This window comes from Salmo salar, chromosome ssa10 (assembly GCF_905237065.1).
Source record: "Salmo salar chromosome ssa10, Ssal_v3.1, whole genome shotgun sequence".
NCBI classification, from domain to species: domain Eukaryota; kingdom Metazoa; phylum Chordata; class Actinopteri; order Salmoniformes; family Salmonidae; genus Salmo; species Salmo salar.
Genome location: NC_059451.1, coordinates 111,804,421 through 112,092,778, shown reverse-complemented (window position 1 = coordinate 112,092,778; position 288,358 = coordinate 111,804,421). Strand labels below are relative to the sequence as shown.

The window sequence follows — 288,358 nt, the reverse complement described above, 5'->3', positions numbered from 1 at the left end:
TCACTCACAAAGATATGATCTTTGTTCAACTTTATTTAAACAGTACCTAAACACTGCAGGAAGCTTACCTGCACTCAAGCAAGCAACACTTTGCAGTCACACACCTGGCTAAGGGCCAGTCAATAAAGAGAAAGGGGGGATAGATGGAGAGGGGAGTTGGGTTGATAAAGTAGATGATGTAACCAGAGCGTTCCTTAATCAAACAGGACATAACCACACTCCATTACAGCCCACTGTTACTGTTATGTTTCACCCTAACCCAACTGGTTCTGAGCTCCAAGCCTGTAATTGCAGCCTAACCACACATGATGAATGTTACTCCAGGTGTACACTACACTGTATCTGTGTGTAGGAGTGTGTGTGTGTGTGTATGCGTCTATGTGTGCCTGCCTGCCTGCCTGGCTGCCAGTGTGCCTGCCTGCCAGCTTGTGTGCCTGCCTGCCTGCGTGTGTGCCTGCCTGCGTGTGTGCCTGCCTGCCTGCCTGGCTGCCAGTGTGCCTACCTGCCTGCCTGCCTGGCTGCCAGTGTGCCTACCTGCCTGCCTGCGTGCCTGCCTGCCTGCGTGTGTGCCTGCCTGCCTGCCTGCCTGCCTGCGTGTGTGCCTGCCTGCCTGCCTGCCTGCCTGCGTGTGTGCCTGCCTGCCTGCCTGCCTGCCTGCCTGCCTGAGTGTGTGCCTGCCTGCCTGCCTGTCTACCTGGCTGCCAGTGTGCCTGCCTGCCTGCCTGCCTGCCTGCCTGCCTGCCTGCCTGCCTGCCTGCCTACCTGGCTGCCAGTGTGCCTGCCTGCCTGCCTGCCTGCCTGCCTGCCTGCCTGCCTGCCTAACTGACTGTGTTTGTAGATTAGTAAGACGTCTGAAACACCTCCCGACATGTCCAGGTATACAGTGCTCTTGTGCTGTTCTCTCTGCCTGCAGGCGATGTCTTTTGTCCCTCCGTCTCCCTGTAGCTCCCTCCACCTCCACCTCCATGGTGGTTAGCTCTAATCTGCCAATCTGTCATCTCACCCTCAATACAGCAGCATTAGTTATTACCCTGCACACAGTAGCAGGAGTGGCCCAACGGGCCCATACAATGCCAATGGAAAAAAACTCCCAAAAGCTCTCATTTTCAGCTGTGCCCAATAGAGGCGTTACTTTACTTTACAAGTCAAATGTAATTCAGTGTTACTGTGTTATTAGCCCCTTCTCTGTAACGACAAGATACCTTGGTCAACACCACAATATACCCTGGTCAACCCCACAATATACCCTGGTCAACAGCACAATATACCCTGGTCAACACCACAATATACCCCGGTCAACACCACGATATACCCTGGTCAACACCACAATATACCCCGGTCAACACCACGATATACCCTGGTCAACACCACAATATACCTTGGTCAACACCACAATATACCCTGGTCAACACCACAATATACCCTGGTCAACCCCACAATATACCCTGGTCAACAGCACAATATACCCTGGTCAACACCACAATATACCCCGGTCAACACCACGATATACCCTGGTCAACACCACAATATACCCCGGTCAACACCACGATATACCCTGGTCAACACCACAATATACCCCGGTCAACACCACAATATACCCTGGTCAACACCACAATATACCCTGGTCAACCCCACAATATACCCTGGTCAACAGCACAATATACCCTGGTCAACACCACGATATACCTTGGTCAACACCACAATATACCCCGGTCAACACCACGATATACCCTGGTCAACACCACAATATACCCCGGTCAACACCACGATATACCCCGGTCAACACCACAATATACCCTGGTCAACACCACAATATACCCTGGTCAACCCCACAATATACCCTGGTCAACACCACAATATACCCTGGTCAACACCACAATATACCCCAGTCAACACCACGATATACCCCGGTCAACACCACAATATACCCTGGTCAACCCCACATTATACCCTGGTAAACACCACAATATACCCTGGTCAACACCACAATATACCCTGGTCAACACCACAATATACCCCGGTCAACACCACGATATACCTTGGTCAACACCACAATATACCCTGGTAAACAGCACAATATACCCTGGTCAACACCACAATATACCCCGGTCAACACCACGATACACCCTGGTCAACACCACAATATACCCCGGTCAACACCACAATATACCCTGGTCAACACCACGATATACCCTGGTCAACCCCACAATATACCCTGGTCAACAGCACAATATACCCTGGTCAACACCACAATATACCCCGGTCAACACCACGATATACCCTGGTCAACACCACAATATACCCCGGTCAACACCACGATATACCCCGGTCAACACCACAATATACCCCGGTCAACACCACAATATACCCCGGTCAACACCACGATATACCCTGGTCAACCCCACAATATACCCTGGTCAACACCACAATATACCCTGGTCAACACCACAATATACCCCGGTCAACACCACAATATACCCTGGTCAACACCACAATATACCCTGGTCAACACCACAATATACCCCGGTCAACACCACAATATACCCCGGTCAACACCACAATATACCCCGGTCAACACCACGATATACCCTGGTCAACATCACAAGATTCCATGATGTTACCCCTTTCTATTCTATTGCAACTTTCAATCTTGTACAGCATATTAGAAGAAACGACAGCAGATTTGCTCAGCACTAAAGAGTCCTATCAAATCCCCATGCCCTGTTCACATTGACTGAAAACACCAGCAACAACAATAAAGAAACAGTGAATTCAAATACCATGCCAAGTACAGTACCTCACAGTGCATTTCTACATCATTACATTGACCCATTATTAATAACGTGAGGTACGTGTGGCATCTCCGGTAGACAGGGCTGTTTTTCACATTAGATGGTGTAACTTCGCATTTTACTGACCTGGCCTGGCCTCTGTCTTCCCCAGGTGGTAGTTTCCCGTTCCAAACGCAGCACGCCCCACGTGGACTTCCGCCTGGACCCCTCACGCTGTGTTTCCCCCGAGGTGGCACTCCTGTTCCCACAGGGCCACACTGGCTCTCCACAGCGCAGCCAGGATGGCTCCCTATTGTTGGTGACAGGAAATAAGGTGAATAGAGAGCAGACTCACACACACACACGCATGCATACACATACTCTATGGAGACACACACACACTAACACTAAGACACGTAGTGTATAATGACACACTCAAAGACACACACACACACACACTGTATTATAATCAGAACTCAGGCATTCTTCACATTACTGGTGTGATGGAAACAACAGCCCCCTGGCACCGAGACACGGTGTTCAACATGTACCAGAGCCAACAGATGATTGGAAACAATGTCCTGAGAGCTTGACGTCAATGTCCTACAAATGCCCAGCCAACAGTTCAAAGTGAATGTTTTCCCGTATGCCTATTGATCAGAGAGAAAACCCCAGCATGTATGACAGAGGTATATCACAGTATGTGGTTTATTTAGCAAATGCTTTTATCCAAAGTGACTTACAGTTAGTTATGTGATCAATGCTGGAATCAAACCTGTTTAGCGCTGTGTTGTGTCTGTATTCTGATTGGTTGTCCTGTGTGCCCCCAGATCACCAAGGTGCCTCTGACTGGTCCAGGCTGTGAGCAGCAGTGGACGTGTAGTTCCTGCCTGCTGGCGCCAGGGTTTATGGGATGTGGCTGGTGTGACGGCCGTTGCACCAGGTTGGCCCAGTGTCACCCAACCTCCCTCTGGACCCAGGACTCCTGCCCTCCCATCATCACCATGGTAACTAGCCAGTTCAAGTTCAAAAAGCTTTGTATTGGCCTTTATTGTGACAGTCCATACTGTGAGAACACTGGAATTGTTGGGTTTTTCTGTCTTTATTGTGACAGTCCATACTGTGAGAACACTGGAATTGTTGGGTTTTTCTGTCTTTATTGTGACAGTCCATACTGTGAGAACACTGGAATTGTTGGGTTTTTCTGTCTTTATTGTGACAGTCCATACTGTGAGAACACTGGAATTGTTGGGTTTTTCTGTCTTTATTGTGACAGTCCATACTGTGAGAACACTGGAATTGTTGGGTTTTTTAGTCTTTATTGTGACAGTCCATACTGTGAGAACACTGGAATTGTTGGGTTTTTCTGTCTTTATTGTGACAGTCCATACTGTGAGAACACTGGAATTGTTGGGTTTTTTAGTCTTTATTGTGACAGTCCATACTGTGAGAACACTGGAATTGTTGGGTTTTTCTGTCTTTATTGTGACAGTCCATACTGTGAGAACACTGGAATTGTTGGGTTTTTTAGTCTTTATTGTGACAGTCCATACTGTGAGAACACTGGAATTGTTGGGTTTTTTTGTCTTTATTGTGACAGTCCATACTGTGAGAACACTGGAATTGTTGGGTTTTTCTGTCTTTATTGTGACAGTCCATACTGTGAGAACACTGGAATTGTTGGGTTTTTCTGTCTTTATTGTGACAGTCCATACTGTGAGAACACTGGAATTGTTGGGTTTTTCTGTCTTTATTGTGACAGTCCATACTGTGAGAACACTGGAATTGTTGGGTTTTTCTGTCTTTATTGTGACAGTCCATACTGTGAGAACACTGGAATTGTTGGGTTTTTTTGTCTTTATTGTGACAGTCCATACTGTGAGAACACTGGAATTGTTGGGTTTTTCTGTCTTTATTGTGACAGTCCATACTGTGAGATCACTGGAATTGTTGGGTTTTTTTGTCTTTATTGTGACAGTCCATACTGTGAGAACACTGGAATTGTTGGGGTTTTTTGTCTTTATTGTGACAGTCCATACTGTGAGAACACTGGAATTGTTGGGTTTTTCTGTCTTTATTGTGACAGTCCATACTGTGACAGTGTCTACATGGACCAAGACAAGCAGACAGTGACTGGTGTCATCTGAGGATATGTCTTATTGAATGTGTCATATACCCTTTAGACAAGTACAAAGCTCCCACGAGTAACCTGCAAACATGGCAAACACTCAGCAGGGTTTGGCTGTGAAAAAGACAGTCACGCCTTTACTGGAGAGTTTGTAAGAGACTCCTTCCTCTATTGTTGTTTGAAGGATAGTTTGAAGTTTGTTTGTCTGGTCGCCTGTCTTTTCTAGTGTCAGTTTTTTACACTTGTTGTTTAATACCAGCACCTGGATCTAGACAGGGTTTTCTCTTTCTGTGTTGTTTGAAGGTTTTTTGAGGGATGTCTGAGTGTTGTTGTTCTTTTTGGATAGATCTCCCCAGCCAACGGCCCCCTGGGAGGAGACACCAAGGTGACGGTGTGTGGGAGGAACTTTGGCTTCAACAAGACAGAGAGGTTTGACCATACACTTATCAGCCTGGACCTGGCCGGAGCACCATGTAAACTTCTGAAACGAGAGAGCAACAGTTACAGGTGAGAGAGGATGCACAGGGAGGGCGTGTGTGTGTGCACATGCATGAGTGTGCGTGTGCATGTGTGTGTGCGTGTGTGTGTGAGCGCGTGCATAGATGGGAGTACTTTTATTTTTATTTTATTTTATTTCACCTTTATTTAACCAGGTAGGCTTGTTGAGAACAAGTTCTCATTTGCAACTGCGACCTGGCCAAGATAAAGCATAGCAATTCGACACATACAACAACACAAAGTTACACATGGAATAAACAAAACAAAAAACAAAAGAAAACAAAAAGTCTATATACAGTGAGTGCAAATTAGGTAAGATAAGGGAGTTAAGGCAATAAATAGGCCATGGTGGCAAAGTAATTACAATATAGCAATTAAACACTGGAATGGTAGATGTGCAGAAGATGAATGTGCAAGTAGAGATACTGGGATGCAAAGGAGCAAGATAAATAAATACAGTATGGGGATGAGGTAGATAGATGGGCTGTTTACAGATGGGCTATGTACAGGTGCAGTGATCTGTGAGCTGCTCTGACAGCTGGTGCTTAAAGCTACTGTATGTTCATGTGTTAGGATAAGGGTTAGAGGGTTAAACAGTTGAATGAAGAATGTTAAGGAAAGGGCGCCATGGAATGAGAACTCCAAGCGCCAAGGCGTTCCAGCATTCCTGACTCGCTTTCTGCTCATGACTTCAGTAAGTGTTAAATTAGTGGGAGAATGGCTGTATTCAGAATTTCACTCTTCCTAGTCCAAGAGGCCATGCCAGATAGCAGCGTTTAACTCAAAGACACTTGTGCCCAAACATCCCCCATGTCATAGTCAACTCATTGTATAGAAGATTGAAAAACACCCCCCTGAAAGATGGCTTCATTGTGTTTTATTGCTGCGTAGTAGGGATATCATCAAATTAGGTTAAACTCTTGCTTACTCCAGCCAGAGTGAGCACACAAGTTTTGTTTTTAGCCTTCTTGGTCCTCTTTTGTGGGATAAATAATTTTTTGTTGAATTGTGTGTATGTTTGTTTGTGTACACGTCTCTGTGTGTGTGTGTGTGTGTGTGTGTGTGTGTGTGTGTGTGTGTGTGTGTGTGTGTGTGTGTGTGTGTGTGTGTGTGTGTGTGTGTGTGTGTGTGTGTGTGTGTGTGTGTGTGTGTGTGTGTGTGTGTGTGTGTAGGTTGGTGTGTGCTCCAGTGTCTCCTGTGAACTCGTCTCACGCCAGCAATGTGGTGAAGGTCCACAGTGGAAAGGAGATGGCCCAACAACAGGGATTCACCTTCGTGGTAAGCACTAAATACTGTCTCCACTCACAATCACAATATGAACTCAGTGACAGTAGTCTTAACCCTGGTCCTGGAGAGCTACAATGTGTGCAGGCTTTGGTTCTCTCTCTGTATCTCTCCAACTACAGTTGGTGATCACTGTCACAGACGGATTGATTTACAGTAGTCTTTTCCTGCAGTCAAATTACCAAATTGCCCTTTGCTGCTATTAGTATATTAGTATTATTATAATATTTTTTTTTACTTTTACACCTTTTCCCCCCCAATTCTGTCGTATCCAATTGGTAGTGACAGTCTTGTCTCATCGCTGCAACTCCCGTACGGACACGGACACGGAAGAGGAGAAGGTCGAGAGCCGTGCGTCCTCCAAAACACAACCCAACCAAGCCGCACTGCTTCTTGACACGAAGCCAGCCACACCAATGTGATGGAGGAAACACCGTACACCTGGCGACCGTGTCAGTGTGCATGCACCCGGCCCGCCACAGGAGTCGCTAGAGCGCGATGAACCAATTGTGTCTGGACTGTGTCGAACCAAGATCTCTAGCGGCACAGCTAGCAAATGTGATGCAGTGCCTTAGACCACTGCGCCACTCGGGAGGACCCCCCTTTGCTGCCATAACAGCCTCCACTCTTCTGGGAAGACTTTCCACTAGATGTTGGAACATTGCTGAGGGGATTTACTCCATTCAGCCACAAGAGCATTAGTGAGTTTGGGCACTGATGTTGAGCGATTAGGCCTGGCTCGATGTCGGTGTTCCAATTCATCCCAAAGGGGTTGAGGTCAGGACTCTGTATGGACCTCGCTTTGTGCACGGGGGCATTGTCATGCTGAAACAAGAAAGGGCCTTCCCCAAACTGTTACCACACAGTTGGAAGCACAGCATCGTCTAGAATGTCATTGTATGCTGTAGCTTTAAGATTTCCCTTCACTGGAGCTAAGGGGCCCGAACCATGAAAAACAGCCCCAGACCATTATTCCTCCTTTACCAAACTTAGTGTTCTCCTGGCATCTGCCAAACCCAGATTTGCCCATGGGACTGCCAGATGGTAAAACATGATTCATCACTCCAGAGAACACGTTTGGCGGCGAGCTTTATAACACTGCAGCTGACGCTTGGCATTGCGCATAGGGCTTGGCAGTATATGGTATTTTACGATATACCGGTATTGATGCACGGACCGGTTTGGGTTTTTACTTTACCTTCTATAACGGTATTTGAATGTTTGGTTTGTTAAATGGGATACGCTGTGTGTAACGTCTATTTTTGTAGTTTACTTCGCTACTTGAGTCAGCTCTCCCCCGCTCTCTCTCTATGCCAGTTTCCACACATACCTAGCCCCGCACCCTCTCACTCAATTTGTTGTTCCTCGACCAGGAAGCACTTGTGTTCAGTCTGCATGGTCAATGCAGCACACGCAACAATGTTGATGACAACGATGCTGTTTTCACTTTGCTTCTTAATATAAATCCACAAGCATTCTATGATTACACTATTAGTTTGTTTATTACATCTGCAAACAGCTATTTAGTATTTTCTTAGCAAGTTGGGCCTAAATCTTGTTCGCCACTAATGCTAATTTCTAATGCTAATTGCTAATAGCTAATAGCTAATCACTAGCTAGCTAATAAATATACTGAGTCAGAGCAAACATAATTAGCTATCCAACCATTTAACAAACACTATTAAATTCTAACTATAGAATTAGAATAATCATTATATTTCCACGATTCCAACAGTTCACCCAAGTGTTTTGCTCTAAATCGCAAGTCAAATCGCAATTGCAACATTTGATTAAAAATAAGGCCTAGATTGTTTGCCCATATCGTGCAGCTCTACGTGGCAGTGTGGGAATTATCTCCAATGAGTGCAGGAAATGCAGAAATTATTTTGGGTTGAAGTTGAATTGAACAGTATAAAACAGCCAGATTGGAGAAAGACCCATTGAAATCACTTGGAATGTATGTGTAGCCACTCTAGGGCCACGCACTTTTATTATTCAAAAACATAAAATACCATCAAATATCGTCATACCATCCATTTTTTTTTAAATACAGTGATATGATATTTTGCCCTTATCGCCCAGCCCTAATTGCACGTGGTGATCTTAGGCTTGTGTGCGGCTATTCGGCCATGGAAACCCATTTCATAAAGCTCCTGACGAACAGTTCTTATGCTGACATTGCTTCCAGAGGCAGTTTGGAACTTGGTAGTGAGTGTTGCAACCGAGGACAGATGATTTTTACACGCTACACGATTCAGCACTCGGTGGTCCCGTTCTGTGAGCTTGTGTGGCCTACCACGTCGCAGCTGAGCCGTTGTTGCTCCTAGACGTTTCCACTTCACAATAACAGCACTTACAGTTGACCGGGCAGACGGAGCCACATTGAAAATCATTGAACCCTTCAGTAAGGCCATTCTACTGCCAATGTTTGTCTATGGAGATTACATGGATGTGTGCTTGATTTTATACACCTGTCTGCAACGGGTGTGGCTGAAATAGCCCTAGTGTATATAAAGTGTAATATTGGGACACAAACTCAAAATTGATTACATTTCAACTCTATATCTGACATGGTACAGGTGTCTTCTTTTTTAAAGCCCATAACCATGTGTGTGAGGTGTATACTTTTGTTTCAAAGTAGATTTGTTTAAGACTACCAAGTATCACTGTGTGTGACCCTGATTTAGCCCACTGCAGTAAAGGTTATTAACTGACTGATTTGCAAACAAACTGTAGTTGTGGTTGTTGTTGTGGTTGTTGTTGATGTTGTTGTTGTGGTTGTTGTGGTTGTTGTTGTTGTGGTTGTTGTTGTTGATGTTGTTGTTGATGTTGTTGTTGTGGTTGTTGTGGTGGTTGTTGTTGTGGTTGTTGTTTTGGTTGTTCTTATGGTTGTTGTTGTGGTTGTTGTTGTTGTTGTTGTTGTTGTTGTTGTTGTAGTTGTAGTTGTAGTTGTTGTTGTGGTTGTTGTTGTTGTTGTTGTTGTGGTTGTGGTTGTAGTTGTGGTTGTAGTTGTTGTTGTTGTAGTTGTGGTTGTTGTTGTGGTTGTTGTTGTGGTTGTTGTTGTGGTTGTAGTTGTGGTTGTTGTTGTTGTGGTTGTTGTTGTGGTTGTGGTTGTTGTTGTGGTTGTTGTTGTGGTTGTTGTTGTTGTTGTTGTTGTTGTTGTTGTGGTTGTTGTTGTTCTGGTTGTAGTTGTTGTTGTGGTTGTTGTTGTGGTTGTAGTTGTTGTGGTTGTTGTTGTGGTTGTTGTTGTGGTTGTTGTTGTTGTGGTTGTTGTTGTGGTTGTAGTTGTGGTTGTTGTTGTGGTTGTTGTTGTTGTTGTGGTTGTAGTTGTGGTTGTTGTTGTTGTTGTTGTTGTGGTTGTTGTGGTTGTTGTGGTTGTAGTTGTGGTTATAGTTGTTGTTGTTGTAGTTGTGGTTGTTGTTGTGGTTGTTGTTGTGGTTGTTGTTGTGGTTGTAGTTGTGGTTGTTGTTGTTGTAGTTGTGGTTGTTGTTGTGGTTGTGGTTGTTGTTGTGGTTGTTGTTGTGGTTGTTGTTGTTGTTGTTGTTGTTGTTGTTGTGGTTGTTGTTGTTCTGGTTGTAGTTGTTGTTGTGGTTGTTGTTGTGGTTGTAGTTGTTGTGGTTGTTGTTGTGGTTGTTGTTGTGGTTGTTGTTGTTGTTGTGGTTGTAGTTGTGGTTGTTGTTGTGGTTGTTGTTGTGGTTGTTGTGGTTGTTGTTGTGGTTGTTGTTGTGGTTGTTGTGGTTGTTGTTGTGGTAGTTGTTGTGGTTGTTGTTGTGGTTGTTGTAGTTGTTGTTGTGGTTGTTGTGGTTGTTGTTGTTGTTGTTGTGGTTGTTGTTGTGGTAGTTGTTGTGGTTGTTGTTGTTGTGGTTGTTGTTGTGGTTGTTGTTGTTGTTGTGGTTGTTGTTGTTGTTGTTGTTGTGGTTGTTGTTGTTGTTGTAGTTGTTGTTGTGGTTGTTGTTGTGGTTGTAGTTGTTGTTGTGGTTGTTGTTGTTGTTGTAGTTGTTGTTGTGGTTGTAGTTGTTGTTGTGGTTGTTGTTGTTGTGGTTGTTGTTGTGGTTGTTGTTGTGGTTGTTGTTGTTGTTGTGGTTGTTGTTGTGGTTGTTGTTGTGGTTGTTGTTGTTGTTGTTGTAGTTGTTGTTGTGGTTGTTGTTGTGGTTGTTGTTGTGGTGGTTGTTGTTGTGGTTGTTGTTGTTGTAGTTGTTGTTGTGGTTGTAGTTGTGGTTGTTGTTGTGGTTGTTGTTGTTGTAGTTGTAGTTGTGGTTGTAGTTGTGGTTGTAGTTGTGGTTGTGGTTGTTGTTGTGGTTGTAGTTGTGGTTGTTGTTGTGGTTGTTGTTGTGGTTGTAGTTGTTGTTGTGGTTGTTGTTGTGGTTGTTGTTGTTGTTGAGGTTGTTGTTGTGGTTGTTGTTGTGGTTGTTGTTGTTGTTGTGGTTGTTGTTGTGGTTGTTGTTGTGGTTGTTGTTGTGGTGGTTGTTGTTGTGGTTGTTGTTGTTGTAGTTGTTGTTGTGGTTGTTGTTGTTGTGGTTGTTGGGTTTGAAGTAATTCATCTCCCTTCCTCTCTCCCTCTAGAACCCAGTGATCAGAGAGATCTTCCCTGTGTTTGGTCCTAAGTTAGGAGGAACCATGCTCACCATCAGAGGCTCTTTCTTAGACAGCGGAAACACCAGACAGGTCACTGTGGGAAACGCCACCTGTGAAATCCTGAGGTGAATACCTACTGTTTCTGCTTCGAGTAAAAATGCTTGTGTGTATATGTACAATATACTGTACACTGGGTTTAATAGGTTTGGGTTTTGAGGTTAACATTAGCATCGAGTCTAGAGCTGATGTGGACATTATCTATATGTGATGAATTGTGTTGATGTGTGTGTGTTCTCCAATATGCTGATGTGTATTCTGCCTCTTTCTCCAGAGTATCAGGTACTATGCTGATGTGCAGAACCCCTCCCCAGTCGGCCCCGTCCCTCCAGGCGGTGTATATGAGGGTGGACTCTGTGGTCCGGGAGGCTCCTGTACTCTTCACCTACAACGAAGACCCTCTCATCTCCTCCATCCAGCCCACACGATCCTTTATCAGGTCTGTTCCCCTATCCAATACTACCCCAATACTAACCTTAACCCTCTCATCTCCTCCATCCAGCCCACACGATCCTTTATCAGGTCTGTTCCCCTATCCAATACTACCCCAATACTAACCTTAACCCTCTCATCTCCTCCATCCAGCCCACACGATCCTTTATCAGGTCTGTTCCCCTATCCAATACTACCCCAATACTAACCTTAACCCTCTCATCCCCTCCATCCAGCCCAAACGATCCTTCATCAGGTCTGTTCCCCTATCCAATACTACCCCAATACTAACATTAACCCTCTCATCCCCTCCATCCAGCCCACACGATCCTTCATCAGGTACTTTATATGAGTCAGTCAGCCAGTCAGTTAGTTAGTTAGTCTGTAAATGGTGATGAATTCTAACTTCCACACCACATGAGGAAGGCAGGGAAAGAGATGAACCGTTATTATCCATAGGAAGAGGTTCCATACTGTATAGGATACAGGTGTCAGAGAAGGAATGATGGAGAGCAGGGGGGAGTTTATGGAAACAGACAAGTCACAGGCAGAAATAACAGGAAGCAGTGTGTGGAGTGTATAAAGGAGAAGAGAAAGTGAGAAAGATATTCACAGAGGATAAGTGGGCGAAGAGGGACACATTAGCGCTAGGCTTTATGGTTGGAAGTAGCATGAGGGAGGTGATGACATGGGGTGCTAGTGATGGATAACGTTTATGGCCAGGACAGCCAGTTTCCCCGTTAAAATCACAATGCATCTTTATGCATTGCGCTTATAGGCAGCTAGTGTCTAATCACCAACAGCCGTTTTACCCCATAGAGATCCCATTGTATCATTATTCATGGCTACAATCTCTGTCCCCAATAGTGGAGGGAGCACGGTGGTGGCCCAGGGCTTCTACCTTCACTCTACTCTCCAGCCTCAGATGGTGCTCATCCCCACAGCCCAGGAAGGCAAGGTCTTCACTGTGGTGAGTGTCTTATTTAACCTTTATTAAACTAGGATTGAGGTTTAGCAAGACCTCTTTCCCGTTGAGTGTCTGTCTGTCTGTGGAGACGACCAACTGGAGATCTGCCTGCCTGCGCAAAAACAAAATACCTCCGGGCCCTGTCACACACACTATGTGGCTGGTATTGTCGTTAAGGCCCCTGAAAAGAGGAGAAAATAAGTTCAATAATACGGCGAACAGAGATAGATAGATTTGTATAAATTGAGGGGAAAGGAAATGGAAAACCCACGCTTCAAATGTGATGGAGTCATCACTTCTGAGTCACACAGTAACGTTACAGTAGCTGACCTGGAGTATAATCTGGCTTCAATCTGGGTGATTCTCTTCGTCTGCATGGATTCCAAATGGCACCTTAATAGGCCCTGTTCAAAAGTAGTGCACTACGTAGGGAATAGGGTTCAATAGGGCCTTGGTCAAAAGTAGTGCACTACGTAGGGAATAGGGTTCAATAGGGCCCTGGTTAAAAGTAGTGCACTACGTAGGGAATAGGGTTCAATAGGGCCCTGGTTAAAAGTAGTGCACTACGTAGGGAATAGTTTGGCATTTGAGACACAGACATGGTTTATTATATTGCTTCAATCTCTTCAATCTGGGTTGATTCTCCTTATTCTAGGAAAGCTATGGTACGTACACGTGTATTTGGGTGATGCCATGGTTACCATGGTTACCATGGCACTAAAGAACACCTGACCTGACTCTAAGTTCGTTCCACTTTTATAAGGAACCCTGATAACTATCTGGAAGCTCAGGTTTCATTGCAGTTGTTTTTGAAATGTTAGCCCCTGCTTTGAAAAAAGAGAAGAAAGATTAAGGACTGGTACACCTTAGTTTTGGGGGTTGATGGTGTGTCGGGGGTTGGTAATGTGTTGGGGGTGGGGTCGGATTTGGACCACATTGTAACGTGTTGTTCACTGAACCACAGCAAATATTCATTTACAGAGGGGAGGGGAACAGGACAGGTAATGCTTTGTTGTCTTGCAACGTGAGGCATACTCTGGCAGGTTTAGCCACGACCCCGTAAGGCGTCAGTTTGGAACAGTTCGTTCATACAGTATATTATGATGACGTTTTGTGACGTTTTTGTTCCTTTTAGACTTCGGCTGTTTGGGCACACTACATTTTTTCTCGAGGCAAGTCGAAGTCAGTAGCCGAAGTCTCCGCCCCATCGTCGTTGATGAAGTGTATACTGGCTACGACGTCTCAAAATGGACAAACAGTACTATTGCTGTTTGTTTCTCAATTTTCAAGCGAAGGTCTTTTAGAGGAGTATGGGAGCACACTCGTTCAGCCGAACTGAAGCATGCTGATGCCTTTAGGAGACAATTACACAAACCCTGTTCTAGTACTGGATCTCAAATCTCAGCCAAACAAAACCCTTACCTCCAACTACCCTGAGCTGTATCAGCTACAACCAACCCCCACTCCAACCCCCACTCCTGACAGACACACACGCACACAACAGCTCGCCTTTCAGTTTCCCTTTCACTGACCCCCTCCTGGTGTGACCTGTGATTAGGTTAGAAAGTGCTCTATACGGCCCCAGGGAGGGACGGAATCAGCACTGAAAGACAACAGTAGAGAAAGGATGAGTGGGGGATGAGGGATGAGCAAGGGAGGAGGGTTATATTCCTGTTACGATTATGATTTGAAAGTTGAATCCATGAAGATTTGGAATGTATAATGATTAGAATTTCAGCCCATTTTCCAAATAGACTTGAATAAAAATGGGATGCGTTGCCACTTGCTATAGACCACCTTCTGGTCCCAGCTGTGCCCTGGACACCATATGTGAATTGATTGCCCCCCATCTATCTTCAGAGCTCGTGCTGTTAGGTGACCTAAACTGGGAGATGCTTAACACCCCGGCCATCCTACAATCTAAGCTTGATGCCCTCAATCTCACACAAATTATCAATGAACCTACCAGGTACAACCCCGAATCCGTAAACAAGGGCACCCTAATAGATATCATACTAACCAACCCTGCCCTCCAAATACACCTCTGCTGTCTTCAACCAGGATCACTGCCTCATTGCCTGCGTCCGTAATGGGTCTGCTGTCAAGCGACCACCCCTCATCACTGTCAAACGCTCCTTAAAACACTTCAGCGAGCAGGCCTTTCTAATCGACCTGGCCCGGGCATCCTGGAAGAATATTGACCTCATCCCGTCAGTAGAGGATGCCTGGTTATTCTTTAAAAGTGCTTTCCTCACCATCTTAAATAAGAATGCCCCATTCAAATAATTTAGAACCAGGAACAGGTATAGCCCTTGGTTCACTCCAGACCTGACTGCCCTTGGACAGCACAAAAACATCCTGTGGCGTACTGCATTAGCATCGAATAGCCCCCACGATATGCAACTTTTCAGGGAACTTAGGAACCAATATACACAGGCAGTTAGGAAAGCAAATGCTAGCTTTTTCAAACAGAAATGTGCATCCTGTAGCCAAACTTGTCTGGTTGTCTGGTTGTCTTTGTTTTGTTTAATTAGCTTTGCTGGTTTTGTTGTTTTGTTTATTGTTTATTTCACTTGCTTTGGCAATGTAAACATGTTTCCCATGCCAATAAGGCCCCTTTGAATTGAATTGAATTGAAAGAGAGAGGGAGAGAAAGGGAGAGGGAGAGAAAGAGAAGGATCCCTCTATTTCCAAAGAGGACACTCCTGGATATATGAATGGCAGAGCAGTAATCTGAGCAGAGTCTGTCATCATCCTCCACCACATCAGCCCTGTGTTTGTTCAGTAGTAAAGAAAGGGAAAGAAAACTGGTCTGGGTTCAGTTTCATCTCCTGATGGTGGGAAGCCTGACTGACTGCACAGACCACTGGCTGACATTTAACATCAGTAAAGTAATGTGGTTGGAATAGGAATCAATCCGCATATACAGTATGTACATACTGTACACTGAGTGCACAAAACATTAAGAACACCTTCCTCATATAATTTGTCGGGCTTGGACTCTACAAGGTGTCTAAAGTGTTCCACAGGGATGCTGGTCCATGTTGACTCCAATGCTTCCTACAGTTGTGTCAAGTTGGCTGGATGTCCTTTGGTTGGTGGACCATTCTTGATACACACGGGAAACTGTTAAGTGTGAAAAACCCAGCAGCGTTGCAGTTCCAAGGCACTTCAATCCTTTGTCTTGCCCATTCACCCTATGAATGGCACACATACACAATCCATGTCTCAATTGTCTCAAGGCTTAAAAATCCTTCTTTAACCTGTCTCCTCCCCTTCATCTAAACCGATTGAAGTGGATTTAACAGGTGACATCAATAAGGGATCATAGCTTTCACCTGGATTCACCTGGTCAGTCTATGTCATGGAAAGCAGTTGTTCCTAATGTTTTGCTAACTCACTGTATGCATGGAGGATGTCAAGCACACACACATATGCACACAGTAGCTTGCACGGATGCACACACACTCACATGCATACACACACACACACACTCTTTTTCTTAAGCCTCTTCCCATTGACTTCATACCAACCAGGTCTAGAAGAGAAGAAACACAACCCTTCCATAGAACAACAGTGAGACTTGAGGGAAAGAGGTCAGAGGAGAAGAAAAAAACTTCCAGCATTGACTTGATATGCGATTCTCAGATCTGAAGTAAAGCCGAGGCTCAAGCAATCTCAGCTTTCACACAAACATGAAAGGAAGGTTTTATTTAATTTTATGATCCGCAGGGAAAAGCTGGCATGGTCAAAAGCCAAAGGGGACCACGGAAAAAGAGGGATAGAACCATAGATCAGAGTTAGTGTGAATTTTCACATTAGTACAGCCGGGGGCCAACCACACGCAGTACAGGAGGGCCAGGGAGCCAAGTGAGATGCCAGGGGGTTGCGTGTGGAGTGCTTGATAGGACAGTGGCGGTTGCGGTCTGTCAGAGATTTTGTTTTACTAGAGGATTCACTAGACTAGCCAAACACCTGTTTTAAGGATTCATAGATGAAGTTGGTCCATGTCAAGACCTCAGAGACCTAGGTCTGGTCTGGTCTGGTCTGGTCTGCCTTTCCCATCTCTTACCCTCTCAGCAGCATGTCCAATGCCCAGCCTGAGGGAAGGCCTGAGGGGTCATGTGCGAGGCCTCTTTCCCTTCCCCTTCATGGCCCCATGGATACAGTCATCTGTGTTAGCTATCTGACTGTCTAAGCCAGGTTGCTATGGGGGTCACCAACTGTCACCATACATTAGCATAGCATACACTTTCATTCTTAGTACCAGTCCTTAGCCTGTACAGTTGGTATCTTAGAAGGCAGCTTTGTTTGACTCTCTCTGGGACTGTGGATAGAGGCTCCACCATCTCCATGGTCTCCATCTTGAGAGTACTGGGTTGCCGGTTCACACATAATCACAGCCAACTACTCACCTCGGCTCTTTCGCAACAATATCTACCACCAATTATTCACAGCCGCTCTGCTCCCAACCCACGGTCATTCAGACAGTCTACCCACACTGTTCAAACGAGAAGAGACATTTATGAAACAATGAATCTTTGCCATATAGTGAGTTGTGACTGACAGAGGTTTCCCATAATTCACAGGATATGTGTCTAACCTCTCCACGGTACCATTTTACCCTCTAGTAGCCTGTTTAGTTGCTCCCTCTAGTAGCCTGTTTAGTTGCTCCCTCTAGTAGCCTGTTTAGTTGCTCCCTCTAGTAGCCTGTTTAGTTGCTCCCTCTAGTAGCCTGTTTAGTTGCTCCCTCTAGTAGGCCTGTTTAGTTGCTCCCTCTAGTAGACCTGTTTAGTTGCTCCCTCTAGTAGACCTGTTTAGTTGCTCCCTCTAGTAGGCCTGTTTAGTTGCTCCCTCTAGTAGGCCTGTTTAGTTGCTCCCTCTAGTAGACCTGTTTAGTTACTCCCTCTAGTAGGCCTGTTTAGTTGCTCCCTCTAGTAGGCCTGTTTAGTTGCTCCCTCTAGTAGCCTGTTTAGTTGCTCCCTCTAGTAGACCTGTTTAGTTACTCCCTCTAGTAGGCCTGTTTAGTTGCTCCCTCTAGTAGGCCTGTTTAGTTGCTCCCTCTAGTAGGCCTGTTTAGTTGCTCCCTCTAGTAGACCTGTTTAGTTGCTCCCTCTAGTAGGCCTGTTTAGTTGCTCCCTCTAGTAGACCTGTTTAGTTGCTCCCTCTAGTAGGCCTGTTTAGTTGCTCCCTCTAGTAGCCTGTTTAGTTGCTCCCTCTAGTAGACCTGTTTAGTTACTCCCTCTAGTAGGCCTGTTTAGTTGCTCCCTCTAGTAGGCCTGTTTAGTTGCTCCCTCTAGTAGACCTGTTTAGTTACTCCCTCTAGTAGGACTGTTTAGTTGCTCCCTCTAGTAGACCTGTTTAGTTGCTCCCTCTAGTTGCCTGTTTAGTTGCTCCCTCTAGTAGCCTGTTTAGTTGCTCCCTGTAGTAGACATGTTTAGTTGCTCCCTCTAGTAGGCCTGTTTAGTTGCTCCCTCTAGTAGCCTGTTTAGTTGCTCCCTCTAGTAGCAAGTTTAGTTGCTCCCTCTAGTAGACCTGTTTAGTTACTCCCTCTAGTAGCCTGTTTAGTTACTCCCTCTAGTAGCCTGTTTAGTTGCTCCCTCTAGTAGCCTGTTTAGTTGCTCCCTCTAGTAGGCCTGTTTAGTTGCTCCCTCTAGTAGCCTGTGCGGTTACTCCCTCTAGTAGACCTGTTTAGTTTCTCCCTCTAGCAGCATGTTCAGTTGCTCCCTCTAGTAGGCCTGTTTAGTTGCTCCCTCTAGTAGACCTGTTTAGTTACTCCCTCCAGTAGCCTGTTTAGTTGCTCCTTCTAGTTGACATGTTTAGTTGCTCCCTCTAGTAGCCTGTTTAGTTTCTCCCTCTAGTAGGCCTGTTTAGTTACTCCCTCTAGTAGCCTGTTTAGTTGCTCCCTGTAGTAGACATGTTTAGTTGCTCCCTCTAGTAGGCCTGTTTAGTTGCTCCCTCTAGTATCCTGTTTAGTTGCTCCATCTAGTAGCCTGTTCAGTTTCTCCCTCTAGTGGGCCTGTTTAGTTTCTCCCTCTAGTAGGCCTGTTTAGTTGCTCCCCCTAGTAGACCTGTTAAGTTACACCCTCTAGTAGCCTGTTCAGTTGCTCCCTTTAGTAGCCTGTTAAGTTGCTCCCTCTAGTAGGCCTGTTTCGTTGCTCCCTGTAGTAGACATGTTTAGTTGCTCCCTCTAGTAGGCCTGTTTAGTTGCTCCCTCTAGTAGCCTGTACAGTTGCTCCCTCTAGTAGGCCTGTTAAGTAGGCCTGTTTCGTTGCTCCCTGTAGTAGACATGTTTAGTTGCTCCCTCTAGTAGGCCTGTTTAGTTGCTCCCTCTAGTAGCCTGTTTAGTTACTCCCTCTAGTAGCCTGCTCCCTGTAGTAGACATGTTTAGTTGCTCCCTCTAGTAGCCTGTTTAGTTGCTCCCCCTAGTAGACCTGTTAAATTACACCCTCTAGTAGCCTGTTCAGTTGCTCCCTCTAGTAGCCTGTCTAGTAGGCCTGTTTCGTTGCTCCCTGTAGTAGACATGTTTAGTTACACCCTCTAGTAGCCTGTTCAGTTGCTCCCTTTAGTAGCCTGTTAAGTTGCTCCCTCTAGTAGGCCTGTTTCGTTGCTCCCTGTAGTAGACATGTTTAGTTCCTCCCTCTAGTAGGCCTGTTTAGTTGCTCCCTCTAGTAGCCTGTACAGTTGCTCCCTCTAGTAGGCCTGTTAAGTAGGCCTGTTTCGTTGCTCCCTGTAGTAGACATGTTTAGTTGCTCCCTCTAGTAGGCCTGTTTAGTTGCTCCCTCTAGTAGCCTGTTTAGTTACTCCCTCTAGTAGCCTGCTCCCTGTAGTAGACATGTTTAGTTGCTCCCTCTAGTAGCCTGTTTAGTTGCTCCCCCTAGTAGACCTGTTAAATTACACCCTCTAGTAGCCTGTTCAGTTGCTCCCTCTAGTAGCCTGTCTAGTAGGCCTGTTTCGTTGCTCCCTGTAGTAGACATGTTTAGTTGCTCCCTCTAGTAGGCCTGTTTAGTTGCTCCCTCTAGTAGCCTGTTTAGTTGCTCCCTCTAGTAGCCTGTTTAGTTACTCCCTCTAGTAGCCTGTACAGTTGCTCCCTCTAGTAGCCTGTTTAGTTGCTCCCCCTAGTAGACCTGTTAAATTACACCCTCTAGTAGCCTGTTCAGTTGCTCCCTCTAGTAGCCTGTTAAGTTGCTCCCTCTAGTAGGCCTGTTTAGTTGCTCCCACTAGTAGGCCTGTTTAGTTGCTCCCTGTCGGCCTGTTTAGTTTCTCCCTGTAGGACTGTTTAGTTCTCATTCTAGTAGGCCTGTTTAGTTGCTCCCTCTAGTAGCCTGTTTAGTTGCTCCCTCTAGTAGACCTGTTTAGTTACTCCCTCTAGTAGGCCTGTTTAGTTGCTCCCTCTAGTAGACCTGTTTAGTTGCTCCTTCTAGTAGCCTGTTTAGTTGCTCCCTCTAGTAGACCTGTTTAGTTACTCCCTCTAGTAGGCCTGTTTAGTTGCTCCCTCTAGTAGACCTGTTTAGTTGCTCCCTCTAGTAGGCCTGTTTAGTTGCTCCCTCTAGTATACCTGTTTAGTTACTCCCTCTAGTAGGCCTGTTTAGTTGCTCCCTCTAGTAGACCTGTTTAGTTGCTCCCTCTAGTAGGCCTGTTTAGTTGCTCCCTCTAGTAGACCTGTTTAGTTGCTCCCTCTAGTTGCCTGTTTAGTTGCTCCCTCTAGTAGGCCTGTTTAGTTGCTCCCTCTAGTAGACCTGTATAGTTGCTCCCTGTAGTAGACATGTTTAGTTGCTCCCTCTAGTAGGCCTGTTTAGTTGCTCCCTCTAGTAGCCTGTTTAGTTGCTCCCTCTAGTAGACCTGTTTAGTTACTCCCTCTAGTAGCCTGTTTAGTTACTCCCTCTAGTAGCCTGTTTAGTTTCTCCCTCTAGTAGCCTGTTTAGTTGCTCCCTCTAGTCGGCCTGTTTAGTTGCTCCCTCTAGTAGCCTGTGCGGTTACTCCCTCTAGTAGACCTGTTTAGTTTCTCCCTCTAGCAGCATGTTCAGTTGCTCCCTCTAGTAGGCCTGTTTAGTTGCTCCCTCTAGTAGACCTGTTTAGTTACTCCCTCCAGTAGCCTGTTTAGTTGCTCCTTCTAGTTGACATGTTTAGTTGCTCCCTCTAGTAGCCTGTTTAGTTTCTCCCTCTAGTAGGCCTGTTTAGTTACTCCCTCTAGTAGCCTGTTTAGTTGCTCCCTCTAGTAGACATGTTTAGTTGCTCCCTCTAGTAGGCCTGTTTAGTTGCTCCCTCTAGTATCCTGTTTAGTTGCTCCATCTAGTAGCCTGTTCAGTTTCTCCCTCTAGTGGGCCTGTTTAGTTTCTCCCTCTAGTAGGCCTGTTTAGTTGCTCCCCCTAGTAGACCTGTTAAGTTACACCCTCTAGTAGCCTGTTCAGTTGCTCCCTTTAGTAGCCTGTTAAGTTGCTCCCTCTAGTAGGCCTGTTTCGTTGCTCCCTGTAGTAGACATGTTTAGTTGCTCCTTCTAGTAGGCCTGTTTAGTTGCTCCCTCTAGTAGCCTGTACAGTTGCTCCCTCTAGTAGCCTGTTAAGTAGGCCTGTTTCGTTGCTCCCTGTAGTAGACATGTTTAGTTGCTCCCTCTAGTAGGCCTGTTTAGTTGCTCCCTCTAGTAGCCTGTTTAGTTACTCCCTCTAGTAGCCTGCTCCCTGTAGTAGACATGTTTAGTTGCTCCCTCTAGTAGCCTGTTTAGTTGCTCCCCCTAGTAGACCTGTTAAATTACACCCTCTAGTAGCCTGTTCAGTTGCTCCCTCTAGTAGCCTGTCTAGTAGGCCTGTTTCGTTGCTCCCTGTAGTAGACATGTTTAGTTGCTCCCTCTAGTAGGCCTGTTTAGTTGCTCCCTCTAGTAGCCTGTTTAGTTACTCCCTCTAGTAGCCTGTACAGTTGCTCCCTCTAGTAGGCCTGTTTAGTTGCTCCCTCTAGTAGCCTGTTAAGTTGCTCCCTCTAGTAGGCCTGTTTAGTTGCTCCCACTAGTAGGCCTGTTTAGTTGCTCCCTGTCGGCATGTTTAGTTTCTCCCTGTAGGACTGTTTAGTTCTCCTTCTAGTAGGCCTGTTTAGTTGCTCCCTCTAGTAGACCTGTTTAGTTACTCCCTCTAGTAGGCCTGTTTAGTTGCTCCCTCTAGTAGACCTGTTTAGTTGCTCCCTCTAGTAGCCTGTTTAGTTGCTCCCTCTAGTAGACCTGTTTAGTTACTCCCTCTAGTAGGCCTGTTTAGTTGCTCCCTCTAGTAGACCTGTTTAGTTGCTCCCTCTAGTAGGCCTGTTTAGTTGCTCCCTCTAGTAGACCTGTTTAGTTACTCCCTCTAGTAGGCCTGTTTAGTTGCTCCCTCTAGTAGACCTGTTTAGTTGCTCCCTCTAGTAGCCTGTTTAGTTGCTCCCTCTAGTAGACCTGTTTAGTTACTCCTTCTAGTAGGCCTGTTTAGTTGCTCCCTCTAGTAGACCTGTTTAGTTGCTCCCTCTAGTAGGCCTGTTTAGTTGCTCCCTCTAGTAGACCAGTTTAGTTACTCCCTCTAGTAGGCCTGTTTAGTTGCTCCCTCTAGTAGACCTGTTTAGTTGCTCCCTCTAGTAGCCTGTTTAGTTGCTCCCTCTAGTAGACCTGTTTAGTTACTCCCTCTAGTAGGCCTATTTAGTTGCTCCCTCTAGTAGACCTGTTTAGTTGCTCCCTCTAGTTGCCTGTTTAGTTGCTCCCTCTAGTAGACCTGTATAGTTGCTCCCTGTAGTAGACCTGTTTAGTTGCTCCCTCTAGTAGGCCTGTTTAGTTGCTCCCTCTAGTAGCCTGTTTAGTTGCTCCCTCTAGTAGACCTGTTTAGTTACTCCCTCTAGTAGCCTGTTTAGTTACTCCTTCTAGTAGCCTGTTTAGTTGCTCCCTCTAGTAGGCCTGTTTAGTTGCTCCCTCTAGTAGCCTGTGCGGTTACTCCCTCTAGTAGACCTGTTTAGTTTCTCCCTCTAGCAGCATGTTCAGTTGCTCCCTCTAGTAGGCCTGTTTAGTTGCTCCCTCTAGTAGACCTGTTTAGTTACTCCCTCCAGTAGCCTGTTTAGTTGCTCCTTCTAGTTGACATGTTTGTTGCTCCCTCTAGTAGCCTGTTTAGTTTCTCCCTCTAGTAGGCCTGTTTAGTTACTCCCTCTAGTAGCCTGTTTAGTTGCTCCCTGTAGTAGACATGTTTAGTTGCTCCCTCTAGTAGGCCTGTTTAGTTGCTCCCTCTAGTATCTTGTTTAGTTGCTCCATCTAGTAGCCTGTTCAGTTTCTCCCTCTAGTGGGCCTGTTTAGTTTCTCCCTCTAGTAGGCCTGTTTAGTTGCTCCCCCTAGTAGACCTGTTAAGTTACACCCTCTAGTAGCCTGTTCAGTTGCTCCCTTTAGTAGCCTGTTAAGTTGCTCCCTCTAGTAGGCCTGTTTCGTTGCTCCCTGTAGTAGACATGTTTAGTTGCTCCCTCTAGTAGGCCTGTTTAGTTGCTCCCTCTAGTAGCCTGTACAGTTGCTCCCTCTAGTAGCCTGTTAAGTAGGCCTGTTTCGTTGCTCCCTGTAGTAGACATGTTTAGTTGCTCCCTCTAGTAGGCCTGTTTAGTTGCTCCCTCTAGTAGCCTGTTTAGTTACTCCCTCTAGTAGCCTGCTCCCTGTAGTAGACATGTTTAGTTGCTCCCTCTAGTAGCCTGTTTAGTTGCTCCCCCTAGTAGACCTGTTAAATTACACCCTCTAGTAGCCTGTTCAGTTGCTCCCTCTAGTAGCCTGTCTAGTAGGCCTGTTTCGTTGCTCCCTGTAGTAGACATGTTTAGTTGCTCCCTCTAGTAGGCCTGTTTAGTTGCTCCCTCTAGTAGCCTGTTTAGTTACTCCCTCTAGTAGCCTGTACAGTTGCTCCCTCTAGTAGCCTGTTTAGTTGCTCCCCCTAGTAGACCTGTTAAATTACACCCTCTAGTAGCCTGTTCAGTTGCTCCCTCTAGTAGCCTGTTAAGTTGCTCCCTCTAGTAGGCCTGTTTAGTTGATCCCACTAGTAGGCCTGTTTAGTTGCTCCCTGTCGGCCTGTTTAGATTCTCCCTGTAGGACTGTTTAGTTCTCCTTCTAGTAGGACTGTTTAGTTGCTCCCTCTAGTAGCCTGTTTAGTTGCTCCCTCTAGTAGACCTGTTTAGTTACTCCCTCTAGTAGGCCTGTTTAGTTGCTCCCTCTAGTAGACCTGTTTAGTTGCTCCCTCTAGTAGCCTGTTTAGTTGCTCCCTCTAGTAGACCTGTTTAGTTACTGGCTCTAGTAGGCCTGTTTAGTTGCTCCCTCTAGTAGACCTGTTTAGTTGCTCCCTCTAGTAGGCCTGTTTAGTTGCTCCCTCTAGTAGACCTGTTTAGTTACTCCCTCTAGTAGGCCTGTTTAGTTGCTCCCTCTAGTAGACCTGTTTAGTTGCTCCCTCTAGTAGCCTGTTTAGTTGCTCCCTCTAGTAGACCTGTTTAGTTACTCCCTCTAGTAGGCCTGTTTAGTTGCTCCCTCTAGTAGACCTGTTTAGTTGCTCCCTCTAGTAGGCCTGTTTAGTTGCTCCCTCTAGTAGACCTGTTTAGTTACTCCCTCTAGTAGGCCTGTTTAGTTGCTCCCTCTAGTAGACCTGTTTAGTTGCTCCCTCTAGTAGCCTGTTTAGTTGCTCCCTCTAGTACACCTGTTTAGTTACTCCCTCTAGTAGGCCTGTTTAGTTGCTCCCTCTAGTAGACCTGTTTAGTTACTCCCTCCAGTAGCCTGTTTAGTTGCTCCTTCTAGTTGACATGATTAGTTGCTCCCTCTAGTAGCCTGTTTAGTTTCTCCCTCTAGTAGGCCTGTTTAGTTACTCCCTCTAGTAGCCTGTTTAGTTGCTCCCTGTAGTAGACATGTTTAGTTGCTCCCTCTAGTAGGCCTGTTTAGTTGCTCCCTCTAGTATCCTGTTTAGTTGCTCCATCTAGTAGCCTGTTCAGTTTCTCCCTCTAGTGGGCCTGTTTAGTTTCTCCCTCTAGTAGGCCTGTTTAGTTGCTCCCCCTAGTAGACCTGTTAAGTTACACCCTCTAGTAGCCTGTTCAGTTGCTCCCTTTAGTAGCCTGTTAAGTTGCTCCCTCTAGTAGGCCTGTTTCGTTGCTCCCTGTAGTATACATGTTTAGTTGCTCCCTCTAGTAGGCCTGTTTAGTTGCTCCCTCTAGTAGCCTGTACAGTTGCTCCCTCTAGTAGCCTGTTAAGTAGGCCTGTTTCGTTGCTCCCTGTAGTAGACATGTTTAGTTGCTCCCTCTAGTAGGCCTGTTTAATTGCTCCCTCTAGTAGCCTGTTTAGTTACTCCCTCTAGTAGCCTGCTCCCTGTAGTAGACATGTTTAGTTGCTCCCTCTAGTAGCCTGTTTAGTTGCTCCCCCTAGTAGACCTGTTAAATTACACCCTCTAGTAGCCTGTTCAGTTGCTCCCTCTAGTAGCCTGTCTAGTAGGCCTGTTTCGTTGCTCCCTGTAGTAGACATGTTTAGTTGCTCCCTCTAGTAGGCCTGTTTAGTTGCTCCCTCTAGTAGCCTGTTTAGTTACTCCCTCTAGTAGCCTATACAGTTGCTCCCTCTAGTAGCCTGTTTAGTTGCTCCCCCTAGTAGACCTGTTAAATTACACCCTCTAGTAGCCTGTTCAGTTGCTCCCTCTAGTAGCCTGTTAAGTTGCTCCCTCTAGTAGGCCTGTTTAGTTGCTCCCACTAGTAGGCCTGTTTAGTTGCTCCCTGTCGGCCTGTTTAGTTTCTCCCTGTAGGACTGTTTAGTTCTCCTTCTAGTAGGACTGTTTAGTTGCTCCCTCTAATAGCCTGTTTAGTTGCTCCCTCTAGTAGACCTGTTTAGTTACTCCCTCTAGTAGGCCTGTTTAGTTGCTCCCTCTAGTAGACCTGTTTAGTTGCTCCCTCTAGTAGCCTGTTTAGTTGCTCCCTCTAGTAGACCTGTTTAGTTACTGGCTCTAGTAGGCCTGTTTAGTTGCTCCCTCTAGTATACCTGTTTAGTTGCTCCCTCTAGTATCCTGTTTAGTTGCTCCATCTAGTAGCCTGTTCAGTTTCTCCCTCTAGTGGGCCTGTTTAGTTTCTCCCTCTAGTAGGCCTGTTTAGTTGCTCCCCCTAGTAGACCTGTTAAGTTACACCCTCTAGTAGCCTGTTCAGTTGCTCCCTTTAGTAGCCTGTTAAGTTGCTCACTCTAGTAGGCCTGTTTCGTTGCTCCCTGTAGTATACATGTTTAGTTGCTCCCTCTAGTAGGCCTGTTTAGTTGCTCCCTCTAGTAGCCTGTACAGTTGCTCCCTCTAGTAGCCTGTTAAGTAGGCCTGTTTCGTTGCTCCCTGTAGTAGACATGTTTAGTTGCTCCCTCTAGTAGGCCTGTTTAGTTGCTCCCTCTAGTAGCCTGTTTAGTTACTCCCTCTAGTAGCCTGCTCCCTGTAGTAGACATGTTTAGTTGCTCCCTCTAGTAGCCTGTTTAGTTGCTCCCCCTAGTAGACCTGTTAAATTACACCCTCTAGTAGCCTGTTCAGTTGCTCCCTCTAGTAGCCTGTCTAGTAGGCCTGTTTCGTTGCTCCCTGTAGTAGACATGTTTAGTTGCTCCCTCTAGTAGGCCTGTTTAGTTGCTCCCTCTAGTAGCCTGTTTAGTTACTCCCTCTAGTAGCCTGTACAGTTGCTCCCTCTAGTAGCCTGTTTAGTTGCTCCCCCTAGTAGACCTGTTAAATTACACCCTCTAGTAGCCTGTTCAGTTGCTCCCTCTAGTAGCCTGTTAAGTTGCTCCCTCTAGTAGGCCTGTTTAGTTGCTCCCACTAGTAGGCCTGTTTAGTTGCTCCCTGTCGGCCTGTTTAGTTTCTCCCTGTAGGACTGTTTAGTTCTCCTTCTAGTAGGACTGTTTAGTTGCTCCCTCTAATAGCCTGTTTAGTTGCTCCCTCTAGTAGACCTGTTTAGTTACTCCCTCTAGTAGGCCTGTTTAGTTGCTCCCTCTAGTAGACCTGTTTAGTTGCTCCCTCTAGTAGCCTGTTTAGTTGCTCCCTCTAGTAGACCTGTTTAGTTACTGGCTCTAGTAGGCCTGTTTAGTTGCTCCCTCTAGTAGACCTGTTTAGTTGCTCCCTCTAGTAGACCTGTTTAGTTGCTCCCTCTAGTAGACCTGTTTAGTTACTCCCTCTAGTAGGCCTGTTTAGTTGCTCCCTCTAGTAGACCTGTTTAGTTGCTCCCTCTAGTAGCCTGTTTAGTTGCTCCCTCTAGTAGACCTGTTTAGTTACTCCCTCTAGTAGGCCTGTTTAGTTGCTCCCTCTAGTAGACCTGTTTAGTTGCTCCCTCTAGTAGGCCTGTTTAGTTGCTCCCCTCTAGTAGACCTGTTTAGTTACTCCCTCTAGTAGGCCTGTTTAGTTGCTCCCTCTAGTAGACCTGTTTAGTTGCTCCCTCTAGTAGCCTGTTTAGTTGCTCCCTCTAGTACACCTGTTTAGTTACTCCCTCTAGTAGGCCTGTTTAGTTGCTCCCTCTAGTAGACCTGTTTAGTTGCTCCCTCTAGTTGCCTGTTTAGTTGCTCCCTCTAGTAGACCTGTATAGTTACTCCCTCTAGTAGCCTGTTTAGTTACTCCCTCTAGTAGGCTGTTTAGTTGCTCCCTCTAGTAGCCTGTTTAGTTGCTCCCTCTAGTAGGCCTGTTTAGTTGCTCCCTCTAGTAGCCTGTGCGGTTACTCCCTCTAGTAGACCTGTTTAGTTTCTCCCTCTAGCAGCATGTTCAGTTGCTCCCTCTAGTAGGCCTGTTTAGTTGCTCCCTCTAGTAGACCTGTTTAGTTGCTCCCTCTAGTAGCCTGTTTAGTTGCTCCCTCTAGTAGACCTGTTTAGTTACTGGCTCTAGTAGGCCTGTTTAGTTGCTCCCTCTAGTAGACCTGTTTAGTTGCTCCCTCTAGTAGGCCTGTTTAGTTGCTCCCTCAAGTAGACCTGTTTAGTTACTCCCTCTAGTAGGCCTGTTTAGTTGCTCCCTCTAGTAGACCTGTTTAGTTGCTCCCTCTATTAGACTGTTTAGTTGCTCCCTCTAGTAGACCTGTTTAGTTACTCCCTCTAGTAGGCCTGTTTAGTTGCTCCCTCTAGTAGACCTGTTTAGTTGCTCCCTCTAGTAGGCCTGTTTAGTTGCTCCCTCTAGTAGACCTGTTTAGTTACTCCCTCTAGTAGGCCTGTTTAGTTGCTCCCTCTAGTAGACCTGTTTAGTTGCTCCCTCTAGTAGCCTGTTTAGTTGCTCCCTCTAGTACACCTGTTTAGTTACTCCCTCTAGTAGGCCTGTTTAGTTGCTCCCTCTAGTAGACCTGTTTAGTTGCTCCCTCTAGTTGCCTGTTTAGTTGCTCCCTCTAGTAGACCTGTATAGTTACTCCCTCTAGTAGCCTGTTTAGTTACTCCCTCTAGTAGCCTGTTTAGTTGCTCCCTCTAGTAGCCTGTTTAGTTGCTCCCTCTAGTAGGCCTGTTTAGTTGCTCCCTCTAGTAGCCTGTGCGGTTACTCCCTCTAGTAGACCTGTTTAGTTTCTCCCTCTAGCAGCATGTTCAGTTGCTCCCTCTAGTAGGCCTGTTTAGTTGCTCCCTCTAGTAGACCTGTTTAGTTACTCCCTCCAGTAGCCTGTTTAGTTGCTCCTTCTAGTTGACATGTTTAGTTGCTCCCTCTAGTAGCCTGTTTAGTTTCTCCCTCTAGTAGGCCTGTTTAGTTACTCCCTCTAGTAGCCTGTTTAGTTGCTCCCTGTAGTAGACATGTTTAGTTGCTCCCTCTAGTAGGCCTGTTTAGTTGCTCCCCTTGTAGACCTGTTAAGTTACACCCTCTAGTAGCCTGTTCAGTTGCTCCCTTTAGTAGCCTGTTAAGTTGCTCCCTCTAGTAGGCCTGTTTTGTTGCTCCCTGTAGTAGACATGTTTAGTTGCTCCCTCTAGTAGGCCTGTTTAGTTGCTCCCTCTAGTAGCCTGTACAGTTGCTCCCTCTAGTAGCCTGTTAAGTAGGCCTGTTTCGTTGCTCCCTGTAGTAGACATGTTTAGTTGCTCCCTCTAGTAGGCCTGTTTAGTTGCTCCCTCTAGTAGCCTGTTTAGTTACTCCCTCTAGTAGCCTGCTCCCTGTAGTAGACATGTTTAGTTGCTCCCTCTAGTAGGCCTGTTTAGTTGCTCCCTCTAGTAGCCTGTTTAGTTACTCCCTCTAGTAGCCTGTACAGTTGCTCCCTCTAGTAGCCTGTTTAGTTGCTCCCCCTAGTAGACCTGTTAAATTACACCCTCTAGTAGCCTGTTCAGTTGCTCCCTCTAGTAGCCTGTCTAGTAGGCCTGTTTCGTTGCTAACTGTAGTAGACATGTTTAGTTGCTCCCTCTAGTAGGCCTGTTTAGCTGCTCCCTCTAGTAGCCTGTTTAGTTACTCCCTCTAGTAGCCTGTACAGTTGCTCCCTCTAGTAGCCTGTTTAGTTGCTCCCCCTAGTAGACCTGTTAAATTACACCCTCTAGTAGCCTGTTCAGTTGCTCCCTCTAGTAGCCTGTTAAGTTGCTCCCTCTAGTAGGCCTGTTTAGTTGCTCCCACTAGTAGGCCTGTTTAGTTGCTCCCTGTCGGCCTGTTTAGTTTCTCCCTGTAGGACTGTTTAGTTCTCCTTCTAGTAGGCCTGTTTAGTTGCTCCCTCTAGTAGCCTGTTTTGTTGCTCCCTCTAGTAGCCTGTTCAGTTGCTCCCTCTAGTGGGCCTGTTTAGTTGCTCCCTCTAGTAGTCCTGTTTAGTTGCTCCCTGTAGTAGGCCTGTTTAGTTGCTCCCTGTAGGCCTGTTTAGTTGCTCCCTGTAGGCCGGTTTAGTTGCTCCCTCTAGTAGTCCTGTTCAGTTGCTCCTTGTAGGACCTGTTTAGTTGCTCCTTGTTGGCCTGTTCAGTTGCTCCCTCTAGTAGGCCTGATTAGTTGCTCTCTCTTGTAGCCTGTTTAGTTGCTCCCTGTAGTAGGACTGTTTAGTTGCTCCTTCTACTAGGCCTGTTTAGTTGCTCCCTCTAGTAGCCTGTTTAGTTGCTCCCTGTAGTAGACATGTTTAGTTGCTACCTGTAGTAGGCCTGTTTAGTTGATCCCTGTAGACCTTTTTAGTTTCTCCCTGTAGTCGGCCTGTTTAGTTGCCGCCTGTAGGCCTGTTTAGTTGCTCCCTGTAGGCCTGTTTAGTTGCTACCTGTAGGCCTGTTTAGTTGCTACCTGTAGTAGGCTTGTTTAGTTGCTACCTGTAGTAGACCTGTTTAGTTGCTCCCTCTAGTAGTCCTGTTTAGTTGCTCCCTGTAGGACCTGTTTAGTTGCTCCTTGTTGGCCTGTTTAGTTGCTCCATCTAGTAGGCCTGTTTAGTTGCTCCCTCTAGTAACCTGTTTAGTTGCTCCCTGTAGTAGGACTTAGTTGCTCCTTCTAGTAGGCCTGTTTAGTTGTTACCTGTAGAAGGCCTGTTTAGTTGCTCCCTCTAGTAGCCAGTTCAGTTGCTCCCTGTAGGCCTGTTTAGTTGCTCCCTGTAGTAGGCCTGTTTAGGTCCACCCTGTTGCCTGTTTAGCTGCTACCTGTAGTAGGCCTGTTTAGTTGCTCCCTCTAGTAGCCTGTTTAGTTGCTCCCTGTAGTAGACATGTTTAGTTGCTACCTGTAATAGGCCTGTTTAGTTGATCCCTGTAGACCTTTTTAGTTTCTCCCTGAAGTCGGCCTGTTTAGTTGCCGCCTGTAGGCCTGTTTAGTTGCTACCTGTAGTAGGCTTGTTTAGTTGCTACCTGTAGTAGGCCTGTTTAGTTGCTCCCTCTAGTAGTCCTGTTTAGTTGCTCCCTGTAGGACCTGTTTAGTTGCTCCTTGTTGGCCTGTTTAGTTGCTCCATCTAGTAGGCCTGTTTAGTTGCTCCCTCTAGTAGGCCTGATTAGTTGCTCCCTCTAGTAACCTGTTTAGTTGCTCCCTGTAGTAGGACTGTTTAGTTGCTCCTTCTAGTAGGCCTGTTTAGTTGTTACCTGTAGAAGGCCTGTTTAGTTGCTCCCTCTAGTAGCCAGTTTAGTTGCTCCCTGTAGTAGACATGTTTAGTTGCTCCCTGTAGGCCTGTTTAGTTGCTCCCTGTAGTAGGCCTGTTTAGGTCCACCCTGTAGCCTGTTTAGTTGCTACCTGTAGTAGGCCTGTTTAGTTGCTCCCTCTAGTAGCCTGTTTAGTTGCTCCCTGTAGTAGACATGTTTAGTTGCTACCTGTAGTAGGCCTGTTTAGTTGATCCCTGTAGACCTTTTTAGTTTCTCCCTGTAGTCGGCCTGTTTAGTTGCTACTTGTAGGCCTGTTTAGTTGCTCCCTGTAGGCCTGTTTAGTTGCTACCTGTAGGCCTGTTTAGTTGCTCCCTGTAGTAGGCTTGTTTAGTTGCTACCTGTAGTAGGCCTGTATAGTTGCTCCCACTAGTAGTCCTGTTTAGTTGCTCCCTGTAGGACCTGTTTAGTTGCTCCTTGTTGGCCTGTTTACTTGCTCCATCTAGTAGGCCTGTTTAGTTGCTCCCTCTAGTAGGCCTGATTAGTTGCTCCCTCTAGTAACCTGTTTAGTTGCTCCCTGTAGTAGGACTGTTTAGTTGCTCCTTCTACTAGGCCTGTTTAGTTGCTACCTGTAGTACGCCTGTTTAGTTGCTCCCTCTAGTAGCCTGTTTAGTTGCTCCCTGTAGTAGACATGTTTAGTTGCTACCTGTAGTAGGCCTGTTTAGTTGATCCCTGTAGACCTTTTTAGTTTCTCCCTGTAGTCGGCCTGTTTAGTTGCCGCCTGTAGGCCTGTTTAGTTGCTACCTTTAGGCCTGTTTAATTGCTACCTGTAGTAGGCCGGTTTAGTTGCTCCCTCTAGTAGTCCTGTTTAGTTGCTCCCTCTAGTAGTCCTGTTTAGTTGCTCCCTGTAGGACCTGTTTAGTTGCTCCTTGTTGGCCTGTTTAGTTGCTCCATCTAGTAGGCCTGTTTAGTTGCTCCCTCTAGTAGGCCTGATTAGTTGCTCCCTCTAGTAACCTGTTTAGTTGCTCCCTGTAGTAGGACTGTTTAGTTGCTCCTTCTAGTAGGCCAGTTTAGTTGCTCCCTGTAGTAGACATGTTTAGTTGCTCCCTGTAGGCCTGTTTAGTTGCTCCCTCTAGTAGGCCTGTTTAGTTGCTCCCTCTAGTAGGACTGTTTAGTTGCTCCCTATAGTAGGCCTGTTTAGTGTCTCCCTGTAGACCTGTTCAGTTGTTCCCTGTAGGCCTGTTTAGTTGCTCCATCCAGTAGACCTGTTTAGTTGCTCCCTCTAGTTGCATGTTTATTTGCTCCCTCTAGTAGGCCTGTTTAGTTGCTCCCTCTAGTAAGCCTGTTTAGTTGCTCCCTCTAGTAGGCCTGTTTAGTTGCTCCCTCTAGTAGCCTGTTTAGTTGCTCCCTCTTGTAGGCCTGTTTAGTTGCTCCATCTATTAGGCCTGATTAGTTGCTCCCTCTAGTGGCCTGTTTAGTTGCCCCCTGTAGTAGACATGTTTAATTGCTCCTTCTAGTAGGCCTGTTTAGTTGCTTCCTGTAGTATGCCTGTTTAGTTGCTCCCTCTAGTAGTCTGTTTAGTTGCTCCCTCTAGTAGTCTGTTTAGTTGCTCCCTGTAGTAGACATGTTTAGTTGCTCCCTGTAGACCTATTTAGTCGCTCCCTGTAGTAGGCCTGTTTCGTTGCTACCTGTAGGCCTGTTTATTTGCTCCCTGTTGTAGGCCTGTTTAGTTGCTCCCTGTAGTAGGCCTGTTTAGTTGCTCCCTGTAGACCTGTTTAGTTGCTCCCTCTAGTAGACCTGTTTAGTTGCTCCCTTTAGTAGGCCTGTTTAGTTGCTCCCTGTTGGACCTGTTTAGTTGCTCCTTGTAGGCCTGTTTAGTTGCTCTCTCTAGCAGCCCTGTTTAGTTGCTCCCTCTAGTAGACCTGTTTAGTTGCTCCCTCTAGTAGACCTGTTTAGTTGCTCCCTCTAGTAGCCTGTTTAGTTGCTCCCTATAGTAGGCCTGTTTAGTTGCTCCCTGTAGACCTGTTTAGTTGTTCCCTGTAGGCCTGTTTAGTTGCTCCATCCAGTAGGCCTGTTTAGTTGCTCCCTGTAGTTGGCCTGTTTAGTTGCTACCTGTAGTAGGCCTGTTTTGTTGCTCCCTGTAGGCCTATTTAGTTGCTCTTTGTAGTAGGCCTGTTTCGTTGCTACCTGTAGGCCTGTTTATTTGCTCCCTGTTGTAGGCCTGTTTAGTTGCTCCCTGTAGTAGGCCTGTTTAGTTGCTCCCTGTAGGCCTGTTTAGTTGCTCCCTCTATTAGACCTGTTTAGTTGCTCCCTTTAGTAGGCCTGTTTAGTTGCTCCCTCTATTAGACCTGTTTAGTTGCTCCCTTTAGTAGACCTGTATAGTTGCTCCCTGTTGGACCTGTTTAGTTGCTCCTTGTAGGCCTGTTTAGTTGCTCCATCCAGTAGGCCTGTTTAGTTGCTCCTTCTAGTAGACCTGTTTAGTTGCTCCCTCTTGTTGCCTGTTTAGTTGCTCCCTCTAGTTGCCTGTTTACTTGCTCCTTCTAGTAGGCCTGTTTAGTTGCTCCCTGTAGTTGCCTGTTTTGTTGCTCCCTCTAATAGCCTGTTTAGTTGCTCCCTCTTGTAGGCCTGTTTAGTTGCTCCCTCTAGTTTGCCTGTTTAGTTGCTCCCTCTTGTTGCCTGTTTAGTTGCTCCCTCTAGTTGCCTGTTTACTTGCTCCCTCTAGTAGGCCTGTTTAGTTGCTCCCTGTAGTTGCCTGTTTTGTTGCTCCCTCTAATAGCCTGTTTAGTTGCTCCCTCTTGTAGGCCTGTTTAGTTGCTCCCTCTAGTTTGCCTGTTTAGTTGCTCCCTGTATGCCTGTTTAGTTGCTCCCTTTAGGACTGTTTAGTTGCTCCCTGTAGTAGGCCTGTTTAGTTGCTCCCTCCAGTTTGCCTGTTTAGTTGCTCCCTGTCGAAAGCACACACACTCACCAGACTAATGTGATTTCTTGCTTTTGTTCGATCCTCTAGTGCAGGCTATGTGTGAGTGAATGGGGCCTGCGAGGTTAGTGTGTGTGTGTGTGTGTGTGTGTGTCTGTCCGTCTGTGTGTGTGTGTGCATGTGAGTAAACGAGGGCTGCAGGGCCAGTGTGTGTATGTGTGTGTGTTTGTTTTTACACTCCATCTGGGATATTGCTCAATAGCAACCCGGGTTTGGAAGTCTGTCCAGGGGAGCTGAACTGCTAACAGGAAGGTTCTGCAACACTTAAAACCAGCCCTGCTTCTCCATCCGTGGCAACTGTGGTTAGAGGAAACAATGCTCATGGGAATTTGAGTTCAATAATTTTGTTAGAGCCAACGTATTGACGAGTCAGCGAAAGGTTTATTATAACACTTCCAGGTTCTGGAAACGTTGGTCTCTAGTGAGGAGTATAGCCAAATACAGGCTGGGTTAGAGTAAATGCACATTGTGACAACTGCTGATGTAAAAAAGGCTTTATGAATACATTTGATTGATTGATTGATTGATTGATTGATTGATTGATTGATTGATTGATTGATTGATTGATTCATTGATTCATTGATTCATTGATTGATTGATTCATTGATTGAACGATTGATTGATTGATTGATTGATTGATTGATTGATTGATTGATTGATTGATTGATTGATTGATTGATAGATTGATTGATTGATTCAGTGATAGATATTCCACTCCGGCAGTGAAATGTAAAAACCTGCCACCTAATAAAATGTTTTAGCAGAAAGGATATGTACTGTGGTGCAGAACGACTACTAGGAACATGTGTTTGGGGTCATTTCTGGGGCCATGTGGTACTTTGGGCTTGATGTCTGTCTGTAGGATATCTCTACTCAAGGACAGGTTGGCTTTCTTTTTAAAATACTTAGATTTTGTTTGTCTTTTTCAGAACAATATAGCAAAAACAATAAAGATGAACAACAGGAACAATGAAATTAAAGCAAACAGAAGATGCCATCCAGTAGGTACAGCTACTCTTTCTGGGGTCCAGCAAAATGAAGGCAGTTATATCATTTAAAAACATTACAAAACATTCAGAACAGATTTCACAACACATTAAGTGTGTGCCCTCAGGCACCCACTCCACTACAACATACAGTTGAAGTTGGAAGTTTACATACACCTTAGCCAAATACATTTAAACTCAGTTTTTCACAATTCTTGACATTTAATCCTAGTAAAAATTCCCTGTCTGTAACGTTCGTCGTCGGGTGATGAGGAAGAGGACCAAAGCGCAGCTGGGAGCGAACACATGTTTATTCTTAACACTGAAATAAACACGTACACAAAACCAAGAAAATGCCGATACGTTAACTGCTCAAAACAAAGAGGCAACACCCCACAAACAGCGTGGGGGAAAAAGGAACTAAATGTGATCCCAATCAGAGACAACTAGCGACAGCTCTCTCTGATTGGGAATCGACAGAACCCAACATAGAAATAACCCACATAGAGCTAACACAAGGCTATAACGCAAACATAGAAAATAAACCAAGGAAAAATACCCAACATGACACACCTTGACCAAAATACCTGGTCAGGGCGTGACACTGTCTTAGGTCAGTTAGGATCACCACTTCATTTTAAGAGTGTGAAATGTCAGAATAATAGTAGAGAGAATGATTTATTTCAGCTTTTATTTCTTTCATCACAATCCCAGTGGGTCAGAAGTTTACATGCACTCAATTAGTATTTGGTAGCATTGCCTTTAAATTGTTTAACTTGGGTCAAACGTTTCGGGTAGCCTTCCACAAGCTTTCCACAACACGTTGGGTGAATTTTAGCCCATTCCTCCTGACAGAGCTGGTGTAACTGAGTCAGGTTTGTAGGCCTCCTTGCTCGCACACGCTTTTTCAGTTCTGCCCACAAATCTTCTATAGGATTGAGGTCATTGCTTTGTGATGGCCACTCCAATACCTTGACTTTGTTGTCCTTAAACCATTTTGCCACAACTTTGTAAGTATGCTTGGGGTCATTGTCCATTTGGAAGATCCATTTGCGGCCAAGCTTTAACTTCCTGACTGATGTCTTGGGATGTTACTTCAATATATCCACATCATTTCCCTTCATGATGCCATCTATTTTGTGAAGTGCACCTGTCCCTCCTGCAGCAAAGCACCCATACAACATGCTGCTGCCACCCCCGTGCTTCACGGGTGGGTTGGTGTTCTTCGGCTTTCAAGCCTCCCCCTTTTTCCTCCAAACATAACGATGGTCATTATGGCCAAACAGTTCTTTTTTTGTTTCATCAGACCAGAGGACATTTCTCCAGAAAGTACGATCTTTGTCCCCATGTGCAGTTGCAAACCGTAGTCTGGCTTTTTTTTATGGCAGTTTTGGAGCAGTGTCGATATAGGACTCGTTTTACTGTGGATATAGATACTTTTGTACATGTTTCCTCCGGCACCTTCACAAGGTCCTTTGCTGTTGTTCTGGGATTGATTTTCACTTTTCGCACCAAAGTACGTACATCTCTAGGAGGTGTTTATACTTGCGTACTATTGTTTGTACAGATGAACGTGGTACCTTCAGGCATTGGAAATTGCTCCCAAGGATGATCCAGACTTGTGGAGGTCTACAATTTTATTTCTGAGGTATTGGCTGATTTCTTTTGATTTTCCCATGATGTCAAGCAAAGAGGCACTGAGTTTGAAGGTAGGCCTTGAAATACATCCACAAGTACACCTCTAATTGACTCAAATTATGTCAATTAGCCTATCAGAAGCTTCTAAAGCCATGACATTTTCCAAGCTGTTTAAAGGCACAATCAACTTAGTGTATGTAAACTTCTGACCCACTGGAATTGTGATACAGTGAATTATAAGTGAAATAATCTGTCTGTTAACAATTGTTGGAAAAATGGCTTGTGTCATGCACAAAGTAGGTGTCCTAACCGACTTGCCAAAACTGTAGTTTGTTTACAAGAAATTCATGGAGTGGTTGAAAAACAACTTTTAATGACTCCAACCTAAGTGTATGTAAACTTCTGAATTCAGCTGTATATACAACACAGAATCCATGTGTATGTATGTGTATAGTGCGTACATTATCGTGTGTGTATGCATATGTCTGTGCCAATTTTTTTGTTGCTTCACAGTCCCCGCTGTTCCATAAGGTGTATTTGTATCTGTTTTTTAAATCAAATTTTACTGCTTGCATCAGTTACTTGATGTGGAATAGAGTTCCACGTAGTCATGGCTCTATGTGGTACTGTCCGCATCCCATAGTCTGTTCTGGACTTGGGGACTGTGAAGAGACCTCTGGTGACATGTCTTGTGAGGGTATGCATGGGTGTCCGAGCTGTGTGCCAGTTGTTCAAACAGACAGCTCGGTGCATTCAACATGTCAATACCTCTCACAAATATAAGTAGTGATGAAGTCAATCTCTCCTCCACTTTGAGCCCGGAGAAATTGACATGCATTCCATTAGCGTTGGCTCTCTGTGTACATCCAAGGGCCAGCCGTGCTGCCCTGCTCTGAGCCAATTGCAATTTTTCGAAGTCCCTTTTTATGGCACCTGACAACACGACTGAACAGTAGTCCAGGTGCAACAAAACTAAAGCCTGTAGGACCGATCTTATTGATAGTGCTGTTAAGAAGGTAGAACAGCGCTTTATTATGGACAGACTTCTTCCCATCTTAGCTAATATTGTATCAATATGTTTTGACCATGATAGTTTACAATCCAGGGTTACTCCAAGCAGTTTAGTCACCTCAATTTGCTCCATTTACACATTATTAATAACAAGATTTAGTTCAGGTTTAGGGTTTAGTGAATGATTTGTCCCAAATACAATGCTTTTGGTTTTAGAAATATTTATGACTAATTTAGTCCTTGCCACCCATTCTGAAACTAACTGTAGCTCTTTGTTAAGTTTTGCAGTGATTCAGTTGATCTAGTAGCTGACGTGTATAATGTTGAGTCATCCGCATACATAGACACACTGGCTTTACTTATGTTGTTAGTAAAGATTGAAAAAAGTAAGGGGCCTAGACAGCTGCCCTGGGGAATTCCTGATTCTACCTGGATTATGTTGTAGAGGCTTCCATTGAAGAACACCCTCTATGTTCTGTTAGACAGGTAACTCTTTATCCACAATATGGCACAATATGAAATTTTTCCAGCTGCGGACTATAATCGGTAATGTCAAAAGCCGCACTGAAGTCTAACAAAACAGCCCTCCCAATATTTTTTGCATCAATTTCTCTCAGCCATTTGTGTAAGTGCTGTGCTTGTTGATTGTCTTTCCCTATAAGAGTGCTGAAAGTCTGTTGAAAATTTGTTTACTGTAAAATAGCATTGTATCTGGTCAAACACCATTTTTTCCAAAAGTTTACTAAGGGTTGATAACAGGCTGATTGGTCGGCTATTTGAGCCAGTAAAGGGGGCTTTCCTATTTATTACTATTAGGTAGCGGAATGACTTTTGCTTCCCTTCAGGCCTGAGGTCACACACTTTCTAGTAGGCTTAAATTGAAGATGTGGCAAATAGGAGTGGCAATATCGTAATTTATTATCCTCAGTAATTTTCCATCCAAGTTGTCAGACCCCAGTGGCTTGTCATTGTTGATAGACAACAATTTTCTTTCTTCCCATCTTCCACACTCACTTTACAGAATTCAAAATTACAATGCTTGTCTTTCATAATTTGGTCAGATATACTTGGATGTGTAGTGTCAGCATTTTTTGCTGGCATGTCATGCCTAAATTTGCTAATCTTGCCAATGAAAAAATCATTAAAGTAGTTAGCAATATCAGATGTCATTTATCTTTGTTTCATATTGTATTGTTAACAAGCTATTATTAGTTAATCAGGTCTTCCTGGTTTGTGAATGATATCCATTAGTCCCAGTTACTTTCGAATACAGGTTTTTGGATATTAAGACATATGTCAGGCTTTCCATATTAAAGATTTATTCCATTATACTAGGACATGTTTGCTTTAGTGGGCCATCTAGGTAAATATACAATATCAATGGCCCCTAACCACACTACAAACATTTACACTTGGCTGTCCACTCTGGGCAGAGTGGAAGTGGTCTTCCCTGTGGCTCAGTTGGTAGAGCATGGTGTGTGCAGTGCCAGGGTTGTGGGTTTGATTCCCATGGGGGGCCAGTACAAAAAAAAATCTATGAAACGTATTCATTCACTACTGTAAGTCGCTCTGCATAAGAGTGTCTGCTAAATGACTAAAATGTAAAAAATGTTTTGTCCATCCCACAGCTGTGTGGACTGGAGGCTACGGTGAATCCGCTGCCAGTGCACTTTCAGGAGTCCTTTATTAAAAACACACACAGTTCCACAAGGAACACCAGATTGCTGTATATAGGAAGCATGGTGACCCACGACTCCAGAATCTAGAACCCATCCTCACCTCCTCCGGGCTACTAACCACATTCAGCACCACTTCCTCTATCTCCAGTTAGATGTGAGCAGCCAGAAATGACAAGCGTAGCAGAAATCTGAGCCAGTGACACTCCACGCTAGTTGTGTTAGAGGAAAGAAAAGCCATGGCCAGCCACATGTGATAGGCAGGAGAAACGTGTCAAACTAGAAAAAAGAGGGAGGTCACATGACCGGGAAAGTCATTCACTGTGTTTGTGTGCTGTGCCATTTGTGTGCTGAAGCCCTTTCCTGCAGTCAAATGACCTGGTGGCCTTATGGGCGGAATGTTATTATTCAGAGGGGTTGGGTTAAGTGCAGAAGACACATTTCAGTTGAATGCATTCAGTTGTACAACTGACTAGGTACCCCCCTTTCCCTATACAACTGACTAGGTATCCCCCTTTCCCTATACAACTGACTAGGTATCCCCCTTTCCCTATACAACTGACTAGGTACCCCCCTTTCCCTATACAACTGACTAGGTATCCCCCTTTCCCTATACAACTGACTAGGTACCCCCCTTTCCCTATACAACTGACTAGGTATCCCCCTTTCCCTATACAACTGACTAGGTACCCCCTTTTCCCTATACAACTGACTAGGTATCCCCCTTTCCCTATACAACTGACTAGGTATCCCCCTTTCCCTATACAACTGACTAGGTTTCCCCCTTTCCCTATCCAACTGACTAGGTATCCCCTTTCCCTATACAACTGACTAGGTATCCCCCCTTTCCCTATACAACTGACTAGGTATCCCCCTTTCCCTATACAACTGACTAGGTATCCCCCTTTCCCTATACAACTGACTAGGTTTCCCCCTTTCCCTATACAACTGACTAGGTATCCCCCTTTCCCTATACAACTGACTAGGTATCCCCTTTTCCCTATACAACTGACTAGGTATCCCCCTTTCCCTATACAACTGACTAGGTATCCCCCTTTCCCTATACAACTGACTAGGTATCCCCCTTTCCCTATACAACTGACTAGGTATCCCCCTTTCCCTATACAACTGACTAGGTATCCCCCTTTCCCTATACAACTGACTAGGTATCCCCCTTTCCCTATACAACTGACTAGGTTTCCCCCTTTCCCTATACAACTGACTAGGTATCCCCCTTTCCCTATACAACTGACTAGGTACCCCCTTTCCCTATACAACTGACTAGGTATCCCCCTTTCCCTATACAACTGACTAGGTTTCCCCCTTTCCCTATACAACTGACTAGGTACCCCTTTCCCTATACAACTGACTAGGTATCCCCCTTTCCCTATACAACTGACTAGGTATCCCCCTTTCCCTATACAACTGACTAGGTATCCCCCTTTCCCTATACAACTGACTAGGTTTCCCCCTTTCCCTATACAACTGACTAGGTATCCCCCTTTCCCTATACAACTGACTAGGTTTCCCCCTTTCCCTATACAACTGACTAGGTATCCCCCTTTCCCTATACAACTGACTAGGTATCCCCTTTTCCCTATACAACTGACTAGGTATCCCCTTTCCCTTTATTCATATTTTTCATAATTTCATAATTAATAAACTTTTTTTTTTTTTTAAACACAGCACATCTGTTGTTTCTATGTCAAACGGTTTTGTTATATTTCAGTCTTCTGTGATGTATATAAAGTGTAATATTGGGATACAAACTCAAAATTGATTACATTTCAACTCTATATCTGATATGGTACAGGTGTCTTCTTTTTTAAAGCCCATAACCATGTGTGTGAGGTGTATACTTTTGTTTCATAGTAGACTTGTTTAAGACTACCAAGAAACACTCTGTGTGATGCTGATTTATCTCAGTGCAGTAAAATTAACACACAAATGGAGAAATTACAGGGGCAAAAGGTACAGGAATGTTGGACCTGATCCGGCCTTTTCAAAATCACACACTGGTTGAACTCTCATGAGTAGGCTGGCCAAGATTCACCCTCACAGTTAGAAATGGAGTGAAAATGTCTCTACACTACACTGAGTATTCACAGCTGGGTTGGATGTGCTAGGTTGAATTACACTGCATTCGGAAAGTATTCAGACCCCTTGACTTTTTCCACATTTTGTTACGTTACAATTACATTTGTTTTTTCCCTCATCAATCTACACAAAATACCCCATAATGACAAAGCAAAAACAGATTTATTGAAAATGTAGCAAACGTATTAAAAATAAAAACTGAAATACCTTAGTTACATAAGTATTCAGACCCTTTGCTATGAGACTCAAAATTGAGCTCAGGTGCTTCCTGTTTCCATTGATCATCCTTGAGATGTTTCTACAATTTGATTGGAGTCCACCTGTGGTAATTAAATTGATTGGACATGATTTAGAAACGCACACACCTCTACAGTGAGGGAAAAAAGTATTTGATCCCCTGCTGATTTTGTACATTTGCCCACTGACAAAGAAATGATCAGTCTATAATTTTAATGGTAGATTTATTTGAACAGTGAGAGACAGAATAACAACAAAAAATCCAGAAAAACGCATGTCAAAAATGTTATAAATTGATTAGCATTTTAATGAGGGAAATAAGTATTTGACCCCCTCTCAATCAGAAAGATTTCTGGCTCCCAGGTGTCTTTTATACAGGTAACGAGCTGAGATTAGGAGCACACTCTTAAAGGGAGTGCTCCTAATCTCAGCTTGTTACCTGTATAAAAGACACCTGTCCACAGAAGCAATCAATCAATCAGATTCCAAACTCTCCACCATGGCCAAGACCAAAGAGCTCTCCAAGGATGTCAGGGACAACATTGTAGACCTACACAAGGCTGGAATGGGCTACAAGACCATCGCCAAGCAGCTTGGTGTGAAGGTGACAACAGTTGGTGTGATTATTCGCAAATGGAAGAAACACAAAAGAACTGTCAATCTCCCTCGGCCTGGGGCGCCATGCAAGATCTCACCTCGTGGAGTTGCAATGATCATGAGAACGGTGAGGAATCAGCCCAGAACTACACGGGAGGATCTTGTCAATGATCTCAAGGCAGCTGGGACCATAGTCACCAAGAAAACAATTGGTAACACACTACGCCGTGAAAGACTGAAATCCTGCAGCGCCCGCAAGGTCCCCCTGCTCAAGAAAGCACATACACATGCCCGTCTGAAGTTTGCCAATGAACATCTGAATGATTCAGAGGACAACTGGGTGAAAGTGTTGTGGTCAGATGAGACCAAAATGGAGCTCTTTGGCATCAACTCAACTCGCCGTGTTTGGAGGAGGAGGAATGCTGCCTATGACCCCAAGAACACCATCCCCACCGCCAAACATGGAGGTGTTTTTCTGCTAAGGGGACAGGACAACTTCACAGCATCAAAGTGACGATGGACGGGGCCATGTACCGTCAAATCTTGGGTGAGAACCTCCTTCCCTCAGCCAGGGCATTGAAAATGGGTCGTGGATGGGTATTCCAGCATGACAATGACCCAAAACACACGGCCAAGGCAACAAAAGAGTGGCTCAAGAAGAAGCACATTAAGGTCCTGGAGTGGCCTAGCCAGTCTCCAGACCTTAATCCCATAGAAAATCTGTGGAGGGAGCTGAAGGTTCGAGTTGCCAAACGTCAGCCTCGAAACTTTAATGACTTGGAGAAGATCTGCAAAGAGGAGTGGGACAAAATCCCTCCTGAGATGTGTGCAAACCTGGTGGCCAACTACAAGAAACGTCTGATGTCTGTGATTGCCAACAAGGGTTTTGCCAACCAAGTACTAAGTCATGTTTTGCAGAGGGGTCAAATACTTATTTCCCTCATTAAAATGCAAATCATTTTATAACATTTTTGACATCTGGATTTTTTTTTGTTATTCTGTCTCTCACTGTTCAAATAAACCTACTATTAAAATTATAGACTGATCATTTCTTTGTAAGTGGGCAAACATACAAAATCAGTAGGGGATCAAATACTTTTTTCCCCCACTGTAAGGTCCCACAGTTGACAGTGCGTGTCAGAGCAAAAACCAAGCCATGAGGTCAAATGAATCTTCCGTAGAGCTCCGAGACAGGATTGTGTCGAGGCACAGATCTAGGGAAGGGTACCAACAACACAGTGGCCTCCATCATTCTTAAATGGTAGAAGTTTGGAACCACCATGACTCTTCCTAGAGCTAGCCCAATGGTCACTCTGACAGAGCTCCTCAGTTCCTCTGTGGAGATGGGATAGCCTGCCAGAAGGACAACCATCTCTGCAGCACTCCACCAATCAGGCCTTTATGGTAGAGTGGCCAGATGGAAGCCAGTCACGTCTGGAGGAAACCTGGCACCATCCCTACAGTGAAGCATGGTGGTGGCAGTATTGTGCTGTGGGGATGTTTTTCAGAGGCAGGAACTTGGAAACTAGTCAGGATCGAGGGAAAAATGAACAGAGCAAAGTACAGAGAGATCCTTGGTGAAAACCTGCTCCAGAGTGCTCAGGACCTCAGACTGATGCAAAGGTTCACCTTCCAATAGGACGACGACCCTAAGCACACAGCCAAGAAAAGGCAAGAGTTGCTTCACGAGTCTCTGAATGTCCTTGAGTGGCCCAGACAGATTCCGGACTTCTCTGGAGAGACTTGAAAAACGTTTTGCAGCGATGCTTCCCATCCAACCTGACAAAGCTTGAGAGGATAGAGAAGAATGGGAGAAACTCCCCAAATACAAGTGTGCCAAGCTTGTAGCGTCATACCCAAGAAGACTCTAAGCTGTAATCGCTGCCAAAGGTGCTTCAACAAAGTACTGAGGAAAGGGTCTGAATACTTATGTGAATGTGATATTTCCGTTTTTTGTTTTTAATACATTTGCAAGAAATTCTAAAAACTTGCTTTTGCTTTGCCATTATGGAGTATTGTGTGTAGATTGTTGAGGGGGAAAAAACAATTGAATCCATTTTAGAATAAGGCTGTAACGTAACAAAATGTGGAAAAAGTCAAGGGGTCTGAATACTTTCTGAATGCACTGTATATACAGTGTTTGACTGTCTACCATAACTTTTGGGGCTTTATTATGACCTCCTGGAACTCTGATGTGCAGTATTGAAAGGAATGTTCCACCTTGTGCTTTCAGATGGCCTGATGCACTATCCATATTTAGAAATAATGATATTGTAGAGATGTGGAAATAGAACAACATACCTGCAGCATGAGTGTAGTAATAGGAACTGGACCAGATTCATGGTCTTTGAGCATTTCAAATGGAAACAACTATCTGACAGAATGACATGTCAACACAGCTTTCATCGCTCTTCACAAATCCTCGTCCCCTTATTGATTGTAAGCCGTGTAAACAGAGTAACAGAGCAACTTTCAAACACACTTGGTGTCAATGCGTCTGTTGAGAATCGTAAGCCAGAGGGTGGAATAATTTGAATAGTGCACCATCACAACCTTTATGTAGAGGAATATAAGGTGGCTTTCTCTTATGTGTAAGAAAATATTACATACACACATCCATTGTCTCTGAGCAGGTGCGGATATCATTTAAAAAAAATAAAAGGTGAAAAGAGGCTCTTTCTCTCATGTGGCTCTCACTTGGGCGATTAATGTGATGGGAGGCTTTTTGGTTTTAGTCCAGGGTGGTATAAACACACTGCTGTTGTGCCCTGGAGCAAGGCACTTAAACCCCACAGCAGCTGTAGATATGGAGCTGTAATGGATAGTTTGTACAACTACAAAGCGTGTAATATACCCTGGGATGAAAGCATCTGCCATGTGAAGGATTAGTAAGTGTACTTGTTATGTGACAGCAGGGTAAACGCTATAGGCTTTTTTAAGAGTGTTTCTCTTAACTTGTGGTGTGTGTATGTGTATGTGTGTTTATGTGTGTGTGTGTGTGTGTGTGTGTGTGTGTGTGTGTGTGTGTGTGTGTGTGTGTGTGTGTGTGTGTGTGTGTGTGTGTGTGTGTGTGTGTGTGTGTGTGTGTGTGTGTGTGTGTACGCGTGCATGTTACTTATGCTGTGTGAGTGTTCTTCCTCCAGAACTGCACCAAAGGTGAGGACAGGCTGGCCATCCTGTGTACCACCCCGTCCCTGAAGGACCTGGGTCTGCAGACTCCTGTGGTCACCAAGGTGGCGTTCGTCCTGGATGGTTTTTCCACGCCCCAGTTTGACCTGCTGTATGTAGAGGACCCTCGCTTCGAGGACTTTCAGAGACCCACCGTCACATCAAAGGGCAACAAGAGCATTCTGGAGATTAAGGTTAGACATGTCAGATCATTGAAATAAATGTCACTTTTCTGTGCTCTAACTGGGTCTCAACTGACCTCCTGAATTGGCTGAATATAACTGGAATTTACTGATAATATTAAGGTGAGACATTCCCCCTCGCCCCTCCACCACCTCTTCATTGTAGTGATGACTAGGGTTGGGGTCACTTCAGTTACCATCCATTCAGAAACTGAACTGAATTTTGATTCATGCATTGGAAAAATCCTAATTTTAAACAAATGGCACTTAGAGTTTCTATTCTGGAACAGAGTGTCTGTTGATCTCCTGAATTGGCTAAATTCAAATGGGATTGAACCCTGATTGGAGTTAACGACACCTTGCTCTCCGGCTCACCTCGAGACCGTGAGCTGACTCATCCTCGCCGTCTGAGGTTTGAAGGAAACAATACTGAAACAAAACAGGAAAAGGAGTCCGTTTCCCTTCGCCCATCCTCCACAATTCTCTCCGTCACTCCTCTGGCCCCTCTCCACTTCTCCAAGTATTCTCTCCAACTCACCACATTGTTCCAAGTTCCCGAGGTCAAAGCCCTTGACATATTAATGGCCGGTTTTGAACGTGCAACCCCATTTCTCTGGGTAGAAAAACGTTTTTTCAAACAATGAAAAAAAAGGAGGCACTATGGTTAGTGGCAGCTGTGTGGAGCGAGTCGCACAGGATCCTTGGTCGGCTTTTTTTCCCAGGCATGACCTTGGCCCAATAGTCTAATCCTCCCCCTTCCTCCCCTCTCTCAGTTACCTCCCACCCCCCACCAATCACCTTCCTCATCCCAGACAAGCCCCCATGAGCCCCCATTACCCAGGGGACACACATCGCCCTGGGTTACACTGTTACAGGCTAAAAAAGGCCGCTGGTCAGGCTCCTGATAACGTTATTAGTCTTGGCTGGTGTATCTCTGCAGATCGCTTCATGAGAGTTTAACAAGCGTCTCAACCCAGATTAGCACCACACAGACTGTTCGTTTGGATAGGAATGGCAGAACTTTTAATAGTTATTCTCTATGGGACATGGTACTTTCAATGTTCCATACCCAAGCATTAAATATGTTACAACCTCAGGGTACAGACATCAGATGACAGATTTGTATTGTACGTATTATTCAGTATGCTTTGTATGTGTTCAAATTCTGTAGACATTTAAGTTTGTTCTTGTCTTAGTGTGACTGGTATGTCTGTATGCGTGTGTGTGTATGTGTGTTCACATGCACTGTATTAGTTGACGTGTACTGTAGGGTGGTTTAGGAACAGGTGTGGCCCTGTGTCAAATCTGAAAATCCCAGGATGTCACGCGAGGAATGATCCTTCTCTTTATGGCCTTCTGCTACGCTCATACAGCACAGCCAGGCAGAGTGAGAGGCAACCGAGCTGTGTGTGGTGGTGGGGGTGTGGTGGTGGGGGTGTGGTGGTGGGGGGGTGTGTACGTGCATGTGTGTCAACCAAACAATTTGAGGAGAGTAGCCAAGGCAGTCTGTGTGAAAGTGAGATTAATTCTCTATAAATCCTCTCTTCCTGTCAAGAAGAGCCCTCATGGACAAAGGGTTAGTTAGTGTGTATGTAGATGCACAGAGGCATCTCTGTCCAGGGCGGTGGGCTCACAAGAACCGTAATGGCACCCCAACCAATGCCTCAGTCACTTCCACTCCCAGCTTGCATGTCTCTGAGTGGATACTGAAGGACTCACTGAGGATGATGTAGTATTGCATGTGCATATGATCCCTCTCCCTATCTCCCTATCTCCCTATCTCTCCCTCTCTCCCTCTCTCCATATCTCTCCATATCTCTCCCCATCTCTCCCCATCTCTCCCCATCTCTCCCCATCTCTCTCTATCTCTCCCTATCTCTCCCTTTCTCTCCCTCTATCTCTCCATATCTCTCCATATCTCTCTATATCTCTCCCTATCTCTCCCTCTCTCCCTCTCTCCCTCTCTCCCTCTCTCCATCTCTCCCTCTCTCCCTCTCTCCATATCTCCCTCTCTCCATATCTCCCTCTCTCCATATCTCCCTCTCTCCATATCTCCCTCTCTCCCTCTCCCTCTCCAGGTGCCAGGCCGTGTGGATGTGGAGGCGATGAAGGGGGAGGTGCTGAAGGTGTCTAACAGGACTTGTGAGAGCGTGACTGTGGTGGGGAACACTCTGGAGTGTACTGTCCCCATGGAGCTACGGGACGCAACCAACGAATTGGAGGTGGAGGTGAGGACACAGACAGAGAGAGAGAGAGAGAGAGAGAGAGAGAGAGAGAGAGAGAGAGAGAGAGAGAAAACACACAGACACTGACACAAAAACACACTCCCTTCCAACCAAACTTTCAATCAACACTTCGAAACTAGCTCCATGAACTTCCCACTGAGTCCCCTCATCACCCCTAGTTAGACATGGATGAGACCACCCTACCTTCCCTTGGCTTTCTGAGCTCTCCACTTCACTTGAGACAGCCCCTTGTCTACAGAGACCACTACAGACAGCTATAGACCCCCCAGTCTAGCAGCCCCACTCCACAGCTCAATGAAGGCCTTGTTGGGCTGCCACTGCATCCATACAGAGGGCTCTGTGTGTGTGTGTGTGTGTGTGTGTGTGTGTGTGTGTGTGTGTGTGTGTGTGTGTGTGTGTGTGTGTGTGTGTGTGTGTGTGTGTGTGTGTGTGTGTGTGTGTGTGTGTGTGTGTGTGTGTGCGTGCGTGTGTGTGTATCCTAAGTGTGCCTATTTACCGATTGACTAATGTCAGAACACCAGTGTGCAGTTCGTGCTTTGATAGATCATACAGTAGTTTACATCGTTCTGTTGTCTGACATTTTATTACCACAGTCACTAGCCAGGAAAATGTACAGAAAACACCATATTCCTCCTGGCATTTCATGATCACCCCTGAACGTTACCGGAATGTTCAACTCAGACTTCCAATATCTCACACACAGTAGTTTCTCTCAACCAAATAGTATGTCATTGACTTAAAACTGCTTAGAAATGTCATAACAATACATTGTTAACCATAAACATTTGACTTTCCACATTGTCTTTAATGGACGTGATTCAACCCCAGAACGTTAAAGCAACATGGAGCAGAAGACAGGGCTATTTCATAATGATATAATTCAGGCCGGTAAAGGCAGAGCAACATGGAGCAGAAGGCAGGGCTGTTTCATAATGATATAATTCAGGCCGGTAAAGGCAGAGCAACATGGAGCAGAAGGCAGGGCTATTTCATAATGATATAATTCAGGCCGGTAAAGGCAGAGCAACATGGAGCAGAAGGCAGGGCTGTTTCATAATGATATAATTCAGGCCGGTAAAGGCAGAGCAACATGGAGCAGAAGACAGGGCTATTTCATAATGATATAATTCAGGCCGGTAAAGGCAGAGCAACATGGAGCAGAAGACAGGGCTGTTTCATAATGATATAATTCAGGCCGGTAAAGGCAGAGCAACATGGAGCAGAAGGCAGGGCTATTTCATAATGATATAATTCAGGCCGGTAAAGGCAGAGCAACATGGAGCAGAAGGCAGGGCTGTTTCATAATGATATAATTCAGGCCGGTAAAGGCAGAGCAACATGGAGCAGAAGGCAGGGCTATTTCATAATGATATAATTCAGGCCGGTAAAGGCAGAGCAACATGGAGCAGAAGACAGGGCTGTTTCATAATGATATAATTCATGCCGGTAAAGGCAGAGCAACATGGAGCAGAAGACAGGGCTGTTTCATAATGATATAATTCAGGCCGGTAAAGGCAGAGCAACATGGAGCTTTGGGCACAATCAGCTGCAGAGTTGAGGGTATTGGAACTCACCATTAGTGTGATCTCTAGAGAGGGGTCAGGCAATATCCCTAGACCCCCTAGCCTCTGTCCCTGGCTGTCCACACTGACACACCAGTAGGCCACACCCGGGCAGCCCCAGACCGAGCCAGACAGCCATAGACAGAGCCAGACAGACCCAGACAGAGCCAGGCAGCCCCAGACAGAGCCAGACAGACCCAGGCAGCCCCAGACAGAGCCAGACAGAGCCAGACCGATCCAGACAGACCTAGGCAGCCCCAGACAGAGCCAGACAGAGCCAGGCAGCCCCAGACAGAGCCAGGCAGCCCCAGACAGAGCCAGGCAGCCCCAGACAGAGCCAGGCAGCCCCAGACAGACCCAGGCAGAGCCAGACAGACCCAGACAGAGCCAGGCAGCCCCAGACAGAGCCAGACAGACCCAGGCAGCCCCAGACAGAGCCAGACAGAGCCAGACCGATCCAGACAGACCTAGGCAGCCCCAGACAGAGCCAGACAGAGCCAGGCAGCCCCAGACAGAGCCAGGCAGCCCCAGACAGAGCCAGGCAGCCCCAGACAGAGCCAGGCAGCCCCAGACAGACCCAGGCAGCCCCAGACAGAGCCAGACAGAGCCAGACAAGCCCCAGACAGAGCCAGGTAGCCCCAGACAGAGCCAGACAGACCCAGGCAGCCCCAGACAGAGCCAGGCAGCCCCCGACAGAGCCAGGTAGCCCCAGACAGAGCCAGACAGACCCAGGCAGCCCCAGACAGAGCCAGACAGACCCAGGCAGCCCCAGACAGAGCCAGGCAGCCCCAGACAGAGCCAGGCAGCCCCAGACAGAGCCAGACAGACCCAGGCAGCCCCAGACAGAGCCAGACAGAGCCAGGCAGCCCCAGACAGAGCCAGGCAGCCCCAGGCAGCCCCAGACAGAGCCAGACAGACCCAGGCAGCCCCAGACAGAGCCAGGTAGCCCCAGACAGAGCCAGACAGACCCAGGCAGCCCCAGACAGAGCCAGGCAGCCCCAGACAGAGCCAGGCAGCCCCAGACAGAGCCAGGCAGCCCCAGACAGAGCCAGACAGACCCAGGCAGCCCCAGACAGAGCCAGACAGAGCCAGACAAGCCCCCTGACACACACACCGTTTCCAGCTCATTTCTCCCAAACCTAATAATGGTAAAAGCAATATCTATGATCCAATCTGCACTCCGTCTGTGGCTCACGCCACTCCACATGTAAGAGAGAGAGAGAGAGAGTGTGTGTGTGTGTGTGTGTGTGTGTGTGTGTGTGTGTGTGTGTGTGTGTGTGTGTGTGTGTGTGTGTGTGTGTGTGTGTGTGTGTGTGTGTGTGTGTGTGTGTGTGTGTGTGTGTGTGTGTGTGTGTGTGTGTGTGTTCATCAGTTTTTCCCCTAGAATGGAATTGGAGTTTTCCAACACACACCATAAAAAATGTATTATCTAGAACATAGTTGTACATCACTCACTCACTGTTCTCCTGTCCTCTGTCTGTCTGTCTGTCTGTCTGTCTGTCTGTCTGTCTGTCTGTCTGTCTGTCTGTCTGTCTGTCTGTCTGTCTGTCTGTCTGTCTGTCTGTCTGTCTGTCTGTCTGTCTGTCTGTCTGTCTGTCTGTCTGTCTGTCTGTCTGTCTGTCTGTCTGTCTGTCTGTCTGTCTGTCTGTCTGTCTGTGTGTGTGTGTGTGTATTATGTGTGTAGTGGCGTCAGGCGTCGTCCTCAGTGAGCCTGGGCAGGGTGATGTTGGCCCATGAGCAGGACTACAGAGGGCTGCTAGCTGGCTGTGTGTGTGTCAGTCTGCTGCTGCTGATGTTGCTCACTCTGTTCCTCTGGAAAAGGAGGAACAAACACATTGACGGTATGTCAGTTTGTGTATTTTGTGATATATTTTCAATTGTGTGTGTGTCTGTGCGTGTGCATGTGTGTGTGCATGTTTGCCCGCCTCTTACTGGCTGTGGGATTGTGAGGTGTTGAGCTGATGGGAGCACTGGTGGAGCTCTATCCTTCTCCTTCAATGACTGTGTTCTCTCTCTCGCTCTCCCTCTGCTACTGCCTCCCTCCTCCTCTCCCTTTCTCTGTCCCCTCCCTCCCCCTGTACCCCATCTCTCTATCTCTCTCCCCCCTCTCTGCCACCCCACTCTCTTCCCTACATCCAATCCTCTCCTTCTCTCTATCTCTCCCTCCTACTACCTCTCCTCCTCTCTCTCCTCTCCCTCCTCCTCTTCCTGCTCCTCTCCCTCCTCTCTCTCGCTCCCTCCTCCTCTCTCTCCCTCCTCCTCTCTCTCTCTCTCATCCTCTCTCCTTTTCTCTCTCTTCCTCCTCCTCTCTCTCCCTCCTCCTCTCTCTCTCTCTCTCTCATCCACTCTCCTTCTCTCTCTCCCTCCTCCTCTCCCTCTTTCTCTCTCCTCCTCTCTCTCTCCTCCTCTCTCTCTCCCTCCTCCCCTCTCTCCTCCCCTTTCTCCTCATCTCTCTCTCTCCCTCCTCCTCTCTCTCCTCCTCTCCCTCCTCTTCTCTCTCTCTCCCTCCTCTTCTCTCTCTCCTCCTCTCCCTCCTCCTCTCCCTCCTCCTCTCCCTCCTCCTCTCTATCTCTGGTCTCCAGATCTGGCTGAGGGTAAGGTTTGGTATGACGGCAGGGCTCACATTCAGCACTTGGATATGTTGGCTAACGCCCGGAGCATCAGCCCCACTAACGAAATGGTGTCCCACGAGTCTTTGGACTATAGAACCACCCTGCTGGAGGGTACGTTTCCTGACACTACACCTCTGGGGCGGTTACTCTGACCCTAAAAACCAACAGTAACCCTGTACTAACAACACCTGCCTTTCTTAACCTTAACCTCGAACCTCTAAAGAGATGGCCATCTAACTCTGTGTTGACAGTTTTTTTATTCTTTGCTTCATACCTGATGCCTATTCAGACCTGGGAAACCAATGACATTAATGTATCGATGGAGGTGAAAACCAGAAGGCACTCCAACGTCCAACAACTAGAGTTGCCCATCCCTGCCTGCTCCTCTTTCAAAATAACCCTCACGTTTTCACTCATGCAAACTCATTTTCCCTCCCCTGCTTCCCTTATCCCCCCAATGACATAAACAACGAAGGAGAAAAAAAGAGAAAGAGAAACTACCTTTCTCAATTTCCTCTTCCTGTAATGTGCAGGTCTCAGGTTCCCCCTCTTCCTTTCTGTAACCATGACTCTCTCTTTCTCCGACCTTTCTCTTTAGCATCACTCTGTGATCATGTGACCTATGTTGACCTCTAACCCTGACCCCTGTAGTAATTGACCTTTGGCTATATTGTTTCAGACCAGGGTGTGGAGAGGCCAGAGTTGTGCAGGGGCGCTCCCCCTATCTACGGGAGCCATGGGGAGCTGCTGTCCCCCAGATTGGGGCTCGGAGGCATGGGTCTGGGGGCAGAGGGGGAGCTGGTGTCCCCTCTCCTGTCGGCCCCGGTCCACATCGACCCGTCCCAGCTGCACCCGGACCTCCTGAAGGAGGTTCAACATGTGGTCATCGCCAGAGAACATCTGCTGTTACATTTTAACCAGGTCATCGGCAGAGGTCAGTGGGATGATCATACACGTGTATATACTGTACACACTTCTGATACATGAACACATACACAGGTACAGTGCACGCCAAGACGCCCACATCCATGAACACACATGCACACACACAGCCACACACACACACACACACACACACACACACACACACACACACACACACACACACACACACACACACACACACACACACACACACACACACACACACACACACACACATGCACACCTATACCTACACACACACAGACACACACACACCTAAACACACATTACCCTAACACAGACTCAGACACACTTATAAAGCCTTTAGGGAACCTGTAGGTCTCTCAATCATATCAGAATCCATCTCCATAGGGGATACACATAAATACACTTTAGAATCACCTTGTAAGAGCTTAATGACCAACATTATCAAACCACCAGGTTGGACATCCAGACATAAACAATCACCAGACATTATATTGTGGTCACCAAGTGGGGTGTTCACTACTTCACTATATCACTATATTAGTTTAAAGGAGAAAGGCCTTTCTCTGTTATTAACATCCCCACAATGTTCGGGGACAATGCTCCCAAAATCTGCCTCCTCCCCCTTAGCTCAACCCTCGGGGAAGCCTGGGGATTCCGAAAGCAGAATTATGGGGTGGGGTGATTTGTACCCGGGTAGCATTGCAAGCTCCATTGTTGATCCGTGTGGTGTAAGCTGAGCAGTCTTTGCATCTGCAGGGATTGTGATGGGAGAACGCCTCAGAGAGTTCTCTACGCTCTTCTAGCTTTAATACCCCAACACCCCTGCAAAGCTGCACTGAACCCTCTCGACCACATATAATTCAATAAGGGCCACAGTAACTCAGAGCTCAGATAGGGGGAGATATAGCCTCCCACTGCTATGGCTACTACTGTAGGGTGCTGTATGAATGGCCCTCCAGTAAAGGGTTATAGAAGTCACCTAGGCTTCAACCAGTGGTGGGGAAAGTATACAATTGTCATACTCATCATACACAATTGCCAGTAAAATACTACTTGAGTAAAAGTCTAAAAGTATTTGTTTTTAAATATACTTAAGTATCAAAAGTAAAAGTATAAATCATGTAAAATTCCAGACGGCACAATTTTTTTGCTTTTCTAATTTACAGATGGCCAGGGGCACACTCCAACTCAGACATAACTTACAAATGAAGCATTTGTGTTTAGTGAGTCCACCAGATCAGAAGCAGTAGGGATGGCCAGATAAGTGTGTGAATTGGACAATTTTCCTCTGTTGCTAAGCATTCAAAATGTAACGAGTACTTTTGGGTGTCAGCAAAAAAATGTATGGAGTAAAAAGTACATTATTTTCTTTAAGAATGTAGTGGAATAAAAGTAAATGTTGTCAAAAATGTAAATAGTAAAGTACAGATACCCAAAAAAAAACGACTTAAGTTGTACTTTAAATTAATTTGACTTTACACCACTGGCTTCAACAAAGGGAAATCTTGCTTTTCTGAGTGACTGACTGCTCCATTGACATGCCTCCAAATGACTTAATGGGCTAGAGAATCGGGTGCTTAATCCTCGTGAGCATAGTTCAGAAACAAACAAATCGTTTTGGTATCAAGGATTCCTCAGTGTAAAGTGTGTATTGTCTAACATCAAGCACTCAGGTTGTTGCTTATTTGACATCATCTTTATTCTTCTTCATACAGGGCACTTTGGCTGTGTGTTCCACGGTACCCTGTTGGAGGCTGACGGACAGAAGCAGCACTGTGCCATCAAGTCTCTCAACCGTGAGTACTGCATGACCACAAAGGCACAGTTCACCCCGTCAGTGTTCAAATCTCATTGCTCTGATATGTCACCACACAACGCAACGCCACAACAACTTTAGAGATCTCTTGAACGTGCTACGGCGGTGTGTCCTGTGGAAGGATGATTGAGATGGATTGGCTCCTGGTGGTGAGGATGACATTAGGGTCCCCCTCGCTCTAATTGTGTAACCTGTCACTTTACCCTGAGAGCTGAATGTCCTAGATACGTCTTCCACAAGGCTTCGGGAAGCTCTGCCGCTGGGCTGGTGGTAACCCATGGCGATAGAGGGTTACCACTGCCTTGTTCTCTGAGCCTTGGCCTTCTCATTGAGTTTACAGTGACCTAAAGTTCCCCAGGGAGCTTTAAAGAAAATAAAGAAGTTCCCCAGGGAACTTGTCACTGTCATGGAAAAGGCACATGGTTTGGAGAATATTGTAGGTGATGTCACCATGTTGTTTCTGCAGTAGGCAGATAGTTCTTAACATCCAGCTTAACAGCCTCGTTTTCTTAGATATTCTTTGATCTTTCTTTTACTCAGCACTAAATGGCGAGTTGTCCTTCTTTGCTTCTGTGTGTGTCGTCATCTGGTAGTTACAGTGAAAGGGCAATCAGACGTTTTATCTTAGCTAAATGAGATTCTGTTTCCAACGAGATTAGAAGAGAAGGGGAGGGGGAAAGACCAGTGACACCAGGAGCACTGATTCGATTGGATAATGGGAGTGTTGTGTAGCAGTAACCTATAGGTTTGGGGTAGGGTCACAGTCCCTATGCTCAGACAGCCTGGAGACTGGCTCCTCATGGGCTCCTAACAGTGGTATATAACTAAGGTTTAGATGGCACAACGGTAAAGAGATAGAGGTTTATGACTTGATGGCCTGTTTTTGTTTGCGTTTTTGTTGGTGGTCCATCTAACAGCACATGATTAAACTTTAATGTCAGGTTGTTGTAAAACAGAATGTGTTCTCTTCTCAACAACTTGGTTAAATAAAGGCAATAAATAAATAAACAATCCTGTAATATCTTGCTGTGTTTCAGGGATTACTGACCTGGAGGAGGTGTCTCAGTTCCTGAAGGAGGGGATCATCATGAAGGACTTCAGCCACCCCAACGTGTTGTCTCTCCTGGGGATCTGTCTGCCCCCTGAGGGCTCTCCTCTGGTGGTGCTGCCATACATGAAGCACGGAGACCTCAGGAACTTTATCAGGGACGAGACACACGTAAGATGCACACACACATACACAAACTCTAGGCATACAATCACCTTTATAAGTCATAGTGTTTTGGCTGGAATAATGGCTGATTTAGGCCATTGCAGCTGAAACATTGTATATTTAAGTACAGGAATAAAGCATGGGAGCAGCATATATTGTAGAGATGTAGGGTCTTCATTTGATCACCCTGTTGTTGCAGGAAATGTCATGCACAGCAGACATGCAAACTTGTAGTGTATTCAAGGTTTAAAAGGCTTCTAAAGTTAAATTTCCACTTAAAATGTTCAAACTTGATTTGCCCTAACAAAAAATGAATCCACCCCTACAAAAAGTACAATTCATTATAATCCACACAATACTTCACATTTACTGTTGCTGTAGGATTATTTTCCTGCTGTGAGAAACTGGTCAAATTAAAATCCTACATCTGTATCGCGTGCAGGCTATTCAGTCTTTTTTGGCCTAGCAACAGTGCATATCACCTAAACACACCCTTCCTTGTTTCCCCAGAACCCAACAGTGAAGGACCTGATGGGCTTTGGTGTGCAGGTGGCCAGGGGCATGGAGTATCTGGCCAGCAAGAAGTTCGTCCACAGAGACCTAGCTGCCAGGAACTGCATGTAAGATCTGGATCCAACTGTCAAATGCACTCTCAGACAGTCAGTGTGTGGAAGTGTAGTCACCATTATAGTGAGAGCTAACGCATTGTCATGCCATACAGTCATGCATACTTTGAGATGTTTTATTTTAATGGGTGCCATTTTGCTCCAACCATTACAGGTTAATAACACTCTAGTAAGAATGTTTGAATCCAACATGGCTGCCAGTTTCCCCTAGCTCTGTAAATCTCCAGTAAGGCTGTGGTTGAAGCCGTCCCTCTCTCCTCTGCTAGGCTGGATGAGAGCTACACAGTGAAGGTGGCAGACTTTGGCCTGGCCAGGGATGTGTATGAAAAGGAGTACTACAGCATCCATAGCAAGAGTGGAGTCAAACTACCAGTCAAGTGGATGGCCCTGGAGAGCCTGCAGACACACAAGTTCACCCCCAAGTCAGATGTGGTAAGAGCCTACACACACACACACACACACACATGCATGTACACACACCATTATCCACTTATTAATTCACTTACAGTTAAGTGATAATGCTCGAGAAGCCAGTGTTTGGAGGATATATTGTCTTGGACTGGCAAACCGTGCCAATATATCCTCAAACACCGGCTTATAGGGCATTATCACTTTTATACAACGCGTTACCAACATATTCAAATAATGATTGACATATATTCATATTTTCATTTATTTTCATGAATTTATACATACCATTTCATCCTTCCATGCGATATAGTCCTAACACAAATCAAGGGTTGCTACCCAAGCCAGCTGGTCGTTCGTTCTATCGGTTAGGTTGCCAGAGACGCAAACCGGTCGTGAAGTCTTTTGGTTCTATATCATTGGACGCGACCCAGTCGTTTGTTCTAAATGTTCCCTCTTGCTTGCTAGCTAGCCAACTATGGATAACACAGTCACTTCAAACAATGAAGAAAAAATAACAGCAAAGTAGCTGCATTTGCATTTGTTTAAGATGTTTTCTAGTGACATTTATTTGGATACATCCACCAAAATGAGCTGATGATGCACGATTTTGCCTGCCATCGGAAATGTGCTCTCTCATCAGGACACTGTTCAGAGGAGCTAGCCAACTACACAGCTAACACAATCACTTCAAACTGAAACTGGAAAGACAGCAAACTAGCTACATTTAGTTTCGTTTGACCTGTTTTTCTAGTCTAACCAAATGCTAGTCTAAAAGAAATGAGAAATGGTATCTCGATGCCTTTTTCCAGTGTAGATCAAGTGTATAAATTGCCTGGCTGGGCTGATGAGACAGTGAATTGCGCCCTGAGACGGAACAGTGAATAGGCATTTCAACGTCATAGCTTTAGCTGGTGGTTACTTGTGGAGTTGACACCGCCTGGAATGCGGTTTTAACCAATCAGCATCCAAGATTAGAACCACCCGTTGTATAGTATTACATAACCATTCTCTCATCTATTCAAACTCACTCACTCACACACACCAACACACACACACACACACACACACACACACACACACACACACACACACACACACACACACACACACACACACACACACACACACACACACACACACACACACACACACACACACACACAGAAACGCGTACAATATCGATCAGAACCTATACTCAGCATCAGCCTTAATCTGGCCTGCTACCCTCTCAGCCCCACTCCTTCTTAACAAATCACCACTCTTACTGTTCATTCTCTGGTTAATGTACAGGGTTCACTTGTCTCCGCTACAGTTTCCGTTTATAGGGTTAGCTTGTCTCTGTTACAGTTTCTGTTTATAGGGTTAGCTTGTCTCTGTTACAGTTTCTGTTTACAGGGTTAGCTTGTCTATGCTACAGTTTCTGTTTATAGGGTTAGCTTGTCTCTGTTACAGTTTCTGTTTACAGGGTTAGCTTGTCTATGCTACAGTTTCTGTTTATAGGGTTAGCTTGTCTCTGTTACAGTTTCTGTTTATAGGGTTAGCTTGTCTCTGTTACAGTTTCTGTTTATAGGATTAGCTTGTCTATGCTACAGTTTCTGTTTATAGGGTTAGCTTGTCTATGCTACAGTTTCTGTTTACAGGGTTAGCTTGTCTCTGTTACAGTTTCTACCTCTATAACTCTATTATTTCACAAACCTTAGCTGCATTTAACACTCCTCCTGTCTGTCTGCTCTCTTCAATGAAGGCTGGAAATATGGAAAAACTGGGGTTGTGTCCAGAAGTGCACCCTCTACCCTATATAGTGTGCCACTTTTGATCAGGGCTCATAGGGCTCATAGGACTCATAGGGATCATACGGCCCATAGGGCTCATAGGGCTCATAGGACTCATAGGGCCCATAGGGCCCATAGGGATCATAGGGCTCATAGGACTCATAGGGATCATACGGCCCATAGGGCTCATAGGGCTCATAGGACTCATAGGGCCCATAGGGCCCATAGGGATCATAGGGCTCATAGGGCCCATAGGGATCATAGGGCTAATAGGGCCCATAGGGATCATAGGGCCCATAGGGCTCATAGGACTCATAGGGCTCATAGGGATCATAGGAGTTATAGGGATCATAGGACTCATAGGGCTCATAGGGACCATAGGACTCATAGGGCTCATAGGGATCATAGGACTCATAGGGATCATAGGGCTCATAGGGCTCATAGGACTCATAGGGCTCATAGGGCTCATAGGACTCATAGGACTCATAGGGCTCATAGGGATAATAGGACTCATAGGGATCATAGGACTCATAGGGCTCATAGGGATCATAGGGCTCATAGGGCTCATAGGGATCATAGGGATCATAGGACTCATAGGGCTCATAGGGATCATAGGACTCATAGGGATCATAGGGCTCATAGGGCTCATAGGACTCATAGGGCTCATAGGGCTCATAGGACTCATAGGACTCATAGGGCTCATAGGACTCATAGGGCTCATAGGGCTCATAGGACTCATAGGGATCATAGGGATCATAGGACTCATAGGGATCATAGGACTCATAGGGATCATAGGGCTCATAGGGCTCATAGGGATCATAGTGCTCATAGGGCTCATAGGGCTCATAGGGATCATAGGGCTCATAGGAGTCATAGGGATCATAGGACTTATAGAGCTCATAGGGCTCTGGTCAAAAGTAGCTCATTTTATAGGAAATAGGGTGCCAATTCAGACACAGCCTGTAAAGTACTGTGATGTGATCTGATGTGTTATTGGTCCATTTGGTGTTCTGTGTTTCAGTGGTCGTTTGGCGTGTTGCTATGGGAACTGATGACCCGGGGAGCCCCGCCCTACTCGGACGTCAACTCTTTCGACATCACAGTGTTCCTACTGCAGGGGAGACGGCTGCTGCAGCCAGAGTTCTGCCCCGACGCCCTGTGAGTAGTGCAAACACATGACACACTCAGACACACAGACAGACAGTACACACACAATCTTGTACACACACAAACATACATACATGTACACTCTTCAAGCTTATTCCCAATCACTCCCAGATATAAGACAGATGATTTTATTAATAAAAGTGCACACACACACACACACATACACTCCCCTGTCCTTCACCTTGACCAATGTACATAGAGGCATGGCTCAGTGCTTCTCATTGGCAGAGACATTGAGATGAACAGAGGCCCATTGTTAACTTAGGTACAGCATGGAGAGAAGGACAGATATGCAGACAGGGAGAGAGAGAGAGAGCGAGAGAGACAGACCGGAAGAGGGAGGGAGGGAGGGAGGGAGGGGAGGGAGGGAGGGAGGGAGGGAGGGAGGGAGGGAGGGAGGGAGGGAGGAGGGAGGGAGGGAGGGAGGGAGGGAGGGACAGTGGACAGGGGAGAGACCAACAGAGGGAATAGAGAGAGTTAGAGAGAGACACCGACAGGGAGAGATGGGCAGATATACAGACAGAGGAAGGGGGAGAGACAGACAGAGAGGAAAAAGAGAGAAAGAGAATATATATATATATATATATATATATATATATATATATATATATATATATATATACAGAGAGAGAGAGAGTGAGAGGAAATAGAAAGAGAGAGGGAGAGATGGGGAGATAGGGAGAGAGATAGAGAGAGGGAATAGGGAGAGAGAGAGAGATAGATAGAGAGAGAGAGCTATGTAAACTATAAAGCATGTAGAACTACTGAAGCTGAATGTTTAGAAAGGGCACGATAGAGTGAAATCCTCCCTATCTTACCCAGTCTTTGGACAACATTAGGTTTTTAATGGAGGATGTAGATCATAATGCAGATTCAACCAAGCGAAGCACGAAACAGAACAATCCATAACTATTCAGGACTCTATTCATGAACATTGACTGACATAGAGTATTTCCAGAATGAATGGGGCCCTGTAACAAAACTGTCAAACTTAATATGGCTAGTGGCTACTAAACACCTAAGTAAGCAAAATATATATACAGTGAGGGAAAAAAGTATTTGATCCCCTGCTGATTTTGTACGTTTGCCCACTGACAAAGAAATTATCAGTCTATAATTTTAATGGTAGGTTTATTTGAACAGTGAGAATAACAACAAAAAACAACAGAATAACAACAACAAAAAATCCAGAAAAACGCATGTCAAAAATGTTATAAATTGATTTGCATTTTAATGAGGGAAAGAAAGATCTTTCAATCAGAAAGATTTCTGGCTCCCAGGTGTCTTTTATACAGGTAACGAGCTGAGATTAGGAGCACACTCTTAAAGGGAGTGCTCCTAATCTCAGCTTGTTACCTTTATAAAAGACACCTGTCCACAGAAGCAATCAATCAATCAGATTCCAAACTCTCCACCATGGCCGAGACCAAAGAGCTCTCCAAGGATGTCAGGGACAACATTGTAGACCTACACAAGGCTGGAATGGGCTACAAGACCATCGCCAAACAGCTTGGTGAGAAGGTGACAATAGTTGGTGCGATTATTCGCAAATGGAAGAAACACAAAAGAACTGTCAATCTCCCTCGGCCTGGGGCTCCATGCAAGATCTCACCTCGTGGAGTTGCAATGATCATGAGAACGGTGAGGAATCAGCCCAGAACTACATGGGAGGATCTTGTCAATGATCTCAAGGCAGCTGGGACCATAGTCACCAAGAAAACAATTGGTAACACACTACGCCGTGAAAGACTGAAATCATGCAGCGCCCGCAAGGTCCCCCTGCTCAAGAAAGCACATATACATGTCCGTCTGAAGTTTGCCAATGAACATCTGAATGATTCAGACACAACTGGGTGAAAGTGTTGTGGTCAGATGAGACCAAAATGGAGCTCTTTGGCATCAACTCAACTCGCCGTGTTTGGAGGAGGAATGCTGCCTATGACCCCAAGAACAGCATCCCCACCGTCAAACATGGAGGTGGAAACATTATGCTTTGGGGGTGTTTTTCTGCTAAGGGGACAGGACAACTTCACAGCATCAAAGGGACGATGGACGGGGCCATGTACCGTCAAATCTTGGGTGAGAACCTCCTTCCCTCAGCCAGGGCATTGAAAATGAGTCGTGGATGGGTATTCCAGCATGACAATGACCCAAAACACACGGCCAAGGTAACAAAGGAGTGGCTCAAGAAGAAGCACATTAAGGTCCTGGAGTGGCCTAGCCAGTCTCCAGACCTTAATCCCATAGAAAATCTGTGGAGGGAGCTGAAGGTTCGAATTGCCAAACGTCAGCCTCGAAACCTTAATGACTTGGAGAAGATCTGCAAAGAGGAGTGGGATAAAATCCCTCCTGAGATGTGTGCAAACCTGGTGGCCAACTACAAGAAACGTCTGACCTCTGATTGCCAACAAGGGTTTTACCACCAAGTACTAAGTCATGTTTTGCAGAGGGGTCAAATACTTATTTCCCTCATTAAAATGCAAATCATTTTATAACATTTTTGACATGCGTTTTTCTGGATTTTTTTGTTGTTATTCTGTCTCTCACTGTTCAAAGAAACCTACCATTAAAATTATAGACTGATCATTTCTTTGTCAGTGGGCAAACGTACAAAATCAGCAGGGGATCAAATACTTTTTTCCCTCACTGTACCTAAAAACGATATTTCATGTGCATTTAATCTTAACCCCCTCCTCTAAATCCCACCCCCCAGGTATAACGTGATGGTTGAGTGCTGGCACCCTAAACCGGAGCGGAGGCCTACCTTCTCAGAGCTGGTGTCCCGTATCAAGTCCATCTTCTCCAGCTTCAGTGGAGAGCACTACATACTTCTCAACACCACCTATGTCAACATCGACAAGATGACCCCCTATCCCTCACTCATTTCCTACTCCTCATCCTCGTCCTCTTCCTCCACCCGTCAGGGCCACCCCCTGGAGCGAGACTGCTGCACCTGATGGGGGGTGGGGGTGGGGGTGAAGAGAGAGAGAGAGAGAGAGAGAGAAGAAAAGAGTGATGGAAGAAAGGAGAGGAAAAAGAATGAGCTTGACAGAGAGAAAGAAAGAGGGAGTAAATAGTGGGCCTGAGGTGGTGGAGACTTTGGGTCGCTGGAGAACTAGTGTATGTGACTGACAGACAGACACTGGACAAACTCGTTGACTGAGAAAAGACAGTTTGAGGATACTGACCTGTGCCGTGCGTTCAGTACATGTGTGTAATGTGTATATATACTGACCGATGAGTGACGACCAACCTAACAGGCATCACTGTACGCCTGAGGCCTGTATGAACTGTAAGGATGACCTTGGTCTGCCTCTGCTCGACAACCTAGAAATTGCTCTAGAATCTCCAATGACCTTTGACCCTGGTATGACCCTGGAGCCTGAGTTCAGGAGGTCAGGCCTCTTGTCTCTATCACAGACAATTTGGAGACATGGGAGAACCTTTTCAAAGAACAAAGCCTATAGAAGCACATTGTGTGTATGAAGTACAAGTGAAGCGCCATGATTTGAACGATTCCCTTCCCTAAAGAGGGGACCGGAGGATTTTGGAGACATTTCTGCTTGTTACTGGGTGGCATGTGCTTAGAGATTTGGCGAAGTGCCAGGCTCCAGCTGTTCTTTTTCTCTATGTCAATGAAAGGTGGTGTATTGTAAAGAAACATGTTACACCTTCATCCTCCGCACTATCACTGAATGCCCCTCTCCTCCCACTTCTCCTCGCATTCCTCCCTCCAAGCTCCCTGCGCACCGGGACTGAAGGAAGACAAAAGATGCCTGCTTTGTCATTACAATGTGTGCTCCAGCCTCCAGGTGATATTCTCACTAACCGAGGTGGTGCAGAGTAGCTGGCAAGAGGACCAATCTGCTACCCGGCCCGTGAGGTGTGTAGCAGCTACACTGGATACTTCTTATGAGTGTAATAATCTTTGATGATTCCCTTTTGATGTGCTTCATTTTAAATGTCTCACTGCTTTGTTGCCGTGAGTGACTCACCTATTTGTAATCTGCAGATGTTTCCCAGTTGAAAAGTGGTTTTTTTTGTATTTTGGTAGGTAACACTTTGACTTGAAACGGCCTGTCATAATGTCTACATAGCATGTGTCATAACGGTTTGTAAAAGCTCAGCCTGAAACTGGACATAATCATTTTGACTTCAGAGAGTGAAATGGGGGAAATTGGAGACACGTTTGAACGTTTTATGGTTTTGGGCATCATAATAATAGTGTTACGTCAGTTGAGAAAAGTACTTTTACTGTCAATCATGATAGTATTCGTACAATAGCTATGTCAGCATTTTGAAAGACCACTTCAATGTTAAAATGTTACCATTTTGCCTTTCCTTTGTGAAGTGTTTGGCTTTTTACTATGACTGCTGTGATGTAATTAATGATCAGGCCAGCAATGGACAGATATGAATGTTTGTTCAAATAAATGTTAAAAATGCTGTACTATATTTTTTAGAATGCCTTTATAATGAAAATGATCCTCAATCAATATTGGTCCAATGGAATGCCATAACTGAGCAGTGGTGCCACAACAATGAACAAATCCACTAAACTAAACTTTAATGAACCACTGCCTTTTGTACAAAATTATATTAAAGGGATAGCACCTTTGTGGATGTGTCTTCTATATGTAGGATTTAACTGGTAAACGTGTGTGTATATACTTTATGACAGGTGACTGTTGTAGGTACAGCACAGTACAAACAAACTAAAGATACTGTACAGTCATTGAACAACTGGAGCTAGCAGGCTCACTTCCTTCACTATAGACTTCTACGTTTTCTATTGGTAACTAAATGGCTTAGAAATCCATGAATTGGTCCATGTTTCTCACTGTCTGTGCAGTGTGAGTGTCTGTATGAGCACTGTTACGGGTTCGTCTATGAAAATAATGATGGTACATATGTTGTTACGTCGTTATGCCGTCTGACAGTCTCAGTGTAATAAAGCTATATTATCAGTGTGAAATATCTTATCATTGTCTGTATGTACATCCTTTAGTTTACCAGGCAAAGTAAATCTCTATTTACAAGGGTGACCTGACGGTGAGATAGTAACAGAATGGTGTCATTATAATGACTACCTTACATCATCTACCTATAGGGTGCATTTCGTAATATCTGTCAACTAAGCAGTCAAGGGGTTTCAGTTTCATTTATTAAACTTTTGCAACAAAAAAAGACCATTATTTAAGCAGGGAGTCATGCTGAGACCAGGGTCTCTTTTGCAGATGAGCCCTGCATGAACACATCAAACCAGGGCATCTCTTGAGGTTGAGAACCGAGATAGCAAGAACCCCCAGGTTTTTCTCTAAGAGCTGGAGAAAAAAAATGTTTTATACGTGCCCAGAATCCTGAACGTTTTGTTGGGTTGAATGACCCTGCGTTAGCTAAGTGTTTAAAAAAAGTTACATTTGTATGGTAGTGGACTGGGCATTGAGGTTCACTGATTGGAAGTCCTGTTTGGATAACATACAGGAAGTACAACAGCCTTATAGGCTGTACATTTTGTGTCTACCCTATTTATGTGACGTGAGGTGACCCAGGAGCAGAGAAGAGAACCAGACGAGGAACCAGTGGTTTAGAATAAACTGAAATACTTTCCTGGGAAAAAGTTCAACAGTAGGTACAAAGTAAAACTTGGGAAAACAACAAACACTATGACTTGATAACTCAGTCAGGAGACAGACGCACACAGCAAAAAAATCTAGCTTCTGCAAAGGGTAAAGAAAATCATAATTAGTAACTGAAAACACCTGTGTCATTATTATCTCTAGGACGGTCTCTGCCGCCCTCTGGTGATAGGTGGAAACATGACAATTTCACTCCTTTAGCCTTCTCTGCTGTCACTGGCTTGTTGTAACCTCTGACCTCTCACCTTTCTTTACCCTCTCCTCTTTGTATTGTTGTCTAGGCGAGCCTGACATCTTCCTCTGTCGAGCCTGGCCGGTGACCGAAGCGTTCATTGCAAGTCTTCCTCTCAGTTACTTGGAGACCTAGGGTCGTGTTCATTAGGGACGCCATAGCAATTGAAAACAAATCTGAATTCTTTCGTTTCATGCCTACTAAAAATGACCCTGAGCAATATATCTTTAATCTGTATCTGTCTATACAGTAGTGACCCACTTGTCTTAGCCAAAATGTCATCATATGGAGATAGATAGAGGAGGGAGCCTCTCAGTGCTAAAGCTCTTCAGCTATGTACTTATCAGTTACTCTGGAATGACTGGAGCCTGCACAATGTTTCCCTCACCCTCTCACTTATTCATTATCTCCCTCCCTCTCTCTCTGTCTCAGTCTCTGTGTTTCTTCCTCGTTCTCATTTCCCCTCTATTTGACACACAAACGCTAAAAGAAAGAACAGGTGGGCATAGCTCAGGTATGTGAATGTGTGTCATTGGATTAGTCAGTCCCTTTGGAATGCAAGTCGACTTGACTGGTGCTAGACACACTACACCTTTCTCCCCCTCTACTGCCCCATGCCAACTGATAATGAACCTATTCCACCCTCTCAGCACACATTCTGACCTGAGTCAACACACACACTCATTAATCCACTAACGAGCTTTGGCAATATGCATTGGCAAGAGAGTGAGTTGGGACAACTCCTCATTCCTATTCTTTATCAAACAAACTCTCATAGTTTGAATATGTTGTTTTTCTTTTAGAGGAATATACATTATTCTGATCATTGAATCTGTTCAATCAGAAAAGCACTGTGTCCTCAAGCTGTGTTTTCTGAGGGGTGTGTATGCCCCCTATTGGTACTCTGCAGCTCTTGCAGCTAAAGTACAATCTAATGTTTCGTCTGATTTGCCAACTTAGTATACATTACAGTAAACAACACATACGACCATTTCACACAGAGAGAAAGGCCTCCTCTAGTCTATATAACAATTACAATTCTGCCTAAATATTTCACAATTCCTAGGTTCTACATTTGGATGAGATTAGGTACTTCAGAACCTTTATCTATCCATAATTCAGAATTTGGCCGTAGATCTTTAGATGAACACATCTCACATACCTACAAGCGGTTGGATCTTGGCCTGAATCACACATTCCTCCCTACCTACACTCTGCTCCAAGCCAAGGTCATCCAACACAACCACTGACATGAGCTGAATATTATGTCATTGTTGTCTGCCATGGCTGCAGGATTCTGGCTGCCATTTTAGATAATCAGTTAGGATGCGTCCCAAATGGCAGCCTATTCTCTTTATAGTGCACTACTTTTGACCAAGACCCATTGGGCTCTGGTCTAAAAGTAGTACACTTTATAGGGAATAGGGTGCCATTTGGGGCGCAACTTTAGACTGCCCCTGGTAGAAAGTGAAGAAGACTGCCGGGTTGGGGTTGCAGTTCTGGATATATCACTCTTGGTACCCATGTTAGATGGAATATTCCAGGCTTCGATCTGCCAGACTTATGGATGTCAACAATTTTAATTATATGATATATTGCCACCACTCCTAAAAAAAATTACATATTTTGTAATGTAAAATCATTTTTAAAAAACCAATGAAAAAGATACATGTAAAATGAAACGGAATGCCCAGGGAGTATTGGCACAAGGCACATCCAGACTGTTCCACTGCCTCCTCCCTCTACCAGCTTTCAACACAAAGGATATCATCTGGGCCGGCAAGACTAGAGGTCTAGAGGTGTGGACACATAATCTCAGTTACCCTGATGGCACTGTCTCTAACTACGCTTTGATGCCGGGCCAAAAACACTGTTCTCACAGTGATACTCAGAAAGGAGGAGCAACAAATAAGCACACAATTGTTAAGAATTGTAATATTGCAATGATACTGTATCCAAAAGTTCAGCAACTCCTGTCAACTCATCCTGATACTGCCTACCTCTTTAATATCTTCACTGATTAACCATCTGTTGAGTTTCTCCACTGATGATTATCTAAAGCAGGGTGGTTGTAATGGGTATCTGGAGTGACTAATGAGTGACTTGAGGGTGAGTCACAGAGGCATGGTTGACAACTCCATTGTGTCCTCCTCCCAGAGTGCTAAGAACCTTGGCGTGACCCTGGACAACACCCTGTCGTTCTCCACTAACATCAAGGTGGTGACCCGATCCTGTAGGTTCATGCTCTAAAACATTCGCAGAGTACGACCCTGCCTCACACAGGAAGCGGCGCAGGTCCTAATCCAGGCACTTGTCATCTCCCGTCTGGATTACTGCAACTCGCTGTTGGCTGGGCTCCCTGCCTGTGCCATTAAACCCTACAACTCATCCAGAACGCCGCAGCCCGTCTGGTGTTTAACCTTCCCAAGTTCTCTCACGTCACCCCGCTCCTCCACTCTCTCCACTGGCTTCCAGTTGAAGCTCGCATCCGCTACAAGACCATGGTGCTTGCCTACGGAGCTGTGAGGGGAACGGCACCTCCGTACCTTCAGGCTCTGATCAGGCCCTACACCCAAACAAGGGCACTGCGTTCATCCACCTCTGGCCTGCTCGCCTCCCTACCTCTGAGGAAGCACAGTTCCCGCTCAGCCCAGTCAAAACTGTTCGCTGCTCTGGCACCCCAATGGTGGAACAAGCTCCCTCACGACGCCAGGACAGCGGAGTCAATCACCACCTTCCGGAGACACCTGAAACCCCACCTCTTTAAGGAATACCTAGGATAGGATAAAGTAATCCTTCTAACCCCCCCCCCCTTAAAAGATTTAGATGCACTATTGTAAAGTGGTTGTTCCACTGGATATCTTAAGGTGAATGCACCAATTTGTAAGTCTTTCTGGATAAGATCGTCTGCTAAATGACTTAAATGTAAATGTAAATGTAAATGAAACACATGGTACTGTAGAAAGACTACAACACGGTACTGTAGAAAGACTACAACACGGTACTGTAGAAAGACTACAACACGGTACTGTAGAAAGAATACAACATGGTACTGTAGAAAGACTACAACATGGTACTATAGAAAGTCTACAACACGGTACTGTAGAAAGACTACAACACGGTACTGTAGAAAGAATACAACACAGTACTGTAGAAAGAATACAACATGGTACTGTAGAAAGAATACAACACGGTACTGTAGAAAGAATACAACACGGTACTGCAGAAAGAATACAACATGGTACTGTAGAAAGACTACAACATGGTACTGTAGAAAGACTACAACACGGTACTGTAGAAAGAATACAACACGGTACTGCAGAAAGAATACAACATGGTACTGTAGAAAGACTACAACACGGTACTGTAGAAAGAATACAACACGGTACTGTAGAAAGAATACAACACGGTACTGCAGAAAGAATACAACATGGTACTGTAGAAAGACTACAACACGGTACTGTAGAAAGAATACAACACGGTACTGTAGAAAGACTACAACATGGTACTGTAGAAAGAATACAACACGGTACTGTAGAAAGAATACAACATGGTACTGTAGAAAGACTACAACACGGTACTGTAGAAAGACTACAGCATGGTACTGCAGAAAGACTACAACACGGTACTGTAGAAAGAATACAACACGGTACTGTAGAAAGAATACAACATGGTACTGTAGAAAGACTACAACACGGTACTGTAGAAAGACTACAACATGGTACTGTAGAAAGACTACAACACGGTAATGTAGAAAGAATACAACACGGTACTGTAGAAAGAATACAACACGGTACTGTAGAAAGACTACAACATGGTACTATAGAAAGACTACAACACGGTACTGTAGAAAGAATACAACACGGTACTGTAGAAAGAATACAACACGGTACTGTAGAAAGAATACAACACGGTACTGTAGAAAGACTACAACACGGTACTATAGAAAGACTACAACACGGTACTGTAGAAAGAATACAACACGGTACCTTAGAAAGACTACAACACGGTACTATAGAAAGACTACAACACGGTACTATAGAAAGACTACAACACGGTAATGTAGAAAGAATACAACACGGTACTATAGAAAGACTACAACACGGTAATGTAGAAAGACTACAACATGGTACTGTAGAAAGAATACAACATGGTAATGTAGAAAGACTACAACATGGTACTGTAGAAAGAATACAACACGGTACTGTAGAAAGAATACAACACGGTACTGTAGAAAGACTACAACATGGTACTGTAGAAAGACTAGAGAATCATAAGACTATTATCATTATCGCCCCTTTCACTGTCAGCAGCTCAGTAATCAGAGATTAGTAGTAACACTGCCTCTCAAAGTGCACATGAACAAATATACAGGAGTTTTAGTGTCGGCTCCTTCCTTCACACGAGCTGGCTGCACTCTGAGTCACTTTAAAGAAAGGAATAAATGACAATCTATGAGAGAGACTGAAAGGGTTAGGGTCTTTTTCTTTTTTTTACAAAAACAACTTAAGTTAGAAGGAGTGTTCTCCTTGCGTGGTATTAATTCCAAGGTGTGTGTGTGTGTGTGTGTGTGTGTGTGTGTGTGTGTGTGTGTGTGTGTGTGTGTGTGTGTGTGTGTGTGTGTGTGTGTGTGTGTGTGTGTGAGTGTGTCTGTGTGTATGTGGGTGTTCTAGACAATCTGATAAGTCCATGTTCCCAAACTTTAACAGCAGATGACTGCAAATTGACACTAGAAAATGCAGAAGTTCCCACATGGAAAAAGTATATTCCCTAGTTAACGCTGGGTGTTCATATTCATTTTTCAGTTCCGCAGGCTGTGTCGCAACACATAATGACATGCAAGTGCATTGTAATAGTCTAAGGTTTTTAGTTGACACTAAAAGGTTGTCTTCAATAACCATTTCAATAGAAAATCTTACTTTGTTTGATAAGATTACAGATTTTGTCAAGGGACCCCATTTCAGCTGACCACACATGGGGTCCCGACCCCAAATTTGGGAACTGCATATTCACTATTGGTGCATACTGTATACCCTACTCAATAAATGTCAAATCTATAATTTTACCCATTTGGCCCTTTGGTCTAGCACTGTGTGAAGCATTTATATGGGTCTTGTGTGGAGATATGAGTGGAGGCACATTATGGAGTCCTACGTACTTTACAGGGTTGGGTAGGTTACTTTCTAAATGTAATCCGTTACAGTTATTAGTTACCCGTCCAAAATTGTAATCAGTAACGTAACTTTTGGATTACCCAAACGTAGTAACATATTGGATGACAACTCGTTTTTAACCAGGACAGAATCATTTATAACTGACTTTTTCCAACGTGATATAGGCACAGCAGATCCCCTTATTGTATGTGACACGTTTAAATGTGCCTCTAGAGGCTATGCAATTCAATACTCTTCCTTAAAACAAAAGATATGTAGGACAAAATAATTAATATTAACAAAGGACATAGAGGGACTAACTGTACAGATAGATAGTAATAAAAACTGTACTATAGAGGCGCATAATACGTTAGAGGAAAAATAAAAAGTAAGGGAGTAACTTATTCAAGAAAGATCAAGTGTAAAATATTCTAAAAACAAAGCAAACTGGATGGAATATGGGGGAAAATGCACCAAATCATTTTTTAATCTTCAACATACAAAAGCTTCCAAAATGAATTTACTGAAACTTGTTACAGATGGAGTCACCCATGATTCACCAAACAGTATTTTGAAAGAGGAAGCAAAGCACTTTAAGCATATGTTTTCGTTTCAGTCTCCTCCAACTCTCCTTAACCAAAGTTAATTCGAATCCCACCGTACCTTCTCCGCTGTGCAATCCGGTTTCCAAGCCGGTCATGGGTGCACCTCAGCCACGCTCAAGGTACTAAACGATATCATAACCGCTATCGATAAAAGACAGTATTGTGCAGACATCTTCATCGACCTGGCCAAGGCTTTCGACTCTGTCAATCACCGTATTCTTATCGGCAGACTCAATAACCTTGGTTTCTCAAATGACTGCCTCGCCTGGTTCACCAACTACTTCGCTGACAGAGTTCAGTGTGTCAAATCGGAGGGCATGTTGTTCTCTGTATATATCAACGATGTTGCTCTTGCTGCGGGTGATTCCCTGATCCACCTCTATGCAGATGACACCATTCTGTATGCATCTGACCCTTCTTTGGACACTGTGTTAACTAACCTCCAAACGAGCTTCAATGCCATATAACACTCCTTCCATGGCCTCCAACTGCTCTTAAACGCTAGTAAAACCAAATGCATGCTTTTCAACCTTTCGCTGCCCGCACCCGCCCGCCCGACCAGCATCACTACTCTGGACGGTTCTGATCTAGAATATGTGGACAACTACAAATATCTAGGTGTCTGGCTAGACTGTAAACTCTCTTTCCAGACTCATATCAAACATCTCCAATCCAAAATCAAATCTAGAATCGGCTTTCTATTTCGCAACAAAGCCTCCTTCACTCACGCCGCCAAACTTACCCTAGTAAAACTGACTATCCTACCGATCCTCGACTTCGGCGATGTCACCTATAAAATAGCTTCCAATACTCTACTCAGCAAACTGGATGCAGTCTATCACAGTGCCATCCGTTTTGTTACCAAAGGCCCTTATACCACCCACCATTACAACCCATATGCTCTAGTCGGCTGGCCCTCGCTACATATTCGTCGCCAGACCCACTGGCTCCAGGTCATCTATAAGTCTATGCTAGGTAAAGCTCCGCCTTACCTCAGCTCACTGGTCACGATAACAACACCCACCCGTAGCACGCGCTCCAGCAGGTATCTCTCACTGGTCATCCCCAAAGCCAGCACCTCTTTTGTCCGCCTTTCCTTCCAGTTCTCTGCTACCAGTGACTGGAACGAATTACAAAAATTGCTGAAGCTGGAGACTTACATTTCCCTCACTAACTTTAAACATCAGCTATCTGAGCAGCTAACCGATCGCTGCAGCTGTACATAGTCCATCTGTAAATAGCCAACCCAATCTACCTACCTCATCCTCATATTGTTTTTATTTACTTTTCTGCTCTTTTGCACACCAGTATCACTACTTGCCCATCATCATCTGCTGCACTATCACTCCAGTGTTAATCTGCTGAATTGTAATTACTTCGCTACTATGGCCTATTTATTGCCTTACCTCCTCACGCCATTTGTACACACTGTATATAGACTTTCTTTTTTTTCTATTGTGTTATTAACTGTACGCTTGTTATTTCCATGTGTAACTCTGTGTTGTTGTTTGTCGCACTGCATTGCTTTATCTTGGCCAGGTCACAGTTTTAAATGAGAACTTGTTCTCAACTAGCTTACCTGGTTAAATAAAGGTGAAATATAAAAAAATTAAATAATAAAAGAAATTGTAAATATTTCTTTCTATTAATAATGGAAAATGAATAGCTGTACAGCAAGACTCATGTGAAGGCCGAATTAAAGAGGAGGAAGTTTTTGATGCAATTAAAGCCTTTAAGCCTGGGAAAACCGCAGGGCTGGATGACATACCAGTATACCAAACCTTTTATGATATACTCAGAGGACCGTTATTAGCATCTTTTAACCACACCTATAAAAATGGTAGATTATCAGATACTCAACAAGAAGGTCTGCTTTCTGTATTGCTGAAACAGGACCCAAGTGGTATATACACTGCTCAAAAAAATAAAGGGAACACTTAAACAACACATCCTAGATTTGAATGAAATAAATAATCTTATGAAATACTTTTTTCTTTACATAGTTGACTGTGCTGACAACAAAATCACACAAAAAGAATCAATGGAAATCCAATTTATCAACCAATGGATGTCTGGATTTGGAGTCACACTCAAAATTAAAGTGGAAAACCACACTACAGGCTGATCCAACTTTGATGTAATGTCCTTAAAACAGGGCGCCAGTGGCGAATTTGCCAATCTTGGTGTTCTCTGTCAAATGCCAAACGTCCTGCACGGTGTTGGGCTGTAAGCACAACCCCCACCTGTGGACGTCGGGCCCTCATACCACCCTCATGGAGTCTGTTTCTGACCGTTTGAGCAGACACATGCACATTTGTGGCCTGCTGGAGGTCATTTTGCAGGGCTCTGGCAGTGCTCCTCCTTGCACAAAGGCAGATGTAGCGGTCCTGCTGCTGGGTTGTTGCCCTCCTACGGCCTCCTCCACGTCTCCTGATGTACTGGCCTGTCTCCTGGTAGCGCCTCCATGCTCTGGACACTACGCTGACAGACACAGCAAACCTTCTTGCCACAGCTCGCATTGATGTGCCATCCTGGATGAGCTGCACTACCTGAGCCACTTGTGTGGGTTGTAGACTCCGTCTCATGCTACCACTAGAGTGAAAGCACCGCCAGCATTCAAAAGTGACCAAAACATCAGCCAGGAAGCATAGGAACTGAGAAGTGGTCTGTGGTCCCCACCTGCAGAACCACTCCTTTATTGGGGGTGTCTTGCTAATTGCCTATAATTTCCACCTGTTGTCTATTCCTTTTGCACAACAGCATGTGAAATTTATTGTCAATCAGTGTTGCTTCCTAAGTGGACAGTTTGATTTCACAGAAGTGTGATTGACTTGGAGTTACATTGTGTTGTTTAAGTGTTCCCTTTATTTTTTTGAGCAGTATATATATATATATATATATATATATATATATATATATATATATATATATATATATATTGTATGGAAGTATAGATTAGCCAAATTATTTCACCTGAGCATAACCCAAAACTAAGGACTTATTAGCCTACTCTGTTGTTCAGGATTTTGTTGTCATGGAGTACTGATTGGGCTCATTGCTTCGAATTGAAAAATAAATGCTGCTCTCATGGAATTTCATGCTTTGAGTACTACCTAAAAGTGCTATTTGCTTGTGAAAAATGTATGCAATATGATGCATTTGCTATAGGCCTATTGTTAAAGTTTTTGTTGGTGACACTTTGATATCTTGATAATTTGCAGCTGTTTAAAGGGCGAATCCACAGTTGAAACAATAATAAAGCAGAAACCATGCCTCTGTTTTGGTAAAAAGCTGAGGGATGGGCCTGGAGAAATGCAACCGATCAGATTAATAGACAGAGCTATGGATGTAAGGAATTACCATCCATAGCTAAGGTATGGTTTTAACCATGTTTGGAGGCTATACAGTGTTTGTTTACATTTACAATATTTACACTCGTTTTGCCCATTCTAACGTTCAATCGAACAGTAACTGAATGTCTCGATGCCTGTCTGCCTGCTTTATGTAGCAGGCCACGTGACTCACTGTCTGTAGGAGCGAACCATTTTTGTGAACAGGGTGAAGTAATAAACTGACCACTGAGTGTACATTTGTGAACAGTCATCCACAACAACCACAATCCGTAGATGCAAACAGCTGAATGAGAGAGCAGCAGTGTGATTCACATCAATAGGCTATGTAGATATCAATAATAAGTGATATCCATATCGCTTATTGGAGAGTAGGAGTACTCAAAACATTGTTATTAGATGTGGAATTAATGTAAATTCTGTAGCACAATGCTGAAGTGTGACACTGACTCTCTGTACTGTATGTCTGCACCCACAGAACACAATGGGAGTTACATCCATCTACCATCAGGAAGGGGCCCTAGTTGTGCACTCCATCCTCCCCTGGATGACTGTGTGCCCTGTCCCCTGCTCTCCGCCTGAGCTGTAAGTGTTCTTAAGTATGTCGTGACTTTGGGACTATAAGGTTAGAACTAAGGTTCTTTCTAGTCAAAGCAGAGTTCTGAGATATTGAGAATTAAAGTTTTCACATTCCAGATCTCAGAACTGTTTTGTAGTTCCTAACCCATTAAGGTCCTATAGTTCAGAGTCTCAACATCCTGAGACATTTGTAAATCCATTTTTTTTAGGGGGGGTGCAAACGCAGATTGAACCTTATGGTTATGAAATGCCAATCTGGGTTCAGCCATGAGGGCTTCCAAGTGGTGCAGTGGTCTAAGGCACTGCATCTCAGTACAAGAGGTGACACTACAGTCCCTGGTTTAAATCCAGGCTGAATCACATCAGCTATGATTGGGAGCTCCATAGGGCGGCGCACAATTGGCCCAGCGTCGTCTGGGTTTGGCCGGGGAAGGCCGTCATTTTAAATAAGAAATTGTTCTTAACTAGCTTGCCTAGTTAAATAAAGGTAAAAAAAAGAAAGAAAAAAAAAGGTTCTATCTGGCACAGAATGTTACATTTATTTCAATAGAAAAGTACAGACGTTTAATGAAGAAAACACCCTTCCTTCTTTCTAATCACATCATCAAATATATTAACTAATGTTCATCACACATTTGTTAAAGCAATAGCTCACTAAAATAACAAATACACTATATCCTATGGAGAACTAGCAACATTGCTAAAGCTTAGCTCTGGATGAGTAAACTGATATATACTGAACAAAAATATAAACGCAACATGCAACAATTTCAAAGACTTTACTGAGTTACAGTTCATATAAGGAAATCAATCAATTGAAATAAATTCATTAGGCCCTCGTCTATGGATTTCACATGACTGGGTAGTGGTGCAGCCATGGGTGGGCCTTGGAGAACATATGCCCACCCACTTGGCAGCCAGGTCCACCCACTGGGGAGCCAGGCCCAGCCAATCAGAATTAGTTTTTCCCCACAAAAGGGCTTCATTACAGACAGAAATACTCCTCAGCGCCCCCTTAAACATGCTTTACGGCACATGTATGTATGTTTTTTTAGAATAAAGATTGATGGCCATTCTGATAAACTGGTGAAAAAAATCAAACTAATTGCAAAAGAGGACCAGAACCTACGATATGATTAATCAAGGACTTTGGGAGTATAAGGTTCTATACACAAAATGTATGGTTTGGATCTCAGAACTGTTTTGTGATGTCTTCCTCTCATGACTCAACAAGTACATCACCTTACATACAATAATGTTTTATTGACAACCCAGCATTGTGTGATTGGATTGCAGATACAACCTTACAGCATCAAGTTTAAAGGTGTTAGCACAGATAAATCGTAAATTTAGTTTTTCCCTAATCTGAAATATCTCTTATGTGAAAGACCTATGTGAATAACTCATTTTTGACCAAAATGTCAGATAGAACCTGTGTCTCCATGTGTCTAGTATGTGTTGAAATGTAACGTTATTGTCTGGTAGGAAGCCTGACGACGTCTCATTAATTCAGTTGTTAATATTAGACCTGATCTTAATCCTTAATCCCTCTGTCTTCTCTTCAGGTTGCCTCTGGGAACAGTGGTTGACCAACTTGCCAGATCAGGACTGAAGGGCATCTTTGGTGGCCTCAGGGTGATAGAGAGCTTCGAGGTTCTCATGACATAACTTCAGGTGGTTCTCTGTTATCCTGCCCACTAGAGGAAAGCCCTCTTATTCCTCGAGCCCCTGATGAAGATCTACAGCTTGTCCAGCGTGGCCCTCAGGTCAGCCCAGGGAGCCGGGGATGGTTCCATCATCAGCGCCATGGCCACTATCAGGGCTCTAAGAGGTCTGAGTCTGTGCTGCTCCTATAACACCCAGCACCTGATCGTGAGATTCCACTCCCTGGGTAAACCAGTGTATGGTCCAGCTGTCCTGTGGAAGAGGAGAGCATCGGTCCCACGTAAGCGCTGCCAAAGGAGGCTTTCTACCACCAGGCCTTCTGGTTGCTTGCCCCATGAGACCAGCCCTGTCATCTAGTGGAAAAGTGTCCCGACTGAAAGGTAAGGGGAGTGACAAGTCACAGCCATATGTCTACTACCCATTCAAATCAAATCCAATTTTATTGGTCACATACACATGGTTAGCAGATGTTAATGCTAGTGTAGCGAAATGCTTGTGCTTCTAGTTCCGACCATGCAGTAATATCTAACAAGTAATCTAACAATACCAGTGTTATGTAGTGTAGTCAGTAACCATAGATTGCAGCAGAGAGAAAGACACAGAGGGATCATTTGTTTTGTGTGGAGGTTTCTGGCGAGGGAAGTCAGAACACTCAGGGAGCCTTCCATAGTCATGGTAAGAGAGACACAGGACAGAACAGTGTTGTGTGTATTCAGAACAGTGCTGTATGTATTCAGAACAGTGCTTTGTGTAGTAAGGCAGGAGACTTTTGCCAACTGAGACAGAGTAAATACTGTACATTGTTAGTAGATATAATGCTGATTCTTTACCACTATAATGCCACAGTGCTGATGTGTGACACACTGACTCTCTGTACTGTATTTTCTCTTATGCACACAGACCCCACATAACACACTGGGAGTCACATCTGTCCTCCCCTAGAAGACCATGTGCCATATCCCCTGGTCTGCACCTGATCTGGAAGTGTTATTTGGTATGTGTTGTATGGTAACGTTATGTCAGAGGTCCCACTGTTGTGTTCATATGTGTTGGGTTGATGCTATTAGGCCTGACTGTTAACCCTTGACCCCTGTCTGTGTGTCTCCAGGTTGCCTGTAGGAGCAGTTGTTGACCAACTCACCAGATATCGTCTGAAGGGCCAGGCTGTCTTTGGTGGTCTCAGGGTGATAGAGAACAATGAGGTTGTCATTACACAACTTCAGGTGGTCCTCTGTCATCCTGCCCACCAGGGTGGCTCTAAGGTCGGCCCAGGGAGCCGGGGACGTCTCCATCACCAGCACCGTGGCCACAATCAGAGCTCTGAGAGCAGCACATCCCTGACTTTGGAAGCATGGGTCTGTGCTGCTCTTATAACACCCAGCACCTGATCGTAAGCTTCCTCTTACTGGGTAGACCTATGCAAGGACCAGCTGCCCACCCGAAGGAGACGAGAGGCTTGAGGAATTTCAGCAGGAGGACCTCCACAACGGCAAATAACATCTCATACCTGCTTCGCAAACTCCCAAGCCTTGCAATCTCCTCACCACCACTACCCCAAAGCGAAATTGCCCTACGTCGCCCATCACCATCACCAAGCCAGCTCCTGCTGAAGCCCAGCAAGCCCTCTGAGCTGTGGAGGCCTAAGGGGAGTCGGTCCACTAGCCCCACTGCTCTCCTGGACACCATCACACCCCCTTCAAACTGTGGGGCCAGAGCCCATGACCATGGCCTCACCATCCCTCCCTATCTGCCAATGACTGGAATGAACTACAAAAATCTCTAAAACTGGAAACACTTATCTCTCTCACTAGCTTTAAGCACCAGCTGTCAGAGCAGCTCACAAATTACTGCACCTGTACATAGCCCATCTATAATTTAGCCCAAACAACTACCTCTTCCCCTACTGTATTTATTTATTTTGCTCCTTTGCACCCCATTATTTCTATTTCTACTTTGCACTTTCTTCCACTGTAAATCTACCATTCCAGTGTTTTACTTGCTATATTGTATTTACTTCGCCACCATGGCCTTTTTTGCCTTTACCTCCCTTATCTCACCTAATTTGCTCACTTTGTATATAGATTTATTTTTCTACTATATTATTGACTGTAGGTTTGTTTTACTCCATGTGTAACTCTGTGTTGTTGTGTGTCAAACTGCTTTGCTTTATCTTGGCCAGGTCGCAATTGTAAATCAGAACATGTTTTCAACTTGCCTACCTGGTTAAATGAAGGTGAAATTAAAAAAAATAAAAAATAAATCTCAGGGGTGGCAATTGACCCAGAGGAGGAGAAGCAAATCTCAGATGGTGAGTTTCAATGTTTTTTTGCACTACTATTTAGAAAGTTATAGAGGAGAAAGCTTGGGGCTGTAGTGAACGGATGTACAGTATTTAAAGTGGGAATGGTGAACTGCATTGTATTTATCCAATGTGTTGTACACCTGTCAGAAGTTGACTATATTCTCTAGTCTTGCTTGCCAGACTCATGGCGCTCCACACCCCAGTTGTGTGGGAGATACACTGGGTGTTTCGAGAGACTAGGATTCTCTAACTATAGGATTGTGTGCTGTGTACTGTTTTTACTCCTGACAGAGGCCAAGCAGATGAAGAAGAACAAGAAGAAGAAGATTTACGGAGTTTCTTCTCAAGGGTTTGGAAGACCCTTACATCTTGCGTCCCCTCATGCCACATCAGGGACTGAATCTAATCAAATTAAATAAAAATTAAATAAAATGTTATTGGTCACATACTCATGGTTAGCAGATATTAATGCAAGTGTAGCGAAATGCTTGTGCTTCTAGTTCTGACAGCGCAGTAAAATCTAACAAGTAATCGAACAATTCCCCAACAACTACCTATACACACAAATCTGAAGGGATGGAATAAGAATATGTACATATAAATATATGGATGAGCGCTGGCCAAGCGGCATAGGCAAGGTGCAATAGATGGTATAAGGTACAGTATATACATTTAAGATGAGTAATGTAAGATATGTAAACATTATTATTAAAGTGGTATTGTATAAAGTGTCTAGTGATCCATTTATTATAGTGGCCAGTGATTGGGTCTCAATGTAGGCAGCAGCCTCTCTGAGTTTGTAATTGCTGTTTAGCAGTCTGATGGCCTTGAGATAGAAGCTGTTTTTCATTCTCTCGGTCCCAGCTTTGATGCACCTGTACTGACCTCACCTTCTGGATGATAGCGGGGTGAACAGGCAGTAGCTCGGGTGGTTGTTGTCCTTGATGATCCTTTTGGCCTTCCTGTGACATCGGATGCTGTAGGTATCTTGGAGGGCAGGTAGTTTGCCCCTGGAGATGCGTTGTGCAGACCTCACCACCCTCTGGAGAGCCTTGCGGTTGAGGGTTGTGCATTTGCCGTACCAGGTGGTGATACAGCCCGACAGGATGCTCTCAATTGTACATCTGTAAAAGTTTGTCAGGGTTTTGGGTGACAAGCCAAATTTCTTCAGTGTCCTGAGGTTGAAGAGGCGGTGTTGTACCTTCTTCACCACACTGTCTGTGTGGGTGGACCATTTCAGTTTGTCTGTGATGTGTATGCCGAGGAACTTAACTTTCCACCTTCTCCACTACTGTCCCTTCGATGTGATCCCTCAGCTGTTTCCTGAAGTCCACGATCAGCTCCTTTGTTTTGTTGACTTCAACTCATTCCAATAGAGTGGGCTCACATCAGGGTGTCATCAGGCCAGGGTGTCCTCAAGCCAGGCACATCAGGTAAAGCTTGTGGTGCTGGGCCAAAATCCAAGCAGAGATGTCTGCCAGACACAGAAATAACAATAAGCATAACAGTGATGACAGACCAGGTGAGGATGTGACAGAATCAAGTCATTTTGTGTACAGAGAGAACCAAAGGGGACCTGGCACTTAGGCCTGTTAACTTGGACACCAGTAGTGAGGAGGTAAGGTGCAGATACTGACCCGTTCCATGTCACCTGGTAGGAGGCAGCTACATGTCAGGTGCAGACCCTGAGTATACATTAATATAAATATACAGGTAGAATGTCTGTAAATCAGCATGAGTTGCAGCAGGAGTAGTCTCTGCATCGTAACACCATCAGTAAGGCTCTGAACTTCACATAAACTTGACAAACCGCCATGCAACATGGCAAACGTTGAAGCCAACTGAACACACTGCTAGTGTACATCATTGGCATCAGCTGATGGAGGCTGGAGCCTGGAGACAAAAAAGTGCATTCATTTTGATCGACTATTTGGACAAAATACTTAGTCAGCAATTTGAGTGTGTATTTTCACAGAGTAGGCTAATAGTTTGACTATCAGGGATTTCAGTTCTTGCCACTGTGGGCCTTTCTCACGTAAGATTCACAGGTAAAATGAGCATGGGTGATGAAGATTTATGCTTTTTACAGCTAATTCACAATGCAAGATGACAGTACCATCTAGTGGGAAGAATTAAAGCATGCATGGTGCTGTAGGAACTATACCATATACTGCATATGTGGTCAAATATAGGATTAATATACTCAGTGGCGATTTTAGCATGTAAATGTTGGTGGGGCAAACTCAATTTTTTTTTTTGTTGATGCATGCCAGCAAAGCCACTATACAAAACACTAAACATTACATTAATTCCACTATAACAGTGACAAACACTGCCAACAAACTGTTAGTGCCCACATAAAGCTGTCATAATGGCAGAGCTTTCTTTTCAGCACCATGGAGTGAATCCTTACCACCGCTACACCTGCCTATCAGCAGAGCCTTGTCTGGCAGCGAAACAGTTAATTCAGCCTCATTTACTGCCTTTTTTTTTTTTTTTAAACATAGCTGATATGGCTGACTTGCTTAAACAAATGTGGTTTGTACTGACAATTGAAATGTACAAACTATGGCATAAGGGAACGATGAGCAGATAATTAATCTGTAATTTCAATTAAGACATTAATGAGTGAGCTAAGATGGATATAGTCAATATAACTATTTGTTCAGAACTTTTGAAATGTACAGCGACAGAATTCAGAACATTGGCCGTTCTTACAGTATTCTCCCTGTACACCAAGTAAGAACCGTAGGATAAATAAAGGGGGCATATAAGCAGACAATGAAAGCTCTTACAATATGTGATGATGATATTTCTCGAAAACAGGCTATGTACACCACCAAGTCAGAACAGTAGGCTAAGTTATGAGGGAAAGGGACCAATTATTAGGGTGAGGCTCATGGGCTTCTAACGACACAGCATACACTTAGTATTACTTTCTTAGCTACAGTATACATGTCTCCATGGCATATTACATCATTTATGGACTCACTTGAAAAGGAAGGTGACGCAGCAGTCCTTCTTGTGGGCATAAATGTTTTACATTCTCTGGATTTATGGTGCTTTCAAGACAACTGGAAAATCTGAAAAAAACAAGATTTAATCATGATGTCAGTGATCTTCAGGTCGGAGCTCTAGAAAGATGCCTGAGTTCCCGACATGGAATTCCGAGTTGGATGACCTTTCAAAACATATTTTCCCAGTCGGAGCTAGTTTTTTTCCCGAGTTCCCAGTTGTCTTGAACTCACTGAAGTCTGAGATTTCCCAGTTCTGAGTTTCCAGGTGTTTTGAACGTGGCAGCAGTCATGCTGGATTGACAGCATTGCCAATGTGTTCAACCTTTTCTGGCCCATGGTGTTGCATTTGAATGTTTATTTTTTAAGCTTGGAAAAGAGACCCTTAAACCAAGACTTGGACCACACACCCTCTCCACTGAAAATCAGGCTATTGATTGCTTTGTAACGCTTGCATTTAGCCACTGATTCCTTCCAAATCACTCATGGTTGAATTTGCGATTCCCAAATTGTTGTGTATTGTTTATGAGCACCGATACGTTTGATCTATATTTTCTCTTCATATGACAAGGATTAAAAAGGATTTGTCAGTAGATTGTCGACTTGATTCATGATGACTGCTAGCTAAGATTTTGAAAGTATCCAGTCAAAGCTACTGTAGATATAACGTGATTTGACGTAATTTGATCTGTGGCCAATGACCTTGAGCCTTCTTGGATTGACACTTCTAATGTAAATCAATCGCAGCACCCAAGGGGCTTGAATTTTCAAGTTCTCCCTGTAGATTTTGCGGTGATGTAGTGTCCCCATGAGTGACAGAACACTGAGCCAATCACGTCGCAACTAGAGAACATTACCAACCCCTACGCTCTGTATTTTCCGCTTGCTGCCCCAGCACCACAGAAAGCGCTGATCTAGGCCGATACACCTGCATTTTGGAGGCTTCTTACTCAAGAAAGTAAAAAGGAAACAATGTTTGTATGTGGCTTTATTAACAAAACTTTCTTTTTTAATTACATTGTTTGCAAACTGATATGTGACACTCATTAATGCCAAAATATCTAGATTTTTTTTGTATATATTTTTTTGCTAAACAGGTGGGGCTCAAAATAAAGGGTCACCACTGAATATACTGAACAAAAATATAAATGCAAAATGTAAAGTGTTGGTCCCATGTTTCATGAGCTGAAATAAAAGATCCCAGGAATGTTCCATATGCACAAAAAGCAGATTTCTCTCATATTTTGTGCACAAATTTGTTTACATCCCTGTTAGTGAGCATTTCTCCTTTGCCAAGATAATCCACCCACCAGACAGGTGTGGCATATCAAGAAGCAGATTAAACAGCACGATCATTACACAAATGCACCTTGCGTTGGGGACAATAAAAGGCCACTAAAATAACCGACTTCAAAGGGCAAATGCTCACGTTCGATGGCCACTGGCACGCTGGAGAAGTGTGCTCTTGGGATGCGTTGAATCAACGTGTAAAACAGCTCCTCCAGTTCCCGCCAATATCCAGAAACATCGCACAGCCATTGAAGAGGAGTGGGACAACATTCCACAGGCCACAATCAACAGCCTGATCAACTCCATGCGAAGGAGATGTGTCGTGATGCATGAGGTTTTCTGATCCACTCCCCTACTTTAAAAAAAAAATGTTTTTAAAGGTGTCTGTGACCAACAGTATCTGTATTACCAATCATGTGAAATCCATAATTTATGGTCTAAGGCGTTTATTTAAATTGACTGATTTCCTTATAAGAACTGTACACTTAACAAAAGAGGACTGCACTGCTTATGAATAACAATGAATCCCTGATTGGTGAAGTGACATACAGTTTTTAATAGGCCTGCACACCAATCAAAAGCAACTAATATTGTCGCGTCCATTTACTAGTCGGAATTAGGAAACTCTGATATTTCCGACTTGCTAAATGGTTGTAGATTTACACGTGCCGCGTTCAAAAATCCATCAGTCGGAAATGTCCGAGTTTCCTAGTTCTGACTAGGATATGAATGCGGCATTTGTTGCCGAAATTGTGGGAATCCTCCCATTTGATGACGTCAGATGTGTCTCCTACAAGCTGGTGGTGCCGGAAGAAAAGATGGCGGATCATGAAGAGCAGTTATCTGATGAGGAGAAGGTAAGATGTCATTTTTAGCATCTCTTGATTTGATGACATGATATAATGTAGGTATGTGTATGCGTTTATTAAAAATATGAATCTACTGTGCATAAACGCTGTATAAACAGACCGCGATTTCTCGCTCTACTAGTCTATATTTTTAGCTCGGCAGCCTCTGCCCAACTTCCGCTCCTTTGCGAATCTCAAATGGAGACTCCTTGTACGGTCCTATCTCTGAAATAGGAACCATGCAGCGTATAACAAATAAACCAACGCTAACATCTCACCCTCCTAATCGTGAATCTTGTAACCAACGCCGTGCTGTAATTTGTTTCTTTATCGCTTTGTGTGATCATGTCTTCAACTTCTCACGATTGAGCAGATAACGTTTAAGCAAGTCTCCACCTCGATCTCTACACGCCCTGTTAGTGTTCTGTATTGTTGCAAGATATACTGATCATGTGCAATTTACTGCTGTTTGTGTGTGACGGATATGACCAGTGTTGAATCTCGGATTCAAATATTGCTAAACCAAGCTGGCTAGCATGATATCATTGTCACTAGAAAGCTAGCTAAACTGAGATGACAACAGTATCGCGGGTTGGCTGTACATTCTCATTTCCTTAAAAGGAATAGCAGTAAATTAACCACCACACTGCATAAGAAATGACTTCAGATCAATGTTCAACATTATTCATCTTCAACTAGTTTGTCCACCACATCTTAACGTCAGAAGTTTATTAGGATTTTGACAGGGCATCGTCCAATGGGTGTGGCTCCCTCTTCCCCATCAGTCACAGACATTAGCTAATCATGCTAGCACGTTAATTATTGTTGGTTGAGTGTAAGGACTGAGCCACCATATGTCGCCGAGATGTAACTTAACATTTCCAGTACTGTCAGCCCCCCCCCCCCACACACACACACACACACACGACCCAGTAAACCACATCTTCAAGTCTAGCTGGCTTCACTCATGATATCCCCACACATATTTGATCTAGCTAACGTTAGCTACAGTGCATCACTGTTGTCAGGTAGTAGGAATACAACGTAAGTAATGCTATTTAGGCCATTTATTTTGCATTCAAGTCTTCTCATGTTAGGGAAACTCTTTCAGCAGCCAACCAGCTGTTCTAGTGTCTCAAATGAATTTATCTAAAGACTCAAAGTATTCATACCGCTTGACATATTCCACATTTTGTTGTTACAGCCTGAATTCAAAATGAGTTAAATAGATGTTCTTTCACCCTTCTACACACAATACCCCATAATGACAAAGTTGAAACATGTAGTTCATTTTCCATATATTTCAAAAAACATTTATCTAATTTACTTATGTATTCACACCCCTGAGTCAATTTTTGTAGAAGGACGTTTTGCAGCAATTACAGCTGTGAGTCTTTCTTTAAACGCTGTCAAATTGGTTGTTGATCATTGCTTGATTGCTTTTTTCAAGTAGGTTTAAGTCAACTGTAACTCGGCCACTCAGGAACATTCACTGTCTTCTTGATAAGCGACTTCAGTGTAGACTTCCAGTGTAGGGCGGCAGGTAGCCTAGTGGGCCATTAACCGAAAGGTTGCTGAATCGAATCCCCAAGCTGACAAGGTAAAAATATGTTACTCTGCCCCTGAACAAGGCAGTTAACCCACTGTTCCCCGGTAGGCTTTCATTGTAAATAAGAATTTGTTCTTAACTGACTTGTCTAATAAAAGTTACATAAAAAATGTGGCCTTAGGTTATTTTCCTGCTCAGTGTCTTTCTTTTTTTAATCCTGAAAACTCCCCAGTCCTTAATGATTTATAAGCATACCTATAACATGACACTACTATGCTTGAAAATATGGAGAGTGATACTCAGCGGTGTATTGGATTTGCCACAAACATAACACTTTGTATTTTAGAACAAGAATACCACATTTTTTGCAGTATTTTGAGCCTTGTTGCTAACAGGATGCATGTTTTGGAATATTTGTATTCTGTACAAGCATTCTGTCAATTATGTTAGTATTGTGGAGTAACTACAATGTTGTTGATCCATCCTCAGTTTTCTCCTATCACAGCCATTGAACTCTGTAACTGTTTTAAAGTCACCATTGGCCTCTTAGTGAAATCCCTGAGGGGTTTTCACACTCTCCGGCAACTGAGTTAGGAAGGACACCTGTATCTTTGTAATGACTGGGTGTATTGATACACCATCCAAAGTGTAATTAATAATGTCGCCATGGTCTAAGGGATATTCAATATCAGCTTTATTGTTTTACTTATCTACCAATAGGTGCCCTTCTTTGCGAGGCATTGTAAAACCTCCCTGGTATTTGTGGTTGAATCTGTGTTTTAAATTCGCTGTTCTACTGAGGGACCTTACAGATAATTGGGTGTTTGGCGTACAGATAATTGGGTGTTTGGCGTACAGAGATGAGGTAGTCATTCATGTTAAACCCTATTGCACACAGGGTCCATGCAACTTATGTGATTTGTTAAGCAAATTTATTTTATTTTATTTAGGCTTGCCATAAAAGGGGATGAATACTTATTGTCTCAAGACAATTCAGTGTTTTTTGGGGGGGTTTTTTACTTCAAAAAATCTAGTTCTACTTTGACATTATGTGGTATTGTGTATAGACCAGTGACAAATCTAAATAAATCCATTTAAATTCAGGCTGTAATGCAACAAAATGTGGAAATAGTCAAGGTGTGTGAATACTTTCTAAAGGTACTGTGTCTGAGGAGCTAATGATGCATTAATGTGATGCATTAATGTGTGTGTTGACATTTGCCTTGTCTCGTTATCTCACATCCCTTGACAGCCAGTTAGCTGTCAGGAAACAGCTGCCATGGGTGTAGATGCAAAAGTCATAAACAAGTCCCTTTTTTTCTTTTTTTTTTCAATAACCAAATTGACAAACAAGTTATTTGTGAGACCTTATATTTGCTGCTAGGGACTGATTTATATCTCTTGAGGTGGAATACTTTTTCAGATTTGGCTTTCCTAACCATTAACATTACTGTGATATTTAGGGAAGACGGAGTTACCCCTCTGGGTTTTAGTGAACATTTGAACAAACAAAGTCTACGTTTTTTAAATGATTTAAGGAAGGAACAGTCAACGCCATAGTCGTCAAGCCATTTTTACTTCAAGTGCCCTTACGGTGCAGGCCTGCCAGCTTCCTTGTTACGGCAGAGATGAGCATCAGAGGAGATTGGCATTAGTCTGTTTGCGCTCCACTTAAGAGATGCTGCTGAACGTATCGTATCCTACCGCTGTTTCTTAGCACTGCCAGATGTGAACCTGCGTACATGTCATCTTTTAAAATGCGTGTTGATATACCCAAGTGAGGGTTGAACTTGTTCAAAGTGCCAGAGCGTACCATGGAAAAGCCTTAGCTAGAGACAATGCAGTGGTTTGTCTTTCAGAGCCCAGCAATTGCAACAATGTGGCCTAATGGCATAGAAGGCTTTCCGGCGTAGCCTACTGAATGTAGTAGGCCTATGTACGCCTAGCTCATTGAGTGGGCTCGAAGATTGCCTATAGATGGGTTCATATGGGAAGGTTAAGTGCAGCCTCACAGAGCCAGTAGGAATCGAGCTTGCAAACTACAGATATAACTGCCCAGCCCCAGGGCTGTCTCTCTGGTGTCGCCCTCATATACCTACTTGACCACTGTATCACTGTCCGCAAGTGTCTGCTCCACCCTGACTTTTAGTGACTATTTTAAACCTCAGCCATTTTAACATGGCTTACTTTGAAACTGAGAACAATGTTTGGGTGTTTGTCATTTAGCCTAAGTAATCTGAGACTTTTTACAGGAGATTGTTGTCAAGTAGACTACTCTAATATACAAACCATGGTTATCATGGCTGGACTTACAGCCACACAGTAAACATCATGATTTCTGTAGGATTGGCCTACTTCTCCTGTGTGTGTGTTTGTGAAGAATGCAGGGCCTAAGGAACACTTCTTCTCTTGTCTGTACGTGTCTTCCCTGCTGTGATAGATTTGGATGTGCAGGAGAAACAACCCTGGTGGTGCTATTCAGTCTGTAAACAGCTCCACATATAGCCTGGGCCTGCTACAGTATGACTCTGGGGTGGAAATACAGAATATCTGTTCCTTTTTAAGTGTTCACAATCTATTTGCTGTGTTACTTCTGGATTTCTTATCTTGGCAGCAGGGTGCTTTAGCCCCCCCAGCCCAAAGAAACATTCAGGCCTGCAGCGCAAACAGTAGGGCCCTATAAAATCTGCATTGCGGTTGGAATCACGGAATCCAGACATTAAAACCGAATTCAACAATATTCAAAAATGTGAACTTTGTATGAAATCAACTAAATGTATTGAACTTTTTCGAAAATCCATTAATTTGCCCAAGTTAATCATAAGACATGAACAAAATGAACCAGTGATTTGTATTTTGCTGCAACTTTCTGAAAGAGCACAGGAATGCGCATGTCTAGTCTACACTTTGTGTAGCCATTAACGACAATGCTAATGATAACTGTCTGCTGGTACATGGAAAGGCTTCCTAAAAACCTTCTCAATTTAAATGTTAACTACAATGTAGCCTAGACCTACCTGGCAGAATATCATTTGCCTCAATCTAGTGGCCATTTATTTAGAAAACTCTGCAATCACTTGAGTGCTATAGAAACACCACTAACCAAACAATACAACCTCATTCCAAAATGTCTTCGATTTTTCCCAGACCTCAAGTGGTCTCCTGATGTGGTTTAAGCATTATTGTGGACTTAGAACATTACATTTTGTTGTTTTTCTATTAAACGTGTGATAAAAAAATAAACCTGGAAAAACACAATGGAATCAGGCAAAAAAATCTAACATTTTATAGGGCCCTAAAACAGCAATATCATTCAGTTGAAACAAGAATGAACTAGCCTAATTCTGAGTTTGTTTAGGTGTCGGGCAGTAGTATTGGTAAGGGAAACACGATCTGCATTTGTTAAACTAACCATAACAAGACCAAGGGCTAGAATGTCACTGGTCTCAAGTTGTTCAAAGATGAAGATTTGTGGAAGAGCGACTATAAACAGCTCAATGGTAGACGTGTGTTTGTCCTTTGCCCCATTTTATTTTAGAGGTTCTGGTCCAGTTACTTCCAGGGGGATGATTATCTTCTTTATTTGTGGCTATTCTTCTCATCGCCTCAATGGTTGTGGCAGGACAGAGGACCCTATGCTTGCTACCCATGTATTGTTTTTCTAGTTGTACTGTGCTCAAGGTGCCTATTCATATATCACAAATATGGGGATGGATGAGAGGTGCCAGGATGGAGGATTTAGCCCCCTGGAGTATATATCTATAGGATGCCTGCAGGCCAGATACACCCCTTCCTCCTCCCTCATGGTTTAGGGTTCTGGAGTGTCCTGATAAGAAGTGTGATTCTGGGATTAGGGATGGTGCTCTAGAGCTGTGTTTTTTGGAATAACAAATGCACCTGGGAGTGTGAATGTGGTGAACCCGAAACACAACATCACTGGAGGACAGAGAGAACAGCTGGTGACTGTCTGCCCAGGAGCTTACAAACACTAGGCTCCTGCAGGGGGTCTCTCTCTGTGTGTGTGTGTGTACGCATGCATGGCTTTGTGAATGTGTTAGGCTATCGTCTAGGCCAAAATGTGTTTTAGAAGATTATAGCGAGTAGGGTGGGTGTCTAATTCCATGGCCAAATTTGAAACAAGATGATTTTAAGTCCTTTGTTGGGAGTTGATGGAAGTGTCAAAAACAAAATCCTCCTCGGAGCCGGTCTGTTCTCAGTGTTCCTGTGAAATGACCTCATTCTGTGTGCCCGCCCGCCTGGGAGTGGGTGTGATCCAAACCTAGCATCACAAGATCAAGTATTTAATTCTGTGGACACGACAGCTCCAGCTCTCTCACACCAAACAGCCAGTTAGTCAGAGACACAGCAGCATCTCTAATAAAGGACATGGTAAACATCTATAAAGGTTGCTACCATCAGTGTTTGTCTAAATACAATCCGTTGGGTGCCGTAATAGTGTAGTTATTCAGATAATCTTGATGAATTATTTTTGTCTCTGACGCTAAGTGATTTCAGTTTAAATGTCGACTACTAGATTGTCATGCTGCAGCCATATGAGGCAGTAGGCCTTTACTAAACATACTAAGTATTCAAGTAATGGTTGGCCCTTTCCTCACTTCTCGTTTCTACTGATGTTACTGCAGGGTAGACAGTAGCACTCGATGAAACACGACCACTTCACTTACCCTTTTAGCTTTGAATGGTATGATCATTAGCTGTCAGATTTAAAGTGAGGGTCACAAGTTTGTCAATTTCCTTCAGAGGTTTTGCCTCAGGCTAGCCCTACTGAGGTGACACCAGTGCCCCCCTTGTCCCAGGCTGTCACTGTCAGGTCAGCTGGCTAACTTCTAGCCTTCCTCTCCAGTCTCACCTAGTCCGACTCCTTGATCTTCACTATGGTGGGGTGCAAAAAGACCCTCAAAGCAACCTGGTGGCGATCACAGCATGCCTCTTACCACTTCCAGCAGGAATATCTCACTGATCATCCCTAAAGACAACACCTCATTTGGCCGCCTTTCCTTCCAGTTCTCTGCTACCAGTGACTGGAACGAATTGCAAAAATCGCTGAAGTTGGAGACTTTTATTTCCCTCACCAACTTTAAACATCAGCTACCTGAGCTGCTAACAGATCACTGCAGATGTACATAGTCCATCTGTAAATTACCCACCCAATCTACCTACCTCATCCCCATACTGTTTTTATTTACTTTTCTGCTCTTTTGCACACCAGTATTTCTACTTGCACATCATCTTATGCTCATTTATCACTCCAGTGTTAATCTGCTAAATTGTAATGATTCGCTCCTATGGCCTATTTATTGCCTACCTCATGCCTTTTGCACACACTGTATATAGACTTTCTTTTTTTCCTACTGTGTCATTGACTTGTTTGTTATTGGCTTGTTTATTGTTTACTCCATGTGTAACTCTGTCTGTCACACTGCTTTGCTTTATCTTGGCCAGGTCGCAGTTGTAAATGAGAACTTGTTCTCAACTAGCCTACCTGGTTAAATAAATTAAAACAACTTCTCACTTCAGTAAATCAGTTTCAATTCGATAAAGTTGTGATTGAATGTGGAAGAACAGTTAGTGTGTTTGCTCTGTCTGAAATACCTGCATTGTCTCCTGTTATGACACACACACTCTGTTAAAGAATAAAGATGGCCAAGTGATTATGATATTATTATTGTGGGCCAGTGAATTACACTGAATTGATAGTCATTTATTGAGCCCATTTCTTTTTAACTGGTGAAACAGATGCATCATGGACCATGGTTTAGTAACTAACTACTTACATGGTTTAAATTGGTTTCATGAGAATCACCCCAATAGAGTCCTAATTTAAGTGCATCATGCCTTTTATTCACGCCCAACAGACGTCGTGTTAGTGTCGCTACATCAATGTTAACAAAGTGCATTGGTAGGGTAACGCTATAATGGGGTCGAATAAGGGTAGGCCTAACGTTTTTTTTTAAAGACGAAGTTCTCTTACAATATAGACCTGACTAAGAGTAGCAGTGAAATAAAAAGGCACAGCATCTCACGATGCTAGGCTATAAGAAATACTTTGCCAAGATCAATTGCAGACTACTTGTCTCCAAAAGGCAGTACTGGTGAGTTTCAGATCTTGACAACTGATGAAACAACACCTTCAGGCTCTGATCAGGGCCTACACCCAAACAAGGGCACTGCGTTCATCCACCTCTGGCCTGCTGGCCCCCCTACCTCTGAGGAAGCACAGTTCCCGCTCAGCCCAGTCAAAACTGTTCGCTGCTCTGGCACCCCAATGGTGGAACAAGCTCCCTCACGACGCCAGGACAGCGGAGTCAATCACCACCTTCCGGAGACACCTGAAACCCCACCTCTTTAAGGAATACCTAGGATAGGATAAAGTAATCCTTCTAACCCCCCCCTTAAAAGATTTAGATGCACTATTGTAAAGTGGTTGTTCCACTGGATATCATAAGGTGAATGCACCAATTTGTAAGTCGCTCTGGATAAGAGCGTCTGCTAAATGACGTAAATGTGAATAAGAGCAGAGTTGAGTACATGTAGCTGAGGAACGAACGCTCAACTCTGTTATATCGAGGCACAGTTGAGTATGGATAAATGGGCGAGTGATTTGCTAGCGACAACTTATTTTTTACCTTTTGACTAGCCAAGTCAGTTAAGAACATTTCTTATTTACAATGATGGCCTAGGACCAGTGGGTTAACTGCCTTGTTCAGGGGCAGAACGATAGGTAAATGTAAGCATTTTAACATTTAAAAATCTGTTTGTCCTGTACAACTACGGTTCTTCCGCAGGGTGCTGAAATTCATACTATTAATAAACCTTTGAATACAACCACCGACTACTTCCTAATTTGTGCCAATTGAATCTGTCAAGGCAGCGAAGTTACGTCTCCAGTTGAGCAACACCAATTAGGAAAAAGTCAGTTGTATTCTAAGTTTTATTTGAAAGTATGAATTTCAGCACCCTGCGGAATGACCACAGTTGTAAAGGTAAAGCATTTCCAGATTTAAATGTTACCAGTATTGACTGATGGTGACTCTGTTGTAAGCAAATCGCGTTATCAGCTCTGCCTCGATATAAGAGAATGGAGTTGAGCGGTCCTCGGCTGGTTTAAACCGAGCACAGCAGATAACACTGCAGCGCCACTACGGGGCTTTCAATGAACGTGTGTTTACATTACTCTGAAGCATAATAAGGGAGGCCTGATCCAAATGGCTCCATTTTAGCAATGAACACTTATTTTACGAAGACAACGAAGACACAAGAATCCCAGAGCACCTCTCTTGCTTTCACCCTATCATCACTCATTAGTGAGAATCAATCTGCAGCCGCGCTGGGATCCAAAGCTCTCATGCAGACCACTAATAAGGGCCCCAGGGAGAGGCACACTTTCCCAGCCTGTCAGTCCAGGGGAGGTGGGGAACAGGGAAGATAGACTAGCCAAGCCCTACCCCTCGCAGAGAGAGGGAGGGGTGCACTTCACTACTAGGCTCCTCGGCACATTTTCATGCCCTTATATGGTCATGAGCCACCAGGGGAGGGAGGGGCTGCCTGCCCCGCGCTGTCAGTTTCACATGTGACCTCCAAACAGGAAATGTTGTGGTGTAGCAGGGGACAGACACAGTTATGTTATGAAAAGTGGACAACTCTCTGGGTGCATGGTGGCTGAGAAGTGAGAATTGTGGTTGTAAACCCACTGTATTTATCCATGCTTTGGGCTTAGCAACAGAAAATACAGTTCTCATTAGATGGGATTTCTTGTGTGTTTCACACTTCCCCTTATTGACAAGGTTTTTAATAACTAACGTAATCATGATAAGAGGGGATCCTCCCTCTACTGAAACCAAGTGAAACCAAAGCCAAATGACCATAAATGGATGAAAACACATCTACCTGATATATCTATCGTTGTGACATTACAAATAAATTACTTTAAACAACAAACAGATTTTAATTATTTTACCTTGGAAATCATTGCACACGCTATAGAACAGCAGAGTATGCATAACATTTTTGTATGTTTATTTGATGAGTGTGCTGAAATAGCAGTGGGCTGGATTCTAACCAGGCACTTTTTCTCTTACCATGATGCTCCTCTGTTTCATAAACAAAACAATAACAAATAAGCCGGTAATGCGGATGTCAGCTTTAAAGTGTCTGTCTTGCTGTTTTGTAGGTACGCATAGCAGCAAACTTTGTCATCCACGCCCCACCGGGAGAGTTCAACGAAGTTTTCAATGGTGAGAGTTTGTCTGTGTGTGGGGGAGTTTATGTGTGTGTGTCTGTCTATCGCCCAAAGTCAGGATACTGGTCTGAGCGCCACAACTCACAATTTACCTGCTGTAACGCCACAGTTGTAACTGGAAGAGCATCCAGTCACAGCATCATGATGAGCGTGTCACTTGAGATGATATGACACAGATAACCCTTCATCTCGAAACCACACACTGCAGAACAGACTTCTCTCTCAGTATCTCAATATTTCTGTCTCACACCCACATGCACTGTCTAGTTTTCTACTAGCCTGTTGCGGAGCATTTCTGAGAGGGAGAGACTGAGTTGCTGGCCCATAATCCCCATCAGACCATGCACTATGCTCCTAACATAAAGAATGAATGACAGAGAGTCATCACAAAGGCCAGACTGAGGATGTTTCTCAATATGCATACTACCATATTCCACACTCATGCTCCGAGTGCATTCTCCCAGGACGTTCTCTGGAGTACGTTCTTGTGAGGACGAGAGTGTGGAGAACACATAAAACATTACATTTGAGAAAGCACTCCCCCTACTGTATTACCTCATGCTGCACCTCTCCATTCACTGACCCTTCTTCCAGCCAGGACAATGGCAACAATCGACGAAACCAGATATACACAATGCAAACGTTTTACAACATAATTATTAGTTAGATATCTGAGTATCGTAATAATCTAGTCAGTGAGTTATACAGGCAAAAATAACCTAAAACTAATGTTATGCAAGGTAGATGTACATTTTTCGTTTGTAGTTACCAATTCTTCGTGGCGATCTAGCTACCTAACAGTAGTATCTAGCCAGTAAGCCCTATTGATTTATGGGTTTGCGATCAGGTAAACATGCCAAAATTAACACCATATAGCTATTAACGTACCAAGATAAAATATTGTAGTCTTGCAACATATGAGATGTGAATAGGCAACATTTCATTCTGAAGTCGGAGGGTATTTTCACTTTGCTTCAGCTCAAATTTCAATACATTTAGCGTAATATTTATTAGCATACTTTCAGATGTATCCTTCAATATGTACAAACGGGAGTACGCATTCAAAGTGCCCTCCATGCTTCGCATACTTTGATATGGACAATTTGTGTGCTTGGAGCATGGTAGTATGCATTTTGAGAAACATCCCGACTCTCTGGGTCAGTAGGGCAGCCTTGCCTTGAGGCCTCAGCCCAGTGCGTATGAACACACGGGCCGACCGGAGAGGGACAAAACCAGGGACTATTTAGCACATTGGCACACAGTAAAACACTGCCTCCCAGTTAGTGGTCACACAACAAACTACCTTCCAGTTAAAGTGGGGACTTACAAGTGGGGGCTTGAAGAGACTATTTAGAGGGGGCATTCCGAGGGCTGTGTGCGTGTATACTCCTGCCCCCGTCCATGATTAGCTTTGTCACCTCGGAGTGCCTCCTTTTCACAGCCCAACACACACACACACACACACACAGTGTCAACACTTCCCCTTTCATCTCTTTGACTTCACAGCCCTTTACAGTGTGTGAACTTGTCATGGCTGGTTTAGCTTCATCCTAGGGCTCTCAATTTGAATTGAACCTTTACTGGATCAGTGTCCCTAAACCGGGATGGTTGTTGCTCAATATGCGATCATTTGACTAGAAAACGTTGTATACAACAGCCAACTTTTCAGGACATAGACATGTCTTTATATGGGCAGAAAGCTCAGATTAACAAGAATTTAACTGCAGTGTCCAATTTACAGTAGCTATTACAGCAAAAAAATACCATGCTGTTTGAGGATTGTGCACAACAACAAAATGCATCACGGCAATGCTATTACCGTAGCATTTTTGTATCTACTCTATAGTTATGTACTTAAATGTATAAATTGAACAATTTGGCACATTTGGGCAAACTCCTGGCAGACTTGATGCAAAATTTTGTGTAGTGAGGTAATTCTTCACTGGATCAGTCTGAAACTTTGCACACACGCTGCTATCTTGTGGACAAAATCTAAGTTACACCTAGGCTCCTATCTTAATGTGTATGGCCTTTGTCTTACATTTCAAAGATGATGGTGGAAAAAAATATATAAAAAGGAAAAAAAAACATGCATTTTCTTTTACCAGATCTAATGTGTTATTCTCCTACATTCACATTTCCACAAACTTCAAAGTGTTTCCTTTGAAATGGTATCAAGAATATGCATATCCTTGCTTCAGGTCCTGAGCTACAGGCAGTTAGATTTGGGTATGTCATTTCAGGTGACAATTGGGAAAAAAAGGGTCCGATCCTTAAGGGGCATTTTTGGCATGGGGAAACATGTTTACATTGCCAAAGCAAGTGAAATGGATAATAAACAAAAGTGAAATAAAAAATTAACAGGAAACATTACTTACGAAAGTATCAAAAGAATGAAGACATTTCGTGTGTGTGTGTATAGATAGATATATCACAGTGTTGTAACGATGTACAAAAGGGAAAATAAATATGGATTGTGTTTATTCTTCACTGGTTACCCTTTTCTTGTGGCAACAGGTCACAAATCTTGCTGCTGTGATTGCACACTGTGGTATTTCACCCAATAGATATGGGAGTTTATCAAAATTGGATTCGTTTTCAAATTCTTTGTGGGTCTGTGTAATCTGAGGGAAATATGTGTCTCTGTGGTTGTACATTTGGCAGAAGGTTAGGAAGTGCAGCTCATTTTGTGGGCAGTGTGCACATAGCAAGACCTGGCTCTCGAGAAGACAGGCTGTCGGTCTCTCGCTCTTTTGGTCTCTCTCTATTCAATATAAAGGGCCTTATTGACATGGGAAACGTATGTTTACATTGCCAAAGAAAATGGAATAGACAATTAACAAAAGGGAAACATTAGTAAACATTCTCTCTCTCATGGGCTTTGTCATGGGAAACATGTTTACATTTGCCAAAGCAAGTGAAATAAACAGTCAAAGTGAACAGTAAACATTTCACTCAACCTAAAAAAAAAATATAGACATTTCAAATGGTATTATTGGCTATGTACAGTGTTGTCGTAATGTGCAAATAGTTGATGTATGAAAGGGAAAGTAAATAAATAGATTGTATTTACAATGGTGTTTTTGCTCCACTGGTTGCCCTTCTGTCTGTGAGTTTTATCCCCATGCTAGCTCTGTGACTGGAATGTTTATGTATGATAGAGAGGGATGTGATTTGATGTGAATCCTTCTGTGTGCTGTAGGTTTCTGAACTCTGACGTGTGGTTCTGTACTTCCCACAGATGTACGATTGCTGCTCAACAATGACAATCTGCTCAGGGAAGGTGCAGCACAGTAAGTGATGAAATATAGACCCGTAGTCTGCTCACGTCATAAACGATCAACAGAATGAGTATATTATTAACCAACTAGAAAGATGACCTCTTTGTTTTTCCAGAAAGTAATTCATTATTGGCACTGATTAACCTTGTACCTCTTCTGTCTGTTTCATTAGTGCTTTTGCACAGTACAACGTGGACCAGTTTACCCCGGTGAAAATAGAGAGATATGAAGAACAGGTAGGACTACAGTGAAACAAGACTTGCATGTTTTTCATCAGATTTCACAATGCACAGCCTTTATCGACTCAAAGCCTATAGATGCTAGTGACTCCAGACCTGGTATCATTAGAAACAAAGCACAATGGGGATTAACAGCTCTAGTCATGGGTTCTGAGAATAACTACATAAAGGAATAAAGCCTAGTGCCTTCAGACTTACCTTAGGGATCATGTATTATTCAATGGACTGGATATTAGCCTTGTTGCATATTGATTGTATTATGTTTTAGACACAAACAATAATTCCTCTTCTAGTACTATGGTGGTACTATTCCAGATCGTTGTGATGTTGCCTAGGTAACACAATGATATATCAATAAATGTTCTGGTTAGCACACTAGAATGAGTATCAGGAATACAGTGCATTCGGATAGTATTCAGACCCCTTGACTTGTTCAACATTTTGATACGTTAGCCTTATTCTAAAATGAATTAAATTGTTTTTTTTCACTCATTTATTACAAATAAAACAAATCACATTTACAGAAGTATTCAGACCCTTTACTCAGTACTTTGCCACAGCGATTACAGCTTCGAGTCTTCTTGGGTATGAGCCTGGCACACCTGTATTTTGGCAGTTTCTCCCATTCTTCTCTGCAGATCCTCTCAAGCTCTGTTAGGTTGGATGGGGAGCGTCGCTGCACAGCTATTTTCAGGTCTCTCCAGAGATGTTCGGTTGGGCTTTGGCTGGTCCACTCAAAGACATTCAGAGACTTGTCCCAAAGCCACTACTGTGTTGTCTTGGCTGTGTGCTGTCTTAACGCTCCTGTGAAGATCTGAAGGATCAGGTTACAGTGTGTCCGCTCTACAGCGTGCTCTCTCTCGTAGAGCGGGAAGTCGGCTGTTTTATGGTCGGTCATAAAATACACAGCCTCTATGCTCTGTAGTGTTCCAGATTGGAATGGAAACTGTGGAACACGGAGAAACACTTGGACATCAAAAGTTTGGATAATTAAACAATATTTATATTTTCGAGAATGTGCGAGTGGTCCGTGGACATTTTAAGGGACAGGCATGACGAGTGTGTTTCATTTGGTGATCTCATGAAGGACAGGAAACACTCATTACTGTCTCTTTGGGTTGTCTTTGTGATTAAACAAGCTATTTGTGAAAAGATGTGACGTTAACCCATATTTTCTCATTTAGAAGGTTTTCATATAGTTAACAAAATCAGCGCCCACGTGAGCACAGACATTACATCAGCGTCATGGAACACCCCTTTTCCCAGAAGTGCATAAAACCAACTTCCGCCAAAATTTACATTAGACCAGAAAGCATGGAGCTGTGGCTACATGTTGAAATGGTTAAGAACTACAACTTTATAGGCCACGGAGACCATACAGCATGTAGCGTTGGCTACTCGGCTGGAAATGGTTAAACTCAGACTATCAATCGCTACAGAATAAGAGCAAATCCTAGACTTAGAATTACTGGTCTGCAGCTGGAAATTACGTAAGTCTAGTACGAGAATACCGACAACCGCGGAAGCATCTATTCTATGTAACGACCATCTGTACGCCTGATGACTCCATTACAACAGACACTATCCAGAGCCTCTGAGAAAGCGACAACTACGAAAGACATTGTGACTTCTGGGGAAGTTAACCAGAGACTCTATGATGAACTGACTCTCCTAGAAAGCCAGCATCCCAGAGTCTCTGATTCACAGTTGATGTTGAGACTGGTGTTTTTGTGGGTACTATTTAAAGAAGCTGCCAGTTGAGGACTGTGAGGAATCTGTTTCTCAAACTAGACACTATTGTACTTGTCCTTTTGCTCAGTTGTGCACCGGGGCCTCCCACTCTTTCTATTCTGGTTCGAGCCAGTTTGCACTGTTCTGTGAAGGGAGTAGTACACAGCATTGTACAAGATCTTCAGGTTCTTGGCAATTTCTTGCATGGAATAGCCTTCATTTCTCAGAACAAAAATAGACTGACGAGTTTCAAAGAAAGGTCTTTGTTTCTGGCCATTTTGAGCCTGTAATCGAACCCACAAATGCTCATACTCAACTAGTCTAAAGAAGGCCCAGTTGTATTGCTTCTTTAATCAGAACAACAGTTTTCACCTGTGGTAACATAATTGCAAAAGGGTTTTCTAATGATCAATTAGCCTTTTAAAATTATTAACTTGGATTAGCTAACACAACGTGCCATTGGAACACAGGAGTGATGGTTGCTGATAATGGGCCTCTGTACGCCTATGTAGATATTCCATAAAAAATCTGCCGTTTCCAGCTACAATAGTCATTTATAACAATGTCTAAACTGTATTTCTGATCAATTTTATATATTAATGGACAGAAAGTGATTTTCTTTCAAAAACAAGGACATTTCTAATTGACCCCAAACTTTTGAACAGTGGTGTGTATGTATATTTTTATTGGGGGGGTTAAAAATTGAGACCTGCTTTGTCATTATGTGGTATTGAGGGAGGAAAAAAATGATTTAATCTATTTTAGAATTAGGCTGTAACATAATGTGGAGAAAGTCAAGGTGTCTGAATACTTTCCGAATGCGCTGTAGATCAGGAAAAAAGAGGCAGAGAGAGAAAGGAGAGCATAACTCTTTCCTTCCCTTTCTCCCCTTTTTATCTCCCTCTTCTTGCCTTCCTACGGATCTCCCCTCTCAATCTCTCTCCAGGTCTTAATCACAGAGCATGGAGACCTGGGCAATGGGCGGGTTCTTGACCCTAAAAACAAGATCTCTTTTAAGTTTGACCACCTGAGGAAGGAGGCCAGTGACCCGCGGCCCCACGATGTGGATGGCGCCATGGAGGGCTGGAGGAGTGCTGTGGATGGTGCTGTCCGGGCCTACGTCAAGGAGCACTACCCCAGCGGAGTCTGCACTGTACGTCTGGGCTGCATAACACCCATCTTCTTGATCCTGCGCTGTTAAATTTGTCATTTTATCATGTAATGTGAATTAACTGAGTACACTGAAAATGTGTCAAATCTCCCCTTAGATTTACGGCAAAACCATAGACGGACATCAAACCATCATCGTGTGTATCGAGTGCCATCAGTTTCAACCAAAAAACTTCTGGTATGTATGGACTTAAGAATTTAAAGATGCGAGATGAAGTATGTTTGTGATTTTAGTTTTCTAGTCATGTAAATGGCTTCAAACTCCCTTCAGGCAGAATCCAAAAATATTTAGCCTGTAAACCTTCTATTGTCTGGTTTACACGCTAATCACTGTTCAAACACCATCTTAGCTTGCTTTTTTTTGCTACTTGGCTAACCAGTGCCTGTTGGTTTAGAGATTGTTGGCCTCCCATTACCTTGTTGAGCCAGCCCTGATCAGGCTAATATAATTGAATAAGGACCGTGCCAATCCTCTTTGCGGTGGGTTTTACTGAGCCTAAGGCTCCCTGAGTATAATGATCTTACAGCTTCTGTACAAGATCTGATACCTCTTAGGAAAGACTGCTATGTAGTTGATAGAGGGGGAGTGAGAGAACACTCAACACACACTTTGAGAGCTTGTAGACGTACTAAATACTTAATTTCTTCTCTCTTTGTAAAGGAACGGACGTTGGAGGTCTGAGTGGAAATTCACAATTGGCTCCTCCACCACTCAAGTGGCCGGCATCATGAAAATCCAGGTGTGTGTGTGGGCGCATGGTTGCGTGTAAGGTAATTGAGTTCCAGACCATTGCACACTAATCACACACTACTCTCGGTCTGGTTGTAGGTTCATTACTATGAAGACGGCAACGTTCAGCTGGTCAGCCACAAAGAGGTCCAAGAGTCGATGTCCATTTCTGTGAGTACATCACTAAATGGAATACGTGTGGAAAAACACGTCAAAACATGTACATGCGCGTTAGTATGTATGTTTGACAATCTATTATTTGAACCTCTTGATTCACTTCCTGATTTCCACTTGGTTCCTCTTCACTAGAACGAAGCTGCAACTGCAAAGGAGTTCATTAAGATCATTGAGGCTGCAGAGAACGACTACCAGGTGTGTGGGATTGGGAAAGCTTTGACATGGACACGTGTGACTATAAAGTAGTTGCTGTAATATTTATAACACAAGATACTGAAGCATCATATTTTGTGACAAGTAATGTTGATGACAAGTGTTGTTCATATTCTTTTGTAATGTCAATACACTGTCTCTGGAAACCATCACCGTGTGACAATTCCTGTCAATTGTGTTTTTTATTGTGACACCCCAAAGCCCAAATGAATTTCCCTCCCCTCTCTTACCCCGTCAGACTGCCATCAACGAGAATTACCAGACCATGTCGGACACCACTTTCAAAGCCTTGCGCCGCCAGCTTCCCGTGACGCGCACCAAGATCGACTGGAACAAGATCCTGAGCTACAAGATCGGCAAGGAGATGCAGAACGCTTAAAACAAACAAAACGGAAAACCCCAACATTGCATGACTGGATTGTTGTATCGTCTTTGTACAAATTAGATTAATGGGGGGCAAAAAAAGGTTTGGTCTCACAGAAAAAAGTCTACTTTTATGAATGCTTTTATACAGACACTGTTAAAAACATAATCTGTATAATACATAGATGATAATCATGATATTATTATTGGCAAAATAGGATGTGGAGGACGACGTAGTACATAAAGGAGAGGGTGGAGCATAATACGTCTCAATGTATGTGTGCAATATTTATTAATATGGTGGTGAGCCCACACCTTTTCTTTGACCCAAAGAAAAACAATTCCAATTGTAATGATGAAACGATTATTTTTTGAGGAGTATCACTGTAAAATATATTTAGAATAGGACTTTATTGGCAAATACAGGATAAGAGAATCCTCTACTGTACAACACGGTTACTGTCTCATACTGTTAAGAGTCCCTCAGTTGTGTTCAATTGCTCGTACTTTTATGACATCATAATGACATCTTTTGCACAAGCGGTTAGTCACCTTTGCCAATGTTGACCACTCAAAGGTTCTTGTTACACTTCATATTGGTACTCTCCCCACGGTTTGCCTCATACGTGAACATCTCAAGCTTGCGACCCTCCTGGCTAAACTGCAGTTTAACTCCCTGACTTCTGAACTGAATGTTCATTTAGCAAAAAAAGGAGAAAACTTGACAAGCTTAATTAACAAGTCTTTAATTGCTACTAAATGTTGAATTTAAATTTACAATAAAAGGTAAAAGTATCACTTTCTCCCCAGTGCTTATTTTTTATTAAAACAGATCTGACTTATAACATGGCACATTGTAATATATACCTGTATTAAACATCCTTGTCTGACGGTTTGGTAATTTATTTCCTTGATTAATTGTGATCAGTAATGACTATGTTGCATTAAATGATATTTTCTATTTACTTACTAACTCCTACTTTGTACCAGTTTTTCACTCTCTTTAATGGAGTTTGAGAATGGCCACGTTCCAGGCTACCTACAATGCAGATGTGTTGCATAGATTATCAGATTCCTGCAATGAACATTGCTCATCCGCCTGCAACTAGCAGACTTGTAATTATGTGTGCAGGGCTAGTTGAACGCATGGCTAGTTGAACTCTTCATTGAGACAATGCTGAAACATCAATCCATGGGTGAATCAGTGCCACATTTTTAATTTGTGCCGAAATCACAATGGAAGAAAAAATATTACAAATTCAACAGGCCATGGTGTGAAATAGGCTTTTAGAAGTACCTCAATGGCAAATAGAAGTCCTAAAATAATTGCCTCCACGTTTTTATGATTGGTGCTTTAATGAACCCAAAAAATTGTTATTTCTGGTTTGTTTATCAAAGTCAGCTGGCTAACTCATTGAACCTGCTTTGTAGTATACCCCTCTATAGATGTATTTAGTTCCACATGTGGCAGAAGTGTTTACCATTGTACTGTAAAATCCCTATCAATATGACTTGATCATCTGCTCAATGTGACCGCAGAGGATTCTGAACAAAAATATAAATGCAACAATTTTCACAGATGGTACTGAGTTAAAGTTCATATGAGGAAATCAGTCAATTGAAATGAATGCATTAGGCCCTAAACAATGTATTTCACATGACTGGGAATACAGATATGCATCTGTTGGTCACAGATACCTTAAAAAAAATGGGCCTCACAATGGACCTCAGGATCTCGTCACAGTATTTCTGTGCATTCAAATTGCCATAGATAAAATGTAATTGTGTTCGTTGTCCGTAGCTTATGCTTGCCCATATCATAACCCCAACGCCACCGTGGAGCACTCTTCACAATGTTGACATCAGTAAATTGCTCGCCATACACGTACGTGGTCTGCAGTTGTGAGGCCGGTTGAAAGTACTGCCTGATTCTCTAAAATGACGGAGGCGGCTTATGATAGAGAAATGAACATTACATTCTCTGGCAACAGTTCTTGTGGATATTCCTGCAGTCAGCATGCCAATTGCACGCTCCCTCAAAACTTGAGACATTTGTGTTGTGTGACAAAACTGCACATTTTAGAGTGGCCTTTTATTGTCCACAGCACAAGATGCACCTTTGTAATGATGTTTAATCAGCTTCTTGAGTGTGGATTATCTTGACAAAGGAGAAAAGCTCACAATAACATGGATGTAAAAAAAATTGTGCACAAAATTTGAGAGAAATAAGCTTTTTGTGCATGTGGAACATTCATGGGATATTTTATTTCAGCTCATGAAATATGGGACCAACACTTTACATGTTGCATTTATATTTGTGTTCAGTGTAGGTAGCCTGGAATGTGGCCTCTGTGTAGGTTTTTCACTTTACACTTTAATTCAAATCCCTCATATCTAAGTTACATAAATGTGCACATGTTAACCACATGACAGAGTAGAATAAAAACTTTAGTAAATCAGTTTATGTGATGCTAAAAATGACAACAGATGAATTTATAGATAGAGGCTCTAGGGCAAACATACAATGTAGTATATGACTACCTTTTTGAGTACAATCCTCAAAGCAGCTGGATTCAAGATACACTACATCTGAAACATAACTTGGCTGACTGGCACGTATTCCCCCATATTGATGAGGGGGAGAAGCCCTGACTTCATTATATAAGTGTATTTACTCTGAATGCAGTCTGATTCAATTTTCATTAAAAAGGTGAAAGATTATGTCAGGTAATCAGCCAGTGGTGTGCATAAAATATGCATAAACACTGTATGGTTTGTTGACTAAGTGTAATACATTTAAAAAAATATGTTTTTGTGTTATCAAATAAATCATGTTTTAATATTTTCAAAGTATTGAACAATAGCTATACACATGATCATACAGTAAAAACAGGGCATGGTATTATAGTCCCAGAATACACTGAGAATTTTACAGGTACTAGTACACAAAAAGAGAGAGCCCAGAGTATCATGGTTGAAGATGGGACAGGTTTAGTGTAGCAACTCAAGTCCACTATCGCCTGGTCTTGGACTTACTTCTGGACAGTCTGGTTCTTTGTGATGCTTATTTGGTTTACATTTTAAGAGTGCCATTGAGATACAGCGACAATCTGACCAAAGGTGAGATTATTCTTGCATGAACGTGCTATTTTAATGACTTTAAAGTTGTATGTAACGTTACTTGCTTGTTAACTAGTTTGTGCATGCTAGCAGACTGGCAGACACGTCTGCAGTCTCGCTAGACAGACATGGCTATATCACAGAACAAGGAGAAAATTAAATATATTTGGCTATATATGTACATTTCTTCTCTAGCTTGTTAGGCTAGCTAGTTTTAATAATTTAGTAAGAAAGTGCAACTAATAGTGTTTTAACTGGCTTTCAAATAACACATGTCAAGGTAAGGCAATTCAACCTGTTCGTTTTTTTGTATATTGACTGAGTGTGGACACTAACCACACTTTCAAAGTTTCCATATTGTGGTGTTAACTTTGCTAGCTAGTCAGCTAGTTTAGCTAACTAGCAAAGCCATGTTCCAAATGCAATGGTCTTTCTTTACTAAGTTCGCTAACTAGCTTCTACATTTATGGAGACAGATTGTATGGTAATTCATTGTTGCTTTGTAATTTTCCTAAACCCAGTTAGTAAAGCCACTAGTACAGGACTAAACAGAGAAGTAATATCTCATATTTGGAACAGTAACTGTGTTTTTATATAGTGTTTGTAGCTAGCTGTCCTAAAGTAATAAAATAAGGGCATACAATTGAAAGATGTCTGAGTGTGGGTAGCTGGCTCGTTATATGATTATGAAATGCTTAGTGTTTACTCACATATGTAACTGGTGACATGGCTAATGTATTTTTTTGGATGCCATTTATGATTTCAGTAAAGACTCAACAACCACTTGGTAGAAGGTCAGAATAAGTCATTGTTGGTTTGAGTGATAGCCATCTTAGTCATATGATTTCAATTGTTAATGTCAACGTTGGCATTTGATTGTGGTTCCTTGGGAACAGCTGCTTGTCTCTCTTCTGTGGGAGTGTGGTGAGGAATAGATGGAAGAATGCTCTTTCAGTAGGCCAGCTGGCTGGCTGAGGAGTGGAGATTATTAGTCACATGTACAGGGACGAATATGTAATTGCAGGGTACAGTGAACATCTTATGCTCTGGGATCCAACAGTGCAGGGCAAATGAAAAAGTAATAGATAAAAGAAGTGAATGCGTTTATTATAATAAACGGTGGGGGAGAAGGGAATGAAAGAAGTAAAAAAAGAGAAGTGAAATCTACACCTACCCGGGACACCGGCTATGTAAAATTAACTTCCCCAATGCGTGACGTATTTAAAGGGCAACTGGTCGTTCAGAACCGTACTGTTTCCGTTCAATTGCATTGGTTTTTTTTCCGTACGGAACGCAGCCCAGTTGTTAGCCAATGTCATCAAACGGTTCTCATGAGCTGTGACAGGCTGCTATATAGCCGTAAGCAGCACATTTTCGACCAACCTTTACATGGAGGTGCTTTAGTAGTTCTCGATTTGGAAGTCCTCGAGTCGTCTAAGCTCTGATGGCTAGTTGCAGGGGGAATGTTTGAATTTAGAAAATACTCTAGAAAAAAAAAAATTGCTCTATGAAGTAATCTAACATCATAGAGTATCTTTGTCTTCTCTCATTAATCAAGACAGGTGACGCTTGGTTTGAGTCATGCACATGACATGCAGCACTTTGGGGTGGACAACCACCTGTTTCGATCGATGAGATGCCAGAATCTCACAGTATCCCTTTAAAGCAAGTGTGTGTCAGTCATTCCATGGAGGGCTGGGTTTCTGCGGGGTTTCGCTCCTCTCTTGTACTTGATGAATTAAGGTCACTAATTAGTAAATAATTCCCCTCAACTTGTCTAGGACTTAATTGAATGGAAAAACCCAAAAACCTGCAGACACTAGGCCCTCCGTGGAATGAGTTTGACTACCCTGCTTTAAAGGGACTAGGGCCGAGCTGAGGGTGTGTTAACGTATGGGTGGCAGCAGTGCCTCAATGCATAGGCCAACTTGTTTGCATTGCAACCCATCCAAAGCAATGTTAATGACCCAGTTGTCGAGTGACCTTTTACATGAAAACAAATAACATGTACAGTGTAGTAGCACTCAGTACATTAGCCTATTTTCTTTTTCTTCTCTGTAAATCCAATATGTGGCCCAAACATTAGCTTATGTTAATAATGGGACCTTTCTATCTTGGATAGCAGTATAGGCTGCTGATGCGAGGATGGCTCATAAATGTCTGGAACAGAGCAAATGGAATGGCATCAAACACATGTGTTTGATACCATTCCACTTATTTCGCTCCAGCCATTACCATGAGCCCGTCCTCCCCAATTAAGACACCACCAACCTCCTGTGTTGGATAGAAGCTAGTCCTACATATGGCTGTCTTCTTCTTGAGCTGTGGCTCATCAACATCCTCTCTTGTTCTTATATCGCTCCTTTTTAGTTCCTCTTCCCCGTCAACCTTGTCTATGGTATGTTCCTCATATTATCTATGGCAGGGGTATTCAACTCTTATCCTACGAGGTCCAGTACTTGCTGTTTTTTTTCTACCTGATAATTAATTACACCCAGTGTCCCAGGTCTAAATGATTGCCTGATTAGAGGTGAACAATGAAAGAAAAGCAGGGGAACTGGCTTCGAGGTCCAGAGTTGAGTTTGAGGGATCTATGTTATTACTATTACATAACAGTTCTCAACTTTTTGAGTTCTCCTTTCCCCCCCTCTATATGCAAAACATGTCTCTGGGCATTTCCCAGGGAGCAAGATGTCAGTGATACGCGGCAGTGGACCATGGAAGACTAGTGCAATTGAGTGGATATGAAGGGAGTTCAGTTCAAGCCATGAGTGGATGAGAATATAATGCTTGACTCAACAATGCATGATGTGGTGTCTGACTGGCTGTGAAGAAAAGTGTAGAAACATCACTGTCCTCTTCAATGGGGCAATCTGCATTTTCCAACAATGGCAAAGGTCAACCCGCCACTGATTTGGTAAACAGCTGGAGATGACCATCCATGATATCCCATATGTGTGTGTATATAAAAACATATTTTGAATGTAAATCAATCAGCCTGAAAAAAAAATGCATGTTAAAACTATCATTTGGATATCATGGATGGTCAGTCCTTGTATCTGACGCCGACACGACCAAGACACTCAATATGTGGTCTCGAGACAGGACCTGAGACTGGTCTCGAGTACTACAACGCTGCAATCAGGGTTTAGTCCTGGACAGAGCACTATTACAGCAACCACTTTAGTTGTTAATGATCTTGTCAATTCTTTAGACATTCAAATGAATGTTTTTCTTTGTTTGTGGACCTGTCAAAAGCTTTTGATACTGTTGATCATGCTGTTTTATTGAATAACTTGTCCTCAATAGGCCTGAGCTCTGACGCTTGTTCTTGGTTTCATGATTATCTTAGTGACAGAACTCGGGTCCATAAAGGTGTACCATGGGTAGGGCTGTTGCGGTGACCGTGTTACCGCCACACCGGCTGTCACAAGTCATGAAGGCAGTCAAATTCCACGTTACCGTTTAGTCACGGTAATTAGCCTTCTCCAAGCTCTGATGCTGATGGTCATTAGTAGCCTACCAAACTGCTAACTGCCTGGCACTCACCACTCTATTGTCTCTCTAATCCAGGCCTAGGTATTTTCATTATTAAACATGCAATGAACTACACGGAGGGAAAAGTACACTGTGCATTCAGCAACACGGACAGAACTCTTGTTAACGGGTATGAACAAAAACACAAGAAAGAGAGAGAGGTCAACATTACATTTAAACTATTCAATCAGTGTGAGGAGTGAAGTCTCTGATGGGCATTGACTAGAGCAGTAAAGTCAGGTATAGTTTCTGATGTCGCTATGCGCAGGATTGCTGAGAGATGAGTCATTTTGAGATAATCTGTGCCTTGACTTGTTATATTTCATCACTGAAAAAGTCTGTACTGTTTGGGTCAACTTATGTATGCGAACAAACATCTTCTGAGCACGACTCCTAATCTTTGGAAAGTTTTGTTCATCAAGAGATGCATAGAACCTCGTCAGTGACATTGTTTTGAATAGTTCTCCAATCACTGCATCAGACTGAAGATCGATAAGCTCAAGTTGCAGGTCAGTGGGAGCGTGATTCACATTGAAGGTGAAAGGAGAGGAAACCAACAGCATGTCATTTTCCAACACTTTGAAATCCTCAAAATGACGAGAACTCACCGTTCAAAGCACGCAGCAGCGATGTATACTTCTCCTGCGGGTCATCTGATAAGGAACAGACTAGTAGTGTCGGAAGGTGGGCGAGATTGTTGGCTTCTACTTGGCGGCTCAGGAAGAGTAATTGTCCCTTGAAGACTTTGACAAGGCTGAACATCAGGCCAAAACCTGAGAAGATTCCATGCAGGAAGTGCCCTGTCTGACAATTTGTTGTCCTTCTGTTGCATCTCTATCGACATTACAGCATCTGTGCTGTAACGTGACACTTTCTAAGGCTTCCATTGGCTCTCTAAAGCCGCCAGAAAGTGGAATGGGGTGTCTGCTGTCTCTGGGCAAAGTATAGGAGCAGAGTTTGTAAGTGGTCAACCTGGGGACAATGAGACTGGAGATGCGCGTTCACGAGACTTCAAAAAATGTTTTTTTTCAGTCTTTGAATGAATACAACGTTGCCCAGTTGGAATATTATCGCTATTTTACGAGAAAAATAGCATAAAAATGTATTTTAAACAGCATTCGACATGCTTCTAAGTACGGTAATGGAATATTTTGTCATTTTTTGTCACGAAATGCGCTCGCGCGTTACCCTTCGGATAGTGACCTGAACGCACGAACAAAACGGAGGTATTTAGATATAACTATGGATTATTTGGAACCAAAACAACATTTGTTGTTGAAGTAGAAGTCCTGGGAGTGCATTCTGACGAAGAACAGCAAAGGTAATCCAATTTTTCTAATAGTAATTCTGAGTTTAGGTGACCCCGAAGTTGGCGGATGTCAAAATAGCTAGCCATGATGGCCGAGCTATGTACTCAGAATATTGCAAAATGTGCTTTCGCCGAAAAGCTATTTTAAAATCGGACATAGCGATTGCATAAAGGAGTTCTGTATCTATAATTCTTAAAATAATTGTTATGTATTTTGTCAACGTTTATCATGAGTAATTTAGTAAATTCACCGGAAGTTTTCGGTGGGTATGCTAGTTCTGAACATCACATGCTAATGTAAAAGGCTGGTTTTTCATATAAATATGAACTTGATTGAACAAAACGTGCATGTATTGTATAACAATGTCCTAGGAGTGTCATCTGATGAAGATCATCAAAGGTTAGTGCTGCATTTAGCTGTGGTTTGGGTTTATGTGACATATATGCTTGCTTAGAAAACGGCTGTGTGATTATTTGTGTCTATGTACTCTCCTAACATAATCTAATGTTTTGCTTTCGCTGTAAAGCTTTGACGTCAAAAGCTCTGACGAAGGCCGTTAGGCCGATACGTAAGCTTATTAAATATCAGTGATACTATCAAGAACAGTGTGCGCTTTCCTTTTTTTCCTTCATCCTGTTTCAACTGTTGCCATGCAACAAGATTGCTCAGATGTGCGAGTGCCTTTTGAATCTTGTAATTAAGTGTATAGATGACATGTATTTTTTTCATGCTGCCCCTGTTTCGATACAGGTGGATGATAATGCTCTATTCAAAAATTTCACACAAATTGGCTGCTTTTCCTTCACTCTGCAGTCCAATTCATCCCAAACCATCTCAATTGGACTGAGGTCAGGTGATTGTGGAGGCCAGGTCATCTGATGCAGCACTCATCACTCTCCTTGGTCAAATAGCCCTTACACAGCCTGGAGGTGTGTTTTGGGTCATTGTCCTGTTGAAAAACAAATGACAGTCCCACTAAGCGCAAACCAGATGGGATGGCGTATCGCTGCAGAATGCTGTGGTAGCCAAGCTAGTTAAGAGCGTCTTGAATTCTAAATAAATCACAGACAGTGTCACCAGAAAAGCACCATCACACCTCCTCCTCCATGCTTCACAGTGGGAACCACACATGCAGAGATCATCTGTTCACCTACTCTGCGTCTCACAAAGACACAGCGGTTGGAACCAAAAATCTCAAATTTGGACTCATCAGACCAAAGGACAGATTTCTACCAGTCTAATGTCCATTGCTTGTTTCTTTTTCTTATTGGTGTCCTTTAGTAGTAGTTTCTTTTGCAGCATTTCGACCATGAAGGCCTGATTCACGCAGTCTCTTCTGAACAGATGATGTTGAGATGTGTCTGTTAGTTGATCTCTGAAGCATTTATTTGGGCTGCAATCTGAGGTGCAGTTAACTCTAATGAACATATCCTCTGCAGCAGAGGTAACTCTGGGTCTTCCTTTCCTGTGGCGGTCCTCATGAGAGCCAGTTTCATCATAGCGCTTGATGGTTTTTGCGACTGCACTTGAAGAAACTTTCAAAGTTCTTGACATTTTCTGGATTGACTGACCTTCATGTCTTAAAGTAACGATGGACTGTTGTTTCTCTTTGCTTATTTGAGCTGTTCTTGCCATAATATGGACTTGATATTTTACCAAATAGGGCTATCTTCTGTATACCACCCCTACCTTGTCGCAACACAAATGATTGGCTCAAACGCTATAAGAAGGAAATTCCACAAATTAACTTTTAACAAGACACACCTGTAAATTGAAATGTATTCTAGGTGATTACCTCGTGAAGCTGGTTTAGAGAAAGCCAAGAGTGCAAAGCTGTCTTCAAGGCAAAGGGTGGCTACTTTGAAGAATCTCAAATATAAAATATATATTGATTTGTTTAACACTCTTTTTTGGGGGGTTACTACATGATTCCATATGTGTTATTTCTTAGTTTTGATGTCTTCACTATTATTCTACAATGTAGAAAATAGTAAAATAAAGATAAACCCGTGAATGAGTATGTGTTTCCAAACTTTTGACTCATACTGTATGTATGTATTGCCACCAATGCTCCTTATAGGACTCATCACTGCATTCTATACTCTGTAAACTGATCATCTCTGTATACCTGTCGCAAGACCCACTGGTTGATGTTTATTTATAAAACCCTTAGGCTTCACTCCCCCCTATCTGAGATATCTACTGCAGCCCCCATCCTCCACATACAACACCCGTTCTGCCAGTCACATTCTGTTAAAGGTCCCCAAAGCACACACATCACTGGGTCGCTCGTCTTTTCAGTTGGCTGCAGCAAGCGACTGGAACGAACTGCAACAAACACTCAAACTGGACAGTTTTATCTCCATCTCTTCATTCAAAGACTCAATCATGGACACTTACTGACAGTTGTGGCTGCCTTGCGTGATGTATTGTTGTCTCAGCCTTCCCGCCCTTTGTGCTGTTGTCTGTGCCCAATAATGTTTGTACCCTGTTTTGTGCTGCTACCATGTTGTGTTGCTACCATGCTGTGTTGTCATGTGTTGCTGCCATGTTATGTTGTTGTCTTAGGTCTCTCTTTATGTAGTGTTGTCGCTCTTGTCGTGATGTGTGTTTTGTCCTATATTTTATTTTTAATCCCAGTCCCCGTCCCCGCAGGAGGCCTTGTGGTAGGGCGTCATTGTAAATAAGAATTTGTTCTTAACTGACTTGCCTAGTTAAATAAAATAAAAAAATGTTTGTGTTTTTAATGTATTATACAGGGTGCATTTGGAAGAGACCTAGGTGTCAATGTCTTCCCTGTCAAAATAAAGGTAAAAAATTATAATACAAGTCTAAAAAAGACAATTTCAGATTGCCCCTTTTAAAGACAGTTTCCCTTTTAACCAGTTCCTCCTCCCTCCCTTACCGTGACTCATGGCAGAGGAGAAAGAAGCTCTTTGTCGAGAGCACAGAGGTGAGAGTACAGACCTAAGGGTTCTTAACAGGGAACCCTGACATGCATATAGCTCGTCATGCCTCTAGCTTGCACTACTTTTGACCTGTGCACATAGGCCTTTATAGAAAATAGGGTGCAATTTGGAGCAGAGCCCTAGACTACAGCTCTCTGCTGATGTAAGTCAAGTAAACCTGGCTTCAAAACCTTCAAAAATGTAGAATGTAAACCTTCAAAGTGTTGGAAAGCAGAATAGAGAAGGGTTTAAGAAGTTTTATCCTTAGCGAGCAGGAGGATTTGAAGTACATTTGGAGCAGTGGGGAAATGGTAAGTCCTTCATGGCAATGGCACTCACAGATGAGTCACACTCTTCTATAGGAAGATCCTTCTTTGGCAGCAATAACCTCAACCAAACGTTTTCTGTAGTTGTGGATCAGACCTACACAACAGTCAGGAGGAATTTTGGATGATTCCTCTTTACAAAACTGTTTCAGTTCAGCAATATTCTTGGGATGTCTGGTGTGAACTGCTCTCTTGAGGTCATGCCACAGCATCTCAATCGGGTTGAGGTCAGGACTCTGACTGGGCCACTCCAGAAGGCGTATGTTCTTCTGTTGAAGCCATTCTGTTGTTGATTTACTTTTGTTTTGGGTCGTTGTCCTGTTGCATCGCCCAACTTCTGTTGAGCTTCAATTGGCAGACAGCTTAACATTCTCCTGCAAAATCTCTTGATAAACTTGGGAATTCATTTTTCCATTGATGATAGCAAGCTGTCTAGGCACTGAGGCAGCAAAGCAGCCCAAACCATGATGCTCCCTCCACCATACTTTACAGTTGGGATGAGGTTTTGATGTTGGTGTGCTGTGGCTTTTTTTTAGGCTAATTGACATCATTTGAGTCAATTGGAGGTGTACCTGTGTACCTTCCAAACGCCTGAAGGTACCACGTTCATCTGTACAAACAATAGTACGCAAGTATAAACACCATGGGACCACGCAGCCGTCATATCGTTCAGGAAGGAGACGCGTTCTGTCTCCTAGAGATGAACGTACTTTGATGCGAAAAGTGCAAATCAATCCCATAACAACAGCAAAGGACCTTGTGAAGATGCTGGAGGAAACAGGTACAAAAGTATCTATATCCACAGTAAAACGAGTCCTATATCGACATAACCTGAAAGGCCGCTCAGCAAGGAAGAAGCCACTGCTCCAAAACCGCCATAAAAAAGCCAGACTACGGCTGGCAACTGCACATGGGGATAAAGATCGTATTTTTTGGAGAAATGTCCTCTGGTCTGATGAAACAAAAATAGAACTGTTTGGCATAATCACCATCGTTATGTTTGGAGGAAAAAGAGGGAGGCTTGCAAGCCGAAGAACACCATCCCAACCGTGAAGCACGGGTGTGGCAGCATCATGTTGTGGGGGTGCTTTGCTGCAGGAGGGACTGGTGCACTTCACAAAATAGATGGCATCATGAGGCAGGAAAATGATGTGGATATATTGAAGCAACATCTCAAGACATCAGTCAGGAAGTTAAAGCTTGGTCGCAAAAGGGTCTTCCAAATGGACAATGACCCCAAGCATACTTACAAAGTTGTGGCAAAATGGCTTAAGGACAACAAAGTCAAGGTATTGGAGTGGCCATCACAAGCCCTGACCTCAACCCTATAGAAGATTTGTGGACAGAACTGAAAAAGCGTGTGCGAGCAAGGAGGCCTACAAACCTGACTCAGTTACACCAGCTCTGTCAGGAGGAAAGGGCCAAAATTCACTCAACTTATTGTGGGAAGCTTGTGGAAGGCTACCCAAAATGTTTGACCCAAGTTAAACAATTTAAAGGCAATGCTACCAAATACTAATTGAGTGTATATGTAAACTTCTGACCCACTGGGAATGTGATGAAAGAAATAAAATCTGAAATAAATCATTCTCTCTACTATTATTCTGACATTTCACATTCTTAAAATGAAGTGGTGTTCCTAACTGACCTAAGACAGGGAATTTTTACTAGGATTAAATGTCAGGAATGGTGATTAAATGAGTTTAAATGTATTTGTAGGTGTTCCTCTTGACCAGATTGGAAATTACAGTGTGGAGGGCAATAGAGATTGCGTCATCTGTTGGGGCGATATGCAAATTGTAGTGCTTCTAGGGTTTCCAACAATTGGTATTTGTAGGTCAAGGTTAGTATTCCCGCTATGGCAATGCTATAATTATATGTAGAATATTTGGACATTTTCAGAGATCTGTTAATTTTGTTTCTGTTGACCCCATTTTTTTTATATTAGAGGATTTTTATGTGGAGATTTTAGGACGTTAGCGAGTGCTGAATGCTATTTAGCCTCACGTGCCAGGCCTGTAGGCTCAGATGCACAGCTGGTGAATTGGCCTTAGTTCCCAAGCTTCTAGTAACTACAATAATAGGCTATTTATTGCCCATCGTTTTGTTAAGTAGATTTTTGAGCATTCATTCTCCTTGTATAAAGGAATTAAGTCTATTTGGCATTCCATGTGTATACAATTATAACCCGTCATCTGGGTTTTAGGGCTTGGTATTTCTCAGGGCTGTGTGCAGTTGCCGCTGCACTCGCTGCCTCTTGGAATGGGATCTGTGTGTGTGTGTGTGTGTGTGTGTGTGTGTGTGTGTTGTGTCTGCTTTAGTAATAACTGACAGGTGAGCTGGAGTTACTGTTTGCATGCCATCGAACTACAGAGTCCCTCACTTTATTTCCTCAAAATGAATGTGGAAGGCACATCTTTCAAAAATGTCTCACTCCTAAAAAAGTATCTGACTTTCATGTAGACTTCTTATTCAAAGGACGGTTCCTCAGACATTTCTCTAATTTGTGTGCTGTCTCAATCGTTATGTTTCCTTTCCACATCAACTTCTCCCTAATAACAACTGAACCTCAGAGGACTTAGTGAACAAAATTCTGCAATGTAGTGGAAACTAGCAAGTCCTTTTACCTATGAGGGCATCCCTTTACACTTGTGGGAATTGCCATATATGGATGGGGCTAATTTGAAATGTTTCTTACAGAATAAATATGAAAAAGGAAATCCTATGCATAAGCGTGGTAGTAATTGAAAGGGAACTGTTTGGAGATTATTAGACCAACGTTGAGGACACAAGTTCACGTGACACACGAGTCCAAACATGAAACTGTTGATTTTATGTGCATTTTACATTTATTGTGCTTTTTGATGAATTTGGTGAAAACAAGATCTGAAAATACTCTGGATACATTCAGTAACATGATAAGAATATTCCTGGAGAATGTGGGGTGGGTGCAACATAAGACAACAAAATGACAAGGTTGAGGGAGAGGACTAACTGGTGTCTACAAGTGGCCACACAGTTTCTAGGTAATTTCAATGCACTTTTATGACTAAAAAAAGCATCTTCAACTATGAGGAACTATAGAAAGCACAACTGTAGTTGTTTTGAACACAACCCTGCATCCTCGCCATCACACAATTACTGTTGTGGTTTACACAATCCAAAAACTGACCATTAAAAATCGCAATCTGGGTCAGGTGGGCGTCATTTGTAAGCTTGTTCTATTGCCAACATGACTAGTTAAGTTACAACCACTTTACAATAGTGCATCTAAATATTTTAAGGGGGGGGGTTAGAAGGATTACTTTATCCTATCCCAGGTATTCCTTAAAGAGGTGGGGTTTCAGGTGTCTCCGGAAGGTGGTGATTGACTCCGCTGTCCTGGCGTTGTGAGGGAGCTTGTTCCCCCATTGGGGTGCCAGAGCAGCGAACAGTTTTGACTGGGCTGAGCGGGAACTGTGCTTCCTCAGAGGTAGGGGGGCCAGCAGGCCAGAGGTGGATGAACGCAGTGCCCTTGTTTGGGTGTAGGGCCTGATCAGATCCTGAAGGTATGGAGGTGCCGTTCCCCTCACAGCTCCGTAGGCAAGCACCATGGTCTTATAGCGGATGCGAGCTTCAACTGGAAGCCAGTGGAGAGAGCGGAGGAGCGGTGTGACGTGAGAGAACTTGGGAAGGTTGAACACCAGACGGGTTGCGGCATTCTGGATGAGTTGTAGGGGTTTAATGGCACATGCAGGGAGTCCCGCCAACAGCGAGTTGCAGTAATCCAGACGGGAGATGACAAGTGCCTGGATTAGGACCTGCGCCGCTTCCTGTGTGAGGCAGGGTCGTACTCTGCGAATGTTGTAGAGCATGAACCTACAGGATCGGGTCACCGCCTTGATGTTAGTGGAGAACGACAGGGTGTTGTCCAGGATCACGCCTTTCATTGGTGCCTTTTTCTTGAGAATGAAACAATTCACTTTTCTTGCCCCCATTCGTTTTACTTCGAGCGCATTCTTCCTCTGCCCAACAGAAACAAACAATTATCACTACACCACTTTTTTTTTAAATGTATTTTTATTTCACCTTTATTTAACCAGGTAGGCTAGTTGAGAACAAGTTCCCATTTACAACTGCGACCTGGCCAAGATAAAGCAAAGCAGTGCGACACAAACAACAACACAGAGTTACACATGGAATAAACAAACATACAGTCAATAATACAATAGAGAAAGTCTATATACAGTGTGTGCAAATGAGGTAGGATAAGGGGGGTGAGGCAATAAATAGGCCGTAGTTGGTGAAATTATTACAGTATGGCAAATTAAACACTGGTGTAATAGATGTGCAGAAGATGAGTGTGCAAGTAGCAGTACTGGGGTGCAAAGGAGTAAAATAAATAACAATATAGTGATGAGGTAGTTGGATGGGCTATTTACAGATGGGCTATGTACAGGTGCAGTAATCTGTGAGCTGCTCTGACAGCTGGTGCTTAAAGCTAGTGAGGGAGATGAGTCTCCAGCTTCAGTGATTTTTTTTTTGTTGCAGTTCGTTTCAGTCATTGGCAGCAGAGAACTGGAAGGAAAGGCGGCCGAAGGAGGAATTGGCTTTGGGGATGACCAGTGAAATATACCTGCTGGAGCGCGTGCTGCGGGTGGGTGCTGCTATGGTGACCAGTGAGCTAAGGTGGGGCTTTCTTTAGCAAAGACTTATAGATGACCTGGAGCCAGTGGGTTTGGCGACGGATATGAAGCGAGGGCCAGCCAACGAGAGCATACAGGTCGCAGTGGTGGGTAGTATATGGGGCTTTGGTGACCAAACGGATGGCACTGTGATAGGCTGCATCCAATTTGCTGAGTAGAGTGTTGGAGGCTATTTTGTCAATGATCGGTAGGATAATCCGTTTTACTAGGGTATGTTTGGATGCTTTGTTGTGAAATAGGAAGCCGATTCTAGATTTAATTTTGGATTGGAGATGCTTAATGTGAGTCTGGAAGGAGAGTTTACAGTCTAACCAGACACCTAGGTATTTGTAGTTGTCCACATATTCTAAGTCAGAACCGTCCAGAGTAGTGATGCTAGACGGGTGGGTAGGTGTGGGCAGCGATGGGTTGAAGAGCATGCATTTAGTTTTGTTTGCAGTTGGAGGCCATGGAAGGAGAGTTGTATGGCATTGAAGCTCATCTGGAGGTTAGTTAACAGTGTCCAAAGAAGGGCCAGAAGTATACAGAATGGTGTCGTCTGCATAGAGGTGGATCAGAGAATCACCAGCAGCAAGAGCGATGTATACAGAGAAAAGAGTCAGCCCGAGGATTGAACCCTGTGGCACCCCCATAGAGACTGACAGAGGTCCGGACAACAGGCCCTCCGATTTGACACACTTAACTCTGTCGGAGAAGTAGTTGGTGAACCAGGCTAGGCAGTCATTTGAGAAACCAAGGCTGTTGAGTCTGCCAATAAGAATGTGGTGATTGACAGAGTCGAAAGCCTTGGCCAGGTCGACGAATACAGCTGCACAGTATTGTCTCTTATCGATGGCAGTTATGATATCGTTTAGGACCTTGAGCGTAGCTGAGGTGCACCCATGACCAGCTTGAAAACCAGATTGCATAGCGGAGAAGGTAATGTCGGATTCAAAATGGTCGGTGATCTGTTTAACTTGGCTTTCGAAGACCAAAGAAAGGCAGGGTAGGATAGATATAGGTCTGTAGCAGTTTAGGTCTAGAGTGTCTCCCCCCTTTGAAGAGGGGGATAACCGAGGCAGCTTTCCAATCTTTGGGAATCTCAGACGATACGAAAGAGAGGTTGAACAAGCTAGTAGGGGTTGCAACAATTTCGGCGGATAATTTTAGGAAGAGAGGCCCAGATTGTCTAGCCCGGCTGATTTGTAGGGGTCCATATTTTGCAGCTCTTCTAGTTACCCTCACTGATTCCACATGGCCCAACTTTTTTTTTCACCCACCGTGAAACCACATATGGATCAGCCAAAAGGCAAGAGTCCACTTTTTCCATAAACTTCACTCCTACTGTCATAGCCTCTTCTTCATCCTGATCCTCGGTGCATACCTCAGTCTCCGATAACTTTACTGCACCTACCACCTCTGATACTTCACCCTCATTCACTTCCGTTTCTCCTCCTGTCTTCACCTCCCTCTGCTTACACTTTCTACCATTCTTATTTGACAAACCATCTCCCTTTTTTCCACCATTTTTATCCGGCTCAAGCTCACCCTCTTCTCCCTCCATTTTTCCCTCCATTCCTCCTCTGTTTTCCAAGTACACGTCTCCTTATGATAATACTGCCGCTCCTTCCTGACACCCATTTTGTACTTGCTTTCTCTAGGGACTCCATTTCAGTCGACATGATCTGCCCTGGTCCTTCTCACTCGGGCGTCATTAGTAAATGACGTGTACAGCGGTGGATCCCAAAATAAACGTATAAAGTGCTCAAAACAAATGAAATTGTTCAAAACATTTTATAGATAAAAAGATAAGTAGCATATTGTTTTTAAATGTGTGCATTTTCTCCTCCGACAATACAACATCTGATTCAAAGGGGGTGTGGCACATATCAAAACTCTGTGGTAGGATACACATGTGCTTCCTTGCCAAAAGGAGACTATCTAGGATGGGAGGACTGTCAACCGTTTGCCTTCACACTCCTCGACCACTTTATCGGTTTCGGGGTCACCCAGGAGGGAGGACCAACATTTTCTGAAACGAGAGAACCCCACGGCCTCAGAGTGGAAAAGGTCTGCTAAATACCTGTGACAAGTCCAATAAGACTTTAAACCACTAACACAGAGAAGCCTTCCCTTCTGAAGAAAATGAGCTGCCATTTTCCCTGTGGCCACTAGGTGTCAGCAGCATCAGATCCTCAGTAGTACTGACCCAGTTATCTGAACGCTGCCGCTGCATTTGAATGGTGACCCCATGTAGGTAATCAAAGCATTGCAGACCTTCCTTTGTGGTTGCCTCGTTCTTCCGCTCGAGCCTGAAAGGAAAACGAAAGCAAGAAAAAATTATGAATGGCTGGTTGTCAAATGCTGTCATACGTTGTTGTCTAGTCTGCATACTGGATGGGAACATCCAATTATGTCTCACACACACATACACATACAGGCACGCTAACATATGCACTCATTAAAGCGCTGACGAATAGACACTCGTCTACACGTATCTAACCTACACAACACATTGTTCCTTTCTATAGGCTACCTAGGCCTATTAGTTATTGTCCAAATGCTTTGTTCGCCTCGTGTAAAATGAAAGTGAATGCTCAAGTAAAGTAAGACACTGACTAATGAAGCTTACATTTAAAAAAAAATAAAGGGCACTTGTTTTGCGCAATTGAACATCCACGGCAAGTGAAGTGGGAACCTTTGTTCTTGCAATATGGCAGTTTAATTGACCACTTTCTTTGCACATTTTTCATCCTCTTACTTCTCCTATGTAGCTGCTTCTGGAAGGTTCAGCCCATAGAATTATGGATGTTCTTTCTTTCTATTTCTTTCTCGCTCGCGCTCTTTATTTCTTTATCTCGCTCCTTCTTTCTCTCTTGTTCTTTCTCTCTCGCTCAAGGATGGCCACACTCCTCTCACACTTATTTTCAGTTGCCTAGCAACCCAGAGGAAAGGCCTTGCTTACTTGGGTGGTACTTGTTCCCATTCGGGCGGGGGTAGGGTAGGAGGGGTGTAGATGAGATGGGGGGACATTGTTTTGAGTTAAGTTATGGTTCAATATTGTTTACCCTAGCACTGATTAGGAACCCACTCCTAGATAAACTGATCCTAGATCAGATTGTTGGTTGTTCTAGTCAGATGAGCTATGAGGGAAAAGCTGACATTATAGCAGCTGTAGATGCCCGTGATTACAGCTGGGTATTGTTTCTATTAGAGCTGATCCTGTGCAGTCAGTCCTCTTCTCTTATTCCTCCTCTCTCCTCCCCTCCCCCGGCGCAGTGTTTCAGACCCCAGGAGATGTCTTTAGTAGATGGGGAGGGATGGAAGAGAAAGGAGAGGGGGTGGCTGGGTAGAGGGGGGGCGGTGCTGCCTCCGCCTGAAGGACAAAGACGTTGGGTTTTGGCGAGGGACGAGAGGGAGCCACCATGTGTGAGGGACAAAGGAGACGAGGCAAAATGTCTCTCTCTCTCTCTCTCTCTCTCTCTCTCTCTCTCTCTCTCTCTCTCTCTCTCTCTCTCTCTCTCTCTCTCTCTCTCTCTCTCTCTCTCTCTCTCTCTCTCTCTCTCTCTCTCACAGAGCTAGGCCTAATCCTAATGCTGCTAGCTCACTCAAGTCCTATATTCAAATGCCAGTTAGGGCTGTCTGTCTGACATGACAGCAAGTAGGCATGTTACATGTAGACCCACTACTAATACACACACACACACATCATGAACACCCTTGACTATTACATAAACACCCAGTATAGCCCCCTAAATACACACATACTCATTGTCTCATATTCACACCAAGGTGGGGCCAGTACAAAAAAAAAATGCATGAAATGAAATGTATGCATTCACTACTGTAAGTCGCTCTGGATAAGAGCGTCTTCTAAGAGCGTCTGCTAAATGACTAAAATATAAATGTAAAAAAAAAAATCTATTCGTTTTAAGATATTTTTTTTAGTTTCAGTTAGTTTTCAGATCCATTTAAAGTTTTCTAAAACCATTCCTATTTAGTTTTTATATTATTTAGTGTTAGGGCCAGAAAGAAGCCTATGCATGGGAGGCTAGGAGCCAAGTATGTGTTGTATAGTTTGTGTTTTTGGGGATGTCACTTCTTGCCACTGTGGGGCTGTAATGCGTAAGGCGATGGGACAGGTCATACAGTATGTTAAGTTTAAACGTAGACTAAGCAAGATGACATTGATGTACAAAGTAAACCGTTGTAGTGTGTCAATTTCCGCAACAACCAGGAGTGTTGAAGTGCAACGCTAAAGTTGAACGCTGTTTTGGTCCAGTAGCTACCACGTTGTAGCAGCGTGAAGCACCCGTGCACTAGTGATGCGCGGGTTGACTCATAACCCGCAGTCCCACGGTTATATCAGCAGTGCGCGCAGGTTTAGGGTCATTAAATATTGTGTGGTTTAAGGTCGGGTGGGTGGCGGGCGGGTTGAATAAAGAGAGAACAATTCCTTAAATACATAATTTTGAGTTTTATTTTTACAGGGACAGTGCATTAATCAATGTTTCAGTAAAAGGGCCGGTTTTACCCAGCCAGAAGGGCGGGGGTGTATGCCTATGATTAACGAGTCGTGGTGTGATCATAACAACATACAGGAACTCAAGTCCTTTAATTCACCTGACCTAGAATTCCTTACGATCAAATGCCGACCGCATTATCTTCCAAGACAATTCTCTTCGATTATAATCACAGTGTATACCCCCCCCCAAGCAGACACCTCGACGGCCCTGAAAGAACTTCTTTGAACTCTATGTAAACTGGAAACCACATATCCTGAGGCTGCATTTATTGTAGCTGGGGATTTTAACAAGGCTAATCTGAAAACAAGGCTCCCTAAATGTTATCAGCATATCGAATGCGCGACCCAGGCTGGCAAAACCCTGGATCATTGCTACTCTAAATTCCACGACGAATATAAAGCCTTCCCTCACCCTCCTTTCGGCAAATCTGACCATGACTCCATTTTGTTGCTCCCAGCCTATAGATAGAAACTAAAAAAGGAAACACCCGTGCTCAGGTCTGTTCAGTGCTGGTCCGACCAATCTGATTCCACGCTTCAAGATTGCTTCGATCACGTGGACTGGGATATGTTCCGGATGGCATCGGACAATAACATTGATGTATACGCTGATTCGGTGAGCAAGTTTATTAGCAAGTGCATCGGTGATGTGGTACCCACGGTGAATATTAAAACATTGCCCAACCAGAAACCGTGGATTGATGGCAGCATTCGCGCAAATCTGAAAGCGCGAACCACTGCTTTTAATCATGGCAAGGCGACCGGAAACATGACCGAATACAAACAGTGCAGCTATTCCCTCCGCAAGGCAATCAAACAAGCTAAGCGTCAGTATAGAGACAAAGTAGAGTCGCAATTCAACGGCTCAGACACGAGATGTATGTGGCAGGGTCTACAGTCAATCACGGACTACAAAAAGAAAACCAGCCCCGTCACGGACACTGATGTCTTGCTCCCAGACCAACTAAACAACTTCTTTGCTCGCTTTGAGGACAATACAGTGCCACTGACACGGCCCGCTACCAAAACCTGCAGGCTCTCCTTCACCGCAGCCAACGTGAGTAAAACATTTAAACGTGTTAACCCTCGCAAGGCTGCCGGCCCAGACGGCATCCCTAACCGCGTCCTCAGAGCATGCGCAGACCAGCTGGCTGGTGTGTTTACGGACATATTCAATCAATCCCAATCCCAGTCTGCTGTTCCCACATGCTTCAAGAGGGCCACCATTATTCCTGTTCCCAAGAAAGCTAAGGTAACTGAGCTAAACGTAGCACTCACTTCCGTCATCATGAAGTGCTTTGAGAGACTAGTCAAGGCTCATATCACCACCCTACCTGACACCCTAGACCCACTCCAATTTGCTTACCTCCCCAATAGGGCGACAAACGACGCAATTGCAATCACACTGCACACTGCCCTATCATCCAGAAGGCGAGGTCATCAAAGCTGGGACCGAGAGACACAAAAACATATTTTATCTCAAGGCCATCAGACTGCTATACAGCCATCACTAACATTGAGTGGTTGCTGCCAACATACAGACTCAATCTCTAGCCACTTTAATAAATAATAATTGGATGTAATAAATGTATTACTAGTCACTTAACAATGCCACTTTATATAATGTTTACATACCCTACATTACTCATCTCATATGTATATACTGTACTCTATACCATCTTGCCTATGCTGTTCGGCCATCGCTCATCCATATATTTATATGTACATATTCTTAATCATTCATTTACACTTGTGTGTGTGTGTGTGTGTGTGTATAAGATAGTTGTTGTGAAATTGTTAGATTACTTGTAAGATATTACAGCACGGTCGGAACTAGAAGCACAAGCATTTCGCGACACTCGCATTAACATCTGCAAACCATGTGTATGTGTCACGTCCTGACCAGTGTAAGGGTTATTTGTTATTGTAGTTTGGTCGGACGTGGCAGAGGGTATTTTGTTTATGTGGTTCGGGGTGTGTGTATTATGTAGAGGGTAGTTGATTTATGTATTCCGGGGTTTTTTGGTCACTGCTCTATGTTAGTCTATTTCTATGTTCTTTCTAGTTAGTCTGTTTCTATGTTTAGTTAATTGGGGTGTGGACTCTCAATTGAAGGCAGGTGTTGTCTAGTTGCCTTGGATTGAGAGTCCTATATATCAGAGTGTGTTTGTGTTTGTAATTTGTGGGAGGTTGTTTCTTGTTTAGCTGTCTATGCCTGACAAGACTGTCTTTTCGTCGTTCATCATTGTTGTTATTTTTGTATACGTGTTTGTTTGGTTTTCCTTCTTTCGCCTATTAAAAGAAGATGAGTATACAACCCGCTGCGTTTTGGTCCTTTTCCAGACGACAACCGTGACAGTATGTGACCAATAAAATTTGATTTGATTTGAAAGGCTTTTGGGAACGGGCAGAAAAAGTTCAGATCAATCCACGGAGACAAAAAATACAATGTTGGAGTTTAATTCAATAAGATGATAACTGTGATATGGAAAGTTGAAAGAGAAGGGAGGGCCAGAAAAGTAATGTTTGGAAAAGATTTGGTGAAGTGGTAAAAGAGGATGATGGCGAGGCACTATACAAATTCTACAGTCACAAGAATGAGACTTCAAAAAGGGAAGTTCAAGGGAAGTGTAACCTACTGATCAGATACTGGAAACTGAAATCTGGACACTCACTGCAGGTTTATAACCGCTCACATAGCCTTAATATTTATTAACTACTGCAGAACGAATCATTTCTTGCAGTAGCCTAAAATGATACACCAAATGTGGGCAACATTTTGACATGGAAGTAGGAGTGGAGAATTATTTTAGATTTTTTTTCAGCATCTTGAGAGAATCCGAACGCTCAGTTAGATACCGTCTGTAGAAGTGCTATCTTTATCAGCATCGTAAAAGCTGATTAGTATTTCATTCACGTAAAATATGCATCCAAGGCGAAATCAGAAACATGTTGGGTTGTTTTCACAGCTTTTTATTTCCTTACAACCGGTCAAAACATAAACTTAACATAATTCATGAGTGGTGGTGGAGTGGTGCCAAGAAATTAACCTCTCCCTCAATGTCAACAAAACGAAGGAGCTGATCGTGGGCTTCAGGAAACAGCAGAGGGAGCATGCCCTTATCCACATCGACGGGACAGCAGTGGAGAAGGTGGAAAGCCTCAAGTTCCTCTGCGTACATATCACTGACCATATGAAATGGTCCACCCACACAGACATTTCAACCTCAGGAGGCTGAAGAAATTCTGCTTGGCCCCTAAAACCCTCACAAACTTTTACAGATGCACAATTGAGAGCATCCCGTTCGTCTGCCCAATGCATCACCAGGGGCACACTGCCTGCCCTCCAGGACACCTAACAGCGCCCGATGTCACAGGAAGGCCAAAAACTTCAACAAAGACATCAACCACCTGAGCCACTGCCTTTTTTAACTTCCTACAGCTCTCCACCCCCCCACCCTCAAAATAAAGAATAATTGTCTAGCACTGACTTTGCTGCTAACTACTTTAATGAAAGAACATTGCTTGCTACAACTGTGGTATGTGGTTGTCTCACCTAGTTAAGATGAATGAGCTAATTGTAAGTCACTCTGGATAAGAGCGTCTGCTAAAAGTGTAAATGATTGGCCTGTTCCCAGTCCCGCTTGCGAACTCCAGCGCCCCTCTTTCCTCCTCTCTCCCTCCGTCCATATCTCCCTCCCCTTCTCCCTCTCTCCAGCAGCAGTCTGTCAGTGTTTCGCAGGGCTCCTGACGTCACTCTCTGTTTGCATAGCTATTGTCTTACCCATCGGGCTGCCTACCATGGCTCCAGGATTGCAGTATCTGCTTTCAGCTTTTTTTCCCAGGGGCAGTCCAGAGAGATAAATAAACAGAGGAGGAGAGGACAAGAGAGGGAGAGGACAAGAGGAGAGTAAAGCAAGAGCTAACGTAGCTACAGCAGGAAGGCTGCTACTTCTGCGTCTGGGTTTTAAAATACACCTTTTCTGTGGAGGAGAGTTTCTCTTCCCTCTCGTGAGGCCCCTGTTCGGCAGCTGAACCGTGTGTGTGTGTGTTTTGTGAGCAGTGTGTGTATGTGGAGGAAGCCCGTTTAGCGGCAACGGGAGCACCGACTGAGTGAGCGGAGCATCTGGGCGTCTGAGAGCGAGGGCCGGCTGGCTGGCTGGCTGCACTGTGTGCTTTGATGACCCCCTCTGTGTAGCTGCCTGCTCAACCCCCCCCCCCCTCCCCCTCTCTCTCTGTCCCCCTTTTCCCCTCTCTCCTATCTCCATCGCAGCTCCCGGCCCAGCCATGTTTGGCACAGAGTCCTCATGTAAGTACCGTACCGCCATCGTCCAGCCTCGTCTGTCTTTCTCTCTATGTGGTGTGTTGTTGTCTGGTGTAACAGTGTCTGCTCCCGCTCTTCTGGGCTCTCGCTCTCCTCTCTCCATCCCTCTCTTTTTCCCCTCTCTCTGACCTTTCTGTTGTTCTCCATGTTTCCTGGTGGCAGATTGCTCGGCAAGAAAGCTGGGATCTACCATTTTGCATAAAGGGCCAATGATAGCTGGTCGTTATACAAATATCCATATCTCCTCTGTCAATCCCTTCCTCTGCCTTCCCCTCCCCTTTATTCCTCTTTTCCTCACTATTCCTCAGTATTCCTGCACGTCACCATGTTTATCCCAGACTTATCCTGTTATGCTGTTTATAGTCTCTTTTCACCTTTCTAAATGGAATGGCTTTTCTAGCTAGACTGAAATATACACCATTACTGTCTCCTCTCTCTCTCTCTGTGCATGTTGTGTGTGCGTGCATTCCACGTGACTTTTTTTTTATAGATGGATAGATCATGATTTTCTACAGTTTGCTTTCAACAACCTCCTGCCATTGCAGGCAGTTCTGTCTCAATCGCTCTCCTGCTCAGTCAGGAGACATTGAGAGGGGTGGATGTAGCATGTAGCATTTACACATGCTGAGCTAAGGCATAAAGATGCTACTGCTAGTGAGGCTGTGATGGCATCAATGTTTGGGTGGGTTTTGAGAGGGGTGAATGTAGCGTTCCCACATGCAAAACATAGAATGTAGGCTATGCTATGATCTCTATCTTAGGCTAGCTAGATAGCACCAGTGTCTGGATGGGTTTTGTGTGGGTGGGCTCTTCACTGTAGACTGTACCCCCCCTCACCCCCATTTTGAGGAGCTGTCACCATGATCTTCAGGTGGTCCGCTGTTCAATCTAGTCTCCTTCCCCCTCACCCTGTCCTGTGTCCCCAATGATCATCCTCATTATGCCACGAGGAATATCCACTCTGATCTAATAGAAACTGTTGTGACTGCACAGAGACAAAGTTAGGATACTTCATTTTTCTCTCCTGAAATTTAGATTAGAGATTGCATGCAACAGTCCAGCAACAAGAGTCATTTTCTGTTACTGGCTTCTAAACAGATGAGTGGAGTACTCAGTCGTGCATCATAATGCTGCTTCTTCATATCAAATGAATTTAATATTTTCATTTTACAGAATGTATGACTGTTAAGTGGATAAGGATGTTCTGTTATCTATCTGGAAATTTGATTTCAACTGTTAGTCTGCTGTGGAACAGGACCCCAAAGATCGTCCTGACCTGACCGGCTGTTTTCCAGAAGAACTTAGTGTAGGTCTGTAGCCAAAAGGTGCATAACCGTAGGACCATTACCTGCCCCTATTAATCAACTGCTACTACAATGCTTAGTCTACCTGGGTAGTGTGTCACAAAGCAGAGTAGAGCTGGGACGATAAACCAAAAATGATCAAGACACAATACCGATCGCCTATCGCAGGCATTTTTCTGATATCGTCCATTACGTTAAGTAGCCTATAGTAGAGAAATGTGAAGTTTGAAATGAAATCAGGTTTCTAATATGGGTGATTTGTTCATGGGACAATTGATTGCTACAACCATCAAACTAGTAGTTTTAAAGGATAATAAAATAAACTGTGGTGCACATTATTATAAATGTTATCGTTCTATCGTTATTGTATCAATTCAGGCAATTTATTGCGATATGGATTTTTGTCCATGTTGCCCAGCTCTAAAGCATAGTCCGTTAAGTCAGCCAGCTGTCTACATCAGGGCTCTACAACCCTGTTCCTGGAGAACTACCTTCCTGTAGGTTTTCACTCCAACCCTGATCTAGCGCACCTGATTCTTATAATTAGTTGGTTGATAAGCTGAATCAGGTTAGTTGCAACTGGGGTTGGAGTGAACCTACAGGAGTGTAGCTCTCCAGGAAAAGGGTTGGAGTGAACCTACAGGAGTGTAGCTCTCCAGGAAAAGGGTTGGAGTGAACCTACAGGAGGGTAGCTCTCCAGGAAAAGGGTTGGAGTGAACCTACAGGAGTGTAGCTCTCCAGGAAAAGGGTTGGAGTGGACCTACAGGAGTGTAGCTCTCCAGGAAAAGGGTTGGAGTGAACCTACAGGAGTGTAGCTCTCCAGGAAAAGGGTTGGAGTGAACCTACAGGAGTGTAGCTCTCCAGGAAAAGGGTTGGAGTGGACCTACAGGAGTGTAGCTCTCCAGGAAAAGGGTTGGAGTGAACCTACAGGAGTGTAGCTCTCCAGGAAAAGGGTTGGAGTGGACCTACAGGAGTGTAGCTCTCCAGGAAAAGGGTTGGAGAGCCTTGGTGTACATACACTGAAATATACTTAACTTTGTAGTTTTTATTTTTTTCGGTTCTAGTTCCAGATAAAGATTGTATTATGGGTGAGTGTTACTGCTGAGGAGAGATGACTCCTGTAGGTCCACTGTATATTGATCGTGTTTCAGAAGTCTTTTGTCCACCTGCTGCTGGTGGACTGTGGGTCAACCTCTCCCTCATTTGCATTCCTATGTTGATTGCTTTGTAGTGGTGAGCATGGTTTCTTCCATTGTTGCATAGCTAACAACAGCAGGGGACCTGGTTAGGTTTGTGCTTGGACTTTTCAGTGCCTGAGGGGAGAACGGCTCATAATAATGGCCGGAACGGCGCATATGGAATGGCATTAAACACCTGGAGACCATGTGTTTGATACCATTCCACTAACTCTGCTCCAGACATTACCACAAGCTTGTTCTCCCCAATTAAGGCGCCACCAACCACTAGTGCAGTGTCAAACTGACTGAACCTACGTTCAGACCAATGTCATTACACTTACCAAACCTCAGACGCAACATACTTAGAGCACATACTTCATGTGTTGTGAATGTTTAACATTTTATAAACAGCCTTAATTTAACTGGACCCCAGGAACAGTAGGTGCTGCCTTGGCAGGAACCAATGGGGATCCATAATAAATACAGACACTTGTGTTTTTTAACCAAATAACTCTGACTAGCATGAACTACAAACGGACTGCAATAACTACATACAGACTTCAAAAACTAGCTCCAACAGACTACGTGCACAGCATTGCAGACACAACTTACCACATACTCAGTCACAACAAAATACAGTGCTTAGCCTGTAAACAGGTGTATTCGACCCCAGTCAGTGTAACCAGAAACAACGTATCCCCTCCAGACATTTTAAGTCCACCGTTACCTCCACACTTACAGAGCTCATGTTAGGACAGCTATCCCAAAGATGGACCACAGCCCGTCGTTTCAAATGGTAACAAATGAGTCATAGTGGGCAGAACAAGCAAGGAGATGGGCAGAGCCAAGCATGAGCTAGCGTGATCCTATTGGCCTGTTCTGGCAAGACATTTGCATATTTATTTTAGGGAACGCCTACTCTGTGAAGTGCGCGTGTGTAATAACTCAATTCACCTTTGCACTCCTAAACAATGCCATTCTTTAAACTTTGGCAAAGGGTAAAGTCTACAAAACTTTATCCACTCTGTTTGTAACATATTCTAGTTTTGGGAACAGAAAACTGTGTTGAGATGTTTCATCGGTGAGAACATTTGCAGAATGTCGGCCAAAATCCGTCTCGTTCCATCTTCTCCCACTGCCGGCCACTGGGCTTGGAAACACCAAGTGGATGCTTCACATTTATACATCTGGTGAAATATCTGTCTCATTGTTCTATTTGTGGCTATCCCCTGCCTTCCCCTGCATCGCCCATCTCCCACCAACATATATACACACACACACACACAAGGGTCAGGGAGGAGGTCATTGACCTGGCAGTTGGGTAGCTAACAGAATAGCTACATGGACTATCTGAGCTGACTCTGAAATTGTATTCGATTTTTGCACTCTCTATGCATACTCACAGGACTCTACATACTTAATCACACTGACACTCCAACACACATTTAACATGCACACACATTTACACTGACTCCACACGTACCTCCAGTATACCTGCACATTGTAAATATGGTATTGGGACTGACCCTGTATATAGCTTCTTACTTTTTCCTATTTTTATTTCTCATGTTTTTGTTCTACCTTATGTTATTTTTTGGGCTACATTGATATTGATTACTGCGTTTTTGGGTTTGGAACTTGCAGGAAAGGCATTTCACTGTCCTTGTGCATGTGACATTAAAACTAGAATTGTATTAGGTTTGGGTTTTGACCTCACATCGTCTTACCTGGTTTCATTCTGATGGCCTTTTGCCCTGCACTGTATGTAGAGGTTACTAGGAGAAATACTCTTAGAACTGGTGGATGTACATAGCAGAGCAGCAAAGAAGGCTGAAGGTGCTTTGTGTTGGTTCTGACAGGATGTAGTGTGAGCCGGCCACAGCCACACAAGTCTGACACCGAGTTCATGCCACCACATTACTGTGTGTAGTCTTTTGCCATCATATTAGACTGAACCACTCAACTGAGATACTTTATAGACCAAGAAAACTAATCTTATAATGGCGTCTTTGTGTATGCTTTGTGTGAATCCATGCATTTTAAAGGGCTTCACACATCACACCGAATGTGAATCTCCCGTTTCGTCTACCGATCATTCAGCGCGCTGTTGACGTCTGTGATGGCTGATATTTTCTCGCGGTTAGTACTCTGTTCGCAAGTACTCTCGGCTGCAAGCGCTATTGGTGTGTTCCAGCCTTTAGTGGTTGATGTGACCTGTAGATAAAGACAATGTGTAATTGGTGGATTCATCTCTGCCTCAGTATCCAGCTTGGGCATGAAAACTGCTAACCATATGATATTCAAATCAAATTTGTCATATGCGCCGAATACAACCGGTGTAGACCTTACCGTGAAATGCTTATTTGCAAGCCCTTAACCGACAATGCAGTTCAAGAAAGAGATATGAAAATATTTACTAAAGTCAAAAATAAATAAATAAAAAGTAACACAATACAATAACAAGGCTATATATTATAATGTTAACATGACTACAAGTATTTAAAAAAAATAAATTACAATTATTTTTAACCAGGTAGGCTAGTTGAGAACAAGTTCTCATTTACAACTGCGACCTGGCCAAGATAAAGCAAAGCAGTGCGCCAAAAACAACACAGAGTTACACATGGAATAAACAGACGTACAGTCAATAACACAATAGAAAAATCTATATACAGTGTGAGCAAATGTAGTAAGATTAGGGAGGTAAGGTAATAAATAGGCCATAGTGGTGAAATAATAACCATTTAGCATTAACACTGGAGTGATACATGTGCAGATGATAATGTGCAAGTAGAGATACTGGGGTGCAGAAGAGCAAAAATAAATAACAATATGGGGGTGGGCTATTTACAGATGGGCTATGTACAGGTGCAGTGATCGGTAAGCTGCTCTGACAGCTGATGCGTAAAGTTAGTGAGGGAGATGTCTCATTTTGTTAATGACATCGCTAAAGTCAAGGATCGGTAGGATAGTCAGTTTTATGAGGGTATGTTTAGCAGCATGAGTGAAGGAGGCTTTGTTGCGAAATGTGAAGCCTATTCTAGATTTAATTTTGGATTGGAGATGCTTAATGCGAGTCTGGAAGGAGAGTTTACTGTCTAACCAGACACCTAGGTATTTGTAGTTGTCCACATATTCTAAGTCAGAACCGTCCAGAGTAGTGATGCTAGTTGGGCTGGCGGGTGTGGGCAGCGATTGATTGAAGAGCATGTATTTAGTTTTACTAGCATTTTAAGAGCAGTTGGAGGCCACGGAAGGAGTGTTGTATGGCATTGAAGCTCGTTTGGAGGTTTGTTAACAGTGTCCAAAGAAGGGCCAGAAGTATACAGAATGTTGTCATCTGCATAGAGGTGGATTAGAGAATCACCAGCAGCAAGAGCGACATCATTGATATATATACAGAGAAAAGAGTTGGCCTGAGAATTGAACCCTGTGGCACCCCCATAGAGACTGCCAGAGTTCCGGATAACAGGCCCTTCAATTTGACACACTGAACTCTATCTGAGAAGTAGTTGGTGAACCAGGCGGGGAGTCATTTGAGAAACCAAGGCTATTGAGTCTGCCGATAAGAATGCGGTGATTGACAGTCGAAAGCCTTGGCCAGGTCGATGAAGACGGCTGCACAGTACTGTCTTTTATCAATGGCAGTTATGATATCGTTTAGGACCTTGAGCGTAGCTGAGGTGCACCCATGACCAGCTCGAAAACCAGATTGCATAGCGGAGAAGGTACGGTGGGATTCAAAATGGTCGGTGATCTATTTGTTAACTAGGCTTTCGAAGACTTTTAGAAAGGCAGGGCAGGATAGATATGGGTCTGTAGCAGTTTGGGTCTAGAGTGTCTCCCCCTTTTAAGAGGGGGATGACCGCGGCAGCTTTCCAATCTTTGGTGATCTCAGACGATATGAAAGAGAGGTTGAACAGGCTAGTGATAGGTGTTGCAACAATTGCGGGAGATAATTTTAGAAAGAGAGGTTCCAGATTGCCAAGCCCAGCTGATATGTAGGGGTCCAGAGCTGTTGGCCAGGGTATGGGTAGCCAGGTGGAAAGCATGGCCAGCCGTAGAAAAATGCTTATTGAAATTATCGTAGATTTATCGGTGGTGACAGTGTTTCCTAGCCTCAGTGCAGTGGGCAGCTGGGAGGAGGTGCTCTTATTCTCCATGGACTTTAGTGTCCCAAAACTTTTGGGAATTTGTGCTACAAGATGCAAATTTCTGTTAGGAAAGCAAAGGCTAGCTCTTTCAAACTGACTGTATATTGTTCCTAACTTCCCTGAAAAGGTGCATATCGCGGGGCTAATCGATGCTAATGCAGTACGCCACAGGATGTTTTTGTGCTGGTCAAGGGCAGTCAAGTCTGGAGTGAACCAAGAGCTATATCTGTTCTTCTACATTTTCTGAATGGGGTATGCTTATTTAAGATGGTGAGGAAAGCACTTTTAAAAGAATAACCAGGCATCCTCTACTGACGGGATGAGGTCAATATCCTTCCAGGATACCCGGGCCAGGTCGATTAGAAAGGCCTGCTCGCTGAAGTGTTTTAAGGAGCGTTTGACAGTGATGAGGGGTGGTCATTTGACCGCGGACCCATTACGGATGCAGGCAATGAGGCAGGGATCGCTGAGATCCTGGTTGAAGACAGCAGAGGTGTATTTAGAGGGCAAGTTGATCAGGATGATATCTATGAGGGTGCCCGTGTTTACAGATTTGGGGTTGTACCTGGTAGGTTCCTTGATAATTTGTATAAGATTGAGGGCATCTAGCTTAGATTGTAGAACGGCCGGGGTGTTAAGCATATCCCAGTTTAGGTCACCTAACTGTACGAACTCTGAAGGTAAATGGGGGGCAATCAATTCACATATGGTGTCCAGGGCACAGCTGGGGGCTGAGGGGGTCTATGACAAGCGGCAACAGTGAGAGACTTATTTCTGGAGAGATGGCTTTTTAAAAGTAGAAGCTCGAACTGTTTGGGCACAGACCTGGATAGTAAGACAGAACTCTGCAGGCTATCTCTGCAGTAGATTGCAACTACGCCCCCTTTGGCAGTTCCATCTTGACCTAAAATGTTGTAGTTGGGGATGGAAATTACAGGATTTTTGGTGGCCTTCCTAAGCCAGGATTCAGACACGGCTAGGACATCAGGGTTGGCGGAGTGTGCTAAACCAATGAATAAAACAAACTTAAGGAGGAGGCTTCTGATGTTAACATGCATGAAACCAAGGCTTTTACGGTGACATAAGTCAACAAATGAGAGCGCCTGGGGAATAGGTGGGGTACTGGGGGCCACAGGGCCTGGGTTAACCTCTACATCACCAGAGGAGGAGTAGGATAAGGGTATGGCTAAAGGCTATAAGAACTGGTTGTCTCGTGCGTTGGGAACAGAGAGTAAAAGGAGCAGAATTCTGGGCGTGGTAGAATAGATTCAGGGCATAATGTACAGACAATGGTATGGTAGGATGTGAGTACAGTGGAGGTAAACCTAGGCGTTGAGTGACGATGAGAGAGATTGCATCTCTGGAGGCACCAGTTAAGCCAGGTGAGGTCTCCGCATGTGTGGGGGGTGGGACAAAAGAGCTATCTAAGGCATGTTGAGCGTGACTGGGGGCTCTTCAGTGAAATAAAACAATAAGGACTAACTGAGACAGCAGTAGACAAGGCATATTGACATTAGAGAGAGGCATAAAGCAATCACAGGTGTTGATCGTGAGAGCTAAGACAACAAGTAAATGGCGATGAGAGGGTAATTTAGGTATGCATAGGACCTGAGTTCGAGGCTGGGGCCGACAGATAAACAAAAAGAGGTGCCACGTTAGTGAATAGTCCAGCAGGCAGCTGTGTAGCCGAGTGATCATAAGGTCCAATGAACAGCAATATGTGAGTCAGGGAGCCGTTCGGTAGTCAGTACTACGCTAGGCGAGCGGGAGACAACGGCGTTCAGAAAGCTAGCGGGCCAGGGCTAGCGGGTGGGTCTTTAGCGACATCGCAACGGAAAAGCCTTTTCATATTTGCACAGTACAATATACTCCCATTATAAGATTGATGCTCATATGTAGGTCTAGCCTATACAATGTACCTAGCTGGAGTGCGCAGTGAGATGACAACATATGAACAATACTTATTCAACTGAGAATATAATACGCCTATCACTGACAACATACAGTTGAAGTTGGAAGTTTACATACACTTAGGTTGGAGTCATTAAAACTCATTTTTCAACCACTCCACAAATTTCTTGTTAACAAACTATAGTTTTGGCAAGTCGGTTAGGACATCTACTTTGTGCATGACACAAGTAATTTTTCCAACAATTGTTTACAGACAGATTATTTCACTTATAATTCACTATCACAATTCCAGTGGGTCAGAAGTTTACATACACTAAGTTGACTGTGTCTTCAACTTCTTATGGAACAGTGGGATGCTAGCGTCCCACCTTGACAACATCCGGTGAAATTGCAGAGCGCCAAATTCAAATTAAATTACTGTAAATATTTAACTTCATTAAATCACAAGTGCAATACATCAAAATAAAGCTTATCTTGTTGTTAATCCAGCCAAGGTGTCAGATTTCAAAAAGGCTTTACGGCGAAAGCATACCATGTGATTATCTGAGGACAGCGCTCACACAAAACATTACAAACAGTAACCAGCCAAGTAGAGGAGTAACATAAGTCAGAAATAGCGATAAAATTAATCACTTACCTTTGATAATCTTCATATGGTTGCACTCACAAGACTCCGAGTTACCCAATAAATGTTAGTTTTGTTCGATAAAGTCACTCTTCATATCCAAAAACCTCAGTTTTGTTAGCGCGTTTTGTTCAGTAATCCACTGTCTCAAACAACATCCGGTGAAATTGCCGAGTGTGAAACTCAACAGAATAGAAATTCTCATAATAAACATACATGAAAGATACAAGTGTTATACATCAGCTTAAAGATAAACTTCTTGTTAATCCAACCACTGTGTCAGATTTCAAAAAGTCTTTACGGCGAAAGCAAACCATGCTATTATCTGAGAACAGCGCCCAGTAGACAAATCATTGCAAACAGTAACCAGCCAAGTAGAGGAGTAACAAAAGTCAGAAATAGTGCTAAAATGTATCACTTACCTTTTGATGATCTTCATATGGTTGCACTCCCAAGACTCCATGTTACACAATAAATGTTCGTTTTGCTCGATAAAGTCACTCTTTATGTCCAAAAACCTCGAAAAATTTAAAAACTACCATAAAAGTTCATAGAAACATGTCAAACGATGTTTATAATCAATCCTCAGGTTGTTTTTGTCATAAATAATCGATCATATTTCAATCGGACAATAGCTTGGTCAATAGAAAAGGAAAAACAAGAAAGCTACGCTCCCGGTCACGCGCAGGACTCATGTCTGGAAATTTCCACTGTCCTCTCATTGAAAGTGGTTTTTCTCCCTCATTTTTCAGATTAAAAGCCTGAAACAATGCCTAAAGACTGGCCACATGTAGTGGAAGCCATAGGGACCGTGAACTGGGTCATAAGTCTTTGTATGGTGGATAGGCTTTCAATGGAAAAACAGCCATTTCAAAATAATAGCATTTCCCGGATTTTCTCAGGTTTTCGCCTGACATATCAGTTTTATTATACTCACACATTATTTTAACAGTTTTGGAAACTTTAGAGTGTTTTCTATCCAAATCTAACAATTATATGCATATCCTAGCTTCTGGGCCTGAGTAGCGGGCAGTTTACTTTGGGCACGCTTTTCATCCAAAATTCCGAATGCTGCCCCCTATCCCAAAAAAGTTAAACAGCTTGGAAAATTCCCAAAAATGTCATGGCTTGTCATGGCATGGTTATTTGACATAATTTGAGTCAATTGGAGGTGTACCTGTGGATTTATTTCAATGCCTACCATTAAACTCTGTGCCTCTTTGCTTGACATCATGGGAAAATCAAAAGAAATCTGCCAAGACTTCAGAAAAAACTATTGTAGACCTCCACAAGTCTGGTTCATCCTTGGGACCAATTTCCAAATGCCTGAAGGTACCATGTTCATCTGTACAAACAATAGTACGTAAGTATAAACACCATGGGACCACGCAGCCATCATACCGCTCAGGAAGGAGATGTGTTCTTTCTCCTAGAGATGAACGTACTTTTGTGCGAAAAATGCAAATAAATCCCAGAACAACAGCAAAGGACCTTGTGAAGATGCTGGAGGAAACCAGTACAAAAGTATCTATATCCACATTAAAACAAGTCCTATATCGACATAACCTGAAAGGTCGCTCAGCAAGGAAGAAGCCACTGCTCCAAACCCGCCATAAAAAAGCCATGGGTCTTCCAAATGGACAATAGACCCCAAGCATACTTACAAAGTAGTGGCAAAATGGCCTAAGGGCATCAAAGTCAAGGTATTGGAGTGGCCATCACAAGCCCTGACCTTAATCCCATAGAAAATTTGTGGACAGAACTGAAAAAGTGTGTGCGAGCAAGGAGGCCTACAAACCTGACTGTTACACCAGCTCTGTCAGGAGGAATAGGACAATTCACCCAACTTATTGTGGGAAGCTTGTGGGAATACTTATTTTTCCACCATCATTTGCAAATAAATTCATAAAAAATCCTACAATGTGATTTTCTGGATTTTCTTTTCTCATTTTGTCTGTCATAGCTGACGTGTACCTATGATGAAAATTACAGGCCTCTCTCATCTTTTTAAGTGGGAGAACTTGCACAATTGGTGGCTGACTAAATACTTTTTTCCCCCACTGTACATACATACATACATACATACATACATACATACATACATACATACATACATACATACATACATACAGTGAGGGAAAAAAGTATTTGATCCCCTGCTGATTTTGTACGTTTGCCCACTGACAAAGAAATGATCAGTCTATAATTTTAATGGTAGATTTATTTGAACAGTGAGAGACAGAATAACAAAAAAATCCAGAAAAACGCATGTCAAAAATGTTATAAAATGATTAGCATTTTAATGAGGGAAATAAGTATTTGACCCCTCTGCAAAACATGACTTTGTACTTGGTGGCAAAACCCTTGTTGGCAATCAGAGGTCAGACGTTTCTTGTAGTTGGCCACCAGGTTTGCACACATCTCAGGAGCGATTTTGTCCCACTCCTCTTTGCAGATCTTCTCCAAGTCATTAAGGTTTCGAGGCTGACGTTTGGCAACTCGAATCTTCAGCTCCCTCCACAGATTTTCTATGGGATTAAGGTCTGAAGACTGGCTAGGCCACTCCAGGACCTTAATGTGCTTCTTCTTGAGCCACTCCTTTGTTGCCTTGGCTGTGTGTTTTGGGTCATTGTCATGCTGGAATACCCATCCACGACCCATTTTCAATGCCCTGGCTGAGGGAAGGAGGTTCTCACCCAAGATTTGACGGTACATGGCCCCGTCCATCGTCCCTTTGATGCTGTGAAGTTGTCCTGTCCCCTTAGCAGAAAAACACCCCCAAAGCATAATGTTTCCACCTCCATGTTTGACGGTGAGGATGGTGTTCTTGGGGTCATATGCAGCATTCCTCCTCCTCCAAACACGGCGAGTTGAGTTGATGCCAAAGAGCTCCATTTTGGTCTCATCTGACCACAATACTTTCACCCAGTTGTCCTCTGAATCATTCAGATGTTCATTGGCAAACTTCAGGCTGGCATGTATATGTGCTTTCTTGAGCAGGGGGACCTTGCGGGCGCTGTTGTCACAACTGTTGTCACCTTCTCACCAAGCTGCTTGGCGATGGTCTTGTAGCCCATTCCAGCCTTGTGTAGGTCTACAATGTTGTCCCTGACGTCCTTGGAGAGCTCTTTGGTCTTGGCCATGGTGGAGAGTTTGGAATCTGATTGATTGATTGCTTCTGTGGACAGGTGTATTTTTATAAAGGTAACAAGCTGAGATTAGGAGCACTCCCTTTAAGAGTGTGCTCCTAATCTCAGCTCGTTACCTGTATAAAAGACACCTGGGAGCCAGAAATCTTTCTGATTGAGAGGGGGTCAAATACTTATTTCCCTCATTAAAATGCAAATCAATTTATAACATTTTTGACATGCGTTTTTCAGGATTGTTTTGTTATTCTGTCTCACTGTTCAAATAAACCTACCATTAAAAGTATAGACTGATCATTTCTTTGTCAGTGGGCAAACGTACAAAATCAGCAGGGGATCAAATACTTTTTTCCCTCACTGTACATAATTACATACATACATACATACATACATACATACATACATACATACATACATACATACATACATACATACATACATACATACATCCATACGATATGAATAATGTAAGATATGTAAACATTATTAAAGCGGTATTGTATAAAGTGGGTCTCAATGATTGGGTCTCAATGTAGGCAGCAGCCTCTCTGAGTTTGTAATTGCTGTTTAGCAGTCTGATGGCCTTGAGATTGAAGCTGTTTTTCATTATTTCGGTCCCAGCTTTGATGCACTTGTACTGACCTCGCCTTCTGGATGGAAGCGGGGTGAACAGGCAGTGGCTCGGGTGGTTGTTGTCCTCGATGATTTTTGTTGGCCTTCCTGTGACATCGGGTGCTGTAGGTGTCATGGAGGGCAGGTAGTTTGCCCCTGGTGATGCGTTGTGCAGATCTCACTACCTTCTGGAGAGCCTTGCGGTTGAGGGCAGGCTGTGATACAGCCCGACAGAATGCTCTCGATTGTGCAGCTGTATAAGTTTCTCAGGGTTTTGGGTGACAAGCCACATTTCTTCAGCCTCCTGAAGTTGAAGAGGTGCTATTGCGCTTTCTTCACCACACTGTCTGTGACCATTTCAGTTTGTCTGTGATGTGTATGCCAAGGAACTTAACTTTCCACCTTCTCAACTACTGTCCCTTCGATGTGGATAGGGGGGGTGCTCCCTCTGCTGTTTCCTGAAGTCCACGATCAGCTCCTTTTGTTTTGGCAGTTTGATAAAGGCATACATAACTTTGGTGGCAACCAGCTGTCACTTTCTGTTACCGTGGTTACCTGGCCTGCCCTATGAGCAGTAGAAACGGATGGCTCAGGGTCGGGTTTCTGTGGTAACTGCCCACTACTGCTATTTTTGTTTTAGTGAGAAGCTTAGTTGGTAACAAGAACCTAAGGGAAGTAAAAAAAAAAAAGTGTTTTATTTTATATTAAGGTGTTTTATTTATTTATTCACAAATGGCCTAGATGGTTTTTCAAGGGACTGCTGAGATAGAGCTTTGTTGGACGGTGTTTACTGTTGTAATAAACAATCCAGATCAAGTTGACCTGTCACTGACCAGTGTCTTTTCAATAACCTTTTACAGTAAAGCATGTTGCTGCTTAATTGAGGCACACTTTGATAATGTTTGCACTCACACTGGTACAATTTCTAATGGTCCAAAGCCAGTTTGCCAGAACAGGTGGATTTACCGGTTGCGGTCTTATTCAGCGGAAATGACATGTCCAGTAAGCTTTGGTCCCTCAGGCTTCAGTAAGCTTTGGTCCCTCAGGCTTCAGTAAGCTTTGGTCCCTCAGGCTTCAGTAAGCTTTGGTCCCTCAGGCTTCAGTAAGCTTTGGTCCCTCAGGCTTCAGTAAGCTTTGGTCCCTCAGGCTTCAGTAAGCTTTGGTCCCTCAGGCTTCAGTAAGCTTTGGTCCCTTAGGCTTCAGTAAGCTTTGGTCCCTCAGGCTTCAGTAAGCTCTGGTCCCTCAGGCTTCAGTAAGCTCTGGTCCCTCAGGCTTCAGTAAGCTCTGGTCCCACAGAATCACACCATCAGCTGAAGCCTATCAAAGCCACCCTCAGAGCTATAGCAGTTCCCCTTATCCTCAGGCGCCTCAGTCAGTAAGTCAGTCTGACTAAGTGTGGCCTCCATGATATGTGGATGAAGTATGGAACGAGAACCACTGTTTGAAGAGTCAAACAACCTGATCCCTCTTCATGTTGACAGCTAGGTTGGTGATAGTGAGGGAGCTTTCAAGGACACCGATGTATTAGATGTTCCGCTTTGTGTTTTGAAATGCAAATGCATTCAACTCATTGATGTTGTTCAAGCATCTCTCTTCAATGCATGTTGTTGAGAAGAAGTCAAGACAAGCTCAGAGCAGAGAGCCCTTATTGTAGTTGGTTCAGAGGGATCTTCTTTAGAAAATCATCACATTCATCGTCATGTTCCTGTTCCTTCACTACTGTTCCACTGTATGATTTAGACCAATCACATCAGACATTTAATTACATTGGGCTCTCTGGCAGTTGTCAGGTTCTTATTAGGCTCTATTGGAAGAAAGGCAACAGAAAAATATTACAGAGCAGGTGCTGGATTTGTGTTTTCATTCAATAAATGAAGAGTGAAACCACACCCACTGCATTCTATTTTCCTACGTGGTTTATTGACAATGTTTCAACCACTCAGGTCTTTTATTAGGTCCGGAAAGACAACATCCCATCTCCAAGCTGGTTGAGACATGGCATCAATGGAGTGGACTATTTCAATTCACACACTCTCTAGCTACGTCTTCTAACGTCTTCTAGTCTCGTGTAGGGTCGTTGAGAGGGGTTGTCATGGTTACCTTTTCATGCGGAGGTGAAAGAGCAGCCCACCCCCACATTAAAATGGGAGCTTTTGATTGGTTGAGCCGCTGGTTACAGACCCCCTCCTGATTCTACAGTGTCACTAGAGAGGGCAGACTAGTCATGCATTATGATTGGCCTGGCCAGCTGTCACTCAAAAACAGCTGCCTATCACGTACACAGAAGCTGGACTGAGGGCATTGAGGGCCCCCCCCAAGCACATTGTGTGTGGTTTGATTTTCCTGTGGTGGGTTTCTCTGGCTATCATCACAGCGGATGTCACAGAGAAATGGAAGGTGAGTTATAGTCTATACTAGAGTCTGTGTTGTAGCCTACGTAATGTGCATCAGCTTCTCTTTACACAGCTTGAGTGGGGTGAGATGGTGAGCTCTATTCTGTTGGGTTATCTTTTGGGCTAGGCTTTAGGCTAGGTTAATGACCTTTTGATAGTGTAGTGTACAGTTGCTACATAGAGTGAAACTACTGTTCGTTTCTATTCATGAACTCAACAGTTTGCTTGTGTGTGGGTGAGCCGAGGGGCTGTTCATATAAACATTAACCTGTGCTGTGTGTTTGTTTACACTTGTGTGTGTGTGTGTGTGTGTGTGTGTGTGTGTGTGTGTGTGTGTGTGTGTGTGTGTGTTGGTCTGTGTTCATATATTGAAGTTATCTGCTAGCTTGTGTATACATAAGGATCCATAGAGCTAGTTTAGAATATCAGTGTCCCTGGCAGATAGACCTGTCCTGTGTCCCCAATGCCACTATATTCCCTATATAATGCAGTGTTTTGGACCAAGGCCTGTAGGGAATAGAGACCTGTTTCTGTTCTTGGTCATTGTTGCTGGGAAACACCAGGCGACTCCATTGCCTTATCAATAAACCTGAATGTGAGTCAGTAGGTAAATGAAGAAGACGCAAAGGGCTCCCTATCTGATATAAGGTTGAGCCATATTAAACATACAGTACGTGTGTGGGTGGGGATCCCAGTGACGGATCTCAATGCAGGGTTATATTCGTTAGGGAACACTCTAGCAAAACGTTTTGCAACAGACAACAAAAACAAGTGTTTATTATTGGCCAGGTAGTCCCTCCCTGTTTCAGTCGGTTTTCTTCCGTTTTGTGCCTAATGAATACAACCACCAGCTCTTGGATAGTCATTTTATCCAGACCATTTCATTTAAATGAAGCCATAACCCTTCATCATCCATGCGAGTGTCTCACCCTCCCCTGGCTGTCATAACAGGTGAGATGATACCCGGCCCACTTCCTGTGTTCCCAAAAGGTCACATAGGTAGTTAAAACACAAAATGGGCCGTGCTGCGGCGGCTGCGGAGCGTCCCTAAAAGCCATCCATACGGGCCGAGACAGATGTGGATGCTTATCGCCTCCGCAACCGCAAACATGTGGGCATTACTAGCCAAACCACAGTGATACAGAGGGGGACATTCTATGAGGAGAATATAGTGAATGGACTCCACACAGAGCTCTAGTAGTTTCTGACTGTGTGTGTGAGTTCTCATTCTGATCAGAACACTTTCTATTATCATTATCAGCAGTCACCCGGGTGTCCTTTCCTTACTGAAGGGCACATACTGTATCTATTGGTCTGCAATGACATTTAGTTTTTTCTCTGCTAGAATCGCTGTATTGATTATCAAGCCAGTTTACATTTTCTGTAGACATGGTACCACCGACGGTGGGTCAGCTGAGCCTTAATGAATTACCAATTTATGCTACCTCATATTTACACTGATGTTACAATGTTCTCAATCTCTTACAACAGTTAAACTAGTACGAGTGAAGCCCTTGTAGTATTGATATTGCAGTGTCACAATGCAACTCATCAGAGCATCCAGGTTCAGGCTTATTTATCACACCATTAATTGAATTTCCTCTGTGCTATTATGATGTTTAAAGGTGCCAGACAGACTTGACTCTGCATCCGGTTCTGCAACACCACATTTTACATAGGCCTATACGTCACACTACAGGTCTCTTCCTCTCCCATAGTGTGGTCTATGTCAGGTCTGTGGGGCTGTGGTTCCTCCATAATGCCCCCCTCTCAGTAGGAGAGGAGACCCACTCCAGAAGGGTGAATAGGCATAGGGGCCCAGCTGCTACTGTGGTAGAGGATGGGCGTGTGTGTCTGGTTGAGAGGAGGGCTGTCTGAGTCCCAGCCGATCGCTCTATAACTGGCGTCTCCCTAAGAAGGAACACCCGGCTTCCTTCTGGAGCAGCATCCAATAGCATCCTGTTATCCCCACTATAACTGTACAAGTATTTCTCCTACAAACAGCCTAATGAGCCGCCGGCCTTAGTGCTGTTTGCACCCCCCCACACTCAGAAACTAGGCCTAATTGAAACCAACGGAAGGGAAATTGAACGTTTAGGTGGCGTTAAACTTGTGAACATTCAATTATGTTTTCTGCCCAGGAGAAGGGATTAAAACTGTTACAGCTACACCATACTACCAGGGATGCAGTTGAGCGGGGTTTGTCCTCCTTTACCACCACATCCTTGTATACTACATTACCCACAATCCCACATTGAGGCCGAACCCTCCAACAGATAACAGCAGCCCTGTCCACCTCGTAATGAGATGATCTGGTTGTAGTGTTATGGGAGTTCTGCATAGGGCTTTAGCTGAGAAGAGGATAGCTGCAACTCAATATGTAGACCCGGAGTGTAGACCCGGAGTGTAGACCCGGAGTGTAGACCCGGAGTGTAGACCCGGAGTGTAGACCCGGAGTGTAGACCAGTGGGTGTCAATAGGAAAGTAGTGGGCATGTGGAAAGGAAAGTAGTGGGCATGTGGAATGGAAAGTAGTGGGCATGTGGAAAGGAAAGTAGTGGGCATGTGGAAAGGAAAGTAGTGGGCGTGTGGAATGTGGGTGAGTCAAGTGCTCTGCTATAGGTTAGACAGTTTTGATTGAGCTGTGTTTTTTTCTTCTTATTTTATCTTCTGTTTCTTACCACATAACTACCGTGAGCTTCCGTATTGCTTGAGTTTGGACTTCTGTTTTTAAGCCAGAGGAGAAGTTAGTCGTATTTCAAGGTTCGTTTTACCCAAATAATTGTACATTTTCAGTTATAAAGTACTGATGATGGGTGTACTCTTGTTTCATGCGTTGTATGCGTGTGCTTACTGTGACTGTCACTCTGATACTAGGCAGCTACTTCCCATGCCTTTGCCAGACAGTCAAGCGGGAACGAAGGGCACTGTGTCCCGGTGTTGTTGCTGTTCATGCCCTACCTTTTGACGAAGTTGTATGTGCATGTATAATGGTGACATCTAGATGGTTACCAGTATTAGTTAGGGTAAGTGTATCCTATATTAATCAAGTGTATGATAGCTACAGATGCGGTCAAATATATTGCCACCGTTGCACGGTTCACGCTTCCTTCTAAATATAAATTGAAAAAGCATTTGGTGTTCACCCGTGTAGGCCTATTTGTTTGATTTACAACTGCGCAGGACCCCATTTTCATTTTTTGTAAGTGCAATTGTGTCATAAATGGCACCGGAGGGGATGGCTGCTGTTTTACGGGCCCCTAACCAACTGTAATATTTTGTTTTTGTTTGTAACTTATTTTGTACATAAGAGAGGGTACCAGCAACATTATGACCGAAAAGAGCTTCTGGATAGCAGAACATTGATTACTCACCTCGAGCTGGACAAAGATTTTTTTTCTTTAATGATTCCGAAGCGAAGGATATGCTGCTTCTCCGAGACAAGGTCCAAATCCCTGTCATTCGCGTGAAGAAAACGATCGGGGTGCCTTGTGAGAATTCGTCGGCGAGTGGGTAACCCGCCTCCCACATCCGTTCTATTGGCCAACGTGCAATCACTGGAGAATAAACTGGATGATCTCCGTTCAAGACTATCCTACCAACGGGACATTAAAAACTGTAATATCTTATGTTTTTCACTGAGTCGTGGCTGAATGACGACACGGATAATATACAGTTGGCTGGGTTTTCCATGCATCGGCAGGACAGAACAGCTACGTCTGGTAAGACGAAGGGTGGGGGTGTGTGTCTTTGTCAATAACAGCTGGCGCGCGATGTCTAATATTAAAGAAGTCTCGAGGTATTGCTCTGCTGACGTAGAGTACCTCATGATAAGCTGTAGACCACACTATCTAGACCATCTATATTTTACGTAGCCATCTATTTACCACCACAAACTGATGCTGGCACCTAAGACCGCACTCAACGAGCTGTATAGGGCCATAAGCAAACAAGAAAATGCTCATCCAGAAGCGGCACTCCTAGTGGCCAGGGACTTTAATGCAGGCAAGCTTAAATCCGTTTTACCTCATTTCTACCAGTAACCAGAGGGGAAAAAACTTTAGACCACCTTTACGCCACACACAGAGACGCATACAAAGCTTACCCTCCATTTGGCAAATCTGACCATAATTCTATCCTCCTGATTCTTGCTTGCAAGCAAAAACTAAAGCCGGAAGTACCAGTGACTCGCTCAATACAGAAGTGGTCTGATGACGTGGATGCTACGCTACAGGACTGTTTTGCTAGCACAGACTGGAATATGTTCCAGGATTCATCCAATAGCATTGAGGAGTATACCACCTCAGTCACCGGCTTCATCAATAACTGCATCGACAACGTCATCCCAACAGTGACAGTACGTACATATCCCAACCAAAAGCCATGGATTACAGGCAACAGTCGCACCAAGCTAAAGGCTAGAGCTGCCGCTTTCAAGGAGCGGGACACCAGTCCGAAAGCGTATAAGAAATCCCTTTATGTTCCGGACGACTGTGTGATCACATTCTCCGTAGCCAGTGTGAGCAAGACCTTTAAACAGGTTAACATTCACAAGGCCGTGAAGCCAGACGGATTACCAGGATGTGCACTCAACCCTCTGCAACTGGATCCTGGACTTCCTGACGGGCTGCCCCCAGGTGGTAAGGCTAGGCAACAACACATCTGTCACGATGATCCTCAACACGGGGGCCCCTTAGGGGTGCGTGCTTAGTTCCCTCCTGTACTCCCTGTTCACCCACGACTGCATGGCCAACCACGACTCCAACACCATCATTAAGTTTGCTGACGACACAACAGTGGTAGGCCTGATCACCAACAACAATGAGACAGCCTATAGGGAGGAGGTCAGAGACCTGGCAGAGACCAACAACCTCTCCCTCAACGTGATCAAGACAAAGGAGCTGATCGTGGATTACAGGAAAAGGAGGGCCGATCACGCCCCTATTAACATCGATGGGGCTGTAGTGGAGCAGGTTAAGAGCTTCAAGTTCCTTGGTGTCCACATCACCAACAAACTATCATGGTCCAAACACACTAAGACCATTGTGAAGAGGACACAACACCTTTTCTGCCTCACGAGACTGAAAAGATTTGACATGGGTCCCCGATCCTCAAAGTTCTACAGCTGGATCATCGAGAGCCTCCTGACTGGTTGCATCCCCACCTGATATGGCAACTGCTCGGCATCTGACCGTAAGGCGCTACAGAGGGTAGTGTGTATGGCCCAGTACATCACTGGGGCCAAGATTCCTGCCATCCAGGACCTATATACTAGGTGGTGTCAGAGGAAGGCCCAAAACTTTTCCAAGACTCCAGCCACCCTAGTCATAGACTGTTCTCTTTGCTACCGCACGGCAAGCGTTACCAGAGCGCCAAGTCTGGGTCCATAAAGCTCCTTAACAGCTTCTACCCCCAAGCCATACGTCTGCTGAACAATTAATCAAATGGCCACCGGGACTATTTACATTGAACTCCCCCGCTCCCCTCCCCTCCTAACCTGTGCCCCCCGCATATTGACTCGATACCGGTACCATCTGTATATAGTCTCGTTATTTTATTTTAAAAATTACTTTAGTTTATTTAGCAAATATTTTCTTAACGCTATTTCTTGAATTGCATTGTTGGTTAAGGGCTTGTAAGTAAGCATTTCACGGTAAGGTCTACACCTGTTGTATTCGGCACGTGACAAATAACTATTTTATTTGACCGCATCTGTAGGAGTAAGCATTGTGACGGCGCAACACACAGATGTTTCTTTAAGTGCCTAATGTTTATGCAGAAACAGGAAAGATGCTAATAATTTTTGTATATAACTGAGCTTTCGGTCAGGCGACCTCCATCAGAGCTGACTAAAAGTCCACTGACAGAAAGCTCCGCTATATTAAAATAAATTTGCCTTTGACTGGAAGTGTGTAGAGACCTTTTCCTGTTTCTCCATTTTGCCTTTTGCCTCCTTCATAAATCAGCTTTGGGTGTGCGGTTGATTCAGCCGATTATCTATACACAAGTATGCATAAACAATGTATAGATAATCGGCTGAATCAACCGCACACCCAAAGCTGAGTGGTTCCCAACCTTTTCCGGTACCACTAACTGAATTTTACTCTGCCTGGAGTTCCCCTGAAGTACCCCCTCGTGTGCATTTAACCAGTAGGCCTAAGGTTTAATGAGTTTTCAAGTACCCCCTGTGGATAGGCCAAGTACCCCCAGGGGTCCTCGTACCCCTTGTTGGGAACCACTGGTTTAGCTGATGTAATGCATTATAAATTATGCCTGTACCATGTTTGACTGATTGTTTTTAGTGTCTCAAAACTAATTTTGAGTGGTCCACAATGTGGTTTGTAAATCTATAATTTGTATCATTGTGGAGTGACACTTAAATACATTTTTCAAACTTTAACCAAGTCAAACCACGTGTCTGATATCCGCTGTTCCGTGTTGCAGGACTTTGGTTGTTCTTGGAGAAACATGTTGCATTAGAATTGTGTATAAAAGCCTTTGAATTCCTGTAATATGGGCTAATGTGGTTGATGCCACTGGGGGTAATCACTGTAGGTCTATTGTTGCTAATGCCATGGTGGTGTGTGTAATACTAACAATGCTGTGTTTGTCTGTATCTCCTCTACAGTAAGTATGTTTCTGAACACCCTGACCCCCAAATTCTACGTGGCTCTGACGGGGACATCCTCCTTGATATCAGGACTCATACTGGTAAGTTAATGATATTATATTCATATTATGACATTTAGCACATTTATCCAAAGCGACTTAGATCAAATGATTCTATTATATTGACAAGATAGTCGAGTGACCGCTCTAACAATGGAAATGCATGTCCTCAAAGATGGAAGGCAGGTGGGAGGAGGCGAGATCAGGTGGGACCATTCTAGCCAATGAGAGGGCAGATGTACGTGTCAACAACAGGCACAACTGCGATATAAAATTGTCAACTTTGCCAAAATGCCACATGTCCACTTTTATTTAAGTGCTTTCATAACAACCTAACAATTACAGAACTTCTATTCAATCAAATATACCGCACGTAGCAATTACATTTTTGTTGGCCAAATTCAACACGCTCTCATTGACCTCCATACAAAAAGTTAACAGATTTTGGGTGGAGTAAACCCTCTTGCTTTGCCCCTTCCTCTCCGCTTACAGTCCAGTGAGCGCATACATTTGACTATATGATGATATATATACCATTTAGCAGAAGATTTGTATACAAAGCAAGATATTTGCAGTACAGGGAGTGCATAGCCTACACTACACTTAAGTATTGTGTGATGCCAGTGGGAATTGATCCCCCAACACTGGTGTTGCTATCACCAGGCTCTTACCCACTGAGCCACACAGCACCACCAAGTTGAGCCGAGTGAGTCTGTTGTACGGTGAGAGTGAACTGTGCTAGAATGATCTTTCTTCCAAAGAAAATGAAAACTAAAACATAAGAACTACGGTAGCTTTAACTAGCGAACCTCATTCCTCTCTGTGGGTTGGCCAGTTTGTTCAGTTGCCTGGTAACGACGATGAGTCTCATAGGGCTCTTAAGCCTTCATTGTGTCCTATGAATAAATACAGTGGAGATGAGATTATATGTGCCTGGACTGTGATGTGTTAAAATACAGTTGGATTCTTGTTATATTAATTACAGTCAGTTGAGACTAAGATGGTTAGGTAATAGAGCATTACTGTATCAACAGGACTATAAGTAATGTAGACAAGGCAATACCAGTTGTGGATGACTTTCCAGATACAAACAGTCAAGGTGTGTGTGTGTGTGTGTGTGTGTGTGTGTGTTGAAATAGAGTTGTGTATTGGGCCCTGTCTTGATTAGGCAATGCTAAAAGAACCATGTTAGAAAGTGTGCACATCTTTGTGCAGATGGTTTTAATTTCATATTTTAAGAGCATTAGGGCTCTTCAGAAATGAGAAACCCTGTGCTAGCCTGTGTTACACTTAAAGTGGCTTGTTACCAAAAATCAAAGACCCTCTAAGTCGAAGACAGTCCTATCAAACCTACCCAAAGGACATTCAACTAAATCGACTCGGCCCTAAAGACCGATTTGGAATAGATCAGTCATACCAATTATACAGTCACATATTGTTTCTCTCTGACCCTACTGAATCCTCCCTGAATCAACTGCCTCGTGTCGGTCTCCTGTCAGATATTTGAGTGGTGGTACTTCAGGAAGTACGGTACTTCCTTCATCGAGCAGGTGTCAGTGAGCCACCTGCGCCCTCTGCTGGGCGGCGTGGACAACAGCTCCCCAACCAACTCCAACACCAGTAATGGAGACGCAGACTCCAACCGACAGAGTGTGTCTGGTAAGACTCAGAGATTTACTATATGGGTAGAGCATTCACTACATATATAGAGCATGTACTAGGTATAGAGCATTTACAAACGAGGTAAAGCCTTCAGTGAGCGTTCACCAGAGTGTTCACTGTTAGTGACCCAGCTCCTCAGTGAAGAACCTGAGACTCTGGTTTACTAAAGCCAGATTGAGTATATTGTTGTCCCCCAAGATGAAATGGGGAGGGGACTGTGGATCTGTCTCCGTTCGTACGTTAGTCCCACGCGATATCTCAGACAGCACTGGGACGATTTTGAGGGAACTTGGGTGAATGATGCGTCTTGCCATAGAGATCTGGCATTTACGTAATGACACTGATTGGCCCGAGGTGGAAACTACAGTAATTAACTTAGATTTGTTAGTCATATCTGATATCCCAAGTGGTGGCGCTGCATCATTTATGGGGGCCGACATGTTTATTGTTGCCTTGTTGGTAGAAGAAAAGACACAGCCCAGCTCATTAACAGATAGAGAATCTGCCTACACATTAGAGCATTAGGCCTACTACAGACAAATAGAGCATTTAGGCCTACTACAGACAAATAGAGCATTTAGGCCTACTACAGACAAATAGAGCATTTAGGCCTACTACAGACAAATAGAGCATTTAGGCCTACTACAGACAAATAGAGCATTTAGGCCTACTACAGACAAATAGAGCATTTAGGCCTACTACAGACAAATAGAGCATTTAGTACCATTGAGTGCTTTATTGTTCGCTCCAACACCAGTGAGAAATCAGTGTGTTTTTGTTTTCGTTGAGTGAAATGGGATTATCTGAGCTGTGTTGAATCAACACGGCATGATTGGTGAAATTGCTTTAGAATTATTTGCTGGTGTAATCCCTGTGTCTGGGGAAAGGAGGGGGATTTTAAGATGGACTGGCTAGTGATGAAGACCTGTGGATTTGGTATGCAGTCTGGTAGTACTAACCTGAAGCTTATGAAGTTGCCTTACTGTAGTGTAATTTAGTGTAGGAATTTCATGATGTACACTTGATCCCTAACTTGCTCAGGAGTACATTTAGGAGTCTACTTTGTCGAATACGCCTACAAACCATCCCGAACAATGTCTTTCTCCTCTTGTACCCTCAGAATGTAAAGTATGGCGAAATCCACTGAATTTATTTCGAGGGGCGGAATATAACCGGTGAGTCACATGATCCCTTCCTCTCCTCCGTCACTCTCCCTTAAAGTACCCCTGTTTCTCTCCACATCTCCTCCGTGTTCTTCACGCTTTTCCATACTCTGTCCTGTTCTTCCCTCCTTCCCTCTCTCTGTTTCTCTGCCCTGCTATGTCCACTCTTGCTCTCTCACCTCGAGAGAGTTGGTAGTAATGGCTGGGTCTGATATGGTGTCAACAGGCTGAGAGAATCTCTGCCTCACCAGGAGCCCATGTTATTAGATCAGTGATGCCTTTTCTCTATTACGTTTCTCTCTCTCCACTTTCATTCTTGATCTCTCTCTCTAGATCTGTCTCTAGATCTGTCTCTAGATCTGTCTCTAGATCTGTCTCTAGATCTGTCTCTAGATCTGTCTCTAGATCTGTCTCTAGATCTCTCTCTCTCTAGATCTCTCTCTAGATCTCTCTCTCTCTAGATCTCTCTCTAGATCTCTCTCTAGATCTCTCTCTAGATCTCTCTCTAGATCTCTCTCTCTCTAGATCTCTCTCTAGATCTCTCTCTCTCTAGATCTCTCTCTCTCTAGATCTGTCTCTAGATCTCTCTCTCTCTAGATCTCTCTCTGTCTAGATCTGTCTCTAGATCTCTCTCTCTCTAGATCTCTCTCTTTCTAGATCTCTCTAGATCTCTCTCTCTTTCTAGATCTCTCTCTCTTTCTAGATCTCTCTCTCTCTCTCTCTAGATCTCTCTCTCTCTAGATCTCTCTCTCTCTTTCTAGATCTCTCTCTTTCTAGATCTCTCTTTCTCTCTAGATCTCTCTCTCTCTCTCTCTCTCTCTCTCTAGATCTCTCTCTTTCTAGATCTCTCTCTCTCTCTAGATCTCTCACTCCCCCCAGACTTTTAGTAGAACCATGAACATTATTTGAACCGTGTGTGTGTGTCTACCAGGTATACGTGGGTGACGGGCCGAGAGCCACTCACATATTACGATATGAATCTTTCGGCACAAGACCACCAGACCTTTTTCACATGTGACTCGGACCACCTCCGGCCAGCTGACGCCAGTAAGGAACACGCACACATCACCCAGACACACTCGCATCACCCAGACACACACACATCACCCAGAGACACTCGCATCACCCAGACACACACACATCACCCAGAGACACTCGCATCACCCAGACACACACATCACCCAGAGACACTCGCATCACACACATCACCCAGACACACACACATCACCCAGACACACACATCACCCAGACACACACATCACCCAGACACACACACATCACCCAGACACACACGCATCACCCAGACACACACGCATCACCCAGACACACACGCATCACCCAGACACACTCGCATCACCCAGACACACTCGCATCACCCAGACACATCACCCAGAGACACTCGCATCACCCAGAGACACTCGCATCATGCATCACCCAGAGACACTCGCATCACCCAGAGACACTCGCATCACGCATCACCCAGAGACACTCGCATCACCCAGAGACACTCGCATCACCCAGACACACTCGCATCACCAAGACACACTCGCATCACCAAGACACACTCGCATCACCCAGACACACACATCACCCAGACACACACATCACCCAGACACACACATCACCCAGACACACACATCACCCAGACACACACATCACCCAGACACACTCGCATCACCCAGACACACACGCATCACCCAGACACACGCATCACCCAGACACACGCATCACCCAGAGACACGCATCACCCAGACACACACATCACCCAGACACACTCGCATCACCCAGACATCACCCAGAGACACTCGCATCACCCAGACACTCGCATCACCCAGACACACGCATCACCCAGACACACGCATCACCCAGACACTCGCATCACCCAGACACACTCGCATCACCCAGACACACTCGCATCACCCAGACACACTCGCATCACCCAGACACACTCGCATCACCCAGACACACTCGCATCACCCAGACACACTCGCCACACTCGCATCACCCAGACACACTCGCATCACCCAGACACACTCGCATCACCCAGACACACTCGCATCACCCAGACACACTCGCATCACACACATCACCCAGACACACTCGCATCACACACATCACCCAGAGACACTCGCATCACACACATCACCCAGAGACACTCACACATACACACACAGCACCTAGAGACACACACACACACACACACACACACACACACACACACACACACACACACACACATCACCCAGAGACACACACATCACCCAGAGACAGACACACACACACACACACACACACACACACACACACACACACACACACACACATCACCCAGAGACACACACATCACCCAGAGACACTCGCATCACACACACATCACCCAGAGACACACACACACACACACACAGCACCCAGAGACACACACACACCCAGCACCCAGAGAGAGACACAGCACACCCTGTCACTCACCCCATCTCCAGGGAGGTGTGATTCATGTTCACAGGTAGTATCATACCTCTCTGACGTCAATAACACTTACTAATGTGTGTGTGTTTTTAGTAATGCAGAAAGCGTGGAGAGAGAGAAACCCACAGGCACGAATCTCTGCTGCACACCAATCCCTGGAGCTAGAGGAGTAAGTAGTTACCTCTTTCACCTACAGAGATGCTGTGTAACATGGTTGGACTCTTCAATGAGGTCTCTTCAACTCTTCCTCAGTTGAGGTTGTATCAACTCCACCTGTATACTGTTGTGTATATACAGCCTGACTATAAAGTGTGAGATACACACAACATTTTCACATCGTCTTTCAGGATACTTGTTTTTAGGGGTCAACAGCATGACAATTCTCCTTTGTGCTTAGTGTGTGGTCTTCCCATGTGTCTTCCTCCAGCTACACTACATGACCAAAAGTATGTGGACACATGCTTGTCAAACATCTCATTCCAAAATCACGGGCGTTAGTATGGAGTTGGTCCCCCTTTTGCTGCCATAACAGCCTCCACTCTTCTCAGAAGGCTTTCCACTAGATGTTGGAACATTGCTGCGGGGACTTGCTTTCATTCAGCCACAAGGGCATTAGTGAGGTCGGGCACTGATGTTTGGCGATTAGGCCTGACTCGCAGACGGCGTTCCAATTCATCCCAAAGGGATTCGATGGGGTTGAGGTCAGGGCTCTGTGCAGGCCAGTCAAGTTGTTCCACACCGATCTCGACAAACCATTTCTGCATGGGCCTCAGTTTGTGCACGGGGGTATTGTCATGCTGAAACAGGAAATGGCCCTTCCCCAAACTGTTGCCACACAGTTGGAAGCAGAGACTGCACTAGAATGTCATTGTATACTGTAGCGTTAAGATTTCCCTTCACTGGAACTAAGGGGCCCGAACCATGAAAAACAGCTCCAGACCATTATTCCTCCACCAAACTTTAAAGTTGGCAGTTGGGCAGGCTCCTGGCATCCGCCAAACCCAGATTCGTCCTTCGGACTGCCAGAGGGTGAAGCGTGATTCATCACTCCAGAGAACACGTTTCCACTGCTCCAGAGTCCAATGGCGGCAAGCTTTACACCACTCCAGCCATCACTTTGGGGCGGCAGGTAGCCTAGTGCTTAGCGTGTTGGGCCAGTAACTGAAAGGTTGCTAGATGGAATCCCCGAGCTGACAAGTTAAAAATCTGTCGTTCTGCCCCTGAACAAGGCAGTTCTAGGCCGTAATTGTAAATAAGAATTTGTTCTTAACGGACATGCCTAGTTAAATAAAGGTAAAAAAAAATGTAAATGTTAAAAAAAAAAAGAACTTGGCATTCAACAAGCTTACCACTTTACAACTGAGCCGTTGTTGCTCCTAGACGTTTCCACTTCACAATAACAGCACTTACAGTTTACCGGAGCAGCTGACTTGACGAACTGACTTGTTGGAAAGGTGGCATCCTGTCCAACAACATATGGAGATTGCATGGCTGTGTGCTCTATTTTATACATCCGAATCCACTCATTTGAAGGGGTGTCCACATACTTTTGTATATATACTGTATGTTGTCTTCCTCTCCTGTGTCGTCTTCCCCAAAAATAATTTTCACTCTTTTCCAACTTATCTTCTCTCTGTCTTGTCCTGTCAGCTGTGCAACAGCGTCCATCCTGCTGGCAGAGGAGGAGGCCACCACCATCGTGGAGGCAGAGAAGCTCTTCAAACAGGCCCTGAAGGCAGGAGAGGGCTGCTACAGACGCAGCCAACAGCTTCAACACCATGGGGCACAGTACGAGGCACAGCACAGTGAGTAGAGTACAAACAAACACAGTCAAACACACACACAGCCAAACATCCAGTCAAACATACACACAGTTGAACCTACACACACAGTTGAACCTACACACACAGCCAAACATACAGTTGAACCTACACACACACACACACACATACACACACACACACACACACACACACACACACACACACACACACACACACACACACACACACACACACACACACACACACACACACACACACACACACACACACAGTCAAACGTACACACAGGTTAACCTACACACACAGCCAAACATACAGTTGAACACACACACACACACACACACACACACAGTCAAACGTACACACAGGTTAACCTACACACACAGCCAAACATACAATTTAACACACACACACACACACACACACACACACACACACACACACACACACACACACACACACACACACACAGAGTCAAACTTACACACAGTTGAACCTACACACACACACACACACACACACACACACACACACACACACACACACACACACACACACACACACACACACACGACAGTCAAACCTACACACACACACACACACACACACACACACACACACACACACACACACACAGACAGTCAAACATACACACAGTTGAACCTACACACACAGTTGAAAGATTACGCATGCACCTGGTTGGAAACACAGACACACACTCTCAAACACTTACATATACGCTAATAAATCTATTATTGTGTGTGTCCATGTGTGTTATACCAGCTGAAATAACTTTGCTGCGGTGTTTCTCTCAGGAAGGGACACCAATGTTCTGGTTTACATTAAGAGGAGACTTGCTATGTGCTCTAGAAAGCTGGGCCGAACCAGAGAAGCTGTCAAAATGTTGAGAGACGTAAGTACAGTATACACCAAGCCGCCAGGAGGTTACGGACCAATCCCCAATCCTACTGTAGTTCCCACTGAAGTTGACTTGTCTGTTAGATCAGCATTGATGTCAGGGGGAACTAGGGGGGGACTGTGTGAAAATGTGACTTTAGTAAAAGTTAGGATTTGCCCCATTTTTACATGCCAATGTTTTCAATCACTATACATTTGTATGATAAATGTAACAAAAACATGTAACGAAACAACAGTGGCGGCAGGTAGCCTAGCAGTTAAGAGCATTGGGCCAGTAACCGAAAGGTCGCTGGTTTGAATCCCCGAGCCGACTTTGTAAAAAATCTGTCTGTGCCCTTGAGCAAGGCACCTTCATTTCTCCCATATGTCGCTCTGGTTAAGAGTGTCTGCTAAATGACTCCACTGGAAATGTACAGTACGTTCTGCAGCCTCAGAACATAGAGGTCTGGGGAAATGGTTGGAGGTAGTCTGGTCCCAGATCTGCTGCTGTCGCGTCGTCTCTTATTGCCATGACAATTTTACAAGACAGAGAGAATAGGTCTGGCACCAGACTAGGTTTGAGGCTGTGTGGGACTGGGCGGGGTTACTAAAGTCTGACTGTTGTTTCACTGCCTGTCTGGTATTACATGTAACAACAGTTGTATGTTTTCCAGTTAATGAAGGAGTTCCCTCTCCTCAGTATGTTCAATATCCATGAGAACCTGCTGGAGTCGCTGCTAGAGCTGCAGAACTACGCAGACGTACAGGCCGTACTAGCCAAGTACGACGGTAAGACACACACACCTCTAAGAGTGAAAAAGAGTTAAACGTTAACTGTTGCTCATTGGTCTATGACCAGACATTCAAGAGACACCTAGGAAGTACTAACAATGTCACTGTGATTTTATTTCTGGAGATGAGACATAACCAGCCATAGGGGAAGTTTGAATGACAGACATTACATAACAAAAGTCATAAAATACAAATCATTAGATAATAGAAGTCTACATTCAACCATTACCATATGACTTAAAGTAAAGTGAGACTGTATTCTAGTGAAATCCTGTAAACCCTCCAATACCTTCAGTAAAAACCCTTAGGGGCCCTATTCCTTCCCTGTCTAGTGTAAATGTCTTCTAGTTTAGTGGAGGAAAAAGAACACTGTTGATATGTGCTTTGTCTCTCCACAGATATTAGTTTACCCAAATCAGCAACAATATGCTACACAGCAGCCTTGCTCAAAGCCAGGGCGGTATCGGACAAGTGAGTATCCTTTTACTACTGTTACAATGGCACCAAGTGATTCACATACCTGAAGTAGTATTTAAAAGTTAGCCTGGGGCTATTTGTGTGACAGAGAGAATGATATTGAGTGATTCCGTTTTGAAATGGGTTAGGGCATTTTAAAACACCTAGAGGACATCTAGTTCTGTGTATAAGACTGAGAGGATTCCATTTATCTTAGCATAGTAGCCCCTATGACTGCAGGTACACACACACACACACACACACACACACACACACACTACACTTTCACATACACTCAATGACCCACATTCTTACACACACACACTGGTGTCCTGTGTTCCCCATGCAGGTTCTCTCCAGAGGCAGCGTCGAGGCGAGGGTTGAGTACAGCAGAGATGAATGCTGTAGAAGCCATACACAGAGCTGTGGAGTTCAACCCACACGTCCCCAAAGTAAGACACAACAATGGAGCTACATACTGAACACTGCTAGTAGCATTACTACAGTGGTTGCTCCACTAAAAGTTTTGTGATTATGCTGCGGGACTTAGAGGTAATGTGTGGTTTAGTACGGTACCCTGCGTCACCACTTCATTTCTCCAGACCACCACAAGGGGGAGTTAGAGCACTGATTATACTTTTGGGTCCTACTGTGTCTCTGACAATGAATGGGCGACATAAACCTAAATAGAAACTGATAATTGTGCAGGACTTCAGTATTACTTACTAAAACTGTTGTTACACTAAGGTTGTTATTATTTTATTTTGTTAGGATTATTTAGCTCTTACTGTAATAGTGTAGGCCACTCCTGAGCGGTCATGTTGTACAGCGCCTGAGTGGTGCAACGGTCTAAGACACCACTACAGATGCTGGTTCAATGCCCGTGGCCTCGACTGGGAGACCCATGAGGTTTCTCTCCCTCTAAAAACAGAAATAAATCATTTTAAAAAACAAATTGGCTTTATTTACAAATTAGTAGCAATGTCTCACACCATGTTCAAGAATGGATTTTTTCTTGCTCATTTTACGTTATTTGAAAACGCAATCATCTCCAAAATATAGATATTTTTAAACAAAGCGATTATTATTAATGTAGAATGATATAAAAGCCCGTTAGATATTCTCACAGATATATTATTAACCCTGTTATTAGCAGGACAATATATATTGGTCATATTGTTCATGGCTCCTGAGTGGCGCACAATGGGATTGCCTTGCAGTTCTCCAGCTGAATCCACTGAAAGTGTGCAAGGTTTAAGGCACGAGGGCAGGGGGCACGGGATGGGCCGCAGAGCCGTGCACAGAAGAGCGACCTAGCCCATGGGGAAGAGGAGGGAGGGGGGTGAACCCCCACCCTGCCACACTGGGTAGCACAGAGCAACACTTTAAGGGGCATTGCACTAATACTGGCGCTGACTAGGGAAATGTTCTCGCTGTTCTTAGTGCCAGTCTGCACGTTCAAACTAAAACAATGTAACTAATAATGGCATCTTTATGCTTTTGTTAATAAAATAATGATAAAAATACTCTTTCAAAATGCCGATGTTTGTTTATTTAGTTATGGATCCATAACGAATTACTATGGGAATAAATATCACTGAATTACAGAAATATTGGAACAAAGTTGTCTAATGAATGTAAACAACTTGTTGCTTACTGGAAAATACTCCTTCAAACACACACAGTCACGTTGTACAGCACCATTATGGCTATTAGCAGGTAGCTGGACAATAGACTTGCCTAGAAGGAGGGTAGGGGGAGAATTCTATCAATCAAATGTATTTCTTATTTAGGTTGGCTGTATCACAACTGGTCGTGATTGGTTGCAATTTCAGTTGTTTAAAGGCACAGTCAACTTAGTGTATGTAAACTTCTGACCCACTGGAATTGTGATACAGTGAATTATAAGAGAAATAATCTGTCTGTAAACAATTGTTGGAAAAATGACTTGTCATGCACAAAGTAGATGTCCTAACCGAATTGCCAGAACTATAGTTTGTTAACAAGAAATTTGTGGAGTGGTTGAAAAACGAGTTTTAATGACTCCAAGTGTATGTAAACTTCCGACTTCAACTGTACTACTACTGTAGCACCACGACGACGACTCCTACTGTAGAACCCTTTACTACTACTACTACTGTAGCACTACTACGACAGCGACTCCTACGGTAGAACCCGTTACTACTACTACTGTAGCACTACTACGACAGTGACTCCTACGGTAGAACCCGTTACTACTACTGCTACTACTACTACTACTACTACTGTAGCACTACTATGACAGTGACTCCTACGGTAGAACCCGTTACTACTACTGCTACTACTACTACTACTACTACTACTGTAGCACTACTACGACAACGACTACTACTGTAGAACCTGTTACTACTACTACTACGAGTACTACTACTACTACTATAGTAGAACCCGTTACAACTACTACTATAGTAGAACCCGTTACTACCACTACTACAGAACCCATAACTACTACTACTTCCATAGCACCACTATTACTGTAGCACCACAAACTACAAAGTACTACTATTACTGTAGCTACTACTACTACTACTACTACTGTAGCACCACTGCTACATCTACTGTAAAACCACTAACTAATACTACTACTGTAGCACTCCTACTATTACTACAACTACTACAAATACTACTACTGTAGTGCTACTACTACTGTAGCACTACCAATACTACTGTAGCACCACTAATTATTACTACAACTACTACTACTGTAGCACTACTACTACTACTACTACTACTACTACTACTACTACTACTGTAGCACTACTACTACTACTATTGTAGCACAACTTACTATTACTACCACTACTACCACTTACTAAACTCAGATATAAGATAAACCACCCACCTGACAGGTGTGGCAGCATATCAAGAAGCTGATTAAACAGCACCTTGTGCTGGGCACAATAAAAGGCCATTCTAAAATGTACAGTTTTGTCGTACGACACAATGCCACAGATGTCTCAAATTTTGAGGGAGTGTGCAATTGGCATGATGACTGCAGGAATGTCCACCAGAGCTGTTACCAGACAATTGAATGTTAATGTCTCTACCATAAGCCGATACGGCTTTTTAGAGAATTTGGCAGAGCGTCCAACCAGCCTCACAACCGCAGACCATGTAAACTCAGCAAAAAAAAGAAACGTCCTCTCACTGTCAACTGTGTTTATTTTCATCAAACTTAACGTGTAAATATTTGTATGAACATAACAAGATTCAACAACTGAGACATAAACTGAACAAGTTCCACAGACATGTGACTAACAGAAATGGAATAATGTGTCCCTGAACAAAAGGGGGGGGGTGGGGGGGGGTCTAAATCAAAAGTAACAGTCAGTATCTGGTGTGGCCACCAGCTGCATTAAGTACTGTAGTGCATCTCCTCCTCATGGACTGCACCAGATTTGCCAGTTCTTGCTGTGAGTTGTTACCCCACACCTCCACCAAGGCACCTGCATGTTCCCGGACATTTCTGGGGGGAATGGCCCTAGCCCTAGCCCTCACCCTCCAATCCAACAGGTCCCAGACGTGCTCAATGGGATTGAGATCTGGGCTCTTCGCTGGCCATGGCAGAACACTGACATTCCCGTCTTGCAGGGAATCACGCACAGAACGGGCAGTATGGCTGGTGGCATTGTCATGCTGGAGGGTCATGTCAGGATGAGCCTGCAGGAAGGGTACCACATGAGGGAGGAGGATGTCTTCCCTGTAACGCACAGCGTTGAGATTGCCTGCAATGACAACAAGCTCAGTCCGATGATGCTGTGACACAACGCCCCAGACCATGACGGACCCTCCACCGGCAAATCGATCCCGCTCCAGAGTACAGGCCTCGGTGTAACGCTCATTCCTTCGACGATAAACGCGAATCCGACTATCACCCCTGGTGAGACAAAACCGCAACTCGTCAGTGAAGAGCACTTTTTGCCAGTCCTGTCGTTGTTGTCTGGTGAGGACTTGCCTTACAACAGGCCTACAAGCCCTCAGTCCAGCCTCTCTCAGCCTATTGCAGACAGTCTGAGCACTGATGGAGGGATTGTGCGTTCCTGGTGTAACTCGGGCAGTTGTTGTTGCCATCCTGTACCTGTCCCGCAGGTGTGATGTACCGATCCTGTGCGGGTGTTGTGGTGGTCTGCCACTGTGAGGACGATCATCTGTCCATCCTGTCTCCCTGTAGCGCTGTCTTAGACATCTCACAGTACAGACATTGCAATTTATTGCCCTGGTCACATCTGCCGTCCTCATGCCTCCTTGCAGCATGCCTAAGACATGTTCACGCAGATGAGCAGGGATTTTGGGCATCTTTCTTTTGGTGTTGTTCTGAGTCAGTAGAAAGGCCTCTTTAGTGTCCTAAGTTTTCATAACTGTGACCTTAATTGCCTACTGTCTGTAAGCTGTTAGTGTCTTAATGACCGTTCCACAGGTGCATGTTCATACATTTTTTATGGCTCATTGAACAAGCATGGGAAACTGTATTTAAACCCTTTAGTGTTTTTAATTTTTTTGTATTTTTATCTTTGAAAGACAGGGTCCTGAAAAAGAGACATTTATTTTTTTGCTGAGTTTACTCGTACTACTACTGTAGCACCACTAACAACTACTACTACAGCCAGTGGTGGAAAAAGTACCCAATTGTCATACTTCAGTAAAAGTAAAGATGCCTTAATAGAAAATGACTCAAGTAAAAGTGAGTCTCCCAGGAAAACCACTAACTACTACTACTGTTGCACTCCTACTGTTACTACTACTACAAATTAGAGGTCGACCGATTTAATTAGGCCGATTTCAAATTTTCATAATCAGTTATCTGCATTTTTGGACGCCGATTATGGCCGATTACATTGCACTCCACGAGGAGACTGCGTGGCAGGCTGACCACCTGTTATGCGAGTGCAGCAAGGAGCCAAGGTAAGTTGCTAGATAGCGTTAAACTTATATTATAAAAAACTATCTTAACATAATCACTAGTCAACTACACATGGTTGATGATATTACTAGTTTATCTAGCTTGTCCTGCGTTGCATATAATCAATGTGTTGCCTGTTAATTTATCATCGAGTCACAGCCTACTTAGCCAAACGGGTGATGGTTTAACAAGCGCATTCGCGAAAAAAGCACTGTCGTTGCACCAATGTGTACCTAACCATAAACATCAATTCCTTTCTTAAAATCAATACACAAGTAAAAAAATGTAAACCTGCATATTTAGTTGAGATTGCCTGCCTAATTAATTTATTTTAATTAGGGAAATTCTGTCACTTCTCTTGCGTTCTGTGCAAGCAGAGTCAGGGTATATGCAGCAGTTTGGGACGCCTGGCTCGTTGCGAACTGTGTGAAGACCATTTCTTCCTAACAAAGACCGTAATTAATTTGCCAGAATTTTACATAATTATGACCATAACATTGAAGGTTGTGCAATGTAACAGCAATATTTAGACTTAGCGTTGCTGCCCATTCAATAAAATACGGAACGGTTCCGTATTTCACTGAAAGAATAAACGTTTTGTTTTCAAAATTATAGTTTCCGGATTTTACCATATTAATGACCTAAGGCTCGTATTTCTGTGTGTTATTATATTATAATTAAGTCTATGATTTGATAGAGCAGTCTGACTGAGTGGTGGTTGGCAGCAGCAGGCTCGTAAGCATTCATTCAAACAGCACTTTCCTGCGTTTGCCAGCAGCTCTTCGCTGTGCTTCAAGCATTGCGCTGTTTATGACTTCAAGCCTATCAACTCCCGAGATTAAGCTGGCAATACTATAGTGCCTATAAGAACATCCAATAGTCAAATGTATATGAAATACAAATGGTATAGAGATAAATAGTCCTATAATTCCTATAATAACTACAACCTAAAACTTCTTACATTTACATTTACGTCATTTAGCAGACGCTCTTATCCAGAGCGACTTACAAATTGGTGCATTCACCTTTATGATATCCAGTGGAACAACCACTTTACAATACTACATACATATTTTTTTTTTGGGGGGGGGGGGGTTAGAAGGATTACTTTATGCTATCCCAGGTATTCCTTAAAGAGGTGGGGTTTCAGGTGTCTACGGAAGGTGGTGATTGCCAGAGCAGCGAACAGTTTTGACTGGGCTGAGCGGGAACTGTGCTTCCGCAGAGGTAGGGAGGCGAGCAGGCCAGAGGTGGATGAACGCAGTGCCCTTCTTTGGGTGTTGGGACTGATCAGAGCCTGAAGGTACGGAGGTGCCGTTCCCCTCACAGCTCCGTAGGCAAGCACCATGGTCTTGTAGCAGATGCAAGCTTCAACTGGAAGCCAGTGGAGTGTGCGGAGGAGCAGGGTGACGTGAGAGAACTTGGGAAGGTTGAACACCAGACAGGCTGTGGCGTTCTGGATGAGTTGTAGGGGTTTGATGGCACATGCAGGGAGCCCCGCCAACAGCGAGTTGCAGTAATCCAGACGGGAGATGACAAGTGCCTGGATTAGGACCTGCGCCGCTTCCTGTGTGAGGCAGGGTCGTACTCTGCGAATGTTGTAGAGCATGAACCTACAGGATCGGGTCACCGCCTTGGTGTTAGCGGAGAACGACAGGGTGTTGTCCAGGGTCACGCCAAGGCTCTTAGCACTCTGGGAGGAGGACACAATGGAGTTGTCAACCGTGATGGCGAGATCATGGAACGGGCAGTCCTTCCCCGGGAGGAAGAGCAGCTCCGTCTTGCTGAGGTTCAGCTTGAGGTGGTGATCCGTCATCCACACTGATATGTCTGCCAGACATGCAGAGATGCGATTCGCCACCTGGTTATCAGAAGGGGGAAAGGAGAAGATTAATTGTGTGTCGTCTGCATAGCAATGATAGGACAGACCATGTGAGGATATGACCGAGCCAAGTGACTTGGTGTATAGCGAGAATAGGAGAGGGCCTAGAACTGAGCCCTGGGGGACACCAGTGGTGAGAGCACGTGGTGCGGAGACAGATTCTCGCCACGCCACCTGGTAGGAGCAATCTGTCAGGTAGGACGCAATCCAAGAGTGAGCCGCGCCGGAGATGCCCAACTCGGAGAGGGTGGAGAGGAGGATCTGATGGTTCACAGTATCAAAGGCAGCAGATAGGTCTAGAAGGATGAGAGCGTTAGCTTTAGCAGTGCGAAGAGCCTCCTTGACACAGAGAAGAGCAGTCTCAGTTGAATGACCAGTCTTGAAACCTGACTGACTTGGATCAAGAAGGTCATTCTGAGAGAGATAGCAAGAGAGCTGGCCAAGGACGGCACGTTCAAGAGTTTTGGAGAGAAAAGAAAGAAGGGATACTGGTCTGTAGTTGTTGACATCGGAGGGATCGAGTGTAGGTTTTTTGAGAAGGGGTGCAACTCTCGCTCTCTTGAAGATGGAAGGGACGTAGCCAGCGGTCAAGGATGAGTTGGTGAGCGAGGTGAGGTAAGGGACAAGGTCTCCGGAAATGGTCTGGAGGAGAGAGGAGAGGATAGGGTCAAGCGGGCAGGTTGTTGGGCGGCCGGCCGTCACAAGTCGCAAGATTTCATCTGGGGAGAAAGAGGTCAAAGCATAGGGTAGGGCAATGTGCTCTGGCACCCCAATGGTGGAACATGCTCCCTCACGACGATTTTTTAAAAATATATATATATCGGGCGATTTTAATCGGTATCGGCTTTTTTTGGTCCTCCAATTATCGGTATCGGCGTTGAAAAATCATAATCGGTCGACCTCTACTACAAATACTACTGTAGCACTGCTGCTACTACTGCAGCACTGCTACTACTACTACTACTACTACTACTACTGTAGAACCACTAACAACTACTACTGCAGCCAGTGGTGGAAAAAGTACCCAATGAGTAAAAGTAAAGATACCTTAATAGAACATTTCTCAAGTAAAAGTTAGTCACCCAGTAAAATCCTACTTGAGTAAAAGTCTAAAAGCCTTTGGTTTTAAATATACTTAAGTATCAAAAGTAAAAGTATAAGTCACTTATAATTCCGTATATTAAGCAAACCAGACGGAACCATAAAATGTAAATGCGGATAGCCAGGGGCACACTCCAACTCTCAGATGTCATTTAGAAATGGAGCATGTGTTTAGTGAGTCCGCCAGATCAGAGGCAGTAGGATGACCAGAGATTTTATCTTGATAAATGTGTGAATTAGACCATTTTCCTGTCCTGCTAAGCATTAATAATGTAACGAGTACTTCCGGGTGTCAGGGAAAATGTATGGAGTAAAAAGTACATCATTTTCTTTCGGAATGTAGTGAAGTAAAAGTTGTCAAAAATATAAATATTTAAGTACAGATTCCCCCCAAAATTACTTAAGTAAAAATACTTGAAAGTACTACTTAAGTACTTTACACCACTGACTACAGAACCACTAGCTACTTCTACTACTGCAGCACCACTAACCACTACTACTACTACTACTACTACTACTACTACTACTACTACTGTAGCACTACTGCAGCACCACTAACCACTACTACTACTACTACTACTACTACTACTACTACTACTACTACTACTACTACTACTGCAGCACCACTAACCACCACTTTGACTACTACTACAGCACCACTAACCACTACTACTGTAGCACTACTGCAGCACCACTAACTACTACTACTACTACTACTACTACTACTACCACTGTAGCACCACTTACTACTACTACTACTACTACTACTACTACTACTACTACTACTACTACTACTACTATTGTAGCACCACTAACCACTACTACTGTAGCACTACTGCAGCACCACTAACCACTACTACTGTAACATTACTGCAGCACCACTACTACTACCACTACTACTACTACTACTACTACTGCAGCACCACTACCACTACTACTACTACTACTACTACTAGTACTACTACTACTACTGCAGCACCACTAACCACTACCACTACTACTATTGTAGCACCACTAACCACTACTACTGTAGCACTACTGCAGCACCACTAACCACTACTACTGTAACATTACTGCAGCACCACTACTACTACCACTACTACTACTACTACTACTGCAGCACCACTACCACTACTACTACTACTACTACTACTACTACTACTGCAGCACCACTAACCACTACCACTACTACTATTGTAGCACCACTAACCACTACTACTGTAGCACTACTGCAGCACCACTAACCACTAATACTACTGCAGAATTACTACTACTACTACTACTGCAGCACTACTACTACTACTACTACTACTACTACCACTACTACTATTACTGTAGCACTACTGCAGCACCACTAACCACTACTATTACTACTACTACTAATACTACTGTAACATTACTGCAGCACCACTAACTACTACTACTACTACTACTACTACTACTACTACTACTACTACTACTACTACTACTACTACTGTAGCACCACTAACTACTAATACTGTAGCACCACTAACTACTACTACTGCAGCACCACTAACCACTACTACTACCACTACTACTATTGTAGCACCACTAACCACTACTACTGTAGCACTACTGTAGCACCACTAACTACTACTACTACTACTACTACTACTACTACTACTACTGTAGCACCACTAAGCACTACTACTGTAGCACTACTGCAGCACCACTAACCACTAATACTTCTGCAGCACTACTACTACTACTACTACTACTACTACTGTAGCACTACTGCAGCACCACTAACCACTACTACTACTACTACTACTGTAACATTACTGCAGCACCACTAACCACTACTAATACTACTACTACTACTGCAGCACCACTACTACTACTACTACTACTATTATTATTATTATTATTATTATTATTATTATTATTATTATTATTATTATTATTATAGCACCACTAACCACTACTACTGTAGCACTACTGTAGCACCACTAACTACTACTACTACTACTACTACTACTACTACTACTACTACTACTACTACTACTACTGTAGCACCACTAAGCACTACTACTGTAGCACTACTGCAGCACCACTAACCACTAATACTACTGCAGCACTACTACTACTACTACTACTACTACTACTACTACTACTGCAGCACCACTAACCACTACTACTGTAGCACTACTGCAGCACCACTAACTACTACTACTACTATTATTATTATTATTATTATTATTATTATTATTATTATTATTATTATTATTATTATAGCACCACTAACCACTACTACTGTAGCACTACTGCAGCACCACTAACCACTACTACTACCACTACTATTACTACTACTACTATTGTAGCACCACTAACCACTACTACTGTAGCACTACTGCAGCACCACTAACTACTACTACTATTATTATTATTATTATTATTATTATAGCACCACTAACCACTACTACTGTAGCACTACTGCAGCACCACTAACCACTACTACTACCACTACTATTACTACTACTACTACTACTATTGTAGCACCACTAACCACTACTACTGTAGCACTACTGCAGCACCACTAACCACTAATACTACTGCAGCACTACTACTACTACTACTACTACTGCAGCACCACTAACCACTACTACTGTAGCACTACTGCAGCACCACTAACCACTAATACTACTGCAGCACCACTACTACTACTACTACTACTACTACTGCTGCTGCACCACTAACTACTACTACTACTACTACTACTACTTTTAATCACCACCTTCCCGGAGACACCTGAAACCCCACCTCTTTAAGGAATACCTGGGATAGGATTAAGTAATCCTTCTAACCCCTGCAGCACCACTAACCACTACTACTCCTACTACTACTACTACTGACGCTACTACTTCTGCAGCACCACTAACTATTACTACGAGTACTACTACTGCAGCACCACTAATCACTACTATTACTACTGCAGCACCACTAACCACTACTATTACTACTGCAGCACTACTACTACTACTACTACTACTACTACTACTACTACAGCACCACTAACCACTACTATTACTACTACTACTACTGCAGCACCACTAACCACTACTACTACTACTACTACTACTACTACTACTACTTCTGCAGCACCACTAACTACTACTACTACTATTACTACTGCAGCACCACTAACCACTACTATTACTACTGCAGCACCACTAACTACTACTACTACTACTACTGCAGCACCACTAACTACTACTTCAGTACCACTAACTACTACTGCAGCACCACTAACTACTACTACTACTACTACTACTACTACTACAGCACCACTAACTACTACTACTACTCTTACTACTGCAGTACCACTAACTACTACTACTACTACTACTACTACTACTACTACTACTACTTTTAATCACCACCTTCCCGGAGACACCTGAAACCCCACCTCTTTAAGGAATACCTGGGATAGGATTAAGTAATCCTTCTAACCCCTGCAGAACCACTACTACTACTACTACTACTACTACTACTACTACTGTATCACTACTGAAGCACCACTAATACTACTGCAGCACCAATACTACTACTACGACTACTACTACTACTACTGCAGCACCACTAACCACCACTACTACTACTGCTACTATTACTACTGCAGCACCACTAACCACTACTATTACTACTGCAGCACTACTACTACTACTACTACTACTACTACAGCACCACTAACCACTACTACTACTACTACAGCACCACTAACCACTACTACTACTACTACTACTACTACTGCAGCACCACTAACCACCACTACTACTACTACTACTACTACTACTGCAGCACCACTAACTACTACTACTACTACTACTACTACTACTACTACTACTGCAGCACCACTAACCACTACTATTACTACTGCAGCACCACTAACTACTACTACTACTACTACTACTGCAGCACCACTAACTACTACTACTACTCTTATTACTGCAGTACCACTAACCACTACTATTACTACTGCAGCACCACTAACTATTACTACTAGTACTACTACTGCAGCACCACTAACCACTACTATTACTACTGCAGCACCACTAACCACTACTATTACTACTGCAGCACCACTAACCACTACCATTACTACTGCAGCACCACTAACCACTACTATTACTACTGCAGCACCACTAACCACTACTATTACTACTGCAGCACCACTAACCACTACTACTTCTACTACAGCACCACTAACTACTACTACTACTAGTGCAGCACCACTAACCACTACTACTACTACTACTACTGCAGCAGCACCACTAACCACTACAGCACTACTACTACTACTACTACTACTACTACTACTGCAGTACCACTAACTACTACTGCAGCACCACTAACTACTACTACTACTACTACTACTACTACTACTACTAATACTACTGCAGCACCACTAACCACTAACTACTTCTGCAGCACCACTAACTACTACTACTATACTACTACTACTACTACTACTACTACTGCAGCACCACTACTACTACTGCAGCACCACTAACTAACTACTACTACTACTACTGCACCACTACTACTGCAGCACCACCAACCACTATTACTACTGCAGCACCACTACTACTACTACTACTACTACTACTACTACTACTGCAGCACCACTAACCACTATTACTACTACTACTACTACTGCAGCACCACTAACCACTATTACTATTGCAGCACCACTAACCACTATTACTACTGCAGCACCACTAACTACTACTACTACTACTACAGAAGCACCACTAACTACTACTACTGCAGCACCACTAACAACTACTACTGCAGCACCACTAACAACTACTACTGCAGCACCACTAACCACTACTACTACTGCAGCACCACTATCTACTACTACTACTGCAGCACCACTAACTACTACTACTACTACTACTACTACTACTACTACAACGCTTATAATGGTGCTACTTGAATGCTGATCGACGTTCTCCTGGTTGTAAAATAACTGGTATAACGTTGCATTAAAAAGTATGTTTCTGTTGTACATTTTATATTGTCCTTACTTACGACTCTCTCCTTCTCTTCCACAGTACCTGTTAGAAATGAAAAGTTTAATACTGCCCCCAGAGCACATTCTGAAGCGAGGGGACAGTGAGGCCATAGCCTACGCCTTCTTTCACCTGCAGCACTGGAAGAGGGTGGAGGGGGCCCTTAACCTGCTCCACTGTACCTGGGAGGGCAGTGAGTAACACACACATCATCCGCTTTACCTCATACGCCATAACTTCATTGTGTTACACATTGCCTTTACTCTGTAACACACACATGCACACATTTTCAGTTTTTTCTAATGGTACACTACAATTCTGAGCTGAACATGAAACCTTTGTACCTGACTGAACCTATTCTGACTGCTGTGTCCTCTTTCGTCCCCAGCTTTTAGAATGATCCCCTACCCTCTGGAGAAAGGACACCTCTTCTACCCATACCCCATCTGCACAGAGACCGCAGACAGAGAGCTGCTACCAAGTAAGAGACGCTCTGGATTCATCTGTGTGTGCAGTGTGTTGACTCTCTGTATTTCTCTCAGGTGTCTGTGTACAAATCAAATATTATTTGTTACATGCTTTGTAAAAATCAGGTGTAGACTATCAGTGAAATGCTTACCTTCCCAACAATGCAGAGAGAAACAAATTGAATAGGAATTAATAACACAAGGAATTAATACACAAATGATTAATGATCACTTGGCAACAATGCATCGGAAAGTATTCAGACCCTTCACTTTTTCCACGTTTTGTTACATTACAGCATTATGCTAAAATATATATATTTTTTTCCTCATTAATCTACACATAATACCCCATAATGACAAAGAAAAAACTGGTTTTTAGAAATGTTTGTAAAGTTATTAAAATTAAAAAAAACTCACATTTACATAAGTATTCAGACCCTTTACTCAGTACTTTGTTGAAGCACCTTTGGCATTGATTACAGCCTTGAGTTTTGTTGGGTATGACGCTACAAGCTTGGCACACCTGTATTTGGGGAGTTTCTCCCATTCTTCTCTGCAGATCCTCTCAAGCTCTGTCAGGTTGGATGGGGAGTGTTGCTGCACAGCTATTTTCAGGTCTCTCCAGAGATGTTAGATCGGCTTCAAGTCTGGGCTCTGGCTGGGCCAGTCAAGGACATTCAGAGATTTGTCCCGAAGCCACTCCTGTGTTGTCTTGGCTGTGGGCTTGGGGTCGTTGTCCTGTTGGAAGGTAAACCTTCACCCCAGTCTGAGGTCCTGAGCTCTCTGAAGCATGGAGGCCACTGTGTTCTCGGGGGCCTTCAATGCTGCAGACATTTTTTGGTAACCTTCCCCAGATCTGTGCCTCGACACAATCCTGTCTCAGAGCTCTACGGACAATTCCTTCAACCTGATGGCTTGGTTTTGCTCTGACATGCACTGTCAACTGTGGGACCTTATATAAACAGGTGTGTGCCTTTCCAAATCATGTCCAATCAATTTAATTTACCACAGGTGGACTCCAATCAAGTTGTAGAAACATCTCAAGGATGATCAATGGAAACAGGATGCACCTGAGCTCAATTTAGAGTCTCATAGCAAAGGGTCTGAATACTTATGTAAATAAGGTATTTCTGTTTTGTTTTTTTAATTATTGATACTTTTGCAAAAATGTCTAAACCTGTTTTCGCTTTGTCATTATGCGGTATTGTGTGTAGATTGATGAGAAGGAAAAAAAGATTGAATCTATTATAGAATACGGCTGTAACGTAACAAAATGTGGAAAAAGTCAAGGGGGTCTGAATACTTTCCGAATGCACTGGACACAAGGGTACCAGTACCGAGTCAATGTTCAGGGGTATGAGATAATACTGTGTGTGTGAATAAAGTATGTAAGTGTGTTAATGCTCTCTATCTCATGGGGAAGCAGTGTTTCATGAGGTGTCGGTGTATCCTAAGAAGGAGCTGCCGTTCTTCATCCTTTTCACGGCTGGTCTCTGCTCCTTCACCGCCATGCTGGCTCTGCTAACACACCAGTTCCCCGAGCTCATGGGAGTCTTCGCTAAAGCGGTGAGTCTCCTGCACCGGTCGCTTTCACACTCGCACACATACCAGTTCCCTTTGTAAGCCAAGTCCCCATCTCCAATAAGGTTATTTGCATTCAGATTCTTCATAAGGTGGCCATTCAGTTTGTTTCATTCTTCTGAAATGTCCTGTACAGAGGTTGTCATTGGGCCATTTTTGTTTTGACTATAACAACCATAGATTTGCTTTTATCTGAAGTCTGGATGACAGGAGACTAGGAAAGCTCCATACAAGTTGATGCAAGGTCCTATATCAATGCAAGTTCTTGTAGATCAGTGGTGATGCAGGGAAGGAAATACGTAAAGGAAGCAGCTTCAAACTGTTGAATCCAACCCCTAGAACCTACACAGGCCCTCTCCTATCTACCAGTGGAGGGCATTCTCCTCGCCGTGATGTTCTTCCTCAGCAGGCCTGTGCTGTCTGTGGTGCCACTCCCCTGGAATGTGTGTGAGCTCATCTCTCTGCTCCTGGTGTGACTCTTATCAGCAGCTACCATCTCCTCTGCAGGGGCTTGCTCTGCTCTGTTCTGACCCTGCACTGGTTTAGTTGGGTGCTGATGACACACACAAACTTTACATACTTTATTTGAATCCACAAATCACATTACAGTCGAGAATGATTCAAACATATCAAAGGTCACGGATATCTGGTCATAGAAAGCACCTTCACCATGAAGCTAGGCTGCCCATGACCGCTACAACGGCGCAGTACCTCGCTAGCTGCTTTGCCTTTGTCCTATGTAGCCCTGCAATCTGAAGGCCACGTCCTGTCAGCCTGTTTCCACTCATAACCAAGGCTGTTTAGGCGTGACAAGGGGCTTAGCAGCGAAGGTATGCTTCATGTAGGTGTCAAAGCAACCTACTTCCAAATTAGCACCCCCTTCTGGCCTCCCTCCACAACAACAATATCTGACATATTTGGTATACAAGAAAACTCAACATCAGCCTCCTCTGATGAGAATGTTTGAATATGCACTGATGGCGGTACTGCCTGTTTCATCTCACTAGCTATATGGTCAACGAGGCGGTCATGTCTAGATATGTGAGGCGGCAGGTAGCCTAGTGGTTAGAGCGTTTGGCCAGTAACCGAAAGGTTGCTAGATCGAATCCCTGAGCTGACAAGATAAAAATCTGTCGTTCTGCCCCTGAACAAGGCAGTTAACCCAGTGTTCCTAGGCCGTTATTGAAAATAAGAATTTGTTCTTAACTGACTTGCCTAGTTAAATAAAGGTTACATATGTACTGGTCCTTATATGAATGGAAACCATTAAGAATATCTGCAACAGACTCTATTACATCATGTGAGATACAAAACAGATCATGGTTTGCAGAGTGCTAGGTTGTATTTAGTTGGTGGAACCTGCATCCTCGCCTTAACGGTGAAGGTGAGTATGTTCTTGCCAATAGAAACATTCTGGTATATGTAATGAGAGACAGAATGGTCAGACACACTCTGATCCACTTCCAGTACTTCAAAGACAAACTAATCAGCATCTGGTTTACATGCAAGGGTAGAGGCACTGTTCCTCCCTTCCTTAAAGTAAGCACTGATCTAATATGATTGAATGGATGAAAACATGACTTGGCTTTTACCTATCGAATCATGTCAGATCAGTGGGTTCTCCCAAGGAAAGACGGAAGGAAGTAAAGGTGCATCTTCAAAGCATTGGAACAGGGCCTCTCTCCCTCTTAGCATGTAAACAAGGTGCTTGTTCCACCTCTCCCTGACAGCCTTTTATCTGCCATCAGACAAAGCCAAACCTCCTCCACCCTCAATCCCTCTGAGGGAGCCCCTATCCCCCACACTGCATGTTGCCAAAACACATCAGAGAGGAGAGAGAGGGATGAGAGCGAGGGTGGTGTGAACAGAAAGAGAGGGAGCAAAATAACATCAGAGGGGAGAAGGATGAAGGAGAGATGAATGGGGAGCTGACAGAGAGTCCACTACCACTCTTAGGGGTTAGAGCACAGTCAGTAGTCAACATACCTGGTAGACAAGTTCTGGTTCTGCCCCATTGAGCACAGTCCCTAAACTGGCATGCTATGGTGCTCCTATCATGGTCCTCTAGCTATCATTTGAGGCCAACGACAACCCACAGTAGCTACCTTGAAATGTGCAGAGCTTCAGTAAAGATGGGTACATTCTCAACTGGAATGTTATGGTGCACCTGTCTACATACAGTACCTTGACATGTTCAGGATAAGTCTGGTTGCAATGGTTCCACTAGGAATTGGCGTGTGTTCTAACATGTCTCTGTATGTAGTTTCTTAGCACCCTGTTTGCTCCTCTGAACTTCATCATGGAGAAAGTGGAGAGCATCCTGCCATCCAGTCTGTGGCACCAGCTCACACGCATCTGACTGGCTCCGACTGGACTAGACTGAACCAGACTGACTGACACACCCTTTGTGCCAAGATCATGGATTAGACGGACAGAGAGGATGGAAGAGAAGAGAAAAGGGAAACATTCTGAATCGGTTTTGACTTTATTTGATATGTTCAATTTTGTTTTCAAATGTCATGTAAAAAAAAAAAAAACGTTTTTTTGTTGTACAAAAAAAGGTGATCAATTGCCATCATTAAAAAAGTGAGAAAAAAAAATACTAAAATAAAATAAAGGACTTTGTGTATTGCTGCAACTTCTACTACACCATTTTGATTGTCAAGCATATCACAACTGTAATAAATATTCCCGTGGGCCATGGAACTTAGATGGCGGTCAGGTGACTAAAGCATGTCTTGTAACTGGCTGGTTGAGGACAGGGGTGTATGGTCAGGTCTGCTATCAATTTCCACCAGTTTCCATAAACTATACACTAAACTTTCTTTTAAATTACATAAAGTTTGTATTTACATATAAAAATTTGAATACATTTCAGAAATGTTTTTTTTGGTACTTGAGAGAGCAAATAAATATAATGGAATGTGAGGGAAGAACAAAATGAGATTGTAAGGTGTTCTTGGTGCAATAGCCTACAGGGGGCGTCAAACCCTGATGCTTCTTAGTCAGGTGCAAGTCAGACTGATTTGGCGCTATGTCCAAAATCCACCCTATTCACTAGTTAGTGCACTACTTTTGATCAGGACCTGCAAAGGGCTCTGGTCAAAAGTAGTGCACCATAGGAAATAGGTTGCCTTTTCAGACCAAATCTGGATAAGCGGTTGGTTGGTGGTATAGTGGTGAACTGTGGTCATGTCTGGGCCTTGCAGGTGTGCACGTCCATCTCCTGGTTGCAGTCCCGGCAGTGCACGGCGCAGCACCAGTGAAACTTGCACTCACACTTGGTGGTGCGGCTGACGCGTGTTGTATCGTAGCCCCGGCCGCAGCACATAACCTCGCAGCTGTCTACGGCGCGAGACGTCCTGTTGCACACCCGCCCTCCTGTCCCCACCGAGCCTGGCGAGGGAGAGAAATGATGAATCACATCCTCATCCAAATCAGAAGAGACACAATCAGGGGTTGTACTTGTTCCACACTGGTATATATTCTGCCTGTATATTGAATCAGTAAGCTTTTTTACCTTGTGATCCACATACAATCCTTATAACATACCAAATAGACAATCTAATCTTTAGCTGCAATGGAGTGGTTGTTGGCAAACAGCAGTCTAAGCCCCACTACCGTACAGGTATTGACATCATTCCAATAGAATGCAGTGTACTCAATCTAAACTGCATGAGACGGTGAGTGATGGAGTGAGCAGGGCATGGAGGGGGTGGAGGAGGGGGGAGATGAGGAGGGATAAGAGGATGAAGGGAGACAGGATGAGCGATTGATGATAGGATCCATCAGCTGGTACTCAGGCTCTTCATCAGGTGTTCATTTTACACCCTGGCTGGCACTCACTGTCACACACACACACTCCTGCACCTCTTCTCAGAGTGACCGTGCAAGGCTTATTGGACTCGCAGAAATCATCCCATAATACAATTAAATAAGATCCATATTGACTATTTGAGGCCTCAACTCAAACCTCAATGGGGTGCATCTAAATAGTCTAAAGTAGCTTCCTTTCTTTACCTCCTTCCTCTGCACTAAGGTGAAAACCCTGTACACATGACGATGAATGTCCTGACAAAGGGGCTAGCTAGGAGTTGATTTGGGATTGGGAACAGATCATGTCTGTTCTAGGCAGCTTATTTCTATAGCCCTCTATGCTCTCCTCTTCCTCATCCCTCCCTCTCTGTCCATCTGTTCCTCACTGCTGAGAGATAGAGAGAGAGGGAGAGCAGCCAGGTATTGTGTCTGGGCACGATGAGACTCCACCCCCACCCGACAACATGTCCGCCTCTCCGTCAGTCATGGTATGCTGCACAGCTAGGGTTGACATCAAGGACAGACTCCACCCCCCTTCTCTCTCTCCCTCTCGATCTCTCTTCTCTCCTGGCGTCTGCTTATTGAATTAAGATGAGGGGGCGCCGAGAGATGAGTTTAGCACCTGAGCCTCCATGGGGCCGAGGGAAATTGATTTCACACTTTGGAGAGGCACAGGGGGGTGCAGTCTCTACAGTATCTGTCTCCCAGGGCTCTGTGTGTGTGTGTGTGTGTGTGTGTGTGTGTGTGTGTGTGTGTGTGTGTGTGTGTGTGTGTGTGTGTGTGTGTGTGTGTGTCGTCCAAGATGACTGGAGCCAATGTCTGTGGAGAGAGGTTCTCATGAGAGGGGCCATGATCAGTGAGCTCACCATGCTTACATGTATACAGCCCATAAAGACCCTTCATATAAAGCAGGCAGACTGGATTTGAGGCGTTCATTTACTGTTCTATTTAACGTTAGAATGGGCAAAACGAGTGACCTAAGCCACTTTGAGCGTGGTATGATCGTCGGTGCCAGGCATGCCAGATCCAGTATCTCAGAAATGGCCGCATCTTGGGCTTTTCATGCACTACATTGTCTAGTAAACAAATAACATCCAGTCAGCAGCAGTAGTGTGGGTGAAAACAGCTCATTGATGAGAGAGGACGAAGGAGAATGGCAAGAATCGTGCAAAATAACAGGAGGGCCACAAACTGACAAATAACGGCACAGTACAACAGTGGTGTGCAGAAATGCATCTCGGAATGTGCAACTCGTTAATCCTTGTCACGGATGGGCTGTTGCAGCAGACGTTATACCCCGATCAGCTAAAAACAAGAAGAAGTGGCTCCAGTGGGCACACGTTCACCAACACTGGACAACTGAGGAGTGGAAAAACATTGCCTGGTCCGAGAATCCCGGTTCCTCTTGCATCATGCTGATGGCAGAGTCAGGATTTGGCGTAAGCATGAGTCCAGCATGAGTCCATGAAGGTGGTGTACTGGTGTGGGGAATGTTTCCTGGCACACGTTAGGTCACTTGATATCAACTGAACAATGATTGAACGCCACAGCGTATCTTAACATTTTTGCTGACCAGGTGTATCCATTCAGGCTGTTCTGGAGGCAGAGGGGGTCAAAACCAGTACTAGATGAGTGTACCAAATAAACTGTCCACGGAGTGTATACAGCGCATTCGGAAAGTATTCAGACCCCTTGACATTTTCCACATTTTGTTACGTTACAGCTTTATTCTAAAATGGATTAAATAGTTTTTTCCCCTCATCAATCTACACACAATACCCTATGATGTAGCAAAAACAGGTTTTTAGAACTTTCTAAAATGTCTTAATAATAAAAAGATATCACATTTACATAATAGACTTGTCCCGAAGCCACTCCTGCGTTGTCTTGGCTGTGTGTTTAGTGTCATTGTCCTGTTAGAAGTTGAACCTTCGCCCAAGTCTGAGGTCCTGAGCGCTCATCAAGGATCTCTCTGTACTTTGCTCCGTTCATCTTTCCCTCAATCCTGACTAGTCTCCCAGTCCCTGCCACTGAAAAACATCCCCACAGCATAATTCTGCCACCGCCATGCTTCACCGTAGGGATGGTGCCAGGTTTCCTCCAGACATGACGCTTGGCATTCAGGCCAAAGAGTTGAATCTTGGTTTCATAAGACCAGAGAATCTTGTTTCTCATGGTCTGAGAGTCATTTAGGTGCCTTTTGGCAAACCCCAAGTGGGCTGTCATGTCCCTTTCACTGAGGAGTGTCTTCCGACTGGTCACTCTACCATAAAGGCCTGATTGGTGGAGTGCTGCAGAGATGTTTGTCCTTCCGGCCAGCTCTAGGAAATGTCTTGGTGGTTGCAAACTTCTTCCATTTAAGAATGATGGAGGCCACTGTGTTCTTGGGGACCTTCAATGCTGCAGAATTTTTTGGGTACCGTTCCCCAGATCTGTTCCTCGACAATCCTGTTTCAGAGCTCTACGGACAATTCCTTCGACCTCATGGCTTGGTTTTTACTCTGACATGCACTGTCAACTGTGGGACCTTATATAGTCAGGTGTGTGCCTTTCCAAATCATGTCCAACCAATTGAATTTACCACAGGTGAACTCCAATCAAGTTGTAGAAACACCTCAAGGATGATCAATGGAAACAGGATGCACCTGAACTCAATTTAGAGTCTCATAGCAAAGGGTCTGAGTACATATGTAAAGTATTTCTGTTTTAAAATTTTTTATAAATTTGCAAACATTTCTAAAAACCTATTTTCTCTTTGTCATTATGGGGTATTGTGTGTAGATTGATAAGGATGTAACATAACAAAATGTGAAAAAAGTCAAGGGGTCTGAATACTTTCCAAATGCATAGCTCTTCCTCTCCTTGTTTCCTTTTCTTCAATTGCACTGACGTTAAAGACCTAAGTACTGGGTTTTCACCATATTGCCTTCACCTATCCTCAGTACTGGGTGTTCACCATATTGCCTTCACCTATCCTCAGTACTGGGTGTTCACCATACTGCCTTCACCTATCCTCAGTACTGGGTGTTCACCATATTGCCTTCACCTATCCTCAGTACTGGGTGTTAACCATATTGCCTTCACCTATCCTGTGACTTTAGGTCAGCGTAATGAAGGAGAGGAGACAAAGAGGGGAGGGAACTTCAGAGAGACCCCCCCAGGTCTACATTAGGGGTGGTAAGCTTTGATGTCGGTCAGAGGGGTTTGAGAGATACGACTTACCCTCCAAATATTCCTCCATTTTGGGGGTCCAAGCGTGCAGAGGTGTAGGGGCCATCACTGTGCCCAAGAGTATGTGTGTGTGCTCCAGCAGGGGTAATTTATAGTGGTGCGCGGCAGGTTGGGTTTCAGCCCACAGAAGTGTGTAATGTCCCTTAAACTGGCCGACACCTGATCACCTCGGATCATCTGCTGCCTGACGGGCACTCAGGTCCTTCAGATCACACACACATTGTTTTCACTCACACACAAACACTATTTTCTTGCCGTCTCAGAAACACACCCACACACACTTTTCTCCCTCTCGCTCACAGGCACACCAACACATTCTCTCTGTTTTGAACTCACATACTACATCTGGTGTTATCCTGTGCAGCATTAAGAGAATAACCCTACTGTACAAGAGGCTGAGTGGTTACCCTGTGAAAATATTACCACATACTGAAGATATTATGGACAAGTAGTACGGTGTTCTACTCTACAGAGAGACAGTCATGTCAGACAGACAGCGTACATCATCTACGTCAGTATCTCTGTCTAGACTGTGGACGAAATCGTAACACTACAAACCAAACTCACCAGACTCTTGGTCTCTTATGCAGTAGTCTGGCGAGTCCTCGAAGTAGACCAGGTCGTTCTTGCTGGGCCGTTTGAAGTGTCGCTGTGCGGTGGTGAAGCCCGTGCCATACTGGTTCATGGCCACCTGCACCGCCCCGTTGTAGTGCCGCCGCAGGTGGTCGCCTGTGCGGCGGAAGTCGGCCAGGGCCAGCCAGCAGGTCCGGACGCTGCAGGAGCCGCTCACGCCATGACACTTACACTCCAGGGACATAAACCGCTTCACCGCCTGTGTGGTGATGAGGAAGGGGATGGAGAGAGAAAGAAGTGTTGTTAGGGAGGCTAGGTATGTATCCGGTTGGTTGGTGGTTGTGTGTCAGGTAGGGTTTGTATGTTGGTGTATGTGCACGTGTGTCTATGGAAGGAATCTACACAGGGTAATAGTCTATCAAATTCCTCTAAACAAGTCGATTCCAACCCTCTACTCTTGGATCACCAGCCCTTGATTGGCACACCTGATTCCACTACTCAACTAAACATCAAGCCCTTGATTATTTGAATCTGGTGTGCCAGTTCAGGAATACAAAATATGCAAACCAACTGTTTGGAAAACACTGATCTAGATCAAATTGGTTCAGTTGGAGTCATTACTCCCCCATAATGTGTTTGAACTTTGAACCCACCTTTCTCCCAGCGCGGTTGTTGTGGAGGTTCATCAGAGCCCTGGCGTCTCTCTCTTTTCTCTCTTTGGCGTCTATGAAGGACTGGCTGAACCTCATGGCGTGCTCCACATGGTCGCTGCAGCCGCCCCAGTCGAACGTCCCCTTGGCGTCCCGGGACGAGCCCTTCTTGGTGGGGTCACAGGAGCACGACTGCAGCTCTCCCTGGCTGCAAGCCCGGGTCAGCGTGTGGACCACCCCAGCCGAGGAGATGGCGTACACAAAGGCCGCTTCACGACTGCCTGGTAGGCATAGGGAGGAAGACATTGTGTGAGTGCTGAACACACACACGTAAGCAAGCTCACACTCCACATGCACACACACTACACGCACACATACCCACTACACACACTACACTACGCAAGCACAAACAGGGAACAGTATACACACCAGAAGGTATAAGTTACATGGACACACAGTGAAGTTAACATTCACTTAGGTTGGAGTCATTAAAACTCGTTTTTCAACCACTCCACAAATTTCTTGTTAACAAACTAGTTTTGGCAAGTCAATTAGGACATCTACTTTGTGCATGACAAGTAATTTTTCCAACAATTGTTTACAGACAGATTATTTCACTTATAATTCACTGTACCACAATTCCAGTGGGTCAGAAGTTTAACATACATTAAGTTGACTGTGCATTTAAACAACTTGGAAAATTCCAGAAAATGATGTCATGGCTTTAGAAGCTTCTGATAGGCTAATTGACATAATTTGAGTCAATTGGAGGTTTACCTGTGGATGTATTTCAAGGCCTACCTTCAAACTCAGTGCCTCTTTGATTGACATCATGGGAAAATCAAAAGAAATCAGCCAAGACTTCAGAAAAAAAATTGTAGACCTCCACAAGTCTGGTTCATCCTTGGGAGCAATTTCCAAACGCCTGAAGGTACCACATACTTTGGTGCGAAAAGTGCAAATCAATCCCAGAACAACAGCAAAGGATCTTGTGAAGATGCTGGAGGAAACAGGTACAAAAGTATCTATAGCCACAGTAAAACAAGTCCTATATCGACATAACCTGAAAGGCCGCTCAGCAAGGGAGAAGCCACTGCTCCAAAACCGCCATAAAAAAAGCCAGACTACGGTTTGCAACTGCACATGGGGATAAAGATCGTACTTTTTGGAGAAATGTCCTCTGGTCTGATTAAACAAAAATAGAACTGTTTGGCCATAATGACCATCATTATGTTTGGAGGAAAAAGGGGGAGACTTGCAAGCCGAAGAACACCATCCCAACCGTGAAGCACGGGGGTGGCAGCATCATGTTGTGGGGGTGCTTTGCTGCAGGAGGGACTGGTGCACTTCACAAAATAAATGCCATCATGAGGTAGGAAAATGATGTGGATATATTGAAGCAACATCTCAAGACATCAGTCCGGAAGTTAAAGCTTGGTCGCAAATGGATCTTCCAAATGGACAATGACCCCAAGCATACTTCCAAAGTTGTGGCAAAATGGTTTAAGGACAACAAAGTCAAGGTATTGGAGTGGCCATCACAAAGCCCTGATCTCAATCCTATAGAAGATTTGCGGGCAGACCTGAAAAAGTGTGTGCGAGCAAGGAGGCCTTCAAACCTGACTCAGTTACACCAGCTCTGTCAGGAGGAATGTGCCAAAATTCACCCAACTTATTGTGGTAAGCTTGTGGAGGGCTACCCGAAACGTTTGACCCAAGTTAAACAATTTAAAGGCAATGCTACCAAATACTAATTGAGTGTATGTAAACTTCTGACCTACTGGGAATGTGATGAAAGAAATAAAAGGTTAAATAAATGTCTATTCTGACATTTCACATTCTTAAAATAAAGTGGTGATCCTAACTGACCTAAGACAGGGAATTTTTACTAGGATTAAATGTCAGGAATTGTGAAAAACTGAGTTTAAATGTATTTGGCTAAGGTGTATGTAAACTTCCGACTTCAACTGTGTGAATAGGCTTACCTAAAGGCCATGACTAATGCACAGAAACTCATTGCACAAACATACACCAAGTGTACAAAACATTAGGAACACCTCCCTAATATTGTGTCAAGTTGGCTGGATGTCCTTCTTGTGGTGGACCATTCTTGATACACATGGGAAACTGTTGAGCGTGAAAACCCCAGCAGCGTTGCAGTTCTTGATACAACCCGGTGCGCCTGGCACCTACTACCATACCCTGTTCAAAGGCACTTCAATCTTTTGTCTGGCCCATTCACCCTCTGAATGGCACTCATACACAATCCATGTCTCAAGGCTTAAAAAAAAAAAACCTCCTTTAACCTGTCTCCTCCCCTTCATCTACACTGATTGAAGTGGATTTAACATGTGACCTCAATAAGGGATCATAGTTTCACCTGGATTCACCTGGTCAGTCTGTGTCATGGAAAGAGAAGTTCTTAGTGTTTTGTATACTCACTGTATAAGTTACACGAATGCACAGATATACTGTAAATTGTATCCAGCCAGTATCCCATAAAGATGCATAACCACTACAGTGTGTGTGTGTGTGTGTGTGTGTGTACTGTACACAGTGAACATTATGTAAAAATGTCTTGCTCGGACGGTTCACAGTTTAAATAGGATCCTGTAAAAACAAAGAGCTAGCTATTGGTTGAGGTTGGGGTACCTGCATGGATACTGTGTGTTACTCTTTCAAGTCTTTTATTTAAGGCATGGCAGTGTTTTGCTTCATCTAACTCCAAGATGGGGAAACTGGTGAAATTGACCAGCAATGCTCTGTGATAAAATACCCCTTACTTCTCTTCTAACTGATGAGAGATCTGTGGGATCAAAGACTATGGATAGTGAAGGGGGTGTGTGTGTGTGTCTGAGATCAGGAAACGCCAAACTTCAGTTCACAATGCTGTTTTTTATGTCAAGATGTTCTCTCGCTCTCTCACACACACACACACACACACACACACACACACACACACACACACACTGTGTGTGCGCCTGTGAATGACTATGAATGTTTAATCTGGTTAATGAGGAGATAAACTAAAGGATGAGAACATGAAACCATCCAAAAAAAGAAAACTCAGTAATTGTTTTAAATTAGCGTCCTGACATTGACAATAAGTAGCTTCTCACGGTGCCACATCGATAATGCTGCCAATCAGAGCAGCTTCCTAATGTTGTGTGACACAACCAGAGCCGAGTCTGGGAGGTCTGAATACCAAAGGGACGATTAAAGAACCAAATTACACGTAATTCTCAGGGTCGGTTTCCTGGACACAGATTAAGCCTAGTCCAGGAGTAAAAATAAATACTTTCAATAGTGAATCGCCATTGAACATTATTTTTAGTCCAGGACTAGTCTTTCTGGGAAACTGGCCATTAAAGTTCCGCCTTGGAATAACTGGAGGACTGGGACATGATGCCCAATAGAATTACCCATTTTATTTCTATGATCACCCCCAAGGTGGAGTGGATGCTCACATTTATACCAATTAAAAAGACATTCCAAGCTGGTGAGGTGACGAGATGGGAGTTGACACACTTATTCTTGACTCCCCATATTTGTCAGCTGTGGCAGTTTTATAAGCATGTAGAGCACTGAACCTGATACCGATCAGAGCCAATAGTGTGTGATTGCGGCCCGCAATTCAGGGCGTTCCTGCATATGGATATTCCCCCCTCGAGCATCCAATTGGTTCCTGAGTGAACGTCCCCCCTCGAGCATTCCATTGGTTCCTGCATGATTGTGTATACAATTAAAATGTGGAGAAAAATAAATAAAGGGAAATAAAAGTATTATCCAAGTTTTTCAGAACGAAGGACACGGTCTACCGGTGCCCTAGCTAGCTATCTATCCCGTCTGCTGTGTACTGGTGTCCTAGCTAGCTACCTATCCCGCCTGCTATGTACCGGTGTCGTGTCCTAGCTAGCTACCTATCCCACCTTCTGTGTACCGGTGTCATGTTCTAGCTAGCTACCTACCCCACCTGCTGTGTTCCGGAGTCCTAGCTAGCTACCTATCCCGCCTTCTGTGTACCGGTGTCGTGTCCTTGCTAGCTACCTATCCCGCCTTCTGTGTACCGGTGTCGTGTTCTAGCTAGCTACCTACCCCACCTGCTGTGTACCGGAGTCCTAGCTAGCTACCTATCCCGCCTGCTATGTACCAGTGTCGTGTTCTAGCTAGCTACATTTTTTTACATGTTTTTTTTTTTTACCTACCCCACCTGCTGTGTACCGGTGTCGTGTTCTAGCTAGCTACCTATCCCACCTGCTGTGTACCGGAGTCCTAGCTAGCTACCTATCCCGCCTGCTATGTACCGGTGTTGTGTTCTAGCTAGCTACCTATCCCGCCTGCTGTGTACCGGAGTCCTAGCTAGCTACCTACCCCACCTGCTGTGTAACAGAGTCCTAGCTAGCTACCTATCCCGCCTGCTGTGTACCGGTGTCGTGTTCTAGCTAGCTACCTACCCCACCTGCTGTGTACCGGAGTCCTAGCTAGCTACCTACCCCACCTGCTGTGTAACGGAGTCCTAGCTAGCTAGCACATAGTGTCGTTCGCGCCCACCTGCCAAACACCTGCCCTCTCTAACAGAACGGAGGACACTGTCTACCGGTGTCCTAGCTAGCTACAGTTGTCACCCCCGTTTCTTCTTCTTCATCTTCTTTTTCTTCTTCTGTGGGGTTTATTGGTGGTTGGCGCCATCTACTGTATAGGAGAGCTGCCACCTCCTGCCTGTTTACTGGAGTCCTAGCTTATAAAAATGGATCAACCAATAGAAGTATAAAGCGGGGTTCCTGCAGATACAGGAATGACCACATGCAGGAACACCCCGAATTGCGTGTCGCAATTACACCCTTCTCATCAGAGTAGCAGCAAGCAGGCATGTCATATTGATACATCTAGAGCTGTAAAGTGAGACAATGTATGGAATGCAAGCACACAGGGAAAACATCTGTCAAAGAAGAACATGAATTTCACACAAATTCTTTCACTTTGATAAAGGCTAGAACTTTATAGGTTCACCACTGTTAATAATTGGTTGGGGAAAAACGCATACCATATTTGCTATATATCTAGGAGCCTAGAGTCTAGCAGATAACGTGGGAATTACTAGTCTATTGTTCAGACGTGCTTGTCTTGTACATGAGGACGAAGATGAGTAGACTATATTACTTTCCCAGCACACAATTAGAAAAACATTCCAGAATATCAGCTATTTTACGCATGGTAATTTAATAGCTGCATTTTTTACCTGAGCAATTTAGCTAATAACATGTTCATGCTCGTATTTGAGAATGAAAAATATGATATTTAGTTCATATATAGGCCTACAATTTTTATTTGATTTGATCAATAACACTGAACCAAAATATAAACACAACATGTAAAGTGTTGGTCCCATGTTTCATGAGCTGAAATAAAAGTTCCCAGAAATGTTCCATATGCACAAAAAGCTTATTTCTCTAAAATGTTGTGCACAAATTTGTTCACATCCCTGTTAGTGAGCATTTCTCCTTTGCCAAGATAATCCATCCACCTGACAGGTGTAGCATATCAAGAAGCTGAGGCACAATAAAAGGCAGCTCTAAAATGTGCAGTTTTGTCACATGACACAATGCCACATAATGTCTCAAGTTTTGAGGGAGTGTGCAGTTGGCATGATGACTGCAGGATGTCCACCAGAGCCGTTGACAGATAATTGAATGTTAATGTCTCTACCATAAGCAGAGGCAGCTTTTTAGAGAATTTGGCAGAGTGTCCAACCGTCCAACCAGCCTCACAACCGCAGACCATGTATATGGCGTCGTGTGGGCGAGCAGTTTGCTGATGTCAACGTTGTGAACAGAGTGCCCCATGGTGGCAGTGGGGTTATGGTATGGGCAGACATAAACTATGGACAACGAACACCATTGCATTTTATCGATGGAAATTTGAATGCATAAAAATACTGTGAAGAGATCCTGAGGCCCATTGTGAATCCCTTTTTTTTTTTAGGTATCTGTGACTAATAGATTTATATCTGTATTCCCAGTTGTGTAATCCATAGGGTCTAATACATTTATTTCAATTGACTGATTTCCTCATATGAACTGTAACTCAGTAAAATCTTTGAAATGGCTGCATGTTGTGTTTATATTTTTGTTCAGTATAATTTAAAATGTATTTAATTAAATATGAAATTGCATATTTTTACAGTAGGCATATGCATGAGTTTTTTACTCTCTCTCAATACTTACTACGCAGCAGTAGGCGTCCGAACAAGTTGTGGTCTCGCGCCATGGTATTGCAGTTCCAGCGGTGGTTCTGAAACTGATGTTGGCACTCTCCGATCCAGTCTTTAATCCCGGCTCCGATCGCCTGCATAACTTTGGGATGCTGGCGGCACAGCTGCCGCTGTTTGTTGATTAAGCCGGGGATGTTGTCGCACATCACTTGCGACCCGAGGGTACCCATGTACCTGCATAGAAAGATGAAAGAGGTTTTGGCTTTGACCATGCAACTGTAATCTGTTTGAATGTCCTTGTGGGCTATGGTGTTTATTTATATATATATATAATTAAAAACTAGGCTTCTAGAACACGAATAAAGGAATAAAACAATGATCTGCCCCATAATGTGTCCAAATTAAAGAAACATGCATGTCTAGTGTTATACATTCGATTATTTTACACATGAACATATTTTATTGTAAATGATTATAGTTTAATTCAAATTAAACCAACGTTTATACAGATCATAGCCTGTGTCCAAAGTCATGCATTGTCTCACGCAGTCCTTGCCAATAGCGGATACTATAAAGTGTAGACTCCATTGTGTATATATATTGTTCCTATAGCCGATAATATTTTCTACCAACTTTACATTTTCATTAGTCGTAAGTGCTATTTTCACATTCTTGAGAGCCTACTCACCACCAAGATCCGTCGACCCTTGACGTTAGCCAGCAGATTGCTACAGATAAATAAAAACATATTCCACTTGGCAATAAGTTCATATTATTAAAATGTTGTCGTTGTGCACATTCAGGCACCTGTACTGAGCATTTCCATGGGTAGAAAAGAACACAGGCGCGCGTCAGACAGGAGTCTACAGCCTCTCGATTGCACCAATCAAAGTTCTGCTCTGTCTTGCATTAAAAATCGATAATCAGAAGAGGTTTACGGCCCGGGTGGAGCTTTGCGCGTAAAAAATGACAATGATTATGGTAAAGAAGCGCATGAGATATTGGGTCGATATAAAGTTAACAAAGATTTGCAGTGTAAAGATAGGCAAATGATCGGCTGCTAACAGGTTTAAATTGCTTACACAAGGGGTGGGCGCAGTCCTGTCTCAGGAATGAGGTGAAGAAATTAGATGTCTGAAAGTATCTGTTCAGGCTAGCTTGACACCAGACACAAGCTTGGCCGATTTCCAAGCGGCAAGTTGTAGAATGTGGTACAACGTGATGCGTTAAACCCTGAGTGTTTTAACAAAAACATTTGACGTGTTTGGGAGGAACTGGTGCGCGCAAACGCGTTTAGTTATGGTTATGCCTATAACGCCCAAATGCCAAATATTCCAGAAACTCACAGCCATGACGCCATATTATGCACACAGATTAAATATTAGATGTGGAGATAGGCCCTTGATTAACCCTCCTGTTGTGTTCGTTTCATGTTAATTAATTATGTGTTCCCGGTCCAAAATAACCGCCCCATTATAGCTGATTATAAATCCATAATAATACATATATTATCACCTAATGTTGTGTTAGATCTTTTTATTAACTTAAGTTATTGTGAACATTACAGGTTTTTAACTTCTATTTGCTATTTATGGCCTGTAGGCCTCATTGACCTGAGCTCATACACTCGTTTTTGAGTAATAAAAGCATAATGTATGGATTATTTTGACTATAACAAATACTCATATGAAACATATTGTGCTATTTATCAGACTACTTTGTGTCAAAGTTTAACAAGGACTCTCTCTTCACCAGTGTCATGATCAAAGATATGATCAAGAGCCTCACATACAGCAAGTATATCGTTTGGTCATTGTGCTGCCACAGAAAGAATTGCGAGCAAGGCCTCAAAAAAGCTTTATATACCAGAGCTGCGAGAAAAGTTCCATATATTATTGAAACAATGTTGCGATTGTTTGTGAGAATGCCAACACGTGTGGTTCCCATGGGGGAAAGATTCTATTGGGGAAAGGTTCCCGTGGGGATTGCCATGGAAGCCAAGAAGAGGAGGTGAGGTGTGTGTGTGTGCGCGCAAACACACATGCATGTCTGGGAGAGGAAGTGTGTTCATCTGATGAATGGGCATGTGCCTGAACTCAATTTTATACACTAATTGTAGCCTCACCCATTCATTTCTAATGACCGGGAACACCACAGGTGTACAAAAGTTAAATAAAACACCCAAAATGTATTTTGTGTGTTCAGATGCCCTGTTCGGACAAAGTCATGGAACCTTATGACAATCAGATTAAATTAACTACATTTTTCAGAGAAAACTTGTAAATCGGTTAAATTCCACCGGAACACAGCAGGAGGGTTAATATTTGGTATATTCGTAGACGTTAAATGCACAGATTCCTCAAAGGCCGCAACAAAAGGTGATGTGTGCATTTAAAATGGGATTATCACATTCTTTTGAACTCTCTTCTCAATCTGTACGATTGTCACATTGTATTTACTTTATCTTTGATCTCCGTTTTATGTAAGCGATTTAATGTTCGTCTCGTCTTTGTATCGGGAGGTCTGATCTTCTGACCGGATGAGATTAATGCTCAAATTGGAGTCACTCTCATGATCTTCGTGGAAGAATTGAACAAAATGTAGGGAAAATTCATAAAACCAATATGCCACCAGTCTTATGAAGAAACTTTGAGGCTTCATTGCTTGCTTTTTCAGCATTAAACACCACTATCAGTTGCAAGAATAGGCTAGTCCTACAGATTGCAGTGAAAGGATTATCAACTGAATTGCGTCACATGATATTCGATGCATTGTTTATAGAGGCATTATAAACATGTAAGAATGAATACTAATTATAATCCCACAATATGGATTATATGTCTTGAAACTATTTAGTTTATAAATTGTTAAATGTTCAATATCAAAATTATCCACAAGTTGTTTCAATATCTGTTTTTATAATGCTTAAGACTAAACTATTTGGAGACAAAATATTAACCATAGTAATCTTTCAATTAAGTTAATGAACTCAATATAAATCTGTTAGAAAATAAACATAATTGAAATGGAAAATCTCTACCAAAAAGTATCTTTAAGGGGAAAAAATGTTCTCCCAAAGACACAATATTTACTTTATATCTGAACATTTCAATATAGTTTGCACCACTGACAGCATCCTGTCGGGCTGTATCACCGCCTGGTAAGGCAACTGCACCTCCCGCAACCGCAGGGCTCTCCAGAGGGTGGTGCGGTCTGCTCAATGCATCACCGGGGGCACACTGCCTGCCCCAGGACACCTACAGCACCCTAAGTCACAGGAAGGCCAAAAAGATCAAAGACATCAACTACCTGAGCCACGGCCTGTTCACCCTGCTATCATCCAGAAGGCGAGATCAGAACAGGTACAGCAAAGCTGGGACTGGAAAAACAGCTTCTATCTCAAGGCCATCAGACTGTTAAATAGCCATCACTAGCCGACCTCCACCCAGTACCCTGCCCTGAACTTAGTCATGGTCACTAGCCGGCTACCACCCGGCTACTCAACCCTGCACCTTAGAGGGTGCTACCCTATATACAGTGCATTCGTAAAGTATACAGACCTTGACCTTTTCTAAATTTTGTTACATTACAGCCTTATTTTAAAAATTGATTTAAAAAAAATTCCCCTAATCAATTTACACACTATACCCCATAATGACAAAGCAAAAACAGGTTTTAATTTTTTCCCCAAATGTATTAAAAATAAAAAAACTGAAATATCACATTTACATAAGTATTCAGACCCTTTATTTAGTACTTTGTTGAAGCACCTTTGACAGCGATTACAGCCTTGCGTCTTCTTGGGTATGACGCTACAAGCTTGGCACACCTGTATTTCGGCAGTGTCTCCCATTCTTCTCTGCAGATTCTCTCAAGCTCTGTCAGGTTGGATGGGGAGTGTCGCTGCACAGCTATTTTCAGGTCTCTCCAGAGATGTTAGATCGGGTTCAACTCCAGGCTCTGGCTGGGCCACTCAAGGACATTCAGAGACTTGTCCCGAAGCCACTCCTGTGTTGTCTTGGCTGTGTGCTTAGGGCCATTGTCCTGTTGGTAGTTGAACCTTCGCCCCAGTCGGAGGTCCTGAGTGCTCTAGAGGAGGTTTTCATCAAGGATCTCTCTGTACTTTGCGCTGTTCATCTTTCCCTTGATCCCGACTCGTCTCCCAGTCCCTGCTGCTGAAAAACATCCCCACAGCATGATGCTGCCACCACCATGCTTCACCGTAAGGATGTTGCCAGGTTTCCTCCAGACGTGACGCTTGGCATTCAGGCCAAAGAGTTCATTCTTGGATTCATCAACCCAGAGAATCTTGTTTCTCATTGTCAGAGTCTTTAGGTGCCTTTTGGCAAACTCCAAGTGGGCTGTCATGTTCCTTTTACTGAGGAGAGGCTTCCGACTGGCCACTCTACAATGAAGGCCTAATTTGTGGAGTACTGCAGAGATGATTGTCCTTCTGGAGAGTACTCCAATCTCCACAGAGGAACTCCGGAGCTTTGTCAGAGTGACCATCAGGTCCATCTCCCGATTGCTCAGTTTGGCCAGGTCTAGGAAGAGTCTTGGTGGTTACACAATTCTTCCATTTAAGAATGATGGAGGCCACTGTGTTCTTGGAGACCTTCAATGCTGCAGACATTTTTTGGTACCCTTCCCCAGATCTGTGCCTCGACACAATCCTGTCTCGGAGCTCTACGGACATTTCCTTCAACCTCATGGCTTGGTTTTTGCTCTGACATGCACTGTCAACTGTGGAACATTATATAGACAGGTGTGTGCCTTTCCAAATCATGTCCAATCAATTGAATTCTCTAGAAGAAAAAGAAACGCACACCTATTAAGGCGAGGTGCTGGGTAACGGAGTAGGAAACTTGAAAATAAGTGAGAGCCGCACACTCACAATCAATTGAATTCACCACAGGTGGACTCAAGGATGATCAATGGAAACAGGATGCACCTGAGCTCAATTCTGAGTGTCATAGAAAAGGGTCTGAATACATTTTCAAAAAATTCTAATAGGCTTTTTTCGCTTTGTCATTATGGGGTATTGTGTGTAGATTGATGAGGAAAATATGTATTTAATCAATTTTAGAATAAGGCTGTAACATAACAAAATGTGAAAAAAAGTCAAGGGGTCGGAATACTTTTCAATGTACTGTACATAGACATGGAATCCCTGGTCACTTTAATGTTTACATACTGTTTTATTCATTTCATATTTATATACTGTATTCTAGTCAATGCCATCCCATTAAACTACTGCTGTTTATGTACTATTCTAGCCTATGTACTCTACAGATATACCAAATATCCATATACTTAACAAAAATATAAAACGCAACATGCAACAATTTGAAATATTTTACTGTTACAGTACAATGAGGAAATCAGTCAATTGAAATAAATTCATTAGGCCCTAAAATGCAATTGTGTTCGTTGTCCGTCGCTTATGCCTGCCCATACCATAATTCCACCGCCACCATGAGGCACTCTTGTTCACAACGTTGACATCAGCAAACCACTCGCCCACACAACGCCATACATGTGGTCTGCCGTTGTGAGGCCGGTTGGCCGTACTGCCAAATTCTCTAAAACATCGTTGCTTATGGCTTATGGTAGCGAAATTAACATTAAATTATCAGGCAACAGTTCTGGGGGACATTCCTACAGTCAGCATGCCAATTGCACACTCCCTCAAAACTTGAGACATCTGTGGCATTTATTTGTGTGACAAAACTGCACATTTTAGAGCTGCCTTTTATTGTCCTCAGCACAAGGTGCACCTGTCTAATGATCATGCTGTTTAATATGCTACACTTGTCAGGTGGAGGGATTCTTGGCAAAGGAGAAATGCTCACTAACAGGGATGTAAAAGCTTAGAGAGAAATAAGCTTTGAGTGCGTCTGGAAAATTTCTGGGATCTTTTATTTCAGCTCATGAAACATGCAACCAACACTTTACATTTGGGTTTATATTTTTGTTCAGTGTACATACACACAGTACCAGTTAAATGTTTGGGCACACCTACTCATTCAAGGGTTTTTCTTTATTTTTACTATTTTCTACATTGTAGAATTATAGTGAAGACAAAATATATTTTAGATTCTTCAAAGTATCCACCCTTTGCCTTGATGACAGCTTTGCTGGCATTCTCTCAACCAGCTTCACGAGGTAGTCACCAGGAATGCATTTCAATTAACAGGTGTGCCTTGTTAAAAAGTACATTTGTGGAATTTCTTTCCTTCTTAATGAACTCTGAAGCATTTATTTGGGCTGCAATTTCTGAGGCTGGGAACTCCAATGTACCTCTGCAGCAGAGGTAACTCTGGGTCTTCCTTTCCTGTGGCGGTCCTCATGAGAGCCAGTTTCTTCATAGTGCTTGATGGTTTTTGCGACTGCACTTGAAGAAACTTTCAAAGTTCTTGAAATTTTACGGATTGACTGAACTTCATGTCTTAAATTAACGGACTGTCGTTTCTCTTTGCTTATTTGAGCCGATTTTGATTTCTTTAACTGTTTTTTCTTATTCCATAGGTGTTATTCCATAGTTAAGATGTCTTCACTTTTTTTCTACCATGTAGAAAATAGTAAAAATAAAGAAAAACCCTTGAATGAGTAGGCGGGTCCAAACTTGACAGGTACTGTAGATACTCTGGACATTGCTCTACCTAATATTTATATATTTCTTAATTCCATTCTTTAACTTTTATATTTATTTGTATTGTTAGATATTACTTCACTGCTGGAACTAGGAATGCAAGTATTTCGCTACACCCGCAATAACATCTGCTAAATATGTGTATGCGACCAAAAAAATGTGATTAGATTTTTAGTAGCCTAAATAGTTTGTCATATAGTCAACTACATAAAGTACTGAATATTGAATAATATGTAGGGGATGGATTTCCCTAATAATGTCCTAACTTGTGCAGCAACATCATGCAAAAAAAATGCTGGATGAAGAAATAGTTTTTATTTTACAAAAGCCCACAAAACTGCTTAAAACGATTAAGAACTCAATAAAAAAACAAGAACAAAGTATAACAAATATAAGGTACCTCAGTCAAAAACTAAACTTTTTTGCATTTGAGTTATTCTCATTCGGCATAATTCCTCAAACAGAAATGTAAATTAAGACAATTAAGCTAATTGATTGGTAACCTATGACAATTTATCCAAAGTAAGAGTAAATTGGATAATAAAGGAGCTGTCAGTCTAAAGGTAAACCTTGACACTCTTTGCTCTGAACAGGGCAAACAGCAGGCCTGCTCCAAGCATGCTCAGTGCAAGCCTCTTCAGGACCCGTCTCCTCCAGTCGCCGTGGGAACCAGGTGGAGGAAGTGGGCAGAAATCTCCTGCTGGGTCCATCTTAGGAAGAGGAGCAGCAGAACGTCACATGGTAAGAGGTGAGAAAAAGCACAGTGGACACACAAACTAGAGATGCGCACACACCATGGCTGTGTCTGAATACCCATACTAGTGTATAAAAAGAAAGTTTTACAGTATGTGACATTTTGAAAATATTACTCCCAAGTTAGTTGGATTATCATGGGGGGGGGAGATTCGGTCTTCAACAAGGTCCGCACTGAATTTTATTATATTTTCTTGCCTCCAAAATATAGATTTTTTTCCCCCTCTTTTTCTATGCTCCCTGACTGTTTAGCGTTCATTTCAGGGATTATCATTGAGCTGGATACAGTCCAGAAACTGAATGAATTTAAGTCCTTTATCATTACTACACTGTTTCCATTTGGTTTTAGTCATATTGAGTTTGTTTCCCCCCCTCGGATTGGACACCGTCGGATTGTAGATTTAACACTCCTGCCCTACAAGAACCTTCCGTCTTGACACTAGATGGTAGCCATGAGCAGTGTTTTGTCATGTGACAACTCTTCACACACCGTTGTGTCCTATCAATCGGTCCATTTATTAGGAATAAAATGAAACCGATCTGGGTGAGGTGATCTGTTTAAGTATGCAAATTAGATTTTGAATAAGAAGCACTCTGCACAGTATACCACCTGCTGCACCTGACAGGTAGATTTGGCACAGATCTACCATTCTACACAGTAATGTCCACCCCAGGGAACAATTCATCCCCCCCCCCATCTCCAAACTTTCTGTCAGGGCAGATATATTGTGTGTGTGTGCGCACCTGCGCTCTGTGTGTGTGTAGGGGGATGGGTGTCAAGACGAGCCCCCACAGATAAGATAAACGGGTGCAAGGGCCTTCCCCCTGGGCCCTGAGCCAGTGTCTCCAAATGGCCTCTGTTGGTTGTCGGATTCCTACCCCCCTCCTTCCTCACCCTAACCCCCCCCATCCCCCGTCCCCCGTCTCCACTCTGACAGGACACTGTCACACTGTCTCTGAGTTATAGGCTGTGAGGACTCGCCCTGTCAGAATCCTACACACAGCGCACACACACAGTGTGTAAACGCTGGATGAGCCATGGCGAGGATGAGAAGGGGAGTTGACCCAAGTGTGCAGGAAGTTTGGAGCAGACCTGGGAAGAGATGGTTAGGGCAGTGAAAGGGTGTGGAGGACCAGACCAAGAGAGATGGTTAGGGCAGTGAAAGGGTGTGGAGGACCAGACCAAGAGAGATGGTTAGGGCAGTGAAAGGGTGTGGAGGACCAGACCAAGAGAGATGGTTAGGGCAGTGAAAGGGTGTGGAGGACCAGACCAAGAGAGATGGTTAGGGCAGTGAAAGGGTGTGGAGGACCAGACCAAGAGAGATGGTTAGGGCAGTGAAAGGGTGTGGAGGACCAGACCAAGAGAGATGGTTAGGGCAGTGAAAGGGTGTGGAGGACCAGACCAAGAGAGATGGTTAGGGCAGTGAAAGGGTGTGGAGGACCAGACCAAGAGAGATGGTTAGGGCAGTGAAAGGGTGTGGAGGACCAGACCAAGAGAGATGGTTAGGGCAGTGAAAGGGTGTGGAGGACCAGACCAAGAGAGATGGTTAGGGCAGTGAAAGGGTGTGGAGGACCAGACCAAGAGAGATGGTTAGGGCAGTGAAAGGGTGTGGAGGACCAGACCAAGAGAGATGGTTAGGGCAGTGAAAAGGTGTGGAGGACCAGACCAAGAGAGATGGTTAGGGCAGTGAAAAGGTGTGGAGGACCAGACCAAGAGAGATGGTTAGGGCAGTGAAAGGGTGTGGAGGACCAGACCAAGAGAGATGGTTAGGGCAGTGAAAGGGTGTGGAGGACCAGACCAAGAGAGATGGTTAGGGCAGTGAAAGGGTGTGGAGGACCAGACCAAGAGAGATGGTTAGGGCAGTGAAAGGGTGTGGAGGACCAGACCAAGAGAGATGGTTAGGGCAGTGAAAGGGTGTGGAGGACCAGACCAAGAGAGATGGTTAGGGCAGTGAAAGGGTGTGGAGGACCAGAGCAAGAGAGATGGTTAGGGCAGTGAAAGGGTGTGGAGGACCAGACCAAGAGAGATGGTTAGGGCAGTGAAAGGGTGTGGAGGACCAGACCAAGAGAGATGGTTAGGGCAGTGAAAGGGTGTGGAGGACCAGACCAAGAGAGATGGTTAGGGCAGTGAAAGGGTGTGGAGGACCAGACCAAGAGAGATGGTTAGGGCAGTGAAAGGGTGTGGAGGACCAGACGAAGGAAACAGACTGTTCTCCAATTCGTTCTCTCAGAGTGGCCCACTGAGGGGAGCAGAAACATAGTGGCGGGGGCTCTTGGGTGACAGTGACACGCACACAGCAGTCAGAGAAAAAGGTGTGAGATGTACCTTGTGCAGCAGGTTCTTAAGGCAGGCGACCTCTTTCTGCAGGTCTCCAGTCTGGGCCACCAGCTCATTACAGATGGCCTGGGCCTCCTTCTTAGGGTCCAGGGACAACACCAGCTGAGGACAGAGAGAGTAAGTTAGGGGAGCTAGAAACAGGTTCGCTCTAGAAAAATCCATCAGTACTATAGTGTCTGACTGAAAACGCACTCACTTAATCTAACCACAAACATGAGTGGGGGCACCCCACTTTAGTAGGTTATACAACCATACGGTCTGCTTTCAGTCAGACAACAGCATTGATGGATCAGTCGCCAGTCCTTTAGATTATCAGAGAGGGACAGGGAATGACACACACCTCAGAGGCTCGGCGGGGGAAGCGGCTGATGACGTCCTGTACCGTCTCTGTCAAGTAGCAGCACTGCTGCCTCAGACTGATCAGGAAGTTATACAGCTCCTCACTTCTATAAGGACACACATACACCATTAGACAACTTTTCACAGTACTTCCCACTATCTATCAGTGTTGATGAAAGGGATGGGCATTTTCAATTATACCATTTTTCATTATTTTTATTTTATCTTTATTTAACTAGGCAAGTCAGTTAAGAAAAAATTCTTATTTTCAACGACGGCCTAGGAACTTTGAGTTAACTGCTTTGTTCAAGGGCAGAACGACAGATTTGTACCTTGTCAGCTCGGGGATTCGATCTTGCAACCTTTCAGTTACTAGTCCAACGCTCTAACCACTAGGCTACCTGCCACCCCAATAATGCCATTTTCCGGATATCTAGATGGCCTGGGATGTCCATGGCAGAGGTAAACAGCAGACAGGGCGCTTTTCTTCAGTAATTTGTCAGCAACAGCGAAGGAAAAGTCTGATTTTTGCAATGATAGAACTGATTCTGTTACAAATAGCTTTTCTGGTGAGTGTTTTGCATTGATATGTTTCAGGTATTGTGGAAACTCCATTTGCGGACTGCCTTTAATTGCTATTTGAAGAGGGGGAAACAGCATACCGATGCCAGGGCAGCCTGGAGGGCAGTAACTCAATGCACCGTTAGAAAAACTACATACAAAATATTTTTGTTTTACTAAATTAAGAATTTCAAATGTCATGCTATAGCCTTGTAGGTAGAAATGTCACAAGGATAATTTAATTTAGACATAGCCTTTTCATTGTTAAAATAGGCCAAACATCCGGATATTCGATTAACCGTGACCATGCCTAGTTGATGAGTCTCTTTCTACCTCAACCCAAGTGTGTTTATGTGTGACTGTCAGTGTGAGTGGGTGAGCAGCACAACCCGTGTCAGTCCGCATTCCTGCCCATCTCAAGTATACCCCCTATATGTCTCACCTAGACCAGGAGGGAGGGAGAGACAGAGGTCACCTGCAACAGACAGACATCTCCCCCTCTCCTCTCTATCCTGTACTATCAGTCCTGGGTGTGCTAGATAAACTAACAGAGCTGTAGTCCCAGGTCCCGAGCCTCTGGAAGGAGATAGTAACTCCAGTCTGACTGACACTGTTTACACGCCCGCTGACAGAGTGTGAGCATCACAAAACGGCTGCTACACATGCAGGGAAATGTACCATTAAGATAAAACAACCCATCAACACACACAGGGCAGCGGAACAATCGCAGCAACAAAAGAAATGTAAAAAAACAGACCGCAATGAACACGATGTACAAATAATTTGGATGTAAAACATATATATTTTTTTTAAATCTAGTTTTGAGTTATGAGAGGAAATCCTGGTCATTGGCCACACACAGTCTTATGTCTGTTCATTTGTCTGTTGTGTAGAGGTCAGTTGATTTAACTGTGTCTGCCCAGTCGCCCGTCCGTCCGTGTCAGTTGGTCCCCGGTGTGAAGATCCCCCCTGTCCATCAATCTGTCTGTCAGTCCATTAGTCATGTACTACAGGTGAAAATCCATCTAACATCCCAGGCCATCTAACATCCCAGGCCATCTAACATCCCAGGCCAACTAACATCCCAGGCCAACTAACATCCCAGGCCAACTAGAACATGACCATCTAACATCCCAGGCCAACTAACATCCCAGGCCATCTAACATCCCAGGCCATCTAACATCCCAGGCCATCTAACATCCCAGGCCAACTAACATCCCAGGCCAACTAACATCCCAGGCCAACTAACATCCCAGGCCAACTAGAACATGACCATCTAACATCCCAGGCCAACTAACATCCCAGGCCATCTAACATCCCAGGCCAACTAACATCCCAGGCCAACTAACATCCCAGGCCAACTAGAACATGACCATCTAACATCCCAGGCCATCTAGAACATGGCCATCTAACATCCCAGGCCAACTAGAACATGACCATCTAACATCCCAGGCCATCTAACATCCCAGGCCATCTAACATCCCAGGCCAACTAGAACATGACCATCTAACATCCCAGGCCATCTAACATCCCAGGCCATCTAACATCCCAGGCCAACTAACATCCCAGGCCATCTACATCCCAGGCCATCTAACATCCCAGGCCAACTAACATCCCAGGCCAACTAGAACATGACCAATTAACATCCCAGGCCATCTAACATCCCAGGCCATCTAACATCCCAGGCCATCTAACATCCCAGGCCATCTAACATCCCAGGCCATCTAACATCCCAGGCCAACTAGAACATGACCATCTAACATCCCAGGCCAACTAACATCCCAGGCCATCTAACATCCCAGGCCAACTAACATCCCAGGCCATCTAACATCCCAGGCCAACTAGAACATGGCCATCTAACATCCCAGGCCATCTAACATCCCAGGCCAACTAACATCCCAGGCCAATTAACATCCCAGGCCATCTAACATCCCAGGCCAACTAGAACATGGCCATCTAACATCCCAGGCCATCTAACATCCCAGGCCATCTAACATCCCAGGCCATCTAACATCCCAGGCCATCTAACATCCCAGGCCATCTAACATCCCAGGCCATCTAACATCCCAGGCCAACTAACATCCCAGGCCATCTAACATCCCAGGCCATCTAACATCCCAGGCCATCTAACATCCCAGGCCATCTAACATCCCAGGCCAACTAGAACATGGCCATCTAACATCCCAGGCCATCTAACATCCCAGGCCATCTAACATCCCAGGCCAACTAACATCCCAGGCCAATTAACATCCCAGGCCATCTAACATCCCAGGCCAACTAGAACATGGCCATCTAACATCCCAGGCCATCTAACATCCCAGGCCATCTAACATCCCAGGCCATCTAACATCCCAGGCCATCTAACATCCCAGGCCATCTAACATCCCAGGCCATCTAACATCCCAGGCCAACTAACATCCCAGGCCATCTAACATCCCAGGCCATCTAACATCCCAGGCCATCTAACATCCCAGGCCATCTAACATCCCAGGCCATCTAACATCCCAGGCCATCTAACATCCCAGGCCATCTAACATCCCAGGCCATCTAACATCCCAGGCCATCTAACATCCCAGGCCAACTAGAACATGGCCATCTAACATCCCAGGCCATCTAACATCCCAGGCCATCTAACATCCCAGGCCATCTAACATCCCAGGCCAACTAGAACATGGCCATCTAACATCCCAGGCCATCTAACATCCCAGGCCAACTAGAACATGGCCATCTAACATCCCAGGCCATCTAACATCCCAGGCCATCTAACATCCCAGGCCATCTAACATCCCAGGCCATCTAACATCCCAGGCCATCTAACATCCCAGGCCAACTAACATCCCAGGCCATCTAACATCGCAGGCCAACTAACATCCCAGGCCATCTAACATCGCAGGCCATCTAACATCCCAGGCCATCTAACATCCCAGGCCAACTAGAACATGACCATCTAACATCCCAGGCCAACTAACATCCCAGGCCATCTAACATCCCAGGCCAACTAGAACATGGCCATCTAACATCCCAGGCCATCTAACATCCCAGGCCATCTAACATCCCAGGCCATCTAACATCCCAGGCCATCTAACATCCCAGGCCAACTAGAACATGACCATCTAACATCCCAGGCCAACTAACATCCCAGGCCAACTAGAACATGACCATCTAACATCCCAGGCCATCTAACATCCCAGGCCATCTAACATCCCAGGCCATCTAACATCCCAGGCCATCTAACATCCCAGGCCATCTAACATCCCAGGCCATCTAACATCCCAGGCCATCTAACATCCCAGGCCAACTAGAACATGGCCATCTAACATCCCAGGCCAACTAGAACATGGCCATCTAACATCCCAGGCCAACTAACATCCCAGGCCATCTAACATCCCAGGCCAACTAACATCCCAGGCCATCTAACATCCCAGGCCAACTAACATCCCAGGCCAACTAGAACATGACCATCTAACATCCCAGGCCATCTAACATCCCAGGCCAACTAACATCCCAGGCCAACTAACATCCCAGGCCAACTAGAACATGGCCATCTAACATCCCAGGCCATCTAACATCCCAGGCCATCTAACATCCCAGGCCATCTAACATCCCAGGCCAACTAACATCCCAGGCCATCTAACATCCCAGGCCATCTAACATCCCAGGCCATCTAACATCCCAGGCCAACTAGAACATGGCCACTAGGTCCTGGGATGAGCATAAAGCATAAGGGATGTGGTAATCTAGTGCTTTAATGTTTACAGTGTGGCCATCAGAGGATTTACTCCTGGGGGATTTAAAGGCTCAGTAAAAGTACCCCTGTAGCCCTGGCCCTAACACTACAGTACAGGGGAGGACATGGCCATCACATTTCAGGATTCATGACGTGAGTGGCTGCAGGCAGACATGACCGCTTGGCCTGAGAGCTATCCTATCATCAGTCACAGAGAGGGGGGTGGGGGTGGGGGGGGGGGTGAAAGAGAGGATTTCACTCCATCGCCTCTCACCTTACAAATCATTACGGCCCCATTTAATAAACCATTAGGACTGCTCTCAGAAGCTCGGAGAGAATATAGGAGGTAGGCTGTGGGAGACTATAGGAGGCTGTGGGAGAATAACAGGGGGATAGATGCTTTAGGTCAGTCTGACAGATGACTTCCAGTGATGTGCTGGAGGATGGACTGTGTACAGTATGTAATGTAAGTCTGTAGGTGTTTGTGTTGCATATATAATGTGTCAAGAAAATATGTTATTGTGCTTGACCTGGAAGTAATTGCTCAAAATAATAATTTTCTTCATTGTACTTTAATGTTACCCGCTGTCTATGTTCTCCAGCTGGTCGACAGTGTCCAGGTCGACCCGGTCTAGATGCATCTCCTTCACTGCACTCAGAACCTTCTGCTGGTCCTCTGGGTCGGAGATACCAATCTGGGGGAGAATGCAACATACTGGTAACTCAGGTTGCAAAATTCCCAAAACGTTCCCAAAGTTCCCAGGTTTTTCAGAAATCCTGGTAGGAGCATTCTCAGTTGGAGGATTCCCTCCATGCTAATTCCGTACTGATTCCAGGAACCATATAGATTTCAGAAAAACCTGGAAGCTTGCTGACAGACTGACATAAAGAGTTGTGTCATACCTTCTCCAGGTCATCCTTCTCCATGGTTACCAGGTAGCTCCAAGTGATGTCATTTTCCTACGGAAAGAAGAAAAACTACTTTGACGATCTGACAACTTGCAAACCAGCCCACAGCCTGAACAGATATTGTACTATCATTTACAAACTGCATTTGTGTAGCTACAGGTATGTGTATTGTTTTAATACCGGTAACAGATTACAGTATGTGTTTGTGTTGTGTAGCTACAGGTATGTGTATTGTTTTAATACCGGTAACAGATTACAGTATGTGTTTGTGTTGTGTAGCTACAGGTATGTGTATTTTTATTTAATACCGGTAACAGATTACAGTATGTGTTTGTGTTGTGTAGCTACAGGTATGTGTATTTTTTTAATACCGGTAACAGACTACAGTATGTGTTTGTGTTGTGTAGCTACAGGTATGTGTATTGTTTTAATACCGGTAACAGATTACAGTATGTGTTTGTGTTGTGTAGCTACAGGTATGTGTATTGTTTTTTAATACCGGTAACAGACTACAGTATGTGTTTGTGTTGTGTAGCTACAGGTATGTGTATTTTTATTTAATACCGGTAACAGATTACAGTATGTGTTTGTGTTGTGTAGCTACAGGTATGTGTATTGTTTTAATACCGGTAACAGATTACAGTATGTGTTTGTGTTGTGTAGCTACAGGTATGTGTATTTTTATTTAATACCGGTAACAGATTACAGTATGTGTTTGTGTTGTGTAGCTACAGGTATGTGTATTTTTTTAATACCGGTAACAGACTACAGTATGTGTTTGTGTTGTGTAGCTACAGGTATGTGTATTGTTTTAATACCGGTAACAGATTACAGTATGTGTTTGTGTTGTGTAGCTACAGGTATGTGTATTGTTTTTTAATACCGGTAACAGACTACAGTATGTGTTTGTGTTGTGGAGCTACAGGTATGTGTATTTTTATTTAATACCGGTAACAGATTACAGTATGTGTTTGTGTTGTGTAGCTACAGGTATGTGTATTGTTTTTTAATACCGGTAACAGATTACAGTATGTGTTTGTGTTGTGTAGCTACAGGTATGTGTATTGTTTTTTAATACCGGTAACAGATTACAGTATGTGTTTGTGTTGTGTAGCTACAGGTATGTGTATTGTTTTTTAATACCGGTAACAGATTACAGTATGTGTTTGTGTTGTGTAGCTACAGGTATGTGTATTTTTATTTAATACCGGTAACAGATTACAGTATGTGTTTGTGTTGTGTAGCTACAGGTATGTGTATTTTTATTTAATACCGGTAACAGATTACAGTATGTGTTTGTGTTGTGTAGCTACAAGTATGTGTATTTTTATTTAATACCGGTAACAGATTACAGTATGTGTTTGTGTTGTGTAGCTACAGGTATGTGTATTTTTTTAATACCGGTAACAGATTACAGTATGTGTTTGTGTTGTGTAGCTACAGGTATGTGTATTTTTATTTAATACCGGTAACAGATTACAGTATGTGTTTGTGTTGTGTAGCTACAGGTATGTGTATTGTTTTTTAATACCGGTAACAGATTACAGTATGTGTTTGTGTTGTGTAGCTACAGGTATGTGTCTTTTTTTAATACCGGTAACAGATTACAGTATGTGTTTGTGTTGTGTAGCTACAGGTATGTGTATTGTTTTAATACCGGTAACAGACTACAGTATGTGTTTGTGTTGTGTAGCTACAGGAAGGTGTATTGTTTTTTAATACCGGTAACAGATTACAGTATGTGTTTGTGTTGTGTAGCTACAGGTATGTGTATTTATTTAATACCGGTAACAGATTACAGTATGTGTTTGTGTTGTGTAGCTACAGGTATGTGTATTGTTTTTTAATACCGGTAACAGATTACAGTATGTGTTTGTGTTGTGTAGCTACAGGTATGTGTATTGTTTTTTTAATACCGGTAACAGATTACAGTATGTGTTTGTGTTGTGTAGCTACTTGTTACCGGTATGTCTATTTGATCTAATGATGAAAATATCAATCCACCCCCGCCGCCCCAACCTGAGCTTCATACAGTATAGTTTTTACCCCAATCACTCCAGAGTTAGACACAGTCTTTACACCTGCCTGCTCAACATCAATAAGCCAGCAGTAGGGTTGGACAGGTATTTGATAATACCATATGCTGGGATATGGCATGAAGGAGGTATGAAAATCTGAAAACTGCCCAACCACAGTGAGGATGAGGTACTCCTGTGTGTGTGTGTGTGTGTGTGTGTGTGTGTGTGTGTGTGTGTGTGTGTGTGTGTGTTTAAGCAGTACACTACTTACTAGCATTATGTCAGAGAGGTACTCCAGGTTGAGTCCGTGCAGAAGCAGCTCGATGTCACACAGTTTGGCCAGACTAGGAGAGGTTCAAGGTCGTTATTTTAAAAGTGAATGGGCGCATTTGAGATTGACTACATTGCAGTCCAACTGTGCAGAATCACTGATCAACAAATCAACCTTTAAATCATTAAATCACCTACTCAACATTATTTGTAAAATCAGTCAGTTTGCTTATGCTTTCAAAGTAATGCATTCTCAATAACTTCCCCGGTTAAATAAAAGCAATAAATAAATACATAAATAGGTTTAAGAGCGTACTACATCAACCCCACGTAGCCAAGTCGGACGCCTAAAATATTTCAGAACAGATAAACATTGACAGATTAAACAATCCAAATGAAAACGTTGAATCTTCAACTGTCAAACACATAAGACTAAATATGTTAAAGCATTATGGTGCAGATTTAGCAGCTAGTCCCTAGATGTTTGTTTTGTCTAAAAACCGGTCACATGGCATGGGACACTTAACTCTACGTCCACTAGAGGGCCTCAAATACCAATCACGGCGGCTGGCCTCCACTGACTGATCTGTGGCCTTTTCTCAATTCATCTTACCTCGATTCCTCGCATCCTCTGTCGTCATCTCCTAAAAACGAATTGTAAATGAACTCCTGAGGGGAGGGACCTTTTACCTCCTCCAATACGGTTGAGAAGAGGATATAGGATGTAAGGAATCGAAGATGAATTGAGATTTAGCAATGGTCTCACCTCTCCTTGGAGTCAGCAGATAGATCGGAGTCCCTCTTGAAGAACTTGAAGAGGGTCTCCTCCTTCGAGGTTACCTGCCCGTTGGTGAGGGCATTGCCTGGGGATGCCAGGATCCTGGCAATCTGCGGGGGAAGAAGACCAGATATACAAAACTCTCTCCATGACAGACTGACCAGGTGAAAGCTATGATCCCTTATTGATGTCACTTGTTAAATCCACTTCAGCATGTGTAGATGAAGGGGAGGAAACAGGTTAAAGAAGGATTATTAAGCCTTGAGACATCGAGGATTGTGTATGTGTGCCATTTAGAGGGTGAATGGGAAAGAAAAGATTGAAGTGCCTTTGAACGGGGTATGGTAGTAGGTGCCAGATACACCGGTTTGAGTGTCAAGAACTGCTGTGCTGCTGGGTTTTTCACGCTCAACAGTTTCCTGTGTGTATCAAGAATGGTCAGCCACCCAAAGGACTTCCAGACAACTTCACACAGCTGTGGGAAGCATAGGAGTTAACATGGGCCTGCAACCCTGTGGAACACTTTAGACACCTTGTGGAGTCCATGCCCCGACGAATTGAGGGGGTACAATTCAATATTAGGAAGGTGTTCCTAATGTTTTGTACACTCCGTGTATTTGATATAATGTTTGCAAGAGAAGGGGAAGATGGCACTAGTCTCACGCCTCAGGACTACCATTTCATAGTGTGGTAAATTTGTGGCTGTGGTTAGTGTTTGGTTTTACTGTACCTGTGGTTGTTTAAACACCAGATTTTGGTGCCAGAGTTATGTACTTGACAAACTGTGTGGGAAACAAAGTTGTGACTGTGGGGTTCTGTTGGTTCTACATGTGGTGAATTGAACACCGTGGCTATATCAGAAGCACTCTTTCTCTTGATAATATATACTGAACAAAAATATAAACGCAACATGTTGGCCCCATGTCTCATGAGCTGAAATAAAAGATCCCAGAAATGTTCCATATGCACAAAAAGCTTATTTCTCTGTGCCCAAATTTGTTTCATTCCTGTTAGTGAGTATTTCTCTTTTGCCAAGATAATCCATCCACCTGACAGCTGTGGCATATCAAGAAGCTGATTAAATAGCATGATCATTACACAGGTGCACCTTGTTCTGGGGACAATAAAGGGCCGCTCTAAAATGTGCAGTTTTGTCACACAATGCCACAGATGTCTCAAGTTTTGAGGGAGCGTGCAGTTGGCATGCTGACTGCAGGAATATCCACCAGCGCTGTTGCCAGAGAACTCAATGTTCATTTGGCAGTACGTCCAACCGGCCTCACAACCGCAAACCACGTGTAACCATGCCAGCCCATTCTGATTGGCTGGGTGGGCCTACACCCTCCCAGGCCCACCCATGGCTGCGCCCCTGCCCAGTCATGAAATCCGTAGATTAGGGCCTAATGAATTTATTTCAATTGACTGATTTCCTTATATGAACTATAACTCAATAAAATCGTTAAAACTGTTGCATTTATATTTTTGTTCAGTATAAATAATATAATTACTGGTTGTGTTTACCTGTGGTCGCTTGAAGACCTTGGCCAAGTCGGCAGCACTCTTCTCTGCTTTGGTCTTGATGGTCTTGTCTGCCCCCAGCTGGAGCAGCTTGAGGACGGCCTCTTCTCTTCCGTACTGCACCGCCACACTCAAGGCCTGGGGCCAAAGGTCACAGCAGGTCATCACCTACTATCAATGTCTAGCGGCATCCTAATTACTATTAATAACAACAGTGTCACCAATCATTACTATCAATCACAGTTAGAATCAATCAAGAGAATGTAAAAGCATTTGATTGTTGTAAGCATGGGCTGGAGGGAGTTTCCACCATATTTCCTAAACCAGTCATTTTCTTTCAAATAACATGTTATTGGTCATGTACACATATTTAGCAGATGTTATTGCGGGTGTAGCGAAATGCTTGTTAATGCTTTCAAACTATGTCCCAAGGGAAGTGAACAAGTCCACACTTTTGGAAAAAGGAGAGATTATTGGGACGCATGGAAGGCTGATGTATAAAAGTAAAAACGAAAGTGTCCGCTTATGTGAGACACGCATTACACCAGGTAGGCATCCTTACCGTGTACCCATTTTCATCCTGGGAGTTGATCTCTGCCCCATGAGACAACAGCAGGTTGATCACCTGACTGTAGCCGTCCCGGGATGCCAGCATCAGGGATGTCATACGAGACCTGGGAATTACAATAGAATGAATAGGGTGTCCACCCTATCTACCTAGAATGGGTGAAAATGCACTTTGGTAACGAAATTTCACTGCCTTCAGAAAGTATTCATACTCCTCGACTTCATTTGTTTATGTAGGTAAGGGTAGAGTGACTATGCATAGATAACAAACAGTGAGTAACAGCAGTGTAAAAACAAATGGGGGGGGGGGGGTCAATGTAAATAGTCCGGGTGGCCATTTGATTAATTGTTCAGCATGCTTGGGCGTAGAAGCTGTTAAGGAGCCTTTTGGTCAGAGACTTGGCACTCCGGTACCGCTTGCCGTGCGGTAGCAGAGAGAACAGTCTGTGAGACTTGGGTGACTGGAGCCTTTGACAATTTTTTGGGCTTTCCTCTGGCACTACCTAGTATATACAGTGAGGGAAAAAAGTATTTGATCCCCTGCTGATTTTGTACGTTTGCCCACTGACAAAGAAATGATCAGTCTATAATTTTAATGGTAGGTTTATTTGAACAGTGAGAGACAGAATAACAACAAAAAAATCCAGAACAACACATGGCAAAAATGTTATAAATTGATTTGCATTTTAATGAGGGAAATAAGTAGAAAGATTTCTGGCTCCCAGGTGTCTTTTATACGGGTAACGAGCTGAGATTAGGAGCACACTCTTAAAGGGAGTGCTCCCCCTAATCTCAGCTTGTTACCTGTATAAAATACACCTGTCCACAGAAGCAATCAATCAATCAGATTCCAAACTCTCCACCATGGCCAAGACCAAAGAGCTCTCCAAGGATGTCAGGGACAACATTGTAGACCTACACAAGGCTGGAATGGGCTACAAGACCATCGCCAAGCAGCTTGGTGAGAAGGTGACAACAGTTGGTGCGATTATTCACAAATGGAAGAAACACAAAAGAACTGTCAATTTCCCTCGGCCTGGGGCTCCATACAAGATGTCACCTCGTGGAGTTGCAATGATCATGAGAACGGTGAGGAATCAGCCCAGGACTACAAGGGAGGATCTTGTTAATGATCTCAAGGCAGCTGGGACCATAGTCACCAAGAAAACAATTGGTAACACACTACGCCGTGAAGGACTGAAATCCTGCAGCGCCCACAAGGTCCCCCTGCTCAAGAAAGCACATATACATGCCCGTCTGAAGTTTGCCAATGAGCATCTGAATGATTCAGAGGACAACTGGGTGAAAGTGTTGTGGTCAGATGAGACCAAAATGGAGCTCTTTGGCATCAACTCAACTCGCCGTGTTTGGAGGAGGAATGCTGCCTATGACCCTAAGAACACCATTCCCACCGTCAAACATGGAGGTGGAAACATTATGCTTTGGGGGTGTTTTTCTGCTAAGCGGACAGGACAACTTCACCGCATCAAAAGGGACGATGGACGGGACTATGTACCGTCAAATCTTGGGTGAGAACCTCCTTCCCTCAGCCAGGGCATTGAAAATGGGTCGTGGATGGGTATTCCAGCATGACAATGACCCAAAACGCACGGCCAAGGCAACAAAGGAGTGGCTCAAGAAGAAGCACATCCCATAGAAAATCTGTGGAGGGAGCTGTAAGTTCGAGTTGCCAAACGTCAGCCTCGAAACCTTAATGACTTGGAGAAGATCTGCAAAGAGGAGTGGGACAAAATCCCTCCTGAGATGTGTGCAAACCTGGTGGCCAACTACAAGAAACGTCTGACCTCTGTGATTGCCAACAAGGGTTTTGCCACCAAGTACTACGTCATGTTTTGCAGAGGGGGTCAAATACTTATTTCCCTTATTAAAATGCAAATCAATTTATAACATTTTTGAGATGCGTTTTTCTGGATTTTTTTGTTGTCATTTTGTCTCTCACTGTTCAAATAAACCTACCATTAAAAGTATAGACTGATCATTACTTTGTCAGTGGGCAAACGTACAAAATTAGCAGGGGATCAAATACTTTTCCCCCCTCACTGTAGGTCCTGGATGGCCCCAGTGATGTACTGGGCCATACGCACTACCCTCTGTAGCGCCTTACGGTCAAATGCCAAGCAGTTGCCATACCAGGCAATGCTCTCAACGGTTCAGTTGTAGAAGTTTTTCAGGATCTGGTGACCCATGCCAAATCTTTTCAGTCTCCCGTGAGGGAAAAGGTGTTGTCGTGCCCTCTTCACGACTGTCTTGGTGTGGACCATGGTTTGTTGGTGATGTGGACACCAAGGAACTTGAAACTCTCGACCCGCTCCACTACAGCCCCGTCGATGGTAATGGGGGCCTGTTCAGCCCGCCTTTCCCTGACGTCCACGATCAGCTCCTTTGTCTTGCTTACAATCTTGTGGGTGAACAGGGAGTACAGGAGGGGACTACGCACACACCCCTGTGGGACCCCAGTGTTGAGGATCAGCGTGGTGGCAGACGTGTGGTTGCCTACGCTTACTACCTGGGGGCGGCCTGTCAGGATGTCCAGGATCCAGTTACAGAGGGAGGTGTTGTTCCAGGGTCTTTAGCTTAGTGATGAGCTTTGTGGGCAATATGGTGTTGAATGCTGAGCTGTAGTCAATGAACAGCATTCTCACATAGGTGTTCCTTTTGTCCAGGTGGGAAAGGGCATTGAGATTGCGTCATATGTGGATCTGTTGGGGCAGTACGTGAATTGGAGTGGGTCTAGGGTATCCAGGATGATGCTGTTGATGTGAGCCATGATCAGCCTTTCAAAGCACTTCATGGCTACTGACATGAGTGCTACGGGGCAGTAATCATTTAGGCAGGTTACCTTCGCATCCTTGGGCATAGGGACTATGGTGGTCTGCTTGAAACATGTAGGTATTACAGACTCGGTCAGGGAGAGGTTGAAAATGTCAGCGAAGACACTTGCCAGTTTGTCCACGCATGTACACGTCCTGGCAATCCGTCTGGCCCCGCAGCTTTGTGAATGTTGACCTGTTTGAAGGTCTTGCTCACATCGGCTACCGAGAGCATTATCACACAGTCGTCCGGAATAGCTGGTGTTCTCATGCATGTGTCAGTGTTCCTTGTCTCGAAGCGAGCATAAAACTAATTTAGCTCATCTGGTAGGCTCGCGTCACTGGGCAGCTCGCGGCTGGTTTTCCCTTTGTAGTACGTAATAGTTTTCAAGCCCCGCCACATCCGACGAGCGTCTGAATCCTACTACACTGGCTCTATCTTAATCCTATATTGACGCTTTTCCTGTTTGATGGTTCGTCTGAGGGCATAGCGGGACTTCTTATAAGCATCTGGATTAATATCCCTCTCCTTGACTAGCTTTATATATTGCCGTCCTTCCAAACTCAGTTGCCGGAGAGGAAGCAAACCACTCAGGGATTTCACCATGAGGCGAATGGTCACTTTAAAACAATTACAGATTTTAATGGCTGTGATTGGAGACAACTGAGGATGAATCAACAACATTGTAGTTACTCCACTTAATTGACTGAGTGAATAAAAATATTCCAAAACATGCATCGTTTGCAACAAGGCACTACATACTGCCCCCAAAAATTGCAAAGCTATTAATTTTTGTTCTGAATATAAAGTGTTATGTTTGGGGCAATTCCAATACACTCAAGTACCACTCTCCATATTTTTAAGCATAGTGGTGGCTGCATCATGCTATGGCTTGTAGTCGTTAAGGACTAAGGAGTTTTCAGGATTTTTTTTTTAGGGAATAGAGCTAAGCACAGGCAAACCTCTGCCAAAGGTGCTTCTACAAAGTTCAGTAAACACTGAACAAAAATATAAAAACGCAACATGCAACAATTTCTAAGATTTTACGAACTTACAATTCATATAAGGAAATCAGTCAATTGAAATAAAACTGTTTCTGACAGTCTGCAGAAATTCTTCGGTTGTGCAAACCCACATTTTCATCAGATGTACGGGTGGCTAGTCTCCGACAATCCCGCAGGTGAATAAGCCAGATGTGGTGGTCCTGGGCTGGCATGGTTACACGTGGTCTGCGGTTGGAGGCTTATGGTAGAGAAATTAACTTTAACTTCTCTGGTAACAGCTCTGGTGGACATTCCTGCAGTCAGCATGCCAATTGCACGCTTCCTCAAAACTTGAGACATATGTTTTGTGACAAAACTGCACATTTTATAGCGGCCTTTTATTTTACCCAGCACAAGGTGCATATGTGTAATGATCATGCTGTTTAATCAGCATCTTGATATGCCACACCTGGTCAGGTAGATGGGTTATCTTAGCAAAAGAGAAATGGTCACTAACAGGGATGTAAACAAATTTGGGCACAACATTTCTGAGAAATAAGCTTTTTGTGCGTATGGACAATTTCTGGAATCTTTTATTTCAGCTCATGAAACATGGGACCAACACTACATGTTGCGTTTATATTTTTGTTCAATGCAAATTAGATATCTGTATTTCATTTTAAAAACTTTTTTTATTTATTCTAAAAACATGTTTTCACTGTCATTATGGGGTATTGTGTGAATAAAATACATTTATTCAATTTTGAATTCAGACTAACAAAATGTGGAATAAGTCAAGGGGTATGAAGACTTAAGGAAATGTTATATAATACATTTTACCAAGAGAAATATGATTATTGATGTTCTGAATCGTTCAGTGGACATTCCTGCAGTCAGCAATGGTCTTTAACCTCCCTGGGCAAGGTGGGACGCTTTTATATTAGAGTGAGGCATAAAGCAATCACAGGTGTTGATCAGGAGCGCTAAGACAACAACGGGTAAATGGTGATGAATGGGCAGAGCGGGTCAGTTAGGTACATACAGGACCTGAGATCGAGGCTGGGGCTGACAGATAAACAAAATGAGGTACTGTGTTATTGAAACAGTCCAGGGGGCATCAGCTGTGTAGCCGAGTGATCATATGGTCAAAAGAGCAGCAATAGCTGAGTCAGGGTGCCATTCGGTAGTCACTACTACGCTAGGCGAGCAGGGGACACAGCGTTCAGAAAAGCTAGCGGGCCGGGGCTTGTGTACGGTTCTTCGGCGACATCGTAACAGATAGCCTGTTGAGACCACATCGGGCGATCATGTCGGCAGTCCAGTCGTGATGGATCGGCGGTGCTCCGTGTCGACAGTAAAGGGTCCAGGCCAGTTGGCAAAGGAGGTATTGTAGCCCTAGAATTAGCTGGTATATGGGCCTAGCTCGAGACTAGCTCAAAGCTAGCTGGTGCTTGCTTTGGGACAGAGGCATTAGCTAACAGTAGCCACTCGTTTTCAGCTAGCTAGCTGCCATGATCCAGTGTAATGATCCAGAGCAGCAGGAATCCGGTGATATGGTAGAGAGAAGCAGTCCGATATGCTGTGAGTTGATATCGCGCTGTGCAGACTGGCAGGTGTTGTCCGAGCTAAGGCTGGCTGGTGGCCGGCTGATGACCGAGAAAAAGGTGAAGACCGCTAGCCGTAGCTAACAAAGACTAGTAGCTAGTTATCTGGTTAGCTCCTGATGGAAGTTCCAGTTATAAGGAACGAAAACAGCACATCCGTACCACATTGGATGAGGCGGGTTGCAGGAAAGTTTAGTTCATAGACAGAAAGTGAGATTAAGATATACACGAAAAAGACTGGTTATTTACACGGGATAAGACACGGGATAAGACAAAGACAAATACACACGTCCTACTGCTACGCCATCTTGGTTGCAAGTTTCTCACACGACTGGCCTATCTGGGTGATGTTTTATCTCACCTGAATGATCTGAATCTAGGATTACAGGGACTCTCCGCAACTATATTCAATGTGCGGGACAAAATTGATGAAGAAGTTGGAGCTCTTCTCTGTCTGCATTTAACTTCTATGGGCGTCCCACTCTAGTCAACAGCCAGTGGAATCGCGTGGCGCGAAATACAAATACCTCATAAATGCTATAACTTCAATTTCTCAAACATATGACTATTTTACACCATTTTAAAGACAAGACTCTCATTAATCTAACCACACTGTCCGATTTCAAAAAGGCTTTACAGCGAAAGCAAAACATTAGATTATGTCAGGAGTAGAGGTCGACCGATTAATCGGAATGGCCGATTAATTAGGGCCGATTTCAAGTTTTCATAACAATCTGTAATCGGTATTTTTGGCCACCGATTTGCCGATTAAAAAATATATGTATTTTAAAAAAAAAAACTTTATTTAACTAGGCAAGTCAGTTAAAGAACAAATTCTTATTTTCAATGACGGCCTAGGAACGGTGGGTTAACTGCCTTGTTCAGGGGCAGAACGACAGATTTTTACCTTGTCAGCTTGGGGATGAAACCTTACGTTAACTAGCCCAACGCTCTAACCACCTGCTTTACGTTACCAAGGTAAGTTGCTAGCTAGCATTAAACTTATCTTATAAAAAAACAATCAATCATTCATAAACACTAGTTAACTACACATGGTTGATGATATTACTAGTTTATCTAGCCTGTCCTGCTTTGCATATAATCGATGTGGTGCACATTCTCGAAAAAGGACCGTCTTTGCTCCGACGTGTACCTAACCATAAACATCAATACACAAGTATATATTTTTAAACCTGCATATTTAGTTAATATTGCCTGCTAACATGAATTTCTTTTAACTAGGGAAAATGTGTCACTTCTCTTGCAAACAGAGTCAGGGTATATGCAGCAGTTTGGGCCGCCTGGCTTGTTGCGAACTGTGAAGTCTATTTCTTCCTAACAAAGACAGCAGACTTCGCCAAACGGGGATGATTTAACAAAAGCACATTTGCAAAAAAAAAGCACAATCGTTGCACGACTGTACCTAACCATAAACATCAAGGCCTTTCTTAAAATCAATACACAGAAGTATATATTTTTTAAACCTGCATATTTAGCTAAAAGAAATCCAGGTTAGCAGGCAATATTAACCAGGTGAAATTGTGTCAGTTCTCTTGCGTTCGTTGCACGCAGAATCAGGGTATACAGACTCTGTCTCGTTGCGAACTAATTTGCCAGAATTTTACGGAACTATGAAATAACATTGTAGGTTGTGCGATGTAACAGGATTATTTAGATTTATGGATGACACCCGTTAGATAAAATACGATATGTCACTGAAAGAATAATGTTTGAGATGATAGGTCATTAATATGGTCAAATCCGGAAACTAAGGTTTATTATATTATAGTTAAGTCTATGATTTGATATTTGATAGAGCAGTCTGAGCAGTGGTAGGCAGCAGCAGGCTCGTAGTAGTCAAAGGTATATGGTTTAGAGAGAAATAGTCGACGCGTCATAATTCCTGTAATAACTTGCGGCTGAACTTGAAAGGGGTTCCTTCGTTATTTTACCGTTCATGTCTTCCATAGAGAATGTCTTGATCTACTTCAAATAAGGTCTGTGTTTTGTGCTTAAACCGCCTCGGCGTTTTGATACCCGTGTAAATCTCACTAGGTAACGTTTGTCAACATATTTTCATAAATCCACTCTACAAAAAAATGTATCTTCGCTTATATTGATCAGAGTTATATCCTATGGATATCTACACAGTTATAAAATTGGCAAGGAGGTGTAAGCCTAAACCAAACACAGACCTTATTTTAAGTTAATCTAAAAATATCCTATGGAATAAATGAAGGAACCGCTTTTCAGATTTTGCTAGAAGGTGTCATGGGAATTATGACTCGCACTTTGGTAGTCAATTCTTACCATGCCCATTATTAAAATAGGATTCCCTGCGTATAGAAATTACAGTTTTTGTTTTCAGCATTCATCACAGGTAACTCTATTTTTATAATTCAAACAGTTGAGAGTATTTGTCTCCTAAGCAGACTCTTCAGTATTGTTGTCACTTCAGAGCTGTGTGTGTGTGTGTGTGTGTGTGTGTGTGTGTGTGTGTGTGTGTGTGTGTGTGTATATATACACGCATATAAAAAATCATAACAATAATCGGCTGATTAATCGGTATCGGCTTTTCTGTCCCTCCAATAATCATAATCGGTCGACCTCTAGTCAGGAGAGTACCCTGCCAAAAATAATCACACAGCCATTTTCAAAGCAAGCATATATGTCACAAAAACCAAAACCACAGCTAAATGCAGCACTAACCTTTGATGATCTTCATCAGATGACACTCCTAGGACATTATGTTATACAATACATGCATGTTTTGTTCAATCAAGTTCATATTTATATCAAAAAACAGCTTTTTACATTAGCATGTGATGTTCAGAACTAGCATACTTCCGGTGAATTTACTTAATTACTCACGATTAACGTTCACAAAATACATAAATTATTTTAAGAATTATAGATACAAAACTCCTTTATGCTATCGCGATGTCAGATTTTAACCTGTTATGGCTAGGGGGCAGTATTTTCACGGCCGGATAAAAAACGTACCCAATTTAATCTGATTATTACTCCTGCCCAGAAACTAGAATATGCATATAATTATTAGCTTTGGATAGAAAACACTCCAAACTTTCTAAAACTGTTTGAATGGTGTCTGTGAGTATAACAGAACTCATTTGGCAGGCCAAAACCTGAGAAGATTCTGTACAGGAAGTACCCTGTCTGACCATTTCTTGGCCTTCTTGATTATCTCTATCCAATACAGGGGATCTCTGCTGTTACGTGACACTTCCTACGGCTCCCATGGGCTCTCAGAAGGCGGCAAAAAGCTGAATGATATCGAGGCAGCCCCTGGCTGAAAAACATTAGCGCGTTTGGAGAGTGGCCAGTCACAGTACTATGAGACTCAGGCTCGTGCACGAGGGGATCCCATGCTTTTATTTTCTCTCTCTTTTGTACGTAAACACGCTTTCCCGGTCGGAATATTATCGCTTTTTTACGAGAAAAATGGCATAAAAATTGATTTTAAACAGCGGTTGACATGCTTCGAAGTACGGTAATGGAATATTTAGACATTTTTGGTCACGAAATGCGTCGTGCGCGTGAGCCTTATTTACACTTCGGATAGTGTCTTGAACGCACGAACAAAACGCCGCTGTTTGGATATAACTATGGATTATTTTGAACCAAACCAACATTTGTTGTTGAAGTAGCAGTCCTGGGAGTGCATTCTGACGAAGAACACCAAAGGTAATCAAACTTTTCTAATAGTAAATCGGAGTTTGGTCAGGGCTAAACTTGGTGGGTGTCTAAATAGCTAGCCGTGATGGCTGGGCTATCTACTCAGAATATTGCAAAGTGTGCTTTCACCGAAAAGCTATTTTAAAATCGGACACCTCGATTGCACAAAGGAGTTCTGTATCTATAATTCTTAAAATAATTGTTATGTTTTTGTGAACGTTTATCGTGAGTAATTTAGTAAATTCACCGGAGGTATGCTAGTTCTGAACGTCACATGCTAATGTAAAAAGCTGGTTTTTGATATAAATATGAACTTGATTGAACAAAACATGCATGTATTGTATAACATAATGTCCTAGGTGTGTCATCTGATGAAGATCATCAAAGGTTAGTGCTGCATTTAGCTGTGGTTTTGTTTTTTGTGACATATGCTAGCTTGAAAAATGGGTGTCTGATTATTTCTGGCTGGGTACTCTGCTGACATAATCGAATGTTTTGCTTTCACTGTAAAGCCTTTTTGAAATCGGACAGTGTGGTTAGATAAAGGAGAGTCTTGTCTTTAAAATGCTGTAAAATAGTCATATGTTTGAAAAATTGAAGTTTTTGTATTTTTGAGGAATTTGTAATTCGCGCCACGCCTATCATTGGATATTGGAGCAGGTGTTCCGCTAGCGGAACGTCTAGATGTAAGAGGTTAAAATAGCTTTTCAGCGAAAGCACATTTTGCAATATTCTGAGTAGATAGCCCGGCCATCACGGCTAGCTAATTTGACACCCACCAAGTTTGGCCCTCACCAAACTCAGATTTACTATAAGAAAAATTGGATTACCTTTGCTGTTCTTCGTCAGAATGCACTCCCAGGACTTCTACTTCAACAACAAATGTTGTTTTGGTTCGAAATAATCCATAGTTATATTGAAATAGCTCCGTTTTGTTCAAGCGTTCAGGTCACAATCCGAAGGGTGACGCGCGAGCGCATTTCGTGAAAAAATGTCAAAATATTCCATTACCGTACTTCGAAGCATGTCAAACGCTGTTTAAAATAAATTTTTATGCTATTTTTCTCACAAAATAGCAATAATATTCCAACCGGGCGACGTTGTGCTTATTCAAACACTGAAAGAAAAAAATTGAGTCGTCTCGTGCACGCACGCCTCAGTGTCATTGTTCTCAGAAGGACCACTCACAAAAACCCCTGCTGTTTTTCACCCAGAGACTGGAGAGCTCTCATTCCACTTTCTGGCACCTTCCTAGAGCCAATGGAAGCCTTAGAAAATGTGACGTTACAGCAGAGATGCTGTATTTTTGATAGAGATGCCCTAGAAGGAGAACAAATTGTCAGACACGGCACTTCCTGTATAGAATCTTCTCAGGTTTTGGCCTGCCATATTAGTTCTGTTATACTCACAGACACCATTCAAACAGTTTTAGAAACTTTAGAGTGTTTTCTATCCAAATCTACTAATTATATGCATATTCTAGTTTCTGGGCAGGAGTAGTAACCAGGTTAAATCGGGTACGTTTTTTATCCGGCCGTGAAAATACTGCCCCCTATCCCAAACAGGTTAATACAGGGCCGACATCCAAATTCCTTACTTTTCCCCCTTCTACTTGCCTCTTCCATTTTTGTGGTAATGCTGCAATTAGTTGGTTGTAATTTTGGGTAGAGCAGACATTTCCATATGTCTGTGTTAGCTGCATGTGTGACAAAACTCCACCAGTCCTGTTTATGATATTCACAAAAATACCTTTTTTAAACATTTCTTTGAAAAATACGTTTTTCAAACAACCTAAAGTGAGCAGGTGTAATCTGAATAAAGGGGAAAAGGCCATTGTTGAACATAGGATGAGACATTCCTACCAATTTACTAGAGAACCAGTTTGGATTTAAGTATAACTTTTGTATGACTGATGCCTTTAGTGAGAGGTCTAATGCTTTAATATTTAATCATTTCTGCCCTCCGAATTCATATTATATAAATAGGCCCTTTTAATTTTGTCTGGCTTGCCGTTCCAAATAAAATTGAATATTTTTTGTTCATATAATTTCAAAAGCAGGTCACTAGGTGTAGGGAAAACCATAAGCAAATAGGTAAACTGTGATATAACTAGAGTTAAATCAGGGTGGTTTTTCCACAAATAGACAGGTATTTTCCTTTCCATGGCAGCAAGATCTTGTCTATTTTTGCTAACTTTCTATAAAAATGTATTGGAGTAAGATAATTTCTTTCGGGATTTGTATACCTAGTATGTCCACATCTCCGTCAGAACATTTAATAGGTAAACTACACGGTAATGTAAAATGTGCATTTTTTTAGTGATCCAATACGTATCATAATTTGGTTTTAATCCAGAGAGGATAGCAAAAGTATCTAGATCCTCTATGAGGATGTGGAGAGATTGTAATTGTGGTTTTAAAAGAAAACATGAATCATCAGCGTACAATGACACCTTAGTTTTTAAGACACGGATTTCTAACCCCTTAATATTATTGTTGAATCTAATTTGAACAGCTAACATTTCAGTAGTAATAATAAATATGCCGATAGTGGACAACCTTGTTTTACTCCTCTAGATAGTTTAAAACTTTGAGATGTAGCCATTATTTATTATTTTACACCTAGGGTTACTATACATAACTTTAACCTATTTTATAAGAGATTCCCCAAAATTGAAATATTCTAGGCATTTATATATAAACTCCAGTCGGACTTTATCAAAAGCCTTTTCAAAATCAGCTATGAAAACCAGGCCTGGTGTCCCCGATAATTCATAGTATTCTATTGTTTCCAGTACGTGTCTTATATTATCGCCAATGTATCATCCATGTAAAAAACCTGTCTGATTAGGATGAATAATATCTGACAATACTTTAATTCTAGGCACCAAGCATTTTGCTAGGATTTTTGCATCACAACACTGAAGTGTAAGAGGTCTCCAATTTTTTAAATGGACTGGATCTTTATATATACCATTTGGGTCCTGTTTCAGTAATAATGATATCAGACCTTCTTGTTGTGTGTCTGATAATCTACCATTTATATAGGAGTGGTTAAAATATGCTAATAATGGTCCACTGAGTATATCAAAAAAACGTTTTGTATACTTCCACTGGTATGCCATCCAGCCCTGGAGTTTTCCCAGCCTTAAAGGCTTTAATTGCATCAAGAAGTTCCTCCTCTGTAATTTGGCCACGAGTCTTTCTGTACAGATGTTAATTTGACATTATTATTATGAAAAAAATCCATACAATTAGTTTCAGTTAGTGGAGATGGAGGAGACTGAAACGAACAAAGCACTTTACTTCCTATTTCAAAATATAATTCGGTGAATCATGCGCGACTCCATCATTTGTAACAAGTTTCAACACATTTTCTTTGGTAGCATTTCTATATTGAAGATTGAAAAATAAGTTGCTGCATTTTTCTCCATATTCCATCCAGTTCGCATTATTTTTATAATATATTGCACTGGATCTTTCTTGAATAAGTTCCTCCTTTTTGTTTTTCCTCTAACTTACTCTGTGCCTCTATGGTACCGTTTTTATTGCTATCTAACTGTACTGTTAGTCCTTCAATTTCCTTTGTTAATATGGGACTCTTTTGATCTGAATTTCTTTTGTTTTATAGATGAATACTGAATTGCATGGCCTCTAAAGGCAAATTTAAAAGTGTCCCATACAATAAGGGGATCTGCTGTACCTATGTTATGTCTGAAAAAGTCAATTATAAATTCTTCTGTCCTAGTTCTAAACAATTTATCATCTAGTAGGCTTTGATGAAATTTCCAATATCCTCGCCCACTTTGAAATTCTGTAAAAGTAATATATATGCCAATTATGTGATGATCCGACAGCATTCTGTCCCCTATCAACACTTTTTGAAACTTTTGGTGCCAGAGAGAATGGCATTAGAAAGTAGTCAAGACGACTAGCTTGATAAAGCCTCCGCCATGTATATCTCACTAGGTCAGGGTATTTTAGTCTCCATATATCCACTAATTCCAATATGTCCATGACCTTCATGATTTACTTAACTTCTTAGTGATCCCTTCCCGCTCAAATCCCGTTAACGGGATTGATTTGACAACATCCAGTGAAATTGCAGCGCACCAAATTCAAAAACAGAAATACTCATACACAAATACACAAAGTATCTAATAAGTAACCTGTAAACTTGGTCCAAACATTTCAAACAACGTTGCTAATCCAATAATCGATCAAATGTAAGACGGGATATACTGTGTTCAATACAACGTGAAGCGTGTTCCAGTTCCAGTCAAACAGAAGAGTCCACTTGGCTTGACACACGCTTCTGGGCCTGAGTAACAGGCAGTTTACTTTGGGCACGCTTTTCATCCGGATGTGAAAATACTACCCCCTATCACAAAGTGCCTGAGGGTGATAGTTTGTAGTGTGATTTCCTTTCCCGTCCATAGAGGTATTTAAGACCGTATTAAAATCTCCCACCATAATAATAGAGTCTAGTGTTGCTTGTAGAGTTGATCAATTCTTATATATATTTTCAAAGAAGCTTGGATCATCATTATTTGGACCATATAGGTTAATAAGCCATATCTGTTTATTGTCCAATAACATATTTAAAAATAATCCATCTACCTTGATGATCTGTTTTGACAATTTGTACATTTGGATAAAAATTACTGTAAATAAAACCGTCACCCCTTTTGAATTTCTTTGCCCATGGGAAAAATATCGCCCGCCCCCCCCAGTCCTTTTTCCACAAAACTTCATCTAAAATTGTTGAACGAGTTTCCTGTAAACAATAGATAGTATATTCCTTCTCTTTTATCCAGGTAAATACTGATCGTCTTTTCTTATTATCTGCTAGGCCATTACAATTGTAACTGGCTATACTGATTTCACCACTTACTATAATGAGACAACTATAATTTCTATTTATCAAAATATATGTTTGTAAACGTACCATTAAAAAGTAACATGATGATTGAGTGTCTATATAGCTGTATCATGATATTTGCATTGCTACTAAGTAAACCTCCAATTGGTTCCCACTATTCCACCCGCTAAAAGCCCTCATCCCGAGTTGGGTTGTCATCCCAATGCCCGACAGACCACCCATACCCCCCGTATCCCATAGCCCTGAAAAAACTGGGATCCATCCTTCGAAAAGAGAACACAGTGCAATTTACAGAACAGAAGTAGATCAACCACCAAATGCATTTCCATCGCCCTCACCTCGATTTGTATTATTTAGCAATCCATTTTTTTTAAATAATAATTATAGATATATATATTTAAAAAAAATCCTGTTTCTTCATTTCCATAATTAGTTAATGTCTGTAGTAATGTAGGCAATTTATGCAAAGGATTTTACCTCTTACCAGTCTCACCATTACCAAATGTACATTATTGCAAGCAATTATTATATTAGCAAACAATTATTGTGAATCATCCTATATTGTCCCTAACATCTTTTACTCCTTCACAACAGTTGTGGGATACGCACATACACACTCAACCATTTCCCCCCCACACAACCATAGGCTCACATTCTCAACAGTTGCACTATCCCAGAGCCCAACTCAAGAAAGGTCTTGATTTACAAATTAATATACAGTTGCAACTGTATGAGAAGGCCTGCAAGACCGTGCAGGAAAAAAAGGGCAGAAATGGAGAGATTTTATTAACCATTGCCACATCCTAAATGGAGGTCAAATGTTAGGGACAATATAGGATGATTCACAATAATTGTTTGCTAATATAATAATTGCTTGCAATAATGTACCTTTTCGCTGAAAACACCAACACGGTCCCCCGTATTGACCATATTCCCAAGCATCTCCATGCAGTCAGACTTTTGACTTTGTGCCACCAGTGCCACAATAATATACCCCCTCTCTGAATGTCCGAGTGTGACCCACCTCCCCATTGGTTACTGCAGCTAGTGTTGCCAACACTGCCACTGCCTGGGTGGGGGCACCCCACCGGAATCCCCACCGGCTAGGTACAAGGTCGTCAAGGTTCTCATTAGCAGCTTTGAGAAATTCCATGTACAGTATGCTCTCCCTTTAGGGGGCTTTGGCTTTGCAGGACCAACCCTGCCAAGCAGGCTCAGAATCTTGAGGGGGCAGTGCTGCGCTAGGTCTCTGACTGCATACATACATACCGGTTACAGCAGGCCCATAAAACAGTTCGGGACTTCTTAGTATCTGGGTCATTCAGGTGGGGGTATAGGGTTGTGGACCGTTCCATCAATATAGGATCAAGACCATGGTGCTTGCCTACGGAGCTGTGAGGGGAACGGCACCTCCGTACCTTCAGGCTCTGATCAGTCCCTACACCCAAAGAAGGGCACTGCGTTCATCCACCTCTGGCCTACTCGCCTCCCTACCTCTGCGGAAGCACAGTTCCCGCTCAGCCCAGTCAAAACTGTTCGCTGCTCTGGCACCCAATGGTGGAACAAGCTCCCTCACGACGCCAGGACAGCGGAGTCAATCACCACCTTCCGGAGACACCTGAAACCCCACCTCTTTAAGGAATACCTGGCATAGGATTAAGTAATCCTTCTAACCCTCCCGCCCAAAAAAGATATAGATGTACTATTGTAAAGTGGTTGTTCCACTGGATATCATATGGTGAATGCACCAATTTGTAAGTCACTCTGGATAAGAGCGTCTGCTAAATGACATAAATGTAAATGTAATAAATAAGATATAATTTATTTTAAAAATGTAGTTCCCCATGATAGGACAATAAATAAATTAAATGTATTATTTATTTTAAAACACTGTTCCACCATGATCGGACAATAAATAAATACAAAGACATAATTCATTATAAAAAGTATATCCATCATCTGAACAACATTGAAAGCTCTCTCACAGCCCCGCTCACAGCAATACATTGGTTCTGAGATTTGCAACCATTTCCTTTCTCACTCAACGCCACACTTTCCCAAACATCAAAAAAACACACACCACACCATCCACACATACAAACTTAGTAAACAGAAGGCACAGTATCTTCACTGTGTTGAATTAGTGCTTTTGTGTTCCACTTTATATTTGAAGATAGTGAGGGAAAAAAGTATTTGATCCCCTGCTGATTTTGTACGTTTGCCCACTGACAAAGTAATGATCAGTCTATAATTTTAATGGTAGGTTTATTTGAACAGTGAGAGACAGAATAACAAAACAAATCCAGAAAAACACATGTCAAAAATGTTATAAAATGATTTGCATTTTAATGAGGGAAATAAGTATTTGACCCCTCTGCAAAACATGACTTAGTACTTGGTGGTAAAACCCTTGTTGGCAATCAGAGGTCAGACGTTTCTTGTAGTTGGCCACCAGGTTTGCACACATCTCAGGAGGGATTTTGTCCCACTCCTCTTTGCAGATCTTCTCCAAGTCATTAAGGTTTCGAGGCTGACGTTTGGCAACTCGAACCTTCAGCTCCCTCCACAGATCTTCTATGGGATTAAGGTCTGGAGACTGGCTAGGCCACTCCAGGACCTTAATATGCTTCTTCTTGAGCCACTCCTTTGTTGCCTTGGCAGTGTGTTTTGGGTCATTGTCATGCTGGAATGCCCATCCACGACCCATTTTCAATGCCCTGGCTGAGAGGAGGTTCTCACCCAAGATTTGACGGTACATGGCCCCGTCCATCGTCCCTTTGATGCGGTGAAGTTGTCCTGTCCCCTTAGCAGAAAAACACCCCCAAAGCATGTTTCCACCTCCATGTTTGACGGTGGGGATGGTGTTCTTGGGGTCATAGGCAGCATTCCTCCTCCTCCAAACACGGTAAGTTGAATGGTGCCAAAGAGCTCCATTTTGGTCTCATCTGACCACAACACTTTCACCCAGTTGTCCTCTGAATCATTCAGATGTTCATTGGAAAACTTCAGACGGGCATGTATATGTGCTTTCTTGAGCAGGGGGACCTTGCGGGTGCTGCAGGATTTCAGTCCTTTGTTTTGTGTTATTATCCAGATTGAAGGTTATCACCCACCATGAAAAAGATTTTACATTCACTGTCTAGTGATATGAAGAACCATTTCAAAGTAGAGAAGTGTATGCAAGAGATAATAAAGAAATATTCCGTAATTGTTGACAAAGATGGAATCTGTCTGAAATACAAAAAGCTTGGGGAAAAATACTCATTGACAAAAAAAAGATGGTCTTTAACTGTTCTAGGCGAAAACAGGATGAGAAATTATTTCTGGAGAATCATGACAGGACATTGCAGAGATAAGGATTGTTTGAAAATTCTTGGTGAACAGAAAAACCTTGAAAGAAGAGATTCAACAATTACAGGAGAGGGTTGTAAAAACAGACTTGGCTCCAACAAGTGGACCCTTTGTTCCCTCAATCTACCCTCACGCTGAGTTGCGCAAGGATGATCAGGTTTCAAGCATCTGGTCAGCATTGCCTGGCTTTGAGTCAACGGATTCTGATAGCAGTGATGAACAATGTCGTAGGCCAACCAGAACATAGGCTGTAAAAGGTAGTAAAGACAAACCTCCGGTGACAGTAATCACACATAAATCAACATCTCCAAAACAGTTGGATGAATGGTCAAAAACTTTGAAGCATCCACGAGACATGGGTATCAGAGTTGAACAGGTTCCAAGTGAAACCAACAACATTATTCGTTCAGCAGATGAGAAACCTGCTGTACGTCATTATTGCGGGATATCTGGTCACTGGCAACGAGAATGTCGGAAAAGAAAATGTGTTCTTATGAGGAATGGCCAGGAGAAGCAGGGTCTAAGAAAAAAAAGAACAGGGCTCCGGGCAGCCGAGCGGAAATGGAGGAAAACTCGCCTCCCTGCGGACCTGGCATCCTTTCACTCCCTCCTCTCTACATTTTCCTCTTCTGTCTCTGCTGCTAAAGCCACTTTCTACCACTCTAAACTCCAAGCATCTGCCTCTAACCCTAGGAAGCTCTTTGCTACCTTCTCCTCCCTCCTTAATCCTCCTCCCCCTCCCCCCCCCTCCTCCCTCTCTGCGGATGACTTCGTCAACCATTTTGAAAAGAAGGTTGACGACATCCGATCCTCGTTTGCTAAGTCAAACGACACTGCTGGTCCTGCTCACACTGCCCTACCCTGTGCTTTGACCTCTTTCTCCCCTCTCTCTCCAGATGAACTCTCGCGTCTTGTGACGGCCGGCCGCCCAACAACCTGCCCACTTGACCCTATCCCCTCCTCTCTTCTCCAGACCATTTCCGGAGACCTTCTCCCCTACCTCACCTCGCTCATCAACGCATCCTTGACCGCTGGCTACGTCCCTTCCGTCTTCAAGAGAGCGAGAGTTGCACCCCTTCTGAAAAAAACCTACACTCGATCCCTCCGATGTCAACAACTACAGGCCAGTATCCCTTTTTCCTTTCTCTCCAAAACTCTTGAACGCGCCGTGCTTGGCCAGCTCTCTTGCTATCTCTCTCAGAATGACCTTCTTGATCCTAATCAGTCAGGTTTCAAGACTGGGCATTCAACTGAGACTGCTCTTCTCTGTGTCACGGAGGCTCTCCGCACTGCTAAAGCTAACTCTCTCTCCTCTGCTCTCATCCTTCTAGACCTATCTGCTGCCTTTGATACCGTGAACCATCAGATCCTCCTCTCCACCCTCTCCGAGCTGGGCATCTCCGGCACCGCGCACGCTTGGATTGCGTCCTACCTGACAGGTCGCTCCTACCAGGTGGCGTGGCGAGAATCTGTCTCCGCACCACGTGCTCTCACCACTGGTGTCCCCCAGGGCTCTGTTCTTGGCCCACTCCTATTCTCGCTATACACCAAGTCACTTGGCTCTGTCATATCCTCACATGGTCTCTCATATCATTGCTATGCAGATGACACACAATTAATCTTCTCCTTTCCCCCTTCTGACAACCAGGTGGCGAATCGCATCTCTGCATGTCTGGCAGACATATCAGTGTGGATGACGGATCACCACCTCAAGCTGAACCTCGGCAAGACGGAGCTGCTCTTCCTCCCGGGGAAGGACTGCCCGTTCCATGATCTCGCCATCACGGTTGACAACTCCCTTGTGTCCTCCTCCCAGAGTGCTAAGAGCCTTGGCGTGACCCTGGACAACACCCTGTCGTTCTCCACCAACATCAAGGCGGTGACCCGATCCTGTAGGTTCATGCTCTACAACATTCGCAGAGTACGACCCTGCCTCACACAGGAAGCGGCGCAGGTCCTAATCCAGGCACTTGTCATCTCCCGTCTGGATTACTGCAACTCGCTGTTGGCTGGGCTCCCTGCCTGTGCCATTAAACCCCTACAACTCATCCAGAACGCCGCAGCCCGTCTGGTGTTCAACCTTCCCAAGTTCTCTCACGTCACCCCGCTCCTCCGCTCTCTCCACTGGCTTCCAGTCGAAGCTCGCATCCGCTACAAGACCATGGTGCTTGCCTACGGAGCTGTGAGGGGAACGGCACCTCCGTACCTTCAGGCTCTGATCAGGCCCTACACCCAAACAAGGGCACTCCGTTCATCCACCTCTGGCCTGCTCGCCTCCCTACCTCTGAGGAAGCACAGTTCCCGCTCAGCCCAGTCAAAACTGTTCGCTGCTCTGGCACCCCAATGGTGGAACAAGCTCCCTCACGACGCCAGGACAGCGGAGTCAATCACCACCTTCCGGAGACACCTGAAACCCCACCTCTTCAAGGAATACCTGGGATAGGATAAAGTAATCCTTCTAACCCCCCCCTTAAAAGATTTAGATGCACTATTGTAAAGTGGTTGTTCCACTGGATATTATAGGTGAATGCACCAATTTGTAAGTCGCTCTGGATAAGAGCGTCTGCTAAATGACTAAAATGTAAATGTAAATGTAAAATGGAATCAAGACAACGGCCCCAACAACACAAAGCTGATGCAGAAATTTAAGCAGCTCTCTCCGGCTCAGCAGCAGAGTTTGCTGGATGCTGTGGAGGGAAACTTATAGACCCCCTCTTACATTCCATCTCAACTGGTGTACATATGAAATCAGATTGAATATATGTGATCATGATTGTTAACAACTTTGCAGTAGATTTTTCAGTAGATACAGCTGCTGAACTCACTGTTTTGCCCACATCTTATGCAAAACATATACAGTTCAATTCGGAAGTTTACATACACCTTAGCCAAATACATTTAAACTCAGTTTTTCACAATTCCTGACATTTAATCCTAGTAAAAATTCCCTGTTTTAGGTCGGTTGGGATCACCACTTTATTTTAAGAATGTGAAATGTCAGAATAATAGTAGAGAAAATTATTTCTTTCAGATTTTATTTCTTTCATCACATTCCCAGTGGGGTCAGAAGTTAAAATTGTTTAACTTGGGTCAAACGTTTTGGGTAGCCTTCCACAAGCTCCCCACAAAGTTGGGTGAATTTTGGCCCATTCCTCCTGACAGAGCTGGTGTAACTGAGTCAGATTTGTAGGCCTCCTTGCTCACACATGCTTTTTCAGTTCTGCCCACAAAATTTTCTATAGGATTGAGGTCAGGGCTTTGTGACGGCCACTCCAATACCTTGACTTTGTTGTCTTTAAGCCATTTTGCCACAACTTTGGAAGTATGCTTGAGGTCATTGTCCATTTGAAAGACCCATTTGCGACCAAGCTTTAACTTCCTGACTGATGTCTTGAGATGTTGCTTCAATATATCCACATCATTTTCCTGCCTCATGATGCCATCTATTTTCTGAAGTGCACCAGTCCCACCTGCAGCAAAGCACCCCCACAACATGATGCTGCCACCCCCGTGCTTCACGGTTGGGATGATGTTCTTCGGCTTGCAAGCCTCCCCCTTTTCCCTCCAAACATGATGATGGTCATTATGGCCAAACAGTTCTATTTTTGTTTCCTCAGACCAGAGGATATTTCTCCAAAAAGTACGATCTTTGTCCCCGTGTGCAGTTGCAAACCGTAGTCTGGCTTTTTTATGGTGGGTTTGGAGCAGTGGCTTCTTCCTTGCTGAGTGGCTATTCATATATTAAATAAATATACACTGCTCAAAAAAATAAAGGGAACACTTAAACAACTCCAAGTCAATCACACTTCTGTGAAATCAAACTGTCCACTTAGGAAGCAACACTGATTGACAATAAATTTCGCATGCTGTTGGGCAAATGGAATAGACAACAGGTGGAAATTATAGGCAATTAGCAAGACACCGCCAATAAAGGAGTGGTTCTGCAGGTGGGGACCACAGACCATTTCTCAGTTCCTATGCTTCCTGGCTGATGTTTTGGTCACTTTTGAATGCTGCCGGTGCTTTCACTCTAGTGGTAGCATGAGACGGAGTCTACAACCCACACAAGTGGCTCAGGTAGTGCAGCTCATCCAGGATGGCACATTAATACGAGCTGTGGCAAGAAGGTTTGCTGTGTCTGTCAGCGTAGTGTCCAGAGCATGGAGGCGCTACCAGGAGACAGGCCAGTACATCAGGAGACGTGGAGGAGGCCGTAGGAGGGCAACAACCCAGCAGCAGGACCGCTACCTCCGCCTTTGTGCAAGGAGGAGCAGGAGAAGCACTGCCAGAGCCCTGCAAAATGACCTCCAGCAGGCCACAAATGTGCATGTGTCTGCTCAAACGGACAGAAACAGACTCCATGAGGGTGGTATGAGGGCCCGACGTCCACAGGTGGGGGTTGTGCTTACAGCCCAACACCGTGCAGGACGTTTGGCATTTGCCAGAGAACACCAAGATTGGCAAATTCGCCACTGGCGCCCTGTGCTCTTCACAGATGAAAGCAGGTTCACACTGAGCACGTGACAGACGTGACAGAGTCTGGAAACGCCGTGGAGAACGTTCTGCTGCCTGCAACATCCTCCAGCATGACCGGTTTGGCGGTGGGTCAGTCATGGTATGGGGTGGCATTTCTTTGGGGGGCCGCACAGCCCTCCATGTGCTCGCCAGAGGTAGCCTGACTGCCATTAGGTACCGAGATGAGATCCTCAGACCCCTTGTGAGACCATATGCTGGTGCCGTTGGCCCTGGGTTCCTCCTAATGCAAGACAATGCTAGACCTCATCCACCTGAAACCACCTGAATCCAATTGAGCACATCTGGGACATCATGTCTCGCTCCATCCACCAACGCCACGTTGCACCACAGACTGTCCAGGAGTTGGCGGATGCTTTAGTCCAGGTCTGGGAGGAGATCCCCCAGGAGACCATCCGCCACCTCATCAGGAGCATGCCCAGGCATTGTAGTGAGGTCATACAGGCACGTGGAGGCCACACACACTACTGAGCCTCTTTTTGACTTGTTTTAAGGACATTACATCAAAGTTGGATCAGCCTGTAGTGTGGTTTTCCACTTTAATATTGAGTGTGACTCCAAATCCAGACCTCCATGGGTTGATAAATTGGATTTCCATTGATTATTTTTGTGTGATTTTGTTGTCAGCACATTCAACTATGTAAAGAAAAAAGTATTTAATAAGATTATTTCTTTCATTCAGATCTAGGATGTGTTGTTTAAGTGTTCCCTTTATTTTTTTGAGCAGTATATATTTATTATGTCGATATAGGACTCGTTTTACTGTGGATATAGATACCTTTGTACCAGTTTCCTCCAGCATCTTCACAAAGTCCTTTGCTGTTCTGGGATTGATTTGCACTTTTCACACCAAAGCACGTTCATCTCAAGGAGACAGAACGCGCCTCCTTCCTGAGCGGTAATACGGCTGCGTGGTCCCATGGTGTTTATACTTGCGTACTATTGTTTGTACAGATGAACATGGTACCTTCAGGCATTTGGAAATTGCTCTCAAGGATGAACCAGACTTGTGGAGGTCTACAATAGTTTTTTTGGGGCTGATTTCTTTTGATTTTCCCATGATGTCAAGCAAAGAGGCACTGAGTTTGAAGGTAGGCCTTGAAATACATCCACAGGTACACCTCCAATTGACTCAAATTATGTAAATTAGCGTATCAGAAGCTTCTAAAGCCATGACATAATTTTCTGGTATTTTCCAAGCTGTTTAAAGGCACAGTCAACTTAGTTTATGTAAACTTCTGACCCACTGGAATTGTGATACAGTGAATTATAAGTGCCGACAGAGATGGCCGCCTCGCTCGCGTTCCTAGGAAGCTATGCAGTATTTTGTTTTTTTTATGTGTTATTGCTTACATTGTTACCCCAGGTAATCTTAGGTTTTATTACATACAGTCGGGAGGAACTATTGGATACAAGAGCAATGTCAACTCACCAACATTACGACCAGAAATACGACTTACCTGAAGCGGATTCTCTGTTTTGCCCACAACCCAAGACAATGGATCGGATACCAGCTGGTGACCCAAAACAACGACGCCGTAGAAGGGGCAGATGGCGCGGTCTTCTGTTCAGGCTTCGTAGACGGGCACATCGCGCACCGCTCCCGAGCATACTATGTTACGCCAATGTCCAGTCTCTTGACAACAAGGTAGACGAAATCCGTGCAAGGGTAGCCTTCCGGAGAGACAGAGAGAGACTAACATTCTTTGTTTCACGGAAACATGGCTCACTCGAGACACGCTATCGGAGGAGTCGGTACAGCCAGCTGGTTTCTTCACGCATCGCGCCGACAGAAACAAGCATCTTTCTGGTAAGAAGAAGGGCGGGGGTGTATGCCTTATGATTAACGAGACGTGGTGTGATCATAACAACATACAGGAAATCAAGTCCTTCTGTTCACCTGACTTATAATTTCTCACAATCAAATGCCGATCGCATTATCTACCTAGAGAATTCTCTTCGATTATAGTCACAGCCGCATATATCCCCCCCAAGCAGACACATCGATGGCCCTGAACGAACTTCATTTGACTCTATGTAAACTGAAAACCACATATCCTGAGGCTGCATTTATTGTAGCTGGGGATTTTAACAAGGTTAATCTGAAAACAAGGCTCCCTAAATTCTATCAGCATATCGATTGCACTACCTGGGCTGGCAAAACCCTAGATCATTGTTATTCCAACTTCCGCGATGCATATAAGGCCCTCCCCCGCCCTCTTTTCGGGAAAAGCTGACCACGACTCCATTTTCCAGCCTATAGACAGAAACTAAAACAGGAAGCTTCCGCTCTCAGGTCTGTTCAACGCTGGTCCGACCAATCGGATTCCACGCTTCAAGATTGCTTCGATCAGTGGACTGGGATATGTTCCGCATTGCGGCGAACAACATTGATGGATACGCTGATTCGGTGAGCGGGTTTATTATCAAGTGCATCGGCGATGTCGTACCCACAGCATCTATTTAAACATTCCCAAACCAGAAACCGTGGATTGATGGCAGCATTCGCGCAAAACAAAGCGCGAACCACTGCTTTTAATCAGGGCAAGGTGACCGGAAACATGACCAAATACAGTGTAGCTATTCCCTCCGCAAGGCAATCAAACAAGCTAAGCGTCAGTATAGAGACAAAGTAGAGTCGCAATTCAACGGCTCAGACACAAGAGGTATGTGGTAGGGTCTACAGTCAATCACGGACTATAAAAGGAAATACAGTGCCACTGACACGGCCCGCTACCAAAACCTGCAGGCTCTCCTTCACTGCAGCCGACGTGAGCAAAACATTTAAATGTGTCAACCCTCGCAAGGCTGCAGGCCCAGACGGCATCCCTAGCCGCGTCCTCAGAGCATGCACAGACCAGCTGGCTGGTGTGTTTACGGACATATTCAATCAATCCTTATCCCAGTCTGCTGTCCCCACATGCTTCAAGAGGGCCACCATTGTTCCTGTTCCCAAGAAAGCTAAGGTAACTGAGCAAAATGACTACCGCCCCGTAGCACTCACTTCCGTCATCATGAAGTGCTTTGAGAGACTAGTCAAGGATCATATCACCTCCACCCTACCTGACACTCTAGACCCACTCCAATTTGCTTACCGCCCCAATAGATCCACAGATGACGCAATAGAAATCACATTGCCCTAACCCATCTGGACAAGAGGAATACCTATGTAAGAATGCTGTTCATCGACTACAGCTCAGCATTTAACACCATAGTACCCTCCAAACTCGTCATCAAGCTCGAGACCTTGTGCAACTGGGTCCTGGACTTCCTGACACGCCGCCCCCAGGTGGTGAGGGTAGGTAACAACATATCCACCCAGCTGATCCTCAACACTGGGGCCCCACAAGGGTGCATTCTCAGCCCTTTCCTGTACTCCGTTCACCCACGACTGCGTGGCCATGCACGCCTCCAACTCAATCATCAAGTATGCAGACAACACTACAGTGGTAGGCTTGATTACCAACAACGAAGAGACGGCCTACAGGGAGGAGGTGAGGGCCCTCAGAGTGTGGTGTCAGGAAAACAACCTCACACTCAACATCAACAAAACAAAAGGAGATGATCGTGGACTTCAGGAAAACCAGAGGGAGCACCCCCCTATCCACATCGACGGGACAGTAGTGGAGAGGGTAGAAAGATTTAAGTTCCTCGGCGTACAAATCACAGACAAACTGAAATGGTCCAACCACACAGACAGCGTGGTGAAGAAGGCGCAGCAGCGCCATCTCAACCTCAGGAGGCTGAAGAAATTCTGCTTGTCACCAAAACACTCAAACTTTTACAGATGCACAATCGAGAGCATCCTGTCGGGCTGTATCACCGCCTGGTACGGCAACTGCTCCACCCATAACCGTAAGGCTCTCCAGAGGGTCACCGGGGGCAAACTACCTGTCCTCCAGGACACCTACACTACCCGATGTCACAGGAAGGCCAAAAAGATCATCAAGGACAACAACCACCCGAGCCACTGCCTGTTCACCCCGCTATCATCCAGAAGGCGAGGTCAGTACAGGTGCATCAAAGCAGGGACGAGAGACTGAAAAACAGCTTCTATCTCAAGGCCATCAGACTGTTAAACAGCCATCACTAACATTGAGTGGCTGCTGCCAACATACTGACTCAACTGCAGCCACTTTAATACTGGAAAAATTGATGTAATAAATGTATCACTATCCACTTTAAACAATGCCACTTCATATAATGTTTACATAGCCTACATTACTCATCTCATATGTATGTATGCCATTCTATACCGTCACTTTTTCATATATATTTTTTTATGTACATATTCTTATTCATTCCTTTACACTTGTGTGTATAAGGTAATTGTTGTGAAATTGTTAGGTTAGATTACTCGTTGGATATTACTGCATTGTCGGAACTAGAAGCACAAGCATTTCACTACACTCGCATTAACATCTGCTAACCATGTGTATGTGACAAATAACATTTGATTTTAAATAATTTGTCTGTAAACAATTGTTGGAAAAATTACTTGTGTCATGCACAAAGTAGGTGTCCTAACCGACTTGCCAAAACTATAGTTTGTTAAACAAGAAAGTTGTGGAGTGGTTGAAAAACTTGTTTTAATGAGTCCAACCTAAATGTCTGAACACTTCCGACTTCAACTGTATGTCCTCAATACACGGGCAAGAAGATGAGAGCAACAGGACTGGGTGGGAGACAGATATGAAACAAACCATTATCAATTTTTTATTGGTCCAATGAAGATTGATGCAGGGGTGTGGATAGGCTCATTTGAACAACCTATTTTAGGCCTTGATGTTATTTTGCAACTTGACTCTACAGTGAACAATTCAAGAAGGGATGGCATGGCCGGAAGCATTGCCTAAGGTATTATGTAGTGTACGAGCAACACATAAGAAAACCACAGGGTTGAGTCCGTTTGAGGTCGTCACAGGTCGACCCATGTCCCTAACAGGCACGTTAGATTTGAGAAAAGCAGACGTTCACTTTATGAGTGACACAATGCTTAACTACTGCATACAACTCTCTAATGCAGTAGGGGAAGCAGACAGACAAGTAAAAGAGGTGTGGGGAATAAGTCCCGAGGGGGGACATGACGTAGTACCAGGACAGTGGGTGATGGTAAAAATAAATAAAAATAAATTTAAAAAATGGAACAGACATTAGGGCCAAAATAGGAAGGTCCTTATCAAGTTGTTGTCATAATGAGGTCAGCAGTAAAAGTCCAGGGAAAATCACGATGGATACATGTCACTCATTGCAAGGTTGTCCATTTTAATGACAAAGCAGAGCCTGGAGAATAAAGAACTGATTGATTAGCAATTGGGGGCCAATCTCAGGTGAAGCAGCATAGTAAGATGATCAGAACCTGATAAGCGTCTATGTTGTATACCACAGTCATCATATTAGGGATATCTAGGTGAAATGTCCAACGGTTTCCTGAAAATCAGGACATGCTTACTTAGGGAAATCTATGTGAAATACGAAATCCTCTTGAAACCAGGACATGTTACTTTCACTTGTTTGTTTCCTTCGTTACAAGCTATGAGAATCTACCGTCTGAAGCTGAAGCAATATCACTTGACCCAAGAACTGTACCTGAAACGATACAAGATCACCGATGAAGTGTTCATTAGAGAAGTCCTTATCGACCAGTGGAACAGAAGAAAAATTAGAACGGAAGAATTCCTCACTATTGGCAGAATGTCAGAACATAATTTCTAATAGTTATCTATGTGGGACTGATACCAGTGTGGAAGAAATGGTCACTTAAAAGACTTGGTGAATGATTACCTTCCCAATAGGACGATTGAATATTATTGTCTTGTAGACAATTTTTTGTGTGTGAGTTTCCTCCTAATACAGGATGTGGTAGGAATCGTAAGGGACATCATCATTACACCTGTTAACACTTATTTTCTATAACTTTGTTCGAAATATATTTCTTATTGTAACAGCAAGTAAACTATTCCCTTTGTGTTTTATAGAAATGCAAGGTGTTTAATGTGAATGATTTTATGCTATTTTGTTTTTTCATGTTGTTTTCAAAATATACATTGCAAGTATATTTCTTTTTAAATTGGTCTAGGGAGAGTAAGAATATGTCGAAGATAAATACACAACGCAGAGGATGAGAGGACTAGAATTAACGATGAATGAAAATGGTTGTTTTTCAGTTCAACATCTGTTTAGAATGTGTTAGGAATGTCAGTCCTGAACTCATAGCTATGTGTGCTATGTTTTAATTTGACTGAGTTTGGAGAAGGATACTTTTTATTTGGCCATTGGCCCAGTTGTACTGCAAGGACTTCTAATTGGTCAGCCACAGGCTAGGGTGGGGGGGGTTCTAAATTACATCCTGTTATTTTTTTTCTGGGGAGAGAATCACTGAGGACAGGGGAGCATGAACATCTACCTCCCAGCATGATTTGTCCTCTTTGAATAAGAATAAACCTATTTTCCTCCCCCTGATCTGCTTTGGGGTCTGTGTTATTGAAGAGTAACATCAAGCTTCGGGGTCTGTGTTATTGAGGAGTAACATCAAGCTTCGGGGTCTGTGTTATTGAGGAGTAACATCAAGCTTCGGGGTCTGTGTTATTGAGGAGTAACATCAAGCTTCGGGGTCTGTGTTATTGAGGAGTAACATCAAGCTTCGGGGTCTGTGTTATTGAGGAGTAACATCAAGCTTCGGGGTCTGTGTTATTGAGGAGTAACATCAAGCTTCGGGGTCTGTGTTATTGAGGAGTAACATCAAGCTTCGGGGTCTGTGTTATTGAGGAGTAACATCAAGCTTCGGGGTCTGTGTTATTGAGGAGTAACATCAAGCTTCGGGGTCTGTGTTATTGAGGAGTAACATCAAGCTTCGGGGTCTGTGTTATTGAGGAGTAACATCAAGCTTCGGGGTCTGTGTTATTGAAGAGTAACATCAAGCTTCGGGGTCTGTGTTATTGAGGAGTAACATCAAGCTTCGGGGTCTGTGTTATTGAGGAGTAACATCAAGCTTCGGGGTCTGTGTTATTGAGGAGTAACATCAAGCTTCGGGGTCTGTGTTATTGAGGAGTAACATCAAGCTTCGGGGTCTGTGTTATTGAGGAGTAACATCAAGCTTCGGGGTCTGTGTTATTGAGGAGTAACATCAAGCTTCGGGGTCTGTGTTATTGAGGAGTAACATCAAGCTTCGGGGTCTGTGTTATTGAGGAGTAACATCAAGCTTCGGGGTCTGTGTTATTGAGGAGTAACATCAAGCTTCGGGGTCTGTGTTATTGAGGAGTAACATCAAGCTTCGGGGTCTGTGTTATTGAGGAGTAACATCAAGCTTCGGGGTCTGTGTTATTGAGGAGTAACATCAAGCTTCGGGGTCTGTGTTATTGAGGAGTAACATCAAGCTTCGGGGTCTGTGTTATTGAGGAGTAACATCAAGCTTCGGGGTCTGTGTTATTGAGGAGTAACATCAAGCTTCGGGGTCTGTGTTATTGAGGAGTAACATCAAGCTTCGGGGTCTGTGTTATTGAGGAGTAACATCAAGCTTCGGGGTCTGTGTTATTGAGGAGTAACATCAAGCTTCGGGGTCTGTGTTATTGAAGAGTAACATCAAGCTTCGGGGTCTGTGTTATTGAGGAGTAACATCAAGCTTCGGGGTCTGTGTTATTGAGGAGTAACATCAAGCTTCGGGGTCTGTGTTATTGAGGAGTAACATCAAGCTTCGGGGTCTGTGTTATTGAGGAGTAACATCAAGCTTCGGGGTCTGTGTTATTGAGGAGTAACATCAAGCTTCGGGGTCTGTGTTATTGAGGAGTAACATCAACTGCTAACAGTTAAGGGCTTGTAATTACATTTCACTTTAAGGTCTACACCGGTTGTAATCGGCGCGTGTGACAAATAACATTTGATTTGAAATAGCTGTGCAGCGACACTCCCCATCCAACCTGACAGAGCTTGAGGATCTGCAAAGAAGAATGGGAGAAACTCCCCAAATACAGGTGTGCCAAGCTTGTAGCATAAGATCCCAAGAAGACTCGAAGCTGTAATCGCTGCTAAAGGTGCTTCAACAAAGTACTGAGTAAAGGGTCTGAATACTTATGTAAAATGGGATATGTTTATTTTTTATAAATTTGCAAAAATGTCTAAAAAACAGTTTCGCTTTGTAATTATGAGGTATTGTGTGTAGATTGAGGAAACAAATTCAATTATCAATTTTAGAATAAGGCTGTAATGTAACAAAATGTGGAAAGATTCAAGGGGTCTGAATACTTTCTGAATGCTCTGTATCTGGCCTCCATTGATTTTAGTCACTAATTCTGGCCATCCTATAAGTAACACTATATCTATATAGTAGCAATAACACTGTATCTGGCCTCCATTGATTTTAGTCACTAATTCTGGCCATCCTATAAGTAACACTATATCTATATAGTAGCAATAACACTGTATCTGGCCTCCATTGATTTTAGTCACTAATTCTGGCCATCCTATAAGTAACACTATATCTATATAGTAGCAATAACACTGTATCTGGCCTCCATTGATTTTAGTCACTAATTCTGGCCATCCTATAAGTAACACTATATCTATATAGTAGCAATAACACTGTATCTGGCCTCCATTGATTTTAGTCACTAATTCTGGCCATCCTATAAGTAACACTATATCTATATAGTAGCAATAACACTGTATCTGGCCTCCATTGATTTTAGTCACTAATTCTGGCCATCCTATAAGTAACACTATATCTATATAGTAGCAATAACACTGTATCTGGCCTCCATTGATTTTAGTCACTAATTCTGGCCATCCTATAAGTAACACTATATCTATATAGTAGCAATAACACTGTATCTGGCCTCCATTGATTTTAGTCACTAATTCTGGCCATCCTATAAGTAACACTATATCTATATAGTAGCAATAACACTGTATCTGGCCTCCATTGATTTTAGTCTCTAATTCTGGCCATCCTATAAGTAACACTATATCTATATAGTAGCAATAACACTGTATCTGGCCTCCATTGATTTTAGTCACTAATTCTGGCCATCCTATAAGTAACACTATATCTATATAGTAGCAATAACACTGTATCTGGCCTCCATTGATTTTAGTCTCTAATTCTGGCCATCCTATAAGTAACACTATATCTATATAGTAGCAATAACACTGTATCTGGCCTCCATTGATTTTAGTCACTAATTCTGGCCATCCTATAAGTAACACTATATCTATATAGTAGCAATAACACTGTATCTGGCCTCCATTGATTTTAGTCACTAATTCTGGCCATCCTATAAGTAACACTATATCTATATAGTAGCAATAACACTGTATCTGGCCTCCATTGATTTTAGTCTCTAATTCTGGCCATCCTATAAGTAACACTATATCTATATAGTAGCAATAACACTGTATCTGGCCTCCATTGATTTTAGTCTCTAATTCTGGCCATCCTATAAGTAACACTATATCTATATAGTAGCAATAACACTGTATCTGGCCTCCATTGATTTTAGTCACTAATTCTGGCCATCCTATAAGTAACACTATATCTATATAGTAGCAATAACACTGTATCTGGCCTCCATTGATTTTAGTCACTAATTCTGGCCATCCTATAAGTAACACTATATCTATATAGTAGCAATAACACTGTATCTGGCCTCCATTGATTTTAGTCACTAATTCTGGCCATCCTATAAGTAACACTATATCTATATAGTAGCAATAACACTGTATCTGGCCTCCATTGATTTTAGTCACTAATTCTGGCCATCCTATAAGTAACACTATATCTATATAGTAGCAATAACACTGTATCTGGCCTCCATTGATTTTAGTCTCTAATTCTGGCCATCCTATAAGTAACACTATATCTATATAGTAGCAATAACACTGTATCTGGCCTCCATTGATTTTAGTCACTAATTCTGGCCATCCTATAAGTAACACTATATCTATATAGTAGCAATAACACTGTATCTGGCCTCCATTGATTTTAGTCACTAATTCTGGCCATCCTATAAGTAACACTATATCTATATAGTAGCAATAACACTGTATCTGGCCTCCATTGATTTTAGTCTCTAATTCTGGCCATCCTATAAGTAACACTATATCTATATAGTAGCAATAACACTGTATCTGGCCTCCATTGATTTTAGTCACTAATTCTGGCCATCCTATAAGGGTAAAAATTCCAATAAAAAGACATGAGGTTTGGACCAATGGCTTTCTTATAGGATTATCTACACAATTAACACTATTTTACCCATTGGCCAAAATATGTTTTTCATTGGACATCCGAGAATGAAATGGAATAGAATAGATAGTTTGTACATTTTTTGGAGAAACAGACATTTTTCTTCTCCCAATCTCAATGTGTCTTCTGCCTATCTAGGTAAAAAATAATGAGTGGTAGAACAGCTTTTAAACACTTGAAACCACTGGAGGGAGACAGACACCAAGCCCTCAACTCTTGAGTGACCAGCTACAGCAGACCTGCCCAGGTTACATTCTCTATGGAAACATGCTGTAAGGGAGAACATTTTCCACAATGCAGCGCTTGGCTTTGACACCTCTAGGGTAACATAAAACATATTGTAACTTAGACTACTTACTGTAAGTTAAACAATTACTGTAAGTACTGTATTACTTAGTAATAAGTACTGTAATAAGTAATAAGTACTGTATTACTTAGTGGTTCCGCACACTGTTTGGCCCAAACAAGCCGTCTTCTAGGTCAGTCCCAAACTCTGTCCTGCGGCCCCTCTGGGAGCACGTTTTGGGTTCTGCCCTAGCACTACAAAGCTGATTCAAATAATCAAAGCTTAAATTGGTTATTTGAACTAGCTGTGTGGTAATAGGGCAAAAAACCAAAACATGCACCCAGTGGGGCAGGACAGAGTTTGGGAAACCCTGCTCTAGGTCAGTTCTTAAACTTTTTCACTCAGCCCCCCTTCTATCATTGGGGAACACCCACAAAACACAATATTTTTGGGGCAAGAGTGAGGCAGCCCATGCCATTGGTTACCCATCCTATTGTGTTGAGCAACAAACCTGCAAGTGCCAACCACTGACACAATTCAACTTTAATCACCCAACACTGACAGAACAGAGGGTGAGAAACTGCATCAATCCAGAGGTGTGGGAATGGCCTGTGGCCATTCATCACAATATGTGACGTTTCCCAGGGATACAGAGGGAGGATGTGTGTGTGTGTGTGTGTGTGTGTGAGAGAGTTTGTAAATCTGTGTGTATTGGTGACATCTAGACCTAGGTGAGTCAGGGTGTAGTAATCTATCATCCTAACACATTCCAGGTATTCCATTTTCCTTCCTCTGAGCACAGGAGACAGGCCAAACCTGTTTTTCCCAAGGTATTGGTCTCAGTGGCAAACCGGTGACAAGGTCATTGGCTCGCGGTGGGGTACAGCCAGAGAGTAAAGGGTGGTGTGTGTTTGTACTGTATGTGTTTTTCATCACCAGTTCCAAATGAGCAGAGAATCGATACGTAGACGGTTTAGAGCAAACACAAAACCGACGTCACAACTCTGAGAACAATGGCCTTGAGAGATAAAACAACCATACTAGATAAAACGACCAAACTCCCCTTCCTATGAAACCATTGTGACAGGTTATAATCAGTACATATCCTGTTCATAACCTCTGGAGAGGATGACCACACCACACACAGGCTGCCTACTCTCATCCTGCATCCCAAACAGTCCTTATCTCCTCAAAGGTTTCAGCTGAAACTGATTTCCAGCTCTTATCCAACTGGCAGGTATATAGACTGGAGGAAAAGGCTTCACCTGTTATTCAAAAGCCAGAGGACAGACACAGTAGAGGACAGACACAGTAGAGGACAGACACAGTAGAGGACAGACACAGTAGAGGACAGACACAGTAGAAGGACGCAGAGGACAGACACAGTAGAGGACGCAGAGGACAGACACAGTAGAGGACAGACACAGTAGAGGACAGACACAGTAGAGGACGCAGAGGACAGACACAGTAGAGGACGCAGAGGACAGACACAGTAGAAGGACGCAGAGGACAGACACAGTAGAAGGACAGACGCAGAGGACAGACACAGTAGAGGACAGACGCAGAGGACAGACACAGTAGAGGACGCAGAGGACAGACACAGTAGAAGGACGCAGAGGACAGACACAGTAGAGGACAGACACAGTAGAGGACGCAGAGGACAGACACAGTAGAAGGACGCAGAGGACAGACACAGTAGAGGACAGACGCAGTAGAGGACAGACACAGTAGAGGACGCAGAGGACAGACACAGTAAGGACAGACGCAGAGGACAGACACAGTAGAGGACAGACGCAGAGGACAGACACAGTAGAGGACAGACACAGTAGAGGACGCAGAGGACAGACACAGTAGAAGGACGCAGAGGACAGACACAGTAGAAGGACGCAGAGGACAGACACAGTAGAGGACAGACACAGTAGAGGACAGACACAGTAGAGGACGCAGAGGACAGACACAGTAGAGGACAGACACAGTAGAGGACAGACACAGCAGAGGACAGACACAGCAGAGGACAGACACAGCAGAGGACAGACACAGCAGAGGACAGACACAGCAGAGGACAGACACAGCAGAGGACAGACACAGTAGAGGACAGACACAGTAGAGGACAGACACAGTAGAGGACAGACACAGTAGAGGACAGACACAGTAGAGGACAGACACAGTAGAGGACAGACACAGTAGAGGACAGACACAGTAGAGGACAGACACAGTAGAGGACAGACACAGTAGAGGAGACACAGTAGAGGACAGACACAGTAGAGGACGCAGAGGACAAACCAGAAATGTGATCATAACACCTGCTTTTTTTTATTTATAGACTGACCAGGTGAAACCTATGATCCCCTATTGATGTCACACACACACACACACACACAGAGAGAGATGAAGGGGAGGAGACAGGTTAAAGAAGGATTTAAGGCTTGAGACATTGTGTATATGCCATTGAGGGTGAATGGCAAAGACAAAATATTTAAGTGCCTTTGAATGGGATATGGTAGTAGGTGCCAGGCGCACTGGTTTGTGTCAAGAACTAACGCTGCTGGATTTTTCATGCTCAACAGTTTCCTGTGTATCAGTAATGGTCCACCACCCAAAGGACATCCAGCCAACTTGACACAACTGTGGGAAGCATTGGAGTCAACATGGACCAGCATCCCTGTGGAACGCTTTCGACACCTTGTAGAGTCCATGCTCCTACGAATTGAGGCTGTTCTGAGGGCAAAACGGGGGATATACCTCAATACTAGGAAGGTGTTCCTAATGTTTGGTATACTCAGTGTATAGTCTATTGTGTATGTAAAAGGACCTCACTTTGCTGCACCATCCAATGATCCAGGTTATTGTAGGCCAGGGTTCCCAAACTGATTTTATATGGCCCTCCGAGGTTCTGAGGAAAATATATACATATATTTAAAAAATATATAAGAAAATCAGCTCCAAATTATTAGTATTTTGGACATCTGTTCCAAAGTATTCCCACGCATAAAATATAAACAAGATTTGAAAAGGTTATGTTTTAGTCAAATATTATATCTGTTTGGGCTTCTTGCAGTCTACAAATGATCAGAAATGATGTTCCGGCCCCCTGACCATCCACTCCAGAAAATAAATGATGTCGTTGATGATCCCTGCTGTAGGCTGAGAGAGTGGACCCCACATCTTGCTCCTGAACAAACACCATTTTTAAAGGTTCATTTGTTTATGATGCTGAAGGAAAGAAATGCATCTGGTGTGAATTGCTGGTGAAATACGCAGAGGTTAAGGCCATACCTGTCTACCCACAAGAACCCCTGATCCTCTTTCTTCTCCTCCTGTTGCTGTAACTCCGTTCTTCCCCCCTTTCTTCTTCTCCTGTTGCTGTAACTCCGTTCTTCCCCCCTTTCTTCTTCTCCTGTTGCTGTAACGCCGTTCTTCCCCCCTTTCTTCTCCTCCTGTTGCTGTAACTCCGTTCTTCCCCCCTACATCCCTTCTGTCTCTCGTTACCGTTCTTCAAATATTTTGTCTGGAGAGGAAACAATCAATTTCCCACCGCCTACTCTCGCTCGCTTTCTGGACGGTGTGTGTGTAGGAGGGAAGGGGTGGTGTGTGGCTCGGGCAGCGGCATGAGACAGGGGTGGCGGAGAGTTTGTGAGGGGTGGGCGAAGGGCAATAGAGGTGGAGGGGAGAAGGCTAAGTTCGGGGCTTTATCCTTGGCTTGCCATGAGAAATGTCCAGCGATAATGACAACGGGTAAGTGGTTCCAGAATCCTCCCTGCCTGCTCTCTCCCTGCTGCCTGCCCTCTCCCTGCCTGCCTGCCCTCTCCCTGCCTGCCTGCCCTCTCCCTGCCTGCCTGCCCTCTCTCTCCCTGCTGCCTGCTCTCTCTCCCTGCTGCCTGCTCTCTCTCCCTGCTGCCTGCTCTCTCTCTCCCTGCTGCCTGCTCTCTCTCTCCCTGCCTGCCTGCTCTCTCTCTCCCTCCCTCCCTCCCTGCCTGCCTGCTCCCTCTCTCCCTCCCTCCCTCCCTCCCTGCCTGCTCCCTCTCTCCCTCCCTGCCTGCTCCCTCTCTCCCTCCCTCCCTGCCTGCTCCCTCTCTCCCTCCCTCCCTGCCTGCTCCCTCTCTCTCTCTCTCTCCCTCCCTGCCTGCTCCCTCTCTCTCTCTCTCTCTCTCCCTCCCTGCCTGCTCGCTCTCTCTCTCCCTCCCTGCCTGCTCGCTCTCTCCCTGCCTCCCTCCCTCCCTGCCTGCTCGCTCTCTCCCTGCCTGCTCGCTCTCTCCCTCCCTCCCTGCCTCCTCCCTGCCTGCTCTCTCCCTCCCTCCCTCGCCTGCTCTCTCCCTCCCTCCCTGCCTGCCTGCTCTCTCCCTCCCTGCCTGCCTGCTCTCTCCCTCCCTCCTCTCTCCCTCCCTCCTCTCTCCTCTCTCCCTCCCTGCCTGCCTGCTCTCTCCCTCCCTGCCTGCCTGCTCTCTCCCTCCCTGCCTGCCTGCTCTCTCCCTCCCTGCCTGCCTGCTCTCTCCCTCCCTCCCTGCCTGCCTGCTCTCTCCCTCCCTCCCTGCCTGCCTGCCTGCTCTCTCCCTCCCTGCCTGCCTGCCTGCTCTCTCCCTCCCTGCCTGCCTGCTCTCTCCCTCCCTGCCTGCCTGCCTGCTCTCTCCCTCCCTGCCTGCCTGCTCTCTCCCTCCCTGCCTGCCTGCTCTCTCCCTCCCCTGCCTGCCTGCTCTCTCCCTCCCTGCCTGCTCTCTCCCTCCCTCCCTGCCTGCTCTCTCCCTCCCTGCCTGCCTGCTCTCTCCCTCCCTGCCTGCTCTCTCCCTCCCTCCTCTCTCCCTCCCTCCTCTCTCCTCTCTCCCTCCCTGCCTGCCTGCTCTCTCCCTCCCTGCCTGCCTGCTCTCTCCCTCCCTGCCTGCCTGCTCTCTCCCTCCCTCCCTGCCTGCCTGCTCTCTCCCTCCCTCCCTGCCTGCCTGCCTGCTCTCTCCCTCCCTGCCTGCCTGCCTGCTCTCTCCCTCCCTGCCTGCCTGCCTGCTCTCTCCCTCCCTGCCTGCCTGCTCTCTCCCTCCCTGCCTGCCTGCTCTCTCCCTCCCTGCCTGCCTGCTCTCTCCCTCCCTCCTCTCTCCCTCCCTCCCTGCCTGCTCTCTCCCTCCCTGCCTGCCTGCCTGCTCTCTCCCTCCCTGCCTGCTCTCTCCCTCCCTCCCTGCTCGCTCTCTCCCTCCCTGCCTGCTCTCTCCCTCCCTGCTCTCTCCCTCCCTCCCTGCCTGCCTGCTCTCTCCCTCCCTCCCTGCCTGCTCTCTCCCTCCCTGCCTGCCTGCCTGCTCTCTCCCTCCCTCCCTCCCTGCCTGCTCTCTCCCTCCCTGCCTGCCCTCTCCCTCCCTGCCTGCCTGCTCTCTCCCTCCCTCCCTCCCTGCCTGCTCTCTCCCTCCCTGCCTGCCTGCTCTCTCCCTCCCTCCCTGCCTGCCTGCCTGCTCTCTCCCTCCCTCCCTGCCTGCTCTCTCCCTCCCTGCCTGCCTGCTCTCTCCCTCCCTGCCTGCCTGCTCTCTCCCTCCCTGCCTGCTCTCTGTGTCTGGGCAGCATCAGGCAGTACAGTGAGTTTAGGTGGTGTGGAGGAGGGCTTCTCTTACTCTTGTTTAGTCCTTCTCCCCCACTGCTCTGTAAGTGTTTATTGTCTGTCTGAAGGGGATCTGGGTATGTGTGCATGCAGATGCCATAACAGGGCATTCCACACAAAAGATAAATGCAGACCAACACACACTGTACTGAGACAAACACACACTGTACTCCATGTGGTGTAGTGGTGAACAGGGACACTGGACAGCACAGGAGAATGTCACAAGGTGGTCAAAGCCAGGGTCAAGACATGGTGCCAGGCAACAGGAAACACTGCTTCAGTCCTGGTACATTCCATCACAGTAAATCATGTCTAAATGAATAAAACAGTGGATGAATGGGAACTCTAACCCTTAATGAATGTAATAACATGTTGCTGTTCACGTCTATTATGCGATGCCAACATAACAGTGTGGTCCTGTGGCTAGAAGGAAATACATACTGTAGTAGCGTTTCACAAGCTTGGCCATCGGAGGCTATATTATATTGTTTATTTACCCTGTTTAACTAGGCAAGTCAGTTAAGAACAAATTCTTATTTACAATGACGGCCTACACCGACCAAACCCAGACGACACTGGGCCAATTGTGCTCTGCCCTATGGGACTCTCAACCATGGCCGGATGTGATACAGCCTGGATTCGAACCATGGACTGTAGTGACGCCTCTTGCACTGAGATGCAGTGCCTTAGACCGCTGCGCCACTCTGGAGCCCATATCAGTCCCTGTGCTGCAGAGTATAAAATATACCATGTCTTATGATGAAATGACATGAAATTCCACTATAAAATCCACACAGAGATACTCACATCATGACAGACAAAGACAGGCACATACACCGTCTCTCTCACCTGGTGAATGTGTTGGGATCAGCGTTTCTGGACAAGAGCAGCTCCACACACTGGACGATCTTGTCCTCAGTGGCAGAAGCTGTGCATGCAGCCATCAGTACAGTGTACTGGTCTATGTGACACACATACACACAAAGAGCATTAGGACCGGGCCAGAATATTCAGGCCATGCATAATCTCATGACTATCATTTAACTAGACAATTCAATGACAACAAAACCAATGTCAATGGATAAAACATCACATTAGACATTCAACCAAGAGTCATTAGGATAATAAGAAACCAGACATCACACCAGACAGTGCAGGATGAGACAGCATAATAAATAGAATTTCGAAGTTGGCCCTGTGAAAGTTGATGTGATCGATATCCTTTTATCTTAACTCGGGAACTGTGGTGTTCTTTATGGTGTTGACATCAGTGGCATTGTCTTGACATCTCAGACTCACAACGCAATCTGCTGAATTCCTGTTTCGACATGGACTGACTGTGCGTGTGTGGAGTGTACGTGTCTGTGAGTATGTTTTAGGTGGAAGCAATCATTGAGGGCAGTTGCAACCAGACTGACGGTTTGCGTCTGCAGTGGACCGGGGAAAATAAATAAAAGTCTGGGGTTGGCCTACTGCTATGACGACAGCACCACGCTCTGTATACCAGCTTTATCAATCACTCCTGCATTCCTCCCCCTCTCTTTCTCTCTCGCTTGGAGAAACACAAAATAGGAAGTGACCGCCACTCTCCCGTTTAATAGTTTCCTTTCAAAGCCTCTGGCAACAGATGCTGCCACGGTGTGTGTAAACACAGACACACACAAGTATTGTACACAACCATCCCTGTCGTATGTACTGACTGGAATAACATTCACACAGACCGAGACACCTGTAACATCCAAGCGTGGTAGCACTGTCCTCAGTCTATCCATGACTCTCGTCTCCCTTTCCAAGATCACCGATACAACAGATGCATTCAATTTCTCCACGAGAGATAGAGAGAAAGACGAGAGGAATGAAAGAGTCGGAGCTGGAAACTGAAAACACACCGGCGGATTAGCAGCATGTTTTTCGACGATTCCTCTTTAACGTCATAGATATTAAGTAATGGCAGATGAACTATGTGGCGAGGCTTCTAATTCGCTCTCCAGTCTTTGGCCGGGACACATGTGGAAATTGAAAGAAGGTGTGAGAAGTGGGGGTCACTCTGTATCACCGTGTGTGCGTTGGTGTGCATGTGTGCGTTGGTGTGCGTTGGTGTGCATGTGTGTGTTGGTGTGCATGTGTGCGTTGGTGTGCGTCATGCACATTGGTGTGCATGTGTGCGTTGGTGTGCATGTGTGCGTTGGTGTGCATGTGTGCGTTGGTGTGCATGTGTGCGTTGGTGTGCATGTGTGCGCTTCATCAAGGAAAGCTGAAGTGGCACGTCGGAGGACGGGACGATTAAGTCTGACCAAGCAAGGCTTGTGTCGTTCCATATCACAGAATTCCTTCCTTTCCTTGTCCATTGTGGCTGTTCTGTTTTAGTATCCCACCATCTGTCCTAGTTCTGACGGGCTGATGTAGTCAGAGGGAGCATTCTCTTTATTGCTCTCAGTTCTCGGTCTCTACAGAGATGGGTAGAGCAGATAGTCTCTTCTACAAGCAGAGACTTGCATAAACTGGAAGATGTGAAAGAGTCTGGCAGCAACGAGTCAAATTCTAGATCACACACCTGTCTATGAAACCCTGAAAAACCATGAAGTGCCAAAAATAACGCCCTGGCGGAATGATTCAACATTTAGGCCTATTAACCTTTGTTAGAATAAGGCTGTACTTTTGTTCAACTACAATGCAACATATTTTCACACCTGTAGTGCACATAAGAGTGCTGGTGAGGGCATGGTATTGAATACAGCTTACATAACATGACACGTCTTTCTTACCTCTGCTGAAGTTAGCGCTGGCCCCTCTGTCCAGCAGCAGCTTGGCGATGTCATAGTGAGCCATGTGCACAGCACACATCAGCGGTGTCCACTCAAACCCCAGCCTTGTCTCCACATCCAGGCCTAACAAGGCAGGGATTAGAAAGGTTAAACCAGTCCATACAGAGTTACAGCACTTAGCTATTTTGCTAGGCACAAAGACCACAGATCAGTAAAATGTATAGAGTATGTATAAGCTGGAAGTAGAAGCTTAAGTTTTGTTTTCCATTAGTTTACTCCAATTAAGGAAAGGGTGGTAGGGTTAGGGGGAAAAAATAATAAACGAAAACGTATTTAAAAATAAATAAATATATAAATATGGGATTGGAAATGACAGACAATTACATTGATGGAAGCTACAATCTGCAACATTAAAGCTGATCTACCCCCTGAAAACATATAAATATATACAGTGAGGGAAATAAGTATTTGATCCCCTGCTGATTTTGTACGTTAGCCCACTGACAAAGTAATGATCAGTCTATCATTTTAATGGTAGGTTTATTTGAACAGTGAGACGGAATAACAAAAAATCCAGAAAAACGCATGTCAAAAATGTAATAAATTGATTTGCATTTTAATGAGGGAAATAAGTATTTGACCCCTCTGCAAAACATGACTTAGTACTTGGTGGCAAAACCCTTGTTGGCAATCACAGAGGTCAGACGTTTCTTGTAGTTGGCCACCAGGTTTGCACACATCTCAGGAGGGATTTTGTCCCACTCCTCTTTGCAGATCTTCTCCAAGTCATTAAGGTTTCGAGGCTGACGTTTGGCAACTCGAACCTTCAGCTCCCTCCACAGATTTTCTATGGGATTAAGGTCTGGAGACTGGCTAGGCCACTCCAGGACCTTAATGTGCTTCTTCTTGAGCCACTCCTTTGTTGCCTTGGCCGTGTGTTTTGGGTCATTGTCATGCTGGAATACCCATCCACGACCCATTTTCAATGCCCTGGCTGAGGGAAGGAGGTTCTCACCCAAGATTTGACGGTACATGGGCCCGTCCATCGTCCCTTGATGCGGTGAAGTTGTCCTGTCCCCTTAGCAGAAAAACACCCCCAAAGCATAATGTTTCCACTTCCATGTTTGACGGTGGGGATGCTGTTCTTGGGGTCATAGGCAGCATTCCTCCTACTCCAAACACAACGAGTTGAGTTGATGCCAAATAGCTCCATTTTGGTCTCATCTGACCACAACACTTTCACCCAGTTGTCCTCTGAATCATTCAGATGTTCATTGGCAAACTTCAGACGGGCATGTATATGTGCTTTCTTGAGCAGGGGGACCTTGCGGGCGCTGCATGATTTCAGTCCTTCACGGCGTAGTGTGTTACCAATTGTTTTCTTGGTGACTATGGTCCCAGCTGCCTTGAGATCATTGACAAGATCCTCCCGTGTAGTTCTGGGCTGATTCCTCACCGTTCTCATGATCATTGCAACTCCACAAGGTGACATCTTGCATGTAGCCCCAGGCCGAGGGAGATTGACAGTTCTTTTGTGTTTCTTCCATTTGCGAATAATCGCACCAACTGTTGTCACCTTCTCACCAAGCTGCTGGGCGATGGTCTTGTAGCACATTCCAGCCTTGTGTAGGTCTACAATCTTGTCCCTGACATCCTTGAAGAGCTCTTTGGTCTTGGCCATGGTGGAGAGTTTGGAATCTGATTGATTGCTTCTGTGGACAGGTGTCTTTTATACAGGTAACAAGCTGAGATTAGGAAAACTCCCTTTATGAGTGTGCTCCTAATCTCAGCTCGTTACCTGTATAAAAGACACCTGGGAGCCAGAAATCTTTCTGATTGAGAGGGGGTCAAATACTTATTTTCCAGATTAAAATGCAAATCAATTTATAACATTTTTGACATGTGTTTTTCTGGATTTTTGTTGTTGTTATTCTGTCTTTCACTGTTCAAATAAACCTACCATTAAAATTATAGACTGATCATTTATTTGTCAGTGGGCAAACATACAAAATCAGCAGGGGATCAAATACTTTTTTCCCTCACTGTACACATTCACACACACTATCGTTCAAAAGTTTGGGGTCACTTAGAAATGTCCTTATTTTTGAAAGAAAAGCACATTTTTGTCCATTTAAAATAACATAAAATTGACAAGAAATACAGTGTAGACATTGTTAATGTTGTAAACGACTATTATAGCTGGAAACAGCAGATTTTTTTATGGAATATCTACATAGGCGTACAAAGGCCCATTATCAGCAACCACCACTCCTGTGTTCCAGTGGCACATTGTGTTAGCTACTCCAAGTTTATCATTTTACAAAAACAAGTTACACATGGGATAAACAAACATAGTCAATAACACAATGGAAAAATCTACGTAAAGTGTGTACAAATGTAGTAAGATTAGGGAGTTAAGGCAATAAATAGGCCATAGTGGCAAAATAATTACAATTTAGCATGAACACTGGAGTGATACATGTGCAGATGATAATGTGCAAGTAGGGATACTGGGGTGCAAAACAGCAAACAAAAAAATATATATAACAATACGGGGATGTGGTAGTTGGATGTGCTATTTACAGATGGGCTGTGTACAGGTACAGTGATCGTTAAGCTGCTCTGACATATGATGCTTAAAGTTAGTGAAGGAGATAATTCTCCAGCTTCAGTGATTTTTGCAGTTCTTTCCAGTCATTGGCAGCCGAGAACTGGAAGGAAAGGCGGCCAAAGGGGGTGTTGGCTTTGGGGATGACCAGTGAAATATACCTGCTGGAGTGCGTGCTACAGGTTGGTGTTGCTATAGTGACCAGTGAGCTGAGATAAGGGGGAGCTTTACCTAGCAAAGACTTCTAGATGACCTGGAGCCAGTGGGTTTGGTGACGAATATGTAGTGAGGACCAGCCAACGAGAGCATACTGGTCGCAATGGTGGGTAGTATATGGGGCTTTGGTGACAAAACAGATGGCACTGTGATAGCAAATTGGATGCAGTCTAAGTAGAGTGTTGGAGGCTATTTTGTAAATGACATCGCCGAAGTCGAGGATCGGTAGGATAGTCAGTTTTACGAGGGTATGTTTGGCAGCATGAGTGAAGGAGGCTTTGTTGTAAAATAGAAAGCCGATTCTAGATTTGATTTTGTTTGATATGAGTCTGGAAGGAGAGTTTACAGTCTAACAAAACACCTAGATATTTGTAGTTGTCCACATATTCTAAGTCAGAACCGTCCAGAGTAGTGATGCTAGGCGGGCGGGGCAGGTGCAGGCAGCCATCGGCATGCATTTAGTTTTACTAGCATTTAAGAGCAGTTGGAGGCCACGGAAGGAGTGTTGTATGGCATTGGAGCTCGTTTGGAGGTTTGTTAACACAGTGTCCAAAGAAGGGCCAGATGTATACAGAATGGTGTTGTCTGCGTAGAAGTGGATCAGAGAATCACCAGCAGCAAGAGCAACATCATTGATGTATACAGAGAAAATAGTCGGCCCGAGAATTGAACCCCGTGGCACCCCCTTAGAGACTGCCAGAGGTCCGGACAACAGGCCCTCCGATTTGACACACTGAACTCTATCTGAGAAGTAGTTGGTGAACCAGGCGAGGTAGTCATTTCAGAAACCAAGGCTACTGAGTCTGCCGATAAGAATGCGGTGATCGACAGCCTTGGCCAGGTCGATGAAGACGGCTGCACAGTACTATCTCTTATCGATGGCGGTTATGATATTGTTTAGGACCATGAGCGTGGCTGAGGTGCACCCATGACCAGCAAGTTGCTGCAGGGGGTGCAGAGCTGTTGGCTGGGGTATGGGTAGCCAGGTGGAAAGCATGGCAAGCCCTAGAAAAATGCTTATTGAAATTCTCGATTATCGTGGATTTATCAGTGGTGAAAGTGTTTCCTAGCCTCAGTGCAGTGGGCAGCTGGGAGGAAGTGCTCTTTTTCTCCATGGACTTTACTGCGTCCAAAACATTTTGGAATTAGTGCTACAGGATGCACATTTCTGTTTGAAAAAGCTAGCCTTAGCTTTCCTAACTGACTGTGTATATTGGTTCCTGACTTCCCTGAAAAGTTGCATATCGTGGGGGCTACTCGATGCTAATGCAGTACGCCACAGGATGTTTTTGTGCTGGTCAAGGGCAGTCAAGTCTGGAGTGAACCAAGGGCTATATCTGTTCTTAGTTCTACATATTTTTTGAATGGGGCATGCTTATTTAAGATGGTGAGGAAAGCACTTTTAAAGAACAACCAGGCATCCTCTACGGACGGGATGAGGTCAATATCCTTCCAGGATACCCGGGCCAGGTCGATTAGAAAGGCCTGCTCGCTGAAGACTAATTGAGTATCTGGAGCATCAGCATTTGTGGGTTCGATTACAGGCTCAAAATGGCCAGAAACAAAGTACTTTCTTCTGAAACTCATCAGTCTATTCTTGTTCTGAGAAATGAAGCCTATTCAATGCGAGAAATTGCCAAGAAACTCAAGACCTCATAAAACGCTGTGTACTACTCCCTTCACAGAACAGCGCAAACTGTCTCTAACAAGAATTGAAAGGGTGGGAGACCCCGGTGCACAACTGAGCAAGAGGACGGTACATTAGAGTGACTAGTTTGAGAAAGACACCTCACAAGTCCTCAACTGGCAGCTTCGTTAAATAGTACCCGCAAAACACCAGTCTCAACGTCAACAGTGAAGAGGCGACTCCGGGATGCTGGCCTTCTAGGCAGAGTTGCAAAGAAAAAGCCATATCTCAGACTGGCCAATAAAAAGAAAAGATTAAGATGGGCAAAAGAACACAGACATTGGACAGAGGAACTCTGCCTCGAGGGGCCAGCATCCCAGCCAGCATCATTGGAACACAGGAGTGATGGTTGCTGATAATGGGCCTTTGTACGCCTATGAAGATATTCCATAAAAAAAAATAAAAAAATAATCAGCCGTTTCCAGCTACAATAGTCATTTACAACATTAATGTCTACAAAGTATTTCTGATCAATTTGATGTTATTTTAAAATGTAAAAAAAAATTGATTTTCTTTCAAAAACAAGGACATTTCTAAGTGAGCACAAACTTTTGAACGGTAGTATACACAAACTTTTTTTAGGGGGTAGATCAGCTTTAATATTACTGATAGATTGTAGCTTCCATCATTGTAATTGATATAAAAATAACTCAGATCAGTACCAAAGGTTGCAAACACTGTCATTTACAGAACATTGCCTGAACAAGAGGGCTAACACCAAAGATTATACTACTCAGTAAAAGGCTGACTGTATAACTGGTTCTTCAATTTCAAAAAAGGAACAGATCATAATGGCAATTTCCTAATGTAGAATTGACTGTTCATTATCAAAAACCTGCCATTGTCCAACAGCTGCTGGACCAGCTGGACATCTTTGGTGTTGATGGCTCTTTTCAAAGTGGAGACCTTGTCCTCTGCTTCTGGGACCCCTGCATCTGTGCTCTGTTAGTTTCAAGTTTTAATGTCACATGCACACGTACAGTGAAATACCTTTCTGTTAGAAATGAATTACACAATGCTGGTACATTAAATGATGAGTACTTCACTGTGTGTTGTATTTCAAAAGTGATTGTTGTCAGGTTGGTAGCTAGGTCATGAAGTTAGCCTGGCCATAAACTACTAGACAAGACAGACCGTCTGTTGTCGCCACCTGCTGGATTGGATTTCCCATCTTCCTCTGGCACTGTTACATGCACGCAATAGCTAGCTAGCTAGATTTATTTTTAAGTATCGTAACTAAACAATAAAAATACTAAAGATAAATGGTTGTCTTGGATCATATTCAAACGAGATAACCTGATAAGTTACTGCGCATTCAACAGAGATGGCAAATACCTAGCCAATTCATCTTAAACATTTACTATAGCTACCTAGTTGGCATTAGCATTTTAGCTGGCTCGAGCGCAAGATGACAGATATGCTATTGGAGAAACAAATAGGAAATATGTCACCTTAATTAAGGGGACCTTTATCGACTTTGAAAATCCAATGTCCCACTCGTCGTTGCTCCCATCGCTTTCGTCTCCCGCAGGGAAGGCATATTCCACCTTGTTGGACATGATGGCCTCGAGTATGGATCTTCTGTAAACAGGGGAACACTCTTTTCACGGTACTTCGATACCGAAGTTAGTTTTTCGTAACAGGTTAGGAGACTGAGATTAGGAAAAGAGTTAGGGTTTGCGAAAATGATATCCTAACCTGGTACGAAAATCACTTCGTATCAAGTGACGTGAAGAGTGTGTTGTGTAAAAAACTGCAAGACGCACGTGACCATGGGAGGGCGCTCCATAAGGCCACTCGGGTGACAATGTCAGATTCAGGTCAGGTTTGCGCATCCAGGTCTACATCGTTCATTTGCAATATACATCAGTGGTCGAGAACATAATCCAAAAGTATTTTAAGAACAGGAATTGGAGGTGTTGTAAAAACATTTCAGAGTTCTACCCAGTGGAAAACTGCCGGACCAAAGGGGCAACCTATTTGACTTTGAAGCTGCCATTCCAGTTAAGTTGTAAGAATGTGCATGTTCTGTTTGTTGCAGCCATGCCAGCCTGCATGATTGTCAAACCAATCACTTCAAAAAGTAGGATACCTGCGCAGTTCGATAAATAACAGGAAGCCATATACAAGGTCAGTGCCAGTACCACATTTTCAATGTGCAAGGATACTGAAGCCTGATCTCCAAGCTTACATTCTCAGGAGCTTACATTCTATTTCGAAAAGATAGCTATTCTCTGAAGCAAGTGTGGACACTTTAGGCTGAGGAGTAAATTTCACACATCCCCATGTGCTACATAGGCAGGTATTACGAGAAAGTGACTGGTAGCAGGGTAATTTTAGTAAACAGTATTGCAGCAGCATAAGTGGTGGTGTGTGCATGGTGGTGTGTGTATGTAAGCAGTCGCTTAGGGCCCCAGGCCCCCAAAATGTTTATATTTTTTATTTTTAGGAACTCAGTTGGGGTTTTAATTTACTTGTTATGGCAGTCACTGGCAGTAACTCAATTAGCCATGTCAGCATTTTCTTTTTTTTGATTGATAAATTAGTCTAGCCAGATATCTAAACGCAGGGCACGTGCCCAGGGGCCCTGACCTCAAGGGGGCCCCCATTGATTTTGTTATTCACTCTCACTCAAGAATCATTAATTTCAGGAAATTAGCTGTAAATTTACAAAATGTTCTCTTCACTCCATGACATAATGTGTAGAATTGCACGTTTTTTTTACTTTAACAATAAAACATTTTTTTATCTCTGTCGTCAGGAGGGGGGCTACTAAAATGTATTGTCTCTGAGGTGGGGGGCCCCACAAGTGTGTGTGTGTGTGTGTGTGTGTGTGTGTGTGTGTGTGTGTGTGTGTGTGTGTGTGTGTGTGTGTGTGTGTGTCTGTCTATTACTATAACCTTTTAACATTTGCATAAATTAATTTGCATTTGAATTACACTGAACAAAAATATAAACGCAAAATGTACGCACAAAAAGCTTATTTTGCAAAAACGTTGTGCAAAAAAATTGTTTACATCCTTGTTAGTGAGCATTTCTCCTTTGCCAAGATCCACCTGACAGGTGTGGCATATCAAAAAGCTGATTAAACAGCATGATCATTATACAGGTGCACCGTATGCTGGAGACAAAAAAGGCCACTCTAAAATATGCAGTTTTGTCACACAACACAATGCCATAGATGACTGAAGTTTTGAGGGAGTGTGAAATTGGCATGCTGACTGCAGGAATGTCCACCAGAGCTGTTTCTAGATAATTGAATGTTAATTTCTCTACCATAAACCTCTTCAACATTATTTTGGAGAATTTTGCAGTCCTTCTCTATGCAAAGGAGATGTGTCGTTCTAAATGAGGCTTATAGTCTTGCATGAGGTCTTCTCTGTTGCTAATACTGATTTCTGATCCACGCCCCTACTTTTTTTTAAGGTATCTGTGACCAACAGATGCATATCTGTATCCCCAGTCATGTGAAATTCATAGATTAGGGCCTCATTTATTTATTTAAATTTACTAATTTCCTTATATGAGTTGTAACACAGTAAAATCTTAAAATGTTTTGTATGTTGTGTTTATATTTCTGTTAAGTGTATATAGTATCAAAAATGTTTTGACAAGCAATCTAAGTAGGGTGAGTCTAAACATCTCAGCGTTGGTTTGGAGTTAATTCAGCCCCACAGTGGGTGCGTTGTAATACCAGTCGTTTTTCCACCATTCATTTTTCCCTTATGAGATTTTAGAAACACTTCAAATTAAGTATGTGTTTGGTGTAGGCTTACCTTGGCGTGACGTTTTGATAACCGTGTAATTTCTCTCTCGGACAAGGTGAGTTTGATCAATATATTGGCCTCAATTTACTCTCAAAATTGTTAAATGCTAATTAGCAACAGAGAAGACCTCATGCAAGACTACAAATTCCTGCAGGAAGCTACTGCACGTCATCTCTAGCCGACCCTGTCAGCTACCTTCTGTGCCAAATCAATGAGGAATCCCTGTGCTGTATTAAAATGAATTGATTTGAATGTGTTGAACTTCTTCAGTTCCCTTTCTCTCTGTCTTAGCTACCCACTGACTACAATTTAGCTAGCTAGTTAGCAGAGCAGTAGATACAAAAATATGTGTTTTTACTTAGCCTATATAGTTGTTTGTACAGTATGTTGACTTTGGTCTCTATTTCAGACCTTATGGCATTTTTGAAGGATGAGCTTGAGCATTAAAAGGTGGAAAGACTACTATAAGTCTGGCCATGTGGAGAAGTGCAGCTATGATGAAGGGCAACATTCCGGTTCGGTCAGGGCCAGCATGAGTGTTAAAGTTTATCCTGTGTCAGTGAGTGTAGCTATTAAGAAAAGTTTGAGCATCTTAGCAATACAGTGTGGATACCAGACTTAGATGAGTGATAACTCAGTTCTAGAATGTTGTCATTGATGAGAATGAATCAAAAAAATCTATTGACATATGTATTGTTTAGACATCCAGATACAAATCTTCAAATGTACTTTTTAGGAGTGGTCTGTCATAGAACAGTAGTTCCCAACTGAATTTCACTTTGCCCGGAGTACCCTTAAAGTACCCCCACATGTGCATTTTACCATTAGGACTATGGTCTCATGAGTCTTCTCAAGTACCCCCTGTGGATAGGCCAAGAACCTTCAGGGGTCCTAGTACCTCAGGTTGGGAACCACTGTCACAGAGCTATATGCATTCACAGTCTTAATTTGTATGATCCTTCCCATTGTAATTGATAAGTCAAGTGATAAAATCCAAAGTGATCAATTAAAAGTTTATGGAAAAACTGCACTAGTCCTCATATGAAAAGTATAGGAAAGTACTGATCCCATTATTTATCTTGTGTATTTCTGTATGGTTGTTGTTTTTAGTGTTGTCTGACACAGATCCTGTATACAGATCGCGTTACAGATCCTTCAAGGAGTAGCTTGAAGGAGTGCATCGAACGGTACACTGAGTAGGTTTACTTCTGCAGATCCATCTAACTTGGAGTAGCAACTTCTACGTCAGTACAGTCAATGACCATCCAGTTAAAGCATCAAACCTTAAAGTCAACAGGATAGCAATGTGATGTGCAACAGAGACCCAGGACCGAATTTGGGGAAGCCCTGACTTATTGGAGCCATGGGCTTAAGTCAAGTCGGTCAGTCATTGAACTAGTCATGTTTAACAGATGCACTAAGTGGAGCAAAACTGTCTTTGTGATTTGTGTCGGGAAAATGTTGAGCCAGTCCCCAACAGCCTGAAGAAACACCTGGTGGGAATAACAAGAACCACAACTAGGCTACTAACTAAAGACTATGGAGGCAAGCCTCACTCACTGGACAATGAGTTGAAGCACTTTCTTAGAACACGGAGGTCACCACTTCTGGCAAATGTTTCCCTCAGAATGCTGAGGTGAAAGACCATGGGAGGGAGGATTTATCTGTAATGCTCACCTAGGTGATCAGGACAGTCTAGGGTACTACTAATATGACTGTATTTCTGATTCTAATTCTCAAGAGGAAAGTTAACCCTGTGAGTCGCGAGATCACTAAGGAGGACCAACAGTGGTTGCCGGATTGTCTGAAAGGAAATGACGTCTAACTGAGTTCACGGGTCAAGATGTCCATGCACCGGATTGCCTGAGGGATGTGGTGGGTCTTTTTCAGTGCTGTATCACCATCTTTATCTGGACAGAAAATGAATTGTTTATCATAACACAAACACACCTTGGACAACGTGACAAGTGGTCCCTCAACACCCAATCCTAAATCATGAGAACCATACACAAACATACTGTGCAGATATACAATGCATTCGGAAAGTATTCAGACCCCTTCCTTTTTCCACATTTTGTTACGTTACAGCCTTATTCTAAAATTGATTAAATAAAACTTTTCCCTCATCAATCTACACACAATACCCTATAATGAAAACTGGTTTTTAGACATTTTTGCAAATTTATAAAAAATTAAAAACAGAAATACCTTATTTATATGTATTTGCTATGAGACTCCAAATTGAACTCAGATGCATCCTGTTTCTATTGATCATCCTTGCGATTTTTCAACAACTTGATTGGAGTCCACATGTGGTAAATTCAATTGATTGGACATTATTTGGAAAGGCACACACCTGTCTATATAAGGTCCCACATTTGACAGTGCATGTCAGAGCAAAAACCAAGCCATGATGTCGAAGGAATTGTCCGTAGAGCTCTAAGACAGGATTGTGGCGCGGTACAGATCTGGGGGTTGGGTACCAAAACATTTCTGCAGCTTGGAAGGTCCCCAAGAACACAGTGGCCTCCATCATTCTTAAATGGAAGAAGTTTGGAACCATCAAGACCTTTCCTAGAGCTGGCCGCCCAGCCAAACTGAGCAATCGGGGAGAACGGCCTTGGCCAGGGAGGTGACCAAGAACCCGATGGTCACTGACAGAGCTTCAGAGTTCTTCTGTGTTGATGAGAGAACCTTCCAGAAGGACAACCATCTCTGAGGCACTCCACCAATCAGGCCTTTATGGTAGTGTGGCCAGACAAAAGCCACTCCTCAGTAAAAGGCACATGATAGCCCGCTTGGTGTTTGCAAAAAGGCACCTAAAGGACTCTCAGACCATGAGAAAGTCTGATGAAACCAAGAGAGCTCAGACTGGGGCGAAGCTTCAGCTCAACAGGACAATGACCCTAAGCACACAGCCAAGACAATGCAGGAGTGGCTTCGGGACAGGTATCTGAATGTCCTTGAGCCTGAGCCCGGACTTGAACCAATCTAACATATCTGAAGAGACCTAAAAATAGCTGTACAGAAATGTTCTCCATCCATCCTGACAGAGCTTGAGAGGATCTGCAGAGAAGAATGGGAGAAACTCCCCAAATACAAGTGTGCCAAGCTTGTAGCTTCATACCCAAGAAGACTCGTGGCTGTAATCGCTGCCAAAGGTCCTTCAACATACTAATATGGCTAGATAGCCCACCAGGCGATATTTAGCTAGCTAGCTAGTTAACGTTAGCTCACCGTTCATGTAGTCAGACTTTATTACGGGGTGACATGCTAGTTAACGATCCTTGCCATGGTGCCGTGCTAACGTTAGCTAGCATGTCACTACATCAAAAAGTATGACTACAAGAACTGTGATCTAAGGTTAACTAGCTGGCTTGTCAATAATAAAAATACATTTTACCAAAAAAAGGGTTTTATTGAGACAAGGAACATGTTAGCTTGTTTTTTTCGTCACTCTAAACTCCTACAAAAACAGCTGTATCGTTAGATCCATTGCGGAAATTTTTGTTCCGCAGACAGATTTGAATTGCAGAGTAGAGAAAGATGGCATACCCTCTAACTTTTTCTCTAACTTATTCGGAAAGTGGTCAAAATGTCAGTTGTTTATAAAAAGTTACAGAAAATGTTGTTGATGCGGTCACTTAAGCAGCTGTAACATCTGGTTGGTACCAAATAATTTTGTTATTATTTTAGATTTGAATAGCAGAGAAGTAGAGGAAGATGTCATACACTAACTTTTTGGGGAAGTGTTTCGCAAAGTGGTCAAAGTAGCTGATTTGTGTCAAAAGTTGCATTTACAGTGAATGGAAGTGATGATGTCACAATGAGGAGCTTTCGAATGTTGAATGAAGATGGACAAAAATAAAGACACAAATGTATAGTTTAAAAAGTATAAATAATATTAAAAAACATTATTCCAGACCATATTTTAAAAGTTTGAATGGCTTTTCTAGCTTAAACGGTGTAAGAGGAGTAGTATGCAGAAGAATAATAAGAAAAAGAGGTATGACGAAAATTAAAGTCGGGACTTTTGCTTTGCAAGTCCCACCTATAAAAAGTATGACGAGAATAAGAAGTATAATGAATATGGAAAGTTGGGACTTGCGAAGCAAAAGTTTGCCTTTTTAGCAGTACGTTCACCACTCTCTCAAACGTTTAACTCTGCCCTCTCACGGCACAGGCCGAGGTGAAACGAACTACCCCAGATCCGAGCCCGCTCAATTGAGCAACTAGAGACCCTGCAGACAGTGTGTTTACGAGAGATCGAAAAAACTGTCCCGGGACCCTACAGACATCTCAATACAAACAAAAACCGACTATCGGAGAAGGAGTGCACAACTAATACTGTAAATAGTCGCTTATAGCTGCCACCAGAGACTTCTATTGCAGTAATGTTGAAGGTTTCTGGCAAGTATTACTTAGTCAGCTAGGATGAAGTAGAAGCTAATGTTAAACGGAGTAAGAAATACATTACTAATTGCTCATAGGCTACTGAGACAGACAGTGACGTGGTGATCAGTGACGTGGTGATCAGTGGTGTGGCTGGTGAAGGGGAGGAAGCAAGCAGAGAGGTGAGTACAGTGGTTCCGGTCGACTTCACCGGCTTTCTAGCCACCACCGATCCACTTTTCATTTTCCATTTGTTCTGTCTTTGTCTTATCACACCTGGCTTCACTCAACCAATTACTCGTTTATTATTTAACCTGTTGGGTCTAGGGGGCAGCATTTGCACGTCTGGATAAAAAAAATGTACCCGATTTAATCTGGTTACTAATCCTACCCAGTAACTAGAATATGCATATACTTATTATATATGGATAGAAAACACTCTAAAGTTTCCAAAACTGTTTGAATGGTGTCTGTGAGTATAACAGAACTCATTTGGCAGGCAAAACCCTGAGACATTTTCTGACAGGAAGTGGATACCTGATGTGTTGTATTGATTTTAAACCTATCCCATTGAAAAACACAGGGGTTTAGGAATATTTTGGCACTTCCTATTGCTTCCACTAGATGTCACCAGCCTTTACAAAGTGTTTTGAGTCTTCTGGAGGGAGATCTGACCGAACAAGAGCCATGGAACGGTGATGTCCCATTAGACACCTGGCGCGCTACTTCATGTTGGGTACCCTCGTTCCAATACGTTATAAAAGGCTATGCATTCGTCCACCTTGAATATTATTCATGTTCTGGTTAAAAAAGGCCCTAATGATTTATGCTATACAACGTTTGACATGTTTGAACGAACGGAAATATATTTTTTCCCCTCGTTCATGACGAGAAGTCCGGCTGGCTTACATCATGTGCTAACGAGACGGAGATTTTTGGACATAAATGATGAGCTTTTTTGAACAAAACTACATTCGTTATGGACCTGTGATACCTGGAAGTGACATCTGATGAAGAGAATCAAAGGTAATGGATTATTTACATAGTATTTTCGATTTTAGATCTCCCCAACATGACGTCTAGTCTGTATCGCAACGCGTATTTTTCTGGGCACAGTGCTCAGATTATTGCAAAGTGTGATTTCCCAGTAAGGTTATTTTTAAATCTGGCAAGTTGATTGCGTTCAAAAGATGTAAATCTATAATTCTTTAAATGACAATATAATATTTTACCAATGTTTTCTAATTTTAATTATTTAATTTGTGACGCTGACTTGACTGCCGGTTATTGGAGGGAAACGATTTCCTCAACATCAATGCCATAGTAAAACGCTGTTTTTGTATATAAATATGAACTTGATAGAACTAAAAATGCATGCATTGTCTAACATAATGTCCTAGGAGTGTCATCTGATGGAGATTGTAAAAGGTTAGTGTATCATTTTAGCTGGTTTTATGGTTTTGGTGACCCTGTCTTTGACTTGACAAAACATTACACACAACTCTTGTAAATGTACTGTCCTAACATACTCTAAATTTATGCTTTCGCCGTAAAACCTTTTTGAAATCGTAAAACGTGGTTAGATTAAGGAGATGTTTATCTTTCAAATGGTGTAACATAGTTGTATTTTTGAAAAATTTGAATTTTGACATTTATTTGGATTCAAATTTGCCGCTCTTGAAATGCACCTGCTGTTGATGGAGTGCACCACAGGTGGCACGCTAGCGTCCCACCTAGCCCCAAGAGTTAACCCTCTGTTCCCCATGTTGTATTTGTGAGTGATTGTTTATTGTTACGTGGATATTTGTCAGGCGCGTCACTTTTGTTTTAGACCGTGTTTTTGGCACTAGTATGTGTTATGTGCTGTCATTTGGTAACCGGTATTAAAGTGCACCTGTTTATTATACTCCGCTGTCCTGCACTTGACTTCGCCTCCCATATACACGTCTTACTGTCAGGTTTCTGTTTCGTCTCTGATGCTACGTGTCAGTGTGAATTATTTCTAATATTTCTCACTTTCAGGGGTGTAACATTACAATTGTATAACTAATAGGCCATGTTTTTGTAGACCTTCAGCAGCAAAGGTGATAATGGCTGGGGTCATTTTCGCTTGTTTTTGCTCTTCTCCAAATAGCATATTAAAGTTTTTTTAATTGTAAATAAATGTAGTAAATGAGCATCAACTTTCAGAAACAGCCCCCCCTCCTTCCAGACCTTACTAAAACTCAAATCTTGGTTACGGCCCTGACCATGGCACCTGACCATGGTAGCTGTTTGGAGAATAGGCATTTTGTATGGTCTCACCTGACCATGGCACCTGACCATGGTAGCTGTTTGGAGAATAGGCATTTTGTATGGTCTCACCTGACCATGGCACCTGACCATGGTAGCTGTTTGGAGAATAGGCATTTTGTATGGTCTCACCTGACCATGGCACCTGACCATGGTAGCTGTTTGGAGAATAGGCATTTTGTATGGTCTCACCTGACCATGGCACCTGACCATGGTAGCTGTTTGGAGAATAGGCATTTTGTATGGTCTCACCTGACCATGGCACCTGACCATGGTAGCTGTTTGGAGAATAGGGATTTTGTATGGTCTCACCTGACCATGGCACCTGACCATGGTAGCTGTTTGGAGAATAGGCATTTTGTATGGTCTCACCTGATGGTGAACTGAGAAACACTGTTTGTAACCCGGCATGAGAGAATACCTGATGTGTCCTACACTCTTTGAAAAGGGATCTTCGGCTGTCCCTATAGGAGGACCCTTTTTGGTTCCAGGTAGAAGCCTTTTGGGATCCATGTAGAACCGCAACTGTTCATGGGCTCCCGAGTGGCGCAGCGGTCGAAGGCACTATATCTCAGTGCTAGGGGCGTCACTACAGACCCTGGTTCGATTCCAGGCTGTATCACAACCGGCCGTTATTGGGAGTCCCATAGGGCGGTGCACAATTGGCCAAGTGTCGTCTGGGTTAGGGTTTGGTCAGGGTAGGCCGTCATTGTAAATAAGAATTTGTTCTTAGCTGACTTTTTATTTGATTTTTTTATTTAACCTTTATTTAACTAGGCAAGTCAGTTAAGAACAAATTCTTATTTTCAAGGACTTGCCCAGTTAAATTAAAACATTTAAAATAAAAAAACCTCTCTGGAAAGGGTTCTACATGGAACCAAATGGGTTATACCTGAAACCAAAAAAGGGTTCTCCTATTGGGACTGCCGAAAAACCCTTTTAGGTTCTAGCACCTTTTTTTCTAAGAGTGTACTGATTATGATGAGGGGTCAAGATGTGAGAGAACACTGTTTGTAGCCCACTAGCACGCTTTTTAAAGGCTACAAAAGGAAGTTAAGGCTGGCTTTCACTTTTTATCTGTGTTCCATAATGGAATGTCTTGACTTTTTCATCCTCCCTAAAACTGTACTGATTAAGCTGATAGAAAGTTTCAAGTTCTCTCAGTTAGCAGAGCCATATTGTTTGTTTTTGCTCCTGTAATCTCAGAATACGATTGTAAGAATTGTTGGTACTATGCCTTTTGATGTCTGACATGGTGTAATCTGATCATTCTACAGCAATTTGTGAATGACATTGTTGAATCATTTGTTTCCTATCTCTATGTCTACTTGTTTCCTATCTCTACTCTAACGTTTTGTGAGTTAATACACTCAGGTTATTAAAATATAATACAGTATTGTGCATTAAGTAGGCTATTTTATTCTAAAGCCATTGGATGTAGCCCACACTATTCATTTTTTTCTTGCTATTTCAAAGTGTAGAAGAGTTGTTCCACGGAGTGAATCCTTTTTGTGTAGTGTAACTTGTTGTAAAAGAACGTTTGATTTCACCAAATTTGAACATTCTGTCATGAAGAGCACATGTTCAACTTAATAAAAAACATGTTTTCCCATCTTAAAGCTTCAATATGTAACTTTTTGGGTGAGAACCCACCAATTCACATAGAAAAGTGAGTTATAGATCTGTCACTCTCATTGAAAGCATGTCTAAGAAGCGGTAGATCTGTTCTATGTGCGCTATTTATATGCTTCCCATTCTTAAGTTTAGCTTTTGCTTTACTTTTTGTACACCAGCCTCAAACAGCTGAAAATACAATATTTTTGGTTAATGAAAATATATCTCACAGCATTTTAGATTGTACAATGATTCTCTACACATAATTCCCCCCAAAATTGTACCCTTATTTTACCAGGTAAGTTGACTGAGAACACATTCTCATTTACAGCAATGACCTGGGGAATAGTTATAGGGGCGAGGATGAGGGCCAGATTGGTACAAGGGCCAGATTGGGAATTTAGCCAGGACACCGGGGTTAACACCCCTACTCTTATAAGTGCCATGGGATCTTTAGTGACCACAGAGAGTCAAGACATCTGTTTAACGTCCCATCTGAAAGACGGCACCCTACACAGGGCAATGTCCCCAATCACCGGGACATTGTTTTTAGACCAGAGGAAAGAGTGCCTCCTACTGGCCATATGAGAAGCCTTTTTAGTTCCTTTTACTGCACACATTTAGTTTCATCATTTTAAAAGATATTGCATCTCCTCCTTTTTGGAAGATTTTGGCTTTCTGATAATGTATCAATAATAAAAATAAAAATGTTCATGAGAAAATACAAGTTGGTCATAAACAAATATTTTACCGCCTCTCAAACCTGATTCTGGGGCCCATTCTTCCCACATTGTCACTGTCCTCACAATCAGAGGGTATGCTCGATTAGGCTCCTTTCACCCATTTGAGATTCTTCCCTGTGTTCATTGCCTGTGAAGGCTGTGAATGTCAGTGGATATGTTGGCATACCATTGACCAAGGCCTTCATTTTACATCAAATTATGTCATTCATTGAGCATTTTATTGCCCTGAAAAGTTGTCTACTGAACTACATTTCCCTGAGGCAACAGAAAAAGGTAGCCTCTCCTAACAAAAAGAAAACTATTTTAAATATACAGTACCAGTCAAAGGTTTGGACACGCCTACTAATTCAAGGGTTTTTCTTAATTTTTGTCTATTTTCTCCATTGTAGAATAATAGTGAAGACATCAAAACTATGAAATAACACATATGGAATCATGTAGTAACCAAAAAAAGTGTTAAACAAATCAAAATATATTTTATATTTGAGATTCTTCAAAGTAGCCACCCTTTGTCTTGATGACAGCTTTGCACACTCTTGGCATTCTCTCAACCAGCTTCATGAGGTAGTCACCTGGAATGCATTTCAACAGGTGTGCCTTGTTAAAAGTTAATTTGTGTAATTCCTTTCCTTCTTAATGTGTTTGAGCCAATCAGTCGTGTTGTGACAAGGTAGTGATGGTATACAGAAGATAGCCCTATTTGGTGAAAGAACAAGTCCATATTATGGCAAGAACAGCTCAAATAAGGAAAGAGACCCGACAGTCCATCATTACTTTAAGACATGAAGGTCAGTCAATCTGATACATTTCCAGAACTTTGAAAGTTTCTTCAAGTGCAGTCGCAAAAACCATCAAGCGCTATGATGAAACTGGCTCTCATGAGGTCCGCCACAGGAAAGGAATACCCAGAGTTACCTCTGCTGCGGAGGATAAGTTCGTTAGAGTTACCAGCTTCAGACATTGCAGCCCAAATAAATGCTTCACAGAGTTCAAGTAACAGACACATCTCAACATCAACTGTTCAGAGGAGACTGCGTGAATCAGGCCTTCATGCTTGAATTGCTGCAAAGAAACCACTACTAAAGGACACCAATAATAAGAAGAGACTTGCTTAGGCCAAGAAACATGAGCAATGGACATTAGACTGGTAGAAATCTGTCCTTTGGTCTGATGAGTCCAAATGTGAGTTTTTTTTGTTCCAACCGCCATGTCTTTGTGAGACGCAGAGTCGGTGAACGGTGAACGGATGATCACCGCATGTGAAGCATGGAGGAGGAAGTGTGATGTTGTGGGGGTGCTTTGCTGGAGACACTGTCTGTGATTTATTTAGAATTCAAGGCACACTTAACCAGCATGGCTCCCACAGAATTCTGCAGTGATACGCCATCCCATCTGGTTTGCGCTGAGTGGGACTATCATTTGTTTTTCAATAGAACAATGACCCAACACATCTCCAGGCTGTGTTGGGAGAGTGATGGAGTGCTGCAGCAGATGACCTGGCCTTCACAATCACCTGACTTGAACCCAATTGTGATGGTTGGGATGAGTTGGACCGCAGAGTGAAGGAAAAGCAGCCAACAAGTGCACAGTTGGAACTCCTTCAAGACTGTTGGAAAAGCTACTTTAAAGAATCTAAAATCTAAAATATATTTTGATTTGTTTAACACTTTTTTGGTTACTACAGAATTCCATATGTGTTATTTCATAGTTTTGATGTTTACACTATTAAAATAGTAAAATAAAGAAAAACCCATGAATGAGTAGGTGTGTCCAAACTTTTGACTGGTACTGTATATAAGAACAAAATATGTAAAAAAAAAAAAAAAAAAAAATATCAAATGTGCTTCTTTAGAGGTTATTACACTATTACTTTTTTTGGTCAATTTATCTCTATTGAAACATGCAAAATAATTACATGTAACGTTACTGTACTTTTCACTCACACAATGCACTCAGGTCGCTATTGGTTCCTGAAAGAAGGTCCCTCCCCCAATTGAGACATCATACAGACTTCTGGACCTCATTAGATTGTTTACAGACATGTCATCACATATTGTCATGTGTAGGAATTTAAACAAATATATATGGGTAGTGTGAATGGATAAAATGTTTCCTGTTGCCGATGTGCAGTAGAGGGTTAAAAATCAGATGTATTGAATTTTCCATATGGTCTATATTAAAGGGCACTTAGTTTAATATAACAGGCATTTAAAATTCATTTCGTGGAATGACCCACAAAAAGGATTTAACGTACTCTGTCTTGAATATTCTCCAGACTAACTCCATCATCTAATCTTTTAAGACTAATGCGTTTATTGCATGGAGCCTCAGGTGATTTAACAGGGTTTTCTGAAGGACCACATTCATTCTATAAAATGTATGATATCACATATCCTCCTATTGATTCAAATAATAGGTCACATAATTGCAGAAGAGGTGATTTCTCTGAAACCTGCCTGCTAAAAAGTGGTACGCCGTGTAGTAGTTTATGTCTCTGCAAATTGGGTTGCCACAATATGCAACCCGTGTCATTTTTTGCAGAGGCCTGTCAGTATGGAAATGACGCGCTCGGGATCTTTGGCGAGACCATAAATTATTCTCTTGCTAACCACCGTGTTCTCATTGTTAGGATCAAGGAAAGGACAAGACAGCCCATTTGCTGCGGTCAGTGTTGTGCGCTCGGCAGTGTGTGAGAACAGTGAATGCTGATCTGAGAAGTCGGATAGTGCGATAGTGGGTTGGATAGTGGTCGTAGCTCCAGGTTGGGAAGAGACAATTTCACAACAGTGACGTCACCTCTGATCTGCGCATTTAGGCTACAATCGGCACAAGGTGGCACAGTCAGAAAAGCACAAGCGCTGGGTCATCCTCGAGAAAAAGGGAAACAGAGGGACACAAATGTGAGCGACACAGCTGCAGTGAAATCAAACTGGCGGTGCTCTTAGGATGCAGAAGTCACCCGTGGAAGATGCAAACTTCCTCTCCCAATATTTCTTCTGGTAAGGAATGATGTGTTTTCTTCATCTATGTGCCGGCTGATTTGACGCGTAAATAAACCATGGAATGATTTTCTAGACGTGGTTGCCAGATTTGGAGAGCGCGCTGTTGAAAGATGACCAGGTCAGGTCAAGGCAGGTCCCAGGAATCTTACTTATTATTTTATAGATGTTTCAATGGTCACTTTTAGGGCAACTATGCACCATAGACAGTTTCTGTGTCCTGTTTTGCTCTGAGAGGAAATTCCAGCAGCCCTTTTGCGCTCCAGTGCGTCACGTGTCGATTGTCCTCCAACTTTCATAATGATTATCTTTGTATGAAATGTGAAATTGATACTAAACATCTCTCGTCATTTCTCAGGCGCGTAAAAGACTTCTACATTGTCATCTTGTAGCCTACAATAGGCTTACTCACCACACGCTTCCTGCCATTAGAAAAGCCCATGTCGTCCCAAAACTCATTATAATGCACATAGCCTACTCAGGATTGCCTATATATTTTTTTAACAAATAGATATTCAGCTATCTTTTTACTATCTATATAGCTATCTAAGATGTAGTAGGCCTAATTCTCCAGCTACATACACTCTGCTATTGGCTTGCTGTTTGATTTTGTCACCCAATAGATATGACTAGGCGTTTGCTTAATTAATTTATACATTTATTGATTTGGCCTATCTGTGGTCAACTTCGGAGAACATTGATCTATGTAGGTACCTCAGAAGGGAATTTTGTATTTTTTTCATCCAACTGTTAATCTAAATCCAATGACATGGTGACGTTTTTTTAAATGTAATGTTGAATTAAAATGAATTGATAACTCCATCAAATGTAAATCAAAACAGGACTTTGAAATGATGTCTGTGCTCAGTGGGATGATGTGTTCGCTTGTGTGAGTGTAGAAATGTGATAGGAGTTTATTACCAACCAAACCTCCAATACCCATTTGGTTGTTTTGCAGGTGGACATCTCCACTGTTGAGGAAGGGCTTCAGAAAGAAGTTGGAGTTGACAGATGTTTATAAAGCACCATATTTTGATCTCGCAGACAATCTTTCTGAACGACTAGAAAGGTTTGTATCAAAGTGCCTCACTTTATGAATATGTAAGGCACGTTGGAGTCATATTAAATTGATATAACCATTTTATAACTATTATTCTTAATCTAAATCAGAATCACAGACGTGTGCGGCATTGGAAGTTACTAAATACAAGATGAGAAACTAATTGGATTACACACATGTAGGCACATACAGTAGCCTATTTAGAGAACCTATTTTTACTTATGTCTCATAGTTATTCATTTGATTCCAGCCATATGAATGATATAGAACACAAAATATTTTGATAGAAGATTAGCCTCATGCTATATCAATATATCAAATTGAGTGCTCCTGTTGGCATTGTTGTTTGTCCCTTCTTTGTTGTTGTCTTGTTGAGTTGTGAGAGATGATAATTCATGTTTCTTACTGCCCTTTAAGTCTATTTACTGTAATATCCCCCCATCCATTCCACCGCCCATCCAATGATTGCAATGATTAGCTAAGGAACTGGAAATTCTAGACAGACAACCCCAACCTTAAATATGGGATGGTTTTTGGTTGGAGGTGGACAGACAAACATAAACCTTAGCGTGTCCCAAACAAACACAATGGAGACGGGATGAGTCAGGCTGGGCTCTCTCTCTCTAACGTCCTCCTCTCTCTCAATCTCACTTTCTCTCCAATCCCTCTGTCCCTTTCTCTCTCTAAGTCTCTCCCCTTTCCCTTTCCCCTCACTGTATGTGCCCTCTCCTCTCCGCTCTGTCCCCGTTATTTAAGAGCAAGTAAATGTCACACCTTTGAGAGGATTGTAGAAAGAACAAAGAAAAAAGGGAAGGATCTTAGGCCACCCGTTAAATGCCACCCGTGTTTTCGCCCCCGAAACAATGCAAACACAGCCCTTCCCCATGATGACCTGCTGCGGGGGCCCCTATGGGGGGGGGGGCAGGGCAGCGTCACGGTAAAGGGTGCCAGCAGCCCTCTAAAGGGGTGTAAAAGTCAACCTTTAAAAGGGCCAGATGCCCGGAGAGTGATAAATGACCGGGTCATTTTTTAAATCTGCCAAATACTGTTGGTAGCTGCATGGGAATTTGAACTTTACATTGAATTAACAGGTTGGTATGGTCCCTCAATCTATGATGCGCGCACTCGTTCTCTTACACTCTCTTTCTCTGTCTCTCTTTCTCTTTCTCTCTCACTCTCTTTCTCTCTCTCTCTCTCTCTCTCTCTCTCTCTCTCTCTCTCTCTCTCTCTCTCTCTCTCTCAAGCTCTCACTCTCTTTCGCTGTCTCTCTCTCTCACTCTCTTTCTGTCTCACTCTCTTTCTGTCTCTCTCTCTCTCTCTCTCTCTCTCAAGCTCTCACTCTCTTTCTCTGTCTCTCTCAATCTCTCACTTTCTCTCTCTCTTTCTCTGTCTCTCTCTCTCTCAATCTCTCACTCTGTCTCTAACCCTCTCTCTCAATCTCTCTCTCTCTCACATTTTCAATTTTTTTCCTCCTCTCTCTGCTTTTCTCCCTCCCTCCTTGCTCTATTTTTCTCATAAATGTTGTCATCTTTTTCTCTTTCCTCTTGTTCTCCCTTGTTTGTTAAGGTCTCTGCACTCCATTTAATAAGTTAACCAAATCACCCAGGTTATACACCAGTGCCCTGAACAATGTGCCCCTACTTTACTTTTACTGTTAGCTAATGTGTGTGTTTTTTTACAGTTTCTAACTCCTCTGGTCTGTGTTCTTGGTGTAGAGAATGGGACCGAGAAGTGGCATCGGCCAAGAAGAAGCCTCGGCTCTTGCGGGCACTATCCCGTTGTTTCCTCTGGCCTTTTGTGTTCTACGGAATCCTGCTGTACTTTGGGGTGAGTCCATCTCTCCGCGTAAAGCACAGTTGGCCAACGGTTACCTGGAGAGGCTGCAGTTTAACAGTCTATGTGATCAGGTGTGTTGGAGCTGGGCTGGAGCAAAAGCCTGCACACATTGTGGGCACCGGAGTTGGCCACGTTTGTCAAAAAGGACTCCATACTTTACTAGTACGATACCAGATGATGAACCACTTTGTGTTTAAAATGTAGGTCACTGTTTGGTTCTTATTATAGTGGTATTTCACCCAGCACCTACATTTACTGTGATACGCACATGACAATATCTTGCATATGAGAACATGTCATGTATTGTGACAGCAGACGTGTTATGCCATTGCTAGGGTTGTGTGTGTGATCAATTAAATTCAGGAGGGAAATGGAAATATCCAATTAAAGAATGAAAAAAAAAGCGCCCATTTATTGTCAATGACAAGGAGTTCAAATTCACTTGCTAAATTGATGGAGGGAGTTGGAACTGGAATGGAACTGACCTCAACCCTACCCAGGCTGGCTGTTAGCCTGTTCTGTCCTGTACCTGTGTGTTACTTACTAGTGAATTAGTGGCATAACCAGAGTATGGAGAAGATGCATATGTCACTGCAGTGTGAGTATCCCAGTGTCCTCGGCTCGGAGAGAAAGATGACGTCAGTAGCAGGTCTTGCGTAACCTAGTGGTGTGGGGTGTTCCCCGTGGAACCTTCTAGGAATGCCCATAAGTTCAGTTCAGAATTGATTGGAAATAAGACTAGAGGTATCAAGGTACATCATTAAGACAATGATATCAAGCTGCCACCAAATTGTATTTTGTAGGATAGATTCTGAACTCTTTACATCAATGTCTCTGGATGCTTTTTTTCTCTTTTCTTACAGGAGGCGTCGAAAACAGTGCAGCCCCAGCTCCTGGGTCGAATAATCGGCTCGTTTGACCCCATCCATGCCCCTGAGCGGGAGCAGGGTTACTACCTAGCCCTGGGTCTCTGTCTTCTCTTCACTGCTCGCTTCCTGCTCCTGCAGCCAGCCATCTTTGGACTGCACCACCTGGGCATGCAGATACGCATCGCTCTCTTCAGCCTCATCTATAAGAAGGTGTGTGTGTTTGTGTGGGCAAGGTGTGGGTGTGTGGGTATGGGCACATCTTTGGCATGCCACCACCTTGGCAGGCATGAAGATCTACATTGCCCTCTTTAGTGTAGCCAGACTCTTGTGTGAGGGTGGGGCTGTGTGGCTGCCACACCCTCTTAGTGTCACACTGCAGCCTCTCCTGCTTCAGCTTTTTAACCCTTTGTGTCTGTCCTAACCCCTGACCTTTGACACCTCAGACTCTGAAGCTGTCCAGCCGGGTCCTGGACAAGATCAGCACAGGTCAGCTGGTCAGCCTGATGTCAGCCCACCTCAACAAACTGGATGAGGTAAGAACCACCCAACTCATCTGCTGTACTAACTCTAACCTCAACCTCAATAATCTCCATGGGAACTAAGGACCCAAGTAATCTACTTATTAACTGTCAGTTTACCAGGTTAGTCGACTGAGAATGCATTCTTCTTTATAACAATGATGTCAAGAAGAGCATTGTCTTGTGTCAGAAAGCGTGATTTTCTTCACCGTTGCATAGGAGTGATGAAACATGTAAGAAGACAATGGGGGAAGAGTTTCAGTGGTGTAAAGGTGGGGGATTTGAATGAGCCAGTTAGTTAGGGGATAGTTAGGTGGCTATGGTGGTATGAGGGGACCAGGTTGAAGGGGCCAGGTTGGGCCAGTATACCGTAGTCGAGGGCAGGAGTGACATTTTGCAATCTCAACTACTTTGAATCGTTGTTGCATCGTCATCCAAACACCAAGCTATGCTTTCTACGAATTGAGACACCACAACACTAGCTGTGCTCCCAGGAATATCTCCCAATTGAACTATGTGGTAACAAACAAACTGCAGCATGGGCCGAATCCCAGCTCGAGATACACACGCAGCCAGGCAACTCCAACCTCCCTGCAAAATCATACATCATGCAGATGTCAATGAGAGAAGGACGTAAAAAATGTGAGTCACACTCCGAGCACATTTCTCCACTCCGGTTAGGCTTGGGCATGAGTCCTATGTCAGTGCTCAGTGGTGGAAAACAAGTGAAGCCAGCCGTTTGTCAAGCCAACATGGGATGAGAGGGGTGTGTAATTTAGCCGTAGCTAGGCTAGTAAAGGGGTGTTGAATGTCAATACACTCTGCTACCTGCTCCCTAGGCAATTATCACCTGGATTGGATGTGGCTTCAAACTCTCACTTGTTCCCAAGCTCTCTCTTCTCCTCTCTTGTGGCTTTGCCCAAAGCTATCTCTACGAACTAGCATGCGTTTACATTGCCAATCCCTCCCATCTAGGTTTTTTGGATAAAGGGGTAGACGGTTAACACTTTACTTGATTTCGGGCACTCTGAAACAAATCTCACATGTGCGCAGGCCAGCTAGATTGTATTGTTTTATTCAACTTCATATTCATCATCTCCAGCACCACCCCAACATCAACATATGTGACCCACTGTCTCTTTTCAGTCTTATGTCCTACAATTTCAAATTATGTTTTTTTTAAATGGCGTATCATACACTGTAGTTAGAGAAAACATGGGGAAGTAATGCTGCCTTAAAAGTTGATCAATTTATAATCCAATTTAGAAGAAAAAGGAATTCAAACATTTAGATTTTCACACTTGCTCTACATCAATCCTTGGGAATCGTACTGAATATTTAGAAAAGGAATAATTTCACCAAATTGCCAAAATGGATTCTCTGAACATTATTTCACCAAGTTCCCAGATTAGCCAAACAAAAAACTGTTGTATAATAAAGATAACCTTCACATTGATCAGCTACAGTGCTGTTCTTTGTTTACGCCCATTTAGCATTATTTACACCCTCTAAATGTCACGCCCTGACCTTAGAGAGCTGTTTTATTTCTCTATTTGGTTAGGTCAGGGTGTGATGTGGGGTGGGCATTCTATGTTATCTATTTCTTTGTGTTGGTCGAGTAGGGTTCCCAATCAGAGGCAGCTGTCTATCGTTGTCTCTGATTGGGAATCATACTTAGGCAGCCTTTTCCCACCTGTATTTGTGGGTAGTTGTTTTCTGTTTTGTTATTCTGTACCTGACAGAACTGTGCGCTTTCGTTTTTCCCTTACGTTGTTTTGTTTGAGTGTTTTTTGATAATAAAAATCATGAACACTTACCACGCTGCGCTTTGGTCCACTCCTTCCAACGAAACCCGTTACACTAAAGCCTTAGACCCACCCGTCTCTTAAGGAATTCATATTGAAACACAAGCGAATGTGGCCACGTGCTAAAGCAGTGAGGTAGTGTTTAAAAAATTGTAGTAGCCTACAATTAGGAAAAATGTAAAACACATAAAGGCTTAGCTAAAAATAATATCTAGACCTAGACCTATATAGTTAAAATGGCGGCGGAAGAAATGGCAGCAGTTTTACGGGCGCCCAACCAATTGTGCTATTATGTGGGATTTTTGCGTTATTTGTAACTTATTTTGTACATAATGTTTCTGCAACCGTATCTTACAGCAAAAAAGAGCTTCTGGATATCAGGATAGCGATCACTCACCTCGGATTAGACAAAGATTTTTCTACCACAAGCAAGACGCACAGGACATTCTCCAAACACCCGACAAGGCCGACATCCCCATTATTTGCAAGAGGAAGCGACGCAGGTACAGAGGACAAAGAGACGGATGGCTCGTGAGGACCTGCAGAAGGCGAGTGGGAAAGCTGCCGTTACCGTCAATACTACTCGCCAAGTGCAATCATTGGACAATAAATTAGACGAGGTACGATCACGAATATTACCTTCCAACGGGACATCAAAACTGTAATATCCTATGTTTCACGGAATCGTGGCTGAATGATGACATGGATATTCAGCTAGCGGGATATACGCTGCACCGGCAAGATAGAACAGCACACTCCGGTAAGACGAGGGGGGGCGGTGTGTGCATATTTGTAAACAACAGCCGGTGCACAAAATCTAAGGAAGTCTCTAGATTTTGCTCACCTGAAGTAGAGTATATTGTGATAAATTGCAGGCCACACTACTTGCCTAGAGAGTTTTCAGCTATACTTTTCGTGGCTGTTTATTTGCCACCACAGACAGATGCTGGCACTAAGACCACACTCAGTCAGCTGTATAAGGAAATAAGCAAACAGGAAACCACTTACCCAGAGGCGGCGCTCCTAGTGGCTGGAGACTTTAATGCAGGGAAACTTAAATCAGAACTACCAAATTTCTATCAACATGTTAAATGTGCAACCAGAGGGGAAAAAATTCTAGATCACCTGTACTCCACACACAGAGACGCGTACAAAGCTCTCCCTGGCCCTCCATTTGGTAAATCCGACCACAACTTTACCCTCCTGATTCCTGCCTACAAGCAAAAATTAAAGCAGGAAGCACCGGTGGTCTATAAAAAAGTGGTCAGATGAAGCAGATGCTAACCTACAGGACTGTTTTGCTATCACAGACTGGAACATGTTCTGGGATTTTTCCGATGGCATTGAGGAGTACACCATATCAGTCACTGGCTTTATCAATAAGTGCATCGAGGACGTCGTCCCCACAGTGACTGTACGTACATACTCCAACCAGAAGCCATGGATAACAGGCAACATTCGCACTGAGCTAAAGGATAGAGCTGCCGCTTTCAAGGTGCAGGACACTAACCCGGAAGCTTACAAGAAATCCTGCTATGCCCTGTGACGAACCATCAAACAGGCAAAGCCTCAATACAGGGCAAAGATTGAATCATAATACACCGGCTTCGACGCTCGTCTTATGTGGCAGGGCTTGCAAACTATTACAAACTACAAACAGAAGCACAGCCGCGAGCTGCCCAGTGACACGAGCCTACCAGACGAGCTAAATCACTTCTATGCTCGCTTCGAGACAAGCAACACTGAGACATGCATGAGCGCATCAGCAGTTCCGGACGACTGTGTGATCACGCTGTGTGATCATGCGGGGCTAGACGGATTATCAGGACGTGTGCTCCGGGCATGTGCTGACCAACTGGCAGGTGTCTTCACTGACATTTTAAACATGTCCCTGATTGAGTCTGTAATACCAACATGTTTCCAGCAGACCACCATAGTCCCTGTGCCCAAGAACACAAAGGCAACCTGCCTAAATGACTACAGACCCGTAGCACTCACGTCCGTAGCCATGAAGTGCTTTGAAAGGCTGGTAATCACTCACATCAACACCATTATCCCAGAAACCCTAGACCCACTCCAATTTGCATACCGCCCAAACAGATGATGCAATCTCTATTGCACTCTACACTGCCCTTTCCCACCTGGACAAAAGGAGCACTTATGTGAGAATGCTATTCATTGACAACAGCTCAGCGTTCAACACCATAGTACCCTCAAAGCTTATCACTAAGCTAAGGATCCTGGGACTAAACACCTCCCTCTGCAACTGGATCCTGGACTTCCTGACGGGCCGCCCTCAGGTGGTGAGGGTAGGTAGCAACACATCTGCCACGCTGATCCTCAACACTGGAGCTCCCCAGGGGTGCGTGCTCAGTCCCCTACTGTACTCCCTGTTCACCCACGACTGCATGGCCAGGCACGACTCCAACACCATCATTAAGTTTGCAGACGACACAACAGTGGTTGGCCTGATCACTGACAACGACGAGACAGCCTATAGGGAGGAGGTCAGAGACCTGGCCGGGTGGTGCCAGAATAACAACCTATCCCTCAACGTAACCAAGACTAAGGAGATGATTGTGGACTACAGGAAAAGGGGGACCGAGCACGCCCCCATTCATATCGACGGGGCTGCAGTGGAGCAGGTTGAGAGCTTCAAGTTCCTTGGTGTCCACATCAACAACAAACTAGAATGGTCCAAACACACCAAGACAGTCGTGAAGAGGGCTTGACAAAGCCTATTCCCCCTCAGGACACTAAAAAGATTTGGCATGGGTCCTGAGATCCTCAAAAGGTTCTACAGCTGCAACATTGAGAGCATCCTGACTGGTTGCGTCACTGCCTGGTACGGCAATTGCTCGGCCTCCGAACGCAAGGCACTACAGAGGGTAGTGCGTACGGCCCATTACATCACTCGGGCTAAGCTGCCTGCCATCCAGGACCTCTACACCAGGCAGTGTCAGAGTAAGGCCCTAAAAATTGTCAAAGACCCCAGCCACCCCAGTCATATACTGTTCTCTCTACTACCGCATGGCAAGCGGTACCGGAGTGCCAAGTCTAGGACAAAAAGTCTTCTCAACAGTTTTTTCCCCCAAGCCATAAGACTCCTGAACAGGTAATCAAATGGCTACCCGGACTATTTGCATTTTGTGCCACCCCCAACCCCTCTTTTACGCTGCTGCTACTCTCTGTTTATCATATATGCATAGTCACTTTAACTATACATTCATGTACATACTACCTCAATACCAATGCTCCCACACATTGGCTAACCGGGCTATCTGCATTGTGTCCCGCCACCCACCACCCGCCAACCCTTCTTTTACGCTACTGCTACTCTCTGTTCATCATATATGCATAGTCACTTTAACCATATCTACATGTACATACTACCCCAATCAGCCTGACTAACCTGTGTCTGTATGTAGCCTCGCTACTTTTATAGCCTCGCTACTGTATATAGCCTGTCTTTTTACTGTTGTTTTATTTCTTTACCTACCTATTGTTCACCTAATACCTTTTTTGCACTGTTGGTTAGAGCCTGTAAGTAAGCACTTCACTGTAAGGTCTACACCTGTTGTATTCGGCACACGTGACAAATAAACTTTGATTTGATTTGATCATCAGATCCTTTGAGTAATTTTGGTTCAGGTCATGTTACGATATGAAAAAAGGAATCTAGCCATAGAGCATATTTCTGTCCTGCCATTTGGAGCAGGACATGTACATGGCCTTTTCATTGCAAAAGTCCTGATCTTCTCAAAAATATATGTTTGCCGGGTTGTGTCCAGCCCGGGTGTCACGGTTGTCGTAGGGTAGAGACCAAGACACAGCGGGAAAATGTACACTCATCTTCTTTTTATTTGGTGAAGAAGGCAAACACAAATAACGTATACAAAACACAAATGAACTGGACAGTCTCGTCGGGCAAACAGCTAAACAAGAACAATCTCCCACAAAAACCCATGAAAAACAAACTCCTAATTATAGGACCTTCAATCAGAGGCAACAATAACCAGCTGCCTCCAATTGAAGGTCCAACCCCAATGAACTAAACATAGAAATACAATAGACTAGATAGAACATAGAAAAATACTAACATAGAACATAGACTAACAAACCCCGGACCACATAAACCAAACACCCCTCTACCTAAATACATAGCCCAAACCACATAAAACAAACACCCCCTGCCACGTCCTGACCAAACTACAATAACAAATAACCTCTATACTGGTCAGGACATGACACTGGGGGATGATTTCACATCTCTGGGAGGAAGGACGTCAACATTGCACAGCACCTGAAACCTGGTTCCATCTGAGTGAAAGCTCCTTGGCCACAACAACACCAGGCTCCAGACAATTAAAGCTGGAAAGGAGGAAAACAGACAAAAATAGATAACACCTTAAAACTTGCATACCAGCAATAACATTCATTGATCCCCAAGTCCAAGCAATAAGCTCAAAGTACAAAGACAAAATACCTGAAGTGTTGCTTGTTCACCCTTGATCATCTCCTTCACTCAAGATGGTGTCTACAGACATGGCAGCTCTGCTTCTAGCTCCAAAGCAACTTTGCAGTATTTTGTTTTTTTGTGTGTTCTTTCTTACATTATTAGCCCAGAATGTTTTTTGTGTTATTACATGCAGCCGGAAAAATGTACAAGCATTTCGCTATACCCGCAATAACATCTGCTAAATATATGTATGTAACCAATAAAACTAGATTTGATTGGATTTGTACAGTATGTGAAAATTGCGCATTTCTATGTTTTGTAGTAAAGAAGATAGGGGAAGATAACTGTTTCCAATGACACCATCGTGTGATTTTAACCAATTATAGTAGGCATTACCTACTAATGTCCTACTAATTGGTTGATGATATCATTGGAAACACTTATCTTCCTCTATTTTGTTTATGACAAAATATAGAAACATGCTATTTTCACATATGTTGATGTTGGGGTGGTGCTGGAGATGATGAAAATGAAGTTGAACATTTTAGAAATGTCCCTTTAATGCTAACAATCTATTATGAGAGACTATGTTTATGAATTATGATGCAGTTATTATGCATTCAGAAAGTATTCAGACCACTTCACTTTTTCCACATTTATTTATGTTACATCCTTATTCTAAAATGGATTAAATCTACACACAATACCTGATAATCACATAGCAAAAACAGATTTTTAGAATTTTTTTCAAATGTATACAAAATAAACAACAGAAATATAAAATGTACAAAAGAATTCAGACCCTTTACTCAGTACCTTTGGCAGCGATTACAGTCTCGGGTCTTTTTGGGTGTGACGCTACAAGCTTGGCACACCTGTATTTGGGGAGTTTCTCACATTTTTCTCTCCAGATCCTCTCCAGCTCTGTCAGCTTGGATGGGGAGCGTCGCTAAACAACTATTTTCAGTTCTCTCCAGAGATATTTGATCGGGTTCAAGTCTGGGCTCTGGCTGGGCCACTCAAGGACATTCAGAGACATTCAGAGAGTCCCGAAGCCACTCCTGTGTTTTGTCTTGGCTGTGTGCTTAGGGTCGTTGTTTAAGTAAGGAGGTAAGGCAATAAACAGGCCATAGTGGCGAAGTAATTACAATTTAGCAGTTAACACTGGAGTGATAGATGTGCAGATGAGGATGTGCAAGTAGAAATACTGGTTTGCAAAAGAGAAGATAAAAAAATATATATATATGGGGATGAGGTAGGTAGTAGGTTGGATGGGTTATTTACAGATGGGCTGTGTACAGCTGCAGCGATCGGTAAGCTGCTCTGACAGCCGATGCTTGAAGTTAGTGAGGGAGATATAAGTCTCCAACTTCAGTGATTTTTGCAATTCGTTCCAGTCATTGGCAGTAGAGAACTGGAAGGAAAGGCTGCCAAAGGAGGTGTTGGCTTTGGGGATGACCAGTGAAATATACCTGCTGGAGCGCGTGCTACGGGTGGGTGTTGCTATGGTGACCAGTGAGCTGAGATAAGGCGGAGCTTTACCTAGCAAAGACTTATAGATGACCTGGAGCCAGTGGGTTTGGCGGCAAATATGTAGTGAGGACCAGCCAACAAGAGCATACAGGTCACAATGGTGGGTAGTATATGGGGCTTTGGTGACAAAACGGATGGCATTGTGATAGAGTGCATCCAATTTGCTGAGTAGAGTGTTCAAGGCTATTTTGTAAATGATATCGCCGAAGTCAAGGATCGGCAGGATAGTCAGTTTTACAAGGGTATGTTTAGCAGCATGAGTGAAGGAGGCTTTGTTGCGAAATAGGAAGCTGATTCTAGATTTAATTTTGGATTGGAGATGCTTAATATGAGTCTGGAAGGAGAGTTTACAGTCTAGCCAGACACCTAGGTATTTATAGTTGTCCACATATTCTAAGTCAGAACTGTCCAGAGTAGTGATGCTAGGATGGCGGGCAGGTGCGGGCAGCGATCGATTGAAGAGCATGCATTTAGTTTTACTAGCGTTTAAGAGCAGTTGGAGGCCACGGAAGGAGTGTTGTATGGCATCGAAGCTCGTTCGGAGGTTTGGTAACACAGTGTCCAATGAAGGGCCAGATGTATACAGTATGGTGTCATCTGCGTAGAGGTGGATCAAAGAGTCACCGGCAGCAAGAGCGACATCATTGATATATACAGAGAAAAGAGTCAGCCCGAGAATTGAACCTTCTGGCACCCCCATAGAGTCTGCCAGAGGTCCGGACAACAGGACCTACGATTTGACACACTGAACTCTATCTGAGAAGTAGTTAGTGAACCAAATGAGGCAGTCATTAGAGAAACCAAGGCTTTTGAGTCTGCTGATAAGAATGCGGTGATTGACAGAGTCAAAAGCCTTGGCCAGGTCAATGAAGACGGCTGCACAGTACTGTTTTTTATCAATGGCGGTTATGATATTGTTTAGGACCTTGAGCGTGGATGAGGTACACCTGTGACCAGCTCGGAAACTGAATTGCATAGAGGTACGGTGGGATTCGAGATGGTCGGTGATCTGTTTGTTCACTTGGCTTTCGAAGACTTTAGAAAGGCAATTGTCCTGTTGGATGGTGAACCTTCACCCCAGTCTGAGGTCCTGAGCGCTCTGGAGCAGGTTTTCATCAAAGATCTCTCTGTACTTTGCTCAGTTCATCTTTCCCTCGATCTTGACTTGTCTCCCAGTCCCTGCTGCTGAAAAACATCCCCACAGCATGATGCTGCCACCACCATGCTTCATCGTAGGGATGGTGCCAGGTTTCCTCCAGACATGACGCTTGGCATTCAGGCTTTTTGGCAAACTCCAAGTGGGCTGTCATGTGCCTTTTACTGAGGAGTGGCTTCCGTCTGGCCACTCTACCATAAAGGCCTGATTGGTGGAGTGCTGCAGAGATGGTTGTTCTTCTGGAATGTTCTCCCATCTCCACAGAGGAACTCCGGAGCTCCGTCAGAGTGACCATCGGGTTCTCGGTCACCTCCCAGACCAAGGCCTTTCTCCCCCGATTGCTCAGTTTGGCCAGGCGGCCAGCTCTAGGAAGAGTCTTGGTGGTTCCAAACTTCTTCCATTTAAGAATGATGGAGGCCACTGTGTTCTTGGGGACCTTCAATACTGCAGAATGTTTTTGGTACCCTTCCCCAGATCTGTGACTCGATACAATACTGTCTATGAGATCTACAGAGTATTCCTTTGACCTCATGGCTTGATTTTTGCTCTTACATGTACTGTCAACTGTGGGACTTTATATAGATAGGTGTGTACCTTCCCAAATCATGTCCAATCAATTGAATTTACCATAGGTGGACTCCAATAATGTTGTAGAAACATCACAAAGATGATAAATGGAAACAGGATACACCTGAGCTCAATTTCGAGTCATATAGCAAAGGGTCTGAATACTTATGTAAATAATTTGTAAAAATATCTAAAAACCTGTTTTCACTTTGTCATTATGGTGTATTGTGTGTAGTTTGTTGAGGGGAAAAAAATATTACATTCATTTTAGAATAGGGCTGTAACGTAACAAAATATGGACAAAGCCAAGGGGTGAATAATTTCCGAATACGCTGTAAGTAGTGAAAGTAACTTGTCCTTGCAGTTATTTCACATCAGTGCAGATGAAGGAAAGGAGATGAGGAGAAGACTATTGAGAATTACACCCATGTGGACAGAAACTGTGGTTCAAGTAATACATTTGTGTGTACAGTGTGTCTTCTTATGATTAAGTAGTCCACCAGACATTATCTGCCCCTGAATGCACGTTTGTGCTTGTGAGTGCTAGGTTAGCCTCCAGTATGTAATTTAACTGACATTTTGTCATTGAACTGACAGTATGTAGTTTAGCCAACAATATGTAGTTTAACTGACAGTACGTTGTTTAACTGACAGTATGTAATTTAACTGACAGTATCTATTTTAACTGACAGTATGTAGTTTAGCCAACAATATGTAGTTTAACTGACAGTACGTTGTTTAACTGACAGTATGTAATTTAACTGACAGTATCTATTTTAACTGACAGTATGTAGTTTAGCCAACAATATGTAGTTTAACTGACAGTACGTTGTTTAACTGACAGTATGTAATTTAACTGACAGTATCTATTTTAACTGACAGTATGTAGTTTAGCCAACAATATGTAGTTTAACTGACAGTACGTTGTTTAACTGACAGTATGTAATTTAACTGACAGTATCTATTTTAACTGACAGTATGTAGTTTAGCCAACAATATGTAGTTTAACTGACAGTACGTTGTTTAACTGACAGTATGTAATTTAACTGACAGTATCTATTTTAACTGACAGTATGTAGTTTAGCCAACAATATGTAGTTTAACTGACAGTACGTTGTTTAACTGACAGTATGTAATTTAACTGACAGTATCTATTTTAACTGACAGTATGTAGTTTAGCCTACAGTATGTAGTTTAACTGACAGTATGTAGTTTAACTGACAGTATGTAATTTAACTAACAGTATGTAATTTAACTAACAGTATGTAATTTAACTGACAGTATGTAGTTTAGCCTACAGTATGTAGTTTAACTGACAGTATGTAATTTAACTAACAGTATGTAATTTAACTAACATTATGTATTTTAACTGACAGTATGCAGTTTAACTGACGTTATGTAGTTTAACCGATAGTATGTAGTTTAACTGCCAGTATGTAATTTAACTGACAGTATGTAGTTTAACTGACAGTATGCAGTTTAACTGACGTTATGTAGTTTAACTGACAGTATGTGTAACGGTTGTCGTCGGGGATAGAGGTCCAAAACGCAGAAGGAATGTGGATGCTCATCTTGTTATTTATTTTATATAAAGAGAACACCAAAATAACAAAACGAAGAACGCACAAACAACAAAACAGTCTTGTCATGCTCACACAGGCAAAACAAGAAACATGCTCACACAACACTAAACCAAACAATTACCCATATATAGGACTCTCAATCAGAGGCAACGAGAAAGCACCTGCCTCCAATTGAGAGTCCAACCCCCCATTGACCTAAACATAGAAATATAACAAACCAGAAAGAACATAGAAATACAAAACATAGAACATAGACCAAAACCCGGAAATTACAAATCAAACACCCTACTACATACACCACCACCCCGAACCACATAAACAAAATACCCTCTGCCACGTCCTGACCAAACTACAATAACAAATAACCCTTATTACTGGTCAGGACGTGACAGTATGTAGTTTAACTGACAGTATGCAGTTTAACTGACGTTATGTAGTTTAACCGATAGTATGTAGTTTAACTGCCAGTATGTAATTTAACTGACAGTATGTAGTTTAACTGACAGTATGCAGTTTAACTGACGTTATGTAGTTTAACTGACAGTATGTGTAACGGTTGTCGTCGGGGATAGAGGTCCAAAACGCAGAAGGAATGTGGATGCTCATCTTGTTATTTATTTTATATAAAGAGAACACCAAAATAACAAAACGAAGAACGCACAAACAACAAAACAGTCTTGTCATGCTCACACAGGCAAAACAAGAAACATGCTCACACAACACTAAACCAAACAATTACCCATATATAGGACTCTCAATCAGAGGCAACGAGAAAGCACCTGCCTCCAATTGAGAGTCCAACCCCCCATTGACCTAAACATAGAAATATAACAAACCAGAAAGAACATAGAAATACAAAACATAGAACATAGACCAAAACCCGGAAATTACAAATCAAACACCCTACTACATACACCACCACCCCGAACCACATAAACAAAATACCCTCTGCCACGTCCTGACCAAACTACAATAACAAATAACCCTTATTACTGGTCAGGACGTGACAGTATGTAGTTTAACTGACAGTATGCAGTTTAACTGACAGTATGTAGTTTAACTGACAGTATGTAGTTTAACCGACAGTATGCAGTTTAACTGACATTATGTATTTTAATTGACAGTATGTAGTTTAGCCTACAGCATGTCTCTCCACACTTCTCAAGGAATGTGTTAAACAGCGATATTCAACTGGGGGTCTGCAGGGGGTCAACCGGGGGTCTGCAGGGGGTCAGTTGGTCTTCCCTGTGGCTCAGTTGGTAGAGCATGGTGTTTGCAACGCCAGCATGGTGTGTGCAACGCCAGGGTTGTGGGTTTGATTCCCACGGGGGGCCAGTACAACAACAACAAAAAATGCATGAAATGAAATTAAATGTATGAAATGTATGCATTCACTACTGTAAGTCGCTCTGGATAAGAGCGTCTGCTAAATTACTAAAATGTTAATGTAAAATGTCAACCGGTGATCTGCAGGGGTGTGCAGGAAAAAATAAGAAAATACATTATTTTATTTTATTATTTCAATGTTTTCATGAATATCACTAACAGCAACAGAATAAACTAAATTGTAATTACATACCTAGAGTAGAAAATAGGAGAATATTTTCTCTCTAATGATGTCAACTTTATTTCTCAACTTCTAATATTGAGCTAATTACACTCACTGGAACTTTTTTATTTATTTATTTCACCTTTATTTAACCAGGTAGGCAAGTTGAGAACAAGTTCTCATTTACAATTGTGACCTGGCCAAGATAAAGCAAAGCAGTTCGACAACATACAACAACACAGAGTTACACATGGAGTAAAACAGATATACAGTAAATAATACAGTAGAAAATTAAGTCTATGTACAATGTGAGCAAATGAGGTGAGATAAGGGAGGTAAAGGCAAAAAAAGTCCATGGTGGCAAAGTAAATACAATATAGCAAGTAAAACACTGGAATGGTAGATTTGTAGTAGAAGAAAGTGCAAAGTAGAAATAGAGATAATGGGGTGCAAAGGAGCAAAATAAAATAAATAAATACAGTCGGGGAAGTGGTAGTTGTTTGGGCTAAATTATAGATGGTCTATGTACAGGTGCAGTGTTCTGTGAGCTGCTCTGACAGCTGGTGCTTAAAGATAGTGAGGGAGATAAGTGTTTCCAGTTTCAGAGATTTTTGTAGTTCGTTCCAGTCATTGGCAGCAGAGAACTGGAAAGAGAGACGGCCAAAGGAGGAATTGGCTTTGGGGGTGACCAGAGAGATATACCTGCTGGAGCGCGTGCTACAGGTGGGTGCTGCTATGGTGACCAGTGAGCGGAGATAAGGGGGGACTTTACCTAGCAGGGTCTTGTAGATGACCTGGAGCCAGTGGGTTTGGCGACGATTATGAAGCGAGGGCCAGCCAACGAGAGCGTACAGGTCGCAGTGGTGGGTAGTATATGGGGCTTTGGTGACAAAACAGATGGCACTGTGATAGACTGCATTCAGTTTGTTGAGTAGGGTATTGGAGGCTATTTTGTAAATGACATCGCCAAAGTCGAGGATCGGTAAGATGGTCAGTTTTACGAGGGTATGTTTGGCAGCATAAGTGAAGGATGCTTTGTTGCGAAATAGGAAGCCAATTCTTGATTTAACTTTGGATTGGAGATGTTTGATGTGAGTCTGGAAGGAGAGTTTACAGTCTAACCAGACACCAAGGTATTTGTAGTTGTCCACATATTCTAAGTCAGAACCGTCCAGAGTAGTGATGCAGGACAGGCGGGCAGGTGCAGGCAGCGATCGGTTGAAGAGCATGCATTTAGTTTTACTTGTGTTTAGGAGCAGTTGGAGGCCACGGAAGGAGAGTTGTATGGCATTAAAGCTCGTCTGGAGGGTTGTTAACACAGTGTCCAAAGAAGGGCCAGAAGTATACAGAATGGTGTCGTCTGCGTAGAGGTGGATCAGAGACTCATCAGCAGCAAGAGCGACATCATTGATGTATACAGAGAAAAGAGTTGGCCCAAGAATTGAACCCTGTGGCACCCCCATAGAGACTGCCAGAGGTCCGGACAACAGGCCCTCCGATTTGACACACTGAACTCTATCTGAGAAGTAGTTGGTGAACCCGGCGATGCAATCATTAGAGAAACCAAGGCTATTGAGCCTGCCGATGAGGATGTGGTGATTGACAGAGTCGAAAGCTTTGGCCAGGTCAATGAAAACGGCAGCACAGTATTGCTTCTTATCGATGGCGGTTAAGATATCGTTTAGGACCTTGAGCGTGGCTGAGGTGCACCCATGACCAGCTCTGAAACCAGATTGCATAGCGGAGAAGGTGCGGTGGGATTCGAAATGGTCGGTAATCTGTTTGTTGACCTGGCTTTCGAAGACCTTAGAAAGGCAGGGTAGGATGGATATAGGTCTATAGCAATTTGGGTCAAGAGTGTCCCCTCCTTTGAAGAGGAGGATGACAGCAGCTGCTTTCCAATCTATGGGAATCTCAGACGACACGAAAGAGAGGTTGAACAGGCTAGTAATAGGGGTTGCAATAATTTCGGCAGATAATTTTAGAAAGAAAGGGTCCAGATTGTCTAGCCCGGCTGATTTGTAGGGGTCCAGATTTTGCAGCTCTTTCAGAACATCAGCTGAATTGATTTGGGAGAAGGAGAAATGGGGAAGGCTTGGGCGAGTAGCTGTGGGGGGTGCAGTGCTGTTGACTGCAGTAGGGGTAGCCAGGTGGAAAGCATGGCCAGCCGTAGAAAAATGCTTATTGAAATTCTCAATTATAGTGGGTTTATCGGTGGTGACAGAGTTTCCTATCCTCAGTGCAGTGGGCAGTTGGGAGGAGGTGTTCTTATTCTCCATGGACTTTACAATGTCCCAGAACTTTTTTGAATTTGTATTGCAGGAAGCAAATTTCTGCTTGAAAAAGCTAGCCTTAGCTTTTCTAACTGCCTGTGTATATTGGTTTCTATCTTCCCTGAAAAGTTGCATATCACGGGGGCTGTTTGATGCTAATGCAGAACGCCATAGGATGTTTTTGTGTTGGTTAAGGGCAGTCAGGTCTGGGGAGAACCAAGGGCTATATCTGTTCCTGGTTCTAAATTTCTTGAATGGGGCATGCTTATTTAAGATGGTGAGGAAGGCATTTAA

At 43.7% G+C, this 288,358-nt stretch overlaps 6 protein-coding genes across 15 annotated transcripts in view; 4 read left to right on the top strand and 2 right to left on the bottom strand.

Moving 5' to 3' along the window:
* LOC106561553 (hepatocyte growth factor receptor-like) overlaps positions 1–64,501 on the top strand; it is a 97,243-nt gene extending 32,742 nt beyond the window's left edge. For both annotated transcript variants that reach the window (XM_014125645.2, XM_014125644.2), the window contains exons 4-21: positions 2,944–3,105; positions 3,602–3,778; positions 5,246–5,406; positions 6,570–6,675; positions 11,245–11,381; positions 11,588–11,752; positions 12,613–12,715; positions 44,983–45,201; positions 47,268–47,417; positions 50,682–50,838; positions 51,580–51,720; positions 52,289–52,543; positions 54,237–54,317; positions 55,375–55,556; positions 56,061–56,170; positions 56,443–56,608; positions 59,381–59,517; positions 62,240–64,501. In XM_014125645.2, the coding sequence (XP_013981120.1) occupies positions 2,944–3,105; positions 3,602–3,778; positions 5,246–5,406; positions 6,570–6,675; positions 11,245–11,381; positions 11,588–11,752; positions 12,613–12,715; positions 44,983–45,201; positions 47,268–47,417; positions 50,682–50,838; positions 51,580–51,720; positions 52,289–52,543; positions 54,237–54,317; positions 55,375–55,556; positions 56,061–56,170; positions 56,443–56,608; positions 59,381–59,517; positions 62,240–62,483 (2,853 nt within the window). In that variant the 3' untranslated portion in view covers positions 62,484–64,501. The remainder of the gene's footprint in view (positions 1–2,943; positions 3,106–3,601; positions 3,779–5,245; positions 5,407–6,569; positions 6,676–11,244; positions 11,382–11,587; positions 11,753–12,612; positions 12,716–44,982; positions 45,202–47,267; positions 47,418–50,681; positions 50,839–51,579; positions 51,721–52,288; positions 52,544–54,236; positions 54,318–55,374; positions 55,557–56,060; positions 56,171–56,442; positions 56,609–59,380; positions 59,518–62,239) is intronic.
* A 19,444-nt stretch (positions 64,502–83,945) lies between these two features.
* On the top strand, positions 83,946–102,806 carry LOC100380720 (F-actin-capping protein subunit alpha-2). The gene is made up of 10 exons (XM_014125643.2): positions 83,946–84,212; positions 93,944–94,007; positions 97,254–97,305; positions 97,466–97,529; positions 100,210–100,416; positions 100,532–100,611; positions 101,095–101,173; positions 101,263–101,334; positions 101,473–101,535; positions 101,792–102,806. Exons 1-10 carry the CDS (start codon positions 84,081–84,083, stop codon positions 101,930–101,932), a joined length of 954 nt encoding a protein of 317 aa, XP_013981118.2. The 5' UTR covers positions 83,946–84,080; the 3' UTR covers positions 101,933–102,806.
* A 2,056-nt stretch (positions 102,807–104,862) lies between these two features.
* LOC106561549 (suppressor of tumorigenicity 7 protein homolog) lies at positions 104,863–175,486 on the top strand. Of its 9 annotated transcripts, none has more exons than XM_014125635.2 (16): positions 104,870–105,036; positions 126,620–126,655; positions 148,621–148,703; positions 150,161–150,320; positions 151,444–151,498; positions 152,418–152,533; positions 154,043–154,118; positions 155,600–155,754; positions 156,549–156,646; positions 157,305–157,419; positions 157,821–157,893; positions 158,228–158,330; positions 170,879–171,029; positions 171,225–171,317; positions 172,727–172,869; positions 175,148–175,486. In XM_014125635.2, the coding sequence occupies exons 2-16, from the start codon at positions 126,634–126,636 to the stop codon at positions 175,241–175,243; spliced, it is 1,539 nt and encodes a 512-aa protein (XP_013981110.1). In that variant the 5' UTR covers positions 104,870–105,036; positions 126,620–126,633; the 3' UTR covers positions 175,244–175,486. The 9 variants fall into 9 exon arrangements, with proteins under 9 accessions (XP_013981111.1, XP_013981110.1, XP_013981113.1 ...); XM_045688441.1 differs by lacking the exons at positions 104,870–105,036; positions 126,620–126,655 and adding exons at positions 144,329–144,755; positions 144,870–145,018; XM_014125636.2 differs by lacking the exon at positions 126,620–126,655 and having other exon boundaries at positions 104,863–105,036.
* A 464-nt stretch (positions 175,487–175,950) lies between these two features.
* wnt2 (wingless-type MMTV integration site family member 2) lies at positions 175,951–188,574 on the bottom strand. Its single transcript, XM_014125640.2, has 5 exons — positions 188,054–188,574; positions 187,379–187,599; positions 181,158–181,435; positions 180,499–180,763; positions 175,951–176,280 (listed from the first exon to the last, which is right to left on the bottom strand). The coding sequence occupies exons 1-5, from the start codon at positions 188,134–188,136 to the stop codon at positions 176,075–176,077; spliced, it is 1,053 nt and encodes a 350-aa protein (XP_013981115.1). The 5' UTR covers positions 188,137–188,574; the 3' UTR covers positions 175,951–176,074.
* A 5,743-nt stretch (positions 188,575–194,317) lies between these two features.
* On the bottom strand, positions 194,318–254,840 carry asz1 (ankyrin repeat, SAM and basic leucine zipper domain containing 1). The gene is made up of 14 exons (XM_014125639.2): positions 254,748–254,840; positions 254,501–254,630; positions 253,889–253,991; positions 248,539–248,661; positions 246,623–246,734; positions 207,791–207,902; positions 207,232–207,366; positions 205,699–205,820; positions 204,934–205,006; positions 202,639–202,695; positions 202,318–202,430; positions 197,449–197,554; positions 197,097–197,210; positions 194,318–194,727 (listed from the first exon to the last, which is right to left on the bottom strand). Exons 2-14 carry the CDS (start codon positions 254,606–254,608, stop codon positions 194,575–194,577), a joined length of 1,431 nt encoding a protein of 476 aa, XP_013981114.1. The 5' UTR covers positions 254,609–254,630; positions 254,748–254,840; the 3' UTR covers positions 194,318–194,574.
* A 13,853-nt stretch (positions 254,841–268,693) lies between these two features.
* The window catches only part of LOC100136366 (cystic fibrosis transmembrane conductance regulator II), an 81,399-nt gene continuing 61,734 nt past the window's right edge, over positions 268,694–288,358 (top strand). Inside the window, 5 exon segments of the mRNA NM_001123534.1 lie at positions 268,694–268,856; positions 269,815–269,925; positions 271,632–271,743; positions 272,616–272,831; positions 273,065–273,154. Of these exon segments, the coding sequence (NP_001117006.1) occupies positions 268,804–268,856; positions 269,815–269,925; positions 271,632–271,743; positions 272,616–272,831; positions 273,065–273,154 (582 nt within the window). The 5' untranslated portion in view covers positions 268,694–268,803.

Excerpts from the sequence above, each read along its gene's own strand:
- LOC106561549 (XM_014125635.2), top strand. The coding sequence starts at position 126,634 with ATGTTTGGCACAGAGTCCTCAT. Across the intron at positions 152,534-154,042 it reads CCTCCGGCCAGCTGACGCCA|TAATGCAGAAAGCGTGGAGA; the intron begins GTAAGGAACACG and ends GTGTGTTTTTAG. Across the intron at positions 154,119-155,599 it reads CAATCCCTGGAGCTAGAGGA|CTGTGCAACAGCGTCCATCC; the intron begins GTAAGTAGTTAC and ends TTGTCCTGTCAG.
- wnt2 (XM_014125640.2), bottom strand. The coding sequence starts at position 188,136 with ATGAACTTATTGCCAAGTGGAATATGTTTTTATTTATCTGTAGCAATC. Across the intron at positions 187,600-188,053 it reads AGGGTCGACGGATCTTGGTG|GTACATGGGTACCCTCGGGT; the intron begins GTGAGTAGGCTC and ends CTTTCTATGCAG. Across the intron at positions 176,281-180,498 it reads CATAAGAGACCAAGAGTCTG|GCTCGGTGGGGACAGGAGGG; the intron begins GTGAGTTTGGTT and ends CTCCCTCGCCAG.
- asz1 (XM_014125639.2), bottom strand. The coding sequence starts at position 254,608 with ATGTCCAACAAGGTGGAATATGCCTTCCCTGCGGGAGACGAAAGCGAT. Across the intron at positions 207,903-246,622 it reads GATCCCAACACATTCACCAG|GTCTCGTATGACATCCCTGA; the intron begins GTGAGAGAGACG and ends TGTAATTCCCAG. Across the intron at positions 197,211-197,448 it reads TCCCCCGCCGAGCCTCTGAG|CTGGTGTTGTCCCTGGACCC; the intron begins GTGTGTGTCATT and ends CTCTGTCCTCAG.
- LOC100380720 (XM_014125643.2), top strand. The coding sequence starts at position 84,081 with ATGAATGCGGCATTTGTTGCCGAAATTGTGGGAATCCTCCCATTTGAT. Across the intron at positions 94,008-97,253 it reads GTTCAACGAAGTTTTCAATG|ATGTACGATTGCTGCTCAAC; the intron begins GTGAGAGTTTGT and ends TACTTCCCACAG. Across the intron at positions 97,530-100,209 it reads TAGAGAGATATGAAGAACAG|GTCTTAATCACAGAGCATGG; the intron begins GTAGGACTACAG and ends ATCTCTCTCCAG.